Source organism: Gorilla gorilla, chromosome 14 (genome assembly GCF_029281585.2).
Source record: "Gorilla gorilla gorilla isolate KB3781 chromosome 14, NHGRI_mGorGor1-v2.1_pri, whole genome shotgun sequence".
NCBI classification, from domain to species: domain Eukaryota; kingdom Metazoa; phylum Chordata; class Mammalia; order Primates; family Hominidae; genus Gorilla; species Gorilla gorilla.
In genome coordinates, this window is record NC_073238.2 from 41,384,964 (window position 1) to 41,673,321 (window position 288,358).

Below are 288,358 nucleotides of genomic sequence, written 5' to 3' on the forward strand. Positions count from 1 at the left end.
GGGGTGTCCAATATTTTGGCGTCCCTGAGCCACACTGGAAGGACTGTCTTGGGCCACACATAAAATACACTAACAATAGCTGATGAGCTAAAAAATTTTTTAAAAGGTTCATGTATAAATCTCATAATGTTTCAGAAAGTTGATGAATTTGTGTTGGGCCACATGCGGCCTACAGTCCATGGGCCGCGGGTTGCACAAGCTTGTTCCAGCCAGTGTTAAGAACCCCACCTATGAACAGTCTAATGATGTACGTTTGACACTTTATTTCTTAGTATGTCAGCTCCTCTCCCTGCTGAACAACCAGAAAGCTCTTACTTGTACTCAGTATGTGGCTCTCTGTCCTTTTCAATGCAGTCCCAATTCAACCCTAGAAGCAAAACAACCCCTAGACAGCAGCCCTTCAAACGCTGTATGAGAAGACAGGTGCTACACCCCGTGTAAGTTTTCCCTGAGCAATCCTGAAATGATTTGGTTTTCTGACAACTCTCCCCATGTGAGATCAACTCTGGCTTGGCAGAGACCTTACAGAAACACGCTAGAGAACTCCAGACGAATTGCATCCCAGGGAATTCTAATCACCAAAACCCAGCTGATCAGAATCACCGGGGAACTTCTGAAAACTAGTTTTCTCATCTGCAGTGGATCAAAATCTTCAGGGATCAATCTCAGGAATCAAAACATTCTACTAATCATCCAGATTTGATCAAATCAATATAGCGGCACTACTTAAGACAGTTTGGCTAATGGAAAGCAAGCAGGAGGTATGAACTTTCCTCAGTTATGTTTTATATCACAGTTTAATTATATGGCAAATTGTTGAGAACAGGTTTTTTTCTTTTTTGAAATATGGTCTCACTCTGTCACCCAAGCTGGTGGTGTGATAATAGCTCACTACAGTCTCAACCTCCTGGGCTCAAGCCTCCAAGTAGCTGAGACTACTGGTGCACACCACTACACCTGGCTAATTTTTTGTATTTTTGTAGAGACAAGGTCTCCCTGTGTTGCCCAGGCTGATCTCGAACTCCTGGGCTTAAGCAATCCTCTTGCCTTGGCCTCCCAAAGTGCTGGGAATACAGGCATGGGCCACCACGCCTGGCCAAAACGGATGATTTTTAAAGGATCCAGTCATTTAGATGCATTATAAGAGATGTATATGATACAAAATAGAGTAAAATCTTTTTCTCAGGAGTTGGGGCTCTGCAGTGGCTGCCTGAGTGAGAATTCCTCAAGAGTAATTTAGGGCCTTTCCTTAGGGAAAGGAAAGGCGAAAAACCACTTTGATGCAGTCTTAGAAATTCTATTACCCAACAGTATCATAAGTTAATATTCTTAAATTCCTATCATACTTAGTATTTCCAGTCCCTTTGACTGCTGTTGATTTCCAGATTCCCATTTTGGGCTGGATAATCTGACTGCATCCCTGCGATTTCGCCAATACTTTCCTACTCTGCATTCCTCCACCTACCCTGTAGAGTTGTATAAATATGTCCATTTATACAGCTGATTTTTCTAGGTTTCCTTTGATTCATTCTCATATGACAAATTCCTCAAGAGCAAAAACTAGGCCTTCAACTTTCTTAATAATGACTTACAGTAAGGATGGAAGTACTGGTTATTGCTAAAAAATCTTTTGATAGTCTCAAACTCTTTCAAAAAGTTGAAGAGGGTGGAACATTTCCTAACTCACTCTATGACAGCAGCATTACCCACACCAAAGCCTGACAAAGACACTACAAGAAATAAAAATTACAGACCAGTCTCTGATCAATATTGATGGAAAAATTGTCAACAAAATACTAGCAAGCTGAATTCAGCAGCGTACTAAAAGTATTATGCACAATAACCGAGTGGATTTATCCCTGGAATACAAGGATAGTTTCACATATGAAAAACACTATAATATATCACACTGATACAATAAAAAAAACATGTGATCTACCGGGCGCAGTGGCTCATGCCTGTAATCCCAGCACTTTGGGAGGCCGAGGTGGGTGGATCGCGAGGTCAGGGTATCGAGACCATCCTGGCTAACATGGTGAAACTCCGTCTCTACTGAAAATACAAAAAATTAGCCGGGCATGGTGGCGGGTGCCTGTAGACCCAGCTACTCGGGAGGCTGAGGCAGGAGAATGGCGTGAACCCGGGAGGTGGAGCTTGCAGTGAGCCAGATCGTGCCACTGCACTCCAGCCTGGGTGACAGAGGGAGACTCCGTCTCAAAAAAAAAAAAAAAAAAGGGATCATCTCAATTGATACAGAAAATTTGACAAAATACCCTTGATTTAAAAAAAAGCCACACCCAAATTGAAATAGAAATATGATAAAGGCCATATATTAAATACCCACAGATAGTATCGTACTATGATAAAATACTAAAAGCTTCTCCTCTAAAACAAGAACAAGACAAGAATGCCTACTTCCACCACTTCTATTCAATGTAGTATTGAAAGTTCTAGCTAGAGCAATTAGGCAAAACAAGTAAATAAAGGTCATCCAAATTTGAAAACAGGCCGGGCGCGATAGCTCACGTCTGTAATCCCAGTACTTTGGGAGGCTGAGGCGGGTGGATCACCTGAGGTCAGGAGTTCAAGACCAGCCTGGGCAACATGGTCAAACCTCGTCTCTACTAAAAATACAAAAATCAGACGGGCATGGGGGCGGGCATCTGTAGTCCCAGCTACTAGGGAGGCTGAGGCAGGAGAATCGCTTGAACCTGGGAGGTGGAGGTTGCAGTGAGCTGAGATCATGCCACTGCACTCCAGCCTGGGCAACAGAGTGAGACTCCGTCTCAAAAAAAAAAAAAAAAAATTAAAAAAATTTTTTGAAAACAAAGAATTATGTTAGCAAATGGCATGATCTTATATGTAGAAAACCTTAAAGATTCCACACCAAAAAAAAACTAATAAAGCTAATAATTCAGCAAAGTTGCAGGACACAAAACCAACAAGCATCAGTTGCATTTCTATATACAATGAACAATCCTAAGAGGAAATTAAGAAAATAATCCCATTTATAATAGATCAATAATAAAATACTTAAAAAGACCTGTATGATAAAAACAACAAAACGTTGTTCAAAGAACTTAAAAACCTAAATAAATGGAAAGACATCAGTGTTCATAGATTAGACTTAAAATTGTTAAGTCAATTTAATCTTTGAAAATCCCACTGACAATTTTTGCATAAACAGAAAAACCTAAGATTCACATGAAACTTTGAGGGGCCTTAAGTAGCCAAAACGACCTTGAAAAAGAACAAAGTTGGAAGACTCATACTTCCTTACTTCAAAACTTACTACAAAGCTACATTAATCAAAACAGTGTGGTACTGGCTAAGCTCAGATATACAGACAAATGGGACAAAAGACAGTCCTAAAATAAACCCTAGCATACATGGCCAACTGATTTTGGCACCTCATTCAGTGGGAAAAGGACAGTCAGTCTTTTCAGTAAGTGGTGCTGGGAACACTGGGTATCTACATGCAAAAGAATGAAGTTGACCCTTACATCACATACTAAAATTAACTCAAAATGGATCAAAGACCTAAATGTAAGAGCTAAAATAATACTCTTAAAAGAAAACACAGGGCAAAAGTTTCATGACATTGGATTTGGTGATGCTTTCTTAGATATACCAAAAGCAAAGACAACAAAAGAAAAATTAGGCCAGGTGAGGAGGCTCACACCTGTAATCCCAGCACTTTGGGAGGCCGAAGTGGGAGGATTGCTTGAGCCCAGGAGTTGAGAGCAGCCTGGGTAACACAGTGACAGCCCCACCTCTACAAAATATTTAAAAATTAGCTAGGTGTGGTGGCCTATAATCCCAGGTACTTGAGAGGCTGAGGCAGAAGGAGACCTGAGTCCAGAAATTTGAGATTGTAGTGAGCCACTGTGATTGTGCTACTGCAGCCTGGGTGGGAGTGGGACCCTGGGAGGAAAGGAGGGAGGAAGGGAGGAAGGGAGGAGGGAAGGAGGGAAGGAGGAAGGAAGGAAGGGGGAGGGGAGGGAGGAAGGGAGGGGAAGGAGGAAGGGAGGAAAGGAGGGAGGGAGGAAAGAAGGGAGGGAGAGGAAGGAAGGGAGAGAGGGAAGGGAGGGGAGGGGAGGGGATGGAGGAAGGGAGTAAAGGAGAAAGGAAGGGAGGGTGAAACAGAGAGGGAGGGAGGGAGGAAGGAGGGAGGAGAGGGAGGCAGAAAGAGAGGGAGGGAGGGAGGAAGGAGGGAGGGGAGGGAAGGGAGGGAGGAAGGGAGGGAGAGGAGGAAGGGAAGGAAGAGGAAGGGAAGAAAGTGAAGGAAGGGAAGGAGAAAGAAAAAAGACAGACTGGACTGCACCAAAATTTAAAATTTAAAACTGTGTATCAAAGGATACTACCTATAAGACAGTGAAAAAACAAACCACAGAAAGGGAGAAAATATTTGCGAACTGTATATATAAGGGGATATCCAGAATTTATAAAGAACTCCTACTACTCAACAGAAAAAAAACCAAACAACTGGACAAAGAACTTGAACAGCCATTTCCTCAAAGATACACAAATGGCCAATAAGCACATGAAAATATACTTAACATGACAAGGCATTAGGGAAATGCAAATCAAATCACAAAGAGATACCACTTACATACTTATTAGCATAGCTATTATAAAAAAAACCCAGAAAATAATAAGCATTGACAAGAATGTAAAAAAACTGGAACACTGGTACATTGCTAGTGGGAATGCATAACGGTACAGCCGCTGTGGAGAACAATACAGCTGTTCCTCAAAAAGTTCAACATAGAATTCCACGATTCAGCAATTCCTAGATCTATACCCAGAAAACCTGAAATCTGGGGCTCAAACAGATACTTGCACACCAATGTTCACAGCAGCGTTAGTCACAACTGCCAAAAGGTGGAAAAAACCCGAATGTCCGTTAATGGATGAATGTATAAACAAAATGTTGTATATACATAAATGAAGTCTTATTCAGCCTTACAAAGAAAGGAAATTATGGCACATGCCACAACATGGATGCACCTTGAAAATAAGTGAAATGACACAAGAGGACAAATAGTGATTATTCCACCTCTGTGAGGCACCTAGAGCAAGTTTATCAAGATAAAAAGCAGAATGCAGGTTCACAGAGGCTGCAGGGAAGGGAAGTATGGGGAGTGACTATTTAATGGGTACAGAGTTCTTGTTTGGGACAATGAAAAGAATTCTGGAAATGGACGGCAGTGGTATCTGCACATTGAGAATGTACTCAGTGTCACTTAATTGGACACTTAAAAATGGCTAAAATAGTAATTTTTAGTTTTTTTTTTTTTTTTTTACCACAACAACAAAAATGTTTTGGTAAGGATAGCCACGGTTAGGAACCTGGACACTGGAGTTATACCTACTTGAAACCTGGACCTGCTACTTTCCAGCTGACTGGCTCTAAGAAAGTTACTTAACCTCTAAAGAACCTTAGATTCTTCTTTTGTAAAATGAGGATGTCACTGTCTCACAGATGTGGTTAAGATTAACATTAAAAGAAGTAAAATATCGAGTACAGGGGCGATCACATAGCAGGCTATCACCCAAAAGCGATGGGTTGTTACTTCAGTAGCTCTGCAGACAGAAAACAGATGCAGTTATTATAGAAAACACATGAATGAAGAGAGATGGGGAAAGCCTTCACATGTTAACAGGCACAGGTACCGCTAACAGGGAATCATGAAAAAAGGTGTGTGGCAAGGGACTCTCAGCTTTTCAATAGTTCACGAAAAACTTTTAGGTATAGAGGATTTCATTTACTACAAGTTCAATATGAAGCATGTGATACAGATGCTTAGAAAAGAGAACGTGATCGTAGGTCCCAACTGACAGTATAGTTCACCTGTTACTGTGCTTGTTCTAGGAACACTCTTTCAGAGACATGAATGAAAAAGAGTGCTTCCAGAATAGGACTCCCAGGAAGGATGAAGTCTCTGAAAGCCATCTAATACAAAGATCAGCCTTGAGATCAGAAGCACACTGGGAGAATGAAGGATGGGCTGAAAATAATGGCAACATAAATAACAATTCAAGTTACTCAATAATGGAACAGGCTTCCAGCACTCAAGTGCAGGTTGACTGACCACTTGTGAAAACAGATTTTACAGGAGCAATTACTACACAGGAAAGGAGGAGGAGCAGGAGAAACAGTGACCTTTAAGGTATTTTACCTATTTTACCCTCTAAGATTCTATGATTCTCAATTTTCAAATTTAAACTTTGAACTTTACAGACATGCTATCACAGAAAGGTGACACAAGCTACTATGTGCTAAATAAATGCAGGCACATGTGGAATGTTGTTTTACACACATGCAATTCTGTTCTAGGGAAAATCTCTTTGGATACAGAAGTAGGAGCTTGGGCAAAAGCAGTAACACAATTTCCAAAGTGTCTACTTCTAATCTGTAAATACATTTTAGGCAAAAAGGAAAAAACACACTTGAAACCCACAGGCACAAATAAACCAACTTTAATAGATATTATTTTGTATTTATATAGTGCCTTCTTCAAGAACCTTAAATGCTTTACAGACATTATCTCTAATTAATCCCCACAACAACCCTGTGAGGTAGGTATTACTCCCATTTTACAAGACAGGGAGACTGAAGCACAGAGAGGTTAAGTGACTTGCCCAAGGTCACACAGTTAAATTCACTGAAGAGCCAGGACATGAGCGCTTTAGCCTCCCAGCTCCCAGCCAAATACCTCATGATAGAATCTTTAATAAAAAGTGTTTTTAAAGAAAGTATCAAGAGTAGTTATGTTATGAAAATGAGGTCTTTCTCCTGCCATCAAGGAAAGAAAAAACCCTATACTGATGGTTAGAGGCCCCAAGACCCACATAATACAACATTTCCTTCTTTCCCTGTTCCCAAGCCTCCTGGTTCCTGTCTTAAATAATCTTTTAAAGGTAAAATTTCCAAGACAGAAGCCATGTGACTTAAGAAGTGGGACTTAATTTAGAATATTTACTTTTAGTTACAATAATTTATAGAAATTTTTATTCCAATATACAAAATATGGGACAGCCATCCCAACAATCATGTACATAGTTACACGGCAATCAGCCACCACTTACAACTTACACCAGCCCCGCATTTTAATCACAGTCAACCAACATACAACCTCACAATGCTTTCTTCATGGGTCACTTTTCTTACTTACTATACCTGTATTTTTCCCCCAACCCTGACCCTATACGTTTTAAAAGCATATTTAGTTTCTGATAAACTTCAAAACATTTTACTTAGATCCAGCTGCATTAAGAAGAAAAAGTAAATGTAAAACTGTCACCCCACAATCCCTCCCCTGACAAATCATACTATGAAGTACGGTGTAGATGTGAACAAGTATGTGATTACCAGGAACTCAACACATATACTAGAACTTGCTTTAATATGAAATTTAACTTGGCTTTTACGGCATGTTTTTTTTTTAATGCAAAAATGTAAAAACAAACACAACATAGTATTTCAATGCTGTACCTTTATGCAAATGACTTCATCTATCTTTCTTAAACATGTTGTGATATAGCTAATGTTAAAACTGACACCGCTTCACTTTCCTCTTTTTCTCTGTACCGAAAGCTGCAGAAATACAGCTTTAATTCCAAGACAATTTGGTTTAAGCCTTCAAAATAAAAAGAGTGCATCCACTTCCACTGCCCTGACTTTCCCCACACTGTTGATTGTGATTCTCTGTGGCATGTTGGTAGATCAGGCTGGCTTATACACAATTTGTACAAAACACCTCTAGCCAGGGTAAGGCTTTAGGAACTATCTTAAAAAGAAACTTGTCAAAATACTTTTGATATTTCGTACAAATACTGAATATTATAATTTTCTCCCAGAACATCTGTTTAAGCAGCCCAATTAAGTGACTCTGTTAAAGGTCTGCTTATGGAAAAAATAGGTGAAGTCATTTCCTGAGCCAAAAGATACAGATAATAAATGTTAATAATAGCAGCAGACTAAAAAATTCCTTTTTGTTGTTTTCCATAGTCAACAGTTTTAGCAAAAGAACTTTAGAAAATGACAATTTTTTTTAAATTTACTGCCTGAAAAGAGTTTAATAAAGAATATCCAAGGCCTGATTGCTATTATTCTGAATATAATTTTCAATAATTTTCTGCAAGTTACATTTGGCTACTGTCAGACAACTTACTGATGCATGGAAAAACGTCCAAAAAAAACTGCAATGGTTTACATACATTTTATGTTACATATATTACTTCTTAAAACCCCCAACAGAATGAAGTCTTAGCAAACACAAATTTTAATTTCTGAACACCCTTCCAGTAAGATTTGTAAAGGTGGGGGGAAGGGAAGGAAGGACTCGTCTTTTGTATTCCCGGTCTACTTGATTAAAATTTAATCTTCAAAGGGTTTGTTTAGCTCACTATCCAGGCTGCTAGGGTTATGATGAACATTATGACTTCTTTCCAGGGTAAAAAATGACATCTGAAAATAACATAAATGCTATGACATGATTTTCCCAAGCATGATCTCAACTTGAAACATTAGAATGCTTAAGAATTCTAAAGATTGGTATACCACCACTGCACCAGAATTTTTAATTATTCCAACAACTACAGGAATTTTTTAAATAGTTTTTTAATTTTATGAAATTAAAGCTGAAGAAAATAACTGATTTAGAAACCATAATAAAAGGACAAATATTTAGCCAGAGATATCAGTTCCTCCTGAAAAAGGATATTTACCTCCTCTCACTGCAGTTTTTCTCAAGGTATCTTAACTGATTTCAGATAGAATTTAAAATTCACCTTAAAAATAGAAACAAACAAAAGGACTACTTAAACTGACATTAACTAATAAAAATATGTTCAAATTTACTGACAGAATCATGGGCACTTCATATAATACTTAGACTCTACCAGTTTTAAGTAAAATAAATAAGGAAAAAATTATAATTACAAAGCCAGTCTTTCCCCTTGGGGAAACAAAAAGCCACTTTTGACCAATTGCTCCCTACATATACATATACTGTATATTATTATAAGCTTCTTCAGAGAAGCAAAACATCTTTGTCTTCCCGACACTGGATTATCTAGCATGTTAGTTTTTACATCAGGAAGGCAACTGCAAGTGTTGGGCCCAAAAGTATTTCTGGTTTACTCTTGAAAAGACCACTGAATATGCTTCTATACATACTGAACCAGGCAAATTTATGCAGTGTGTTCAACATCATCTCCTTATCAATACGGCACAGATTCCGATTCTTTCTACTGCACCCCCAAGGAATTCAAAGCATTATTGGTGCAATTAATAAAGAGAAAATGCGTGCCAATGACTGGAAGGCTGTTTTACAAGAGGAGCTGGTATCTCTGATTTCACCTCCTTGTTGTATGGAACTGTACAGACAGCATGATACCTGAGCAAATAAATCAACTACCATGATCGGAAGGGCTTGTCAATCCATCGTCTTTGCTTTATCGTGTGCAAAGTGTGCTACTGCCCCCTGAGCTTCCTGCATTTCTCTTTTCTTGAAAAATCAGTGCTTGATCCTTTCCAAAATAACCAGAGAAGAAATGAGGCAGAAAGTATCTCTTCATCACGGTTCCCCCTCAGTCCCGAGACTGATAGAAAAGGATGTAACCAGACTCAGAGTTCTTTGAGATATCTGATGTCAACCCGTAGAATTCTTCAATAGCTTGTGCATCTATTTTCTGTGAGGTAAAATGTAAACATTAGTACATAAATGAGCTCTGTATAGCCAGAATGGCTTAAATTTAAAAGACTGACAATACCAAGTATTTGGTGAAAATGTGGGGAAAATGGAACTCTCACACATAGCTGGCAGGGCACACCGAAAAAATGTTTATAAATACCCATCTTCTAAAGCTGAACATACAACTACCCTTTGATCCAGCAATTCTACTTCTAGGTACAGGATGAATTATATGAAACCACTAATAACTATTTTGGACCTACAAAATGGTAACTTCTAGGCTGGGCACACTGACTCACGCCTGTAATCCCAGTACTGTGGGAGGCCAAGGCAGGCAGATCACCTGGGGTCAGAAGTTCGAGACCAGCTTGACCAACGTGGAGAAACCCCATCTCTATTAAAAATACAAAATTAACTAGGCGTGTTGGCGCATGCCTGTAATCCCAGCTACTCGGGAGGCTGAGGCAGGAGAATCGCTTGAACCCAGGATGTGGAGGTGGTGGTGAGCCGAGATCGCACCCTTGCACTCCAGCCTAGGTAACAAGACTGTCTCCCAAAACAACAAAAAGGCAACTTCTAGTGGTCCAACCTAACATATATCCAAGAAAAATGAGTGTATACGTCCAGCAAAAGGCTTATAAAAGATGACCAATGCATTTTAATTCACAATAGTCATTAACTGACAAAAAGTCAAATTTCTAACTTGGTATATTCATACAGTAGAAAACGACAAAGCAGTGAAAAAGAACTACTATTACCGCAGGCAACAAGAATGCATCTCACAAATATATTAATGAGTGAATAAAGTCTGACATAAAAGAAATCATGCTATGTGAGTCCATTTATATTCAAGCCTAGGCAAAATTATTCATAATGATAGAAGTCCAAATAGCAGGCTCCAGGAGGGTAGAGGTGAGGAAAGCTGTAAGTTCTGACCAGAAGGAGGAACAAGGGGGCCTGCTGCGGTGTTGAAAATGAATTGTATCTTGACCTGGATGGTAGTTACAAATGTGAGTCTGTGAGTATGGCTATGTGTGTGTGACATGGGGGGACACATGTATAAAAATTCATCAAATTCAGATTTGTATACTTTACTATATGTATGTTACATGGCTTAATTTTTTTTTTAAAGCCAGGTCTGTTGTTGAAAGCTTTCCCTTGTTTTATTCTTTTTTTTTTTTTTTTTTGAGACGGAGTTCACTCTTATTGCCCAGGCTGGAGTGCAATGGCACGATCTCGGCTCACCGCAACCTCCGCCTCCCAGGTTTAAGCGCTTCTCCTGCCTCAGCCTCCCGAGTAGCTGGGATTACAGGCATGCGCCACCAGGCCCGGCTAATTTTGTATTTTTAGTAGGGACAGGGTTTCTCCATATTGGTCAGGCTGGTCTCAAACTCCCGACCTCAGATGATCCGCCCGCCTTGGCCTCCCAAAGTGCTGGGATTACAGGCGTGAGCCACCGCGCCTGGCCTCCCTTGTTTTCTTCTAGGTGTGTAAAGGTTAGGTGACCACTCAACTGCTGGGCTTGGACGTTGCAGAGTAAGAAGTAGGAATTAGACTACAATCTATAGACCCAGACATTTGTCTCATATCATCACCAGTCATATATACATGAAAAACCATGAGAAAAAAGTGAAAAGCAACATATGCATACAACTTTCAAAAATAAGAAATTAAGAAACTACTTACTTCTACAATGTCGTCATCAAACAACAACCAAAAATCATGACTCTTAACTATTGCAATATAATGGCCTCGATTGGGACCACTAAAACAAACGAAGAAGAAGTTAATTCAATATATTTATTAATATTACTCTTTCATGCTCTAAATTTTGTTTTATAAAGAAACAGAAACAGATAAATAGCAGTAAAAAAGAACTGCTTCTTTTTTATACCCCTTACCTATTCTTGCCAAAAGAGATAAAGCTACACTGAGTTGAACTGGTAATCAATTTTAAAATCAAATAATTAGTACTCTAAGAGATATATCAGTATTCTTTTCACATACAGCTATATTATTGAAATTTTTTACTGTCTTTGTAATAATTTTCAATTTTGCTTCTATAATAAAAGACATACTTTTCTATCATTTTATAAGGGAGGGGATCACAGCAGAACATGCTGAGTTGGACTATAAAACAATGCATATAGAATTATTTCTAAGTCTCACTCCCTTGGTAATGGTTTTTTTCTTGAGGAAAGATCCAACATGATGCTTGAAACAGGCAAGGATATCAAATCCTTGGTTCCAAAATCAAGCCTGAACTTCATAAAATGTCTTTAAAAGCAAATGACCTTTGCTCAACGGTAAGTCATTATTAAGTACCTAATTCTTAATACCATTATAACTATGACTATGATTGCCCCTGCATCTCATTTCAAACAAATCCAGAATATATAAATGTAGATATACATAAAAATAAAGGAGGCATAATTCCTTTTCTTTATAAAAGGATATGACAAAGGTTTTAACCTCTTCCAGTTTAAGTATGGTTCATTATAAAGGCTTATATAATTATATTTATTAAATTGTAATTCTATAATTAATATAGAAGTTAAAATCCTTTTCAACACAAATTATTCTTTATGGTGAACACTATTTTAAAAGTAGTGACCAGATATTAGAATAAGCCACCTACTATAATATCTTATGTTTCTCAGATCATTTGATCCTGTAGGTGAGATAAATATCTTTGACAGAATGACACCAACAAAAATACTTTTTTTTTTTAACTATGGAGGATGACACATCAAAACTTTTTCTTAAAAAAGCATTTAATGCTTTAAGTCTATTTCTGTATTTATTTAGGCTCATCTAAAGCGTCTTGTGTGTTATGGGGAGAGGGTCAGAAATGAAAACAAAATTATAACAGGTGAAATAAAGAAAAATCAAAGAAAGGTTGCAGAACACAGGGTGGAAGGAAAGGAGGTGGGTGGGGTAAGGACTAGTAAATTGAAAAAAGTTAGGCGGCTTTTTCCTTTGGCAAAGAACTAGTTTGAGGAACAGTAGACAAAAGTTAATTTCATAAACTAACAATGAAATGAGAGATGAAGGGCTGAACTTCCACCTAAGGAAGCTGTTTCTTAGGCATCTGATTTCTGGACATTAAACACACTCAGCTGAGTAGATACAAATGCGTAAGGTATGCAAATAACTATTGATTGCTGTGGAGATTAAAGAGATATCAACAACTGCTTGCCCAAATACCCCTTCAGTACAATAGATAACTACTCCAAAAACATAATCCAAGGCAGAATATGATATAAAAGTAGAGCCACAGGAGAGACCTCATCCAGCAAGACAGGAGGTAGAAGGGAGAGAGGGATGGGAAATCAAGAAATGGAGGCCAGTTTTGACATGGGCTTGAAGGGTAATACTTAGTCAACAAACATTTGCTAGAAGTCTCTTCTAGGCTGGGCACCAGGGATAGAGAAGGAGCAAGCTGAACTGGAACTGACATGCTGATAATGAGGCTGCGCACACCCTCCACACTTTCATATGAAGCAAATCTACAAATAAGTCTGATAAATAAAATACACAATGGAAAAGGATTCTAAAATATGATTAGTCTTTTATTAGTGAGCAAATTATTTTCTGTTTTAAAAAGCACCTGTTCTCATAAGGGAAGTAGACATACATCCTAAGAGAGTACATAAAGCACTAAGACAGGGCTAGCAATGCACGTCTAGTATTTATGTGAAGACAATGGAGAAGCACCACATGTAGACTGAGGCTGGGCAGAAGAGCGTCAAGGAAGACTTCCAGAGAGGAGGGGCAGGAAGGCATGAGGCAATGAGAGTGAGACAGGAGAAAGAGTAAGACCCTGGGGTGGGGGCGGGATACCAAAGACCTGCTGTGCAGAACTCCACCAGGAGTGAGTTCCCAGTGAAGGCAGACCACCAGGGCTGTGAGGAAAGTCAATAAACATCTCTCTGCAATTTTCTGCAACAATTCTGACAGTAGGGATTCAGACAGCTGGCAAGAGGATTTTACAGTGCTTGTGAGAACATGCTTTAAATAACTGACTGTGGAGTTCAAGTTGGGAGAAGCAAGTGAGGCCAAAGAAAAGGTTAAAAAGGGAAAGGGTCAAGAGACTCAAGGATTTAAGGGTGGGGAAAGGGTTGGGTTAATTTTAAAAGGGGAGAGTGGAGAGGGGACCCCTCCCCAGTGAGTCAGGCATCTCAGCTCAGTATATTGAGTAGAGCAATTCTAAAAATCTAGCATGATTTAAGTAGAGTAGGACTGTCACTAAATTTGAAGAGGCTAATCGGTGTGAGAAAGTAAATATTATAAAGCTAAGATGTGAGAAGGTAATATTATATTTTTGTTAATAGAACAGTAGCAGTAGCTAAGCGATTTACATCTCCCTTTGAATCCTAACAAAGCAATGTGGTAATTAGTATTATTTACATTTTCTAGAAGAGAAAACTGAAGGCTTTTCAGGAAGCTATGCATAACGTTACACTGCCCACAATTGGCAGAAATGGTACTAAGATCCAAGTTTCTCTCACTCTGAAAACCTGGTCTGAATCACAACACCAAGGTTCTTTAAGTAATCTTGACGCTGCTTCACTCCTTTAAGATGTGATCACTCTTAATTTAGAAGTAGAAGAAAGATTCTTGCTGAGGATAAAAGACGGGACCCAAGGCTGACCCAGGCAATGGAGGTAGAAGACGATTATTAAAGAGCATTTGCTCCCTCCAGATTGTCCTTAAAAATTCTCATCAGAGGCCGGGCGCGGTGGCTCACACCTGTAATCCCAGCACTCTGGGAGGCCGAGGCGGGCAGATCACGAGGTCAGGAGATTAAGACCATCCTGGCTAACATGGTGAAACCCCGTCTCTACAAAAAATACAAAAAATTAGCCGGGCGTGGTGGTGGGCGCCTGCAGTCTCAACTACTCGGGAGACTGAGGCAGGAGAATGGCTTGAACCCGGGAGGCGGAGCTTGCACTGAGCCGAGATGGTGCCACTGCACTCCAGCCTGGGCCACAGAGCAAGACTCCATCTCAAAAAGAAAAAAAAAAAATTCTAATCAGAGAGCTGGGAGGAGGGCTGAAGATGAGAAAGCTGTAACTTTTTTTATTTGGATAAAACATGCTGTTAGTACAAGTTTCCCAAAACCAAGGGGAAAATGATGAGTGCCTGCTTTCAAATTATTAAAGGAAATTCTAAGCAGTCAATGAAGACAGTTATGTTCCAAATACAAGTTTTGATTATGTGATGCTCTTGCAGTTTGAGAATTTTCTGAGGTATTTAATAAGGTCAATTATAGGTATGTATGCTCATACAGAGAAGATGTGTATACCATGTTGGAAAAGAAGATGAGAAGAAGACAGAAAGCAAAATTGGCTAATAAGAAATGATAAATACACACACAGGTAAAATCAAAAAATGAATCCTTGAAGATTATTTCCAATGCCATTTTAAAATGCTTTTTACAACCATTGATATGCTGAACATATGCAATTAAACTCAGAAGTGATTTATTTTAACCAACAACCCTCTATACACACAACCCAAAAAAGGAAAAGAAAAACTAACAGATCTCAAAGTTCTAGGAAATCAGATATAGTACTTGTAGAGTAATAAATAATAAAAATAAAAACAATATATTTTAACATATAAAATTTTTAAGAAATGATAAAACATAAAGCTAAAACTCCATTTTGAAATAAAATTATCTTGAGAGAATACAGAATTTCTAAAAGTTCTATATATGAATAATTCATGAACATCTTGAATGTACACTGCTCTTCTAACCTAGAAATTCCACTACTATGTCCCCGGAGTTGCAATTACCTTCCACAGTGAACCACAACAGCAACAAGGTCGTACATTCTGTCTGGATTGGTGGCATCACCTGAAGTGTTAAACAGACGAAGTTCTAAAGGAAAAACTACCCGGTAAGAGAGTTTTGTATATCGATGAAGTTGATCCATATATTTAAATCTCTTCAGGTGTAGAGCTAAAATCATGGGCAGTTTTTTAACTTTCATCCTATTAAAAATAAAAACGAAAACAAAATTTCATAAAAGATATCCACCATGTCCTTGAATTATCAAACTTTACGATATCCAATGAACAGATAGACAATGGTCAGTTTTAATAGCCCAGCAATGCCCAGTTTTGCACATTTCTATCAATTATTTTTATACTGACAAAACAATATTCTGAACATCTTAATATGACCCCACCCTACCCTTCATCGTCACACCACATAATTTGACACAGCACTCAATATGGCTCCAAAACAGATGGAATGGCATTAGTCCTTGGTTAAGGAATCTGTATTTTTCAAACACACGTCTCTTATAATAAGACTAAATGCACAGGGTGCTCAAGAGTGGTAGAGGGAAGGCCGAGCGCGGTGGCTCACGCCTGTAATCCCAGCACTTTGGGAGGCCGAGGCAGGTGGATCACCTGAGGTCATGAGTTCAAGACCAGCCTGGCTAACATGGTGAAACCCTGTCTCTACTAAAAATACAAAAAACAGCCGGGCATAGTGGCAAGGCGCCCATAGTCCCAGCTACTCGGGAGGCTGGGGCAGGAGAATCGCTTGAACCCAGGAGGCGGAGGTTGCAGTGAGCTGAGATCACGCCACTGCACTCCAGCCTGGGTGACAGAGCGAGGCTCCGTCTCAAAAAAAAAAAAAAAAAAAAATAGAGTGGTAGAGGGAAAACAAGTTTCTTGAAACTGACAATTCCTTTGGACTTGGGTAGACTGAAATCTATTTTTTCTATCAACATGATGCAGGTACAGACTGACAATAGGAGACTAAAACAATAAAAGCACTAAAGACCAATCAAGGTGCTTGTCAGAGACAAGAAATAACTCCATATTAAGAAAAATGACAATGTATATCCTAGAAAGGGAGTAAAATAACCTGGAAACTTAGGAGTTAAGTTTTTAATTGTGAAACACAGGCTGTTCTTCATGTTCTAAACAATCTTTATTATGCCTTTAAATGCCATTTCTCCCTGAGAGTGCCTTTGTACTCCTACTTCACCTAAAAATCTATTCTTCTTTTAATGGCTCAGCTCAAATGTCACACCCTCTGGCACAAATACACCTGCTCTCTTCAATCCTCCATCAGCACCTTACAGGTTCACTTTATATATGTCAAGCTTATTACATGGTAACAATTTTAGGTGATTATGGTTCTTTTCTTCTAGGCCCTGAACTCTTGGCAGCTAGAAAGCATTCCCTTCATTTTTATTTCCCCACTATCTAGCAACATGCCTGACATATGATAGACACCAAATGCTGCAGAACTGAATTTTAAATGGGTCTGGTGAAGCAAAATACTCCTCACAATTTAAAGAAGTAATATATGGTAAGCCACTGCCTCTAATAAGTGAAAAAAAAATCATTTTATAACATTATACTAAATCTGCATTCTACACATCTTAAATATGGTGGATAGCTTATTATTCCTAAATTACTTACTAGTGAATGAACTTGGCCTTTTGGAAACATTAGCCAAAGTAAAGGTAAACACCTAGTCACTCCTAGAAAGCAATCCACCAATATAAATTAGGAGCCATAAAATAAAAGGCCTTTGTCTCAGTAATCCTATTTCTGGAAATACAATTAAATATATAATCTCAAAAACATCCCTTATGAGAATAATCTCCTATTAGAGTTCTTTTACATTGTAAAAAATCCCAACTATTCAGCAACAGGAAATGTGGAAATAAATTAGAATTCAAACATAACAGAGTGTTGTACAACTTAAATAAAACAATGCTGATGAAAGTTTCTAGGTGACCTAAGAAAATACTTAAGAAGTCAGGATATAAAATTATACATAAAATATAATTCAACTATGAAACATCAGACCTTTGATTAAACCCACGTAGAGTTACTGAAACGAAATCTTTACAAAACAACAAGGTATCCTTTGAGAATTTCCAATGGATGGTAGATGCAAAAGAAGAATTTTCTCAGCATAAAATGAGTGTCAGTGCACTATTAATAAATGGCAGTCAGGTAAGATTAGGAGGAAGAAAGAGAATGAACATGGCCCGATGGTTAGGGAAAATGTGCTTTTAGAAATTACACAACGGGAGGAGTCCAAATGCAGAAAAGAGAAAGTATCTCAATAATAGCAGATACAATATGTTTAATAAGATAACACATGAAGAATATGAATCCTATTTGCCAAAGATCCTCCCAGAGGAGAAGTGCTGGGTACCACAAAGAAACCAACTACCCATGGAATTGTCAAGCAAAAATATGTGTGGAGCCATATTTTAAAGATGATGAGAGACTAGCTTACAAAATTTCCCTCATATTGAAATGGCTCCAGAAAAAAAGCAGAAAACTGCTTGAACATACATGTAAGGAGTATGAAACTCATTATGTAGATTTTGCAGCAGAAGGAAGAAAACAAAAGTTGATTTCCTGCTCAAAACACGAAGATCACCAAAACACCAAAGAATTTATAGGATTCTGGCTTTCCTTCCATTCAAACTTGTGGGGAGGGAGGTTACATTAGGGAGGTCTTGATCACTGTCATTGTTTTAAAAAAAAAGTGGTCTTAGAACATAATGTTTTCTACAAAAGACAAACATTTTGAAGGAAAAACAGGAGGACAGAGAACATTTTTTTCCTTTTAAGTTTGAATAAACACTGATTTTTAAAAATCTTCTGTAAACAGATATAAATTAATTTTCTATTTAAATTTATTTTTTTAATGACATTTACTGACCACATAACCAACTACTTAAAATTTGGATGAATTTCTATTATTCACTTGGCCCTCCATATTGGGAGTTCCACATCCACAGATTCAACCAGCCATGAATTGAAAATATTCAAAAAATAAATAAGTAAAAAAAAATTTTTTAAAAAGACAAAAATAATACCATTAAAAAAATACAGTGTAACAACTACCTATATACCATTTACATGTATTAGGTACCAAAGTACATAGGAGGATGTGCATAGGTCATATGCAAATGCTATGCCATTTTATATCAGGGACTTGAGCAACCATGCATTTTGCTATATGTGAGGGTCCTGGAACCAATTGATACGGAGGCACAACTCTATGCATTTTCTTGCTTTTACATCTTTAAAATGACAAACTGCATCCATGTTGTATTCTAACATAACAGGGGGTTGCCTTTCTTGATAATGTCTAGTTATAATTTAAAACTATTCAAAAAAGAAAGAAGGATGGGAAAAGACATACCATGTAAACACTAATCCTAAGTAAACTGGCTATACTAATGTCAGACAAAGCATACAAGATAAGGAATCTTACCAGAAATAAAGAATACTTCATAATAATGAAGGTCACTTAACTAAGAGAACATAACAATCTTAAAAGCACGTGCTCCAAAATTTGAAAGAATTACAGAAATAGACAAGTGCATAATCAGAATTGGAATCTTTAACAGACTTCTCTCACTAACAAAAAAAATCAGTAAGGATAGGAAAATATGAACACCCTAACTATGGACTTAATTGACGTTTATGGAATACTCAACCTCAAACTGCACTATACACATTCTTCTCAAGTTCAACCGAAACATTCACTAATGTACTGGACAATAAAGAAGTCTCGATAAATTTCAAAGATGAAATCAGAGTATGTCCTCTAATAAAAAAAAAAACTAGAAAATCCCCCCAGATATGGAAACTAAGCAACACATTTCTAAATAAGCCATAGGACAAACAACATCACAAGGGAAATTAGAATATATTTTTAAATGGATGATTATTATGAGACTACAACATCCTCTCATTTTAGGTCCTGTTCCCTAGAGCAGACCCTGAAACAGAAAGTCCCAGGCCTGTGATTTAATGTCGTGCTCCCTGTGTGTGGGGCGGGGGGGAGTGGGGGGAGAGGGAAGGAAACCAGGTAGGATTCAATCTCAAGCAAAATCCCAGAAAGAGTGGCTTCAGCTCAGTGTCAGAGAAACCCCAGAGTCTAGATTTCACCTCAGATTTCTCTTGACCACAAGGTAGCTGGGGTTTCATATGCTCTTTAGCACCTGTCAGTGACTGGTCAAAGACTTGGAATTTGAACCAAACTCCAGAAACTCCCTTCTCCAGTAGCCCAAGGGGGAGTCCTTCCCAGAGCCATCAGGTGCTAAGTATTCCAAAGGACTAGGGGAGGAGCTGGAGGAAGGACTGACATTGCCTGCAACCACCCTCAACCGGAATACCAACTACCCTGCCGCAGGCAAGCAACACCACTACGGGATGGAATGCAGACCCTGGAATCCAGTGGAATCTGAGCTGTTTTTCTCAATAGTCAGAAACGCTTTTTAAAGTAAATTTCCTATTTTTATAAACTGTGTGAGCCAAACAGAGTTCTTTAGATGGAATCTGATCCAGAGGACACTATTTGCAAGCTCTGCCACAGATGAATGCAATATCCCAGCCACAGGCACTTAAGAACTTACCAACATCCTGTCAGCAGAGAAGTCCTGACCACACAGAAAAGCTTAATAATTGTACAGACATTCAGTTCCAAGGACTGAATTCCATGCCCTTTTAAAATGTACCATCAACAAGGATTAATTGTGACACACTACAATGAGGGGGTCAGAGCAAATAGAATGCTTTATGTGAGAAAGACACTAAGGTGACTCAGTGAGATGTAAGCAATGAGAGGACATTTAGGCAGCAGAACCTGAACTCCAGCATGTGTTAAAATGGGGGATGGGTCACGGGCACAAATGAGGCTCATGACATACCCCAACATGTATATAAAACATAGTACTGAGTGATGGACATCTGGAGATCCAGGTGGGCATGCAGGCAGGCAGCCAGGAGGCACCAACTTCTCAACAGATGGAAGGACCCACCCAACTCAGATTCCAGAAGACTTGCATGGGGGTGTGTGTGCCAACAGGTGGGTGCAGATGTTGACTACAGCAAAGCAAATCCCTATTGCTGATATGATTTTGACATGATACTACACAAGTTACCATTAATGGAACTGGCTACAGGGGAATAAGATATGGATCTAGTTAGGAAAATGAAGCAAAAGGTAGGGCCTTCATCTCACAAACAGGAAGCCATTCAATCATTAAATCTAGGGCAGATACTCAGAGATAGACTGTGGCCATGACAATGTGATGCTGAGTCACCTGGCCATGCATGGATCTTCTTCAATACCTGATAAGAACAGGACTGGTCCCAGAAGTGGGGTCAGGCACACACGGAATAAAGGGAGAGTAAAGAGACTTGAGAGAGGAAAGATGAGAAGGCAAGGAGCTTAGCTCCCAGCGCACTGTCACTAATCACTGGATCCCACAGAGTAGCGACAGAAATACAGGCATACCTTGGAGACACAGCAAGTTCAGTTCCAGGCCACCGCAATAAAGTGAGGACCGCAATAAAGTGAAGACCGCAATAAAGCAAGTCATACACATTTTTGGTTTCCCAGTGCATATAAAGGTTACGCTTATACTATACTGTAGTGTATTATGTAACAGCATTATGTCTGAAAAAAGTCCATATCTTAATTTAAAAATAGTTTACTGCTTAAAAAATGATCATCTGAGCCTTCAGTGAATCATAATCTTTCTGTTGGTGGAGGGTCTTGCCTCAAGGATGATGACTGCTGACTGATCAGGATGGTGGTTGCTGAAGGTCGGGGTGGCTGAGGCAATTTTTTTTTTTTTTTTTTGAGACGGAGTCTTGCTCTGTTGCCCAGGCTGGAGTGCAGTGGCACGATCTTGGCTCACTGCAAGATCCAGGCTGAGGCAATTTCTCAAAATAAGACAAGAATGTCTGCCACATCAACTGGCTTTTCCTTTCACAGATTTCTCTGTAGCATGTGATGCTGTTTGACAGCATTTTATCCACAGAACTTCTTTCAAAATTGAGTCAATCCTCTCAAACCCTGACGCTGCTATCAACTAAGGTTATGTAATATTCTAAATCCTTTGTTGCCATTTCAACAATGTTCACAGCATGTTAACCAGGAGTAGATTCCATCTCAACAAACCACATTCTTTGATCAGCCATAAGAAGCAACTTCTCATTCATTCAAGTTTGATCATGAGATTGCAGCAATTCAGTCAGATCATCAGGATCCTCTTCTAATTCTTGTTCTCTTGCTGTTTCCACCACATCTACAGTGACTTCCTCCACTGAAGTTTGAATCCCTCAAAGTCATCAATGACGGTTGGAATGAACTTCTTCCAAACTGTTTTTAATGTTAATATTTTAACCTCCTCCCATGAATCACAAATATTCTAATGGCACCCAGAATGGTGAATCCTTTCCAGAGGGGTTTCAATTTACTTTGCTCAGATCCATCAGAGGAATCTCAATCTATGGCAGTTGTAGACTTAAAAAATATTAAATAATAACAATTGAAAGTCAAAATAACTCATTGATTCATGGGTTGCAGAATGGATCTTATGTTAGTTAGCAGGCATGAAAACAACATTAATCTCTTTGTGCGTCTCCATCAGAGCTCTTGGGTGATCACATGTATTGTCAATAAGCAATAATATTTTGAAAGAAATCTTTGTTTCTGAGTGATAGGTCTCAACAGTGAGCTTAAAATATTCAGTAAATTATGCTATAAACAGGTGTGCTGTCATCCAGGCTTTGTTTCTTTTCTACAGCACAGGCAGGGTAGATTCAGCGTAATTCTTAAGAACTCAAGGATTTTAGGGACGGTAAATGAATACTGGCTTCAACTTAAAAGTCACCAGCTGCATTAACCACTAACCAGAGAATCAGCCTGTCCTTTGAAGCTGGACGCTCACTTCTCTCTAGCTATGACAGTCCTAAACACCCTCTTTTTCCAATAGAAGACTGTTTCCTCTATATCGAAAATCTGTTGTTTAGTGTAGCCACCATCAGCAACTATTTTAGCTAGACAATCTAGATAACTTACTGCTGCTTCACCTTGTACTTTTATCTCATGGAGACAGCTTCTTTCCTTAAAACCTCATGAACCCACCCCTCCTAGCTTCAAAATTTTCTTCTGCAGCTTCCTTACCTCTCTCAGCCTTCATAGAATTGAAGACAGGCCCTGGTTTTAGATTAGGCTTTGGCTTAAGGGAATGTTGTGGCTAGTTTGATCTTCTAACCAGGCCACTCAAACTTCTCCATATTGGCAATAAGGCTGTTTTGCTTTCTTATCATTTGTGGGTTCACTAGAGTAGCTCTTTTAATTCTCTTCAAAAACTTTTTCTTTGCACTCCTATCTTGGCTGTTTGGTGCAAGAGGCCTAGCTTTCAGCCTATCTTGGCTTTCAACGTGCCCTATTCATTAAGCTTCATCATTTCTAGCTTTTCACTTAAAGTGAGAGACATGTAAATATTTCTTTTCACTTGAACCCTTAGAAGCCATTGTAAGCTTATTAATTGGCCTAATTTCAATATTGTTGTGTCTCAGGGAATAAAGAGGCCCGAGAGAGAGGTAGGAGGGGGAAAACGTCAGGTGGGTGGAGCAGTCAGAACGCACAACATTTAAGTTCATCATCTTTTTCTTTTTGAGACAGAGTTTCACTCTTGTTGCCCAGGCTGGAGTGCAATGGCGTGATCTCGGCTCACCACAACCTCCGCCTCCCAGGTTCAAGTGATGCTCCTGCCTCAGCCTCCCGAGTTGCTGGGATTATAGGCATGCGCCACCACGCCCAGCTAATTTTGTATTTTTAGTAGAGATGGGGTTTCACCATGTTGATCAGGCTGGTCTCGAACTCCTGACCTCAGGTGATCTGCCCACCTTGGCCTCCCAAAGTGCTGGGATTACAGGTGTGAGTCACCGCACCTGGCTAAGTTCATCATCTTAAATGGGTGCAGTTCATGGTGCTCCCAAGACAGTTACCATAGCAACATCAACGATAACTGACCATGTATCACTGTAACAATATAATAATGAAAAAGTTTGAAATAGTGCAAGAATTACCAAAAATGTGACAGAGACAGGAAATGTGCGCACATGCTGTTGGAAAAATGGCACTGATAGACTTGCTCAACACAGGGTTGCCACAAACCTTCAATCTGTAAAAACCGCAGGGTCTGCAAGGCGCTGTGAAGTGAAATGCAACGTGCTGTTCTCTAAGACCTTAGCCTCAGCCTCCCCCTTGCACCCATGCCAGCAGCCAGGGACAGGAAAACAACACCTGAAACAGCCATCAATCCTTTCTCATTACAGTTCCCCAGGGCGATCACTCTCCTCTCACCTATATGCTTTAACCTCCCATGGGATAAACGTATATGACCATTAGAGTGACATTTCCCACACTGCTATCTTTCCTGAACTGCACTATTTACAGAGTTCAATAGGCATGCTATATAAATGGAGTCTATGTGCAAGTCAATTCTGGAAAAAGCTGGATAAAGTTTCCTTTATTTTGTGAGTCTTCAGGAGCATGAATATTTAGATAAAATATTATACAGCAAATTCATTTGATCATAAAATACTAATTTTGTGGCACATCATTAACATTCCCAAAAATCATTCTTCAGTGTTCTCGGGATGAACCTTTTTGGGAGAATTTTTTTTTTTTTTTTTTTTTTTGAGATGAAGTCTCACTCTTGTCACCCAGGCTGGAGTGCAATGGCGCAATCTCGGCTCACTGCAACCTCTGCCTCCCAGGTTCAAGTGATTCTCCTGCCTCAGCCTCCCAAGTAGCTGGGATTACAGGCGCCTGCCACCATGCCTGGATAAATTTTGTATTTTTAGTAGAGACAGAGTTTCACCATGTTGGCCAGGCTGGTCTCAAACTAGGTTATACATTTTGTTATCTTTTTAACTACAAAAAAAATATGCACTTGAAGTCTGTCACTCATAAATCCATGTTTGCATACACACACACACACACACACACACACACACACACACACACATATAAATTCTTGTCTGGGTGTGGTCGCTCATGCCTGTAATCCCAGCACTTTGGGAGGCCAAGGCAGGCAGATCACAAGGTCAAAAGATTGAGACCATCCTGGCCAACATGGTGTAACCCCGTCTCTACTAAAAATACAAAAATTAGCTGGGCATGGTGGCGCACACCTGTAGTCCCAGCTACTTAGGAGGCTGAGGCAGGAGAATCGCTTGAACCCGGGAGCTGAAGGTTGCAGTGAGCCAAGATCATGCCACTGCACTCCAGCCTGGAGACACAGTGAGATGGGGGGAAAAAAAAAAAAAAAAAGAGTTCTATAGTTTTAGGTCTTAAATCCATTTTGAGCTAATTTTTTGTAGATGACATAAGGTAAGCGTTCAACTTTATTCTTTTCGTGTGGATATTCAGTTTTCCCAACACCATTTGCTGAAAACATTATCCTTTTCCCACTACGTATTCTTAGCACCCTTGATGAAGATCAGTTGCCTGTATATGTATGGTTTTATTTCTGGGTCATTTTGTTCCACTGGTCTATATATGTCTTTAGGCCAGTACCATACTGTTTTAATTACTTTAGCTTTGTAATATACTTTGAAATCAGAAGTTTAATGCCACCAGCTTTGTTCTTTTCTCTCAAGATTATTCAACTATTTAGGGTCTTCTGTGATTCCATGTGGATTTTTGGATGTTTTTTTCTATTTCTGCAGAAAATGCCATAGGAATTTTGATAGCAACTGCACTGAATCTCTAGGTTGCTTTGGCTAGTATGGACATTTTAAGAATATTAAGTCTTCCATCCATGAATACAGGATGTGTTTCTATTTATTTGTATCTTAATTTCTTTCAGTAACATCTTATAATTTTCAATATACAAGTCTTCTGCCATGTAAGTTTATTCCTAAGTATTTTATTGTTTCTAATACTATTATAAATGGAATGTTTTCTTTTTTCTTTCTTTCTTTTTTTTTGAGATGGAGTCTCGCTCTGTTGCCCAGGCTGGAGCGCAGTGGTGCCATCTCAGCTCACTGCAACCTCTGCCTCCCTGCCTCCCAGGTTCAAGCAATTCTCTTGCCTTAGCCTCCAGAGTAGCTGGGATTACAGATGTGTGCCACCACGCCTGGCTAATTTTTGTATTTTCAGTAGAGATGGGGTTTTAGCATATTGGCCAGGCTGGTCTTGAACTCCTGACCTCAGGTGATCTGCCCACCTTGGCCTCCCAAAGTGCTGGGATTACAGGCGTGAGCCACCACGTCTGGCCGTCAAATTGATTTTTGGTTTTTTACTAAGAACTATGGTCTGTATACTCAACACAAGCTTATCCTATTATTCCAAGACTGAGAACTATAAACTTTCAGAAGTGAATTCATCCAAGTAAAGGTCAAAAATATTAAATGAATTGCTCAATATCACACCATAAATTAACAGGTTGATACTAGATCCTAATGAGAAATATGTAACTTCTGTAAAGTTGTCTTTCCAGAAACTTATGCATAATTTATCCTACAAAGTGTCCAAAAATATGTGGCGAATATGTGTATATACACACAAAACTGTTCATCAAATCACTGTTTATAACAGTGTAAAAAATCTAAATTGTTGGATTTAGACAACTGGTAGATACATGGTACTATGGTATGTTCATACAAAAAAAATATACTATGCAGCAGGCGTGGTATCTAGCTCCTGTAATTCCAGCTACACCAGAGGCTGAGGCAGGAGGACTGCTTGAGGCCAGGAGATCAAGATGAGCCTAGGCGACATAGCAAGAGTCCGTCTATAAAAAATAAAATTAAATAAATTACTCAGGCAGGGTGGCACACATCTGTAGTCCCAGCTACACAGAAGGCTGAGGTAGGAGGATCATTTAAGCCCAGAAGTCTGAAGCTACAGTGAGCTAAGATCGCACCACTGGACTCCAGCCTGGGTGACAGAGAGAGATCTTTTGTCTCTTTAAAAAAATATATATATATATGCGCACATATACATATATTTTATATATATGCACATATACATACACATATATATATAATTACACACACACACAATGCAGCACCTCCTAAGAAGGATATAAAAATATTTTTTCATTAACATGGTTGCAATTTTTTAAGTGAAAAAGTTTCGAACTTGTACATAAAGTTTGATAGCATTTTAGGGACTATGTGTGTATATACATACACACTTTAAAAATCTAAGATATACACAAAAATGTTAACATTTTATAGCTTTTATAGTGATTCTCGATTTACATTTATCCGTATTTTCTAATTTAATTACAAAGAATATACATTCTTCATGTATTTTCTAATACATTAAAATTTCATGTCTTTAAAACAAAGAGCTCGATTTTACAGACAATTCTCAATTACTCACATGTGATTACTTGTATAACCATCATTCTAGGGAAAGGGTGGCTTTTGCTCACAGATGGGCCTTCCTCCATATAGTCAGTAAAGTCTGAAAGTTGTATTTCTCTTAGCTACATTTAGTCCCTGACTCTTACTTATCCAACAGTCTTAGGTACTTTCTAAGGCATTTTCAGGATGAACGTAATGCTTTAGCCCCTATCCCTCTGACTAAACTTCTTTGAGGTGCTCCCCATCATATGCACTAATGGACAGAAACAGTGAGTAATCTGTTTTGATTCCGTGGTCCATTACCAAAAACACTTTCCTTCCTAGGAGATGTCTGTGTCCAAAACAAAAATATAATCACTTAAAAATCTGAGCTCTTCCCCTCCCTTAATGAACAACTCAATTCAACTATTTGATGGGGCCAAATAACACAGACATCTGTACAGGCAGGAGAGGGGGAAGCCAAAGCAGAGGGGAAGGGGCTGTGTGTGTGTGTGTGTGTGTGTGTGTGTGTGTGACAGTGTGTGTGTGTTTATGCATGTGTGTGCATACAGGGAGCGGGGGCAGGAAGGTAGAGAGAATAAGCTGGGTTACCAAAAGGTGCACCGACCAAATAAGTAAATATAGTGGGGAAGGATGTGTGTTTGTGTGTGTGTGTGTGTGTGCACGCTCGTGTGCATGCAGGGAGCGGGGGCAGGAAGGCAGAGAGAATACGCTGGGTTACCTAAAGGTGCAATGACCAAATAAGTAAATCTAGTAAGGATAATAGCAGCCAACTGTACTGTCGGAGAAAGGAATTACAAATACTATGGTGGTGGCTACAAGATTATCACTGTGTATTCCTGGTTTTCAATACAGATAAAGAGATCAATAGACATAGAAGAGAAATAAATGCAGATGTGAAAAGTGTGTGCGTATTTATAAATACTCATCTATCCTCTCTAGCTCTGCTCATTAAGCGGGCTCAGGAACAATGACATCCCAATAGCAATGAGCACAACTGTACAAGGTCCTAGTTTATTGTTTTCCCCTAAGAGAAACCAGGGCTCCTTGGAGAAATGGCTTGTTCCAGAGTAGGGGCAAAGAAAGAGCAAAATGAGCCTGAACAGCTTGAGTCAGAAAGGAAAGAAATACTGGAGAATGATTGGGCACATCAAGAAGAGAGGAGCCAGCTTGGAGGAACTCCTCCTGGCCAGACTGGAGATAATGTGAGCATGGAAGTAAGAATGCTAATGGATAACAATCCACTGAATAAAACAGGAACCTTTGGGTCCACTGTAAGATTTTAAAAGTGAATAAAATGAAAGTTCAATGAAGAATGAAATATTTACAATCTCAAAATACTTCCACATAAAATACTTCTAAATTACAATGAGAAAAAGTAAAGTAAGTGAAGAACTCTGTAAAACATCTGGGGAACATTCACTCAAATGTTCAATAACAGCCAAGAACAGTAATGGGAGGTTCAGAAAAGGATTCACATGGCCTCAAACTATCCTTAGAAAGGCCTGCTTGCGGCCGGGCGCAGTGGCTCACGCCTGTAATCCCAGCACTTTGGGAGGCCGAGGCAGGCGGATCACGATGTCAGGAGATCAAGACCATCCTAACACAGTGAAACCCCGTCTCTACTAAAAATACAAAAAATTAGCCGGGCGTGGTGGCGGGCGCCTGTAGTCCCAGCTACTCGGGAGGCTGAGGGAGGAGAATGGCGTGAATCCGGCGGGGTGGAGCTTGCAGTGAGCCGAGATCGCACCACTGCACTCCAGCCTGGGCGACAGAGCAAGACTCCGTCTCAAAAAAAAAAAAAAAAAAAAAAATGGCGTGCTTCATTGGATGGTCCTTTTTAGCATCTGGAAACTTGGATTTTGGACATGTTCCCACCATTCGCCAAATAATAAGTGTCTCGCTGTGCCTAAATTGTTTGAACAAATAAGACAGTTTATGCTGAACTCCTGCTTTCTTTCTGGGAGTCTGGAATTTGGGGGCATGGTAGGCAGAGGGTACCTACATGACTAGCCCCAAATAAAAACACAGGGCACTCAGTCTGTAATGAGCTTCCTGTGTTGTCACAATTCAATGTGGGAAGAATTAATAGTCTTTTGTGACTCCACTGGGGCACTGACTTCTGGCTGCTTGCCTGGCTTTCTCTTTGCTGACTGTGTTTTGTATCCCGTCCCTGTAATAAATCTTAGCTGTGAGCACGCTTGGATGTTGAGCACTGTGAATCCTTCTAGGAAATCACCTGTCCTAGAAGTGATCTTGGGGATACTCCAACACATGGCACAAATCAAGTCACATATGCTACTTAACAGGACATGATGAGAAAAACACTGTAAGATTCCTGTCCAAGAGACATAACCTGAATCTAATCACAGGAAAACGAGACAAACTCCAATGAGGGACATTCTACAAAATAACTAACTTATGATTATCAAAAGTCAAGTATCATTAATGTCAAGAAAGGACTGAGAATCTTTTCCAAATTGAAAAAGACTAAAGAGACCGAATGCTAAATGTAATGTGGGATTCTGGACAGAATCCTTCTTCTATAAAGGACATTACCAGTACATCCTGTGATACCAAAATAAGGTTTGCAGTAACAGTAGCATGTCAATGTTACTTTCTGGATTTGGATGGATGTGCACACATAGGAAAACGTCCCTGTTGCTGGGAAATACCTATTAAAGTGCCAGGGGCCATGAGGTACATATCAGTAACTTATTTTCAAATGGTTTAGGGTAAAAAAGCTTTCTTGGTCTATTCATGCAACTTTTCTGAGTTTGAGACTGTTTCAAAATAAGAAGTAACGATGATGATGATGTTTATTATTCCATTTATTGATACCAAACCAGTCTTACAATAACATGCTAAGAGAATGTACAACATCCTATGTAGGAAAAGCAGAAACTGGGGGTGTGGGGGATGGGCAATGGGGAGTGCTATCTCCCTCAACCCTCTTCACCAAGAAAAAAGTTTACATCATCAGGAAAGCCTCAAAGCCAAATATTTTAACTGTACTGGTTTATGATGATTAAATAATCGCTTGACATAGGAAATCACTTCAGGGTACACAGTTTTTGTAAAAGAAACATTGAGTAGAATATCATTTACCTAGTAATACTTAATGAACATTAACTGTTAGTGATAGAATTAAGAATTTTTACTCAATGTAAATTTTCCCAGATTGTTTTTCTAAGCCCACCTAAAACATCAATTACAAAAAAAAAACACTTAAAAATCCATAAAGCACTAAATTACCGTTTGTGTGCTTCCTGTTTGCTGCGACACTCTTCACAGTAATACTTGTATTCACTGCACAGAGTTTCTGTGTTGCTGAAACCCCTGTGTGAAATTCAAAACAAATTTATTTTGTAGATACCAGGAAATCATGTATCCATTAAAAAATATTCCAGACTAAAAATAATTATTAAATTTCAAACTAAATAATTCTACATATACCTTAAGCAGTGAGTAATTGATGTATTTTGTTCCACGTCAACAGAAAGGTCTAAAAAATCTTCATCTTTGCTGCTTATCTGTAAAAACAGTGAATTGTCTTTGATTTTTTCAAATACTAGTAAACCACAGTTCCCAATTAACAGAATTAAATGCATTCTATTATTATCAGTAAGTAAACAATTCTTTTCCCTCAAGTTCAAAAGAAAACTACTTAATTTGGATTATCCAAAAGGACACTGAATAAATAACCCCTACCAGATGTATAAATAAAACACCAAAGTACACTTTTGACTGACTCTCACTGGCAAAGGCTAGTATGATGTGAGAGTTCATGACCTTCCAAAGTCTTTGTGTTATTTTAAAGCATGAAATAAACTGTACCATATACACTGATTCTTAAAAAAACATAGGTCAAGACTGAATAAAAATGCTTCACACAGGACAGGATATCTGTCATTAAATTTTTTAATTGTCATTAAAAAAAATTTAGCCCAAAATGTTAAATTACATTCTTCATTTGTGACTGACTTTATTTCTCCTAAAAATTTAATATAAAGTTTTGTTTGATTTACAGGTAAATAATCTTATAAAGTTATCACTTGCTCATGTGAACTGGAATAGGACAGAACTTTAGACATAAATCTTCCTAGCTATTTCTTTCAGCAAGTCCATCCTGAAGGTACGTGTGCAACAGGAGATACGTCTGACTCAGCAACCTGTGCCTCTCCACTCAGTTAAGCAAACGCTTTCCCATTTTAATACTACATCAAGATTATTATTAGCACATAGAGTTGTTCACAGAACAACTCAGTAAGTTGTCATACAACATGTGACTGTACAAAGTATATATTTATGCAAATATAAGTAAACCAAGGTACTGTGCATAGCGTATTTTATAGACAGTTGAAGGGAGTTCCAATGGTGATTTTGACTTTCCCTGACTTCAACATTAAGCTAACCATAGGACCGAAACCCCTTCTCTAAGATGCCATTCCACTGTACGATGGAAGATACAGCAACACTACAAGATAACTGACCTGAGTCTCAAAAAGTCCGGTGAAAAAGAAGGGGGAACACAGACAACTCAGAGAGAAAAAAAGAGGACATGATATGTTTAAGGAAAACACATCAATTTTGTAGAAAAGTGGGTAGGGTGACAAGAGATAGTATGGCAGAGGTAGGCTAAAGCCAGATCAGGCCGGAATTTACATGTAAGCTACAGAGAAGTAACAGTTACACAGTCTGGTGTTTCTCAAAATAAATTTTGTATTCCTCAAAATGAAGTCCTCAGACACTGCCTCAAGGGTCTTCATTTGAAATGTTCCTTTTATGATCATGCAAAAACCTAGACACAAGGATGCTCTAGATCACCTGGGTGCATGAGTTACTACATTTATATTTGCAATTGAGTTGGTGCCAAGTGGTCACCAAGTAGGGCAGTATTCCACTTTTCAAAGTGGTTGTAAAGACATCTGGCTGCTATTGGACTAATATGTCCTAATGTCATGTCATGCACAATACGGGGAGATCCCAGTCTAAAACTCAGGGAAGAAGTCTAGGGTGGAGATCTGGAATTCAGACTCATCAGCACATGTGATAATAAAATGGAACATGATCATGATCCTCCCAATTCAGAGTGAGAAGCAACTGACAATGAAACCCTGGGGAACACCCACATTTAAAGAATGGAAAAAGAGAAGCCAAGGAATGAGACTGAAAAGGAACCCTCATAGAGAACACCAGAAAAGGGTGTTATAGACACCAGCTTCCTACCACCTGAGACATTACCAATTGCATTTCTAAAATACAAGCATGAGCTCCTCCAGGAAGCTGGTCCTTTACCTATCCAAATCCTCCCCACTCCCACCTGGATTAGGTCTACTATTCTCTGGCTGGCATGGCATCCTGTGCATACACATACGATAACACACTGTACTGGAACTGCCTGAACACTGGTTTGCCAGTCTTCATTACCACAGGAGTATCTTGTGATCAGAAGCTTATGTCTTATTCATCTTCTACCATCTTCTACCTGGCATAGTTGGTGCTTAGCACCCCCCAAAATGAATACTTAAACATAAATCTAACAAAACACGCATGGTATTGATATGAGGAAGAACTACCAAACTCCAATGAAAGATAGCAAAAAAAGTGGTAAATAAGGGGAGACAGTGCATGTACTTGGATAAGAAGACTCAACTTTGTCAAGATATCATTTTTTTCCCCAACTTCATCTATAGGTTCAGCAAAATCCTTATCAAAATCCCAGCAAGTTATTTTGTGGATATCGACAAACTTGATTCTAAAGTTTACATGGAGAGGCAAAAGACCCAGAACAGCCAACAAAATATTGAAGAAGAACAAAGTCAGAGGACTGAGACTACCTGACTTTAAGACTTACTCTAAAGCTACGGTAATCGAGACAGTGTGGTAGTGAGGAAAGAACAGATATACGGACCAACAGGACAGAAGAGAGTGACCAGAAATACACTCACACAAATAAGAGTCAACTCATCTTTGACAAAGGAGCAAAGGCAATTCAATCGAGAAAGAATTTCTTTTCCACAAATGATGCTGGAGCAGATGGACATCCACATGCAAAAAAATTAACCCAGAATAAACTTTCTAATACCTTATACAGAAATTAACTCAAAAAGGATCATAGACTTAAATATAAAATGAAAAACTATATAACTCCTAGATAACATAGGATAAATTCTAAGGGACCTTTAGTTTATTGATGACTTTTTAGATACAACACCAAAAGTATAATGCATGAAAGAAAAAGTTGGACTTTATTAAAATTAAAAACTGATAATTAAAACATTAAAAACTTCTGCTCTGCCAGCCAGGCCCGGTGGCTCACGCCTGTAATTCCAGCACTTTGGGAGGCCAAGGTGGGTGGATCACTTGAGGTCGGGAGTTCAAGACCAGCCTGGCCAACATGGAGAAACCCCGTCTCTATTAAAATTACAAAATCAGCCGGGCGTGGTGACGCATGCCTGTAATCCCAGCTACTAGGGAGGCTGACACAAGAGAATCACTTGAACCCGGGAGGCAGAGGTTGCGGTGAGCCACTGCGCTCCAGCCTGGGCAACAAGAGCAAAACTCCATCTCAAAAAGAAAACTTCCACTCTGCCAAAAACAGTGTTAAAAGAATGAAAAACAAGTCACGGACTGGGAGAAAATATTTGCCAAAGACCCACCTGATTATGAACTAGTATCCAAAATTAGACCCGAAACAAAAACCCACTTAAAATTCGACAATATGCAAAGAAAAACAGCCTGATTAAAAAATGGACAAAAGATCTGGACACATCACTAAAGAGATATAGATGACAAATAAGCAGACAAAAAGATGATCAACATCATATGTCATTAGGGCCTTGCAAATTAACATGAGATAACACTACAACACTTATTAGAATGGCCAAAATCCAACTGACAACACCAAATGTCAGCAAGGATGTGGAGAAACAAGAACTCTCATTCACTGCTGGTAAGAAGGAAAAATGGTACAGCCACTGTGGAAGACAGAATGTTGGTTTCTTATCAAACTAAGTATACTCTTACCATACAATCCAGTGATCCTGCTCCTTGATATTTACACAAAGGAAGTAAAAACTCACATCCACACAAAAACCTGCACACAAATGTTTATAGCAGCTTTATTCATAATTGGCAAAACTTGGAAGCAACCAAGACGTCCTTCAGTAAGTGAATGAACTTTAAAAACTGCAGCACATCCATACAGTGGAAATGTTGCTCAGCCAAAAATAAACGAAATAAGATATCAAGCCTTAAAAAGACATGGAAGAACCTTAAATGCATATTGCTAAGTGGAAGAAGCTAATCCAAACAGGCTGCATACTATATGATTTCAACTACACAATATTCTGGAAAAGGCAAAACTATGGAGACTTTACAGGACTCTTAGCTTTCTTGCTTGTGGACCCTCTTTTCCAATGTTATTAAAAACTAGCAGCGCAACTGTCACAGTAAAGATGAGATCAGGCAAAATCATAAATGCATGCTAAATCTTGGGTGAGATTTTGATGAGGAGGGAGGTATTTGTGTCTCCCCACAGACTGCCTACTAATTGCAAGGGGATTTAAAAAAAAAAAAAAAAAAAGTCATCATAAAGTGGAGAAACTGACCCAGCACAGTGGATCATGTCTGTAATCCCAACACTCTGGGAGGCTGAGGCAGGTGGGTTACTTGAGGGCAGGAGTTCAAGACCAGCCTGGGTAACACAGCAAGACTCTGTCTCAAAAAAGTTTAAAAACTAGCTGGGGGTGATGGCATGCACTGTAGTCCTAGTTACTCAGAAGGCTGAGGCAGGAGGATCACTTGAGCCCAGGAGTCTTGGGGCTATAATGATCTATAACAGTGTCACTGCACTAAAGCCTGGGCAACAGAGCAAGAACCTGTCTCCAAATAAATAAATCAAATGGAGAAACACCACCACCTTGACTGGGTGATCAAAAATTAATTTCACCAATGAGAGGCAGATGGATATTGTGTGCCTACAGACGTGATGCCCCGAGAAAAACACAACATGAATGATATATTATTATTAGCCATGAATGCATAACCTGCATCTAGTTAGGAAGAAACATCAGAGAAACTAAATATGAGAACATCTGATTTTAAAAAGGTGAGGGAGGCATATTCTCAAAAAAAAAAAAAAAAGACCATGTAAATGTTTCAGGTTAAAGAAGGCTAAAGAAACAACTAAATGCAATGTCCCCCTCTAAATTGGATTCTGTACTGAATAGGGAAAATGCTATAAAGAACATGACTGGCTGGGCATAATGGCTCACACCTGTAATTCCAGAACTTTGAGAGGCCAAGGTGGAAAGACTGCTTGAGCCCAGGAGTTCAAGACCAGCCTGAGCAACACAGTAAGACCCCTGTCTCTACAAAAAATAAAAATTTAAAACTTAGCTGGGTGTGTTGGCACGTGCTCGTGGTCCTTGCTACTTATGAGGCTTAGATGGAAGGATTGCTTGAGCCCAGGAAGTCGAGGCTACAGTGAGCTGAGATTGGGCCACTGTGCTCCAGCCTGGGTGTAACAATTTTCAAGCTTCATCTTTACAAAGTGTCCAGCAAGTGGGATTTTTTTCCCCTCCTTGAGGGTACACTGTATGCTTTAGTTTTTATCCCAACAATGGATACTAAAGGTAATCGTAGAAAAAGGAAAAACAAATTAATATGCCTCCCTGATCTGTATGATCCTATGAGATTATGTCATAAGACATAATTTCCACAACATGGTTCTATGGCCTCCTAAACTGAAAGAAAATCAAACAGTTCAAGCTACAGTAAGTATCTTTCTATCACCTCAGGTATTCATTGTCAATAAGCAACATTACATTAAGAATACAGACAGATTCCTTTTAACTGAAAAATACATCTTTAACTCCTATACCTAAGAATTACAACTTTCAAGCTCATCTTCCATTCTGTCTTTCTCAAAGAACAACCTTTAACATAGTAATTCAATTTTTCTCTATACAAAATTGTATGATATACTTACAGTTTCACAAGTAAGACATCTGGTTTCATTAGTTAATGTTCCCTGAAAAATCTCATGAACCCACGTTGGGTCTGGTGTGCTGTTATTATTTTCATTATCAATATTACCATTAGGTAAGCGACCATTTTGTTTTTCCTGCTTTCTCTCTTCTTGTAAAATATCAGCAATTGTATTTAGTAGGTAATTTAAGAATTCATGGGCATCTTGTTGCATGTAGTTGTCAAAAAGCTCTGAAAATAAAAACATATTAGAGAATTATTTCAGAATTCATAACTTCATAAAAAACCAATTTATAAAAGAATATCTAGTATTGGATCAGAACTAAAATATAAATGCACAATGTTTTTGTAATGTATAACAAATAACTTTCACATCTAAAACTTTTATCTGTATTTGGGGAAAATGTAAAATTAATTAAAATCTTGTTTAAAAATACTACTAATTGATCCTGAGAAAAGGGCAAAACCTATCCTTATATATTAGCATAACAGATACTGAGAATTTAAGAAGAAATTGCTTATTAGCTTACCTGACTTATTATTCCACAAATATTTCAACTTGGCAAGCTTTAAAGCAGAAGTTGGACAACCATTTGCCAATGCCAAGCCAACTGCTTCAGACCCACAAAGTTCATCAAAAATAAATTACTGAACCATACATCCCAGGGATTCTGATTTAGTTGATAAGGGGTAAGGCCAGAACGTGGGGCTTTTCAAAGCTCCTCCAACTAACTCTGATGTAGAGTCAGGTTTAAGAATCATGTTATCAAGAATTATCTATATAATCCAGATAATCTCAAGTCCCTTCCAAATGTGAGACTTTATAATTCCACAAAATGTTTCCTGCAGTTACACAAATGAGTAAATATAATTGAAATATTGGTGGTGCTAACATCAAGCGTGCTTTGCCCTGTGCTTGGCAATATACAACTCTACCATAGAACAGTAAGGACTTTAGAGGAAGTATCTCATTTGATCCCCAACAACCATGTAATATTGTTATTAACTTTATTTGTAAACATGAAAATGGGACGAGAGAGAGTACAGTCACACTGCCAAGAAATGGCAGAGCCAGGATTCAAACTGGGCAGCCTGACTCCACCATGCCACACACAAAGTAACGCCCAGTATGAACCCACACACAAGAACATACATGAATTGGTCAATAAAATGCATTGAGAAAAATTATCTATTTAGGACATTTTATTTTTAGATCCTCAATGTACATTTAGTAAGTTCCAGAAAGATTTTACATTTTAAAAATGAATGCATACAAATTTAGAAAAAAATTTAGGGAAAGTCTAAGACAAAAGGAATTAACAATTGCATTTTAGAAGAGATACAGATATGACTACATAAAATTAAGTTCTATGTATTAGAAATCTTTAAAAAAGTTTTAAAAAAAGTGAAACCTGAAAATTATTAACATTTTCAACATATAAAAGCAAATCTCATATAAAAGAAAACCAAAGTGGGCAATCTTATAAATGGCAATCAATTTATAAGAAAAAAACAATCAAAAGGCTAAGAAACATGAGAAAATGTTCAATCCCATGGTAAGTTTAAAAAAAAAAAAAAAAAAGCAGGCCAAGCGCAGTGGCTCATGCCTATAATCCAGCACTCTGGGAGGCCAAGGCAGGTGGATCACCTGAGGTAAAGAGTTTGAGACCAGCCTGGCCAACATGGTGAAAGTCTGTCTCTACTAAATACAAAAAATTCACTGGGCATGGTGGCACACGCCTGTAATCCCAGCTACTTGGGAAGCTAAGGCAGAAGAATCGCTTGAACCCGGGAGGTAGAGGTTGCAGTGAGCCGAGATTGCGCCATTGCACTCCAGCCCGGGCAACAAGAGCAAAACTCCATCTCAAAAACAACAACAACAAAACAGAATACCATCTTTCTTTGCAAAGTTATTGTAAAAACAGAAAGGGAATGAGTGAAGCTTTTTATGGGGGTCGGGGGGCACAGCTGCTAGAGCAAGGCTGTCTGGGTTGGTGCTATGGTTCTACTTCTAACTGCACGTGTGGCATAGGCAACTTATTCAAGCTCCCTGTTCCATAATTCCTCATCTGAAAAAATAGGTATAGCAGTACCTATACCTCACAAGGCTGGTAGGAAGATTAAAAGTGCTTAGAATACAACAATAGGTTTTGTATTCTGTTCAACAACAACCACAGTAACAATATTGGCAATATCACTACATGTTGAATATCCTTTATCTAAAATGCTTGGGACCAGCAGTGGTTGGGACTTCAGACTGCTTCAGATTTGAGAATATTTTCATACACATAATGAGATATTTTGGGGATGTGACTCAAATCTAAACATGAAATTCATTTGTTTCATATACACCTTATAGCCTGGAGGTAACTTTATATAGTACTTTTTTTTTTTTTTTTGAGATGGAGTTTTGCTCTTGTTGCCCAGGATGGAGTGCAACTTCATATAGTATTTTTAAAAACTTTGTGCAGGGAACTAAATTTGTGTACACTGAACCATGAGAAAGTAAAGTTGTTACTACCTCAGCCACCCATGTGGCATCATGCAGCTCAAAAAGTTTCAGATTTCTGGATTACGGATGCTCAACCTATATAATTGTTGTTGCTACTGAACAGAATACAAAACACATCAAAGACTGACTATGTAAAAATTATGAACTTCTGTATGGCAAAGTCAACATAAATGAAGACAAGTGACAAACAAGGATAATTATTTGCATATTAATATCCACACTATGTAAAGGTTTAATATACAGAATATTAAAAAAAAAACAACCCTTTACGAAACAAGAAAAAGAAATTTTTTAAACTGGCAAAGGAAAATGGCCAATTCAGAGTAGAAATACAAATGCCTAAATAATACATGACAAGGGACTGGGAAATAACAATTAAAACAATGACAAAATATCATTTTGCCCATCACTTTGGCAAAATAAAAATTGACTTAGTTTCCATCCAGTGTTAGCTTGAGTATGGAGAAATGGACATTCTCAACTGTTGCTGCTGGGAGTATAAACTGGCATGGCACGTTGTAAAGGCAATTTTGGTAACAGATTTAAAATAATGCAACCTAGTTCTCCCAGGTATCGATGCCAGGTAAGTATCTGTGCATGTACCAAAACAAGCATAAATACGGCTGCTTATTTATAACAGCAGAAGTCTGAAAATATCCTAAATGTTTATCAACAGGAGAATGATTTATTTAAATTATGCTATAATTTTGTTAGGGAATGCTGGGCAATGGTTAAAATGGAATTGAATTAACATGGCAAAACTTCCAAAACAGAAAGTGAAACAAGGATGCTGAACACATGTGGATCCCACTCATGAAAAACAAACAACCGGCTGGGAGCAGTGGCTCATGTCTGTAATCCCAGCACTTTGTGAGTCTGAGGCGGGCAGATCACCTGAGGTCAGGAGTTCGAGACCAGCCTGACCAACATGGTGAAACCCCATCTCCACTAAAAATACAAAAATTAGCCAGGCATGATGGCGGGCGCCCATAATCCCAGCTACTCGGGAAGCTGAGGCACAAAAATCACTTGAGCCCAGGAAGCGGAGGTTGCAGTGAGCCAAGATCGCACCACTGCACTATAGCCTGGGTGACAGAGTGAGACTCTGTCTCGCAAAAAAAAAAAAAAAAAAAAGAAAAAGAAAAAAAGAAAAAGAAACCACCACTGTAAAGTTCCCATAAAATGTAACTGTGGCTTCCTATTTGGACATATATATTTAAATGCACAGAAAAGGGTTTTTGGTAGGATCAAGGTATTTCAAAGGAAGACGAGATTGAGGAGCTGGGGAGGAAGCAGAGAGCACTCAGGGAAACTTCTAGGTTTTTTTGGTACTGAAATGTTATTGTAAGAATGTATGCATGTATTATTTGCATGCTTAAAAATAACATAGAGCTTTCCATACAAAAAGTCCACTTCCTCGCTCCCTGTCACTGCCTGTTACACATTCCTTTTTTTTTTTTAAGAGATGGGGGTCTCACTATGTTGTCCAGGCTGATCTTGAACTCCTAGGCTCAAGCAATCTGCCTGTCTGTTGCATATTCTTCATATACAATTACTGCCCAAACCCTTTCAATTTTTAAAGTTCATTTCCTGCATGTCTAGTCTATTCCATTTCCATTTAAATCTACCTAGTTCAAGTCAGCTCCCTTCACTTAACCCACTAAGTCTCCTTTCCTTCAGTTTCACACTGCAAATAGACAAGTTTAATTTACAGACCCTGAATCTTTCTCCCTAGGAATTTTCCCTGATACCTCTTGCATTACATGGTAAAATTCACAATAATTTTTTTCACGTTCATTATTTAGTTATTTTCATATATCCAAATCCATTCCACAAATTTGGGTCTCAAATCAAATACAATAATATTAAGAATGCAACTGAAGCCACAGTTCACTTCTCTGCTGTAAGTTTAGCCTGAGGGACCCATTAGGCTTTAGCAAAATCCCCACGTTATGTTTAAAAACAATAAAAGTCATGAGTTCTAAGAGCTCCGTACTAGCCTACATGGACTTAACAACTAATCTTGAATTTGGTACACTGTGTGTGGGTTTTTGTCCACAAGAGATAGTAGATCTAAAGCACTAAACCCTAACACCATTCCCCTCTCCCCGCTCAGAGCAGAAGTCTATGCAACCTCTCTCAACACTGAGACAGCCTGCAACTCAAAAATCTTCTCAGCAGTCCACTCCATCCCTCCAAGGCCGGGCCAAGTCATGCATAGAACCTTGCGTGGTTCCACCAATTGGAAAAGTCTAGAACACAGCTGAGCTAACTGAAGCAAATTATCTAACCTTGCCCTTCAACGCAATAATCCTCCGTCCCTGAAAATAATAACCATTTCCCCTCTCAACCTCAATCTCCTATCCTCTACTACTCTCATTTGCTTATTGTATCTTATTTCCTTTCTCATCCTTGGGATTTTCTTTGTTCCCAACCCTTTCTAAGTTGCTCCTTCTAGGTCCTCCATTCTGTTCTAAACAAACTCCCTCGCCTTATCAACCTTTGGCATTTTCTAGTTTCCTACTGCTACTTGCTCTCAATCACAAAAGTGCCCAAGATACAGCCATACTATGACCCACAACCCTCCTCTCTCTGAGGTCATCTCCCTCCTCCTCATCCACTGATGGCCTGATTCACAGCTTCTCTCTCCCCTTTGCCTCCTGCACCAACCTTGACATGTCAGTGTCTAGGTAGCTTCCTGATGTGCATGCACCTCAATCCCTTACAATTCAAGAACCTTTATCTCTTACTCACCCACCCATTTCCGGGTCACAAATCTGGAACCACCCACCTCAAACACGTCCACTAAGACAAGGAGTGGAAGATAATTATGCTAAAGTTGAGTTGAGGGGCTGAAGAAAAGGTGGAAACCAACTGGAAAAGTCCTAGAGGAATCTAAAAAGAAGAATAATCAGGGAGAACTAGTAAAAAGATTTTATAAACACTGCTGAGGACCTAGTTAAGGTTAGAGATGAATAATTCCCTACAGTGGCTAACTACATATTGGTTTGATGCCACAATCTGAAGTAGCCTAATTTCTCCCTGTTGAAAAGAATTTTAGCATATACATGTTTTTCAAAATAATTACTTTTTAAGCAAAAATGTGCAAATGTTTTTGCTTTTTAAAAATGTACATCTTTTTCTGGATGCTCTTTTAACACAGAGCAATGATTTCATATTCACAAAAATACCTCCAATGACTTGAATGCCCTGGAAATGAGATGCAAAGTAAACCAAAAAATCTTTAAACTTTTGTTGAAATATTTCTAAGATTATTTATAGTCCATTTTCCTTAGAGTATACTGAATACGCCAGAATTTTGCTGTATGTGAAAGCAGCCATTATAGTTTTAAAAGCGTCAACCAGGACTGTATAAACATCAAAATAACACTGATAAATGACCTCAGGACAATCCCTGTGAACTGTATTATATTTAATTTTTAAAACCCTGGTTTTCTTATGGTTTGCTTTCTTCTTTGCTAAGTAGCATAATGGGAAAGGTGGACTTCAAACTTGCTTTGGAAGTTAAACAATTTCATTCATTCATTCACTCATTCAATAAATATTTAGTAAGCACCTACTATGTGCCAGGAACTGGATTATGTGCTGGGAATACAATGGTGAGCAAAAACAAATGGGTTCCCTCCGTCATGGAACTGACAGTCTAGTGGGAGAGACAGACAATTTCATTATTAAATAAATGTATGATTATAAACTACTATAGTCCTGATATAGCTGCAACAATAATGCAAAAAAAATGAAAAACACTGCTTAAAAATAGGTTATGTTCTCCTCATAATTCAGAAATAGCTATAAGCTCTCATTACACAAAATACCATTTATGCTCTTTTGGAGAAAAAGAATTGTTTGAAATAAACATATTATTTACTCAAATATATTTAACAGGTATTATTTGTGAACAACTAAAATTTCCTCACTTGAGGGAGACCAAGACTTAAATTTATCTGTTTTTGTATCTCTCCACGGCACATGAAACGCTGCTATGTCCATGCAGGTTCCTTAAGAACAAGGACCCTTTCTATCTCATCCCTAGGACTGACAACAGTGTCTGCCACATAATGAGATGTATTTCCCATTTTTTAATGAATGAATGAATGAATGAATGAATGGATGGATGGATGGACAATAGGGACTGAAACAACTAAGATGATGACAGAAAAGTAGATCTGCCCCCAAACAATAACTGAAATGACTGACACTGCTAAGGTTCAGTGAGTCAGAGCACACAGCTACAGATGCCAGCTTATGTGGCCCTCAGGCCCACCTAAAATGATCCCAAACAGTCCAGTTGAGGGTCAACTCTAGCTAACACAATCAGATCACCAACCTATGTTGTATTTCTTCCAAAATAACAGATCACCCACAGGCAGTACCTGTAAAGAGAGGACTCCATTTCCTACCTGGGTACTGCAACAGCCTCCAGGCTGGTCTCCCACCTCTACTCTCATGCTGCCCAGGCCCACCCAGCAGCCAAAGGGTCTTCTCAAACAAATCAGAACGTATCACCCACCTGCTCAGAACCCTCTCGTGGTTTCCCGTGGCTTTCCAAATAAAACCCAAGCTTTAGGCCCCTGTTCTTCTGACTTTATCTTCATCTTATTCCACTCTTGCCATGCTAATTTTCTTGCCATCCTTCAAGCACTCAGGCAACCTGCACTTTCTTCCTACTGATGGTAACATTTTTGCCTCAGATCTTCAAATGATGTCTTCAAATTTCTGATCTAACATTACCTAATCAGGGACATTTCCCAATGACTGACATATGAACTAGCAACTCCCTCATCCTCTGTCCCCTTTCCCAGTCTTCTTTTTTTCGTGACAGTGACACATTACATCACACAATTGATGGCTGTCCGCTTCCCCACGAGGGTGTCAGGTACCTGAAGGCATATTTCTCTATCATCAGTTCCTAAACAGTGTCTGGCACACAACAGGAAATATATCTATCATAATCAGTCTACTCAAACACTCAGCTAGCATCCATCCCATCAGCAGGTAACACGCATGGAGCCAGTGTTGCTGTACTCTATGCAGGAGCACTGTGCAACAGTCCTCTTATGCTATGATTAGGTAACATGAGTTAAAACTGTAAAAACAAAAATTCATTAATAAATAGAAATTAAAATCGGTTCTTTCCAGGAACATCAAAAAGATTAGTAACATAAAGCAATGGTGGTTAAAACAATATGGGGCTAATATCTATTGAGAATAAAATTTTTAACACAGTATGGCAGGAAATTAATTTAATAAGAACCATCTACCAGTGAAAGTCAGTGGAAATACTGAAATGAGTAACATACTTTCCAAAGATTTAAAACAAACAAAATCTCAGAAGGAAAGATATGCAATGAATAATATATTAAATCCTCTCTGATTTGTATATTCTTCTCTACACAATTCTCAAGGGAAAATTCAAAAGCCAAAAATATATTTCAAAACATATTTGCAAATGTCAGCAACATCAAATAATAAAAATGCTTTTCTATTAAAAAAATGGCTTTTCTATTAAGCATTATTTCTGAAGTTTAGAAAAATGAAGCAAAACTTATGAGAAGATGGGCTTAGAATATTTATTCTAGAATCAGTCTCTTTCAAAGAAGTATTTAAGAACTCTATTGTGTTACCAATTCAATCTGCCTAAATACAAAAAGAATTAGTAACTATTGAACTATCAAAAAATAAATAAATAATAATAATAATAATAAGGCCAGACACAGTGGCTCATGCCTGTAATCCAACACTTTGGGAGACTGAGGGGGGTCATTTGAGGCCAGGAGTTCAAGACCAGTCTGGGCAACATAATGAGACCCCATCTCTACCAAAAAAAAAAAAAAAGAGAGAGACAGAGAGAGACAGAGAGAGAAAGAGATGAAAAAAGAAAAAAAGCCCATTTGGAAAAAATAACGAACACTGTAAAAATACCCCAGGTTTGACAAACAAACATATAAAGCCATAAGTATGTAACTGTATTTTACCTCTGTTCAACATGAGGGTCAACCTAACTAAGATAACATCATTGTATAAAGAGCCCATGTGATAGGTTAATAAGGCCAAGAGAAATGTACTATTAAATGAAAAGGGAAATAATGTATGCTCTGTATGAGCTGCATACTTCTGAACTTTTTTTTTTTAGAGACAGGGTCTTGCTCTGTTACCCAAGCTGGAGAGTGGCGCAATCAGGACTCACTGCAGCTTCAACCTCCTGGGCTCAAGTGATCCTGCCACCTCAGCCTTCCAAGTAGCTGGGACTACAGATGTGCACCACCACATGCGATTAATTTTTAAAATTTTTTGTGAGACAAGGTCTTGCTTTGCTGCTGAGGCTAGTCTCAAACTCTTGGGCTCAAGCAGTCCTCCTACCTTGGCCTCCCAAAGTGCTGGGATTATAGGTGTGAGCCACTGTGTCCAGTCACTGAACATTTTTAAAATACTAATAAAGTCACTGAGAAAGGGTGCCATGTTCAATTACCAAATACATAAATTTTTCACAAGGACAAAACTTTTAAAGTTTTGTACAGACACACACAAAAAGACTGAGAAGACTTAACTGCTCAATCCACATTTGAGCATTAAGGTTATATTTGATTTTCTAAAAAAACAAGATAAACAGATCTATAATCTAATAAAGTACATATGTTTAGCTTTCATTAGGGGAAACAAGATGTATTTTTATGAGCAATTAATCAATTATTCTACATGTGTATGTGGGGAAAATGAACAAATCTTCAACAAATGTATCAAATTCAAGAATAATAGCCTATAGCCTATTTCTGGGTCATCTTATATTTCAGGGAACTAGATATGATCCAGGCTTACCTCAATTCACTGTGTACAGTGTCAACTGACTAATTTAAAGGCGGGATTACGCATTAGGGTATTTAATAATCCATCTTAAAGACTTCCCAAATCCTGCTTGTGAGCGTCTACTTAATAGGTAACAAATCAACTAAAAATGCCATTCAATTTTGTTTCTACAATGATTAAAATGCCTACATTAAACAAAAGCCAGAATTCTACATGTTATCTAAATTCCATTTGAATTTTTGAGGCAGTGTCCCACATTAGATAGAACACTGGGCTCTCATATCAGGGAGAAGTAAGTTTGTATACCAGCTCCACCACTTACTAACTCTGTGGGACCTTGGACGAATTAACCTCTCTGAGCCTCAGTTATTTCATAGGGTGATAATGCCCAACTTATTGGCATGTGAAAATTAAATGAACAATATTTCAAAAAAGAAAAGGGAGGTGGGGCTTACTCAGTAACTATTTTAAAAAGGGGTTGGGGGATTAAAACTTATCTACCCTAAGCCAAAAGGTCTTTTCTAGCTCCTTCCCCGGAGTGTGGCTCCTGGCAAGCCTTTTTTAGGTTTTGATTTTTCATGGCTAAAATGGGGGAAATGACATGCTCTCTATCTAAGGCTACTGCAAGGATCCAATGAGTTAACACACATGAAAGCATTATGAAAACAAATGCATAAGCATGCAAAAAAAAAGAAACAAAAACCCTTCATTCTTGACAGAAAAGCCAAGCAAGCAAAAAGAGAAACTGTGATTTCTCATTTGCTGCCACACAGAAATTTATCACTGTATAACGCAATGCAAACATTAACCGTATCTTGTATTAATTACTGTAAGACTATCTCCTTCACTAAACGAGTGCCTCTTTGAAGAAAGGCGTATCATCCTTGTTTCTTCAACAGCTAACATGTTATCAGGAATACAGATGATGCTCAGTAAGTGCTGGAATTATGGCACGCTATATTTAACCTTCCTAGTATGTCATTAATACAGTGGGAAGTAGAATTACCATTTTCTTTCCGTAATCTTGTGATGAACTTCTTAGGGGGTATTACTCCAACCTTTTTCTTCTGAGTGGCTATGCTATGGAAGAGATCTGCTAAGCATGTAAGAAGGCTCTCCTTTTTCCTAGGTTGACTCTTATACGCAAGGACTTTTTCCCGAAATGGACGACAAAAATAAAGTGCTTGAAGAACTGAATTGCAGTAGCAGGTATTCCCAAACTGCAACAGAAAAAAAAAAGTTTTGTTAAATTTAGGGCAACACATTTTCAAGAGAGAAATTCCCGGTATATGGTTGAGAACAGAAAGAGATGACAATCGGTTACTACTGTTACTGTAACACTGACTGCATTATATTACACATTTTAAAATACAACTCTCAAAAATTCTTTGGAAATCACAAAAGTAAAGTTTTCTATCAGGTTCTTAGGTACATCTAAATTAAAACACACAAAAACAAAAAATAAAAAAACAAGATCCCCTGAAACGTTACATGAAAAAGTCACCAGTATGACAGTCTAGCAACCACTGAAATGCCAAGTCACAGTATTCATGATGTATTGGAAAGACATCAAATCCTTAACTATGAATTTCTCTCTTACCAGCCATGTCATTGGGGTATGTCACTACATCTTACTGAACTCTACTTCTCTCCACTCTAGTAACTGGGGCGAGACGGGGGAGGGGGCGGGTGGGGAAATAACCCTACTTTATAAAGTAAATGACACACAGTTTCATAAATATGTATTGTCTTCCTTTTCCCTTCCATTAATAAACACTGGCTCTAAAAGCTATAAAACAGCTAAAAGTCAGTCATGAAGATTTGGGGAGCACTATGAAACTATAAAAAAGGAATGAGGATAATTCTCATATTTCTACTATGGGGTGAGATCAAGTATATACAGTATTAGGTTAAAAAGGCTAGGCAGAGAAAAATGTTTAAGATTGGGTGATATCAAATGTATGTCCATAGGCCATTTGTTTATATTTTTTTTAAAAAAATGAGGAAGGATAAACAAAAAGCTAACAAAAATGTTTATAGAAGAAGAGGAAAAATAATGGAGAGATGGATGAAAATGAGACTTCTGTGAAAGAATGTTGTTATAAAACATTTACTTTGTACCGCCTATCTTTTCTAAAATAAAAAAGAAATGTCTAAAATTAAAAACAAAAATAAACAAAACCTAAATGTATATGGATTTAATGGTAGAAATAAAGAGAAATTAATTATTTCAGGTGACTTAAAGAATGTTTACCATACATGCCTAATGAGATATAGTCTAATCATTTTAAAAAACAAAAACAGCAACAACAAAAAATCTACTGGCCAGACGCAGTGGCTCACACCTGTAATCCCAGCACCTTGGGAGGCCGAGGCGGGCGGATCACTTGAGGTTAGAAGTTCGAGACCAACTTGGTCAATATGGTGAAACCCCATCTCTACTAAAAATACAAAAATTAGCCAGGCATGATGACACATGCCTGTGATTCCAACTACTCAGGAGGCTGAGTTATGAGAATCGCTTGAACCTGGGAGGCGGAGGTTGCAGTGAGCCAAGATCACACCACTGCACTCCGGCTTGGATGACAAAGTGAGACTCTGTCTCAAAAACAAACAAACAAACAAAAACAAATTTATTGATATTGTTATTTTGAAACTATTGTAGCTATATCATAGGACAAAGCAAACAAGGAATTATGTTAATACCCTTAGGAACCAAAATTTTTATTGTAAAGGAAAAAAAGATGCTATAATAAAAATCAGAAAAATAAAAGCCTTGTAAACTTCAGTTAGAAATATCAACATAAACTTACGTCTTTTTATAACTCTGAAAGTGTATGTCTGTGTGCATGCATGCATGTTTGTGTGTACGTGTTTTCAAACTCTGTCCACTGAAAAGGTGTGGCAGCAACAAGTTTCTCCTATACCCAGATTGTGTTCTCTAAACACCCTTTTCCCATCCAAAGGAACTCGGACACCTTGAAGATATGGCTGATACAAGATCTGCGATAAGAAATGTACAATGTGCCTTCTCAAAAGAAGACATTTATGCAGCCAAAAGACACATGAAAAAATGCTCATCATCACTGGCCATCAGAGAAATGCAAATCAAAACCACTATGAGATACCATCTCACACCAGTTGGAATGGCAATCATTAAAAAGTCAGGAAACAACAGGTGCTGGAGAGGATGTGGAGAAATAGGAACGCTTTTACACTGTTGGTGGGACTGTAAACTAGCTCAACCATTGTGGAAATCAGTGTGGTGATTCCTCAGGGATCTAGAACTAGAAATACCATTTGACCCAGCCATCCCATTACTGGGTATATACCCAAAGGACTACAAATCATGCTGCTATAAAGACACATGCACACGTATGTTTATTGCGGCACTATTCACAATAGCAAAGACTTGGAACCAACCCAAATGTCCAACAATGATAGACTGGATTAAGAAAATGTGGCACATATACACCATGGAATACTATGCAGCCATAAAAAATGATGAGTTCATGTCCTTTGTAGGGACATGGATGAAATTGGAAATCATCATTCTCAGTAAACTATCGCAAGGACAAAAAACCAAACACCGCATGTTCTCACTCATAGATGGGAATTGAACAATGAGAACACATGGACACAGGAAGGGGAACATCACACTCTGAGGACTGTTGTGGGGTGGGGGGAGGGGGGAGGGATAGCATTAGGAGATATACCTAATGCTAAATGACGAGTTAATGGGTGCAGCACACCAGCATGGCACATGTATACATATGTAGCTAACCTGCACATTGTGCACATGTACCCTAAAACTTAAAGCATTAAAAAAAAAAGAAATGTACAATGTGCAAGATTAGCCTGCGATATCTTAAATATAAGTGTCAACTTTAATACAAAAGGATTACTGCAATGGATCAAAACACACCAACTATACAAAAATTCATAAATTTAAAATGACATTTTAGGCCGGGTACAATGGCTCATGCCTGTAATCCCAGCAATTTGGGAGGCCAAGGCAGGTGGATCAGTTGTGGTCAGGAGTTTGAGACTAGCCTGGCCAACATGGTGAACCCCGTCTCTAACTGAAATTACAAAAATTAGCCAGGTGTGGTGGCGCGCACCTATAATCCCAGCTACTCAGGAAGCTGGGGTGGTAGAATCACTTGAACCTGGAGGCAGAGGTTGCAGTGAGCCAAGATGGTACCACTGTACTCGGGCTTGGGCAACAGAATGAGACTTTCTCCACAAAAAAAGATACGTGTGTGTGTGTGTGTGTGTATACACATAATGACATTTTTTTAAAAAGCAGCCCTCTTTAGTCTCCATTGACAATTGCAAACTAATATATAAAAGAAAAAACATTAAAGATTCATCTTGCCTTTCTTATAAGAACCATATTTCAGGGGCACTAAACAGTTGATGAAGGAAGTTTCTGTTTATAAAATAAGTCCAGTGAATAAAATCAGAAGAAATGGTTGTAAATAATGGATTAAGCAATAATTATCAATGGATGCTCAAAGCATTAGGTTAAAAGTTGATGGGGTGTTTAAAACAGAGTGAACAGACCTAAACACCCCAGCGATTTCAGCATTGCTCAAGTGAACAACTGAATATTGTGTGTCTTTTAATATATCTTACCTCCTATGAAGTATTCTTGCCTTAAGCAAAACCACTAAACTTTAATCATGTCTCTACGTGTAACTACTAATTTACAAGACAGTCAACAGTCAGGCAATGAAAGAGACAATACCACAAAGAAGGAAAAGGCCAAGTTTGAAACGGGAATAGTCTCTAGGACAGATGACCTAGTTTCTCCACAAATTGATGACTTGAAAAAAGGTTGAAAAGGACTCAAGAGACACAACAATCAAACTGCAAATGTAAATGCTGGAGTTTACTTAGAAACTGATTTACAAACCAACTATAAAAAGTCATCTTTGGCTGGGCACAGTGGCTCAAGCCTGTAATCCCAGCACTTTGGGAAGCTGAGGTGGGTGGATTAAGGTCAGGAGTTTGAGACCAGCCTGGCCAACATGGTGAAACCCCGTCTCTACTAAAAATACAAAAACTAGCCGGGCGTTTTACTCCTGTAATCCCAGCTACTCGGGAGGCTGAGACAGGAGAATCGCTGGAACACGGGAGGCTGAGGTTGCAGTGAGCCGAGATGGTGCCGCCATTGCACTCCAGCCTGGGCGACAGAGTGAGACTCTGTCTCCAAAAAAAAAAAAAAAAAGTCATCTTTGAGACAAAAGAAGATACTTGAATCAATCCAATACCACTGCATTGGATGATATTAAGAAATTGCTGACTTTGTTAGGTGTGATCATTAGATGATCATATTTTTTAAAACGTTCCTGCCACTTTGAGACATGTAATTAAACGTGTCCCATTTATGGCCAAAATGCCATGATGACTAGGATTTCCTTTTCCAGGTTAAAAAAAAAAAAAAAAAGGATAAGTGGAAGAGAAGGAAAATATTGGTAATTGTTCAAGCTAGGTTGATGGGTTCATAGTGATTCATTATATTTACCTCTCCTACTCTAGCTTTTCAAAGGAGGCGTTTAATCTTTGAGGTAAATTGTATAATCATGTCATTATGTGTCACAATCATTGCAAATAAAGGACCTAACCAGATAAGGTCATAGGGAAGTCAGACACTAGGCAGAGCCAATAATTTGAGGGGATAAAACTTAAAAGCTCTGCTATGTTCAATCTCCTAATTGTCTGAATATGTTTCTTTTTTTCCACAGAGATTAAATAAGATCCCTCTGCCCCACTGAAACAGGAGTTACCAACTTTTTGAAGAGGCTTGTGAGATCCAACCCCTCTCCAGCTGAGGACCTGAGACCTAGTGAGGACAATGACTTCTCATATCTACACTGCTAGTAGGAGACAAGCACTGGTTTCAGAAAAAAGAGGCGCTTAAGCTTAAGAGGTATGTGATTAAAGCGTACTGATATCAATGATCATAAATGTAACTACAAATACACTTCAATGAACCCTACCCAGGGGTTAAGTACAACTGAATGTTACTAAGATTAATTTACCCAGTATCCAGTATAAATCTGTCTTTAAAATTGTATTTGTACTACAATCTAATCAAGCTAACAACCAACAAATCTGGTTATATCAATTGAAGAGAAGATACAATCTCCATATTTTGGAATAGGCAACAGGGGAACTGAACAACTTCCACCGAGCAGGGAGATGAAAGCAAAAGAGATCATCTCCAAGTATACCAGAAATATTATGATAATGAGGATTGACCTATCTATAAAAAATATGAGAAGCAAATAGGATAGGCTAAAAAACTAGAGGGAGTCTCTATTTTGTAGACTACTGAAGTCAGGCTCACACTTTTGTCCAACATGACTTGCTCATCTTCTGAATATAAAGCAACAGTAATATTACAATCAATTCTCTGAGGCCTGCTATTAGTCTTCTTTTATTTACTTTCATCAATCCCATTAAAGAAAAATTAAAAGGTTGAAAATACTACTCTTTCTCCAGAATAAGCTTTCAATCTTTTTAATAATTTTGAAACTTTTCCTTCAATTTTCTTGATTTTTAATATTAACTTTCATTCAAGGTCCTAAGACCTAAAAATTATCTTTCAAGAGCAGAGCCTTCATGCAAAAGGTTTTCTGGGATGATTTTCTCTATACTCTTGTTTGTGACTGCTCAATTTCTTAAAAAACAAAAAAACATTGCGTTAGTGCTGAAATCTATGCTGTGTTATCTCAGCTGGTTTTGAAGATCAAAGGTAGGTTTAAATCAGGGAGAAGAAATTTTAAAACCTGCCACCCTACTCGAGGTCTGATCATTGATTTTTTGATTGCTTAGTGAATACAATCTCATTCTTGCTTTCAAAGAGCTTTCTCTAATGCCTTCTTCTCCAAACCTTAACAAACATCCCACCACAAATATTTTTTATATACCTACTACTAAGACCATTTTGAGGGCGCATCCCTTACACATATTTATAAATTACACGTACTATATTATGTATATTAAAAATATAAAGGAATGCAATTAAGAAAATGCACATTTCAGATTTTTGTCTTATTACACACTATTATTTTCATGAAAAATTATTAGTCTTAAGTGAGAGCAATGAGATTGAGTATATATTTTTGTAAAGGCTTTAGATTTTAAAACAGCAATTTGATAGTCTGTGATGTTCAGTTATTTGGATATGTGGTTTTAATGGCTATCAAAACTGAAAAAGATACTTTCGTAAAGATACACAGGTGCAAGGGAATGAGAGTCTCACTATCTACCTTTACTTTTTAAATCATGGTATCCAATTTGCAGTCTTATCTACCAAATTAGTTTGAATCCATTTAGGAAATGCCTGCCTTGAGAGCCCCACAGCACAGTAATGAAGCACATAGGATCTGAAACCAAACTGTCTAGGTTCAAGTCTGGTTCCACTATCTGACCTTGGGAAATTACTAAACTGTTGTTTACCAGTTTCTTCATCTGCAAAAAGGGGGTAATACAGCACCTACCTCTTAGAATTTCTTAAATAATTAAATGAATCATCACATAAAACACTCAGAACAATTCCTGGCCCTTCATCATTTCATAGCTACTTTTTTTTTTTTTCCTGAGACAGGGTCTTACTGTCACCCAGGCTGGGATGCAGTGGTATGATCATGGCTCATTGCAGCCTCAACCTCCTGGGCTCAAGATCCTCCCACCTCAGTCTGTGGAGTAACTGGGACCTCAGGCACTCAGGTATGCAAAATGCTCCCAGCATTTTTTTTTTTTTAAGAGACAGGGTCTCACTCTGTTGCCCAGGTTGGTCTCAGATTTCTGGGCTCAAAGCAATCCTCTCGTCTTGGCCTCCCAAAGTGCTGGGATTAAAAGCATGAGCCACTGTGGCCAGCCAATAATAACTTTTAAAACAACCTTTTAAGTTAACCAAAATTCAATCATATAATTCTCTAAAACTATATTTAAATTATAATAGATCTGCCACAGCAGAAACAAATAAGAGAGATGATGCCATCAACCCTTTGACATCATGGCACTTGAAATAACATACAACCATATCATATACAGATAGAGTATAGGCACCAGTCTCTTCCATATGTTAAGGATAATGCTTAGTCTACCATTTTTAGATAAAAATAAACATCACAAATGCTAATATTTTCTTCCTGTTCCCAATGGATCATCTTACACACTTCATTTGGAGACTACTAGTTTTAACCACCATAATGTCAATAGCATTACTTTGTTTAAATACTGAGGCTAGGCACAACGGCTCATGCCTGTAATCCCAGCACTTTGGGAGGCTGAGGCAGGAGGATCGCTTGAGACCAGGGATTCAACACCAGCATGGGCGATATAGTGAGACCCCATCTCTACAAAAACCTTAAAAAATTAGCTGAGCATGGTGGTGTGCACCTCTGGTCCCAGCTACTCAGGAGGTAAAGGCAGGAGGACGGCTTGAGCCAGGGAGGTGAAGCTGCAGTGAGCCAGGGAGGTAAAACTGCAGTGAGCCATGATCACTCACTGCACTCCAGCCTGGGTGACAGAGCAAGACCCTTTCTCAAAACAAAAACAAAAACAAAAAAACAAACAAACAAAAAACCCAGACAAATAACAAATAAAAATGTTGAAAAGGAACCGTTTTTGAAGAAGCACAACTTCCTCCCCGTCCCCCATGCTGGGCTTGGGTGATGGTGCCTGTTCTGTGAACATGCTAAGATGTTCTAAGGGAATGCCCTCTTCCACCAACCAGTTCTTGTTTAGGTGACCATATTTTAGAACACTGTATTTCCACATCCCCCTACCCACCACTCTTCTTACTCCAGCAGAGTAGACCAGACATTCAGTACCTCACCCAGAAGTCATCTTTTCATACTCCAGTGGACGTCAGTTCCTCACCCTACGTTCTTACTCCACTGCCCCATGCTTCCTTGTAGGAACTGCTTTCTCTTCTCTATGCAAATTACTGTCGTGTTATCAATCAAAGCCCTTTTACAGCCCCTAAAACAGGGTTGGACGCTTGGTACAGTCTAGGCAGAGGACCTGGGCCACAGCTCTTTCCCCAGGTTTGATATGGATATTTTCTGGACTCTCCAACAACGTAAACCTCAAGTAACCTATGGGCATCAGATGAGGAGAAACTGAATGAGAATGAAATCAATGCAAAAGAAAAGAGAACCAAGAGACATTTGCCTAATGAACTTTATAACCCAAAAATGGAAAGTTTCATTTTTATTTATTTCTATAATGGACCCTGCTCCAACTAATGACTAGTAGCAATTCAGGTTAAATAGCTTTTTATATGACAGATTAGAAATGCAATCATAATTTTATAATAAAGATTCTGAAGGGCAAGCACATTTCTTTTTTTATTATTTTTAAAACAAACAACCTAAAACCTTAGAAGACAGGAAAAGCATATTTCACAGTACCCTCACAAATGGACTTACTGAGGCCAGGCTACTTGTGTGTTGAGGCCTACCTGTATTAGAAAATTAATAAAGAACCATACAATAAAACAATGGAAAAAAAAGCTATTCAAAAAAATGCACAGACTATATTACAAGTAAGAAAGATACACTAAATTGTGGTTTAAATCACTCTCTATCAGCTCTACTAAAATAAGTACTAACCAGCTACAATATAAAAGGAAAAAAGGCAATTTATCAGGTTAAAACAACTTGTTATCTAAGAATTTTGCTGACTATGTAAACAGCTGGCCTGTAAGTGGGATACTTTACAGCAAAAGAAAGCTTCCAAAGGCTCCTTTCCCCATCCAAAGGTCCTCAAGCCACACTAGTATTTCTCCTCTCTACTTCCAATAATATCAGGAATAGCATTGTATCTACAGGAGATAAGCTGAGAGGAAATCCTCATTCTATGTATTATACAAATTATAGTGACAGGGTAATTAAGAGTAAGCTGCCATAAGAGCCATTATCTGTGACAATATTCTTCTGAGACAAAAATATCTGCAACTGAAAGTAACAGAAAACAGGTTGTCATTAAAGCACTAAGAACAACTACTCTGTTTAATTTTCTGCTAGGTTAATCTGTGGGTATTTTCCTCCTCTCCATTAAAAAAAAAAAAAAAACTTGAGCAATATAGCAAGATCCCATCTCTACAAATAAATTTTTTAAAAATTAGACAGGCATGGTGGTGTGTGCCTGTGGTCCCAGCTACTCAGGAGGCTAAGGCAGGATTGCCTGAGCCCAGGAGGTGAAGGCTGCAGTGAGCTGTGATCGCACCACCACACTCCAGCCTGCTGCATGGAATTAACCACTCTAGTAGCTCTGCTGCATCTACTCTGACCACAGTTTTATTTCTGAGTATAATTCACAATGTTCACCAACCTTTAATAGTTGGAGCTGTGGCCCCTGTAGATATGTTAATTTTATATATAATAACAAGACACAGAGACCAGAAGCTTATATTTCTACTCATCAAATGAATCTCTCCAGGGGATAAAGACAAAGCGTCCTCTGATGGTCTCTTAGTACGTTTATTCTCTCCTGCTTGTCTTAATTTTATTGTTGAGAATTCTAACTGAAATGCTGTTTTTTAAATTAGAATATAAGGCTAAATTCCAGAAAAAAATAAGTGAGAGGAGTAATGAGTAGCCTGTTCTGGAGAGAGAGAAAGGTAGGGGAGTGCTGATTCTTTGCTATAGGTTTTATGTATAGTGCACAGAGACATTCCCAAAGCACAGGGAATCACACACATCACTTCAACCGCTTTCCTCAAATCCATGAGAAACCCATCTCATATGTCCTATGTAGGGACTAATATTTAGAGTCCACCAATCTGTTCAATATAACTTACTGTGTTACCTATTTTATCAATATATGCGTTTTAAAACACCTGCCATGGATTCACCTAATAGTACAGTACAACAGTATAAAATAAACTACCACAACAATTATATAGCACAAGTTTGTGATACTCCCCAGTGACTCAGAACACATAACATTCAGGTAAAACTTCTCAAATTTTCCCAAAGTTTTAAAAACGTGTAATTACTACAATTACCTCCATAAGAACTGGGATGTGCTTTTTCCCCACATTTCACACTTTTATATCTCTAGCACTGGTACAATGAGAGAAGTAAATTGTCAAATACCCCACAGATACATGGAGGCATTTGCACAGCTAAATGTATACTTGTACATTTGTACCATTTAATCAAGTAAATCATTCTCAAAGAATCAAGAGATCACTTAGACTAGGCTATATATTAATACTAAATTTTGGCTATGAGAAATTTCTGACAAAATAGGGATGATCAGATTGACAAGTTAGAAACTATCTATCTCCAAGATTTTAAGATGTCAGGCAACTGGCTGGGTGTGGTGGCTCACGCCTCTAATCCCAGCACTTTAGGAGGCCGAGGCGGGCGGATCATGATGTCAGGAGATCGAGACCATCCTGGCTAACACGGTGAAACGCTGTCTCTACTAAAAATACAAAAAATTAGTCAGGCATGGTGGCAGGCGCCTGTAGTCCCAGCTACTCGGGAGGCTGAGGCAGAAGAATGGCGTGAACCCGGGAGGCAGAGGTTGCAGTGAGCCGAGATCGCGCCACTGCACTCCAGCCTGGGCGACAGAGCAAGACGCTGTCTCAAAACAAACAAACAAACAAAAAAGATGTCAGGCAACTTTGTTTCCCTTCCCTTAAAGATCATTTCAAAATTCCCAATCAAGTCTCTTGGCATTTAATTCTATTAATAGAAAACAACAATTTTCCTTTAATAACTTATGGAATGCATTCATCGTTTTTAAAACTGCTTCCAAACATGATTCTAAAAGCATATCAATGGATACTTACATTGACTAATCCAAAATAGTGCTCATTGACCGGAAACTGTTCTGGACCAATCTCTTTCTCTAATGCCGAAGCATTGGCGCCCTATAAAATGAAAAACAAAAATCTTAGTATTTATAGTAGTCATGCACCACATAATGACACTTCAGTCAGACAGGCAGCAACATGATGGTCCTATCAGATTACGATGGAGCTGCCCTACACAGGTGCGTCTTTATCCTTTACACCGTATTTTTAGCTGTACCTTTCTTACGTTTAGATATGTTCAGATGCACACTTATTCCTGTGTTACGATTGCCTAGAAAATACAGGAACATGCTGTATAGGTTTGTGGCCTTCGAGCAACAGGCTCTACCATCTAGCCTAGGTGTGCAGTAGGCTCTACCACCTGGGTTTATGTAAGAACGCTCTGATGTTCGCATGCACAATGACGAAACGGCCTAACGATACATTTCTCACACCATATCCCCATTGTTACACATGATTGTATTTTCATAATATTGTCACAATTACACAGGTGTTACAGAGACACCCTGTAAAAAAAACTATCTGTGATCCCTATTGCTATCTAACACAAAGAAAAGAAAAAGGAGAAAAGAAAGAATGATATTGAAGAGTAAAGGCTTTTGATAATGACTAAAAATTGGTTTATAGGAACTTTCTTCTCACAGAACCAAAGCCTGGATCAAGGAATTACATTCATAACATGTTCTTTTTTTCTAAGTAATGAATGAAATTTCCTGCTGTATCATGTACTCTAACAGGAGTGTAATCTGATAGCACACATCTCTGAGAGCTGAAGTTCTGTGAAACTAAATATAAATATGCACATGCTCAGTGGCCTAGGAATTCTGAAGTATAAACCTGAAATTCTTACACAGAACTGAAGTTGACAAGAATGTTTACTGCAGTATCATTTACGATTGCAGCTGACAGCAGTCTAGATGGTCCATTGTTGGGGAAATAGATACGTAAAATGTGACAGCATACTACATAGTAGAGCCAGAATAAATAAACTAGGTTTACACACAGAAACATGAGTATCTCAAAAACACAATGTTAAATGAAAAAAAGAAAAATTAGATTAACATAAAACACCAACGTGTATGTGGTGTGTGTGTGTGTTTAATAGCACATGGAAAGCAGACTGAAGAACGTATATTAAATATACTATATACCTGAGTGAGTGCTGGAAGAGGGATGGACCATGGAATTGGGAATGGGGCAAAGGAGAAAAAACAAAATTCAAGAAACAAGGACCTCGCACAGACAATCATAGCGCGTCACAGTTTCAAGAATGTGATCAACTCAATTCTGTGCACCTGTGGTCCCCAAAGACCACGTGAAAGGGAGGGGGAGAAATGTGGCCCTGAGCACCATGGTGGGTGATGACACACAAGCAAATACAACTAAATAGATTCTAAAATGTAGTTTGAAAGGGAAATAAAAGCAATTCTGTTAATATAACTCTGAATATGCTTACCTTGAAAATTCCCAGGAAAACATACTAGATAAATATAACTGACAGGACATTGCTCAAAAAATACCAAAATGTCACAGTGAAGAGCTGCAGGGACAACATGCCTCTTCAGCTACACTGGGCATATGGTCAGCAACGCACCAGTACTCAGAATCCCACACCTGCTGCTTCCTTTCCGCATGAGACTCCTAAACCTGGGAAGCCCAGAACCTTTGTTAGACATGCGTCTTCAATTTCCTGACAGCTCTAGGCTGAAAAGGGGACTGATAAAGGCACATGGTGAGTTGGCAGTCAAGTTCCACCAAAACAAGACGTTTCTTCTATTATCTTCCAGCCAACCAGCACTTCTATGTACATGATTCTGTCTTTATTTTTTTGACTTGGGAATCAATTTTAAGTTTTATATAAAACCTTGATACCATCACTAGTTAATAGATATCATTTATTTCTAAATTTGGATAGCAATATGCATAACAATACCAAATTCAATCATTACAGCAACTTCACAATCCACTAAAAATTGATGGGAATATTGCAAGCCCTACTACCCCCTCACCCTGCCAACTCAAGTACTTTGTCACAAAAGTCCCTGACATATGTTGAAAATAACCAACAAACCCAGGTTTTTACCACCTGTTGTAAAAATTCAAACTGATACTGGCTTATTCAAATGAGTATAATCCTTTCCCCCCACCAAAACAGAAGAAAAGGTGCCATCAACCAAAATACAACCTCAAATACTTACCCATCTAGAACAATAAAATACCAGTGCATACACCTTAGGAAGGCATTTCTGGCCTTTAAGACACACTAAGAACAAGGTAACAGGTGAAGGTTATCTCTCTACTGTTAGCCAAATCACATGCCACTCGCCTTGTATTCTAACCACCCCACAACCTGTCACCATATGTACCACGTACTTTCATGCCTGCTTAGTAACCTCTTCTCCCACTCCCTTGTCCTCACAGTAGTTTCAACTATGGGTCAGGTATTGTCTCTCTCTGCCTCAGTTTCCCAACTGTTAAAGAAAAATGTTAGCAACTACTTTATAGGGTGACTATAACAGAATTTTAACTTTTCTAAGGCAGCTGGTGGCGCCTGGCACACAAGCAGGTGTCCAATAAATGTTGGTCCTCTTCTTACCCTTCCCTTCAAACAAAAAGAAAATAAACTAGTCACAGTAATACATCTTTTCTGCTCCGTGCAAAAGCTAAGAAATGACAAGAGAAAAATCAGAAGACAAAACAAGACAGCTATAATATAAAAAAATAGATACTCTCCTTAGTTTGGCAGACAAGAGCCAATTCCATGAAGCGGCCCCCAGAGGTATCATCACTGTACTCCCCCACACAGCCTAACAACAAAGCAGAACCATAATCCAATTCAGAAGTCTGAGGACAGCAGGCCAAGAGGAGTAAGGTGGAAAGAGCTGTAGATCATCATCGTTTAACCTTTCTGGATTTAAGAATCTTCACTTGCAAAATAAAAGGGTCAGAATCCTCAGTGATTTTCAACACTCCCGGTTCCAAATTTATCTGTTGGGTTTTCAAGTAAGCCTTTACATGAACTAAGATTTTCATGGCTAAAACTATTCAGAAAATTAAAAAATTATGTGATTTCTAAAATCCCTTCTCACTCAACATTCTATCGTTTCCAATCACTTTCATGAATGCTTCTGAAGACATTACTGTTTTAACACAAAACTCCAGGGAAGTCTAAGACAACCAATATATGCCAAGCCCACAATTCAACAGCTTGAAGAATGACAGTTAGGACAGACTGACGGTAGCAGATCGAAATGAGAAGTACAAAGAAAGAAGAGCACTCACCTTATTACAGTTCTAAAGTAAGGCATAGCACCATAAACTATGCCTTCCTGTGGTAATGACACTGCGCAGCAGATTCTGCAGATGCAGGAGAAGCATGCTTATTGCATGCATTCAAGGTTTTCCTCAACAGAAATGATCAGGGTACACTCCTCGCTCTAGCCTAACGCTAACTAAAAAGGCAAAAGATTATACTAAGCAATTGGTTTCTGCTAAGTTGTTTTTAAATTTAACAGTGTTTTCAACACCAAAGTTAGATATAACTGGTGAAAAACCAACTGGAAAGTCAAAATTTTGCTGTACGATTGTTACCATCTTTAAGACATTCCTGAAGGATTTTGTTGAAGGCTGACAAATTCCATTACATCACATAATGGTCACATAATCACCCAAAAATTTAAAGTGAGCCTAGAAAAAGTAAACATTCAATAATAATAGCTCCATTCCCACATTTGAGAAGTACGACCCTATCAAAACTAACAATAGCTTTTATGAAATCAGTGATTCTTTACTGGGATAAAGAGAAGGCATGATGGTGAGTTAAGTTCTGCTCCAGGCCAGGCACAGTGGCTCACGCCTGTAATCCCAACACTTTGAGACGATGAGGCAGGTGGATCTCCTGAGATCAGGAGTTCGAGACCAGCCTGGCCAACATGGTGAAACCCCATCTCTATTAAAAATACAAAAAATTAGTCAGGCGTGGTCGTGGGCGCCTGTAATTCCAGCTTTTCAGGAGGCTGAGGCTGCAGTGAGTCAAGATCGCGCCACTGCACTCCAGCCTAGGCAACAAGAGCAAATCTCCATCTAAAAAAAAAGAAGTTCTGCTCTGGGGCCTTCATAGGTATCAGAATTAATTTATTTTTGTCTGAGCACATGACATACACAAATGGAAGAAGACTTTTTTTCTGACTTCTGTCCCCATTTTTGTAACTTAGGCAAAAGATTAGACTTAGTACCCTTACTATAGAATTCATCATGAAGAAGTAATGAGATACTCAGGCCCTTCTGATGAAAACAACCAAAAGATGGGTGAAATTTAAAAAATAATAATTACCTGAGCTAGTGATAAAATAATCTGCAGAAATCAAAAAACAAAGTGATGGGGGAACTACGAGAGATAAGCAAACACCAAAGACTTCCCACTGCTGGTATTTCCTGACCCTAGTGACCTTTAAATTCTCTTCTAACAGCTGAATGGAATGGTATGCAGGAAACAGATGCTAAAACTTAGGGTCCACTCAAGACAGGGAGGACAACAGGAGAGATGGCATGAAGCCGAGATCTCTAAAGGGATTCTCTTCAATGTATAAGGGAACCAGTAATAATCCCATACCACAAGAAACAGCAAGATAACTTGCTTGACTTGTCCTTGGCACTTAGGAGTAGAGACAGGAAGAAAGAAGAAACATCTTCCCAAAATTCATAACCATAACTAGGCCCCCGTAAAAGTCTATGACCCAAATTTCCACTAACTATGTGATCTTAAAAAAAAAAAAAAAAACCTCAGTAGAGAATTCAAAGAAATCCTAAATTGAGAGTGCCCTCCTTCCACCTCTTCCACTCCACAAAAGGCAGAATTACAAATTCACTCTGGAATGAGATAAATTCAATCCACCCACGAAGAATTCCTACAAATACAAGCCAAGAGATTTGAGTTCATAAGTCAAAAATTACAAAAACACACAGGAAAAGAAAGCCCCATGAATAAGAGCCCCATGAAGAAATGCAGACAGCAGAATGAAACTCAAGAAGATATTAAGCCAGGCGTGGTGGCTCATGCCTGTAATCCCAGCACTTTGGGAGGCCGAGGCAGGTGGATCACGATGTCAGGAGATTGAGACCATCCTGGCTAACACGGTGAAACCCCGTCTCTACTAAAAATACAAAAAATGAGGTGGGCGTGGTGGTGGGCACCTGTAGTCCCAGCTACTCAGGAGGCTGAAGCAGGAGAATGGCACGAACCTGGGAGGCAGAGCTTGCAGTGAGCCGAGCTCATGCCACTGCACTCCAGCCTGGGAGACAGAGCGAGACTCCGTCTCAAAAAAAAAATTAAATACCAGAATTAACAGACACAGGATGTAAAACAAATGTCTCATATGTGTCAAGAAATGGCAATGAATTGATTATAAGAACAAAGATGAGACTCTAAGCAGACTTTTAAAAAGAACTAAATACAACTTCAAAATATAAAAGTTGCAAAAGCTGAAGTAAAAACTCAATGGTGTGGCCAGGCATGGTGGCTCGTGCCTGTAATCCCAGCACTTTGGGGAGGCTAAGGCAGGTAGACTCAGGAGTTCAAGACCAACCTGGGCAACATGGCGAAACCCCGTGATATGGTTTGGCTCTGTGTCCCCACACAAATCTCATCTTGAATTGTACTTCCATAGGAACCTGATAAGAAATAATTTGAATCTTCGGGGTGGTTCCCCCATACTGTTCTCGTGGTAGTGAATACATTTCATGAGATCTGGTTTTATCAGAGGTTTCTGTTTTTGCATCTTTCTCTTGCCATCGCCCTGTAAGAAGTGCCTTTCACCTCCTCCCATGATTCTGAGCGCTCCCCAGCCATGTGGAACTGTAAGTCCAACTAAAACTCTTTCTCTTCACGGTCTTGGGTACATCTTTATCGGCAGTGTGGAAACGGACTAATACACCCCATCTTTACCGAAAATACAAAAAACTAGCCAGGCATGGTGGCACGCACCTGTAGTCCCAACTACTCAGGAGACTGAGATGCAAGGTTCACATGAGCCTGGGAAGTGGAAGCTGCAGTGAGCCGGGAGTGTGCCACTACACCCCAGCTTGGATGACAGAGTGAGACCCCATCTCAAAATAAATAAATAAATAAATACATAAATATTTAAATAAAAAAATTTTAATGGGTGTGCTTAAGAACTAAACAAGGTTAATATCAGATAGTACTCTTTAGCCAATATTCTTGTCAATGTAAGGTTATTAACGAAAACTCAAGTTTCGTTAAAAACAGGAAACATGTGGCCAGGCGCTGTGGCTCATGTCTGTAATCCCAGCACTTTGGGAGGCCGAGGCGGGCAGATTAAGAGGTCAGGAGATTGAGACCATCCTGGCTAACACGGTGAAACCCCGTCTCTACTAAAAATACAAAAAAATTAGCCAGGCCTGGTGGTGGGCGCCTGTAATCCCAGCTACTTGGGAGGCTGAGGCAGGAGAATGGCGTGAAACTGGGAGGCGGAGCTTGCAGTGAGCCGAGATCGCACCACTGCACTCCAGCCTGGATGACAGAGTGAGACTCCATCTCAAAAAAAAAAAAAAGAAATATTTTACAGAGAAGATTTCATGGGAGAATGGATTCATTACAGAACTGCTGTAGAGAGACCATGGTATACTACAAGTATCATTGAACTAGCAAAGCTACAGACTTGAGTCTGGTCTTGGCCATGACATTAAATTATAAATGACCTGTGACAAATCATTCTCTCCAGACCTCAGTTTCCTCAGATGTAAAACTTCTGTCTATAGTACATTCCATCCCCACATTTTTAGCAACATATGAATTTATCAGCTCTTCCAATTTCATTAAAACATTAAATATACAATGTTGGATAGTCTATTAAAAGTCAAACATTAAAGTCCTGAATGAGTTAGGAAATAGCATCATATCCTCAACAATAGCCATCCAGTACTAAGAATTTGTAGGCTGATATAGTTTGGCTGTGTCCCCACCCAAATCTCATCTTGAATTATAGCTCTCATAATTCCCACGTGTCGTGGCAGAGACCCAGTAGGAGGTAACTGAATCACAGGCATGGGTCTTCCCATGCTCTTCTTGTGACAGTGAATAAGTCTCATGAGATCTGATGGTTTCACAAAGGGCAGTTCCCCTGCACACGCTCTCTTGCCTGCTGCCATGTAAGACATGCCTTTGCTGATCTTCTGCATTCCACTATGATTTTGAGGCCTCCCCAGCCATGTGGAAATGAGAGTCCATTAAACCTCTTTTTCTTTATAAATTACCCAGTCTCAGGTATTTCTTCACAACAGTATGAAAATGGACTAATACACAGGCAATGGGGCAAGTATCTCCTTTAACTTTCCTAGTATGAATTCTTGAAAAGATGAGGACTTGTCCTTTTCACACCCAGAAATCACCATCCAAGTGAAATAATAATAGGTTGAAATTACAAAGATACCTTTGACCTATTATTTTGATAATATAAAAGTAACTATATATTAAATGTTGTGAGCAACCCAAAAATATCTGCAAATAGGAAAAAAATAATCTGGGAGATGGCTATCCTGCAATTAAATAATTTTAACATAGTCAATCATGGAAAACATACAACTAACTACCTTTCACTCCTTTCACTCTGCCATTATGAAAAAGATAAAAATTACACAAAAGTAAACTGACAACCAGGAATGTTTTCAAGAAAACAATTCAATCTGGAATTAATGTAATTCCTTAACTTAAAAATCTCCTGGCCCACAACATCTACATCTAAAACTAGATTATGGCTAAAAAATGGTGTCTATGAGGACATGTCATTTTGAAAAGTTATATTCAGTATATACTGTTTTATAAAGTAGAGAACAATACACCTTACCAAGAAATTAAAAATGATGAAAACATAAAAGAATGTGCATCTATCATTTGGAAAATGTATTTAAATAGCCAAGCTATTAGTTTCCACACAACTTTAATATAAATAAAGAGAAAATTCAATACATTGTTCCAGTTTCATGTTTCAAGTCATATTTTAGAATGCAGCATGTATCATTTTAAGTTAGATCAGGTCAGTACACAAAGGAGAACTGCCAAATCAGGCAGGAAAAGCTTCCCGGAGGTGGGAAAAGCACGTGACCTGGTAAAATAAGACAAGTTCTGGAGGCACAGGAAGCAGCCCATGTGAGGGTGTGAAGGTATAAACACAACAAAGAAGTGAATGTGAGCTGTAAAAAGATGAATCCAAAGTATAAAGGTGAAACAAGTTTATCTCATAAATGAGAAAGGGCGAAGAGTCAAAGAGAAGGCTTAACCCTCATACCTGTTCTAGAAAACACCATGTGCCCAGAAATCGAATCAAAGGCAATGAAAATATTTATGACAAAACACATTATACAATGAGTTTGAGGAATCATAAAAAGAGTATCAAAGCAGTAGGCCTCGGGTTATGTGAAATTCAGTATCTGACTACCTGTGTTCTCTCTAGCCCTGTGCTAGTAACTGGAGAACATGACTTTTAAAGTGTGACACCCATCAGTGAGCGGTGAGGTCTTTGCAGTGGACCACTACCATCTTCTTTTTCAGTAGAACAGATCAGACACACATCTTTATTAGGAGTAAACAAAGTCTTCTGAAACTTTTGTTTCAATATGTAAGTATGTATGTATGTATTGAGTCTCATATTATTTATCACTCTAAGTTGAAATTTTTTAAATTTTATATACAAAAGCATAAGAAAAATTTCAAAATCATAATTCAACTGGGGAGTAGACAGTGAATAAAAATTAGCTTTTCATGATTACATATAAATAAAAATCCATTTAAAAATAAATTTAAAGATGTAGAGATAAGAGAATAAGTGTCAAAACTATGTCACAACACAGGATGTACTATAGCAAGTCTGGACAGGAACAACACTGAGTGCTGGAGAACTTGGAAAAGCTTCACAAACAGATGGAACTGAGAGTTGCTTCCAAGATGGCCGAATAGGAACAGCTCCCATCTATAGCTCCCTGCGAGATCGATGCAGAAGGCAGGTGATTTCTGCATTTCCAACTGAGGTACCTGGTTCATCTCACTGGGACTGGCTGGACAGTGGGTACAGTCCACAGAGGGTGAGCAGAAGCAGGGCGGGGCGTCCTCTCACCCGGGATGCGCAAGGGGTCAGGGGATTTCCCTTTCCTAGCCAAGTGAAGCTGTGAGTGACTGTACCTGGAGGAAGGGTACACTATTGCCCAAATACTGTGCTTTTCTGACGGTCTTTGCAACCGGCAGACCAGGAGACTCCCTCCTGTGCCTGGCTTGGTGGGTCCCATGCCCAGGGAGCCTTGCTCGCTGCTAGCACAGCAGTCTGAGATTGACCTGGGACGCTGGAGCTTGGCAGGGGGAGGGGCGTCCGCCATTGCTGAGGCTTGAGTAGGTGGTTCTATGCTTACAGCATAAAGCAGCAGGGAAGCTTGAACTGGGTGGAGCCCACCACAGCTCAGCAAGGCCTACTGCCTCTCTAGATTCCACCTCTGGGGGCAGGGCATATCTGAACAAAAGGCAGCAGACAGCTTCTGCAGACTTAAACGTCCCTGCCTGACAGGTCTAAGAGACCAGTGGTTCTCCCAGCACGGTGTTTCGAGCTCCGATAACAGACAGACTGCCTCCTCAAGTGGGTCCCTGACTGGGAGTGCAGCCTGACTGGGAGACACCTCCCAGCAGGGGCCGACAGACACCTCATACAGGCTGGTGCCCCTCTGGGATGAAGCTTCCAGAGGAAGGATCAGGCAGCGATATTTGCTGTTCTGCAGCCTCTGCTGGTGATACCCAGGCAAACAGGGTCTGGAGTGGACCTCCAGCAAACTCCAACAGACCTGCAGCTGAGGGGCCTGTGAGAAGGAAAACAAACAAACAGGAATAGCACAAACAGATGGAACTAAACAAGCCAGGCTTTGACTTTTTCTTTAGGGGTATTTTCATTATAGCTTTTCATGTTGGTACAATGAAAGCCCTGAACTACAAAGAGTAGGCATTTAAACGTTCCAACTGCAGGCTGGGCAGGGGACTGAGTGACAGCCTTCAAACCAAGAGGCCGCATTCCTGTCCCCATTCTAATATAAACTAAACTACTGAGCCACTGCAATAAAACACTGCCTCAGTTTTCTCATCAGCAAGACGGGAGACCAGATTTGTAGCACCTATTGCAAACCCGAAATGCTACAATTCTAAAATAGCAGCACTACTGTAGAGTTACCAAAGTTTAAATTTACAACAAATATTTGTTCTAAGCATTTGAGCTCCAAATTACTAATCTGCAAAAAAAGGGCAAACAAGACTTGCAACATAGCCTGTTTCTGTGAAAAATGTATAGAAGATGTTCAGAACAATGCCTGGCACAACAGGCACAAAGCAAACTTCCTTTGCCCAACTTCCTCCATCCCAACTACAATGCCATCTATTACTCTTTCCTTCAGATAAGTCTTTCAAAAAACACAGTCCTGACACAATTTCTGTGGCTGGGAGGGAAAGTAACTGGGGGTTCTGCACTGATCTGCAGTCATCCTAAGAATCTTGGTCTATACTTCCTCCTCTAGTGGCCTCCTCTATGTTAAAACAAAAAACAAGCTTTTGATCTGTAAATGTTCACAATGAGACAACGAGCTACTGAACGAAATCTCATAGTTTTTAACCATCCCATCAAAGTTAAAATGTGCACCATAAAAAGTAGAAGGGTCTAGACCTAAAACTGGCATTGCACCATTGTGGTACACATGGCAGAAGCTTGCAAAAGGCTTAAAATCAGAAATCGGCACAAAGCAAAGTGACCCTCAGTAAGATATATGGTACCAATGACATAAAAGAGAACAGAGAGGTTCAGCTGCCAACACTAATGGAGAAGTCAGAACATGTTGCTAAGTCTGAGAGAAATGAAATATTGTACAACCAATTATCAAGCTCTAATAATCACATGATCAAAGGGCCTTTGCCTCTATTCCTATCACAGGTCTTCTGAAAACCATTTGTTCCGTTGCAGGAAGAAAGAGAAACAATATAATTTTGCCATCCAGTAGTGTTTATGTTTGTGTATACATCCCATTATCCCACCTACCCTCCATATCACTCCTAAAAATCTTCAACCTGATAGGGAAGATTTCTGGCAAGTTTTCAAAAACTGAATTTCTTCCCAGAAGAAATTAAAAGTAGTTTACTTTCTCCTTCAACTGCCACCACAGAAGCACATAGGTAACATATTAAACATGTAAATTTCTCATCTCTTCAGAAAAAATCCAATTCTATGATTAATCACTGCGCAAATAACTGCAAATTTAAATTTACTCAGAGGACTCCACTTATGTAATAAAAAACAAGTTACATATCTGAATCAATATTATAATTCACTGCTAAATAACTAAGCCAAAACCAACAGGCATGTAATTTTAACTTTCAAAAGTTCAAACGTCCACTAGAAACTCAATGTTCCTATTAGACATGTCAAAAAGCACAGTATTCCGATTATTTTATTCAGTATTTTCAATGAAAAGTTTCACCACATAATTCATGGCTAAATGTGTTATAGAGAATATTTAGAGAGAACAAAAGAAAATTCGGATTTACCTTAAGTCTTTTAACTCAGTCAAGATATGGAAATATAAGATCACTGGATGCCAAAAAAACAAACAAACGAAAAACAAGCTTTTGATCTGTAAATGTTCACAATGAGACAATGAGCTACTGAAAGAAATCTCATTACTTCATCTCTGTTAGAAGTAACAGTAGTAATAATACTGGCTTTTCCAAGAACCACTCTGTCAAGCCTTCACATTTGGCTTAACAATAACATCAAAAGGAAAATTCTCAAATATGACCAAACTCAGCATAACAACATACTTGAGTGCACGATGAAACTTTACAGATCCTATTTTCCTAACAATACAAAAAACTTTCAAAAAATTAATAAAATACTCTCATGGATAGCTAACATTTAAAACATAACTATATCTGAACTCCGTAACTGGCACCTTACCTAAGGCAAAAAGGGTGGGCAAGATGTGTTTTTTCAGCATCTTCACATTGTCTTCAATGCAGGGATTCACCCACTTTGGTGAACAAATTACAAGAATGTTTCATCAAGCTCTTTCTGCCATATTCTTGATAATTTGTATATCTATTCCACCAAATAATGTTTCAGCTCTATAAAAAGCAAGGATCCCTGGATTGCCACCCTATGTACCCTTCAGACACCTGACTTGGATAACAGATTTCTGTGATCATGCTCAGTGAGAAAACCTGTGTTGATGCTTTTCCACTTATAAAAACATGAACGCTTCTATTTTTCCCAGCACCTACGTTATAGTATAATAAAGTATCTCTAAAGTACCTACCACTCCTGAGAAGAAAATCACTATATAAATACAAGGTATTATTAAGTTCAAGTGAAACCAAAATCAACAAATTACATTATGGACTGACTTAGTTTATATTAACGGAGTTCATACTCCAGATTCCATATGCGGACTCCGACTCACCCTAATAAAAAGCAAATTATCATCAAACTTACATAGTTTTATCAAATACTCGGAATATTCCATACATTTCAAATAAAAAAAAGTACTCATATTGTGAACTGTCTAGAAAGAGTTCTTCATTCTTACCACAATAAGAAAGTGACCTGTAGCTCTTTCTGTGTCACTGAGACCACAGTAATATTATATTAAACCACAGTTAAGTGGAAAGAACAAAGCAGCATCTCTGCCAGTCCTGTTTTCTAGACCTCGATTCCCTGACCTATAAAATGTGGTTCTCTCTTACCATTTTCCAGCTATAAAACTGTGGAAGAACTGAAAACAACTTTTAAGTTCTGCAAAAATAAAAACCATTCTTAGTAACCACACCATCAACAGCTCATAAAATGACAGTGTCACTCTAAAGCTATGCGTAGGCCAGGTGCAGTGGTTCATGCCCATAATACCAGCACTTTGGGAAGTCAGAGCAGGAGGACTGCTTAAGGCCTGGAGTTCTAGAGAAGGCTGGGCAACATAGCAAGACTCTGTCTCTACAGAGGATGTTGTGGAGCACACCTGTAGTCCCAGCTGCTCAGGAGGCTGAGGCAGGAGGATCATTAAGCCCAGGAGTTTGAGGCTGCAGTGAACTATGACCTGGGTGACAGAGTGAGACCCTATCTCTTAATAATAATAGCAAATAAATGTATGCATAATTTTTGTGAAGGATATTAGAGAAATGCTGCAAAGAACTTTATTCCATTAATGTAGTTTCAGTCTTTTCAACAACAAGAAAGCACCACTGTTTGATAAATGGTGGGGAAGTAGAAAAGATCTGGCTGCAACTGGCATGAAGTACAGTCACATCCAAAACATACGAGTGGAGTGACCAACAGGAAAAATGGCAGAGTAGAAAGCTCCCAGGGTTAGTCCTTCTACCAAAACCATTAAGCTGAAAAACACATCAGAATCAACTATTCTGAACCTTAGAACCTAATCAGACATTAAACACCCGGGGCAGTAGTTGATGAAGGGAGAAGAGAGCACAGCATGCAAACCAGCTACTATTCCCTACTCCTCAGCATCCCCAGAGGCGGGCACAGGACCACCTCCTAGAGCAGCTGCCTAGTAACAGGGCTGGCAGCGGGAACCTTGCCCTCAACAATTTAGGATTGTGCATTTTGCTCAGTCTGGCAGTAGCCTGGGGACACAGCACAGATGCTTGCTTTTGTTTCTATCCCCTTAGGCTGCAACCTTTCTTGTTTTTTTCCCTTTATTGAGGGGGATGGGGATCCAGACATTATACTAAATCTCTATCAAGTCATAGCTGTCCAGAGATAGTAAGACAGAAACTTCAGTGACCACACACAACAAGGAATACAGACTTTGCAAAACTGGTTTAGAAAAGTCATTATATAAATGGATGACTGCAAGCCTCAAAAAAGCAATCACTGAGGAGGTGGAGAATCTGATTTTCAGAGTCACCACACTACAACATTCAAACTGTTCAGTTCTCACACAAAAAAAAAAAATCACAAAACATGCCAAAAAAAAAAAAAAAAGGAAAATATGGTGTATTTGCAGGAAAAAAGAATTTGACAGAAACCATCCCTGAGGAATTCCAGACACTGGAATGACTAGTCAAAGGTATTATTAAATCAATCGTATCAATGGTATCACACTGGGGTCCCAAAACAAGAGCTGAGCACGCTTACTTCCCCACGACTAACGTGGTTTTTTCAGTGAGTCACTTGTTGAAATCTCAAATTTCCTGGATGAGAACCATTTCTGCAGGGATCAAATGAGGCCAAATCACAAGTCCAAAAAGATTACACAAGTATCACAAGTCCAAAAGATTAGCTAATTCTTGAAGGCAACAACATTTAAATTCCACCACTTTGCTTCAGCAAGCCATGACGCTTAAAAACAAGGGTGTCAGAAAAATTCTGGATGAAAAGATCAGTTCATGAAAGTAAGGAAGGAATAGTGTTGTGCAGCTACAGAAATAACAAGAGCTGAATGACACTCAAAGTTTATGTGTGGCATTTTCAAAATGCAGTAAAATTCATTTTTTAAAATAAGCACAGATTTACATATGTTAAACACAATTTGAATACAAATTCAGAATGCAGGAAGCAGTCAATATGGGAACTTGAGTGTGGGTACATTACAAAGAAGAAAGGTAAGAACTGGTAAGAGACACTTTAGCCATAGCAGGCCAGAAGGCTGCACAGGTGTGAAACCCTCCTGGTGAGAGGGTGAGCAGTGAGCTCCACCACCACTTCTCAAACCACGTGACTCTGGGTGAGTCACTTTCTCAGTCTTAGTTTCCTCACCATATCATACAGGAAAATACCTACTTTGCCTACCTCAGGGTTACGGAAATCAAATAGTGAATGTGAAAGTGCTGTAAAACGTAAAGCATTATGTAAACGTATGACCAGAAACATGAGTCATTTGAATTTTTCTAAGTAATCATTTTACCAAAGTGAGCAACGTGATGGAAACTTGCCCCAGTAGAGTGAAGTACCTTGTTCAAGTACACTTGGTTTTAAAAGCTACTATGTAAATGGAAAAGAGACCACTCTTTAACCTATGTAAAAGTCTGAGGTTAGCTTCCTATGGACAGTTAAAATATCAGAACAAGCACCAAATCCCTTTCATATGCTTTGTATAAAACCTTTTGTTTTATAAGTACTCTAAGTTCACAATCTAAAAATAATTCAAACTGTAAAGAGGGTGTAAAACTCAAAGTATTATTCACCACTCCCTCTCTTAAGGTTTATTTCCCTGGAGACAATACCCATTAACGGTTTTAGTTCTTAATAATGATTATCATAACTTTAAATAATATATTGCATGCCTCAGTCAACAGCTCTTAATTCTGTGCTTTTGCAAGAAGAGAAACTGACACACACACTACCTCCCAACTCTCCTTCCACAGGCCACCTCCTAATTTTTATTACGTGTCACTGGGTAGAGTATTGTTCTAGTGCTTCTACTGGTTCTACATCTAAATCTTTAGCTAGATTTACCAATTCTCATATAGCACGTAAGAAATCCGGGCTATGAAACAAAAGGAAATAAGCACATTCACCTTTCCTGCTATCCCTCATTTCCTCCACCTCCCAGCCACTTACTCATATATTCAGGGTTATAACATTTACATTTGCTTCTATAATTATATCTTCCATGCTTTATCTTTGGTGTATTCAAAAAGCAATTAACTAGAAAGAGTAGATACTTGAAGGGTAGCTAATGTGTGCAAAGGAGATTGGCTTGTGAAGTAGAGAGGGGCCGGTAGAAATGTTAGTAACTTCAAACAAGAAAATTTTAGTTACGCATGTTAAAAAATGTATACGTTACTAGCAAAACATAAACAAAATATCATTCTAATAAAAAGCAGTACAGGAAGGCAAAAAAAAAAAAAAAAAAAGAAAAGAAAAAGAAAAAGCAAAGGAACAGAAATATAGCCCTCACTCATTAAATTACTGCCACTCGAAGGAGACTCTTCCATGTTTCAGTCTCTTGGTTGCCCTCAAGTGTCTGGAAATCCCTGGTTGGCTGTATGGCTTTGTGAATGAAAGATGGTTAGTGTAAGTATCTCATGAGGGTTTCCTCTGCATTTGCGTAGGTCTGGCTGTCCTAAAAGATCGTTGGTTTCAAGTTCTATGTGTGTGAGGAGCTGGTGGGCACATTAACAAGAAGAGCAGTACTCAGAATAGGAATGTCCTTGTCCTGTGTCTGCTGTAAAAACCAAAGTGCTATGAACTCTTCTCTGCTCTCTCCACTCTCATGCACTCCTCAGACAAAAGATCACCCACTTCCTGGCAAGACCATGACTCTAGCCTTATCCTAAAGGTGAAAGCCTGGCATACCAGCTACTCTGAAGGGGACAGAAAGGAGGCTCCATTGAGCCAGCTATTCTGAATGAACTTCTTTAATTACCATGGTGATGGCAACACAGCCATGTTCCTACTATGAACTGTTGATTCCAAACTCAAGCTTCCACCAGGGCTCTCTCAAGAAGCCCAGGGTCAGCTGTTAACTAACACTTATTAATTATTCTCTCTCCTGCTGTAACTTTTTCTACTAGCTGTTGTCTCTCTAATCCTATTTACTATCTTGCAATCCTCTAGGAATCCTCAAAAATATCTGATCCATTAATAACACAGTCTATCCTCTAGCTCTATTCCAGTTCAATAAACTTAACGCAAACACCACACTCACCACACTCACATGACATCTTTCTGTTATTTCTATAAAAATTTTAGAAGAAATGGGTGTGCACATGCTTAGACTGATCTCAGGATCCTTTATAACATAGTTTAACAAGAATGGTATTACTTCAAAGTAGTCTACTTTTCCCAGAATATAAATTATCATCTAAATTACGTAAAAAGCTTTGCTAGTAAACATCTACAATACCATCCTGGCTAACATGGTGAAACCCCGTCTCCACTAAAAAATACAAAAAATTAGCCAGGTGTGGTGGCGGGCACCTGCAGTCCCAGCTACTGGTGGGGCTGAGGTAGGAGAATGGCATGAACCCGGGAGGGCGGAGCTTGCAGTGAGCCAATATCGTGCCACTGCACTCCAGCCTGGGCGACAGAGCAAGACTCCGTCTCAAAAAAAAAAAAAAAAAAAAAAAAATCTACAATAATGGGAGAAATACCTGGAGCTAAATCAATCTGATCGGAAACTCTCAGCCCATACCAAAGCAGGTTTCATTCAGACCACTATTTCACTAATAATCACCAACAGTTTTCTTAAATACTACATATAGAAATGTAAAAAAAAAATTATATTCAGAAAAATGTCCTAATTTTATTCTAATTTATAAAGCAATATTTGGGGCTGGGAGTGGTGGCTCGTGCCTGTAATCCCAACGCTTTGGGAGGTCAAGGCAATAGGATCACGTGAGCCCAGGAACTTGAGACCAGCCTGGGCAACATAGTGAAATCCCATCTCTAAATAAATAAAATAAAAACATCAGCTGGGCATGCCTATTAGGTGGTACATGCCTGCAGTCCTAGCTACTTGAGAGCCTGAGGCAGGAGGATGGCTTCAGCCCAGGAGTTCAAGGCTGCAGTGAGCTATGATCAGGCCACTGCACTCCAGCCTGGGTCACAGAGCCAGACCCTGTGAAAAATAAATGTTTAATTAGTCACACATTATGACTGAAATGTGTGACTGCCCTATAAATGAAAAAGACTAAAGAAGCTCTCTCTATAGGGTTACTAACAACTTATAGGACAGAATTTGGAGAAAGGTAGCATAAAAGAAAGCGTTTTGATCAAAAGCAGTTCAATTTCTAAAATTTCTCTATCACATTTGGCTTGCCATGTAAGCTCATTCTCTATTATATTCTGAAAAGAGACACAGAAAAAAAGGGGAGAATAAGTCAGCAACTGAGAGGGTGGAAAAATAAAATTTCAATGAGTTTCAAGGTGAGAAAACATACTTTGCCATGCCCACATAAAAGGTAAGCTGTCTCCCAAATCTGTCAGAAAAGAGAAGAGTTACTTTCTAATCAGGTCCCCTAAAGTCTTCCATATTACAAAATATACTCTCTCAATTACTTCATTTTGAACAACAAAGGGTTGTCCAAGGAAGTCTCATGAGCCTAAAAAAACCTCAAATAAACAATTATGAGTGCCATTAAAGAACTTGAACACTTTATTATGCCTAGAGATTTGATGTCATGATTGTACAAGATAGATGTCATAATACATAAGCCATCTTCAATCAGTTTTATAAAAAGACTAGGTCAGTAATTAATGATCTATTAAGTGGGGATATTAGCTAACAAAAAAAAATTGTCAATATTATAGAAATGGAAATGCTATCCCAAGCCATACTCACTGACACCATCAAAAATGAATTTTAAAGTGCTGTAAACAGACGTACACTTAAATGAAAGTAGACATGTTCTAACTAAATGTTTCACAGATGCTGAAGATATCTATGAACAGTTCAAATAAAAATATATCCTAAAACGAGGCCAGGTGCTGTGGCTCATGGCTGTAATCCCAGCACTTTGGGAGGACGAGGTGGGCAAATCCCTTGAGCCCAGAAGTTTGAGACCAGCCTGGGCAACATGGTGAAAGCCCATTTCTACTAAGAAAAATACAAAAATTAGCTGGCATGGTGGAGTGCGTCTGTAGTCCCAGCTACTCAGGAAGCTGAGGTGGAAAAATCAATACCTGAAGGCAGAGGTTGCAGTGAGCCGAGACCACAAAACCTGGGCAATAAAGCAAGCCTGTCTCAGATAAATAAATAACCATAAAATGAAAACATTTAGAATTTATTTTGTTTGATCTCAAATCTCTATCGTAACAACATTTATAAATTTTTTAAGTAAACTTTTAATTATATCTAAATCCCTAAACATTTATATACTCAAACGTTTAAGTATTGGGTCTATGGAGGCCGGGCACGCTGGCTCACGCCTATAATCCCAGCACTTTCGGAGGCCGAGGCAGATGGATTACTTGAGGCCAGAAGTTCGAGACCAGCCTGGCCAACATGGTGAAACTCCATCTCTGCTAAAAATCCAAAAAACTTAGCCAGGCATGGCAGCACACGCCTGTAATCCCAGCTACTAGGGAGGCTGAGACATGAAAATTGTTTGAACCAGGGTGGCAGAGGTTGCAGTATGCCGAGATTGCGCCACTGCACTCCAGCCTGGGTGACAGAGTGAGACTCTGTCTCAAAAAAAAAATTAAATAAATATTAGTCTAAAGAATATATAAATTACAAATCTGCTGCTATTATACATATGGGTATATAACCACATGTAAACACTTACTGCCAGCAGCTAGCTAGGGAGGGGAGAAGGCAGCAAAGAAGGAAAACATGCTTTTCTTTACTTTCCAAGTTGAAGTTTAAAATATCCCATCCCAAAACATATGAACTTTGTTTTAACAGGGCTCATTTTACATAAAACTCAGGCAGCACCATGGGTTCTGCTGTAGGATTCTCAAATGATTCCTGCCCTGAGATCAAAATATTATTTTAAACAGACCCCAATTTTCTGTCACACTGCTGAGAGTGGGAGAGTTAGGTGATTACAATAAAGTAAACCGCTTTCCATGTTCTGTTTAACCCACTGCCTTCCTTTCAAAACAAACTGTGACAGTTAGAGAAGCACCAAAACTTCAAGGCTCCTAAGTCCAAGTCTACAACAAGAAGAAAACAGACTTAATAAAGACCCTTGGCGGGGTGCGGTGCTCACGCCTGTAATTACCCAGCACTTTGGGAGGCAGGTGGATCACCTGAGGTCAGGAATTCGAGACCAGCCTGGCCAACATGGCGAAACCCCATCTCTACTAAAAATACAAAAATCAGCCGGGCATGGTGGCGCATGCCTGTAATCCCAGCTACTCAGGAGGCTGAAGCAGGAGAATCGCTTGAACCGGGGAGGCGGAGGTTGCAGGGAACCAAGATCACGCCACTGCACTCCAGTCTGGGCAACAAGAATGAAACTCCGCCTCAAATAAATAAATACATACATACATACATACCCTTTAGGTAATTCAAAAAAGTGAAATTCTTCTTCAATGGAGAGAATAGATAGGTAATTATCCTAGGTTAGTTTGTAGAGTCAACTCACGTTAAATTAGAGAAGACAGACTTTTCTGACTTCTAAGTGTATACCTATGTATAGCTTTCCAAATATGTACTGACTACCCACAAGGCACCACTAGGCTAAAACTTGAAATATGCATTATATGGTCCATATGCTCAGGGAGCATTCAGTATAAAAAAAGGAGAACCTAGATCAAACATATTAAAAAGGTAAAAATACAATATTTAAGTAATAAAATGATATTTGGGATTTGCCCCTAAAGAATCTGGGAAGGTTTAAGTTAGAGGGAGTAAAAAAGATACAACATTGGTCAAGAGATGTTTTTTGCGTTAACTAAAGCATGATAGGTGCTTGGGGGTACATAATACTATTTTGTCTACTTCAATATACATTTAAGTTTTCCCATAATAAAAAAACACTAGATATGGTTAAAGCAAAATACATGATTAACTGCCAAATAAGTGACAAAGATATTGAACAAAGATAGTGAACAAACTGCATTTGTTCAGAAAGAGACACCCCTTCACATTAGGTGATGTGTGCCAGTAGTCTTCCATATTACAAAATATATTCCCTCAATTCCTTCATTTTGAACAAAGGGTTGTCCAAGGAAGCCTCATGAGCCTAAAACAACCTCAAGTAAACAATAATTCTAGGTGTCATTAAAGAAGAACCTGAACACTTTAATTATGTTTAGAGATAGGTCATGATTATACATGATAGATGTCATAATAAATCAGCCATATTCAATCCGCTTTATAAAAAGACTCAGTTATCAATGATCTATTAAGTGGGGATATTAGCAAACAAAAAAAATCAATTGTCAATATTATAGAAATGGATATGCTATCCCAAGCCACAGTACTCACTGTGCTCACCATCAAAAATGAATTTTAAAGTGCTGTAAAATAGATAGATGTATACTTAAATGAAAGTAGACATGTTCTAACAAACTATACTAGATTTCACAAAAATAATCATAAGTAAGATACCACACTGATTAAACCTCAGTCAGAGACTTCTCACTGATAAGCTATTGTGAATGCAGTGCTGTGGTGGGCAGAAATTAAAGTGTTCCCCCGATCTCAGCCTGCTAGTATCCATGCCTTTGTATAATTGCCTCCCCTAGAATATGGGCAGGACCTGTGAATTGCTTCTAACCAGTAAAAATGACGGAAGAGATGGGATGTCACTTCTGTGACTATGTGACATAATATAATACTCCATACTGCTAGCAGACTTGCTCCCTGACTCCCTCATTGGCTTGGAAGGAGCAAGCTGCTGTGCTGAGAGGACTTATGGAGAGGGCCACATGGCAAGGAACCGTAGGCGGCCTCTCAGCACTGAGGGCAGCTGCCAACTAGCAACCGGAAAAAGCCTAGCGCCTTCACTTAGTCTTAACAGCTGCAAGAAAACATTCAGCCAGCACCCTAAGTGAGCTTGAAAGCAGATCCATTACCAATTGCAACTGCAGATGTGACCTGAACCCTGGCCAGCACACTGAGTACAGCCTTGCAGAGGGCACGGCTCACCTACAACAGAAACTGTTATATAACATGAGTTCACTTCAGCTGCTCAATTTGTGATAATTTGTTACACAGCACAGAAGAATACTGCTACCATCCATTTAACTATAAACTTTTGCTCTTATATGGCAAACATACTCCGAAAGGCTCAGGGAGCTGAGAGGCCGAAGAAAGAGGCTAACAAATCCAGTTTCTCAGAAAGAAAAATTTAACAGAGACGTATGAACAAGTCTATTAAAGGCCTGAAAATTCCAGGAAAGGCTCAGATGGTAAATTTATGAACAGAAGCAATGTCTTGGGCAGCTGAGAGATGGTGTATCCCCTGTATCGCCCTCCAGAAAACACCTTTTATAAAGCAAGCTTTTAGGGCAAACACATGTGCAGCTTGACATGCCTCAGACTTTCTTAGGAAACCTGTGACCACTGGAGAGGTTAGATAAGCACCTCCATGAGGCATTATCAATGCTACAGGCACTGTTTTTGACTTTGCTGCGGGAAAGCCTTGGTATGCAGGAGTCAAACGCTGGTCATTATGACTGGTTTCACTTCAAGATGGTGTCACTCTTGCCATGTGACAGGCTGTTTACCTACAATTTTTTTCGTATTTTCAGTTTGAAAGTGCCACATTTGCTATGTTTCGGGTAGTGTTTGCCTTTTCAGTTATTCTACTATTACTCCCTTTGAGTTTAAAGAAATGTTAATTCTAGAATTCCAGGATACAACAGAGAAACCCATATTCACCCTGTAACAGAGTGACCATATGTCCCACTTTGCCAGAAAGTTTGCACCAGTTGTCATGGCATAATTAATAGCATGTCTTTCCATTCCCAAGGTGTCACAGTTTCAACGGTAAGGTGTATGATCATTCAGCCTTACAATCGCATCCTATATATTAACCAGTATCTTTCCAAGGAAGATTCTTATTCTTTTTAGTTTGTTACTCTTGCATCCATTTCTAATATCAGTAACATTTTGCTGGACTTTTCCCAGATTTATGATTTCTTTGGGAAACCAGTTCAACATACAGATCAAGATACCATACCTAACATGCAGACACACTTAACAGAGCTTTCTATGTATCAATTCATACCTTACCCTTCATCTGAGTAATTAATTTCTATAATGCTGATATATCCTATATTCCTACAACTGTACTTTTCCTACAGCTTACGCTACATACTAGCATCAAATTGTTTTTTAAAATAGTCACTCTTGGCTGGGTGTGGTGGCTTACGCCTGTAATCCCAGCACTTTGGAAGGCAGAGGCGGGAGGATCACCTGAGGTCAGGAGTTTGAGACCAGCCTGGGCAACATGGTGAAACCCCATCTCTACTAAAAATACAAAAATCAGCTGGGCATGGGGCTGTGCGCCTGTGGTCCCGGCTACTCAGGAGGCTAAGGCAGGAGAATCACTCGAACCTGGGAGGCGGAGGCTGCAGTGAGCCGAGATCGCGCCACTGCACTCCAGCCTGGGAGAAAGAGCAAGACTCCATCCCCCAAAAATAAAAATATAGTCACTCTTGTATAAACTGATAATGAAAATAGAGTTCTCCTATAGCAATTTCATACATGCAAGTCCCACCCTAAATTCTTTCATGTACAAATAAATGCAGGTGAAGTCACATACAAGTGCTAACATGTACTTGCCTAGACTGATTCACATATTTATTTTAAAAACATTTTCTTATATGGCTTATGTGTGCCAGGAACTATGCTAAGGACAGGTGATACAAAATTATGACTTATCCTTACAGAAAAGGAAACAGAGGTTCTGCCTTTGTTGTTCACAGACAATAAACAACTGATAGTAAAAAAGATGTTCTAACATACTTGTTTCTCAAAAAGGTTCTACTAATTACCCTCTAACAGAGTAAAATAAAAGTTAAAACTGTACTCCCTACCTGCAAAATACATTTCTATTGTACTTACATTAAAAATTACACTATGCAATATAAAAAGCTATTGACAAAGCTCATTTCAAGTTTCTCATCTAATGCAATTCTAATCCCCAAAATAGTTTTTTTTCCCTACGTGTTTTGAGTAGGGCAGAATAAACAAAAAGACATAAAACTCATGCAATGTCCCCTGAAAGCAAAGATGTTGTGTAGTGACTGGAGGGAGCGGAACAGTGGTTTCAGAAGTACTGATGACGTTCTATTTCTTAATATTGGAGCTAGTTGCATAGTACACATGTAGTTTGTCTGAAAACTCATTGAAGTTTACATTTATGTGAAATTTTCATTTTCAATTCAGCACAGTTATGAAAATACACAGTCAAAACTTTTAGAATATGAAATCTTAAATCTACATCAATAAGGAATATTAAGCAAAGAAGTATTTTTTCATGCTTCTATGCCTACAGACACTATAGGGCACAATAACAATAGTGTAATAGTCTAGGTACCATTTATTAAGTGCCTAGGTTAGGCCAAGGACTCTACTAGGAACTTTATATACATCATGTACCCTCAAAATAACCTTAGAAGATACTATCCTAATTTTATAAGTAACAAAACTGAAGTCTTCTCTGTAAGTCAGCACTTCAAATCCTAAACAGAGCAGAAATTTGATTAATGCTATTCTTTCTTCATATATAAAGCAATTTTAGATATAATAAATTCAAAGATTTTAATTTAAAATTCCAGTTTTTCAAATTGCAAAATATTCATTTGCTCTAACAAGAGATTAGAGTTGACCATTATGTCCAAGTCAGCTGACAATGATTCTCCAGCCAAAATGACACACTAAAACTAGAGTATTACTGAACTTCAGAAACATCACACAAGAATCTCTCTAAAGCCTTTTGTAGCTATTCCAATTAAAAAGAAGATTCAAAGAAAAAAAAACACAGGTTAATGTGATTTGAAATTTTCAGTGTGAAGTCACTTTTTTTTTTTTTTTTTTTGAGATGGAGTCTTGCTCTGTCACCAGGCTGGAGTGCAGTGGCAACCTCAGCTCATTGCAACAACCTCCTCCCGGGTTCAAGCAATTCTTCTGCCCCAGCCTCCCAAGTAGCTGGGACTACAGGTGCGCACCATCATGCCTGGCTAATTTCTGTATTTTTAGTGGAGACAGGTTTCACCATATTGGTTGGCCAGGTTGGTCTCAAACTCCTGACCTCAGGTGATCCGCCCACCTCAGCCTCCCAAAGTGTTGGGATTACAGGCGTGAGCCACCACGTCTGGCCGTGAAGTCACATTTTAAAACATTTCCTTGCTATGTCCACTAAGAGGAACGTATGATTAAAAACCATGACACCTCTGTAGTAATGAGTACACATAGAATCGGCATCTTGGTTTCTAAATACCATTCTCCATTAAAAGAAATCAAGACACTTTAGAATGTAAGGCTGGAGAAAGGAAGATACAAGATGATTCTATCTTATACCAAGAAGTTAGAAAGTGCTCAAAGAATGATAAAAACATGACAAACAAACACAGGAGCCAGCTTGAAGCTATTGGTCCCATCAGGAACAATCTGGGTATCAAAATCGATAATAATAATGAGTCACATGAACAAAACAAAAGTCCATGCTACTCTAAAAAATACATGAATAGACAGGAAGTATTTTTCTTGCAGTAGAATGCCAACTAAAACACAGAGAAGGAATGCCAGTCCTACTACTAGTAGAGGTTGAGCATCCCTAATTTGAAAATCTGAACTCCAAAATGTTCCAAAATCTGACTTTTTGAGTGCTAACACCACAACTGGAAAATTCCACACCTGATCTCAACTGATGAGTTGAAATGAAAGAGGCTGGACGTGGTAGCTCACGCCTGTAATCATGCACTTTGGGAGGCCAAAAAAAAATACAAAAATTAGCTGGGCGTGGTACATGATGGCGTGTGCCTGTAGTCCCAGCCACTTGCGAGGCTGAAGCAGGAGAATTGCTTGAACTCAGGAGGCAGAGGGTGCACTGAGCTGAGATTGTGCCACTACACTCCAGCCTGGGTGACAGAGCGAGACTCTGTCTCAAAAACACACACACAGACACACACACACACGCAATGACAGTGAAGACAGTGAAAAGCCTGGAAGGCCAGTAAAAATGGTCTGCTAAAAAATGTATAACCTGAATCTAATCATGAAGGAACAGCAGCCAAACCCAAACTGAGGAACAGTATACCAAACAATTGACTTGTACTTCTCAAAAATGTCCAAGTCGATAAAGACGAAAAAAGGCGGAAGAATAATGATGAAAAGACACTAAAAATGTATGACAAATATAATGCATGATAATCTTTGATACTGGGCATTACTGAGATAACTGATTAAATTTTTAAAATATGCTGTGCATTAGATGACAGCATTGATTTTTTAAATTATACCATGTTTATGAAAGAGAATGTCCCTGTTACTGGGAAATGTGCACTTAAGTTTTTATGAATGTACACACAAATATACATTTGTCAAGCAAATTTAGCAAAATATAAGCAATCACTGGATTTGGGTAAAAGGTATTTGGGAACTTCTTGCATTATTCTTGCAATTTTTCTGTAAATTCAAGATTTATCAAAAAAATTACAGTAGTCAGTTTGGAGGGGCTTCCACTGGCAAAATCGAGACTAATTTGAACATCACCAAAAAGAATGACTGTAATTTATTATCAAAAAATTGTAACACTGAATAAATAAAAATCTATCGTGACACAAAAAAGAAGTGGAAGAGGCCGGGTGCGGTGGCTCTTGCCTGTAATCCAAGCACTTTGGGAGGCCGAGGCAGGCTGATCATGAGGTCAGGAGATCGAGACCATCCTGGCCGACATGGTGAAACCCCATCTCTACTAAAAACACCAAAATTCAACTGGGCGTGGTGCCACACACCTGTAATCCCAGCTACTTGGGAGGCTGAGGCAGGAGAATCGCTTGAACTGGGGAGGCGGAGGTTGCAGTGAGCCAAGATCACGCCACTGCACTCTAGCCTGGCAACAGTGAGACTCCGTCTCAAAAAAAGAAAAAAAAAAAAAAGAGTGGAAGAACAATAAAGTAGTAGTCAGCTTGGAGGGTTTCCAGTGGCAAAATCGAGAATAATTTTAACATCATCAAAAAGAATGATTGTAATTGATTATTATCAAACAACTAAAACACTGAATAAATAAAAATCTATCATGACACAAAAAATAAGTAGGAGAACAATAAAGGGGAAAAACTCATTCGCAGCATGGATGGGGAGTATCACATTGATTCCTTATTCTGAAAACTGGCAACTAAAGACTTCATTATCTACTTTGTCTTTTCTGAAGAAACAGTTCAACACCAGTTAATGAGAAAAAGTTCTTCTTTACAGAGGAATGCCTACTAATAAACATGAAAAAAACAACAGAATTAGAAAAATACCATTTTGCAAGGCCCAATAAAATAACTGTAAGTGCCCTAATCATCAATGGGTGTGCTGGAGAAAAAGCTATTGGTCAACTGCCAAATCCCTCAGATTACATGGTAATTGCAAAGTGAAATATTTCCCTTATGATGAAGACATTGGTGGTCTCCACTTGAATCAAATCATCAAATTCAGCATCACAGAGTGATACAACTGCCATCATGTTCCACATGATAATATGCAATATGAAGAACACAGTATCACTTACAAATTATTCTTCCCCAAAAATGTTTACTCGCAGTCTAATCAAGCCTTTAGACCTAATTCCCACTTTATAGAAAATATAACGGATAGAAGAGCAAATTAAAAGACACCATAAGGAAATGCTCAGACAAATCCAGATAGTGTCATTCTGTGAGACAATCAGTCTTATCTGTTCAAAAAGTCAGAGGCAGTCCAGGTGCGGTAGCTCATGCCTATAATCCCAGCACTTTGGGAGGCCAAGTTGGGCAGATCACTTGAGGTCAGGAGTTCGAGACCAGCCTGGGCAACATGGGGAAACCCTGTCTCTACTAAGACTATGAAACTTAGCCAGGTGTGGTGGCACATGCCTATAGTCCCAGCCTCTCGGGAGGCTGAGGTGGGAGGATCACTTCAGCCCGGGAGCTGAAGTTGGAGCCGAGACTGCACCACTGCACTCCAGCCTGGGTGACAGAGTAAGACTCTGTCTCCAAAAAAAAAAAAAGTGTCAGCCAAGTGTGTGGCTCACACCTGTAACCCCAGTGCTTTGGGAGACCAAGGTGGAAGCATCACTTCAGCCCAGTTTGAGACCACCTGGGCAACACAGTGAGACCCCTACCTCTACAGAAAAATAAAGTATTAGCCAGGCATGGTGGTGCATACCTGTAATATTAGCTACTCAAGAGGCTGAGGCAGGATGATCGCTTGAGCCCAGGAGGTCAAGACTGCAGTGAGCTATTAATATTATCATACCACTGCACTCTAACCTAGGCAACAGAGCAAGACTCTCTTTAAAAAAAAAAAAAAAAAAAAAAAAGGTGGTAGGTCAACTTGAGACTGCTATATATTAAAAGAGACTAAAGATTAAGTATGAGAAATGTGAATACATTTAGCAAAGTAGATAAATTAAAATTTAAAAAGTAATAAAAGAGACTAAAGAGACGTAACAATCAAAAGCATGAACCTAGATGGAATGACTGTGGTTCAAAAAAACAAAACAGAAAGACCACAGAAAACTTTTTTTGGAAGTTTTGTTTTTTGTTTTTTTTCCCAGAAATCGGGAGGAGCTGGGCACAGTGGTTCCTGCCTGTAATCCCAGCACTTTGGGAGGTTGAAACAGGCAGATCCCTTAAGCCCAGGAGTTCGAGACCAGCCCGGGTAATAGGGCCAAATCCTGTCTCTACCAAAAAAAGAAAAAAAAAAAAAAAAATCAGCCAGGCATGGCGGCATATGCCTGTAATCCAGCTACTCAGGAGGCAGAAGTGGGAGAATCACCTAAGCCCAGGATGTCGAGGCTGCAGTGAGCCAGGATCGCACCACTGCATTCCAGCCTGGGCGACAGAGTGAGACCCTGCAGCAGAGGGGACTTGAAAACAAGTCTTGGGCTCTGTATCAAACGTAGCCATCCCACTCTTCACTGAACCTCCTCCTTTCCTTCCAAATCGCAGGTCTCCTCAACTATAGAAGTGTAAGGTATTTCCCAGTGAGTTTCCTTCTTGAAGAATGACAGGTGGCCAAAAACATGAAATTCTGGACCACGTTTTTCTCCATATGGCAATGGTAGCTCCTAAGAATCAACTTTTCTCCATAATGTTGAACTATAGTAACAATAGTGCTAAAACACACCTTACCCATTTGGCCAAGAAATTAAACATTGTTTCCATGGAACATGAATAACAAGCTCCCAACAACTGACTTTAAAAAATCATCTTTAGAAATCAATCAGTTAGGCTTCCTGCATAACCATTTTCTTCCAATGCCTGTTTTTCCAGGTTAGTAGCTTTTCAGTTATAAAGACATTTAATAATAACCTAAACTCAAACTAGCTCCCACATTAACTTCAATCTAAATTACTATGCTGAAGGAGTTCATTTAGAATCTGCTCATCACTGTGAAACATCATGATCTCAGACTTAGTTCCCCTGCAATACTCATTTGTCACTTTTATAAAGTTGTTTATCTAGTTGTTTAATAAAGTTGTTTATCTAGTTGTCCTAAAGTCCCTTCTTTATCAACAAAAGTCTGTAACTCTATACCACAAAATTTTGTTATCAATAGAGAAAATGAGAAACAATGAAAAGAAATGTGTCTTGGTCCCCAAGAGGTTACAAAATGGAAGAAAAGCAAAAAAATCTTGAGAGTACTAGCCCTTATAAGTAATGAAATTGTCTACAGAATAATGTTAAGAAAATATTTAATGATCCAGATTTTGTTTTAAAAATCATGTTTGCCGTAAACAAACTGAGGGCACACTCACAACAATACCAGTTACAGGTAATTATTAATGGGTTATAGGTGACTTTCAGTTTCTTCTTTACACCTTTTTACACATCACATTACACACTGACTATACTTCTTTTATAATCAATAAAACAGTAAAATTTCTTTAAAAGTACCTATGTAACTAGGCCATGGCTCACCCCTGTAATCCCAGCACTTTGGGAGGATAAGGTGGGTGGATCACTTAAGGTCAGGAGTTCGAGACCAGCCCAGCCAACATGGTGAAACCCTGTCTCTACTAAAAATACAAAAATTAGCCAGGTGTGGTGGTGGGCACCTATAGTCCCAGCTACTCGGGAGGCTGAGGCAGGAGAATTACTTGAACCCGTGAGGCAGAGGTTGCAGTGAGCCAAGATCACGCCACTGCACTACAGTCTGGGCAATAAAGCCAGACTCTGTCTCAAAGAAAAGCACCTATGTAATAATGCACAGGGTTAAAGGCTAGGGGTGTAAGGTAGGGAGAGGAGTGAGCAGTTATGGAGAGGATAGAATCAAGCAATTAGTTAACTACACCCACTTCTAGGAAATGTCAGCCATTATAAGATTAATGCAAAATTAACTTGTAAGTTCCACCACTGCAGAGCTCCAATGTTGGCTTATAAGTAGGTTTAGAGTCAGTTAAAAAGATACCTAAAATGCACCAATTGCTACTCCCCTTGAAAAAGTATGATTCCCTAATTTCCTACCTTGTTTCAGAAGGCACTTAAGATGGCAATATTCCTTTAATTCATCCGTTATGCATTGAACTATGCACCCCCTCCTCTAAATAAAGATAAATTGAACTCCTAATCTTCAGTACTTCATAATGTAACCTTATTTAGAGATAGTCTTTACAAAGCTAATCAAGTTAAAATGAGGTCATGAAGGTGAGTCCTAATCCAGTATGACTGGCATCCTGCTATTATAAAAAGGGGAAATTTGGACACAGACACAGGGAAGATGTGAAGAGACACAGGGAAAAGAGGGCCATCTACAAGCCAAGGAATGCCTGAGGCTGCCGGAAGCAAGGAGAGAAGCCTGGGGCAGATCCTTCTCCAGCACCTTCAGAGAGGGCATGGTCCTGGCGAGATGCTGATTTTGGACTTCTGGAATCCAGAATTGTAAGATGACCAATTTCTGCTGTTTAAGCCATTCAATTTACGGTATATGTTAGGAAAGACCCTAGGAAACGAATACACCATGGTATAAACTCCACGCAGCCTACACCCTCAGAGCCACTGCCTTTTTAAAGAGCTAGCACTGCACAATTTTACATGTAGAATAATACCTCATCTAAGCAAAACACAACTCAGGAAAGGAATGCATATCACCATTTTATTTTAGTTTGTTTCCAATTTAGTTACGAATGTCTTCTATGAGAATGCTTGTAATATTTAACTATAGTAATATATTATCTGCTGAGACATAACAATTCTGGATAATCTAAAAATTCTAGCTAACAAAGTTGATACATTATAACTGAGGTGTCCAATTTAAAAAAAAATACTTAACTGAAAAATATAGGCATTTAGCATAAACTAGAATTTAAGAATATATGTCATGTAAAAAAGAAAAACAAAGTGTATGTCATAAACACAAAAACATCAACAAATAAGACACTTGATAATAAAAATGCTGAAAGTCAAAGACAAAAAGACACAGCAAGAAAAGAGGATGCATCACTTATAAGGGAAACTCCAGTTGAGACGAAAGGCTGACTTCTAAGCAGAAACCCTGGTAGCTATGAGTCAGTGGGGTAATATATTCAAAGCGCTCAAAGAAAGGAAAAAAAAATTTTTAAAAACCGTCAACCAAGAATGCTAAATCTGCCAATGCTTCCATCTAAATGTGAAATAAAGACTTTCCCATAAGGGCATGGTGGTTCACAACTGTAATCCCAGCACTTTGGGAGGCTGAGGACGGAGGGTCACTGGAGCCCAGTAGTTCAAGACCAACTTAGGCAACACAGGGGGACACCATCTCTACAAAAAATTTAAAAATTAGCCAGGCGTGGTGGTGTGCACCCGTAGTCCCAAGCTGCTCAGGAGACTGAGGTGGGAGAACCACTTGGGCCCAAGAGGTTGAGGCTGCAGTGAGCTGTGACTGCACTACTGCACTCCAGACTGGGCAACAGAGCGAGACCTATTTCAAAAAAAAAAAAAAAAAAAGACTTTTCTAAAACAAAAACCTAACAGAAGTTGTTCCTATGCTAACAGACATACCTTACAAGAAATACTAAAGAAAGTTGTTCAGGCTAGAAGCAAGTGTTCTCAAACAGCAAGTAAAGTCCACATGAAAAAACATACAAGAGTACCTGTAACAGCAATTGTTAATTATAAAGGACACTATAAATGTATATTTTTTCTTTCTTCTCTTAATTGATTTAAAAGGCAACTGTATAAAACTATATATATATTATAGGCCAGGCATGGTGACTCACACCTGTAATGCCAGCACTTTGGGAGGCCGAGGCGGGCAGATCACAAGGTCAGGAGTTCGAGACCAGCCTGACCAACATAGCGAAACCCCGTCTCTACTAAAGGTACAAAAACTAGCCAGGTGTGGTGGCAGGCGCCTGTAATCCCAGCTACTCAGGAGGCTGAGGCAGGAGAATTGCTTGAACCCGGGAGGCGGAGGTTGCAGTGAGCCCAGATCACACCACCGCACTCCAGCCAGGGTGACAGAGACTCAAAAAAAAAAATTTTATATATATATATATAAAATATAAATAATAATTAATAACAGCACAAAAGAGGTAGGTTGAAATGGGCTAACATAAAATAGCATATCATTTGAATTAAAAAACCAGAATCACAGAATCATCTTAATACACACACACACACACACACACACACACAAAAATCAGGTGACAAAAATCCAACACCTTGTCATGATAAAAACATAGAAAAGAATTCCTCTCTGAATACAATAAAAATTGTATTTACAGGCCAGATACAATGGCTCATGTCTGTAATCCCAATGCTTTGGGACACTGAGGGGCGGATCATTTGAGCTCAGGAGTTCAAGACCAGCCTGGGCAACATGGCGAGAACCCATCTCCACCAAAAATACAAAACATTAGCTGGGCGTGGTGGCACACGCCTGTAGTCCCACCTACTCAGGGGACTGAAATGGAAGAATCGCTTTCACCCAGAAGGCTGGGGTGTGGTAAGACAAGATCACAGCACTGCACTTCAGCCTGGGCAACAGAGCAATACCCTGTCTTAACAAAAGAAAAGATTGATTTACAGAATTAATAAAATAAAAGAGGAAAAGAACTCCTCAATCTGACAAAACGCATCTATAAAAAACTCACAGCTAATATCTTACTTAATAGCGAAAACACTGGATGCTTTTCCTCTAAGATTAGGAAAAAGACAAGAAAATTCCCTCTTGTTAACTTCTACTCAATACTGTACCATAGGTTCTAGCCAGCAGTTAGAAAAACAGGCATCCAAATTTGAAAGGAAGAAGTAAACCTATCTTTATTTGTATGTAACATGATTTTATATATAGAAAACCCTAAAGAATCCACTAAAAAATTACTACTAGAATAAACGAGTTCAGCAAGGTTGCGGGTTCTAAAATTAATACATAGCCATCAATTGTATTGATCTCATAAAACTATGGAGTAGAATAGTGGTTACTAGAGTAGAGGCTGCAGATCTGGGGGTTGGGAAGAGTAGCCAAGGGGTGGTTAATGAATACAAAATTACAGCTCGATAGGAGGAATAAGTTGTAGTGTTCTACAGCAACAGTCCCTAACCTTTTCAGCATCAGGAACCAGTTTTGCAGAAGACAATTTTTCCATGGACTAGTGGGGGATGGTTTCAGGATGAAACTGTTCTCAGATCACCAGGCATTAGATTCTCATAAGGAATGTGAACCTAGATCCCTCGCATGCGTGGTTCATAACAGGGTTCACACTCCTGAGAATCTAATGCCTTCTACTGATCTAACAAGAGGCGAAGCTCAGGCAGTAATGCTGCTCGCTGGACACTCACCTTCTGCTGTACAGCCCGGTTCCTAACAGGCCACAGATTAGGGGTTGGAGATCCCTGTTCTACAGCACTGCAGGGTGACTATAATTAACAACAATTTATTGTATACTTTCAAATAGATAGAGGAGCAGATTTTGAATATTCCCAACACAAAGAAATGATAAATGTTTGAAGTGATGGATATGCTAATTCCCCAATTTGATCATTACACATTGTATACCTGTATCAAAATATCACACTGTACCCCACAAATACGTACAATTATGTCAATTAAAAATAATAAAGCAAAAAATTGTATTTATATATGCTTGTCCTGAACAATCTGAAAATGAAAATAAGACAACTCCATTCACAGTAGCATTCAAAATGATTTAAATAAGTAGGAATCAATTTAACAAAAAAAGAGAATGACATATAAAAGAAAAAAACATTTCAGAGTTTCAAAACTCTGAAAACTACAAAATATTACTAAAAGAAATTAAAGGAAATCTAAACACAGAGAAAAACATACCATGTTCACAGACTGGAAGACTTTAACACTTAAAATGGCAATACTCCACAAACTGATCTACAGGCTCCATGAGATCTCCATCAGAATCCCAGCTAATTTTATGGAAACTGACAAGCTGATTCTAAATTCATATAGAGGTCGGACCCAGTGGCTCACCTGTGTAATGATCACTTGGGTCCAGGAGAACGAGACTGCAATGAGCTATAACTGCAATCATGACAGTGGTACTGGCAGACAGGCAAACATACAAATCAATGAATTAAAATTGAGGATCCAGAAACTCATACATCTCTGATCAACTGATTTTCAACAAGAGTGCCAACTCCAAACGACAGAGAAAGAATAGTCTTTTTAACAACTGGCCCTGGGACAAATGGATAGTCACGTGCAAAAGAATGAAGTTACCTTTACCTCAAACCATGTACAAAAAACTAACTCCAAACAGATCAAAGTACATAAAAGAGCAACACCCAGAAAACTCTTAAACACTGGATTTGGCAAAGGATTGACAGGGGATTTGGCAAAGGATTATAAAATATGACACCAAAAGCATGAACGACAAAAGAAAAAAATCAGGCCAGACGCTGTGGCTCACACCTGTAATCCCAGCACTTTGGGAGGCCGAGGTGGGCAGATCACTTGAGGCCAAGAGTTCAAGACCAGTCTGGACAACATGACAAAACCCCATCTCTACTAAAAATACAAAAAAATTAGCTGGGCATGGTAGCACGCAACTGTAATCCCAGCTACTCGGGAGTCTGAGGCACAAGAATCATTTGAACATGGGAGGTGGAGGTTGCCGTGAGCCAAGATCCAGCGACAAAGCAAGATTCTGTCTCCAAAAAAAAAATGAAAAGAGAAAAAAAATTAGATAAATTAGACTTCCCCAAAATCAAAATTAAATTTTGTGCTTCAAATGGCACCATCAAGAAAATGAATAGACAACCCATAGAATGGGAGGAAATATTAGCAAATAAGGTAACTAACAAGAAACTTGTATCCAGAATATACAAAGAACTCTTACACCAGGGCCAGGCAGGGTGGCTAATGCCTGTAATCCCAGTGCTTTGGGAGGACTAGGCAAGAGGATCCCAAGGGCCAGGAGTTCAAGACCAGCCTGGGCAAAACACAGCAAGAACCCATCTCTACAAAAAGTAAAAAATTAGCCAGGCATAGAGGCATGCACCTGTACTCCTAGCTACTCCAGAGGCTGAGGTGGGAGGATGACTTGAGACCAGGAGTTGCAAGGGATGATCATGTCACTACACTCCAACCTGAGTAACACAGCAAGATCCTGTCTTGAAAAAACAAAAACAAAACAACAACAACAAAAAACTCACAACAATTAAAAGACAACTCAAAGAACAGCCAAAGAATGTGAATAGATATTTTTCCACAGAAGATACACAAATGGCCAATAAGTACCTAAAGAGGTGCTCAACATCATTACTCATCAGAGAAATGCAAATCAAAACTACAATGAAATGAGATACCACCTCACACCCAAAATGGAATGGCTACAATCAGAAAGTCAGATAACAAGTACCAATGGGGATGCAGAGAAATGGGAACAGCCATACACTGTTGGCAGGAACATAAAATGGTCCATCTCTGGAAAACAGTCTGGTAGATCCTCAAAAGATTAAACCGCAATTCCACTCCAAAGTACAGACACATGAGAAAACAAAACATATGTTCATAAAAAGCTTGCACCCCCAATGTTTACAATAGTATTATTCATAATACCCATAAGGTAGAAACGGCCCAAATGTCCATCAACGAACAAATAAACAAAATGTAGTATATCCACACAATGGAACAATATTTGTCCATTAAAAGCAATGCAGTACTGATACATGTTACAACATAAATGAACCTTGAAAACATGCAAAGTAAAAGCAGCCAGTCCCAAAGACCATATACTCTATGATTCCACATACCAAAGTCCAAAGCAGATAATTATATAAACACATAGAGTAAATCAGTGGTTGCCTAGGGCTGGAAGGGGGAGGGAAAGGAAAGAAGGAGGACAAAAATAATAGCTAAAGGGTATAAAGTATCGTTCAAGATGATTAAAACTGACTGTGGTGATAAATGCAAAACTCGAAAAGCCACTAAATTGTACACTTTAAATGAGTGAATTGTATGGTATGTGAATTATATCTCAATAAAGCTGTTTTAAGAAAAAAGAATATGTGCCGGGCGTGGGGGCTCCCGCTTGTAATCCCAGCACTTTGGGAGGCCGAGGCGGGTGGATCACGAGGTCAGGAGATCGAGACCATCCTGGTTAACACGGTGAAACCCCGTCTCTACTAAAAATACAAAAAATTAGCCAGGCGTGGTGGCGGGCGCCTGTAGTCCCAGCTACTCAGGAGGCTGAGGCAAGACAATGGCGTGAACCCGGGAGGTGGAGCTTGCAGTGAGTGGATATCGCACCACTGCACTCCAGCCTGGGTGACAGAGCAAGACTCCGTCTCAAAAAAAAAAAAAGAAGAAAGAAAGAAAAGAAAATAGAATATGTATGTCAACTTGGAGTCTTTTTTGATTAACTGTTTACATTCAACATTTAAAGCTTAGTGTCCTGGCCGGGCATGGTGGCTCACACCTGTAATCCCAGTACTCTGAGAGGCTGAGGCAGGCTGATCACCTAAGGTCAGGAGTTCAAGACTAGCCTGGCCAACATGGCGAAACCCTGTCTCTACTAAAAAATACAAAAATCAGCCAGGCGTGGTGGCAGGCACCTGTAATCCCAGCTACTTGGGAGGCTGAGGCAGAGGTTGCAGTGAGCCAAGATCGTGTCACTGTACTCCAGCCTGGGCAACAGACTGAGACTCCGTCTCAGAAAAAAATAAGTAAATAAATAAAGCTTAGTGTCCAAAACTCAAATTCACTTTTAAAGTCTTCAATTTTGTTTTTTAGATAAAACATATATACATACGCATACAAAAACATATAAAGTAATGAAATAGAAATATTTTCTAGTTTCAAATAGGTTCTATGAAATCTAATAACAATAAATTCCAAAAATGGGAATGACATGAGTGGAAACGTCACTTCCATAACAATAAAAAGCTGTGCTATCATCCATTAATCGGTACATTAGAGTTACAGATCCTGTTAGTACTTGAGAATGAAATGTTCAACCTTTCCCCTTCCACAAGTCACCCTCATGGAGCTCACACACCCACTTTTCTGATACTGTTCTGTTAGATGTGAATTTAAGTCTCATTTCCCCAAAAAGACGTATCTTCCTTAAAAGTAAGAACCACTCATACCTAACAGTTCACCTAGCATAGCCCATACACCAATATTTACTGGGTATTCTTTCCTGTCTTCCTTATCATGTCTCTTTTCTTAGCCTCTCTTGCTCTGTTGGTTTTCTTCAGACTTACAAGCAAAATGAGAAAAACGAAGTCTCTAGAAGTCCAGGCTCTATGTTTCATCCTATTTCTCGTAAGTTTACTGAGGTATCAAATCTAATTATGGCAGTCGTTTAATAACTGCAAAACAAAAATATTTTGAGATCTGGCAATCCTCAAATTAGAGCTTCTTCTGATACTATCTTTAACCATTAAAAATCTATTTCACATCCCACAGAAATATCCACATCTTTCCACTTTGCCTAAGAAAATGTGAGAGTTGCCCTTTTCTGCCCTTTCTTCCTTAGGAAGCACACAGCCTGAGGCCTTCTCTCTAAACCTCCAAGATTATCTTTTAATGAAGCCGAACCATCATTTAAATTACTGTGCTGTAAATATAAAAGGTTCTGATGTAATCTTAACATCCTAAAATATATTTTACATATGCTCTGTTGAGCAAGGGCATATAGCATAGGTTTTATTCATTTCATCCATTTTTGTAACCTCTCTTGCTACCAAGCCTATATTTACTTACTTATCAAAAGTTGTAAAAGTATTGGTAGCTAATTTTCCTGAATGTTCCACTGCATCTTTACTTTTCTCCTGCTGAGACTGGTAGTGTGCTAACAGTACCTGAAGTAAAAATTCTCCTTCTGTTACTTCCAAAACTAGAACAGATAACCACGTCTTAATGTTCACTTAGTACAAAAGGTGTATGTTTACAAATCCACTCAACTTCTTTCCAGTATTTCACCACAACCCAAAATTCATTAAAGGCATATCAGGAATTGATTTTCACCTCTAATACATTTTTTAAAGTTAAAAAAAAATGTGGACGCATTGTGGTAGTAGAAAAATAACTGCCTCCCTCAAAATGTCCACATCCTAATCCCCAGAACCTGTGAATTCAAGTTGCAGAAGGAATTAAGGTTGCTAAAATCAAACGACCTTGAGAGATTATCCCAGATTACCCAGGTGAGCCCTATGTAATCACAAGGGTCTGGTAAGTGAAAGAGGGAAGCAGGACAGTCCCCGTCTGAGGGAGGTAATGAAAGAAAGACTGGCCAGTCATGGCTGGCTTTGAAGATGCTGCAGGGGCCAGGAGCCAAAAGGCAAGGGCAGCCTCCAGGTGGCAAAGGCAAAGAAACAGTCCCTCCTGCAGCTCCAGGAAAGAACACAGCCCAGCCAGACCCAGGTAAACCTCTGACCTCCACAACTTTTTTTTTTTTTTCCTGATGTCCACAACTTTTTTTTTTTTTTTTTTTTTTGAGACGGAGCCTCGCTCTGTCACCCAGACTGGAGTGCAGTGGCGCGATCTCGGCTCATTGCAACCTCCGCCTCCAAGGTTCAAGCAATTCTCCTGCCTCAGCCTCCCGAGTAGCTGGGACTACAGGCGCGTGCCACCATGCCCGGCTAATTTTTTGTATTTTTAGTAGAGACAGGGTTTCACCATGTTGGCCAAGATGGTCTTGATCTCCTGACCTCGTGATCCGCCCACCTTGGCCTCCCAAGGTGCTGGGATTACGGGTGTGAGCCACTGCACCCGGCGACCTCCACAACTTTAGAATAATAAATTTGTGTGATTTTAAGCCACTAAACTTGTGGTAATATGTTACAGCCCCATTGGAAACTAATGCACACACAAATTGGTCCATTTTAAACATTACAAATAGAAATACAAATAAACGCACTCTAATATCCCTAAAATCTGAAAATTAAAGTAACTGTACCTGGTTAGTTCATCTAATTTTCAGAATACTGTGCCTAAGAATTTGAAGTTGCTTTTTTTAAAGCACAGGAGTAGTAAATATATAACCCTGAGGCGGAACATATTAAAAAATGGAAAATAAAAGAAAAACTACTTTGTCAAGTTTTAGTGTATAATCAGTTAAATCTTATTAATTATAGTTCAGATGCAAAAATCTGTTAGAACTTCATGTGCTCATTCACTTGTAATATCACAAAATTAAGTCTAGGTGCGGAAAAGGTTCAACTTAATTTGTAAACTTTAGCCTGCCTAAATGTATGACTTTTGGAATACAACTATGAAAACATTCTGAAAATGTAAAAAGTTTATTTCTATGTAGCTTCAAATATAACATAGATGTACATTTTCTTTCAATGTTTTTAAAAATATTTCTTAAAAAAAACCTATAGAAGCAGTTAAAACTGTATTCTGAAGCCCTAATGAAACACTGGATCTAGGCAATGATTATCAACAGTTGCTAAAAACCATGAGGTAAAAAGCTGCCAGCAGCTCCGTAACAGAAGAGTCATTCTGACAATGCCAGCCTCATCATTATAAAGAGACACGACATTCCACTGCAAACCAGAAGTACACATCACCTAAGTTTTTCCACCACCACTTGTACCTCAACTCCTGCAAGGAAAAAAAAAAAAAAAAATCAAGGAATCTGGTTCAGGCCTCTTAATCTACCAGATTACAGAAAACACAAAGGATGGAAGAACATGTTAAACATCACAAAGGGGATGCAATCAGCAAAGTGCAGAAAATGAAAAAAGCTATGTGACAATCTGATTTCCTCAAAAGATAAACTATAATAAAAAAGAAACAGGGATCCACATTTAAGAGATATAGTGACGAAACACAACAATGATCATTATGGATCCAACTATAATCATTTGAGACAATCAGGTAATTTCAACAATGATTGGATATTTATGAGTATTAAGAAAGAAAGAGGCTGCGGGGCAGTGGCTCACGCCTGTAATCCCAGCACTTTGGGAAGCCAAGACAGGCGGATCACCTGAGGTCAGAAGTTTGAGACCAGCCTGGCCAACATGGTGAAACCCCATCTCTACTAAAAAAAATACAAAAATTAGCTGGGCATGGTGGCAGGCACCTGTAATCCCAGGTACTCAGGAGGCTAAGGCAGGAAGAATTGCTTGAACCTGGGAGGTGGAGGTTGCAGTGAGCTGAAATCACACCACTGCACTCCAGCCTGGGCGACAGAGCAAGATTCCGTCTCAAAAAAACAAAAGAGAGAGAGAAAAAATGATTTTGTGGTTGTCTTTAGGGAGAAGAAGCATCTACACCTACATTAGTAACAGCATGATCCAGCGGCAAAAGCACTAGACTAAATATGGAGAGGTCTCAGGCAGAATCCTAAAATCAAATCACTGGAGTCTGAAATAATCTATTTGTTAATATCCTTACCTGTAAAACAGACTACTCCTCCCTATGGGTCCATCTCATAGATTTCACAATTTTTGTTTGGAAAAAATGAACTAATAATAACAAAGTAATCTGAAATGTAAATACTGACATTGGTGAAGTTTCTTCACAGCAGGTATGTTACAAAAATATATTCTGCGTAATAGTTATTTTCACTAATGTGGTAATCATGTTTTGTTGGTTTTTTATTTTCAATAAATTTTCTAGAAAACCACTTCTGATCCCTTTTTGCTTGATAAGTTTTATATACATTAAGCTAAAAAACAGAATGCTGTAGTTGAAATGGACCTAAGGTCACAGAGAGGTGTATATAATCCCGTCATTATATAGAGGTGTACATAATTCCCCGTCATTACTTTGGGAAAAAGTGGATGTTCTAGGTATGATCTCTCCCACTTTCCTTTACCTGCTGTATCAGAAGTACTTTTCATTAGCTCATTTTTAGCAAAAATGAGTTCTGTAAGCTACAAATGTGATTTTTAACAACATATACATGCCTTTTTTTAAAAAAACTACAAGTTTATAGAAGATTTTTCCCTAAACCAATATGAACCCAATCAATTTAACAAGTTTGAGGACAAAATTACTGAAACATTAAATCATGTAAGTAATTTTAATCACTTAACCTTATTTCTCTCTTTCTTGTTATTTTAATTCACTTCTCACTTCCTCGCCAGGACCTTTGTCCTCTTCATTTTTCTCCAAGTTACCTTTCAAATTCCACCAAGCTTCCCTCCCCACCACTCCCAAAAGCCTTCCTTCTCCAACTGATGCAGGCCTCACTCCAAATACCAGGCTGTCTTCCCTGTACACATCAAAATACAGCTTATCAAGTTTGTATCAGTTTACATTATTATACACAAAGCTGGTCTCCCCAACTAGACTGCAAGCCCTTTGGAACTTAAACAGCTTTGAATCTCTAGTGTCTAGCACATAACCCAACTTAATGAATACTCCTTGACATTAATTGCAATGGACCTGATTGCGCCATTAGTTTTACTGGGTGAACTGTGTTCCCTAATAAAGGTACGTTTAAGTCTTAAGCCCCAATATCTCAGAATATGACCTTATTTTGAAATAGGGTCTTTACAGAAGTAATCAAGTTACAGTGAAGTCATTAGGGTGGACCCTAATCCAGTGTGACTGGTGTCTGTGTAGAAAGGGAAAATTCGGACACAGACAGGCATAGAAGGAAGACAAAGTGGAGACAGAGATGCAGGGAGAATGCCACGTGAAAAGATTGGAATGATGCATCCACTGCCAGCAAACCACCAGTAGCTACGATAGAAAATGGAAGAGACTCTCCTCATAGCCCTCAGAAGGAACCTACCCTGTCGACATCCTGATTCTGGACTTCTAGCCTACAGAATTGTTAAGACGATAAATTTCTGTTACAGGCATGCATCACTTAATGACAGGGATACATTCTGAGAAATTGACTGTTAGGCAATTTCATCATGGTGCGTATGTCATAGAGTGTACTCATACAAACCTAGATGGTACAGCCCACTACACACTTAGGCTATGTGGTCTAGCCTCTTGCTCCTAGGCCACAAACCTGTACAGCATATGACTGTACTGGATCCTGTAGGTAACTGTAACACAATGGTAAGTATTCGTGTCTCTAAACACATCTAAACATAGAAAAGGTACAGTAACAATACAGTATTATAATCCACACACAGTTTCTGGCACTTTGTTATGGCAGCCCTAGGAAACTAATAAAATTATTGTTTAATAAAATGAAAATGTGCAAACAGTATTATATAACCAAACCTTTCAATATGATAGACATTGAAGATCATGGGAAATTAAAATGCACACACGAGTTTTGGAATGAAACATGATGACAACCAAAAATATACACTATCTGTTAGGTGAAAAAGCAAATAAACCTGCAGTTTTAAATTTTGGGGGGAGTGGGGGTGACACACACACAATACCTCATGTTTGTATATGCACAGGTAATGTCTGGCAATAAACACACACACACATATCCCAACTCTTTCTAGCAATTACTTCTTGGGAAAGGGCGGCCCCTCTTCCTTGTAAGAAATGAATTTTTTAAAGTCACACAATTTTGCACTTTTAAAAACAGTAAGTGGTTTGGTTTTTCTTAAACTTCTAAAATTGCAAAATTAAAAGAAACTACCATTTCTAAGGTAATCAGATATCACATTTTTCTTTAAGAGTACATACAGTTAAACCTGAATAATTTAATTCTTTTAAAATCCTCACTCTGGTAGTTCAAAAAACAATGTATCAATTACTAAATTACAAGGGCATATCTACCACCCCATTTCTAAAAGTTACCATGACATTATACTTCAAAGTCCATATTAAACACAGGCTGTTCCCAAAAATGTCAGGAAGAAAATAAGATTTTTCAAACACCATTCCATTTGCATCAGGCATATAATTCTGGTGTTTTACAAGTGTTCTATCATTAAATTTCATTTCTCAACTAGGCCACACCTATTCAATCCAGCCTTCTCTATCAATATCCAGTAACATTTGCAGAGGGCCTTGTTAACTTGGATGTCAACCAAAAATGTACCCAAATATCCTAACTCTCTTTAACAGTCTGTTCTAGATTTATCATCTATACATTTATCTAAACTCAAACTTTCGTACACCTTTATTTTTTATCATTGTGAGATCTGAATCTGTGAAATGCCTAGCAATAGCATCACCAAGTAGCCACTCAATAAATGTCAGACTCCTATATAAGTTCCTTGGGAAAGCTAAAATTACAGAAGTCACATTCAACTTTACAAGTCAGGGAAGATGACCTAAGTCATCATTAACATAAAATGGCAAGAACATCACAGTAGGCTATTAGCACTGAAATGGTATAATAACTACAACCCAGTTTCAGAGATGAAAAGGAAAGACAGTAGACTATTAAAGCAACTAACATCTGGGATGAAAATGTGTAACAGAAGAGAAGCTTTAAGGACACAAGGAAGTAAAAACCTGAAAGAGCGGAATTGGGAACACTTGGCAGGAGGAGCAACCTGAGCAAAGGCAACTGTGCAGTCTTTAAAGAACGAAAATACCACCTTAAATACATACCATGTGTCAATTATACCTCAGTAAAACTGGAAAAAATAAAGAAACTAAACAGAGAACAAAAAAAGGTGACAGATTTCACTTGTATCTTTTTAGTTAAAAAGGGCAACATAATGTCTCCAACTAAGACAATGATACAAATATCCAAGCATTTTTATCTGGCTAAGGCTTGATGTGTATAGTGAGAAAACAACCAGAAGTAAAAGTTGCTTCCTTTTAGTTTTTCATTTGCCAAGTTAAGTGAAGGCCTCTGCTTTAACCAGTCACATGACAATGGCAGGTCCGTGTTCAGCAGGGTCCCCCGTGGAGGAGATATAAGCCTCCTCAAATTGAAAAAAAAAAAAAAATGCAATAAAAACAAATGAAACTAACCAGTAAACTTAAAAAAAGTGAACTGTCTTTAAAAAACAAAAATGCAACACCAGACAATGAAAAGATTCTAATTTGCCTAGCAGAACCAAAAGCACAATATTTTTGGTTTTGTTTTTGGTCCGTTATATCTAGTTTTTGAGTCTTTGATGTTTCAAATTTGTTCCAAATTTTGTCCACCTTTACATGAAAACCCTGAGCACATCAGTCTGAAGAAATTATCAGCTTTAAACCTCTAGGTCCATCAAACAACAAACAGTGAAACCACTTGATTCCTATTCCTCACCTGTTCTTAAAAGAACCAAAGCATCATGTTTCTTTTTTTTCCCCCCTTCAACCTTAAGTTACAGGGTACATGTGCAGGATGTGCAGGTTTGTGACACAGGTAAACGTGTGTCATGGTGGTTTGCTGCACAGCTCAACCCATCTCCCCGGTTTAAGCCCAGCATCCATCAGCTCTTCTTCCTGATGCTCTCCCTCCCGCCATCCTCCCCACAGGCCCCAGTGTGTGGCGTTCCCCTCCACAAAGCATCATTTTTCAAGGCCGTTTAGTCTGAAACCTTCTAAACATTATATCCCGTTTTGTGGAAAAGAGAATCCCCCTGCTCTATTAAGATATACCTCCTAACGCAAACTTCAAAGTCCCAGCTACTACCCCCAAGGTACCACCTTAATCATCCTGCATATGAGTCTCTTCATTAAGCAAATTAAACAAACAGGGAACCTTTGCAACATCAGCAAAGAAAAACTGTGAAACAATATGCCAGAGAAACAGCAGAAATAATTTCTTCAAAGTTATAACGGCTAGATTTTTGGACTAAGATAATCACATACAAAGCAGAATAAATGTTCATCTACAGAATCTCAAATTATAAATGTATTTTCCATTCCAAAGAACAAAAGCCTTGTATTTTATTGTCTCCTTACCGCTACAACTTAAGTACTTTATGACTTATTTTACTTGTGCCCAGATGGGCTCTAATTTTGAAAGTCTCTTTTCAGGGATCCCTGAAAAACCCAGGTAGACCAATACTGTAGAAATAAAGGCAATTTACTCACTATAATTTTATACCTTTAAAAAAAAATATTACTAGTAGGGAATTACAGTGTTTACTGCCATCAGAAGTTAACTACAGGCCAGGTGCAGTGGTTCACGCCTGTAATTGCAGCATTTTGGGAGGCCAGCTACATCACTTGAGTTTGAGACCAGCCTGGGCAACATGGTGAAACCCTGTCTCTACAAAAAAATTAATTAAAAAGAAAAAATAGCTGGGCATGGTAGTGTGTGCCTGTAGTCCCAGATACTTGGGAGGCTCAGGCAGGGGGATAGCTTGAGGCCGGGGGGGCAGAGGTTTCAATAAGGCGAGACTGCACCACTGCACTCCAGCCTGGGCAACAGAGCAAGGCTCTGTCTCAAAAAAAAAAAAAAAAAAAAAAAAAAAAAGCCACTCATTAACTGTACATTCTTAACATAGTAAAGATTTTAAGGGTAATCTAAAACTTTGCTTCATGGATCATTAAAATACTCATTTTCAAACTTTGAAATGACTACGCTTTGTCAAAGGTAACTTGTGAGCTCCGTTACAACTCCTACAGTCCACAGTATCTTAATGTGCTTTCCATCCTTTCCTTAAGAGGGCATGGAGTCTTACCAACAATGACCATGTAAGGGTGATGTTGATACGTATTTATAGTACAAAGGACGTTCACATGTGTCATCTCATCTGATCTAATGGGGAAATTATTATTCCATTTCATAACTGAAACCAGTTAAACGGCCTACCCAAGTGAAAATAATTAGTGAGGACTCAGTCACACACACAGAGATACGCAGCCGAAAAGTCAGGAATAAAAATTCCCCAATCTCTGTTTGAAAAGGAGTAATTTTGTCTCAACCATCAAACCTGCAACACATTGCCCTGTAGATGTCATAACGAGTTTGCATGTCTAGAAATTTGGACCCCATCCCTAGCTGCTGCAGGGTTGACTTTAAACTTCCTTTTCCATTTTGTGAAAATGGGGCTAATACTACCTAACCTTTCCTAATTCTGAATGGATCTTCAAGATGACAGATAAAGACTAACAACAACAACAAAATAAAATTAATGCTTTTGAAATATCTCAAAAAAAATCTATAGTTAATTTTCTTAGGTGTGACAATACTATCGTGTTACTGTTAAAGAGATTACCCTTTCATTTTAGGTAGGTTTCTTATTGAGCAATATTTTGTTTTTTATCCATTCTGATAGTTCCTTTAATACAATGAAGGTAAGTTTGAACCATTTGGATTATTATGATTAATGAACTAGAAGAGCTTATTTCTTCCACCTGTGTTTTCTATCATTCTTTTTCATTTTGTTTTTCCTATTTTCCTTCCCTCAGAGTTTGAATGGTAACGTTTAAATGTCTGCTGCTATGGAAGCAAGAAAATTCACTCCCTGTGTGGGTGTGTATTTATCCTTAATTTTTTAACATGTATATACAATCCAAAATTTTCCAATAGTGGTTGTTTAGTTGGCTCTTAAACAAGGAGGCCCTTAACAAGTTTTAACAACCCACTGAATTGTCCTTGTACCCCACCCATCTTGTTTTGTTGTCATTTTATCTTCTTAAAAAAAATACAAGCAAATTTTGAAAAATCAATGTAATTCAATTTACCAGCATATTTTTACCAACTCCATTGTTTCTTATATCCTCATGACTGTCCTCTGGACTTACATTTCCTCAGGCTAAACACACACTTCAATAATCATTTTAATGTGAATCAATACTTGCTAAACTCTTGGTACTTCTTTAAATATGCCCCCCTCCTACTCTCCAGCCTTACTGTTCATAAGACCCGCCTTCACGCCAAACCACCTACAGAGCCTAAGAGTAACACATATCTATTTACATCTGGTATCCCATCCCTCCATGTCCACATAATAAAGGCCATTCATGTCGCAAAGTTCAACTCTCTTCTAAGAAGCTTTTTCCTGAAGCCCTCTTCTCTCTCCCAAAACAACCTTCTCTTTCACATATAATTACCATTACTTATACCAATAAGAAAAACATCTCACTGCATGCATTTGTTTTATATGTCCATCCTCTTCTACAATACTGTAAGTAGAGCTGGTTTTCAATCTTGTTCTCATCAGGACACACAGAGAAAATAGTATATGTAGAGCCCACAAGAATATAGACATAGCCAGGTGCAGTGGCTCACACCTGTCATCCCAGCACCTTGGGAGGCCAAGGCAGGAGGATGGTTTAAATGTAGGAGACAGCCTGAGCAATAGAGCAAGACCTGTCTTTAAAAAAAAAAAAAAGAAAAAAAAAAAGAAAAGAAGCTACAGGTAAAACAGGTATGTCTGCTCTCACCAGAAAGGGACTGGCTAAGGGTCTCCTATCAACCCAGATACCTCCAGGCTTCCCAGGGGTCAAGAGGACTACTTCCTCAGCACAACTACAACCCACTCAAGACACACTGAATGGGAAGTTCCATAAGACCAGAGTTTATCACAGTCATCTTCATGTTCTCAGAACCCACATGCAGCACGATATAATGTAGGTCTCCATGAATCCTTCCTCAAAATACTTTAGAAAAAGCACTCTTTACCCCCACGAAAAGGAAAAAAAAAAAAATCACTAGCATCAGGTAGAGGCTTAGTAGGTCACTAAAATAAAAAGCACTAAAATAAAATCAAAGGCAACAGTACTCTAACTCTACTGAAAGATATTATGATTTAAACCACCCTTTACAAGTAGAGAATGTGTGGATGCTTCCTCTACCCATGAAGCATTTCAGTTAAGAACATCTGTCCATTATCACTGAAATAAACATCTACTTCTTGTTTTCAGTTGGAAATAAATTTTTATTGGTATGTAGCTTTGGACATGTGGCTCACTACAGATAAATAAAGCAAGCTTACACATCTCTTCTTTAGACATAACATACTGTTTAGAAGAAGCTAATGGTCCTTCTGAAAGAGAAGCAGCAGCAAAGCATAAGCCAAGGAACAGAGAAGGCTACAGCACCTCACACAGTGGCGCTCTACATTAAATTTCTTATGGCTTACACTATCACAAAAGTCTTCGAGTTTTGCTGTGAGAAAGCAAAGACTTACTAGTTTTTCTTCCTAAATAAATGTATATAAACTGCCACTCTAACCTCCTAAAGCAAATTCTGCACATAAGATAGCAAATGGTCAAATGTTATATGTAAGTTTTTCAACAATACTGGGACTCCAATTGAGAGTTTTCAGTTCAGCAAGCATAACTCTTCATAATACAACTCTTCACTTACTACTTTCTCCCAACACCTTTAAAGTATGGTGTAGATATGTAAATATCCCTCTTCTAGACTAGGAGATTGGGACTGTAGGTTTTAGACAAGATATCTAAGAGCAAGGTGGGTAAGTTCAATGTAAGCCAACAAGAGATGTTATTCCCTTGTTATGCTCCCTAAAGGATAGAGCATAAGGAAATTAAATATAATAATATGGCCTCAGTAAACAGAAAAATCTGAAAGGAAATAAGTCCTGAAGCTAACTTGAATGCACACACCTTGTTCTAGTAATGACAAAAAGCTGGTGTGCCTTTTTTTTTTTTTTTAGTATAAAATAAGGTAAGATAGATTTTTCTTCTGAAAGTATTAGATTGGTGCAAAAGTAATTGTGGTTTTTGCCATTCTCAACTTATCTAAACTTGTAAAATATGTTTGAGAATGTCACAAATTAGACCAGTTATTTTTGTTCCCAGATGAAAGAAATAAATTATTCTATGAACTATTCAAAATAGAGAAAGAAGACAATCTACATTCTCAGCTTTCATATTATGAATTAATCCACTCAATTTCAAAATAAATTAGTGCTTTCTCAGGGGTATATACTACTAATAAACTAACGTTTCTTATAATGAAAAGGAACTGACAATTGTATTTCACAAAACAAATTTCCATTTTGGTTAGTATACGTTGAGCTAACAGATTAATTAGTAGTGCCAATGAATACTTTTTACCACAGGGAGGGGAGCAAATCATGTTAAAGGGTAGTAACAGCCAACATGACACAGTGATTACCATGGGCCAGGTACTAGTCAACAACCCTATGAACTAGATGTTATTTTACTCTCACTTTACAGGTACAGAGAAGTAACTTGTCCAAGGTCATACTCATAACTAAAGAAATAAACATGGAACCTCAAAAAAATTCAAATCCCTTAATGGTACTGGCAAAGAAAAAAGTGTCAAAAATTAGCAAATAGCTTTGTGAATTATTAGGCTGTTGGTGACGAAAATGGTGGTATCAGTAACCTCCAGTTTTAAAGAAAGAAAAATGTATTTAGACTGTAAAAACTAGGAAACTAAGTGAAATTCATGCTTAACTATGTCTGATTCTATGCTTTTTATGTTATCTAAAACATAATTAGAACTCCCAAGATGTTCTAGAAATGGGCTACAGAGCAAAAAAAAAAAAAAAAAAAAAAAATAGTTTTTTAAAAAAGAGCTCCTAAAATGATGAAAATGATACCAATAATCATTTATAAACTACTAAAGGATCAGAATTTTAGACCTAGAAGGAGACAAGCATATAAGGAATATCTATTAGAGTGTCTAGTCCAATCCCTTTATTTCACAGATGAGAAAAATTAACTCGAAGTTTTAAGAAACTTTCCCATATATACACATCTAAATGTCAAAATCTGGACTAGAATTTACCTTCTGGTCCAACTGCTCTTTTCATTATACCATGCTGTCAAATACATAACAAAATACCATATTAAGTTTCTGGAATAGGGCTGCTAAAAGAGAAACCAAAACAAAATTAGATTATTTAAATCTAAAAAGGTTTCTGGAAAGGAATTATACAAAGTATACAAATGCTTAAAAGATACTTCCTGAGACAATAAAAGTTTCAGAAGAGCTAGAATAAATATGAGTTTAAAGGCAGGAAGAAAGGAATTTGGTAAATGACAAAAAGGAGGCAGACTCAATTTGGGGGAACTTGGTCAAAAGTCTAGAATCAAATAAGGCAACAAGAAATGTGACATCATCTCGCTGCAACTGGCCAACATAGATCATGGTAGGGCAGATAATTAACCTACTTTGAGACCTATTAGCCACTTATTAGCAAAAGGTGGAAAGAGAAAGTCACCAGAAGGTAAGCAAAGCCATATGATATAAAATAAGACCATAATATTTATACACATGCCACATAATTGAATATGGTATTTAAAACTAGAGTTTTCAAGCATATTAAAAATTTCAGATCATAACAAGTCTTATCTTTGTGATAACTAAGTGCCTAAGATTAGAATAAACCACCTCTTATAAAATTCCATTTCTGCTAACTATATCACTTTACCCTCTAATAATCATTAAACATATAACCTGTCAACGCCCTAGTACCCTACCACTATGCTTTATTGGGCTCATCTCACCACCTCATCATTTTATAACATTAAACTCACGTTCATCCTAAAATTGGGCAAATTTTAGGATGGGCATGAATGATGATAATGATAACATGATAATCATTCATGGGAAAACAGTGTAAAATTATATCTAGGGAATACAACTCAAGTTTTTTAAAAAGTTAAAGAAAATATGCTCTGGCCAGCCTGACCAACATGGAGAAACCCCATCTCTACTAAAAATACAAAAATTAGCTGGGCATGGTGGCACATGCCTGTAATCCCAGCTACTCGGGAGGCTGAGGCAGGAGAATCACTTGAACCTGGGAGGTGGAGGTTGCGGTGAGCCGAGATTGCACCATTGCACTCCAGCCTGGGCAACCAGAGTGAAACTCCGTCTCAAAAAAAAAAAATAAAATAAATAAATAAATAAATAAATAACATATCCTCTGGGAGATAAAAATTGACCTTCCTTTTGCTTTCTTGGAGTTTTTATATTTTCCAGATTTTCTATGAGAATGTATCATTTTTAATGCCCAAAATGTATTTTAGACAAATTCAAAAGATGAGCGGGCTTAAATAAAACTTCTATTAATACTTCTTCTAAATGTTCTCTCTCCACCAAGCTCAAACATTCCTTTGACCAAACATTTATGTAATAGAAGATTCCTTATTTTTGAGGTTTTCTTATTTTTTTTAAAGGCTTAAGAAGCTTAAGTTTTGTTCCCTTCTTAAATTCACACAGCAAAATTAGATAAGTAAAACAATGGCAACTCACATTTGAATGCTCCTATCATAGAAGCACTATTTTACTAATAAAATATTAATTTACAAATAAATTATTAATAAAAGAACTACATCCACCCTATTTCTTGAGAAGGAAAAAGAAATTTCATTATTTAACATAATATTCTTGTTATATGAAGAGGAGACTTTCACACACACACATTCCCAACAACGCATGGGCTCTGAGGCTTGCCCCAGCTTTCCTTTTTTTCAGTAGTAAGGATAAATTGCACTGACCACACATACCCTTACCTGGATCCCAGTGAGACTGAGCAGTAAATGGCAAACATTTTCCCTGTATGTCCTTTCTAATTTATGTTTTTAAAAATCGTGTTATTAAAACAGCTCAAACAAAAAAGAAAAGACAGCCAGTTTCACCTGTGCCTTTCTTCAGCAAGTAAAGGTGCTTCAGCATGCTCAGGGTGCTGTGCTAGGCACAGGCTTTCTCAGAAGAAAAGCCCGTCGGACTCTCCTAGCACCTACCTTTACCAGCTTTGGCCTCATTACCACCATGTTCTAATGGATCTAATCTCATGCCCTTGTAACCGAGGGTGGGCAAGCAGCCAGGCCAGTGCCACCCCATGATCTAACTCTACCCACCTCCTGCACCAACAACTTCTCCGTTGTCCGGTCCCCCTCCCAACAACGCCTTCCTAACCATGACTCCTACAACCCAAATAGGAAGAGACAATAATGATCAGAGGCAGAGCTAACATTTATGGAGCTAACAGTAAGTAGTGCCAGCTCCAAAGCAGGAGCTGTCCTGACCACTACTGCATGCCCATGACGGACCACCCGGATTAGCCACCTCAACTGCAAAACAGAGCCCCTCTACTTGTATTCTGTCACTTTTCCCGTTATTTCACACTTATTAAGTATAATATTAAATATCAGGTAGGCAGGTACTCCGTGCCAGGCCCTGAAGTCTGAAACTACTTCAAAGGCAAAATAAACACTATGTGATACTGAAAATGTATTATTTCACAGACAAATTAAAAACAGGTATTTCAAGAGGTACCCTTGAAAATGTACTCACTGCAATCTAAACATAATCACTCATTTGGTTCAGGCTATAATACTAACTTATGAAAAACAAGTTTTACTAATTTTCACATTTAAGCAGAACACTAGTGATCTAAAATAAGACACAGCTGAAGAGAACTGTTTTTAACAGTTACTTAACCCAATTAAGGTATTGCAGATTTGCCGAGGTACGTTATTTTGACAAATGAAAAAATTATGTACACTTCCAGTACTTATAAAATAAAATTTCAACTCATCCTAAATGTTTTCACAGCTGCTGATTCTGAGAAGTGTTCTGTTTAAGTCCAGCCCATCTTCTCTCCACCGTTCCACACACACACAGCCACATCATCCCTGCTTCACCCAGCATACCAGGAGGAGACAGGAAGGACTTCGGAAAACTTTTATACTGAATGCAGAACTTGGTACTCCAGATCAAACTGCAGAAGTAAATGATAATCCTTCCCCTTCAAGGCCCTCACAATTGAGTAAGAGTTCAAAGAAAAATTTACCACACAGTAAGTATGATAAGTGCTACTGAGATTACAAAAATGCCATGAAACTGTATGAAGGGGATGGAGGGTCGGGTTGGACAGGGGTAGGATTATTCAAGTAAGGCTCCCTGCTTAAGAGACAGGTACACACACTCGCCAGACAAGAAGGATACGGGGTGTGGCAGGGAGGAGCGTTCCAAGCCTAGCAAAACAGCACCTACAAAGCCAAAGAGGTATCTTTGCTTTTCAATTTTGTGATTCTCAGAGGACAGATGGCAATTTTCTTTAAAGAATAAGACTGCAAATTACTTTGAGATATTCAGCACTATTTGGGGGTACATTCGAATGTATTCAAATATGAATACAGACACACCCAATTTTAATAGTACCTTTGGAACAATCTCATTTGGCCAGGCATTTTCTGTATTTGCCAACAATACACACGGCCCACATGTAATTAATGTATCTGGATGGAAGCCCTAGAAAGAGCTTCTGATTTGACATCCTTGGGATCAGAATCCCACTTACTAAGTGTGTGACCCTGGCAAATCCCTGTGTCTCACTGTCCTAATCTGATTACAGCATACATTTATCGTTTACCTGAATACTGTTTGTGTCCATGAGCAAGAATGTAAACACCAAGAAAACAGGGGCTGCCCTGACCAATACTGCATCCCCAGTACTCAGCGTCGCCTCTAGCACTTAGTGGCTGCTAAGTGTATACTTGATATACAGTACTTGAGTGAATGAATAGTCGGTAAAGAGTATCACACCACTCCTGAAATCTAGTCTTTGACAATGAACTATGACCCATACAATGTGTGTAGCTCAGCCATGTGGCAAAATTGTCACTGTAAAAGACCTAATTATCGCATTCCTTTTGAAATTGACTAAGGTAATAATTGGCATATCTAAAAATAATTAGCCCAAACAATTCTCCAAAATCATTTTAATATAGTCCATTTAATACCAATGCTTTCCTAAAATGTAAACTGTGAGAAAGAACAATCATCCAGTTGGGAAATGGAGTCTTCAATGATTCATCCTTCAATATGATTTCTTTAACACTGTCGATTTTATGTCCACCTGATTTCGGTCATTTTTTGTACTGTTCCTCAGCGTGTAGTAGAGAATCTGCTTTTTAAGGCATCTTTCAGATCTGATTCACCACTCCTTAAAGAAAAATATATACAATGTACCACCCTTAGATGGAAAATTTCTTGGGGATCTCCTATATGAAATCAGTTGCATAAATAGGGCCAGTGAGACATGAAACACAAGATTTCAGAAGTCTCTAATAACAACCACTAGGCCCACGTTGCAAAGAACAACTTTTTTCGGTGATGACTCATAAATTATGATCCCTACATATAAGCTCATGAGGAGCTAATGAAACGAATTTGTCTCATCATGTGGAAAACTGTGGTCCTTCTGGCCACGCACAAAACACCAAGTTTTAAATGCGCCCACGTTTTGCTTAATTCGGGACTTCCAGCGGGCATTAGCACTTTTCCCTTACAGTCTATTTAAACGCCCTAGGAAAACAAATACCATCGCCTTGGCAGGCGGTTCCCGCACAGACAGACCTAGCTCCAGCCACATACAGATGTGTCTGGTGGGCTGAAGTAAACAAATGACAGGAAAGCTAATGCTGCTTTTCAAGATTAACGTGCATTCCCAAAGACAAGACTGCCACCTGGACACACGGCTGGAAACGGGAGAGCTCGTGCCTCTCAGAGGAGAAAATGGAGAGAATTTCAACAGTACTTATTTAAAGTTTCCACCTTCACACACGCCCCTTTCCCCCAGCGCGGGGTCGGGGACTCAGCCCAGCCAGCGGCGCGAGGAAATTTGCACTTGACTTCCGTCCTCTCCCAGGCGGGAATGAGCGCTGCCCGCCCCGGCCGAGACCCTTCCTTCCTGCCCGCCGACCCCCACCCCTCCCGGGGACCCCTCCCGCTCGGCGCGAGACCAGAACGAAATGGAGCCCGCGCGGCTCCGCGCCCCCTCCCCGACGACCCCGGCCCGGGGCCGCGCTCCGGCTCGCGCGCGCCCACCCCTCACCCCGGCACGGGCCGGGCGCGCCTCGGCCCTCGTCCCCGCGTCCCGAGCGGCCCCCAGCAGTTCAGCCGGGGACTCCCGGAGGCCGGTGCCCGCCCGACGCCGCGTCTGGCACGGTCGCCCCCTCACCGCTACCCTCGCGCCGCCCTGGCCCACCAGGCGGCGCCCCCTCCCCAGCCGCCTGGGCCGCTCACCCCCGCGCTCCCCGCCTGCGCGCCGTCCAACCGCCCCCGCCCGGGCCGCCCAGCCCGCCCGCCCGCCCCGGCGCTAGGCCCCGCGAGCGGCCACTGGGAGAGGCGGGTCCAGCGCCGCCCGCCCTCCCGAGAGGTCCCGGCAGCCCCGGCCGCCCGCTCGCCGCCACCTACCATGGTACAGATGGAGGCGAATTTGGAGACTGTCATTAGGATTTCCATCCGGCCAGCGCCATCTTCCACCCAATCACAGCGGCGGCGGCGGGCGGGGGAGGAGGGGAGCCGGGCCGCCCGCTCGCACCGCAGCCCGCGGGCGGACCCCGAGCCGCCGCGGACCCAACCACCGAGCCCGCTGGGCCGCCGCTGCCGTCGTCGCCGCCGGCGCTCAGGCACTCCCGGCCTCGGGCCCCAGCCCCCGCCTGCCGGCCGCCGGCCCGCCCCCGGCTCCGCCCCGGCGCAGGGCGCAGCCGCTGCCTCCGGGCCCGCGCCTGCACGCGAAGCCGCCCGCCGCCCACCCCGCCCAGCGCACAGGAGAGCGGGCTCCGCCGAGGCCCTAATGCCCGGCCTGCCAGGCAGCGGCGCGGCCAGGCGGCGCAGCCCCGCCCACCCCTCGGCAACCCCTCCGCGGCCCCTGTGCGCGAGCCGGGGAACTCCGGTCCGGCCCCACCCCGCGCGCGGCAGAGGGCAGGACCGAAGGCGGGCGCCGCGTCCTGCCCGCGTCCCTGCGGTCCTAGAGCCGGGCACCCAGAGACCCCCGCGTAGGAAGGGGCGCGGGGGGGTGGCGGCGGCGATCTGGGAGAATCCTGGAGGGGACCAGCTGCGACACCCACCGCGGGCGAGGGGACGGCGAGCCCCCGCTGCCTAAACAGAAAACGGAGGCGATGATCTGGGTAACTACGGGCGGAGTGGGAGGAAACCTGCTCTGCATAGTTAAGATAACCCGGGTGTGCGTCCCAAGCACTTGGTTTGTTTTTTTTTTTACGTATATTGGATGAATCACCGGAGTCAAACACAACTTAGAAAAAGACAAAATAATTAAACAAAAATGAAGAGGCAAAGAACAAATTACACACGTTTAACTCTTTGAATTAAGAAGAAAGATAAGTAATGGGGGAAGGAGAGGAGCGAATCCTGTTGGCCTGTTGGCGATAAATTTATAATAGGCTTCTAAATATCTGCACATTGAGCTGCAAAATAGGGAGGATCTCAAGCCAGCAGTGATGATGATATTACGAGAGACAGGAAGCCCGCAAGCAAGATAAATGCCCTGTGAGAAATCCTTAGGCAGTGCTGGCTACTGGCATGGGTAGTTCCTCTTTTCTCCTTTTATAAAATTCATATTTGCACCCTGTTCTTCATGCCTGGCAGCTCAGCTTTATTTTTTCCTATTTGAGAAAGTAGTTCAAGTGAGTAGAATAACTTCATAAATTATTATGTTAGAAAGCTTGTGATATTTTCTGATTGAACTCGTGATGGGGTACTTTTCTGGGTTCCCCTAATTCAGTGGGGTTGAGGATCTGAATTCAGGCAGAGCTGTAAAATCAGAAATGTCTCACCTCAAGGGTTCAAAGCACTCAAAAACAAAAAGCATTCAAACAAAATTTATGTGAAAAATAGACTTCTGGTACATGAATACTGTTTCCATAGTGATTCCATTATAAGCTTGCTTGGGGGGGAATGCAGATTGAATATAGCCAAGCCCCGTGGTAGCCGGACTGGATCTCCAAGCGCCTGCCTCCATGGAAGCCAAGAGCCCTGATACCCCAGCCAGGGGCTTTCCTCTCTAGACTTGCGAGCATCACCCACCTGAATTCTTTCTTGCTCTTTTCTACCCCCTGTTTGGACAAGGGTTTCTACATCTTAGACCTCTAGGGCCTACCTGGGCCTTGTCCGAGTGTCACCACGCCCATCTGTGTGCCCGTCCTGATAAATAGCTGTGGTCATCCTGTCCTTCCCACTTGCTGTTCTATTCTAGCAAACAGGTCTGATGTGCCAGAATTTTAGACCTGCCTCCATCCCGCTAACCACCCATATGCATCCTTGTCCATTAATCCGAACATGTCACAGGAACAAAAGCCACTGGCATTACATATAAGTTTCTATAAGAACAAGGCCTTTCTAAAATGAATTTCTAGGCTGAGTATGGTGGCTTACACCTGTAATTCCAGCACTTTGGGAGGCCGAGGCAGGTGGATCACTTGAGGTCAGGAGTTGGAGACCAGCCTGGCCAACATGGTGAAATCCCGTCTCTACTAAAATACAAAAATTAGCCGGGCGTAGCAGTGCACGCCTGTAATCCCAGCTACTCAGGAGGCTGAGGCATAAGAATAGATTGGATTCTGGAGGTGGAGATTGCAGTGAACTGGGATTGTGCCACTGCACCCCAGCCTGGGTGACAGAGTGAGACTCTCAAAAATAAATAAATAAATAAATTTCTAGGCTGGGCACAGTGGATCAGGCCTGTAATCCCAGCACTTTGGGAGGCTGAGGCAGGAGGATGGCTTCCAACTTCCTTGAGACCAGGGAGTTCAAGACCAGCCTGGGCAACATAGTGAGACCTTGTCTCTACTAAAAATAAAAATAAATAAGTGGTGCATGGTGGCGCATACCTGTAGTCCCAGCTACTTGTGAGGCAAAGTAAGAGGATCACTTAAGCCCGAGATATCCAGGTTGCAGTGAGCCATGATTGAACCACTGCACTGTAGCCTGAGCGACAGACCGAAACCGTGTCTCAAAAATACAGCACAGTGGCTCTCACCTGTTGTAATCCCAGCACTTTGGGAGGCCAAGGCGGGCGGATCACTTGAGGTCAGGAGTTTGAGACCAGCCTGGCCAACATGGAGAAAGCCCGTCTCTACTAAAACTACAAAAATTAGTTGGGCATGGTGGCGAGCACCTGTAATCCAAGCTACTAGGGAGGCTGAGGCAGGAGAATAGCATGAACCTGGGAAAAACCAGTGAGCCGAGATCGTGCTACTGCACTCCAGCTTGGGCAACAGAGCAAGATTCTGTCTCAAAAATTAAATTAAATTGAATTTTAAAAAGTAAAATGGATTTCTGATAGAATTATCTGGAGTCATGTCTAGTTGATGTTGGAGCCATCTAAATTCACAGGTAAAGTCATGAAACCTAATCACAGAGCCTCACAGTGCCTTGTCTCCACAGCCTATGGTCGATTGGAGAAACACAAACATAAAAGAGACATTCTTGAATCTATGTGCTAGGTGTTGTACTGAGTGTTCTTTACCATATGTAATGCAGTTGGAGAATAAGTTTGGCTGAAACTCCACACTTTTGCACCCTGAGCTTGGAAAGGGTAATCTGGCTTTAGAACACAGCTTTACACAGCTGTGTAATCAGCTTTACAAAGAGCTTCCCTGTGCCTAGCAAAAGATGAGTTTGTGTACAACTGACTCCTTTTCGGCCTTCTTGAATATGCAAACTACAAAATATGCCCAGATGCCTCAGGGACCAGGCAAGTAAATGAACTATGTCCAACCTTAATCCATTTAGTCAGCACAGCATTTTATAATGTTTTCATTTGCATACTGTTACACAATCCTACACTCTCCAGTTCCTTACAGTCTGCCTCAAATTTTCCTTTACTCATTCTGTTCAACAGTTTAACACAAGTCACTTTATTATATAGTTCTGCTACCTCTTTTCTCCCTGAAGGCATGTGGGTTTATACCAGCTCACATAAATGAGTGAAGCTTTGCTTGTGATGGGTTGGGAAAGAAAGTGGTGGGGAGTGGTCCAAGAAGGGGTGTAAACATTTTATCTAATCCTTACAACAACCTAATGAAGCAGGTGTTACGATTATCCCCACGTTTAGATAAGGAAACCAAGGCACAGAGATAACTTTTCCAGGGTTGCACAACTAACTAGTAAGCAATGGAACCAAGGTTTGAACCTAGCTCCAGGAGCCACACCTGTGTCCACTCTACTACACTAGCTTTGTAAAAGTATTTTATTTTGATTCTGACAGGATGAGGTTGAGAGGCACGACTCCTTTCGGACTTGCATGAAGGTTTAAGCTACAAAAAAAAAAAAATACTCAAATCGATATTTCTTTGTTTCACTTTCCTCATCTGGAAAATAAGGGTAATAATTATGTTACAACGATAAAACATGTTTCAAATAGTGCCTGGTGCTCAACACAAAATGGAAAGCTTAGAATGGACATTCAAAGTCAACATTTTAAAAGTTGGGGGGCCGTGCGCAGTGGCTCACGCCTGTAATCCCAGCACTTTGGGAGGCCGAGGCAGGCAGATCACGAGGTCAGGAGATCAAGACCATCCTGGCTAACCCGGTGAAACCCCTTCTCTACTAAAAAATACAAAAAATTAGCCGGGCATGGTGGCGGGCGCCTGTAGTCCCAGCTACTCGGGAGGCTGAGGCAGGAGAATGGCGTGAACCCGGATGGCGGAGCTTGCAGTGAGCCAAGATCGCGCCACTGCACTCCAGCCAAGGCGACAGAGCGAGACTCTGTCTCAAAAAAAAAAAAAAATTAAAAAAAAAAAGTTGGGGTGGGCAAATACAGCCCTCGGGCTGCCAGCTTGCTCCTCCAGATTTAATGAGCCTCTGCTATGTGCCAGCCACCTGCTTAGTACTTCAGATACATATTCCAATGTAACCCTTACGATGACCTTACTGATCCATCATTTCATACTTATTTTACACACAGGGGAATATGACATTCATCATTGCACTAACCAGCACATACAGGGCCAGGATCCACACAAAGGCTCTGACTCTAAAACCTGTGGTCTCTCCGCTTCTTTACCCAACCTCCTAATAGTTGAAGGAATCAGTCGTCTTGGTGGCATTCATTAATATCACCCAGTCATCAAGCAGTAGATGTCAATCAAAACAGTAAATTTTTTATTGGCTTGAATCAACAAATCAGCGACTTTTCAGGCCTTTCTTTTCTTTTTCTTTTTTCTTTTCTTTTTTTTTTTTTTTTTTTTTTGAGACGGATTAATTTTGGGATTACAGGCATGAGCCACCACACCCGGCTAATTTTGTATTTTTAGTAGAGACAGGGTTTCACCATATTGGCCAGGCTGGTCTCGAACTGCTGACCTCCAAGCAACACGTTACATTTCAAGGCTCCTCAAGCACTAACAGATATTCTGCCTGCCTCTCTGAATCTCTTCTTTGGGTTGGAGTTTCCCATTTTCTTTTCAGCATTTGCTCAGCTCTAATGAGAAAGTTTATCAGGGGAAAAATAATAGCACAAGAAAAGGAAACATCCTCTGGACTCTGAGAAGCCTCCGGCATCTAGGTCTAACTTCCCCATTCCCAACTCTGATTTTCTTGATTTGTGCCCTTAGAGTTTTTCCTATGGATACATCTTCCTTCATCTTGTCTTCTCTCTAGTACCTACTTCTCAAATTTTTCAGAGTAGTTTTTATATATGTTTTAGCAGGGTTTAACCATTTGTTGGAGTTTGTATGGGAAACCTTTGGCTCTACCTTGTCATTTTGCTGTCACTTTCACATTCAGATTTGCATTTTAGCACCCACGGGGCCTCCTTGCCACTTGACCTTCATCAGCCTACCTAGGGTACCTAGGGAGAGGTAATGTGCCACGTTGGGGTTTCCTGAAATGTTCAAGCTGAATCCTCAGCTGATGAAATACACACAGTTTCTACTTCTTCTTTAAAAAAAAAAAAAAAAACTCTATTAAAATAGCTAAGCACAGCAATGTTAAACCAAATAAAAAATTCCAAAATATATTTAGCATGAAGAAACTCCTGTCATATACACAAGAAACTGTTAACGGTGATTTCCTGGAATGAGGAAGTAGGAACTAGAGGAGAAGGTGGAGGAGGGAATTTTTACTGTATACTTTTTTAGTTACACATGCGAATGTACAACTATTTCAAAATTTCAGTAAATGGAATTTAAGACTTAAAAGACATATTTATGTGACATTATTTTTAAATTACTAGGGCACAGTTAACATTTTTTTTTTTCTTTTTAAAAGTAATGTATTGGCCAGGCCCAGTGGTTCACACCTGTAATCCCAGCACTTTGGGAGGCCGAGGCTGGCAGATCACGAGGTCGGGAGTTCGAGACCAGCATTAACCAATATAGTGAAACCCCATCTCTACTAAAAAATACAAAAATTAGCCGGGCGTGGTGGCATGCCCCTGTAATCCCAGCTACTCAGAAGGCTGAGGCAGGAGAATCACTTGAACCCGGAAGGCAGAGGTTGCAGTGAGCCAAGATCACACCATTGCACTCCAGCCTGAGCAACACAGCAAGACTGTCTCAAAATAAAAATGTATTTTGAGCCTAGTTTAACTCTGATTCCTCTCTGACTAAGTAGACCATACACTTGAACCCCCACGCTCCCTCCTTAGGGCTCTCTCGGGGTACTTATCTTCCACTTTCATTGGCTCTGTCTTAGTAAAGAAAGAAAACAATCTCTTTATACATGAAGTAAAGAACAAGCATCTATTTGCCTGCTTCAAGAGGGCTGGCCTTGGGTTGTTTTTCCAGCACTATCAAAAGGAAGAGGTTATGGGGGAAGTGAGAGGTGGAAGAAGGGAAGTGAACCTCAAAATTTCTCACTGTTCTCATGTTCCTGCCTCTCCATCCTCAAGACCCAAAGAGAAAAGAGATGCAGTGGGCCCCAGTCCATCACATGATCAGTGCCCTCACCTGCCCACTAGGCGGTTCTGTCGCTGCCTTTTTCCCAGCATGGGAAGAGCACTTGCTCCTCTAAGCTCTTCTCCATCTTAACCTTTTCTGGTTTGCTTGCTTATTTTTTAGAATAATTTACTTTGGCCTTTCCCAATTCCCTCTGGTCAAGTCTGCTAGGTATGTTGTGCACTTTTATTTCCTTTTTGTGTTTTTTAACAACAATTACACACAGGAGCAAATATATCTGCTTTCTGGCACAAACCTTGAGGATACACAAATGACAGATTTACGAGAATTTTTTTTAATAGGTCTTCCAGGTAACAAGTAAATGCACATGTGTCTCTCCAAAGCTCCAACCAGGGCTGCTTCTCCAGCCAACCTGCCGCAGACTGGCACGCAATTCCCCCAGAGCCACTTCTTCCTCTCTTCTGTTGCTGGTAAACAGCAAGGAGTTTTGCATCTTAAGGATTCTATTGTTAATTGTTCCTGGGAAACAGGAAATAGACAATAAAATAATGAATATGGGAAAGTCAAAGTTTATAAAGCTCTGTAGTAGGAATAGTTGACCCTGAAATACTACAGGGTTTCAAGTTAAGACTTAGGGTGTCCGAAGGCTTGATTGACTCCCCCTGTACACACACACAAACACACATGCAAGATGTTCAGTTTGTGATTCTTTTTTCTTTTCTTTCTTTTTTTTTTTTTTTTGAGACTTAGTCTCACTCTGTCACCCAGGCTGGAGTGCACTGGTGCGATCTTGGCTAACTGCAACCTTCACCTCCCAGGTTCAAGCAATTCTCCTGCCTTAGCCTCCCAAGTAGCTGGGATTACAGGAGTGTACCACCACAGCCAGCTAATTTTTGTGTTTTTAGTAGAGATGGGGTTTCACCATGTTGGCCAGGCTGGTCTTGAACTCCAGACCTCAGGTGATCTGCCCACCTCGGCCTCCCAAAGTGCTGGGATTACAGGCGTGAGCCACCATGCCCAGCCAGTTTGTGATTCTGAACAAGCTCTTAACTTTCTCAACTCCAGTTTCCTTATTATACAATGGTGAAGACCCCTACCTCATCATGTTGTTGAAAGGATTAAATATGATATTGTACATAAGTTCTCAGCACCAGACCAAGCCCACAAGGAGATAAAAGGAATGCACGGTTGTTCACCTGGAATCTTCACCTGTTCTTAACAGGACACTTCAGTCAAAATAGCTTGTGATTCCTTGACTCAAGAGGTAATGAATTTCCAACAGCCAAAAGGTGGAAACAACCCGCATGTCCATTGACAGAAGAATAGATAAACAAAATGTAATATAAACGTACAATGGATTATTATTCAGCCTTAACAATAAATGGTATTTCAACACATGCTACAACACGAATAAACCTTGAGGATGTTATGCTAAGTGAAATAAACCAGTCACAAAATGACAAATATTATATGATTCCATACAGTATTCCATGTGTATGAGGTACCTAGAGTAGTCAAATTCATAGAGCCAGAAAGGACAATGGCAGTTGCCAGGGACTTGGGAAAAAGGGCAGGGAGAGTTATGGTTTAATGGGCACAGTTTCAGTTTTCCAAGATGAAAAGAATTCTGGAGATGGATGGATGGTTGCACAACAGTGTAACTGTCCTTAATGCGGCCGGGCATGATGGCTCACGCCTGTAATCCCAGCACTTTGGGAGGACAAGGCAGGCGGATCACCTGAGGTCGGGAGTTCAAGACCAGCCTGACCAACAGGAAGAAACCCCATCTCTACTAAAAACACAAAATTAGCTGGCTGTGGTGGCAGATGCCTGTAATCCTAGCTACTCGGGAGGCTGAGGCAGGAGACTCACTTGAACCCAAGAGGTGGAGGTTGCAGTGATCCGAGATCACGCCACTGCACTCCAGCCTGGGCAACAAGAGCGAAACTCCGTCTCAAAAAAAAAAAAAAAATTCCTTAATGCTACTTAACTGTGCACTTAAAATGGTTACATAATAATAAAGCCTATTATATGAGTCTTCAGAGGAAGATAAGAGGCAGTTTGGTACAGGGGTTAGGAAGTTAAACTTAGGAAAGACCCTGACCCTTTCAGTTTGTCAGTTACTTCTTAAATCAGAGGTCAGTGTCTTGTAACAGTGTTGCATAAACACCAAAGCACAGTCAAAATTCAGGCTGACTATCCCTTATCCGAAATGCTTGGGACCAGGAGTGTCCTGGGTTTATGATTTTTTTCAGATTTGGGAATATTTGCATTATACTCACCGGTTGAGCATCCTAAACCTGAAAATCCCAAACCTGACATGCTCTGTGATCATTTCCTTTGAATGTCATGTCAACACTCAAAAAGTTTTGGATTTTGGAGCATTTTAATTTTCAGATTTTCTGATTAGGGACACTCAACCTGCAGTAGGCATCTTTAATAGATTTTTTGCAGCGTGTTTCCTAAATCACATTGCTAAGTGTTGTTATTCTTTTAAAATCTAAGCCCATCACACAAGAGCATGAAGTTAATATGTCCAAGCATGCTCCCTGGAAGCACTGATTGTCATAGTGAATGGTTAAATAAATGTCAATGCATCCACACAACTGAATATTATTCAAGCCTTCAAAAGATTAAGACAGGGCCAGGCTCGGTGGCTCACACCTATAATCCTAACACTTTGGGAGGCCTAGGCAGGAGGATCACTTGAGCCCAGGAGTTCCAGACCAGCTGGGTAACATAGTGAGAAACCCATCTCTAAGAAAAATAAAAATTACCCAGTCGTGGTGGCACACGCCTGTAGTCCCAGCTACTTGGGAAGCTGAGGAAGGAGGTTCACTTGAGCCCAGAAGGTCAAGTGAACAGTGATCACACCACTGCACTCTAGGTGGGGTGACTGGCACGTCTCTATCTCAAAAAAAAAAAAAAAATTAAGACAAGGGTGTATGTGTCCTTGCCCAAAAACATATCCACAATCTATTATTAAGTTAAAAAGAAAGAACAAATTTCAAGATAAGATGTAAGAGAATAGGTATAATTTTATACCTAATATTTAGAAGATTATAAATTTAACTTGTGATTAATTCTGGGAAGTAGAGTTATAGAGGCTTTCCCTTTCTTCTTTGTGTACTTCATTTTTATTTAACATTTCATATTGAAAATGTATTACTTTCATAATAAAAATAAAATAAAAAGAGTGTTTCAAGGTTATAAGCCCGGTAGCTTCTTGCTCTCTTTTCACATTGATAGAGTTGCCATTGATCTGATGGGAACTGGATGACATGGAAGCATTGTGAGGTTCTGTCTTTGCTCTTTAAGCCATCCACTGTGTTACAGGCATAACCAGGCCTTTGGAAATCATGTTGGCACCGCCCTGAGGTCCATTCATAACACTGCCATGAGCCCCCTCGCAAAATGATGAAGTATGGTCTAAATGAAGTGTCTCTTTGGAGGAATCTAGTCTTGGTTCTCCCACTTACCATCACTAGTGCCCTACTTAAAAATTTTCCAAGATGTAGTGTGTAAAGAGTGTTGTAAGACTGTTACATAAATTAGTGAAAACTCCCACATAAATTTCTTTGCTGGTGTATATACCCAAAGCCTTAGAGAAAGGACAGCTGAGATAGGACAGCACAGAGTGGGTCCAGAGACAAGTCCTCAGTCATCAGACCTGAAGCTCAATTTTTCTATCAAGGAACACATTTGGTGCAAGGGAGACAGACTTACTCAAACAAAAACAAACAAAACAACAACAACAAAAACCTCACAAGGACCTATTAGGATGGCTCTCTCTATATATATGAAACTAACAAGCATTAGCAAAGATGTAGATAAATGTAGAGAAATTGCAACCATTTTCTCTACAATGTGGGGAAATTGCTGGTAGGAATATACAATGGTGCAGCCAATGGTAAAAATAAAAACAGTATGGCAGTTCTTAAGAAAGCATAAAATTACCATATGATTCTGCAATTCCACGTCTGGGTATATATCCAAAAGCAGTGAATCCAGGCAATCCAACAGATGTTTGCACACTCGTGTTCATAGTAGCATTATTCACAATAGTCGAAAGGTGGAAGCACCCAAGTGTCCAATGATGCATGAATGAATAAACCTAAAATGTGGTACACACATATATATGGAATATTACTCAGCCATAAAAAGGAATGAAGGCTGGGTGCAGTGGCCTATGCCTGTAGTCCTAGCTACTCAGGAGGCTGCTTGAGGTCAGGAAGTTGAGGCCAGCCTGGGCAACATAACAAGACCTATCTTTGAAAAAAAACAAAAGAAGAAAAAAAAAGAAGTAAAATTGTGATACATGCTATGACGTGGATGAACATGGAGAACATTTTGTTAAGTGAAATAAACCAGACACAAAAGGACTAATGTATGATTTCACTTATATTAATATGAGATAGCTGGAATAGTCAAATTCATAAAAATAAAAAGTGATACAGAGATTATCAGAGAGGGAATAAGGGGGGGATAAGGGGAAGTTACTGTTTAATGGGTACAGCGTTTCTGTTGGGGATGATGAAAAAGTTGGGGTATAAATAATGGTGATAGATGCACCGCCTTGTGGATGTATTTAAAGCCGCTGAATTATATGTTGACAGATGGCTAAAATGATAAATATGTGATTTTATCACAATCAAAAACTGAGAATCTAAAAAAAAAAAAAAAACCCTCACAAGGGACTTGAGGACAAAACAGAATGCCAATTTGTTAATTTACACTGATTTCCTTCCTCCTCCAGGTCCCCAGAGCACCATCACTTCCAAGACTGTGACCTGCTTACAGATCCACTCCTCTGCCCCCACAGTCCACATGTCCACCCTGGGGGCCATGGCTTATTGATTCTTCCATGTATCAGCCCAGGAATCCCCTGCTGCCTTCTGAATAAAGGGTGCAAATACACGAAGCCTGCTCGCGAATCAACATAAAACCTGGCTTCCGATACCGCTTCCCTGCCCGTCTGCTTCCACACTTTTCACTCACGGACTTTCCTGCTCCCCCAGGCACCTTGTCTCCTTTTCCATCTGTGCTGACCCTTTGGCTTAGTGACTCAGCTTTTGGACTGGCCACTTCGCTGGGCCCTTGGTCCCTGCAAAACTGAGTTTCCTGTATCTGTGCTCTGTCAACTCTGAGTCAGCCAAACAGCTGAGGTCATTCTCTACTTGTCACCACCGATGGGGACGGAGAGCCAACACCACCAGTCAGTCACCCAAGCTGGAAATTTAAGCATCATCATTTCTTCTTTTCCTTCCCAGCCCTCCCATCGCCGCTTGCAGGCCAGTGAGTTCCACCCCAGGAATGTTCCACCCCAGTGTATATATTTTCTTCTGAAGTCCCATCCCCATACTGCTTGAGATCGGGGCTCATAATTCCCCCAATAAACCACTGTCCAGCCTCCTGCCTCACCTCTAGCCTCTAGTCTGTGCCTCCAGTTCTTTACACCCTGCCACAGTGACTGCCAGTCTGGTCCCAGTGCTGCCCTGCGGAGAAACCTCCACAGGTTCCCACTGCCAGGGGACCAAGTTGAAGCTCTTTGCGAGAACTGCGCCCTCTCACTATGGCCAGCCCACCACTCCAGCTCAGCCCTCCTCCCACAGGCCACACTTGTTCAACACGCTGAACCTTTGCCTTTCCCAAGGGCTTCCACCATCCTTTAAATCTGCCCACATTGCTTCTTCTGCCAAGAGTGACCATGTGGTCTGGTTTGCCCAGAACAATCTGTTTACGCCTATTTTCTGGTGTAATTATTAATTAACCACCCTCCCTCTCCACCCGCCCAAGTGTCCTGGTTTGAACAAGTTACATGGTCAGATTACATTTGCCTTAATTCTTCACCTGGCAAATTTCTGCTCATCCTCCAAGATCTGCTTCAATGTCAGAAGCTCTGGGAAGCTTGGCCCAAGTGCTGACCTCTCCTTCAGGACTACCTCAGCCTGTTATGTATGACTTCATGATGGTGTTTACCAGCATGCACTGTTATGCAATCGTTTACATGTCTAGTCATCCCTACTAGACTTTTGGAGTCTTACATATGCTCAATTAATGTTTGCTGAGGAGGAATGAAAAATGAATCCATTAAATAGTTACTAAGTAAGGGCCAGGTGCAGTGGCTTACGCCTATAATCCCAGAATTTTGGGAGGCCGAGGCAGGCAGGTCACTTGAGCTCAGGAGTTCGAGACCAGCCTGGCCAACATGGCAAAACTTCACCTCTACTAAAAATACAAACATTAGCTGGGTGTGGTGGCTTGTGCCTGTAGTCCCAGCTACTAGGGAGGCTGAGTCAGGAGAATCACTTGAGCCCAGGAAGCAGAGGTTGCAGTGAGCCAAGCTCGTGCCACTGCACTCCAGCCTGCGTGACAGAGCAAAACTGTCTCCAAAAAAAAAAAAAAATTACTAAGTAAAAACTATGGCTAGGCATGGTAGCTCACACCTGCAATCCCAGCACTTTGGGAGGCCGAGGTGGGCAGATCGCCTGAGATCAGGAATTCAAGACCAGCCTGACCAGTATGGTGAAACCCTATCTCTACTAAAAATACAAAAATTAGCCAGGTGTGGTGGCTTGTGCCTGTAGTCCCTGTTACTTGGGAGGCTGAGACAAGAGAATCGCTTGAACCCGGGAGATGGAGGTTGCAGTGAGCCGAGATTGTGCCACTACACTCCAGCCTGAGCAACAGAACAAGACTCCATCTCAAAAAAAAAAAGGACTATGTGCCAGGCACTGTTCTAGGTTCTTGGCAAAACAGATAGACATCCACTCCCTCTTGGAGTTTCCATTTAAGTAGGGGAAAGAGACAGAAGTTAATTTCTGAATGATTCACTGTTGAGGGTACAGGTCGAGGATTTCCTTTGATTAAGCAGTCTTGCTCCTGGAGCTGGGGCTAGGACTCAGCTCCCCATAAGCCACAAGGCTATGTGAGGGAAGAGGGCCCCATCCTGGCCAAACAAGCATTCTGAGAGTAGGGAAGAAGCATGGGGCCAGGCAATGTGGCTTGTGCCTGTAATCACACAGCTTTGGGAGGCAAAGCTGGAGGATCCCTGGAGTCCAGGAGTTCGAGACCGGCCTGGGCAATGTAGCAAGACTCCATCCCTAGAAGGAATTTTAAAAATTAGCCAGGTGTGGTGGCGTGCCTGGAGTCCCAGCTACTCCAGAGGCTGAGGCAATAGGATCACTTGTTTACAGTTGTATATGCTCAACACCAGTGAACCTTGTCATGAAAACCCCTCCACCATTGCTGCTACCTAACTTTTGCTTTAAGCAACACAGATTTTTAGCTATCATGAAATCAAATCAGTAGAAAGTATACCCAGAGAGATTGCTATCCTTTAAATATTAAAAATTAAAACAAAAATCAGGCCAGGCATTGTGACTCACGCCTGTAATCCCAGCAGTTTGGGATGCCAAGGCGGGCAGATCACCTGAGGTCAGGAGTTTGAGACTAGACTGGCCAACATGGCAAAACCCCATTTCTACTAAAAATACAAAAAAAAAAAAAATTAGCTGGGGCTGGGCACAGTGGTTCATGCCTGGCCTGTAATCCCAGCACTTTGGGAGGTCAAGGTGGATGGATATAGTGAAACCCCATCTCTACTAAAAATACAAAAATTAGCTGGGCGTGGTGGTGCACGCCTGTAATCCCAGCTCCTTGGGAGGCTGAGGCAGAGAATCGCTTGAACCTGGGAGGCAGAGGTTGCAGTGAGCTGAGATCACGTCACTGGACTCCAGCCTGGGCAACAGAGCGAGACTCCATCTCGAAAAAAATTAGCTGGGCGTGGTGGTGCACGCCTGTAATCCCTGCTGCTCGGGGGGCTGAGGCAGGAGAATTGCTTGAACCTGGGAGGCAGAGGTTGCAGTGAGCCAAGATTGTGCCACTGCACTCCAGCCTGGGCAACAGAATGAGACTATGCCTCAAAAGAATTAAAAAAATAAAAAATAAAAACAGCAATCTAGAGAAAGGAGAATGGCAGTAGGGTCTGTTCTTTGGAGATAGTTTTGACAGAAACAAGACATCCAGGAACACTAATCTCATTGCTAGATTGCTTTAGGATTAAACCCTGCCCTGAAAAGCCCTAAATACCTTCCTCCTGGGTATATTATTAAGTCATCTGAGAAAGTCTCAAGCCTATAACCAAAAGCACTCAAAGAAAATTTCTTCTTCTCACCCTTCATTTTTACCTTGAGAGATGATAGAGTAGCAAGTTTATGGACGAGAATATCAACTGGGCATTTTAATGGAAACTGGGCCAGAAAAAGATGGAATAATTCTTTTGTGCTCTTTCCTTTTAATGCTTGAGTCAAAGTAACCCATCTGGTTTTCTTCAATACTGGGTTCTGCGTTAGTGCTCCAGGGAGGCAGAACCCGCTCCATGGAAGTGATTCATTACCTGTGTTAACTTGAAGGGTGTCGCTCTTCATCTGCCTTCTCTTGTTCCATGGCACCACTGTAATTTAAATAATCTGCCTGCTTCCAGTACTGCAGCAGAGTTCTTCCTTCTGCTTCTTTCCTTTTTTCTTTCTCTTCTTTTCCTTTTTTTAACCTTTTATTATGGAAATTATCGAACATAAAAAAATTCGAATTGTAAAATGAACCTAATCTATACATCATCCAGCTTTTCTACATAAAATTTATATATAGTAAAATGCATGCAAATAAATAAATAAATAGGCTGGGTGCAGTGACTCACACCTGTAATCCCAGCACTTTGGAAGGCCAAAGCAAGTAGATCACTTGAGGTCAGGAGTTTGAGACCAGCCTGGCCAATGTGGTGAAACCCTGTCTTTACTAAAAACATAAAAATTAGCCAGTGTGGTGGTGTGCACCTGTAGTCCCTGCTACTTGTGAGGCTGAGACAGGAGAATCGCGTGAACCAGGGAGGCGGAGGTTGCAGTGAGCCGAAATTGCACCACTGCACTCCAGCCTGGGCGACAGAGCGAGATTATGTCTCAAAAGAATTAAATAATAAAATAAATAAAAAGGTCGGGCATGGTGGCTCACGCCTGTAATCCCAGCACTTTGGGAGGCCAAGGTGGGCAGATCACTTGAGGCCAGGAGTTCGAGACCAGCCTGGCCAACATAGAAACCCCATCTCTACTAAAAGTACAAAAATTAGCCAGGTGTGCTAGCAAGCGCCTGTAGTCCTAGCTACTCAGGAAGCTGAGGCAGAAGAATTGCTTGAACCCTGGAGGCAGAGGCTGCAGTGAGCCAAGATTGCGCCACTGTACTCCAGCCTGAGTAACAAAGCAAGACTTTGCCTCAAAAAAAAAAAAAAGCAAAAAGCATGGATTTTTTGATAAATCTATATACCTGTTTAACTGTCATCCCCAATCAACACACAGAACATTTCCATCACCCCAGAAAGTTCCTTTGCCATCCCCCAGGTTTATCAGTTTTCAATACCTAGTCATGCTTGTTTCATCTAGACCAATACCCCACAATCCCCAGAATGATTTAGAAGCAAATTTATACATCAGATCATTTTCTCTGTAAATATTTTATTATGTTTCTCTGAAAGATAACCAAAATATTTTTATCACACTGAAATGAACAATATTTTTCCCACATTATTAAATATCCAGTCCCTGTGCACATTTCCCCAATTCTCTTTTAATAGATTTGTAATTGATTTATTCACCTTTGATCTATCTATTGATTTTGAAATCATTCCAGATTAACATTTCCATCCACCAACATGATCATGATTATCTTTTTTCTTTCTTTCGTTTTTTTAGATGGTGTCTTTTTTTTTTTTTTTTTTTTTTTTTTTTTTTTGAGATGGAGTCTCACTTTGTCACCCAGGCTGGAGTGCGGTGGTGTGATTTCAGCTCACTACAATCTCTGCCTCCTGGGTTCAAGCAATTCACATGCCTCAGCCTCCTCAGTAGGTGGGATTATAGGTGTGTGCCACCATGCCTAGCTAATTTTTTTTGTATTTTTAGTAGAGATGGGGTTTCACCACGTTGGCCAGGATGGTCTCAAACTCCTGAGCTCAGGTGATCCACCCGCCTCAGCCTCCCAAAGTGCTAGGATTACAGGCATGAGCCACCGTGCCCAGCCACCACCATCATGATTATCTATTAATTGAGTACTTTTTAGTCTAGCCCAACTATAACTCAATATAGCTGTCCAATTTAAATTTCCAATATTGCTATTCATATGGCTTATCCTTCCACAAGAGTACTAGCTTTCGTATGAATAAACCTTGTTTCTCTGCCCCTGAGAATTTGATTATGCTGTCTCTTATCTCTACCCTGCCCTCAAACATTCATTAAATAAATATTTGTGCAACACCTACTAGGTGTCAGGGCCAACGCTAGTTTCTGGGCAATCAGTAGTGAACAAGACACACATGGTTCTTGCCCCGGGAAGGTTATGATACCCTCCCCTCTCTACCTGGTGGAATCCATTTACTTTAAGATAAAGTTCAAATGTCACCTCCTCTGCCAAGTCAGCCTGATCTCTTCAGGCAGAAATCAGGCTTCTATAGTATTCTCTCATTCTTTTAAGATTCCTGCTTCACTTCATTTGCACTACTCCTAGAAAACATACCACATGGCCAGGCACGGTGGCTCATACCTATAATCCCAGCACTTTTGGAGGCCAAGGCGTGTGGATTGCTTGAGCCCAGGAGTTAAAAACCAGCCCTGGCAGCATAGTGAGACCCTTCTCTACAAACAAACAGAAAAAAAAAAAAGAAAGAAAGAAAACATACCACAGAAGGAATTTGAACATAAGATCTGTAAAGAGACTTACTTCAAATTTGTGGTACCCTCAACAGCTAATGGAAACAGTGAATGAATGAATGAATATATAAGAGCAGTTATTAAAGAAAAAAACTACCCATCAGCTGCCAAACTTGACACAACAGTTTGAAAAAACATGTATTTGAAAATTCTCAAGTTGGTATAGGTGATTGCAATGCCCTGAGGAGATCTGGGGAGAAAAGCCCATTTATAAAGCAATTGGGAATTGGGCTGTAGATTAAAAAGGACATACCTTGAGGTAGTTTTCTCCTTTTAGTTATCTTGTTCCATTATGGCATATTTCTGAACTTGGCACAGGGAATTAAAAAACCAATTTTTTGTAGTCAGAAATTCTTAAAAGTATTTCTGTGCTCTTATAAAAATTTGAAAATATAAAAAGAACAAAGAATCAGCCATAATTCACCACTCAGACAAAATCACTGTGACTATTTTGGCATATTTCCTTCCTGTCTTTTTTCTCTGCATATAGAAAACTGGAGAGCTGGATTTTTCAGTGGCGCTGAGCATGAGTGGACCTACACAAGAATGTTTTGTTTTCCATATTAAGGTCATGTGGTGTTTGCCTGCTCTCTGGCCTACCTTTCCCCACTAATGACCTCTCTCTTTTCTTTTTTTCCTATTTTGTTCTAGCCCTTCCCTCACTAAACCTAGAGTTCTGGTCTTGTTACCATAATGTGAGTCTTCACTCAGATCTCTGGTTCCAACGTCATGTCCCTGACTGGGATACTGACCCTGTCACCTTAAATCCCTTCACCTCACCTACTTGGCTCTGAAACCAAGTTCACAGACCAGGCCAGACCTGATCTGTAATCTTTATTATATTTTTTCTTTGTTCCCCATAGCATTAAAAAGCTTTTGTAAATAGAATTATTATTATTATTATTATTTTGAGATGGAACCTTGCTCTGTCACCCAGGCTGGAGTGCAGTGGCGTGATCTCAGCTCACTGCAAGCTTCATCTCCTGGGTTGACGCCATTCTCCTGCCTCAGCCTCCGGAGTAGCTGGAACTACATGTGCCCACCACCACGCCCGGCTAATTTTTTTGTATTTTTAGTAGAGATGGGGTTTCACCGTGTTAGCTAGGACAGTCTTGATCTCCTGACCTCGTGATCCACCCGCCTCGGCCTCCCAAAGTGCTGGGATTACAGGCATGAGCCACCACGCCCGGTCTTTTTTTTTTTTTTTTTTTAAATGGAGTCTCCCTCTGTCGCCAAGGCTGGAGTGCAGTGGTATGATCAAGATCACTGAAACCTCTGCCTCCCAGGTTCAAGTGATTCTCCTACCTGAGCTTCCCAAGTAGTTAGGATTAAAGGCATGCGCCACCAAGCCCAGCTAATTTTTGTATTTTTAGTAGAGATGGAGTTTCACCATGTTGGCCAGGCTGGTCTCAAACTCGACCTCAGGTGATCTACCCGCCTCAGCCTCCCAAAGTGCTGGGATGATAGGTGTGAGCCACCGCACCCAGCCTGTAAATAGAAATTGAATGGCTGCATATTATTCTTTTATGTTTGACCATAATTATCTTATCCATTCTAATATTGACCTTATGTTACTTTTAATTTGTCATTATTATAAATAGCATTGTGATGAATATGTTTGCAATTAAATCTTTAACTGTATATCAGATTATTTTCTTCAGTCAGATAACTACAAATAAAAGCATTGACATAAAATATGGCATTAAAATATTTAATACATATTGTTAAATTGACTTCTGGAGAGAGCATACAAACTTACACTCCCGCTGGAGAGTAGAGTGTGTCCGTTTTGTTGCATTGTTGCCAATATTGTGTATTACTGTAAAAAAAGGGAACAAAAGGGAATTTAGGAATAGAAAGGAGCTTTCTCGATGTGATCAACAGTATCTATGAAAAATGTACAACTAGCAACATACTTCATGGTGACAGACCAATGCTCTTCCCCAAGATCAAGAGCAAAGAAGGATGTCCACTAATATCACTTCTATCAGACGGTGTATTATTTTTAAATATTTGCTCATATGAGCTATTTAAAACCACTCTGCATTTCAAATTGTATTTCTTTGCTTGGTTGCAACAGGAACCTTTCTTATGTTTATTAGCAATTGCCTTTCCTTTTTTGTGAATTATGTATCTGTCATCTTTGCCCAGGCTTCTGTTTTGCTTTTTTGTTTTTTTTTTTTCCGAAATGGAGTCTTGCTCTGTCGCCAGGCTGGAGTGCAGTGGTGCTATCTCGTCTCACTGCAAACTCCACCTCCTGGGTTCAAGCGATTCTCCTGCCTCAGCCTCCCGAGTAACTGGGACTACAGGCACCTGCCACCACACCCAGCTAATTTTTGTATTTTTCATAGAGATGGGGTTTCACCATGTTGGCCAGGATGGTCTTGATCTCTTGACCTCATGATCTGCCTGCCTCGGCCTCCCAAAGTGCTGGGATTGCAGGCGTAGCCACTGCACCTGGCCCAGGCTTCTGTTTTTGTCCTAGGGCTTTTTAAGTTCTGTTGAGTTCTCTATATTTTCATCTTAAATATTTCCATGAATTTGTAGTATGCTTTTTCTTTTTTGTATGCCATATTTTTGTCATAGAGTTTTTTGTGTGTATGTGATCAAAATCAGTTTGTTTCTAAGTTGTTTTTATGCTTAACTATGTCTTCTTATAGTACTTCAAAGTACTGCAGAAACTATACTGCTTCCATATTCAAGAACTAGTTGAGTAGTTCATAGCCTATTATTTGGATAACCAATTTTCCTAGGAAAAGCAGTTCTTATATCCTGCAACTGGTGTTGTTTGTATTATTATAATGCATCAACAAGAAAAAAAAGTGTCAGAGAATCTAATTTAGAATACTGGTTCAAAATCATAACATGTAGGATTCATTCTAGGTTCTGAGTCATGTTTTCATCTGCAAGACTCAGAAGAAAGGTGAGGTTGATATTCAAGAATTATACAGAGGCAACCTACAGAATGGCCTTTGTCCGATTTATGACAGAATTTTACAGGAAACGGTAGCCTAATTTGCATCAGATGTTCACCATGCTTTCATAATTGTTTGATATGGAAATGGAAACTTGTCTTCTCGCATTCCAGAATAGCTAAAAAGTAGGGAGGACAAATAAGAACTGCTGTTTTCATGTGTCATTAATCAACTGTTTATTAAATATATGTTGTTTTTTGTATTTTTAGTAGAGACGGGGTTTCTCCATGTTAGCCAGGCTGGTCTCCAACTCCTGAGCTCAGGCAATCTGCCCACCTTGGCCTCCCAAAGTGCTAGGATTACAGTCATGAGCCACTGTGCCCAGTCCTGTTTATTAATTATATTGAGTATCGAATTTTCTAAAGGCTTTAGTCTAGAAAGGAATATATATATATATATATATATATATATATATATATATATATATAATTTTTTTTTTTTGAGACAGGGTCTCTCTCTGTCACCCACGCTAGAATGCAGTGGCGCAGCCTCGACTCACTGCAGCTTCAACCTCTGGGGCTGGAACAGTCCTCCTATCTCAGCCTCTCAAGTAGCTGGGACCACTAGCATGTGCCACCATGCTCAGCTAATTTTTGTTTATTTTTGTAGAGAGGGAGTCTGATATGGTTTGGCTGTGTCCCCACCCAACTCTCATCTTGAATTCCCTCATGTTGTGGGAGGGACCCTGTGGGAGGTAATTGAATCATGGAAGCAGGTCTTTCCCATGCTGTTCTTGTGACAGTGAATAAGTCCCATGAGATCTGATGGTTTTATAAAGGTGAGTTTCCCTGCACAAGCCGTCTCTTTGCCTGCCACATAAGATGTGACTTCCTCCTCCTTGCCTTCAGCCATGATTGTGAGGCTTCCCCAGCCACATGGAACTGTGAGTTCTCCATTAAACCACTTTCCTTGGTAAATTTCCAGTCTCCAGTATGTCTTTATCAGCAGCATGGAAACAGACTAATACAGGGTCTCACTATGCTGCCCAAGCTGGTCTCAAACTCCTGGGCTCAAGAGATGTGCCTGCCTCGGCCTCCCAAAGTGCTTGGATTACAGGTTTGAGCCACTTCTCCTGGCCTGTGATACATTTTAAAAAAATTTTAGTCAGTTTATAAAAGTAACAGTTAAAAAAATATTTTAATTATTTGACTTTACTTGTAGCTTAGCTCATCTCTAATTATTTCCAGGTACTAGCCTGGAGCTGAGAGATGACCTTATTTTTATACCTCATATTCTTTTGTCTCATAATGAGTTTGAATATGAGTCAATAAGACAAGATGTACCTCAGTGTCACCACTTTCCAGAAGTAGTATCATTTATACACAATGAGTAAGATTTTTATGATACCAAAAAATTCTCAACATAAAACAACAGGAAAGTCCATATGAAACAATTTAGGAAAAATATTAGACAAAAGTACAAAAAAGAGTCCTGGATTACTGAATTTCAAAAGGAAGTCATCTGGCCTGGCATGGTGGCTCATGCCTGTAACACCAGCACTTCGGGAGGCCAAGGTGGGTGGATCACTTGAGGTCAGGAGTTTGAGACCAGCCTGACCAACATGATGAAACCCCATCTCTACTAAAAATACAAAAATTAGCCAGGTGTGGTGGCATGTGCCTGTAATCCCAGGTACTTGGGAGGCTGAGGCAGGAGAGTTGTTTGAACCTGGGAGGCGGAGGTTGAGCCTGGGAGCTGGAGGCAGGAGGGAACCCAGGAGGCGGTGAGCCGAGATCACACACTGCACTCCAGCCTGGGCAAAAGAGTGAGACTGTCAAAAAAAAAAAAAAATAGAAGTCCCCTACCAATCACCATTTCAAAATCAATGAAGAGAAAAGGGAACTGCAGAAGCCAGCAGCACTGAAAGGTGCCCGGGACAAGGCAAGGCTGCAGCACGATTCAAGCCCTTCGCCACTTCACCGACGTCACTCTCCCTACACTCAGGACTGGGCAGCCTTTCTAGAATCTGCTTTCTGTACAATGCAGTACCTGCACATAGCAGGGACTCAAGAGAGGTTCTATTATTAACACCTTTTCGGTAGGTTCTTGGGGAATAGAGTCAGTTTTCAAAGAGTTCCACAGTGTGGCACTCAAGACAGGGGGCTCTGGAGCCAGGCCGCCCAGATGCAAATCCTGGGTCTGCTATTTACCATCTCTGTGACCTCGAACATGTTACTTAACCTCTGAGTGTTGGTATACGCTCATTTAAAACGGAAATAATAATAGTTTCATAGGTTTATGTCAAGATTGAATGAGACAAGACATAAAAAGTACCTGGTATACAATAAGCATGTGGTATACCTGAGCTAGTCACACACAGAGGAAAGTAAATTACCACCAGCTAGACATTTTCAATCTATAATAGCCTGTGCAAGTAAAACAAAGCAAAAAATAGAAACACTCTCTAAGGGCCATTGAATCAGTTAGGATTAGGTTTAGCTACATGAAATAAACAAATAACCATCCCACCTCATGCCCACACACTCAGACACACACACACAAAAACCCCAGCAGTTTAGAAATACAGAAATTAGTTTCTCTCACACATAAAATAAGCCGGAAAGTAGGCAGCCCAGGAATGCACAATCACCTGGATTCAGGCTCCTTTCTCCCTCCTGCTCTGTCGGCTTCCTAGTCCTGGAAGGCTTGGCTCCTACCATCTCATCTCCTTTTCCAAGCAGTGAGGAGGAGGAAGGTGCAAAAATGAACCTACACCTTACCATTTAAAAACACTTCACAGACTGGCCTTTGTGGCTCACCCCTATAATTCCAGCACTTTGGGAGGCTGAGGCAGGAGAATTGATTGAGCCCGGGAGTTACTGAGACCAGGATGGGCAATGTAGGGAGACTCTGTGTCTATGAAAATTTTAAAAATTAGTTGGGCATGATGGCTGACAACTGTGGTCCCAGCTACTCAGGAGGCTGAGGCGGGAGGATCACTTGATCCCAGGAGGTTGAGGCTGCAGTGAGCTTTGATGGCACCACTGCACTCCAGCTTGAGCAGTAAAAGCAAGATTCTGTCTCCAAAATAAAGAAATAAATAAAAATATTTATCAGCTATTACATCCAACATTTCCATTAACATCCCATTGGCCAAAATTTGGTCTCACAGTCTTGTCTAGCAATCAGGAGGCTAGGAAATAGTCTTTATTCTGGGTGGGCGTGTGCCTAGCTAATAACTGGGGGTTCTAGCACAAACAAAGGAGAGAATGGATATTAGAGAGGAAAGGAGCATTCCATTCCCCAGCCGGGTGGATAACAAACTGGCTCTGAGCAAGAAACATAATGAAAATATTCAAACACAGGGAAGGCTGCCCCAAGATTGACTTATTTGTTTATTTATTTGTTAGGGCATAATTGCCAATGGTTTACTTATTGTGTCTTATAGAATCATAAGCTAGATTATGTCCTCAGCCCTCCTGGAAATGCTTGGCAGAGTGTGCGTCCCATTCAACCTCCACAGCGTAAAGGAAAGGGAAAGCACTTGGGGAGATTTCAAAGAAAAGCCACCAGGATGACTAATAGCTCAAAACAATAAGACCTAGGACGCACTGTTAAGGAATGAGTCAGCCAGGGAAAGAGATGGCTAGAGGGTGACTAAATAATGATCCCTTGCTATACAAAGGTCTCTGCACGGAGGAGGAGGGAGTGAGAAAAGGAGAAGAAGGAGGAAGATGACCAGGAGTATGGTCATCTCCACTAGGGGTTGAACGGAAGGAAACGGGAGCAGGAGTGACTTAAAGATACCTGAAAGGACAAATGTGCTGAAGGGGATGCTTGTCAAAATACAGGAGATGGTATAAACATATAGCACGTGGGGATTATACATTGGCATCTCTGACCACCGTGGTATTTGAATGTGCTCTTCCCTGAAGCAGAGCTTGAGAGTTTGGGGGCGGGGGGGCATTCACAGGTGGAGGGAGGGTGAACAACCAGAACTCCTATGATTTCCTTCTCTGTGCCTCAGTTTCCCTCATGGAATAACCATGTGTTGGAGTTCAGAAAAGAGATCCTATATTGATTTGAAAGATACACTCTGGTTTTGCAGATGTACAGAAAATAATAACTAAACAATATCAGTATGTGGCAGAAGAGATCCTACCAGTAGAAAGGAATGCCCTTTCTGTATTTTAAGATCTCTGTATTTTAAGGAATATAATGGCTTTCCAGTCAAGATGGCCCCATAAGATGCATGCCATCTGCTGCACACATTCAACAATGTCAAACTAATACACAAAGAGAAAACCAAAAAAGATATAGCATGGCTCAGAAACAAGACAATTATTTACATGGACCAGAAACAAGAGAGAGCTGAATGAGGCAGAAACTAGGACCAGGGGCCGTGGGTCTCAAACAGGCAGTGGTAGTTGAGAATCTGGCTTCTCTAGAGACCAAAGCCAGGAGCCTGTAGAAGCCAGGGGCTGCAGTAGAGCTCTCCTTCCTCCTCTCCCCCAGTGCCTGCTCCTCTCCCACTCCCCAGGGGTAACCACTCTCCCTTTTCAGCCCTCCTGAGAGCCACTCTGTAAGATGAGGACATGTGGCATCTACAGGGCTTCCCACCTCGCTTCTCCTTCCCTGATTTCTATTCAATTCTGCCACTGTCCTTACCTCTTCATTCTGTTAACTATGATTCTTTCGTGTTTTGTATATAGGTGCACTGCAGAAACGAGTAATATGACTAAACCCATAGAAAAGGGAACATATTCTATGTTATTAAATCTGCCATGATTTAATGGAATATTTTTCCAAATTCAATACATAGCTCAAAATCATGTCATATTTTAGTTAGCTTCGGTTTTTTCATTTGTTTTTTGGTTTTTGGGTTTTTTTTAAAAGACAGAGTCTCACTCTATCACCCAAGCTGGAGTGCACTGGTGTGATCATGGCTTACTGCAGCCTCATCCTCCCGTGCTCAGGTGATCCTCTCACCTCAGCCTCTCGAGTAGCTGGGACTATAGGCATGCACCGCCATGCCCAGCTAGTTTTTGTATTTTCAGTAGAGACGGGGTTTCGCCATGTTGCTCAGGCTGGTGTCAAATTCCTGAGCTCAAGCTATCTGCCCACCTCTGTAATCCCAGAACTTTTGGAGGCTGAGGTGAGCAGATGCCTTGAGACCAGGAATTTGAGACCAGCCTGGGCAACACAGTGAGACCCCATCTCTACAAAAATTAAAATTAAAAAATTAGCTGAGCATGGTGGCACATGCCTGTAGTCCTAGCTACTCAGGAGGGTGAGGTAAGAGGATCACTTGAGCCCAGGACATCAAGGCTACCTTGAGCTATGATGGCACCAGAGCACTCCAGCCAGGGTGACAGAGCAAGACCCTGTCTCAAAAAAAAAAAAAAAAAAGATATTATTATTGCAGGCCCTTGACTTCCTGCTATAATATGAACTGATGACTTTCTTTCTTTCTTTTTTTTCTTTTTTTGAGATGAAGTCTTGTGCTGTTGCCCAGGCTAGAGTGCAGTGGTGTCTCAACCTCCGCCTCCAGGGTTCAAGTGATCCTCCTGCCTCAGCCTTGCGAGTAGCTAGGAATACAGATACCTGCCACCACCACATGCAGCTAATTTTTTTGTACTTTTAATAGAGACAGGGTTTTGCCACGTTGGCCAGGCTGGTCTTGAACTCCTGACCTCAGGTGATCCACCCACCTCAGCCTCCCAAAGTGCTGGGATGACAGGTGTGAGCCACCGTGTCTGGCCTTGAACTGATGACTTTCTAAGCCTGTTACACAAATTACATCTAAGCTTCCTTCTCAATGATTTCCTAGGTGACTGCCCTTGTTCTTGGGCTTCATGTCTCCCTCTTGGATTCCTGTTCCGATTGGAAGGAGCACATCCTTAGTTAATTTTTTCAGAAAAGGTATATGTAGAGATAAACTTTGTGAGTGCTTTTTATTTTATTCTCACAGCTGCCTGTTTGACTGGATGTCAGTTTCTAGGTTGAAATCAGTTTTCCTAATGAATTTGGGGTCACTGTTTCGTTGTCTTTTAGCCATGTTGCTTTACATATATCTGATGCCAATTTGTTCTTCATTTCCACCTAAGAAACTTTTATTTGTTCTCTGCAAAACTTTAGGGTTTTCTTTTTTAAACTTGACATTCTGAAATCTCACCATAATATGTCTAAGTGTGATCCTCTTTTTTTCATTCATTGTCTTTGGTACTATTGTCTTTTTCAATATGAACACTTGAATTTTTCTTCAGTTCAGGGAAATTATCTTTCATTTCTCTAAATGCTTTCTCTTCATTCACCATTCTCTCCTCCTGGAACTTCTATTAGATTGATAGTGAGTTCTCTCTGTTTTTTCACTTTCCCTCATTATGGCTCTGTATTTTGGGATATCTCTTTGTCCATATCTTTTAGATCACTACACAATCTTCTACTTCATTCAGTCCTTCTATTTTAAGTTTTCGTTTTGGCAATCATGATTCTAATTTTTGAGAATTTTTTTCATATTTTTTTAGTGTTCTTTTTCGTGGCCATCTGTTTCTGTTCTTTTTTTCAGTAGATAAATCGCATGTCTTCTGGGGCTTAGCTTAGGAAGGTCTTTTTTTTTTTTAGTTCTATTTCTTGCATTATATGTCTCCCATTCTCTGAAGTAATGTATTCTATTGGCTCAAATTGGTCTTTCGCAACATCAGCTTTTTAAAAAATGTCTTAAAGGCTGGGCATGATGGCTCACACCTGGTAATCCCAGCACTATGGAAGGCCAGGATGGGTAGATCGCTTTGAGCCCAGGAGTTCAAGACTAGACTGGGCAACATGGTAAAACCCTGTCTCTATAAAAAATACAAAAGAATTAGCAGGGTGTGGTGTTACATGCCTGTAGTCCCAGCAACTTGGGAGGCTGGGGTGGGAGAATCTCTCGGGCCTGCTGCATTGCAGCCAGGGTGACAGAGAGAGACCCTGTCTCAAAAAAAAAAAAAAAGAATCTTTTTAAAGGTATCGACTTGACTGGATTAAAGAATATCTAGAGGACAGGTGCAGTGGCTCACACCTGTAATCCCAGCACTTTGGGAGGCCGAGGTGGGCGGATCACTGAGGTCGGGGGTTTGAGACCAGCCTGGCCAACATGGCAAAACACCATCTCTACTAAAAATACAAAAAAATTAGCTGGCGTGGTGGTGCACACCTGTAATCCCACCTACTCGGGAGGCTGAGGCAGGAGAATCACTTGAACACAGGAGGCAGAGGTTGTAGTGAGCCAAGATCGCGCCACTGTACCCCAGCCTGGGTGACAGAGGGAGACTCAGTCTCGAAAAGAAAAAAATAATAATAAAGGAATTGTGAAGGTGTTTCCAGAGGAGATTAGCATGTGAGTCTGAGTGGACTCAGTGGGCAAGACCAGCCTCAATAATGCAGGTGGGCACCATCCAATCAGCTGAGGTCCCAGATAGAACACAAACAGAAAAGCTGTATCGGTCTCTTTCTTTGGGACCTGGGATATACTCTTCTTTTCCTGCCTTGAGCATCAGAACCCCAGGCCCTCTGGCCTTTGGACTCCAGGATGTACACCGATGGCCATCCAGGTTCTCAGGTTTACAGCCTCAGACTGGGAGTTACACTATCTGCTTCCCTGATTCTGAGGCTTTTGGACTTGGACTGAGATATGCTACTGGAATCCCAGGGTGTCCAGCTTGCACATGGCCTGTTTTGGGACCTCTCAGCCTCCATAAATCAAGTGGGCCGATTCCTCTAGTAAATCTCCTCTCATGTATCTATTTAATACATATATATTATATGTACATATAGATATATTAGATACATATATATCTATTGGTTCTGTCTCTCTGGAGAACCCTAATACAGGAGCCAAGCGAGGTTGACATATTTATCACCCTGCCTTCTCTCGGCAGGGTTGCTGTGGGTTGGCTGCTCCAAAGGCAACACTTTCCAGCACCTCATTTACAGCTAATGACCTAGAAAATTCTTTCACTACCCCCCTTCTATATCAGGAAAAATAACTAAAAGCAGTTTGCCTTCGTGTGTCAAGGACAGCAATATATCTTAACTGTCCTGCCTCAGGGCTAAGTCAATCCCTGCTGTCATAATATAATATAGAGGAACCTTGTTTGTCTTGCTGTTCTACAGAAAGTCACATGGGTTCATTACATGGATGATATTATGCTAATTGGATCTAGTGAGCAGAAAGGAGCTTAGATCCACTGGTAAAACACATGCTTGCCAACAAGCTGGGAAATAATTCCCTGGGAAGTCCAGGGTCCTGATATACTGATGAAGTTCCTGAGAGTCCAGTGGTTTCTTGGAATATCTCCTTCTAAAGGGGAAGATCGGCCAGGCACAGTGGCTCATGCCTGTAATCCCAGCACTTTGGGAGGCCGAGGCAGGAGGATCGCTTGAGCCCAGGAGTTTTGAGACCAGCCTGGGCAAGATAGTGAGACTCTATCTCTATGAAAAAAAAAAAAATCCAGGCACAGTGGCATGCACCTGTAGTCCCAGCTACTCCTCAGGAGTCTGAGGTAAGAGGATTGCTTGAGCCTGGGGGTCAAGGCTGCAGTGAGCTGTGATTGTGCCACTGCACTCCAACCTGGGTGACAGAGAGAGAGATCCCTGACTCAAAAAGAAAAAAAACCAAACAAACATTAAAAGAAAAAGGGAGAGATCATGCTTACCCCTTGCCCCACCTGTCATGTAGGAGGCACAATGCTTAGTGGGTTTCTTTGGATTTTAAAGACAACATGAATCATACTTTGGTGTGTTCCTCTAATCTCATTACTGGATTATTCACCTGATAAGACTGACAGTTTTGAGTGGGCACAGAGTAGAAAGAGGTTCTGACAAGTCCAGGCTGCATCACAAGCAGACCCAATGGAGTGGAAGAATCTGTGGCAGACAGAGCTGCTATATGGGGACCCTAGCAAGACCCAGTGCAACCCGAGTAAAGCTGTGACCTCTTCTACTGACAACTGTTTTTCACCTGAAAAGCAGTTCCTGGACTTACAGGGCCCAGATACAGACTGGGCATCTGACTCTGGGTCACAAATGACTGTGTGATGTGAACTGCACCTGATGACCTGGGCCCACTCAGCAGTGTTCATTGTAAAATGTAAATGTACTCTAGTATCTTTTCCTCACCCAGGACAAAGCTCATGACTGAGATCCTATAACAGAAGACAGATTAACAAGAGAAAAGCATACACATTTGTTTAACATATATTTTACATGACATGGGAATCTTCAGAAATGAAGATCAAAAAAAAGCAAACAAAAGAAAAAACGGGAAAATGTGTATTTTCAGGAACACAGAAGTATAATTGGAGGACAAAAGGTCTAATCTAATGTCAATAAACTGGGGGGAACTTAGCAAGGCCTGTTTGTTCAGATTCTTCAAGGCATCTCTGTGTCTTCATTCTTTTCCTCCAGGCACAGGGCAGGACCCGTCTGGAATAAGGATCTTATAACTTATTTTCAGAAGAAACTCGGCCCAGGTTTTATGGCTCCTTTGGGGGACAAACAGCAAGGAGGAATTCTTTCTAGTTTCTATGACCTCCTTCTACTGTTTCCTCAAATGCCAAGGTACCATATTTTCAGATGGCATTTCCTGTACCACATCAGTGTGTATGAGATCAGGCTCTGGCAGATCTGGAAATGACACAGAAACTTCAGGAACACATGGTGGTCTAGGCTCCCGTGGTACCTTTCCCGCTGTCTTATTGTTCCTCTCTCAACACATACCCATGGCCTTATGGGGAGTTCCCTGCCCCCACTAAATAGAGGAGGGAAAGGTGTGGGTCAGCTTTATTAACGGATTTTCATGGTAAGATGGAACCAGCCAGAAATGATGAGGTGTTGAACTATACCCCACCCAGGAATGGCCTGAAAGAGAGGGGTGAAAGACAATCTTTCCAGTGGGCTTCGGGCATTAGGTCTGGTTTATTTGCATGGAAGGGAAGATAGTCTGAGCAATGACCCTCTAATCCATGGGTAGTCATTGACAGATTCATCAGATTAGTCAGCAACTTGGGAAAGAGTAAATTGCATATTTGGTGACATGGAGGGCTGGGGGAGAGGTGTGTGGACTATGCACAGAATGTGAGGATGTTTTTATACCATGTAAATGTCCCCCACAGCATCCACTGTGAAGGAGCCTCTCATTAATCCTTTTGGTCATTGGGCTGCCCTAACAAAGTGCCACAGCCTGGATGGCATAAACAATAGACATGTTTTTTCTTACAGATCCAGAGGCTGGAAGTCCAAGATCAGGTGCCATCAGTGCTGGTTTCTTCTGAAGTCTCTCTTCCAGATTTGTAGACAGTTGCCCTCTCTTGTACCCATGTAGCCTTTCCTCTGTGTGTGTGTGGAGAGGGAGAGCTCTCTGATGTTTCTTCCACTTCTTATAAGGACAGCGATCCTATAAGATTAGGCCTCAACCCTTATGATCTCAATTATCTCCTGTCTCCAAATACAGTCACATGGGGGAATTAGGGCTTCACTATATGAATTTGGGGGCCACAATTCTGTTTCTAACAATAATCATGTGGTCAAGATGATCCAATCTGTGGATATCTATCAGTCTCTTTCCCTCACTTCCCACGTACTTGCTTAATTGGCCCATGAACAAAGCACACATATGGCAGGGATGAACGCTATGCATGGGCTCAGTAGCACACTCTCACCAAGACTGATCTGGCCTCTGCCAGAACTCAATGTCCAATCGGCCACAGCAGATCATCACTAAGACCCTAAAATGGCACCGTTCCTTAAAGAGACCCAGCAAAGACATCTGATTGCAGGTAGATAACTTTGGATCCCTTTCATCAGGTAGGAGGCAGAATTAGCCTCACAGAGACAAATATTTGCTCCAAGTATGGATTTGCCTTTCCTGTCCCCAGTATGTCTGCCAGCACCAAAGTTCATGGACTTAAAGAATGTCTTGTCTATCCCAAATGGTGTCAAAACTCAAACATCTCCCTGCAGGGATACACTTTTCAGAGGTGGCAATGTGACAGCGGGCTCATAACCATGGAATTCACTGGTTTTATCACGATTTATTCCCTAGAAAAATATGGATTAATTGGGCCAGGCGCGGTGGCTCACGCCTGTAATCCCAGCACTTTGGGAGGCCGAGGTGGGCAGATCACAAGGTCAGGAGTTTGAGACCAGCCTGGCCAATATGGTGAAACCCCATCTCTACTAAAAATACAAAAATTAGCTAGGCATGGTGGCATGCACCTGTAGTCCCAGCTACCTGAGAGGCTGAGGCAGAAGAATCGCTTGAACCTGGGAGACGGAGGTTGCAGTGAAACAAGATCGAGCCACTGCACTCCAGCCTGGGTGACAGAGTGAGACACCATCTAAATAAATAAATAAATAAATGGATTAATTGGATGGCGGAATGGCCTGCTGAAGACACAGACACAGTGACAGCTGAGGGGCAATGCCTGGCAGGGTGGGGTGCTTTCCTATAAGATGCAGTAACTGCCTCAAACCAGCAGCAGCCCAGGATGCCACCTCCCCCATAATCAGATTGCATCAGCCTGGGAACCGAGGGGTGGAGGCAGGAGCGGTTCTTTGCACTATTACACTAATTCACCATGGAAAGAATTCTTGCTTTTTGTTTGACCTTGGGCTCAGTGGCTGATCTAGAAGAAATACTTCCATCAAGGAACACAAAGTAACATCCCATTGGAAGTTGAAACTGAGTGTGACCCTAAGCCATCTGAGCCTCCTCATGCTGCTAAACCAAAAGGCAGAGAAAGCAGTCACTGTATTGGCTGGCTCCATTGACTAGAAGGAAATTCCTTTGCAGCTACCCGACAGGAGAGACTCATCCAAGAGATTCACTGAGGCATCTCTTATTCTAGCAGTCGGTGGAAAGTGGTGCAACCCAGAGAGGCAGGTTCACCGAGGACTCAGATCACAGATGAAGGTATGGATCACCCTGCCAAGTAACAAACCCCACTCAGCCTGAAGGAGGTAATGGGTGGTGGAAGAAGGAAGCTATGATTATCAGCGTGGCCTTCATGACTTGTTCCAGAAATGTGCTCAGTCAGAGTTACATTTCATTGCAATTATTTTAATTGCCCCCTCACTCCAGTCTCCTTGAATCTCCCCCTCCTTCATACCTTCAATGATGGGCACTGGCAATGGCTACCATTTTAGACTCGAGGTTAGACTATGACTGAATTGAAGTCATCATGCAATGGTACAGCAGTTCATAGGAATTTTGTGGGTGCCCTCTGCTGGGAACATAAGTATTTCACCTGGCAAAAGGATAAGGGTGAATGCTTGAGGGGATCCCATACTGGATAACTTCCATTTGCCCCATCTAGCTGTCTTCAGACCAGGGAGGCAGACCTGTATGGACCGCAGCAATGGGCTCTCTTGCCCTCTGCATTCTGGTTAGATTCAGCCAATAGAAAACATGGGCAGGAGATCAAAGGGTGGAGAAAAATGAAGTTGAGGTCACTATTTCCAATTCCTCCCTTGCTGGGTCACTACGGATTGACTGTGCCCTCTACTAAAAGCTTTTCCCCGGGTTTTGGTGACGATTCTCTCCATTTGCCCCTCCACCATTCTGTTATTAACTTGGGTATACCACACCATTCCTTGTTACTTTCACAGAACCCTGCCTACACTTTTGTAATAGTACCTTTGGGGTTTTCTGTTTTTCTTTTTTTTGAGACAGGGTCTCACTCTGTCACCCAGGCTGGAGTGCAGTGGCATGATCACAGCTCACTGCAGCCTGGAACTCCTGGGCTCAAGTGATCCTCCTGCCTCAGCCTCCGAAAGTGCCGGGATTACAGGCATAAGCCACTGCACATGGCCTATAATATCGTTAAACTGCCCTTGATTACCCAGTTTGAAGGCATCATCTGCTTCCTGCCAGGAACGTGCCAGATACAACCAGGGCCTGTGCATGGCCCTGGGGTTAAAAAAATAAAGAAGACCTGGTTCTCAACCTCAAGGAATTTGTGCATCTTATAGTTGAAACAATTAGGTAGAGAGATACATAATTCAAATGACATGTAACAAAATGCATAACAGGGGTATATGTGAGGCATGCTGTTCTACCAAGGAGAAAGTGATCAGCTGTGCTTCCAGATGGGGGTGGGCACGGGGGAACAGGATCACTGTCCCCCGCTCCAAGATGAAAGATTTCAACTGGGTCTTAACGGATAAGTGGAAAGTTAGGAATGCCTCCTCTTCACATCCTCACAAATTAGTTGGTTCTTTGATTCACCCAGGTGGCAGAAATGCCTCCAGCAATGTCTTCAGTGTGACAGGACTAAAGGAGAGGGAGTTCAGAGAAGAGACATGTTCCACACCACTCTAAGAGAGAGGCAGATGTCAAGAACAGAGGCTGTGAGGAGGTGAGGCAAAGAGCAGCTTCTCTGCCATTTTCTACACTATCCTGCCCCACAATGATGATCTCAACTCCCATTGTGTATCCTAGTTGCACTCAGACCTGGGCAACCTCAACATGCAGACCCCTTCCTGAAGGCAGCATAATTCTTAACCCCTACTAAGGAGGAATGACACAATGGGCTAACATTTAATAAGTTTATTATATCCTTACCAGACGAACAATCTATGGGGAATAGAGGGGACAAAGGAACATGTTAAATAACACCATAAAGTTATAATCAGCAAAATCTAAACTGTGGGAAGCCCTACAGTATCAACTGGTTTATCCCAACAATAAATTGCAAGGGAAGCAAATGGTTTTGAAGAAACCCAAAGATTAAAAGAGGTCTAAAAGGGCCATGTGCAGTGGCTCATGCCTGTAATCTCTGCCCTTTGGGAGGCAGAGGCAGGCGGATCACTTGAGCTCAGGAGTTCGAGACCAGCCTGTGCAACAACACGGTGAAACCTCATCTCTACAACAAATACAAAAATTAGCCAGGTACGGTGGCATGCGCCTGTAACCCCAGCTACTTGGGAGGCTGAGGCAGAAGAATCACTTAAACCTGGGAGGTGGAGGTTGCAGTGAACTGAGATCGCACCATTGCACTTAAGCCTGGGCAACAAGAGTGAAACTCCATCTCAGAAAAAAAATAAAAATAATAATAATAATGGCTAAGTCCTTCCTCCAGAGATTCTGATTCAATTAAACTGGGCTTTGGGTATCACTTTTTAAAGTTTTCCAGATAATGCTAATGATTTCTTAGAGGAATATTTTTAGGACCAAGTGACACAGTCAATTATTTCCAATTAATTAATGATGCATTTGAATCAACCATTCAATCATGTATTCATTTATTCAGTTTTCAACTCTATTGACTGAATGTTCTATTTCAGAAAAATTATGTCTATGAACTTTCCATTTTTTAAATAGTTTTTACCATCTCCTAAAAATATTTACCTTTTTTTTCGGCTGGATTTTCATTGGTTAACTACATAATGAAATTAAACTCTGAACAGCATCTTTCCTACAAATTTCACACTAAGCTGCTTTTTCTAGAACTAGACAGTAGCAAAGAACAAAATTAAATAGTCTAGACAAGGAAGAAAAAAATCTATTTTCAGTTTATATTTTATTAGCAGTAGCTTGTCAGTCAGATGATATGTTAAAATTATCCAGAATAAAAAAGGAATGAGGCCAGGTGTGGTGGCTCTCGCCTTTGGGAGGCCAAGGTGGGAGGATCACTTGAGGTCAGGAGTTCAAGACTAGCCTGGCCAACATGGTGAAACCCCGTCTCTACTAAAGATACAAAAATTAGCCAAGTGTGGTGGCAGACACCTGTAATCCCAGCTACTCAGGAGGCTGAGGCAGGAAAATCACTTGAACCCGGAAGGTGGAGGTTGCAGTGAGCCAAGATCGTGCCACTGCACTCTAGCCTGGGTGACAGAGCAAGATTTCTCTTAAAAAAAAAAAATCAGTAGTTTTTTGAAACCCTTTTTTATTTCTCCTTAAGCACTCTGCCAAATAATTATCCATATAATTAAAATTCTAGGTGACTTCAGCAGTGGGCCAGAGACGTAGATCTTTGTATCCAATGCTTTCAGAAAAGAAGGTAGAATACAAAGTTTCAATCTTGCTATGAATGCCTTTATGAATTTCTTTTATGCACATGTGCAAAAGTTGTTGTAGGATATATATTAGTGAAATTTCTGGGTTACAGAGTATGTGAATGTTTAATTATCCTAGACTCCCAGCCAAATCTAATGGGATCTGGACTAGAGGCTGCACTTTTATGGAGTGATATAATATCCATCTCTCCCACTCTCTCCTTTGGACAGATATCAGTGAAAATCGCAGAGTAGAGAGCTCCAAAACATTATGTCCCCACAAAAGCAATGAAAAGCTTGCAAAAATTATCACAATGAACTTTTTCAGAACTTTAGAATCCAATAAAAAAGTTACAACAACCAGGGGAAAGCTTAATGATAAAAAAAAAAAAAAGCTGAGTTTCAGTAACAGAGCTTTGTGAATTTTAACTTACCTGGTTACTGTCCGCAACTTCCCAACTCAGCTGCAGACTTGAAAACTGAAGCCCATTTTCCTGCTGCAGGTTGCTGGTAACAGAGGGAACAATACAGACCTTATTCTCAAAGAATTAAAGAATTGTGGTTCTGTGTTTTGACCCATATGGTAGCTTCCTGAAGGATCTGCTCAAGGGCTTACCTGTATTTTACCTGTCTTGGAGCTTCCCCAGAGTTGAGGCTACTTCCAGGGTGGTGTTTGTCAAACAAATTTAAAGGCAAATGTATTAGCTATTGCCACCTGTAGCAAAGGATAACAGTTGCACAAGCAATAGGAAAAACAAAAAGCCTGGGAAAAAAGAGGCTGGGGAAGGACATACTTCAACAAAGAAGGGCTTTGAAAAGCTCTCATGTTACTATGGATTGAATGTTTGTCCCTTTCAACACTCATGTTGAAACTGAGTCCCCAGTATGGCAATATTGACAGGTCAGGCCTTTAAGAGGTGATTGGGTCCTGAGGGCAGAGTCCTCATCGGTTAATCTATTCATGGATTAATGGGTTGATGGATTAAAGAGTTACTAGCACAGGAGTGGGACTGGTGGCTTTATAAGAAGAGGAAGAGACACCTGAGCTAGCACGCTCATTTCCTTTGCCATGTGATGCCGTGCACCACCTTGGAACTCTGAAGAAAATCTTACCAGCATGAAGGCTGTCATCGGAATGAAGGCTCTCACCAGATGTGGTGCCTTGAAGTTGGACTTCTCAACCTCCATCACTGTAAGAAATAAATTTCTTTTCCTTATAAATTACCCAGTTTCAGGTATTCTGTTACTAGCAACAGAAAATGAATTAAAACACATGTATCCCAGGGAACTGGGCCGGGTGCAGTGGCTCACGCCTATAATCCCAACACTTTGGAAGGTCAAGGAGGGCTGGTCAGGAGTTTGAGACCAGCCTGGCCAACATGGCAAAACCCTGTGTCTACAAAAAATACAAAAATTAGCCTGGCATGGTGGCATATGCCTGTAATCCCAGCTACTTGGGAGGCTGAGAGAATTGCTTGAACCTGGGAGGCGGAGGTTGCAGTGAGCCAAGATTGTGCCACTGTACTCCAGCCTAGGCAACAGAATGAGACTTCATCTCAAAATAAATAAATAAATATATAAACAAAATTTTAAAAAATACAAAATACAAAAATTAGGTGGGTATGGTGGCACACGCCTGTAATCCCAGCTACTCAGAAGGCTGAGGCATGAGAATCACTTGAACCTGGGAGGCAGAGGTTGCAGTGAGCTGAGATCACACCACTGCACTCCAGCCTGGGTGACAGAGTGACACTTTGTCTCAAAAACAAAAAAACAAAACAAAACAAAAAACAAAGAGAGAGAGTTTTAAAAGAGGAGGAGAAAGAGAAAGGGGCAGAGACAATATTTGAAGAATTAATGGCCAAAACTTCTCAAATGTAATGAAAGACATGACTCTTCACACCCAAGAAGCTCAACAAATTTCAAGTATAGAGAACCAGACAGAGACGCATTATAACCAAGCTGTCAAAAGCCAAAGAGAGCATCTTGAAAGCAGCAAGAGAGAGGCAACTCATTATTTACAAGAAATTCTAAATAAAATTAACAATTGATTCCTCAATAGAAACTATGAAAGCCACAGGTAGTGGATGACACATTTAAAGTACTGAAAGAGAAAAAATGTCAACCAAAAAAAAAAATTCTTTCTTTTGAGACAGGGGAGTATAGACTGGAGTGCAGTGGCATGATTTCAACTCACTGCAACCTCCGCTTCCAAGGCTCAAGTGACTCTCCAGCCTCAGCCTCCCGAGTAGCAGGGACTACAGGCACAAGCCACCAATGCCGGGCTAAGTTTTGTATTTTTTGTAGAGTTGGGGTTTTGTCATGTTGCCCAGGTTGGTCTTGAACTCCTGAGCTCAAAACAATCCTCCCCCCTCAGCCTTCCAAAGTGCTGGGATTACAAGCATGAGCCAGCAAGCCTGACCAAAAAATTTTATCTGGCAAAACTATATTCAGTAATGAAGTAGAAATTAAGACACTTTCTGATTAATAAAAACTGCAGAAATTTGTCACTAGTAGACCAGCCCTACAGGAAATGCTAAAAGGAGTCCTTCAGGCTGACAATGAAAGGCAATATACAGTAACTTGCGGCCATGTGAAGAAAGAACTTCAGTAAAGGTATTACAACTACATAGGTAAAGGTATTATAACTACAAAAAAACAGTATTACTATATTTTTGCTTTATAACTCCTTGTTTTTTATATGATTTAAAAGACAAGTGCATAAACAATAGTTATAAATATATGTTAATCAGCACACGATGCATGAAGACGTAGTTTGCAGCAATAGCAACATAAAGGAGGGATGGAGCTATGTAAGAGCAAAGTTCTGTATGCTATTTAAACTAACCTGGTATAAATTCAAACTTGATTGTTATAAATTATAATGTTAACTGTAATCCTCAGGGTAATCACTAAGAAAATAACTAAAAAATATAAAGTAGAGCCAGGCAGCAGTGCCTGTAGTCCCAGTTACTTGGGAGGCTAAGGCGGGAGGATCCCTTGAGGCCAGGATTTGAGCAGTTAGCTTTGATCACACCTGTGAATAGCCACTTCACTCTGGCTGGGCAAGAAAGTGAACCCCCACCTCTAAAACATAGAGATAAAGCTACATGACCTTGGATCTGGCAACAGTTTTTTAGTTTGACATAAAAACCGCAAGCAACAAAAGAAAAAATAGATAAAATTGTCTGGGAATGGTGGCTCATGCCTGTAATCCCAGCAATTTAGGAGGCCAACTTAGGGCGATCACTTGAGGTCAGGTGTTCTAGACCAGCCTGGCCAACACGGTGAAACCCCATCTCTACTAAAAATACAAAAATTAGCCAGGTGTGGTGGTGCACGCTTGTATCCCAGCTACTCAGGAGGCTGAGGCAGGAGAATTGCTTGAACTCGGGAAGCGGAGGTTGCAGTGAGCCAAGCTTGTGCCGCTGCACTCCAGCCTGGGTGATAGAGCAAAACTTCGTCTCAAAATAAAAAAAAAAAAAGAAAGAAAGGAAGGAAGAAAAAGTAGATAAATTGAGCTTCATCAAAATAAAAACTTTTGTGCATCTAAAGACCCTATCAAGAAAGTGAAAAGACAACCTATGGAATAGGAGAAATTATTGGCAAATCATGTATCTGATAAGTCTAGTATCTATAATACATGAAGAACCCTTATAATTCAACAAGAAAAAAGACAAGCAAGCCAAATAAAAAATAGGCAAGGGATATGAATAGTTCTTCAAATAAGATATTCTAATGGCCAATAAACACATAAGAATATGCTCATCATTCATCACAAGGGAGATGCAAATCAAAATCACAAGATATCACTTTATACCTATTAGGATGGTTATAATTTTCTGCTGTTGTTTTTTGTGTTTTTGTTTTTGACGATGGTTTTAATTTTTTTTTTTTTTTTTTGAGACAGAGTCTTGCTCTATCGCCCAGGCTGGAGTGCAGTGGTGTGATCTTGGTTCACTGCAACCTCTGCCTCCCAGGTTCTAGAGATTCTCCTGCCTCAGTCTCCCGAGTAGTTGGGACTACAGGCATGTGCCACCATGCCCAGCTAATTTTTTGAATTTTTAGTAGAGACAGGGTGTTAGCCAAGATGGTTTCGGTCTCCTGACCTCATGATCCACCTGCCTCTGCCTCCCAAAGTGCTGGGATTATAGGCATGAACTACCATGCCTGGTCAAAAACATTTTTTTTTTGAGACAGGGTCTTGCTCTGTTGCCCAGGCTGGAGTGCAGTGCCATGATCACAGCTCACTGCAGCCTTGACCTCCTGGGCTCAGGAGGGTGATCCTGCCATCTCAGACACCCAGGTATCTGGAACTACAGGTATGCACTACGATGCCTAGATATTTTGGATTTTTGGTACAGATGGGGTTTCTCCATATTGCCCAGGCTGGTCTTGAACTCCTAGGTTCAAGTGATCCACCTGCCTCAGCCTCCCAAAGCTCTGGGATTACAGGCATGAGCCATGAGCCATTGTGCCCAGACTAAAACATTTTTTAAACCAGAAAATAAGTGTTGGCAAGGATGGAGAAAACTGCAACTCTTGTACATTGCTGATGAGAATGTAAAATGGTGCAGCTGCTGTGGAAAGCAGTTTGGTGGTTCCTCAAAAAGTTAAACAAAGAATTACACACAAGAGTTAGCAATTCCGCTCCTAGGTGTTTACCTAAAAGAATTGAAAATAGGAACTCAAACTCAAAAATACTGCTAAGAATATTGTCATATTCTGTCATAATACTAAGAATATTGTCATATTCTTAGCAGTATTATTCACAATAGCCAAAATGTAGAAATAACCCAAATGCCCATTAACTGATAAGTGGATAAACAAAAGTAGTATGTCCATATAATGGAATATTATTCAGCCATAACAAGAGTTAAAATTCAGCTGGGTGCAGTGTCTCATGTCTGTAATCCTGGAAGGCTGAGGCAGGTAGATCACTTGAGCCCAGGAGTTCGAGACCAGCCTGGGCAACATGGCGAAACCCTGTCTCTACAAAAATATACGAAAATTAGCCAGGCCTGGTGGTGCATGTCTGTAGTCCCAGCTACTCGGGAAGCTGATGTGGAAGGATTGCTTGAACCTGGGAGGCAGAGGCCGCAGTGAGTCAGAAGCTGCAGTGAGTCAGAAACTGCAGTGAGCTGAGATTGCACTGAGAGGTGACAACGTGCTAGCGTCCCTTGCTCACTCTTGGCACCTCCTTGGCCTTGGCGTCCGCTCTGGCCACGCTCAAGGAGCCCTTCAGCCCACCGCTGCACTGTGAGGTCCCCCCTTGGAGTCTGGCCAAAGCCAGAGCTGGCTCCCTCTGCTCCTGGGGAGATTTCAGGGAGAGGCGTGGGTGGGAGCCAGGGCTGCAGGCGCAGGTTCCGGGTGGGCATGGGCTCGGCAGGCCCTGCACTCCTAGTGGCTGGCACCTACTGGGCTTGATCTGGGATGAGCTCCCTCTGGGCTGCCGGAATGCCCGGGCTAGGTGCCACAAAGTCCCATGGGAAGTGCCACTGAGAGGTGAACCCGGCTGGGCTTCTGGGTTGGGTGGGGACCTGAAGAACTTTTCTGTCTAGCTAAAGGTTTGTAAAAACACACCAATCAGCACTGTGTCTAGCTAAAGGTTTGTAAATGCAGCAATCAGCCTTCTGTCAAAATGGACCAATCAGCTCTCTGTAAAACAGACCAATCAGCTCTCTGTAAAATGGACCAATCAGCTCTCTGTAAAATGAACCAATCAGTAGGATGTGGGTGGGACCAGATAAGGGAATAAAAAGAAGGCTACCCGAACCAGCAGCGGCAAGCCGCTTGGGTCCCCTTCCATGTTGTGGAAGCTTTGTTCTTTCACTCTTTACAATAAATCTTGCTGCTGCTCACTCTTTGGCTCTGCACCACCTTTATGAGCTGTAACACTCACCACGAAGGTCTGCAGCTTCACTCCTGAGGCCAGCAAGACCACAAACTCACTGGAAGGAACAAACAACTCCAGACGCACTGCCTTTAAGAGCTGTAACACTCACTGCAAAGGTCTGCAGCTTAATTCCTGAAGTCAGCGAGACGACGAACCCACCAGAAGGAAGAAACTCTGGCCACATCTGAACATCTGAAGGAACAAACTCCGGACACACCATCTTCAAGAACTGTAACACTCAGTGCGAGGGTCCACGGCTTCATTCTTGAAGTCAGCGAGACCAAGAACCCAGTAATTCCAGACACATTTTGGTGACCACGAAGGGACTATCGCCTATCACCAAGCAGTAAGACTATCGCCAAGCAGTGAGACCACTGCCTATCGCCAAGCAGTGAGTACTATTGAACCCCTTTCACTTGCTATTCTGTCCTATTATTCCTTAGAATTCGGGGGCTAAATAACGGGCACCTGTTGGCTAGTTAATAGTGACTAGCGCGGCCGCCGGACTAAAGACACGGGTGTCAGGCTTTCTGGGAAAGGGCTCTCTAACAACCCCTGACTCTTCGGAGTTGGGAGCATTGGTTTGCCTGGAACCAGCTTCCACTTTTCCTGTACTTCTGGGCTGAGCTGAGAGTTGACAGAGAGGAAAGCCATTCAGCTCCGGGGTCCCAACAGCAAGCTGGTTGACCCTGTAGCCATAAGCGGAACTCTCAAAGTCATGTCACCCAAGCGAGACTCGCCCATCTATTCTATCTACCCTGACCCTGCCTCCTGGGTCCTAATGCCTGCCAGACAAACTTCCTCTCGCCTCTCTTCTCCGAGGCTAGTCCCGCTTCTAAAAGTCACTCCCTGTCTCTGGTGCTTTTCTAGTTTCTCTTATAAGAATGATTTCTAGTATAAACTCCAGGACTCTGTTACCTTCTTTCGGCACCTGGGGTCACCAATCAGAAAGACATAATTTTTGCCCAAAGCCCCATCATGGGGGGACTACCTGGAATTTTAGGATCCCTCCTCAGACTAGCAGGCCTAACAAAAGCTATTCCTGAAGCTAGGATATGGGGAGCCTCAGAAATTGTATCCTTCCTATTCATATAAATGAGGACAAAAGATGTCACTCTTCCAACTCTGGAGATCCCTACCCTCCCTCAGGGTATGGGCCTCCACTTCATTTTTTGGGCATGACATCTTTATAGGACATGGGTAAGGTCCCAATACTAACATGAGAATGCTTAGGACTCTAACAGGTTTTCAAGAATGCATCGGTAAGGGCCATTAAATCCGATTTTTCTCGGTCCTCCTTGTGGTCTAGGAGGACAGGCAAGGGTGCAGGTTTTTGAGAATGCATCAGTAAGGGCCACTAAATCCGACCTTTCTCAGTCCTCCTTGTGGTCTGGGAGGAAAACTAGTGTTTCTGCTGCTGCGTTGGTGAGCACAACTATTCTGATCAGCAGGGTCCAGGGACTGTTGTGGGTTCTTGGGCAGGGGTTGTTTTTGCTGCTGCATCGGTGAGCACAACTATTCCAGTCAGCAGGGTCCAAAGACCATCGCGGGTTCTTGGGCAGGGGGAGAAACAGAACAGAACAAAACAAAACAAAACAAAACAAAACCATGGGCAGTTTTGTCTTTCAGATGAGAAACACTCAGGTATCAACAGGCTCACCCTTGAAATGCATCCTAAATCATTGGGACCAATTTGACCCACAAACCCTGAAAAAGGGGTGGCTAATTTTTTCTGCACTATGGCGTGGCCCCAATATTCTCTCTCTGATGGGGAAAAATGGCCACCTGAGGGAAGTACAAATTACAATACTATCCTGCAGCTTGACCTTTTCTCTAAAAGGGAAGGCAAATGGAGTGAAATGCCTATGTCCAAGCTTTCTTTTCACTGAAGGAGAATACACAACTATGCAAAGCCTGCAATTTACATCCCACAGGAGGACCTCTCAGCTTACCCCCATATCCTAGCCTCCCTATAGCTCCCCTTCCTATTAATGATAATCCTCCTCTAATCTCCCCTACCAAGAAGGAAATAAGCAAAGAAATCTCCAAAGGACCACAAAAACCCCTAGGCTATTGGTTATGTCCCCTTCAAGCTGTAGGGGGAGGGGAATTTGGCCCAACCTAGGTACATGTCCCCTTCTCCCTCTCTGATTTAAAGCAGATCAAGGCAGACCTTGGGAAGTTTTCAGATGATCCTGATAGGTACATAGATGTCCTACAGGGTCTAGGGCAAACCTTCAACCTTGCTTGGAGAGATGTCATGCTACTATTAGATCAAATCCTGGCCTTTAATGAAAAGAATGCAGCTTTAGCTGCAGCCCGAGAGTTTGGAGATACCTGGTATCTTAGTCAAGTAAATGATAGAATGATAGCCAAAGAGAGGGATAAATTCCCTACCGGTCAGCAAGCCATCGCCCGTATGGATTCCCACTGGGGCCTTGACTCAGATCATGGGGACTGGAGTCGTAAACATCTGTTGACCTGTGTTCTAGAAGGACTAAGGAGAATTAGGAAAAAGGCCCATGAATTATTCAATGATGTCCACCATAACTCAGGGAAAGGAAGAAAATCCTTCCGCCTTCCTCAAGCAGCTATGGGAGGCCTTAAGGAAATATACTCCCTGTCACTTGAATCACTCGAGGGTCAATTGATTCTAAAAGATAAGTTTATTACCCAATCAGCCACAGATATGAGGAGAAAGCTCCAAAAGCAAGCCCTGGGCCCTGAGCAAAATTTGGAGGCATTATTAAACCTGGCAACCTCAGTGTTCTATAATAGGGACCAAGAGGAACTGGCCCAAAAGGAAAAGCAAGATCAGGGAAAGGCCACAGGCTTAGTCATGGCCCTCAGACAGACAAACCTTGGTAGTTCAGAGAGGACAGAAAATGGAGCAGGCCAATCACCCTGTAGGGCCTGTTACCAGTGTGGTTTGCAAGGACACTTTAAAAAAGATTGTCCAATGAGAAACAAGCTGCCCCCTCGTCCATGTCCACTATACCCAGGCAATCACTGGAAGGTGCACTGCCCCAGAGGACAAAGATTCTCTGGGTCAGAAGCCCCCAACCAAATGATCCAACAACAGGACTGAGGGTGCCTGGGGCAAGCACCAGCTCATGTCATCACCCTCATTGAGCCCTGGGTATGTTTAACCATTGAGGGTCAGGAAATTGACTTCCTCCCGGATACTGGTGCGACCTTCTCAGTGTTAATCTCCTGTCCTGGACGACTGTCCTCAAGGTCTATTACCATCCAAGGAATCCTGGGACAGCCTGTAACCAGGTACTTCTCCCACCTCCTCAGTTGTAATTGGGAGACTTTGCTCTTTTCACATGCCTTTCTTGTTATGCCTGAAAGTCCCACACCCTTATTAGGGAGGGATATATTAGCCAAGGCTGGAGCTATTATCTACATGAATATGGGGAAGAAGTTACCCATTTGTTGTCCCCTACTTGAGGAGGGAATCAACCCTGAAGTCTGGGCATTGGAAGGACAATTTGGAAAGGCAAAAAATGCCCACCCAGTCCAAATCAGGCTAAAAGACCCCACCACTTTCCTTATCAAAGGCAATATCCCTTAAGGCCTGAAGTTCATAAAGGATTACAGGATATTGTTAAACATTTAAAAGCTCAAGGCTTAGTAAGGAAATGCAGCAGTCCCTGCAACACCCCAATTCTAGGAGTACAAAAACCGAACAGTCAGTGGAGACTAGTGCAAGATCTTAGACTCATCAATGAGGCAGTAATTCCTCTATATGCAGTTGTACCCAACCCCTATACATTGCTCTCTCAAATACCAGAGGAAGCAGAATGGTTCACTGTTTTGGACCTCAAGGATGCCTTCTTCTGTATTCCCCTGCACTCTGACTCCCAGTTTCTCTTTGCCTTTGAGGATCCCACAGACCACACGTCCAACTTACGTGGATGGTCTTGCCCCAACGGTTTAGGGATAGCCCTCACCTGTTTGGTCAGGCCCTGGCCCAAGATCTAGGCCACTTCTCAAGTCCAGGCACTCTGGTCCTTCAGTATGTGGATGACTTACTTTTGGCTACCAGTTCAGAAGCCTCGTGCCAGCAGGCTACTGTAGATCTCTTGAACTTTTTAGCTGATCAAGGGTACAAGGTGTCTAAGTCAAAGGCCAAGCTTTGCCTACATCAGATCAAATATCTAGGCCTAATCTTTGCCAAAGGGACCAGGGCCCTCAGCAAGGAACGAATACAGCCTATACTGGCTTACCCTCACCCTAAGACATTAAAACAGTTGCGGGGGTTCCTTGGAATCACTGGCTTTTGCTGACTATGGATCCCCAGATACAGTGAGATAGCCAGGCCCCTCTATACTCTAATCAAGGAGACCCAAAGAGCAAATACTCATCTAGTAGAATGGGAACCTGAGGCAGAAACAGCCTTCAAAACCTTAAAGCAGGCCCTAATACAAGCTCCAGGTTTAAGCTTTCCCACAGGACAAAACTTCTCTTTATACATCACAGAGAGAGCAGGGATAGCTCTTGGAGTCCTTACTCAGACTCGTGGGACAACCTCACAACCAGTGGCATACCTAAGTAAGAAAACTGATGTAGTAGCAAAAGGCTGGCCTCGCTGTTTACAGACAGTTGCGGCAGTGGCTGTCTTAGTGTCGAGGCTATCAAAATAATACAAGGAAAGGATCTCACTGTCTGGACTACTCATGATGTAAATGGCACACTAGCTGCCAAAGGAAGTTTATGGCTATCAGACAACCACTTACTTAGATATCAGGCACTACTCCTTGAGGGACTGGTGCTTCAAATATGTACATGCATGGCCCTCAACCCTGACACTTTTCTCCCAGAGGATGGGGAACCAATCGAGCATGACTGCCAACAAATTATAGTCGAGACTTATGCCACCCGAGATGATCTCTTAGACGTCCCCTTAGCTAATCCTGACCTTAACCTATATACCGATAGAAGTGTTCATTTGTGGAGAACGGGATATGAAGGGAAGTTTATGCCATAGTTAGTGATGTAACTGTACTTGAAAGTAAGCCTCTTCCCTCAGGGACCAGCACCGAGTTAGCAGAACTAGTGGCACTTACCCGAGCCTTAGAACTGGGAAAGGGAAAAAGAAAAAATGTGTATACAGATAGCAAGTATGCTTATCTAATCCTACATGCCCATGCTGCAGTATGGAAAGAAAGGGAGTTCCTAACCTCTGGGGGAACCCCTGTTAAATACCACAGGGAAATTATGGAGTTATTGTACACAGTGCAAAAACCCAAGGAGGTGGCGGTCTTACACTGCTGAAGCCATCAAAAAGGGGAAGGAGAGGGGAGAACAGTAGCATAAGCAGCTAGCAGAGGCAGGGAAAGACCAGCAGAAAGGAAAGAGAGAAAGAGATAGGAAGTCAGAGAAAAAGAAAGAGAGGAAGAAACAGACAAAAAGAAGGAGACAGAGAGGAAGAGACAGAGAGACAGAAACAGAGAGACAAAAGTCAAAGAAAGAAGGAGAAAGAGAGGAAGAGACAGACAAAGAGGGAGTCAGAAAGAGAGAGACAAAGGAGTCAAAGAGAAAGAGAGATGGAAGTAGTAAAGAAAAAACAGTGTACCCTATTCCTTTAAAAGCCAGGATAAATTTAAAACCTATAATTGACAATTGAAGGTCTTCTCCATGACCCTACAACACTCCAATACCACCTTGTTGTCAGTGCAAACAAGGGCATAGCCGAAAAGCACTGAGGCCACTGACAACCCGTAGCCTTCCTATCAAATATCCTTAACCCAGCAGGTTTCCTAACAGGGGATCTAAATTTGAAGGTCTGACCAGACATAGTAGGAACTCCCTTCAGGACAGGATGATAGATGGTTCCTCCTGAGCGATTAAGGAAAAAGACACAATGGGTATTCAGTAAGTGATAAGGAAATTCTTATAGAAGCAGAGTTAGGAAAATTGCCTAATAATTGGTCTGCTCAAATGTGTGAGTTGTTTGCACTCAGCCAAATCTTAAAGTACTTACAGAATCAGGAGGGAGACATCTATACCAATTCTAAGTTAATATGGACTGAACAAGGTTTTATTAATAGCAAAGAAAAATTAAAATCCCAAACTTACAAGGCTTTCAACTAAAGTAAAGTTTGCTAAAAGTTAACAGTGTAACATGCATTATCTTACTGCCACACACTCTCAAAGGATTTCTCAGACAGTTTGCAGGAAGTGACGAAATCTATCCTTACTCTACAATCCCAAATAGACTCTTTAGCAGCAGTGACTCTCCAAAACTGCTGAGGCCTAGACCTCCTCACTGCTGAGAAAGGAGAACTCTGCAGCTTCTTAGGGGAAGAGTGTTGTTTTTACACTAGCCAGTCAGGGATAGTACGAGATGCCGTCCAGTGTTTACAGGAAAAGGCTTCTGAAATCAGACAATGCCTTTCAAACTCTTATACCAACCTCTGGAGTTGAGCAACATGGTTTCTCCCCTTTCTAGGTCCCGTGGCAGCCATCTTGCTGTTACTCACCTTTGGACTCTGTATTTTTAACCTACTTGTCAAATTTGTTTCCTCTAGAATTGAGGCCATCAAGCTAAAGATGGTCTTACAAATGGAACCCCAAATGAGCTCAATTAACAACTTCTACCAACGACCCCTGGACTGACCTGCTGGGCCCTTCCACTAGCCTAAAGAGTTCCCTTCTGGAGGAGACTAAAACTGCAGGGCCCCTTCTTCGCCCCTATCCAGCAGGAAGTAGCTACAGTGGTCATCAGCCAAATTCCCAACAGCAGTTGGGGTGTCCTGTTTAGAGGGGGGATTGAGAGGTGACAACGTGCTAGCAGCCCTCGCTCGCTCTCGGTGCCTCCTTGGCCTCAGCATCTGCTCTGGCCACGCTTGAGGAACCCTTCAGCCTGCCACTGCGCTGTGGGGGCCCCTCTCTGGGGCTGGCTGAGGCCGGAGCCAGCTCCCTCTGCTTGTGGGGAGGTGTGGAGGGAGAGGTGCGGGCAAGAGCCGGGGCTGCGTGCAGCACTCGCAGGTGGCATGGGTTCCAGGTGGGCGCAGGCTCGGAGGGCCCCGCACTCTGCATGGCCGGCCAGCACTTGCTGGGCTTGACTGGGGGACAAGCTCCCTCTGGGCTGCCGGAGTGCCCGGGCTAGGTGCTGCAAAGTCCCATGGGAAGTGCCATTGAGAGGTGAAGCTGGCTGGGCTTCTGGGTCGGGTGGGGATCTGGAGAACTTTTCTGTCAAGCTAAAGGTTTGTAAACGCACCAATCAGCACTCTTTGTCTAGCTAAAGGTTTGTAAATGCACCAATCAGCATTCTGTGTCTAGCTAAAGGATTGTAAATGCGCCACTCAGCGCACTGTGTCTAGCTAATCGGGTAGGGGACTCGGAGAACTTTTGTGTCTAGCTAAAGGATTGTAAATGCACCAATCAGTGTTCTGTGTCTAGCTAAAGGTTTGTAAATGCACCAATCAGCCGTCTGTCATAACGGGCCAATCAGCTCTCTGTAAAACGGGCCAATCACCTCTCTGTAAAATGAACCAATCAGTAGGATGTGGGTGGGGCCAGATAAGTGAATAAAAGCAGGCCACCCGAGCCAGCAGCGGCAACCCGCTTCGGTGCCCTTCCATGCTGTGGAAGCTTTGTTCTTTCGCTCTTTGCAATAAATCTTGCTGCTGCTCACTCTTTGGGTCCATGCCACCTTTATGAGCTGTAACACTCACTGTGAAGGTCTGCAGCTTCACTCCTGAAGCCAGTGAGACCATAAACCCACCAGGAGGGACGAACAACTCTGGACGGGAGGAACGAACAACTCTGGACCGCCACCTTTATGAACTGTAACACTCACCGCGAAGGTCTGCAGCTTCACTCCTGAAGTCAGCAAGACCACAAACCCACCAGAAGGAAGAAACTCCGGACACATCTGAACATCTGAAGGAACAAACTCCAGACACACCATCTTTAAGAACAGTAACACTCACGGCAAGGGTCCACGGCTTCATTCTTGAAGTCAGCGAGACCAAGAACCCACCAATTCCGGACACAGCACCACTGCACTCCAGCCTGGGTGACAGAGCCAGATCCTGTCTCAAAAAAAAAAAAAAAAAAAAAAAAGGGATTAAAATTCAAAAATACCTAGATACCTAGGAATACAGCTAACCAGGGAGGTGAAAGATCTCTACAATGAGAATTACAAAACACTGCTCAACAAAATCAGAGATGACATGAACAAATGGAAAAATATTCCATGCTCATGGATAGGATAGCATGAAAATGGCTATACTATCCAAAGCAACTTACAGATTCAATGCTATTCCTATCAAACTACTAATGACATTCTTCACAGAATTAGAAAAAAACTATTTTAAAACTCATATGGAACCAAAAAAGAGCCCACGTAGCCAAGACAATCTTAAGCAAAAAGAACAAAGCCAGAGGCATCACACTACCCAACTTCAGACTATACTACAAGGCTACAGTAACCAAAACAGCATGGTACTAGTACAAAAACAGACACATAAACCAATGGAACAGAAGAGAGCCCAGAAATAATGCCATACACCCACAACAATTGACCTTTGACAAAGCTGACAAAACAAACAATAGTGAACAGACTTTCATTCAATAAATGGTGCTGGGATAGCTGCCTAGTCATACGCAGAGGATTGAAACTGGACCCCTACCTTACACCACATAAAAAAATCAACTCAAGAGGAATTAAAGTCTTAAATGTAAAACCTAAAACTATAAAAACCCTGGAAGATAATTTAGGAAGTACCATTCTGGACATAGGACTTGGCAAAGATTTCACAACAAAAATGCCAAAAGCAATTGCAACAAAAACAAAAATTGACAAATGGGACCTATTAATAATTAAACTAGGCCAGGTGTGGTGGCTCATGCCTGTAATCCCAGCAATTTGGGAGGCCGAGGCAGGTGGATCACCTGATGTCAGGAATTCTAGATCAGCCTGGCCAACATGGTGAAACCCCATCTCTACTAAAAATTAAAAAAAAAAAAACAAATTAGCTGGGCACGGTGGGCGCTTGTAATCCCAGCTACTTGGGAGGCTGAGGCAGAAGAATCGCTTGAACTCAGGAGGCGGAGGTTTTGATGAGCTGAGATCACGCCATTGCACTCCAGCCTGGGCAACAAGAGCGAAACTCTGTCTCAAAAATAAACTAACTAACTAAATAACTAACTAACGGACTAACTAACTAACTAAAGAGCTTCCGCACAACAAAAGAAACTATCAACAGAGTAGACAGACAACCTATAGAATGGAAAAAAAACATTTGCAAACTATGCATCCAACAAAGGTCTAATACACAGAATCTATAAGGGACTTAAACAAATGTACAAGCAAAAAAAAAACAAACCCCACTAAAAAGTCAGCAAAGGACATGAACAGACACTTTTTAAAGGAAGACGTACATGTGGCCAACAAGTATATAAAGAAATGTTCCATGTCACTAATCATTAGAGAAATGCAAATCAAAACCACAATGAGAGACCATCTCACACCAGTCAGAATGGCTATTATTAAAAAGCAAAAAAAAGCCAGATGCAGTGCTCATGCCTGTAATCCCAGCACTGTGGGAGGTCAAGGTGGGTGGATTGCTTGAGGTCAGGAGTTTGAGAACAGCCTCACCAACATGGTGAAACCCTGTCTCTGCTAAAAATACAAAAATTAGCCAGGCAAAGTGACACACGCCTGTAATATCAGCTACTCAGCAGGCTGAGGCATGAGAATCGCTTGAACCCAGGAGGCAGAGGTTGCAGTGAGCTGCGATCACACCATTGCACTCCAGCCTGGGCAACAGAGGCAGACTCTGTCTCAAAAAAAAAAAAAAAGAAAAAGAAAAAGAAAAGAAAAGAAAAAGAAAGTCTAAAAATAACAGATGCTGGCAAGGTTGCAGAGAAAAGGGAACACTTATACACTGCTGGTGGGAGTGTAAATTAGTTCAGACATTTTGGAAAGCGGTGTAGATTGCTTGAAAAATATAAAACAGAATTACCATTTGATGCAGCAATCCCATTATTGGGTATATACACAAAGGAATTTGCATTGCTCTCCCATAAAGATACATGCATGTGCATTTCACTGCAGCACTATTCACAACAGCAAAGACATGGAATCAACCTACATGCCCATCAATGATAGACTGGATTTTTAAAATGTAGTACATATACACCATAGAATACTATGCAGCAATAAAAAAGAATGAGATCATGTCCTTTGCAGTAACATGGATAGAGCTGGAGGTCATTATCCTAAGCTAAGTAACACAGGAACAGAAAGCCAAATACTGCAAGTTCTCATTTCTAACTGGGAGCTAAACAACGAGCACACAGATACTAGAAGGGGAACAACAGACATTGGGGCCTTTTTGAGGGTGGAGGGTAAAAGGAGGGAAAGGATCAGAAGATATACCTATCGGGTAGCTATGTTTATTACCTGGGTGATTAAATTATCTGTACACCAAGCCCCTGTGAAACACAGTGTACCTATATAGCAAAAATGCACATATACCCCTGAACCTAAAGTTAAAACAAAGAACTGAAATTCTGAGAGACACAGGTAGCCCTGAAAACATTATGCTAAGTCAAATAAGCCTGAAACAAAAGGACAAAAATTGTATTGCTCCACTTACATAAAGTACCTAGAGTAGTTAAATGCATAGAGACGAGAAATAGAATGGTGGTTGCCAGGGGCTGGCAGGAGGGGAGTAATGGGGAAGTTAATTGCTTAAAAGTTATAATTTCAGTTTGGGAAAATGAAAAAGTTCTCGAGATGCATGGTGGTGATGGTTGCATAACAATATGAATGTACTTAATGCCATTGAGCTGTACACTAAAAAATGGTTAATATGGTAAATTTTATGTTATACAAATTTTGCCATAATTAAAAAAAATCTTTTAAATGTTTTCCAAAAACATTAGGAAAATTCTTTTGGAAAAAACCTCAAAAACATTTCAAGAAATGGCAATGTTATTAGAATAAGTGTATAACTTTAGAAAACAACAACTTGTAAGAATAAAATGCTTATTTAGATATTTGACTTTTTGTAAGCGTATTAAAAATGAATGTGTCTGGAAATAAGGTAAATTTACAAAGGTAAATATGCTCTTTAACTAAAAACAACACCAAAACCCTGAAGTACTGATACATGCTATAACATGGATGAAGTTTTAAAATTTATGCTGCATGAAAGACAGACACAACAGGCTATATAAATTTCATTTATATGAAACATCTGGAATAAGCAAATCCCCTATTAGTGGTTTCCAGGGTCTGGGTCATGGGAACAATACAGAATGACTGCTTATTGGGTAAAAGATTTCCCTTTGTGGTGATGCAAATGTTCTGGAACTAGATAGTGATGGTTGCACAACATTGCAAATGGACTAAAACCCACTGAATTGTACACTTAAAATGGGTTTTGTTGTGGTTGTTTTAGAGACAGGGTCTTGCTCTGTTGCCCAGACTGGAGTGCACTGCTGGGTCTGGCCCAGCGATGGATGAAAGGAGTACTCAGGTGTAGGTATCCAGTGAAAGAGCGGGCTAGGGGACCGGGCCGCTCACAGACCCCGAGGAGGGTGTCCTAAAGAGTTGTAGCAGCCGCAGCCCTGACAAGCCTGTGCTGCAGGCATTTATTCAGTACGGATTTAATAACAAAGGCCTTGAGTCAACACACTTTGTGGGTAATTAATATGGGCACCACCCCATCCCACCCCCACCCCGCCCCAAAAAGCAATCCTGCGGATTAAAGGCCAGGTCCCGAAGCAAACTAATTTACCTAGATTAACTTCTTTACAGCCCCTTGTTATCTAACCTTTGCTCTCAGGCTCTGGATAAGATAATTTGCCTGCCTTCAGCCAAACCCTCTTTCGAAGCTTTTGCAAAACCTCCTGGCCTTCCAAGAAGGTTTGCATCTTTTCCTATAATTTCTCCCACCACCCTGACGAATCTCCTACAGTGCACCATAACTTTTACCTCTGGGCTCTGAAGTAGCTGAGACTACAGGCAAGGGCCGCCATACCTGGCTAGATTTCTATACTAAATTTTAAGTTATGTTAATTTTACCTCAATTAAAAATGAAAAAACAAGGCAGGGAATTCACCAACTTATGTAGGACCCCAAGATTAGTACTTTTGTAAGATATACACTTATTCAACCATCACACAAAATTCTAGTTGGTACCTACTTTGTGTAGAAAGTGCCTAAGGAAGTATAGTGTGCTCTATGTTGAACAGGAAAATACATTTCCTTTAATTTGCAGTCCTGTATTTCACTCTAAACATAAACATACACACACACAATAAGAATAGGCCCACACTTAAAATTTTGTTAAACACACCAAAAATAAGGATAAAAAATGATTAACAAATTAGAAAATATTTTTATTACTAAAACTGAAAAGTCAACTTTTATTGTTTATACAGAAAATTCTGACCAGCCTGGGCAACAGGGTGAAACCCCGTCTCTACTAAAAATACAAAAATTAGCCAGGCATGGTGGTGGTCGCCTGTAATGCCACCCTCTCAGGAGGCTGAGGCAGGAGAATCGCTTGATCCCGGGAAGTGGAGGTTGCAGTGAGCCGAGATCGCACCACTGCCCTTCAGCCTGGGTGACAGAGCGAGGCTCCCTCTCAAGGAAAAAAAAATTCTTTTTAAAAATCTGCCAGTGCATTATAGAAATTTGTACATCTTTTTCCTACACCATGTATCATTGGTCTGTATAAATAACTTGTTCACAATTTTGTATCTTCTGATAAAACGACTACTTTCCAAGGGTATGTAGTCATAATTCAGGTAATGATTCAAAATGTGTTGAATCTTATGCCCCTGTGCTGTTCTCTCACTCACTCCTTTGGTTTTATGCCTCCTACCCTGGATAATTTGTCCTGATCTTTCAGATTAAAGATCATGTTGTTGATGTTCTGGTAGCCTCAGCTGGTCCTTCATACCACATATGAAATTCTTTTAAAATAATCTTCTTAGTTTAGCGTCTGTCTCCCTAGAGATTATATAATTTCCCCAAAGGCATGGACTTGTTCCCATCTTAAGAGCAGGTCCCAGTATCATAGAGGCACACAATGAATCACTTAATAAGAAATGGATGAATGAATATGTTACACACAGAACTTTTTTTTTTTTTATAAGAAAAGGACCTTACAATTTTTTTTTTTTTTTTTGAGACGGAGTTTCACTCTTGTGGCCCAGGCTGGAGTGCAGTGGCACGATCTCAGCTCACTGCAACCTCTGCCTCCCAGGTTCAAGCAATTCTCCTGCCTCAGCCTCCTGAGTAGCTGGGATTACAGGCATGCATTACCACGCCCAGCTAATGTTTGTATTTTTAGTAGAGACAGGGTTTCACCATGTTGGCCAGGCTGGTCTCAAACTCCTGACCTCAGGCAATCCACCCACCTTGGCCTCCCAAACTGCTGGGATCATAGGCATAAGACAATGTGCTCGGCCCTTTTTTCTTTTTTTTGAGACAGAGACTTCCTCTGTTGCCCAAGCTGGAGTGCAGTGGTGTGATCTCAGCTCACTGCAACCTCCACCTCCCAGGTTCAAGCAATTCTCCTGCCTCAGCTTCCCAAGTAGCTGGAATTACAGGTGCCTGCCACCATGTGTGGCTACTTTTTGTATTTTTAGTAGAGACATGGTTTCACCATGTTGGTCAGGCTGGTTTCGAACTCCTGACCTTAGGTGATCCGCCCGCCTGAAAGTGTTGGGATTACAGGCATGAGCCACCACACTTCACCAGGACCTCACAATTTTTTAAAAAATTGTCTTATTTCTTGTTTGAATGGTGAATGATGACGGAGAAGAGGGTGCATACTACTGAGGAAGGCATGAAGGAACCTGAGGTTCTTGAACTTGAGAGCTGAATTTTCTCCCAGAAACTTGTCAACCCGAATAGCTCCTTTCTCATTCAATTAGAACAGGGTTTACCTCTCCTTTTGTAGTTAGTAGTTTCTCATTTTTGTGTCCTGGGTTCCAAGAGCATTAGTTAAAGCTTTCCTACTTTCATAAGGGTAATGCTGATAAAATAGCCCCAAAGTGTAAACAATCAAAATGTCTTTCAATGTGTAAATGGTTAAACTGGCACATCCAAACCATGGACTACTACCAAGCAATGAAAGGAAACCAAACTGTTGATAAACACAACTTAGGTGGATCTCAAGGGCATCATATGAGTAAAAAAAAAAAAAAAAGGAAAAAAAAGCTGATGTACTCTACAGTTCCACTTATTTAACATTCTCACTATCACACATTACAGAGATGAAAGATTAGTAGTTGCCAGGTACGGTGAAAGAAAGGGGTGGTGTAACTGAAAAGGGTAACACAAGGGAGCTGTCAGGTGATGGAATAGTTCTGTCATGAAGTAGTGGTGTGCACTCGTGCAGGAACCTCCGCATGTGACACAATGGCATAGAACTATCCACATATGTTGTACCAAAGTCAGTTTTCTGATTTTGATATTGTGCTATAGGTAGGTAAAAAGTAACCACAGGGGGGAAACTGGTTGAAGGGCACAAAATACCTCTTTGTTCTATTTTTGCAGCTTCCTGTGAATCTATAATTATCTCAAAATAAAAAGTCAACAGAAATTTTTAAAAATTTTAAAAGGAAGATTGCTAAGTTTCACAGAGGAAAGCCCCAAACCTTGAAAGGTTGGAGCATTTTTCCAGATGCACCCTAGGAGGGTGGATGCACCCAGGAAGGAAGAGCACCCGGAGGAAAGTTGCATGTAGGACCCCGCTCCCACCAGAAATTTACACTGGCTCTAACTTCCTTCTAGAATTAATAGCTACTTCAGCTGTTGAGAACAGAAACAATGCTACCTATTGCATATAATTGTAGATGATAAAGGAACCTTGGTGAGCCAAATCCACAAAGTTCCCCTAAAAAGGCTGGAGCATAGTGGAGAAATGCAGATTTGCCCACAGCCAGCCACTTGGCTGATGACAGTCTCCAGACCTGTAAGCCAAAGTCCTTTCCCCAACACCTTGTGACCCCTTGTAACAAAATCCTGAAATTCTGCCAACAGAGGTTAAAGACAAATTCTTTGGTCATTAACATAAAATGCCACCCATTCAAAATTCTACAATAGGACTTTTTTTTGAAATGTGGATGAGAGGTACTGCTAAAAAATTTGTAATACCTCTTCCATGCTTTTCACAAAAATGAATTAAAACATTTGAGGGAAAATAAAAAACGGCAATGCTGAAATCCACTACCCTACTATCATAACACTCTGCTTCCAAGGTCCCAGTGGGCATATTGTTACCTCACTGTTATATCCTGCTGTCATTCAGAGCACAGCCCTCCCAGGACAAGAGCCAGTGTTTATCTGTTTTAAATAGATTTATTGAGACATAATTTACATGCCATAAAATTAACCCATTTCAATGGTTTTTGCTATGTTCACAAAGTTGTGTATCCATCACGACAATCTAATTTTAGACCATTTCCATCATCCCCACAATAAACTTTGTGCCCAGTAGCTGTCAGTCCTTACTCCCCCCTCACCTCACATTTAGGCAACCATACTTCTTGTCCTTATATGGTTACCTATTCTAGATATGTCATATAAATAGAATTATACAGTACATTTTGTTTTGTGTCTGGCTTCTTTCACTAAGCATAACGTTTTTGAGGTTCATTCATGTAGTACGTCTCAGTATTTCATTTCTTTTTACTGTCAAATAGTATTCTATTGTATAGATATATCACATTTTGTTTATCCATTCACCAACTGATGGACATGTGAGTTGTTTCCACTTTTTTACTTTTGTGAATATTGCTGCTCTGCACATTCACATAAAAATCTTTGTGTGAAAATGTTTTCATTTATATTTGATGGATACCTATGAGTAGAACAGCTGGGTCACATGGTAACTCTATGTTTAACCTTCTGAGAAACTCTCAAACTATTTTCCAAACTGGCTGCACCATTTTACATTCTTACCAGCAACATGAGGGTTCTAGTTTCTCCACATCCTTGCTGACACTTGTTATTATGTCTTTGTTATTACAGCCACTACAGTGAGTATAAAGTGGTATCTCATTGTGGTTTTGATTTGTATATCCTTGGCAACTAAGAACATTAGGCATCTTTTCATGTGCTTATTGGCGATTTACATATCTTCTTTTTAGAAATATCTATTCAAGTCCTCTGCCCATTAAAACAATTAAGTTGTTAAGAGTTCTTTATATATTCTGGATATAAGCCTCTTAGTGGATATATGATTTACAAATATTTCTCTCATTCTGTGGGTTATCTTTCACTTTCTTGTGGTTTTTGAAATTCAAAAGTCCAATTTATTTTTTTTTTTTACCAATGTGTTTTTGGTATCATTTATAAGAAATCATTGCCTAACTTAAGACCACAGATTTACACGCCATGTCTTATTCTAATGTTTACAGTTGTATCTCTTAAATTTAGGTGTGTGATGCATTTTGAGTTGATTTTTGTGTATGGTATGAGGCTGAAGGCCAATTTCACGTTTTTTTTTGCATATGGATGCCTAACTGTCCCAGCACCATTTTTGCAAAGACTCTCTCTGATTGAATTTTTACATCTTTGTCAAAAATCAATCGACTGTAATGAAAGGGTTTATTTCTGGGTTCTCAATTTTATTTCACTGGCCTATAGTTTATCCTTATGCCAATACTACACTGTATTGATTACCATAGGTTTGCATTACATTTTGAAGTGAGGGTGTGTCTAAGTTCTCAAACTATAGTCAATTTTTCCAGATTATTTTGGGCTATTCTGGGATCTTTTCATTTCCTAAGAATTTTAGTTTATCAATTTATGCTCAGCCAGGTGTGGTGGCTCTGTAGTCCCAGCACTTTGGGAGGCTGAGGCAGGTGGATCGCTTGAGCTTGGGAGTTTGACACCACCCTGTCCAACATGGCAAAACCCCATCTCTACAAAAAATACAAAAATGAGCCAGGTGTGGTGGCGCATGCCTATAGCCCCAGCTACTTGTGGGGACTGAGGCAGGAGGATCACTTAAGCCTTGGAGGCAGAGATTGCAGTGAGCCAAGATTGGGGCACTGCACTCCAGCCTGGGTAACAAAGCCAGGTGCTGTCTCAAAAAAAAAATATGTCCCCCAAAAAAGTCAGCAGAGATTTTGATAGGATTTGCATTAAATATGCAAACCAATTTGGGGGATTTTTGCCATCTTACCAATATTAAGTCTTTCACTCTACAAATATACTATACTTCTTTCATTTATTTAGGTCTTCTTTAATTTCTTTCAGCAATGTTTCTTAATTTTAAGAGTAGAAGCATTGCGCTTTTGCTAAATTTGTTCCTAAGTATTGCATACTTTTTTGATGCTACTGTGAATGGAATGTTTTTCTTATTGTTAGGGTTTTTTTTTTTTTTAGATGGAAACTTGCTCTGCCGCCCAGGCTGGAGTGCAGTAGTGTGATCTCGGTTCACTGCAACCTCCACCTCCCGGATTCAAGCAATTCTCCTGCCTCAGCCTTCTGAGCGGCTGGGATTACAGGCGCATGCCACCACGCCTGGCTAATTTTTTTTTGGTATTTTTAGTAGAGATTGGGTTTCACCAAGTTGGCCAGGCTGGACCTGACTTCCCGACCTCATGATCTGCCTGCTTTAGCCTCCCAAAGTGCTGAGATTACAGGTGTGAGCAATTGTGCCCAACCAAGTTTCAAAGTATTAAATGCTGGTATACAGAAATACATTTGACTTTCGTATATTGATTTTGTATCCTGTGACTTGGACGAACTTATTAGTTCTTGTAGTTTTATAGTAAACTATGAATAATTTTTTTTTCTTTTTCTTTTTTGCTGAGATGGAGTCTCACTCTGTTGCCCAGGCTGGAGTGCAGTGGCACAATCTCCGCTCACTGCAAGCTCTGCCTCCTGGATTCATGCCATTCTCCTGCCTCAGCCTCCGGAGTAGCTGGGACTACAGGCGCCCATCACCACGACTGGCTAATTTTTTTTTTTTTTTTTTTTTGTATTTTTAGTAGAGACAGGGTTTCACCGTGTTAGCCAGGATTGTCTTGATCTCCTGACCTCGTGATCCACCCGCCTCAGCCTCCCAAAGTGCTGGGATTACAGGCGTGAGCCACTGCACCCAGCCGAACTGTGCATAATTTTCTACATACAAAGTCATGTCATCTGGAAATGAAGAGTTTTGTAACTGTATCCACCCAATGGGTTATTCCTGCCTGCTGCACAATAAAGACCACAGCAGTGCAGTAAAGAAAGAGTTTAACTGACACAAGGCCAGCCATACCTTGTGGGAGAAAGAGTTATTACTCAAATCAATCTCCCCCAAAATTTGGAGATTGGGGTTTTTAAGGATAATTTGGTGGGTAGGGGGTCAGAAAGTAGGAAGTGCTGATTGGGTCGAAGATGAAATCACAGGGAGTCAAAGCTGTCTCCTTGTGCTGAATCAGTTCCTGGGTGGGGACAAGACCAGGCAAACTAATTTACCCATCTGGGTGATGCACTGGAATGCAGGGTCTGCAAAATACCTCAAGCACTGATCTCAGGTTTTACAACAGTGACTCCTAAATCATAATTTCTAATCTTGTGGCTAATTTGTTAGTCCTGCAAAGGCAGTCTACCCCCCAGGCAAGAAGGGGGTTTGTTTTGGGAAGGGGCTGTTATTGTCTTTATTTCAAAGTTAAACTATAAACTAAGTTCCTTCTAAAGTTAGTTCAGCCTACATCCAGGAATGAGCAAGGACAGCTCTTGCAGGTTAGAAGCAAGATGGAGTCGGTTAAGTCAGATCTCTTTCACTGTAATAATTTTCTCAGTTACAATTTTTGCAAAGGTGGATTTCGGTTTTACTTCCTACTTTTCTAGATGCCTTTATGTTTTCTTGCCTCAACAACCTGGATAGAACCTCCAGGATAATGTCGAATAGATGTGGTAAGAGTAAGCATCTTATTTCTGATTTTAAGAGACAATCATTTAGTCTTTCACTATTAAGTAGGATGTTAGCTATAAAATTTTTCTAGATGCTCTTTATCATGTTGAAGAATTCTTTTCTATTCCTAGTTTGTTGAGGTTTTTAAAAAATCAATAGGTATTGAATTTTTTCAAATGCTTTTTTGAAAATGAGCATGTCTAATGAGGATGTGTTTGTCTTTCATTAATAAAATGTATTATAGTAACTGATTTTCAGATATTAAACCAGCCTTGCATTCTCAAGATAAGTCTTATTTAGTCAAACTGTATAATCGCATTTATACGTTGCTGGATTTGGTTTGCTAGTATTTTCTTAAGGGTTTCTTGGCATCTTAATGTATGGGGAATATTGGTATGTAGTTTTTTTGTAATGTCTTTGTCTAGTTTTGGCATCAGGTAATACTGCCTCATAGAATCAAGTGGGAAGCTTTCCTTCCTCTATATTCTGGAAGAGTTTGTGAAAGATTTGTAAGCAATTTTTGTTAAATGTTGGGTAGAATCCTCCAGTGAAATTTTCTGGGCCTAGGTTTTGCTTTTGGGGAAGACTTTAAATTGTTGATTCAATCTCTTGCTTTAGATTTACTTAGATTTCTATTTCTTCTTTTTCAGACAGGGTCTCACTCTATTTCTCACACTGGAGTGCAGTGGTGTGATCACTGCAGCCTTGACCTCCTGGGCTCAAGCAGTCCTCCCACCTCAGCCTTCCAAGTAGCTGGGACAACTAGCTAGCCACCACACCTGGCTAATTTTTGTACTTTTTTCTGTAGAGACAGGTTTTCACCATGTTGCCCAGGCTGGTCTTGAACTCCTGAGCTCAAGTGATCTGCTTGCCTCAGCCTCCCAAAATGCTGAGATTACAGATGTAAGCCACTGTGTTCACCCTCTATTTCTTCTTATGTCAGTTTCATTTTATCTTTCTTGGAATTTGCTCATTTCACATGACTAATTTGTTGGCATGCAGTTATTCATAGTATTCTTTTACAATATTTGTAACTTCTGTAAAATTGGTAGTGATGTTCATGCTTTCATTCCTCATTTTAATAATTTAAGTCTTCACTTTTTCCTTGGTCAGTGTCATTAATGTCTGTCAATTTCTTGATCTTTTCAAAAAACTAACTTTTGGTTTTATTGATTTCTATTTTATTTATTTCCTTTCTATTCATTATTTCCTTCTTTATGATTGCTTTGGGTTTGTTCTTCTTTTTCTACTTTCCAAAAGTACAAATTATTGATTTGAGATCTTCTTTTCTAATATAGGAGCTTACAGCTATTCCCTGTACATTGCTTCCACTGTATCCCAGAAATTTCGATACTTTTTTTCCCTTTTCTTTCTTGAGACAGTTCTCACTCTGTTGCCCAGGCTGGAGTGCAGTGGCATGACCATGGCTCACTGCAATCTTGCCCTTTCAGGCTCAAGTGAACTGCCCACCTCAGCCTCCCAAGTAGCTAGGACAATGGGCATGTGCTATCATGCTAGACTAATTTTTTTTTTAGATGGGGTCTATGTGTCTAGGTTGGCCTTGAACTCTTGGGCTCAAGTGGTCCTACTGTCTCAGCTTCCCAAAGTGCTGGGATTACAGGTATGAGCCACCACACCAGGCTCTTGTATTTAATTTTCATTCATCTCAAATAATTTTCTAATTTCTATTATTTCTTCTCTTTTAATCCATTGGTAACACAGTGCATCATTTAATTCTCATATATTTGTATTTTCCAAAATATTTGTTTGTCACCTGATAAAATACTTTGTATGGCTTTAATTCTTTTAAATTTTTTGAGACTTGTTTTATGGCCAAGTATATGGTCTATCCTGGAGAATGTACCATATGCACTTAAGAAGATGTCTAGTCTGCTATTGTTGTTAAAATGTTCTATAGGCGTTAGTTGGGCCAGTTATTTGATAATATAGTTCAAGTGTTCTACATTCTTAATTTTTTGTCTGGGTTTTATCTATTATAGAGAGTGGAGTGGCCTGCACAGTGGCTCACGCCTATAATCCTAGCACTTTGGGAGGCCGGGGCAAGTGGATCACCTGAGGTCAGGAGTTCAAGATCAGCCTAGCCAACATGGTGAAGCACCATCTCTATTCAAAATACAAAAATTATCCGAGCATGGTGGTGCCCACCTGTAATCCCAGCTACTCTGGAGGTTGAGGCAGTAGACTCTCTTGAACCTGGGAGGCAGAAGTTGCAGGGAGCCGAGATCATGCCACTGAACTCCAGCCTGGGTGACAGAATGAGACTCTGACTCAAAAAAAAAAAAAAAAAAAAGAGAGAGAAAGCGGAGTATTGAAGTCTTCATTTATTATTGTTGAATTTTCTGTTTCTCCCTTCAACTACCTTCTCTTCATTCTTAACAGCTACTCCAGTCATCTTTTACAAAAATAAGGATTGCGTCACTCCTCTTCAAAACCCTCTACTGCCTTCATATCTCACTCAGAATAAAAACCAAAGTACCTGCAATACCTAAACGTCTCACAAAATGTGCTTACCTCTCCCCGCATTCCGCACTACCCTCCCTCTCCTGTTACCCAGCCATTAACCCCCCCAGGCCCCTTGCTTAAATGTATCGAACACTTTGTCCACAGGATCTTTGTGTTTGTTCTGTTGTAATGCTCTTCTCTCGGATACCTGCATGGCTCCCTTCCTCACTTTCTTCAGATCTTTGTTCAAATGTCCTGAGAGGTCTTCTCTGCTCACTCTATGTTAAATTGTAATGTCTGTCTTCATTTTTTTCTCCGTAACACTTTTCTCCAACTGTCATAATGTATATATTGTAATCACGTAAATAATTTTTTATTAACTGTCTTTTTTCACTAGAATGTAAACTTCAAGTGCATAGGGATGCCTGTTTTATTCTCATGTATCTTCAGCACAGTGCCTGTCACAGAGGTGACCAATAAATGTATGCTTCATGAACAAATGAATGCCCTGAGCACTGCTTGAGGAAACCAGTCAGCTGGGAAGTAAACTAAGTCAGATTCATTGGTTAATCTCAAATGAACCCTAAACACTAATTCCTTCTGTAAGACTCTGCAACTGTGAACGATCATTTTCTTAGAATTCTGTCACTGATATTAACATTATCTGTAGCAATGCTGATTTGGTTGAGCTAGCTCATTGCTCCCTTCCATTTTCATCTTTTCCCAAATATTTATTGAGGATTTGCTATATGCCAAGCACTGGATACGAAGTGGTAAACCTATAGTGACAAAGCCCATACCCTTATGAACTCTGCAGTATAATTATCTGAAACTCACCATGCCAAAGTTAACCAGACCACTGCCCCTAGACGTTCCTTATGCAGTTTACTTTCCAGTTTCAATAATCTTCTCCCAGATAGACCAAAATTAAATAGAATTCTAGCAAACAATTTACATTGAACCTTGCCAAATTCATGCACATAAGTCAGCTTTCAAACACAGTCAGCCCTCCATATCCATGGGTTCCACATCTGTGGATTCAAACAACCTCTTATGGAAAATATTTGGAAAAAAAAACTTAGGCCTGGCATGGTGGCTCACACCTGTAATCCCTGCACTTTGGGAGGCCGAGGTGGGTGGATCACCTGAGGTCAGCAGTTTGAGACCAGTCTGGGCAACATGGTGAAACCCCGTCTCTACTAAAAATACAAAAATTAGCTGGGCGCACTGGCGCGTGCCTGTAATCCCAGCTACTTGGAAGGCTGAGGTAAGAGAATCACTTGAGCCCCGGAGGCAGAGGTTGCAGTAAGCTGAGACTGCATTGCACCATTGCACTCCAGCCTGGGTGACAGAGCAAGACTCCATCTCAAAAAAAAAAAAAAAAAGAGAAAAATTTTAAAAGGCAATATAATTTAAAAAACAGAAATAATACGGTACAATTATTGATATAACATTACATTGTATTAGGTATCATATTAATAAATAACGTAGAGATTATTTAAACTGTTAGGAGGATGTGTGTAGGTTATATGCAAATACTATGCCATTTTGTATCAGGGACTTGAGCATTCATGAATTTTGGTATCTGAGTAGTTCTGGAAGCAATTCCCCCAGATATAGAGAGAGGACTGTACTACAGAAGTGAAAATTTAAGCATCATAGGTATTTTAAAAATAGTTTGAAGAAAATAATTGGTAGTAAAATTTCATCTATAGATTTTGAAATCTAAGTACAAATTAATAGCATTAAACTAATGTCTGAGAAATGTTCTTCACATTGCATTTTATGCTTCCGCTACAAATCCCAGTACTAAAACTTTTAAAGGCATTTCATATCAACTATTATGCAGAAATATTTTTATGGCATTGTGGTTCATTATAGTGGTTATATTGTCAGTTTTCAAAAAAATAAGGTCTATTTCAAATATTCCTGGCATATATGAAACTTTAGCCAGAGTAATTTTTCTAATTGTTAAAAGGGTTTTTGCCTTTTGTCAGCAAGTACTATAGTCAAAATATTTCAACCACAGATTCTTCTTATTCCATCAGAGGACAGCCAAGTATCTGAATGATACCTCAGAGGTACAGAAAGGACACAATAGCAGTCAGCAGAAATATTTTAATCTACTCACCAGACATAAGTCTAATTGCTCCCCTATTTCATTTGACAACCAGAAAGACTGTTTTGAGAAAAAATTTTGTGGGTTTCTTTTTATACAAGCATAACCAAGTGCTAGTTCCCTAACTTTCCCATAAAATTTTACCTGGTTGATTTGTAAGCAGTTTCATTAGAAATCTAAGGACATGACAGAATATCAGTGAAGTAAAATCAGCATAATCACAGGATAAATTAAAGTAAAAATCCAATACTTCAGTTCAAGGCAATTCAGCAAAGTTGTACCATGACCTGCCCAGAAACAAAGCAAAATGAAAATAATCCCATGAGTCCGTGTTCCTGGAAAACTTAGCAGAAGCAAGATCACCATGAGAACGTGCATATTTTGGTCTGGGACTCACCCAAATAGTGTAATAATGAAAAGTTTGCTAAAAAAGGAGATTACTTCAGGAACTTCCAGTGACAACCCTGGTTTTCCTCTGGGAGAGTCAAAGCAAAACCAGCAGCAGAACAGTGGAATGGGGCAGTGCTCCTAAGCTTTTTGGTCTTGGGAAATCTTTACCTGTCAAAAAATTACTGAGGATCAGTGACAACTTTTGCTTGTGTGATTTTTATCTATCAATATTTACCATATATCAGAAGTTAAAATGAAGAATTTGTATACTCATTAACTTACATAAAAATAATTTTTAAAACCCTACATGTTAACATAAATAACATTTTATAACAATACTTTCCAGAAAAAATACGTTAAGAAGTGTGGCATTGTTTTTAATGTTTAGTGTTTTCCAATGTCTTTACTTAATATCTAGCTTAATCAAAGATAATGAGATATTCGCGTCTGCTTTTGCACCAAATCTATTGCCATATGCCGTTTGGCTGAAGTACAGGAATATGAAGAAAATGCAGCCTCACACAGATGTTATAAAAAGGAGAATAACCTTTTTACAACCTTTTTTTTTAATAACCAAAGGTATTTGAATAACCTTTCCAGAAAACTGCATCTATCCTTATTTGATCCTATTCCAGTGCTCAAGTGTCAGGTTTTTTTTTTTTTTGGAGATGGAGTTTCACTCTTGTTGCCCAGGCTGGAGTGCAGCGGCATCATCTCAGCTCACTGCAACCTCCACCTCCCAGCTTCAAGCAATTCTCCTGCCTCAGCCTCCCGAGTAGCTGGGATTACAGGCATGTGCCACCACACCCAGCTAATTTTGTATTTTTAGTAGAGCCGGGGTTTCTCCATGTTGGTCAGGCTGGTCTCAAACTCCCGACCTCAGGTGATCCGCCCGCCTCGGCTTCCCAAAGTGCTGGGATTACAGGCGTGAGCCACCGCACCAGGCCTTAAGTGTCACATTTTTTAAAAAGATTAGTGTGAAATCTGAAACCCTAGCAATGAAGTTTTCCTACTGTGTTACATTAAAACCTACTGATCTATCTTACACTTCAAATGGATGTTTTCTCATTTATTATTTTGTAACATTACGTATTGGTCATTTGGAAAATAGGGTTCACTCCGTTATGCAGATCAACCAAATACTGACACAATTTTTATACAAAGTAAAACAAAACATATTTGTTAATATCATCACTGATCTCATCAGAAAAGTATCTAAGTTTTGGGGAGCCCTAAAGCTCACAGTTGTGGATACAAGTTTTCCAAAATACGAATTTTCACTTAAAAGCTCAAATTTTCATTGGCAACAAACATCATCAGTTGTTTTCATCGAAGTGGCAATCTGGTTTAGTTCATTTTTCAAAAATGTCTGCCAAATATCCAAGTCTGAAGCACCATAGTTTGTCAATCTATCACGTAAAAACTGTTCAATGGAATAAAGTGGTGGTTAAGTTCAGCTGTCAAGTCAAACAATAGCCAAGTATTTTTCCTCCAGCCAACCATCATACTGATCGGAAAGCACAATGTTACAGCGCTATATGCATACTTCCTGCTTTGTTACATAAAATACATTAACAAGATATGGATGCTGGGCTCTATGACTCTTGCCTGTAGTTCCAGCTACTAGAGAGGCTGAGACGGGAGGGTCACATGAGCCCAAGAGTTTGAGGTCAGCCTGGTCGGCATAGCGAGACCCTGGCTCTAAAAAGGAAAAAGAAAAAAAAAATTTTGACTCAAGGGTAAAAAAGTAAAAGTATATCATGCCTTAGCATTATTATGAAAACAGTTTTGACTCACAGATCCCTTGCAAGTCTGCGACACTAAGGACTGCACAGACCAGACTTCTGAGTTTGGCTGGGCTAGGAGAGAGATGGCCAAGGACAGCAGGATACACTTTGTATCCACCAGCTGCCAGGTACCGGACAAAATAGAAACGATGTTCTACATTCATTGTCTCATGTGGTAGTATAAATCCAAACCCCTTCTGAACAATTATTTGTGCCTCCATTTTAAAGGCAAAGAAATAGGCTTACAGAAAGCTGTAGAACAGAGCTGGAAACTAGTCTGTTGGCTCCAAAACTCTTGCTTTTTTCCCACCATGGAAAAAGATATCTTTTTTCTTACTAGCTTTGGTATAGGGACCCCTCTCTTCCAGAGTACCCCCTTACAAGCCATGTCCCCCATCCAATCTCCTGGACTGTTCCCATTCCTGTGCAGGCCCTTGCCTCTTTGGGTAAAATTATTTCTACTACTAGTTATCTAAATCAGAGGTGACAAAAATACAGAATATACAGGTGCTTTTCTTCCCAGGGAGCACATCAGGTATTCATAATCTTTAATTTTCAATGAGCCTGAAATTAACCTTAGAAGCTTCTCAACTGAGGTCCAGGTAGCCATAATCAACCAATCAATCAAGGCTAACAACAGAAGTGAAATTTGTTTGTCTGCCTTCACCTAAAATCATTAAGAAGCAATTGTGTGGGATCAGAGGGTGAACCTCTTCCTTCCTTCTTTACAAATACAAAAAGTAACTTTGCCAGGAAAATATGTGCATAGCTCCAGGTGGCGTTACCTAGAAAAACTAATATAATTATTAGGAGTGAACACTGTTGACTTCAACTGACCAGCTGGTCTCTCTGAATTCATTACAAGTCCTAACAGTCTACTAAGTACTTCCCATCTACGTCAAAAGTCTAATATTGACAGTGAAGCAGTTTCCACATTCCAAATTGTGCTTTATTCTTGAAATATAACTGGGCCTCTACAAACCACTGCAATGACTTCCCCAACTGCTTCACCACTTCAACACATTTCCCATCTGAATAATTCTAGTATTTGATTCGGTTCTGCCTCATGTTGTACTGGCCTTAGAGTCTAGAGCAGCTGAAGACATTTTTGAAGTCTGGAACAAAAATCAGGATTGAGACAGAAAAATCTGGCTGCCGACAATGAGGACGTGTACTAGGGGGTTAGGATTCAATTTGAATGTCCAATTACATGGTTACAAGCCTGTTTATGCCTTACGCTTTTCAGATAAGAATCAGATTTCGGAAGGAAGAACACAATCTTTGCCTTGCTCAATTAAAAAAACAGATTTTTAGAACTTCAGGATAAGTGGCAAAAAATAAAAATAAAATAAAAAATAGATTTTTGTCTTGTTCATTCTGCTGTTTTTCAGGATCTCAAATAAAAAGTTTGATGGGGCCGGGCATGGTGGCACATGCCTGTAATCCCAGCCCTTTGGGAGGCCGAGGCAGGTGGATCACTTGAGGTTAGGGGTTTGAGACCAGCCTGGCCAACATGGCAAAACCCTGTCTCTACTAAAAATACAAAAACTAACTGGGCATGGTGGTGGGTGCCACCAGCTACTCAGGAGGGCAAGGCAGGAGAATCGCTTGAACCCAACAGGCAGAGGTTGCAGTGAGCCGAGATGGCGCCATTGCACCCTAGCCTGGGTGACAGAGCAAGACTCTGTCTCAAAAAAAAAAAAAAAAGTTTGATGGAAAAGATTATTTTACACAATTATTCTTCATGATATGTTTTTCAATTATTCACAGTATTTCTAACCCTCATTACTTTAGCTGTCATTGCAGTGACATTTTTCTTGAGACAAGAATTCTCATTATATACTTTCTACATTAGAAACTCCTAATCAGTTCTTACTTGAAATTGTTCTCCTGTCAATCTACCAGGACAAAGGACAAATAATAAGTGAGTGGTGAGATACTCAAAAGAGGTGACCAACTGGGCCTCTCACATAAAGGACAGAATTTTTTTTTCTCCTAGCTTGGAAAATTTGTCCTCCTGGAATTAATCAGCCAATGTCTTCTGAAAACCAAAATAAAACAAAATATCTACTTTGTTAAAATCCCTTCACAACGGAAAACACAAAAATAGAAATACATAGATGTAAATTCAGCTAATTGACCAAAAGTTGTGTTTTGTGTAGTGTTTTACTCAAGCCTAGCAGAAAATTATAAGTTTCCCTTATTTTAATAAGCCACATCCCTGTTCATTTGTTGCTCTTATTTTCTAAGACTATTGGACAACTTTCACTACTCCAACATCCTAAAGTTGTTATCCATCTCTATGCCTTTACATAAGCTGTTCCCTCTACTTTAAATGCCCTTAATATTCATTCTCTGATTAAAGTGCTACTCTTATCAAGTCAAACCTCTGTGAAGCTCCCTTTTTTGTTCAGGGGTTCTACTCTCTTCCCATCCCCTTCCTCCAATCTAGGTGCAGTAACTTCCTCCACAGAACTCCCATGTCACTCATTTTCAGTGTCCTCTATTAAATCACTTAGAATATTGTAATGAACTTGCTTTTTTCTTCTACCAGACTCTTTGTGGGTTCCTTGAGGGCAAGGATCATGTTTTATTCATTTTCATGGTCTCATCACTTAGTACAGTATCTGATTTAATCTAGAAGCTCATAAATATTGAATTTTGATATTTCCTATTTTCTACATGTAATTTACTTCATATTTCTTTTAAAGCTTCAATTATTTTCTTATTCTCTTTATATTAACGGTCTCAAACTAGAGACACATTGACCATTAGTGAATCAGGAAGCCACTTTGTTTTTCAGATCTGTACATTGGAGCTAATGACACAAACCTATTTTAAAAGGCTATAGTAAAATAAATTCCTTATCCTCTTGAGAGAAAAATGCTAATAAAATTGGGATTTACTTTGGGAGCCATTTTGCAATATTTTATGAAGTTAGACATACACCTACTGATATGGTTTGGCTCCGCGTTCCCCACCCAAATCTCATCTTGAACTGTACTCCCATAATTCCGACATGTTGTGGGAGGGACCCGGTGGGAGATAATTTGAATCATGGAGGTGGTTTACTCCATACTGTTCTCATGGTAGTGAATAAGTCGCATGAGATCTGATGTTTTTATCAGGAGTTTCTGCTTTTGCATCTTTCTCATTCTCTCTCTTGCCTGCTGTGATGTAAGACGTGCCTTTACCTCCCACCATGATTGTGGGGCCTCCCCAGCCACATGGAACTATAAGTCAAAGTAAACCTCTTTCTTTTGTAAATTACCCAGTCTCAGGTATGTCTTTATCAGCAGCGTGAAAACAGACTAATACACCTACCTTACGATCAAGGAATGTAACTCCTAAGCTGGGCTCAGTAGTGCACATCCATTGTCCCAGCTACTCTGGAGGCTGAGATAGGGGGATTGTTTGTGCTCAGGAGTTTGAGGCTGTAGTGAGCTATGATCACACCACTGAACTCCAGCATGAGCAACACAGCGAGACCCACAAAAATTATGTACAACTCAAACTGCCATCAAGAGGAGAACAGAAAAATAAATTGTGATATATTCATACAGTGGAATACTACTATCGCAATAAAAAGAATTGAACTACTAGTACATGCAGTATGATTGATTCTCAACGACATTCAGCTAAACAAAAAGAGCCACAGGAAAAAAAAGTACAAACTGTATGGTACCATTCATAGGAAATCCAAGATTAGGCAAAACTAACTTATGGTTATAGAAATCAGAATATTGGCCAGGCAGGCTGGCTCATGCCTGTAACCCCAGCACTTTGGGAGGTCAAGGTGGGAGGATCATTAGAGGCCAGGAGTTCAAGACCTGCCTATATAACATAGCAAGATCCCATCTCAATCAATGAATCAAACAGAAATCAGAATATTGTTTTTAGTCAGGGAGGGGGTTGACTGGAAGGGATGTCTACCCTATGTTTATTGGAGCAGGGAGAGTGCAATTCTGGTCCCCTTAGTTTTGATGTGGGTAGGGAGTACCTTCCTAAGAATATGCACATGGGACAGGAGTTAAGGCCCCCAAGTAAATAGAGGTCTAGTAGGAAGAAGGAATGAGTTTGAGTAGCTAAAAAACAATGTCCCAATGTCCACTCCGTAACCCAACTCCTCATTTAGTATTGGAATGCCTTCAACATCCAATTCAGCTAAAACAATATGAGTTAAACTAATTATTAGGTATCCTGCATCTAAATAATTCATCCCTAGGGGCTCCAGATTAAAATGATGGATTAAATACCCTCATCTAATTTTGTTCCCTCCTAGAATCCCATTGGGTGTGTGTGCGTGTGTGTGTGTGTGTATGCGTGTCTAAAGACCTAAACCATATGCATGGGGAAGATAAAAAATAACAGCAACATTTTGAAAGCTGAAAAACAGATGGACAAATGCCAGCTGACGTAGGTGACTTGAGAAAGCTCAATCCCAAAACAGCAATGGAAAAACCTGAAGAGCGACTTTTTGTACACTGTAGAATCTTCTAAATGCATAGGAATAGGTACCACCCATTACCTCCTAGGAGTTTCGTAAGAATTAAGTAAGATAATATTTGTAAGTGCTTACTGGCACATAGAATGAGCCCTCAGGAAATATCAGCTATCACTACCACTGTCATGCCTTTGGTTAAAACGAGTCAGATTCTCAACTGTCTATAGAAAAAGATTAAGCATTCTTTTTTTCTTTTTTTGTAAGGCGCACAGAGGATATTTATTTAAGATGGTGGTTTTCAAACTCTAAAAAAAGTAGCAGACCGCTTGTTTTGTAAATGAACCTTACTATAGGAAGCAGATAAATGTGGCACTCCTTGGGGAGCAGCAAGGGTGAGGGGCCTGGGCTCTACCCTCTCACTTTCCACCTTGTCCTTTAAAGGAGACTCTGACATCCCTGAGGAACACAATTGGTTTAGAGGGAAAGGGAAAAGAGGTTAACATTTAGACATATAAATGAAAGAATAAAATAAATGAATAGGGAAAAATGGAAAGCCTTTCCTTAATGTGGAAGTAGAAGTGGAGCTGGAAAATCACCGCTTTGTAACCATCACAGTAAAAATTGCAAGAATCATGATGAATACTTAATCCAGGAGGGAAAGTTTGTTAGAAGCAAGATATTTGCGTGATCTTCATGCAAACAGATGGAACATAAGGGAGAAAACACTGCTTATACCAGGGCAAATATTACTGACCTGCAGACTTGAAAAACATGAATGTCACCTAAGGCAAGAAAAGGCTGAAGTGCTTCAGATTAAAAGCTAAGAGAGACACAGCGGCTATTAATAAATACAACATATGATTTCTGACTGGATCATGTAAAAAAAATGCCATAAAGGACATTATTGGGACAACTGACATTTGAAATGTGGATTGTAAATGTGATACCAGCCAGGAGCCTGTAATCCCAACACTTTAGCAGGCTGTGGCAGACAGATCACTTGAGCTCAGAAGTTCAAGACCAGCCTGGGCCACATGGTGAAACCCCCTCGCTATAAGAAATTAAAAAATTAGCTGGGTGTGGTGGCACCTGCGGTCCTAGTTACTTGGGAGGCTGAGGTGGGAGGATGGCTTGAGCCTAGGAGGTGGAGACTGTAGTAAGCTAGGATCACGCCATTGCACTCCAGCCTGGGCCATAAAGCAAGACTCTGTCCAAAAAAAAAAAAAAAAAAAAAAATTGATATAAGCATTGTATCAGTGTTGTTTCCTGAATTTGATAAATGTACTGTGGTTATATGAGAATGTCCTCATTCTTAGGAGACACAAATCAGTACAGTATATGGCCTAAAGAGGAAAAGATATGTGTGACCCACTCTCAAACAATTTAGAAAAAAACATATACAGTGTGTTTACATAGATGGAGAAAACAGTGGTTCTCAAAGTGGGATCCCTGGAGGAGCAGCAGTGTCACCTGGGAACTTGTTAGCAATACGAATTCTTGGGCTCAACTCAAACCTACTAAATCACCTGTCTGCGATGGGGGCCAGGAGTCTGTGTTTTAACCTTAGCCTTCCTGGTCGTTCAGATACATGCTAAACTTTGAAAACCACTGATACAGAGAGAATGAGAAAACAAATGTGGTGAAATGTTACAATCAGTGAATGCGGAGAAAGGGCATACGGGGTCTTCTGTAATATTCTTGAAACTTTTCTGTAAGTTTGAAATTGTTTCAAGATAAATATTAAAAACAAAATTACCCTGGTACAATAAGTGTAGACATGTGGAAAGGAGACCTGGGAGGTAGGAAAGCAAATCACAGAGTTAACACAGGAACCATGCATGAGGTGATGTAATTTACAACTAAGACTGCTGCCACTCCAGTGCTGAGTGAGGACAGGCTATCTGCAGAGTCTTCAAATAACAAATCTCCTCCTTGCAGAACATTTGGGCACCAATCATACTAATCTGAATAGGACAGTCCGGCAATCTCTGTAGAGAGGTTTCCTTCAGAAAAGCTTTCAGGGAGCATGAGAAAAACAGTGGTCACAGCACTCCAGAAGTCTATCGAGGGCTGATCTGTGAGAGTGACATTCTCATTCATTGCTGTAATTTTCACCAGTTTTTGGAGTCCTCCAGTAATGTGTAAGTTATTCCAATTGGGGAGATCTTCAATCAGAATACTAGTGCTAAGAACTCCATATTTGATAAACTTGTGAAAACACACATCTTCACCAAAACCTTTGAGAGGTTTAGTGTCCAAGACTGATTTTACCCCTAAGGTACGTGACATGAGGTTGAAACCACCTTTACAAAGATTATGAAAGTGACAGAAGTCAGGCCAGGGGTGATGGCTCATGCTTGTAGTCCCAGCACTTTGGGAGGCCGAGGCGGGTGGATCATGAGGTCAGGATATCAAGACTATCCTGGCCAACATGGTGAAACCCTGTCTCTACTAAAAATACAAAAAGATTAGAAGGACGTGACGGTGCACACCTGTAGTCCCAGCTACTCGGGAGAATGAGGCAGGAGAACTGCTTGAACCCAGGAGGCAGAGGCTGCAGTGAGCCAAGATTGCGCCACTGCACTCCAGCCTAGGTGACAAAGTGAGACTCCATCTCAAAAAAAAAAAAAAAAAAAAGAAAGTGAGAGAAGTCTAGCATAGCTGACTCCATCTTGCTTCCAGCCTCACAGGCTCGATTCAGCATTCTTTGGCACCTTGGTAAGAACCTTCACTATCTGCCTTTTGGCTTTATTTCCCATCACTCTTGTCTTGCATGGGCAACACCACACTGCTTGTACTCACCGTCACATGCTACATTGTCTTCTACGATGGAATGCTCTTTTGTCTTCATCTAACGCCCATTCATGTTTTAATTTCTTGGGCATCACTTCTCTTAGGAAGCCTCTTTCGGGAATCAAGAAGATGAGAAAGATCAAGCTACTGAAGAACAAAGGGAACAGCATGCATAACGATCCCAAGGCTAGAAAAAACTTGAAGTATTTACGGAATTGAAGAAGGCAGAGAGAGACACAAGAAAGTGAGGGAGACAGGAATCTGAAAAGATAAGCACGATCTAGTTTATGCAGGACTTTGTAAGACAAGGTAAGGAATTTAGATTTTATTCTAAGAGCAACAGAAAGCCTGTGGAGGGCTGTAAGCAAGGGTGTGATATAATCAGGTTTATATTTTTAAAAGATCACCCTGGCCACTATATAGGAAATGGATAGAACAGGGGCAAGAGAGGAAAAAAAAGTGACCATAAAGATGCCATTGCTGTAGTTCAGAATAAGAGGTATTAGTGGCGTGGCCATAGAGATGGGAAGAGGTAGGTCAGCTGGAGATACATAATATATTAATATTTTACAATCAGAACTGGAACAAAACTTTCCAATGGATTCCATACGGAAGGGATAAAGGGAAACTTAAAGACAAAACCAAGGTTTCTTGATTATGCTATGTACTGAATGGAAAATATTGGAGCAGAAACAGGCTTCAGGGTAAAAATCAAGTTTTTTTGTTGTTGTTGTTTTCTTGTTTGAGACAAAGTTTCACTTTGTCGCTCCAGCTGGAGTGCAGTGGCATGAACACAGCTCACTGTAGCCTCAACCTCTGGGCCCAAGTGATTCTCCTGCTTCAGCCCCCCAAGTAGCTGGGACTATGGGCGCATACCATCACACCCTGCTAATTTTTGTATTTTTGTAGAGACAGGGTTTCACCATCTTGCCCAGACTGGTCTCGAACTCCTGTGCTCAAGCACTCTGCCTGCCCCGGCCTCCCAAACTGCTGGGATTACAGGTGTGAGCCACTGCATCTGGCAAAAAATAAAAAGTTTTATGATCTAGGCATGGGGTTCACGCCTGCAATCCCAGCTCTTTGGGATGCCAATGTGGGAGGATTGCCTGAGCTCAGGAGTTCAAGGCCAGCCTGGGCAACAAAAGGAGACTCCATATCTACAAAAGAATTTTTACAAATTAGCCAGGTGTGGTGGTGCATGCCTGTGATGCCAGCTACATCAGTGGCTGAGGCAGGAGGATGGCTTGAGCCCAGGAGGTTGAGGCTGCAGTGAGCCATGATCATGTTCCTGCACTCCAGCCTGGGCAAGAGAGCAAGACCCTGTCTCCAAAAGAAAAAAAAAAAGTATATCTAAAACTTAAAAACATCCCATAAAAACTTACAACCCATCCCATAAGGTTATACCAAGGGTATAAACGTTGGTCTATAGTCCTCAGTGAGACTTCTAAATAAAACTAATTATGTAAAAGCTTGAATTTTTTTTTTAAGTTGACAGAAGGTAAGCAAATTAACTGGGGAACTGTAGTGGGGATGCTAAACAGTAGAGTACCCACATACAATTAATTTTGGCTACTCTAGGCACGCTGCCTATGGGATAGCCCTGCTCCACAAGGAGCAGTTAAAAAAAAAGAAAAGAAAAATAAAAGATTTGGACATGTTGAGATGCTAAAGAGTATCCAAGAATAGATACCAAGTTGAATAGCAATCTTGAGGAAAGGCTGGAATCACATAAATCAATCTGGTAGTAAGCAACACAGAGATGAAATTTAAAATTATAGAAGTAAATGGAATTAACCAGGAAGGCAGTACAGAAAGAGAAGAGCAGGGGCCTAGCTCCGAGACCCAGGGAAATGTAGTCTTTATAGGACAGGGAGAGGAGGCAAAATCAGCAAATCAGACTGTGGAGTGGTGAGGAAGGGTAGTGTTTCATGGAGGAAGAGCTGGCCAACAGAGTCCACTGCTTTGCGGAGATCAAGAAAGGAAAGAACAGGGAATGTCTTTTGGCTTTGGCAACATATAAGCAGTTGATGCCTTGACAAGAGCAGCTTTAGTGACATGACTAGAACAGAAGTCAAATGAAACTGAAGCTGAATGAAAGACGAGGAAGAGATAATAGTGTTTATGTATTAAACCGTATGACACTGCTGAACTTTCACAATTTTTGATGTACAAAACCAAAAATTTCATGACTCCTTTTTTTTTACATTTGACAGAAGAAAAATGAACATATGGGGCAGTAGTTACAAAGGAATATGAGATCAAGCAGAATCAGAAAGAAGAGAGTTGCGGGTTTTAGTGGGGAACACCAGAGTGTGTTTGTACATGGATAAAAATGATGGAGTTGGCTGGGAGCATGTTTGTACACTGATAAAAATGAGGCAGTTGGCTGGGTGTGGTGGCTCACACCTGTAATCCCAGCACTTTGAGAGGCTGAGACAGGTGGATCACTTGAGGTCAGGAGTCCAAGACCAGCCTGTCCAACATGGCGAAACCCTGTCTCTACCAAAAATAAAAAAATTAGCCGGGTGTGGTGGCACACGCCTATAATCCCAGCTACTTGGGAGGCTGAGGCATGAGAATTGCTTGAACCCGGGAGGTGGAGGTTGCAGTGAGCCGAGATCATGCCACTGCACTCCGGCCTGGGGACTAAGAGAGTCTCTGTCTCAAAAAAAGAGGCAGTCATCAGCTGAAAGGAAGGTGGGAGAAAGGAAGGTTTGATAATCAAAGAAATGACATGAAATAATCTTTAAATAGAATAATGTGAGACAAAATAGAAAATGTTAAGAAGCCAGGTTTGCTTATTTCTGCTTGAACCCCTGACTGTGATGAAATGCAGCTCCTCAGGAAGAATCTTAAAACAGGATAGAGCACACGGCCCCCCGTGTCACTCGCCTGAGTTACAACGTTCCTGAAACAGTAAATGAACTTGACCTTGCCTTTTCCTACATGAAGATGTCTGACAGGGTTAGTGATTATGCTTCTACAATCTATAACCAAATTACTTTAGTAATCTATAAACTGATGTACTCTTACACCCAAACTTTAATGAGATTTCACACATACAGAACCCCCACAACCTACATAGAAGCAATGGGCTGAAGGACCACTTTGGAGCCCTGTGAAAGAACTGCCCTCAGGGTATAAACCTTGGTCTACAGTCCTCAGTGAGACTTCTGAATAAAACTAACTTTAATTATGTAAAAGCTTAATTTTTTTTTTGACAGCAGGTAAGCAAATTAACTGGGGAACTGTAGTGGGGATGCTAAACAGTACAGTACCCATTTGTTAAGGGTTGGTCGTGAATTCATGGGAGAGGCTAAAAACACAAATGCCAACAGGAGCCAGGCAGGTAAATGACTGAAGCAGGCTGAGTGACGAAGGAACTCAAGAATGAATGCCCCATCTAAAGGGGAAGCCAGTGGAGTGGCCATCAAGACTATCAGCTCTATGCTGCCAGATCTCCTGATTTCTCAAGGGAAGCCAGAAATCTTTATTTTTTTTTGATATGTTAATTTTTAAAACACTCTATGGGCTCGAAAAAATATTTCCAAGTGCAAAAAAATATAGTGCGTGGATGACTAGTTTCTGATTTGTCATCACACCAGATTACAAGATTTTCTTCAACGTTGCTCAGCTGTGGAGGTACTGTCATGGTTGCATTTATCCAAGGTTCGATATGTGCTAAGAAACTGATGGGGGCCAGGCGCGGTGGCTCACGCCTATAATCCCAGCACTTTGGGAGGTGGAGGCAGGTGGATCACCTGAGGTCAGGAGTTGGAGACCAGCCTGGCCAACATGGTGAAACCTCGTCGCTACTAAAAACAAAAAAATCAGCCAGGTGTGGTGGCGGGCGCCTGTAATCCCAGCTACTCCTCGTGAGGCTGAGGCAAGAGAATCGCTTGAACCCGGGAGGCAGAGGTTGTGGTGAGTCGAGGTCGCGCCACTGCACTCCAGCCTGGGCAACAAGAACAAAATTCCCTCTCAAAGAAAGAAAGAAAGAAAGAAAGTAATGGGAAAGGAAAAGTGACCTGAGGAAGTGAGTGCTAACAGAGTGATTGTAATAATGAACTACAGAAAATTAAGTTAAAGACAATCTAGAAGCCAAGGGCTAATGGTTACAGTGAAGGTCTGGAGGAGTCAACGTATTGAAGGAATCAATACCAAATCCTATTCCTCCTCAAGTTCCTCAGCAAATGATGTAAGTGCTGATGACGATGGTCACAGAATGTACACATTTAAAAAATGGTGCTGACGCAGTTCTTAGAAATTACAACTTTCAGGTGCATCAGGAGAGTGAGTCGAAGACATGCCAATTTCAAAAGCGACTGGACGATATTATTTATATTCAGTCTGATAAGGGATTTTGTTAACTTAGCTGACTTTTTAAAAATGCATCCTAAAAATACATACAATCATGAGAAAAACATGAGACAAATTCCATGATTAGGACATCCTACAAAATACATGACCAGTACTCCTCAAAACTCTCAAGGTCACCAAAAGTAAGGAAAGTTTGAGAAACTGCCACAGCCACAAGAGGCATATAAGGAGACATCATAACTAAATGTAATGTGGTATTCTGGATGGAATCCTGGAACAGAAAAAGGGTATTAGGTAAAACCGAAGGAAATCTGAATAAAATGTGAACCTTAGTTAATAACAGTGTAAAATATTGGTTCATTAATTGCAACAAATGTACCATATTAGCATGAGATGTTAATAACAGGGGAAACTGGATGCTGGGTATATGGGATTATCTCAACTTAAATAAACTACATTAAGAAAATAATATCTATTTTTAAAGGTGTAGTGAATAAAACAATGGCCACCCATATATTTAACACCCGGTTTAATAATGGTCAATACAGTTAAAGCCTCCCTTTATTGTCCCCTCCTTACCAAATATGACCGCTTTTCTCAACTTGATTTTCATTCTCTTGTATTTCTTGACTTCTTTAACTACATATGTATGCATAACTAAGCAATATATAGCACTGTTTTACAAGTTTTAGAGTTGAATGTATATGAATTGTCATACTATTTATTTTTCTACATCTTTCTCTTTTTGCCTCATCACATTTCTGAGTTCAGTCTTCTTTTATTGGCGTATACTACTACATCCTAACTAACATCCCATAAGGTATTTATTCTGTTATTGATGGACGTTTCTAATTTTTTGCTTCTACCCACAGCGCTGTTATGTACATCCTTGTTCACTTACCAAAGTTTCTACAACACATATAGGTAGGAGCACAGTGCTGGGGTTTAGCAATTGAAAACCTTTTTTTACTAGATTTTGCCACATTGCTTTCCCAAAGAGGTTTTAACATTTGCGCACCTACTAGCAGGTGCGTATGTTTAGACGTGTGGAGGAGAAACTATTTAAAGACATACAAACTAGATAATATACTTGCTTCATTCTCGTTTGACCTTCGTACCCACGCAATTATTTCTGCAAACAAACAAATAAGCAACTACTACTAGCACTTCCCACACCGCCAACCGCAGTTTTCCTTGGGGAGACGCGGATGCAAGCCAGCTTCCGGCGAAGGCGGTGACGCAAAGGATGGCGTAAGCACGCTCGGGACGACGGCGTCCTCTTGATCGCCCTTGAAGGCCCCTTTCCGGGCTGTCTGACACGATGCAAGTGTCAGCTTGTGTTGACCGGTTGCCTTTCTTTCGCAAGAGGGGAAAATATCCTCACAGACTTTCTGTGTTCTCAGAGACGATCTTCTTCCCTAGAAAGAAGTCGCTTACGGTTGGCGTTTCCCTCAGGCAGCGCCGTGGGCAGCCCACAGGCCCTTGTAAGGCGCGCGCCGCGGCCCCGCCTCTTTCCTTTCGGCCGGAACCGCCATCTTCCAGGTAGGGCCTACGCGTGGCTCTCGGGCGCTAGGTGTTCGACAGACTTGAACCGCGACCTTGTGGCCTCAGAGGTCGTTCATTGGGACCGTGGGGAGACCCTCTAACCTGTTTGAGGTCCATTGGCATGGGCGGGTTAAACCATGTTCTGCCAGACGGGGAGCAGCGTGCGCCGGGTCGGGCCTGGTCCGTGGGCTGAGAACCGGACTGCGATGTTGCGGCCCTGCGGGGGGACATTTGCGAGAAAGACGAGACTGAGTCGCTTGGGGTGAGGCGACTCGAGTTAATCTTTAAAAGACTTCGTTTTATGTTCCCGTGGCTGCATCTCCGGTACTGTGGGTGGCCCTCTCACATAGGCTGTGTGGGGGCCGCGTGGCCTGATGCCTTTCTAACTCCTTTCAGTGTGGCTTTTTTATTCCTAATATTGTGATGTTGGGTGAGGACTTAAGAGGTAGTAGGAATGGGTTCAAAGTCAGGCGTCGGCTTTAATCTCCTGTGAAGCCTACAGGTGTGAAAACCCGGGCTCTTGGTCGGAGAGTGGGTCCCGGAGTCGTCCTGGGTGATGAACCCTCACTGCTCTTAGTTAATGCATAAGACGATTTCCGACTGTTTTTAAAATTTTGACCCCACATGGTGATCGGACGAAGGGAAAGTGTTTTGAGGTTGCAATACCAATATTTGCACCAAGAGGAGATACTGTTTTGCGAATTCTAGGGCAGCATGCTTTGAGTGAAGGGAAACATTTAGCCATAGTTCATCATTTTGTCTAGTTTGTGGACATTAACAGAGTCGAGCAAACTGCAGGTTGCTCTTTATGGTGGATCCTAGTTGCCATGATTTTAATACTCTTACAGACTGTAAAGCATCGTTTTGAAAAGTGCCTTCAGTTTTAAGTGTATGGGGTCCATGCTTAAAATGGATTCCAAACTCAGAAAGATGGATCTAGTGGAGGATTATGGGCTCTGGAATCAGGAATGAGTTAACTGATTATACCACTTGGTGATTCCACAAAGTGACTTGAATCTACACAGTATCACCCTTTGTGTACTAACTTAGCACAACTTTTTGGAACTTTATACGCATCTAAAGGCTTTGGGGATTGGAACAGGGTACCTGGCATTTAAAGGGTTCATCCATTGTAACAATGGTTTGACTTTGGTGAGTTAGGTGAAACATGTCTTCTTGCTATACAGTTTTTATAAAAATGGTACTTTGGGAGCCATTCTTAAAGGATTGTTGGTAAACTTAGAAACCAAATTGTGTTAGAATATTGTCAACACGTTAAGCCTGACTGCTGTATTTTACTTTATGGTAGGAGTAATGGCCAGGAATGGCATTTCTGCCCTATAATGACTAAAGAGCTATCAAAACTATTGTTTTGGCCTTTTTGGGAAACAAAGGAAAGGTTAATTTCTAAATGCCTGTAGGTGAATTCTTAGATAATGATAAATTAGCTGCCGGTTACTACTGAGCACTTTACACGGGCCAAGCATTGCTGAGTTCTTTGTAGACATTACCTCAGCTACGAAAGTGTTCACCCCTATTTCACAAATGAAGATGAGAGATGAAATGTGGGTTTCCCAGCTAGTAAGTGGCAGAGCCTATGTCAAATTTAGGTCAATGATTATAAAGCCTGGGTTCCCCTCTCTTCTACCCTGTATACGTTCGTAGTAAATAATCAGAAATGTGAAGTGGCTTGAGATTTCTGATAGTTAAATAGATGGTGTTTGAGATACACCATCACGGAAAATTTGGTTGACAAGAAAGGTTTAATTCACATAAAAATGTAAGGCTGTTTTATTGTGTTCTCCACTAAATTATCTTCTAATTAGTAATTAACATGCCCTTGGCATTCTAAATTGGGTTCTACAGATAGAGTGTGGTAGAAATCCTGTTGTGTTTTTATATTCTCATAGAGAAAGGGTACTGGTTTGGATTCTCGTATCAAGTTCTGCTCCTTAAGAGTTTTGATGTTATAGAACTTGGGCAGTTTTGCCAAAAGACCTTACTTGCTAAAATAATGATTTTTTAACCTTTCAACTAACTGCTTGGTGATCCAGCTTTCAGTTTGCAGTTCTCACTTTGCTACTGAAATGTGAACATTTGAAATTACAGGGGTTTGGGGCAAATGCCAGTTTTCAGTCGTATTTGACTGTTCTGCTTTCTGGTTTCAGTAATTCGCCAAAATGACGAACACAAAGGGAAAGAGGAGAGGCACCCGATATATGTTCTCTAGGCCTTTTAGAAAACATGGTAAGTAGGTTTACCTTCCTTGAGAGAAGCATGGCACACATTTTGTTCTGTTGTGTTCAACATGTGTTGTAGTTCATAGAATGTGTATCAATAGAATTAAATAACTAGCGTCTACCCAGCTTATTTCGTGATAAGGTAAATACATTACCAAAATTATATGGTAATTTTGTGACTAAGTATTGATGCAAGATTAAACTTTGGAGAGAGGTTGTGATTTAGTAGGCTGATTGTGCTGTCAGGAGAAATTGTCCATTGGCAAGATAATAAGCATGTAACCATCAAAAATGATATATGTGTTAAAAGCTAGTAAAATTGCATTTCTTTTACTCTAGACTTTTAGCCTTAATACTCACTATACCAAATTTATTTTTGTAGGAGTTGTTCCTTTGGCCACATATATGCGAATCTATAAGAAAGGTGATATTGTAGACATCAAGGTAAACATAAAATTGGGGAAATAACACTACAGAAGATAGAAAAGTTGGATTTAATCTAGTGTAGGAATTCAAATACTAGTGTATATTGCATCTGTAAGAGTATAGAATGGATTTTTTTTTTTTTTTTTTGAGACAGAGTTTTGCTCTTGTTGCTCAGGCTGGAGTGCAATGGCACGATCTCACCTCAACCTTCGCCTCCCTCCCGGGTTCAAGCAGTTCTCCTGCCTCAGCCTTCCAAATAGCTGGGATTACAGGCGTGCACCATGATACCTGTCTAATTTTGTATTTTTAGTAGAGAAGTGGTTTCTCCATGTTGGTCAGGCTGGTCTTGAACACCTCGGGTGATCCGCTGGACTCAGCCTCCCAATGTGCTGGGATTACAGGCATGCACCATGATGCCTGGCTAATTTTGTATTTTTAGTAGAGAAGGGGTTTCTCCATGTTGGTCAGGCTGGTCTTGAACACCTCGGGTGATCCGCCGGACTCAGCCTCCCCATGTGCTGGGATTATTACAGGTGTGAACCACCGTGCCTGGCCTAGAATGGATTTTTTAAAGTGCTATTCTTAGCAGAATTTAAATTTTCCTCATTACCCGCTTGGAGTTAACAGCTAGTGGAAATTGGGTGGTAGGGTGGGAAACTATGAGTTTGTCAAGTTGGAAAGGAACGCCTTAGTGCAAAGTTTAATTATTGATGAAGATTACTATTACTATGATTAAAAACCCTCCTAGTGAAAGCTGTGTTCTTCTGTGACCTGGATTTAAATGTATCTTGGCACTCGAGCTTAATGATGACTGTTTTTTTTGATTGCTTGAAGCAATGTGAAAAACACATTTCACCGGCTCTGAAAGCTCTTGAGTTGCCATTTGAAAGAAATCTTAGAATACCTTACAGTTACTTAAAGTCAGAATTTTAAAGGAAGGGGAAATGCTGGTATATAACATTGGTTTCTTTAATAGGGAATGGGTACTGTTCAAAAAGGAATGCCCCACAAGTGTTACCATGGCAAAACTGGAAGAGTCTACAATGTTACCCAGCATGCTGTTGGCATTGTTGTAAACAAACAAGTTAAGTAAGTAGTGTTGTAGTTCTTTGTGGCTAACCAGTATTCCCTCATATGCCCCCTTTTCACTTTGCCAGTTGGACTTATGTCTTTATTGGTCATTCAAGTGGGGCAAAGGAAATATCCTTTTAAAACTCAGGCAAACTGGGTGTTTGTCTGTATCCTGTCAGAGGAAACAAATTGAAATAGATTTACTGGAAAGTCTTACACAGTTTGTTACTAAGCGGTCTGTTTGTTTGTTTTGTTTTGAGACGGAGTCTTGCTCTGTCGCCCTGGCTGGAGTGCAGTGGCATGATCTCTGCTCTCTGCAAGCTCCGCCTCCTGGGTTCACGCCATTCTCCTGCCTCAGCCTCTGGAGTAGCTAGGACTACAGGCGCCCACCACCATGCCCAGCTAAATTTTTTGTATTTTTAGTAGAGACAGGCTTTCACTGTGTCAGCCAGGATGGTCTCAATCTCCTGACCTCGAGATCTGCCTGCCTCGGCCTCCCAAAGTGCTGGGATTACAGGCATGAGCCACCGCGCCTGGCCCAGCAGTTTTTATAGAATAAAAAGAGAAGTTTAGTAAACTTTAAATTTTATTAGCAGTCTGGTTTTAGATTAGTAGAGTTTAAGAGGCCATCATCTCATCAAAGAGAGTTAAAAGTAGGGATGTTCTCTGCAAGGCCTCTTCTGATATGATTAATTGATTGTAAATTAAGTAATCAAGGCATACTTTGTTGATTTGTCATATCTGGGTAAAAGGTTTATGGTTTATTTAATAAATGAAACTGCAAAATCAGTTTTCTACATTTCTGTTATATTTTTGTTAAAGCACTTAAAAGAATTTCTGCTCTGTCCAGGGGCAAGATTCTTGCCAAGAGAATTAATGTGCGTATTGAGCACATTAAGCACTCTAAGAGCCGAGATAGCTTCCTGAAACGTGTGAAGGAAAATGATCAGAAAAAGAAAGAAGCCAAAGAGAAAGGTACCTGGGTTCAACTAAAGCGCCAGGTGAGAATTTGGTGTATATTTCATTGGTTCTGAGAGCACTTTAAGGTTGAGATTTAACACATCACATAATTATTTTATTCCCTTTTTTTTTTCCTTTAATAGCCTGCTCCACCCAGAGAAGCACACTTTGTGAGAACCAATGGGAAGGAGCCTGAGCTGCTAGAACCTATTCCCTATGAATTCATGGCATAACAGGTGTTAAAAAAAAAAAAAATAAAGGACCTCTGGGCTACAAAAATGTTTCTCTTCATTGAGTAGAAGTGTGGTGTCCTCTCCCCCAAAAAAATATTTAAAGCAAATTTTGGTTGTGTCCTAATTCATTATGTAATGTCCTTGCTATTCAAATTTAATGTATTTCTTGCTGAAGGACATGAGGTAGATTATTGTGCAACAAATTACTCAGAAAATGGTGAGGTATTATATATGAAATACTTGTACTGGTTTGAAGATAGTCCTTCTAAATCATCAAGGAAGAAATAAAATATATATTTTTTGAGACAGTCTTGCTCTGTCAACCTGGCTGGAGTGCAATGGTGTGATCTCGGCTCACTGCAACACCTGCCTCCTGGGTTCAAGCAGTTCTGCCTCAGCCTGCTGAGTAGCTGGGATTATAGGCGCGTGCCATCACGCCCGGCTAATTTTTGTATCTTTAGTAGAGACAGGGTTTCACCATGTTGATAAGTCTGGTCTCAAACTCCTGACCTCGTGATCCACCTGCCTTGGCCTCCCAAAGTGCTGGGATTACAGGCGTGAGCTACTGTGCCAGGACAAATAAAATATACAAAAATAAGTGGGATGTCATCTATTGCATAACAGTTAAGCTCAGGATCCAGAGTTTGCTTTTGAATCCTAAAAAAAAAAAAAAAGATTGTTTAAAGCATCCATTCTTTGTGTATTATATACTAGCTTGGAATTGCTTTGACCATGCATGGAACAGGACTCAGAAAATAATAGTGGTAATAGCATTTGTCTTAGGCCATTGTCTTGCTGTAACAATATACCACAGACCTGGGTAAGCAGTAGAAGCTTATGTGGTGGTTCTGGAGGCTCTGATGTCCCAAGGTAAAGGTGCTGGCAGGTTGGGTGTCTTATGAAGGTTTGGCCTTAACTTACCTCTTGATAACTGCCACAATGGGAGTTCCTTTTTTTTTTAAATTGAATGTTTTATTTTGAGATAATTGCAGATTTACATGGAGTTACAAATAATAGAGATCCCTTGTACACTGTATCCTGTTTGTCGGTGATAACATCTTACAAAGCTGTAGTGCAGTTTCACAATCAAGATATTGATAATAGGCGGGCATGGTGGCTCATGCCTGTAATCCCAGCAGTTTGCGAGGCCGAGGTGGGCGGATCACTTGAGGTCAGGAGTTTGAGACCAGCCTGGCCAACATGGTGAAACCCGTCTGTATTAAAAATACAAAAATGAGCCAGCCATCGTGAGCGCCTGTAATCCCAGCTGCTCTGGAGGCTGAGGCAAGAGAATCATTTGAACCTGAGAGGCAGATGTTGCAGTGAGCCGAGATTATGCCACTGCACTCCAGCCTGGGGAACAGAGTGACTCCATCTTAAGAAAAAAGTGATAAGCATAAAGTCAATATGTAGAACAGTTCTAACACCACAAGATACCTCATGTTGCCTTACGTAGTCAGACCACCTCTATCTCCCCTCATCCCCACTGATCCCTAGCAAGCACCAAGCTAGCCTTCATTTCTTTGTCATTTCAAGAATGGAAATGACCAGGAATCATGTAAGTTAGATGTGACCCTTTGCCTTTTTTGACTTAGCATAATTCCCTGAAGATGCATCCAAGTTGTTTTGTGTATTGTGTGTATTTCTATTGCTCAGTACAATTTACGGTATGAACGTATCACAGTTTGTTTAGTCATTGACCTGCTAAAAGACATTTGGGTTATTACCAGTTGTTAGCTGTTGTTTTTAAGGCTGTTAGGAGAATTCATGTACAGGTTTTTGTGTGAATGTAAGTTTTCGTTTCTCTGGGATAAATGTCCAAGAGTGCAGTTGCTGGGTCTTAATGGTAGTTGCATGTTTAGGTTTCTGAGAAACTGCTAAACTGTTTTCCAGAGAGTTTTCTACCATTTTATGTTCCTACCAGCAGTGCATGACTGATGGCAATTTCTTTGCAACAATGGGGATTAAGTTTCATCATGAATTTTGGAGAGGACATATTAAAACAATACCATTCAATTGGAAACCTTTACTTAGCAAACATGGGTCCTTGAAATGTATCCTCACTAATCTTACTGACTATAAGTCCATTTCATCCCCTAACTGATTTTATCTAACCTTTGAGATTCTACACAGTCAGTCTTGTTGCTACCTTCTTGGGGTGTATTTGCTGTGTAAGGCAAAGACCTAGTAATATTTACCAAATGCTATGAAAGATCAGGCACAGTGGCTCACACCTGTAATCCCAACACTTTGGGAGGCTGAGGTGGGAGGATCACGAGTCCAGGAGGTCAAGGCTACAGTCTGCTGGTATTGTGTCACCGCACTACAGCCTGGGTGACAGAGCAAGACCCTGTCTCAAAAAAAACCATTTTTTAGTGTGAATGGAGAAAAGTCTAGTTGGTGGTCTTGAGTTTTTTCTAATGAAGCAAGATGGGTGATATGTACAGCTTTGGGATCCCTCACACCTGGATATGAATCTCTGAATAACTGCCCATAAGGATTCACATTCTAGTATTGGAGAGTTGCATGTAAACATAATTACCACATTAGTCCTGTGTATTTTCCGATCATAGTTCATGGCTCAACAATGCATCTAGTTGAAGTCCTCACAGCCTGTCCCTTTAGTCACACTTGCCTTGTTCCCTTCATTAAATCAGCTTCCAGAGTCCACACTTACTCATTCTGTTAATACATTGCAAATTGACCGATATGACTAAGTTTTCTTATGTGGAAGGGGATAATAAAAGTGCCCCTAAAAGTGATTTTTGAGGATTAGATGGGAATACTTACAAAGCACATCATGATGTTACAGTGAATATGCAGTTACGACGAACTTTTATTTCATATTCTGTTGCTAATTGAGAATTTTGCGTTATTTCTCTACAAATGCCTGCCAGGAGTATTTTGGATGTCCAAAATTAAGTCATTGCCTTCCGGTGAATCTAGAATTTACTAATATTTAGGTTTTAAGAGTATATGTGGCCTCCTTTTGTTGGGGGAGGGGTGTGGTATGTTTCCCTATTTACCATTTATCTGCTTGAGAGAGCATCCATAAAGTTGAGCTCTATTAATGAATTGGTATTATATGCCTAACAACATTTGTTGACCACTTGATCTGTTTCATCTTCCTGGCTGCTTTGAGATGTGGGGACTACCATGTTTTATGGGTAAGATAAAAGACTCAAGAAGGGAGAATAACTCACCAGTGGTTACACTGCCAGAAAGTGGCAGAGCTGGGACTTGAACCCATGATCCTCTTATGCCAAAGAGTTACTCTGTTTGCTGTGCTGTTTGACTACCAAGTGGATCCCTGAAGACTCCAATAAGTTAGTGTGTGGGTGGGTGGGTGGTGGGTACCAGATAGTGTCTGGAAGACCACATTATTTTTTGTAACACCTTTGTTGAGGTATGATTGATAACAAAGAACTGCACCTTCAGTGTGTACAGTTTGATGAGTTTAGACAATTGGATGAGTGTACAAACACGTGATACCGTCATGTATGTGACCCTTTGTAATCTGGTTTCTGCTTGTTTTCCCTTTCACTTCCTGTTACTGCCTTCCTACTTTATGCTTTAGATATTAGGAAAATAGGTTTTTTCAAGTTCTTTGCACATGCACTTGCCTTTGCCTGAAACATTTAGGCTTTCCTTTGGTCACTTGATGAGTTCCTGTTTGTCCTTTAGCACTCATCCTGTATTATCTCATAGATGATACCTTCCCTGATGCAAGTATTTTAAGGAGAGGAATGAAGAAAGCTCTTGGAATCGGAGAAGAGAGATACTTCTGGTTGTAATAAAATCCCCCACATCTTTGTTCCCATGACAGATGTGTTTGCTTCTGTTACAGTGTTTTTAACTTGTAAGGTTCTGTCTTCCCCACTACACCTGAGTTTAGGGACTGTCTCTTACTAAATTTTGCACTCTTCATGCCTGGAAAATAGTAAGCATGCAATAAATGCCCTTCGAATTAACGAGAGGATAATGAGAAAAAGACTGCTCTTTAAAAAAAAAAAAGGATAGATATGTCTGTGTTCAATCTTTACAAAACTATAGTGTTTCTCTGAATTTTGAGGACTTGTAACCATTTTGCATATGAGTATGTAGGATTGTTAAACCTCCCATGTAACGTGCAAAGATCAGGAGACCTTAAACATTCTTTTGTTCATTCTCCAACAAGTCATGTTACCTTCACTTTTTGTTGCCTCATCAGTAAAGTGGTATCACCTACCTGAGTATAAGGGGTTGGATAAAATGATTCCTATAGGCCCTTTTTGCATTTAGGTCTATGATTTCATGTTTTAACACAACCAGATGAAATAAGTAAATTGTGACTTGTCAACAAGGAAATGAGGATATGAGGTGTCAATTCAGAGGGGCTGATGAAGTTGGGCATGAGAGAAAACGATGACATGCCGAATTGACTTAGGGGAACTACTATCCTTAGCACAGGTATTCAGAAAATGAACTCTTCCTATTTGATGTACAGCATAGCAATTTTTAAAACAATCAGTGGCAATACTATGAATATACATAAAATTTTAGTATTTTGGATTAATCTTCAAAAATAGATTTTCTCACAAGCACAATACTGGATTGAAGAATATGTGTTTTTCAAATTCTTGATTCACTCTGATGAATTGATTTACCAAAGGGTTATACCGGTTTGCATTCCACCTTCCAGGGAACATGCTTGTCTCACAGCATTCTCATCAGCATTGATTATTTTAATTTAATCTTTGCTACTTTGGTGAGAGAAAATATTATTGAGTTTGGCTTCAGTTAGCTTCTGGAACCCTTTCCTGGTTTCCTTTTACCTGATCTGCAGTCTTTGCTGGTTCTGTCTTTCTGACCTCCAAATATTGAAGTACCTTTATACTTCAGGTGAGATTTAGCCTCATGGCTTTGAATACCATTTATATTCTGATGATTATCGTGGCCTACAAAACCCTACATTATCTGTACTATAGCTACCTTTGCGACCTAGTCTTGTACCACTTCCTGCCCCAAAGTCAGATCCAATTTCATGAGCCTTCTCGCTGTGCCTTTAATATGCCAAGTGCATTCGTGCCTGAGGGCTTTTGTAAGTAAGTTGAAGTACAAAATATGAAGGAATGCTTTTGAAGGAGCGTGTTACGCTATGAAGGAATGCATTTCCTTCATCCTTCCCCATGATTTGTCCCCTTTAGTCAGCCTCTGCTCGAATTTTATCAAGATTATCTCAATATCCTATACAGACTTTATTCATTTTCTATATTATACCTTATAGTACTTATCATTACCCAATATATGTTTTATTTAGTGGTCTGAGTTTTTATCAACTTGTATCTATAGATCTTTATCAAGGAATTTTTTTTCTTTCACAGTGTCTCCCTCGTCACGCAGGCTGGAGTGCAGTGACACAATCAAGGCTCACTGCAGCCTCGAATACCTGGGCTCGAGTGATCCTCTTGCCTCAGCCTCCTGAGTAGCTGGGACTATAGGAGCAGGCCACCACGCCTGGCTAATTTTTGTGTTTTAGTGGAGATGGGGTTTCACCATATTGCCCAGACTTAATCTTGAACACCTGGGCTCAAGTGATCTGCCCACCTCGGCCTTCCAAAGTGTTGGGATTTATAGGCGTGAGCCAGCGCACCTGGCCAGTAAGGGGATGTTTACTGGTACCTACTCTACTGTGGAATGAAGGGAAAAGAGAGACACCATAAAGCCTTATTAAGGAGGTGACAGTATAGGAGGAACAGTAAGACCTAAATCCCTTCATAAAACAAGGTATCAAGGAGGATAAAAGAGGAAAGAGTTGGTATTGACAGGGCTCTTGCCTCTGCCCTCTTGTTTCACTGATTATCCTGGTCTATGCAGTGGCGTGATCTTGGCTCACTGCAACCTCCGCCTCCCGGGTTCAAGCAATTCTGCCTCAGCCTCCCGAGTAGCTGGGATTACAGGCGCCCTCCATCACACCCAGCTAATTTTTTTGTATTTTTAGTAGAGATGGGGTTTTGCCATGTTGGCCAGGCTGGTCTCGAACTCCTGACCTCAGGTGATCTGCTCGCCTCAGCCTCCCAGAGTGCTGGAATTACAGGCGTGAGCCACCACACCCAGCCCAACTTGCTGCTTTTTTGACTTCAGCCTGCAGGCTTGCAAAAACCAGCAAATAAACCAAGCAGCCCTTCCTGTTGTGCCTTCCTCCTCCCTTTCATAGCTAAATTTCCTGGTCGCCCACTGCAAATCTGGCTTCCGCCTCCACCACTGATGAAACTGTACTCTTAAAGGTTACGAAAAGCTTGCTAATTAACAAATGTAGGTACTTTTTTCCAATTTAATTTTATCCACATAATAATTGACAGAGCCAACAAATTCTTTCTCTTGCAGAGGGTTCTGCCATCATACTTTGCTGTTTCTTCTCCCTATCTGACCCCCTTCTAGCCTCATTCTGGCCCCTCCTAGATGTTCCACATTTGTGTCTCTCTCCTTTATAAATTATTCCTGGGTTATCGAAGCCAGAGGTCCTTAAAGTATGATCTCCCAGCTGGCAGCATCAGCATCATCTGAGATCTTGTTAAAAATGCAGACCTGGCCAGGGCGCAGTGGCTCACGCCTGTAATCCCAGCACTTTGGGAGGCTGAGGTGGGCGGATCACGAGGTCGGGAGATCGAAACCATCCTGGCTAACACAGTGAAACCCCGTCTCTACTAAAAAATACAAAAAACTGGCCGGGTGTGGTGGCAGGCGCCTGTAGTCCCAGCTACTCGGGAGGCTGAGGGAGGAGAATGGCGTGAACCCGGGAGGCAGAGCTTGCAGCGAGCCAAGATCGTGCCACTGCACTCCAGCCTGGGCGACAGAGCGAGACTCCGTCTCAAAAAAAAAAAAAAAACAAACAGACTTGCCCAAGACCCTCCAAATCTGAAATACTGGGGATAGGGCCCAGCACTCTATTTAACAAGCTCTCTGAGTGAATAAGATGCATGCTCAAGTTTGAGAACCACTGGTCTATATCTTTAGCCTTCTCTGATACTTGAGGCTCAGTTGCAGAGCTCACATTCTCTGAAGCCCCATATCTGTAGTTCCATCTTCCTCTTGGGCAGCTCCATCTGGATGTCCTGCAGATTAGGTTTTATAAGTGGGGAGATAATTAAATTGGAACCTCCGAACTTCGAGTAATGTGTGTGTGTGCTGATAAGATTACATGTCTGCCTTGAAATGCAGGTCCTGAGCAACCACCACAGATTGTGAATTTATAAATTAACCTCTTACTGTCCAATTTCCCTTCTTACACTTGTCAGTGAAAATGAAGAAAAATATCCTAACTATAAATTTTTTCACCCTATTTTTAAGTAATAGCCATGATTGTAAGTGAGGCTGTGTGGTTCCTTGAACTTTGAACTGAAGTCTGTTCTGATCTTGCCAGGTATTTTCTAAGGCCTTCTATTTTTGTTCAGTTGAAACCAGTCTCAAAGGGTTAGATAAAATATATCACACTGTTTTTTGAAGTTTTCTTCTGAATGTTGTGGCAGAAACACACACTCAGGTTCTTGTCTCTTCCATATTCCCACTCCTGTAGTAGCATGTTCTCTGTACTAGGATGGAAAATTTGCTAAAATATAAAGAATTGCTAAAACATGAACAAGGTAGGTTTATCTTACTCTTTTTGTGCACAAGACAAAGGATTTAAAACTGGGTTGGATTTATTTGGAATGAGTGTTTATAGCATGTTTCTTCACCCCAGCTCCACTTAGAAAAAAATTGATAGCAAAAATCCTTCTCCACAGAATCTGTTCGACCAGTTGCTAGGTTATGAATAATAACAGTGAGGCAGCAGCTGCAGCTGCTGTTGCTGAGGTGGAAAATGTGCACAGAGGAGTGAATAAGCAGCCAAGGCTCTGACCTGTGATCTTTTCAAACAGCCGTGTGTAGCGAGGAGCTGCTGACAGGCCACCACACAAAGCCACTAATGGAAGAGGCACACAAATGCTGTCGTACACACTTCTCCAGCAAGACTTGGATTTATGGAAATCATTTGGGTTGGAAAATAAATGGGGTACTCTTTACTGTCTCTGTAAAATGAGATGATGGCTTAGCTCAAGTGAAGATGATTGGATTTTTTTGGTTCCACCTAAGAAGGAAGAGAGGTTCAGATTAAATTAATTGCTCATGGGAGATGAGTAAGTAAACAATTTTAAGATCTTTGAGGTCAGAGACCATATCATTTTGTTTTGCTTTGTTTTTGTTTTTTGAGACAGGGTCACCCAGGCTGGAGTGCAGTGGCACAATCACAGTTCACTGCAGCCTTGAACTCCTGGGCTCAAGGGTTCCTCTCACCTCGGTCTCCCAAAATGCTGGGATTACAGGCATGAGTCACCGCACCAGGCCCATATCCTATTATTTGTAAGCTCCTAGTACTCATACTGTTGTATGTACAGTCTGCTCTTTGTGTCTGTATCTGTGAGTTCTGCATCCATGAACTCAACCAAGCTGGGATGGAAAATATTGGGACAAAAAATTGCATCTGTTCTGAACATGTACAAACTTTTTGCTTGTCATTCCCTAAGCAATACAGTATAACTATTTACATAGCATTTACATTGTATTAGGTATTGTAAGTAATCTAGAGATGATTTAAAGTAGGAAGGACGGGCCGGGCGCAGTGGCTCACGCCCATAGTCCCAGCACTTTGGGAGGCCAAGGTGGGTGGATCATTTGAGGTTAGGAGTTCGAGAGCAGCCTGGCCAACATGGTGAGACCCAGTCTCTACTAAAAATACAAAAATTAGCCGGGTATGGTGGCACACGCCTATAATCCCAGCTACCCAGGAGGCTGAGGCGGGAGAATTGCTCGAACCCGGGAGGTGGAGGTTGCAGTGAGCCGAGATCACACCACTGCAGTCCAGTCTGAGCAACAGAGTGAGACTCCATCTCAAAAAATAAATAAAGTAGGAAGGATGTGCATAGGTTATATGAAAATACAACACTCTTTTTATATCAGGGACTTAAGCATCCCTGGATTTTGGTATTCTCAGTGTGTCCTGGAACTAAAGCCTTACAGATAACCCGAGAAACAACTGTAGAAGGAGCTCTTCTCCTCAAGAAATGATTAATGGCTTTCCATAGCCTCTGGATAAACTTTTTAGCATGCCATTCACAGTCTGGCCCCCAGCCTTTTGGGTCACTTACCACATCCTTCTCACTGTTGAGACTACTCAGAATTTGTCACACTTGCCATGTACCTCCATGATTTTGCGCATGCTGTTCCCTCAATTTGACAGGCCTTCGCCCTCCCCTGGTTTCCACCGATCACACCTGACTCACTTGCAGCCCAGCTCATGCTGAAGCTTTCCCTGATACTTGGGTCAGACCTAACTCTCCCTGTGGCAGCTCTGTTGGAGTTTGCATCCTGACCTGCTCTGGCCTTCCATTACCAACACAGTGTTCTACAACCTGCTTTCTTTATTTTGTATTTTTTTTTGAATTTTGAATTTTTTGAGGCAGGGTCTTGTTCTGGCCCAGGCTGGAGTGCAGTGGTATGATCACAGCTCACTGCATCCTTGATTTGGGCTCAAGCAATTTTCCCACCACATCTTCTTGAGTACCTGGGACAACAGGCATGCACCACCATGCCTGGCTAATTTTTCTTTCCCCTCTGCTCCCCTCCCCTCCCCTCCCTTCCCCTTTCCTCCCTCCCTCCCTCCCTTCCTTCCTCCCCTCCCCTCCCTCCCTCCTTCTTTTCTTTTATTTCCTTCTTTTTTCTTTTTTTGTAGAGACAGGGTTGAAAACTGGCTTCAAGCAATCCTCCTGCCTTGGCCTCCCAAAGTGCTGGATTACAGGTGGGAGCCACAGTGCCCGGCTCTGCACCCTGCCCTCCATACCCGTGGAATGTGCCAAGATTAAAACTCAGAGGGCTTGAGGCCTGCACCACTATATGGCTCTATGACTGGATAAGTTACTCAATTTGTCTAAACCACAATTTAGAGGATATTCTTTACCTGTTTCACAGGATTAATTAAAAATTAAGATAATATTTGAGAATTTTCTTGGTAAACTCAACAGTAATTTATAAATGATAGTGAATTTGATAAATTTCACTACAGGGATGTCTGTGAAGGCAGGCAGGAGTGTGTTATACTTTGCTGTCTTAGTAAATGTTCGCTGCTCTTTGTGTTCTGCGCAAGCACTTATCACAGAGCCTCACAGAGTCAATTTTCAGTAATTGTGCCTGCTGAGTTGAAGTAAAGTAGGGAGCTGGTAGAGGGCAGAGCCATGATTCCTGTTTAGGGAGAGCACCTCAAAGGCAGGGGCTCTGAGGCTCCAGTAAACTCAATAGTCAAGGACTTAGGATATACAGGAAAGGGAGTTGATGTTGGGTTATGGCTGGGGTGGGGGAGTTGTTTGTGAACAAGAGGAGGACCCTTGGCAAAATTTTGCCTGATGACTAGAATTCAAGCTTTTATTTGACTGGGAAAGAGTTAATAACTTCCCAAGTGTGCTATTATTTGCATATTACCAAACTCTGGCCTTTATACTCATTCTAAACACCCACAGATTTGTATATCTGTATCCATGCCTACGTATTTCTATTATCTTTTTAAAACCACTTCAGCACGCCTGTTATATTGGTTGCACCATAGTTTTACATAACTCTGGACACAAATTTAAAAGGAAATGGCAGAACACAAGCAGCAACAATTTAGGCAAGGCTATTTATAATTCTACAGTTCAGTCACTGTCTTCACTAGAAGGTCATGGATTATTTTGTATATTTATAAATGCAAAGAGCTTTTCCAAGGAGAATGAAATAATATCTTGAGCTCTTCTGAGCAAAGGTGCAATGTAAATGCAAAGTGGAACATAATTATCACTGGGCAGAGAACAGTCTTAGGAATCTTCCTTATTGGCTGACCTTAAGCTACAATGGTCTTATTCCAGACTGGGAATGTAAAACAGAGAAGGAGGTGAGGAGAGACACAGATACTCAGCATTCAACCAAGAAAAGACTCTTTTCCCTTGAAAGTGCTGGATTTTCACTCCAGGAAGGTGAATAGGGTTTATGGCAGATCTCCTTGGCAGTCATTCTCTCTGTGAGTTCTTGATTTTGGATGGGGGTGGTGGTGTGTCCAGCTAGAGGGAGGAATCATGATTGTCTAAACTAGTCATGGCCATCCCAGTCTTCTTTGCTAGATACTTGAGTAATCTCTTTCCCAGTTTCTCTGTTCTGGCCAGTGAGATGTAAGAGAGAGTCTGCTGAGTTCTTGTGAGAACTGCTTTATTTCATAATTAAAGAGAACAACTAAGAGAGTACTTCCTTCCCTTCCTGTTTGGGTAAGGACTTGATACTGCAGGAGCCACCTTGCATCCATAAAGGAGAAGTCAAAGGAATCTGAGAGACAACAGCCCAGACCCCCATCACGGAGCTGCATGTGACCCTGGAACTTAACAGCTTCCAGTTGTTCCCTAGACAGTCATTGTCTTTATGGTGCCTTTTTCCCCATCAGGGAGGAAGGTGCCTTGCTTCAAGTCTTTTCAATTAAACTGCAGTTTAACAGAGAAAATTGCCTTATGAACAGTCAAAAGTCAGTACAACTTAAATATGGCAGTTTATCTCAGGACATCTCCCAGCACACGTCCTCCTGCGAGCAAGCTGCTCTCAAAACCAAGGCAATGGGAAAATGGTCAGAAACATGACTTCTGTATTTTCCAGTTCATACACTGAAGACAGCATTCATTCATTCATTTGGAAAGTCAGCCAGTGAACAAACATTTATTAAGGACCTTGCCAGTCCCAGGTGCCACTATGTGCTGGGTACTAGAGTCACAAGCTAGAGTCCCTGTCCTCCTGGAGACAGACGTGAAACAAATATTCCACCAGAAGTAATGATAGTTGAGATCAGTGCCCTGAGAGTGAGTAACTGCAAGATAGGGGTGGGGACAGTGGCAGTGATCAGAGACGGCTTCTCCAAGGGAGGAACATGTAAACTGAAGTCACCATCTAGTCTAGATTAGTTTACTTCAGGATTATTCAGAATTCTGCAGATGAGAAATGAGGAGAGCAGTAGGGATACAGAGGGAGACTGTATATACCAAGAAATATAGGAGGAGAAATGATGGAACTTGGCGATTAATCAATGTGGAAGTGAGAGAGTGGGTAGAATCAAGGATGTCTCCCAGGCTTGGGCCACTGGGTGGATGGAGACACATTCATTAGCATGGTCAATTACAAAAATGGACCCCATTCTCCATCACTCTCTGCTTCCTTGCCCTTTCACACGTGACTTTTCTGCTGTTTCCACAAAGGGGCGGAGTGTATTTCCCTACTCTTTGAATATGGGCTGGCCCCATGACTTGCTTTGGCCAACAGAATGCAGCAGAAGGGATGGGTTCCTCCTCAAGGCCTAGGTCTCAAGAGGCCTTATCCATTTCCACCCACTATCTTGGAACTCTGCTCAGCTACCATGAAGGCAGGCCCTGGCCAACGTGCTGAATGAGAAGAGACATGTAACTCAGTCACTACCCTCCCTCATCACAGCCAACAGCTGCCAGACATGAGTAAGGCTATCCAAGGGCAGCCAGCCCCCACCTCCAGAACCTGGAAGCTCCCTGCAGATGCATCAAAGGGCTCAACAACTGTAAGTGATTGTTGTTCTAAGCCATCTAGTTTGGTGTGGCTTGTCATGCAGCAAAAACTGGTACAACCAGGGTAGAGAAAGGTATGAATTAGGGTGGGGCTGTCTAATAGGCGATTAGGCAGGTGAGGCTGGAACACAGGAGGTCAGAGGCATGAAGGTCTTCTAACTGTTCAAGGTTAAAGTCCTGAGGCTTCTGCTGTACTATTTCTGGTGGGCTCCAGAAATCCAAGAACCAGTCTATAGCTCTGTGTCCTGTTCCTCACACTGCCCCCCACCCCACCCTAGACCCCACCATGCACCTGGAAGTAAATATTTGGATACTGAAGCAAATGCATGACTCAAGCACATAGGATAGTATTAATGATGGACACTTAGTGCGGGGCCAGGGCCCCCAGCCAGTGGAGTGCTCATGAGTGTTCAGGAATGAGCCAGTGCAACCCTTGCCTGCAGAGGAGGGGCTGGGCATGGATACTGAGCTGCTAACCATCACTGCCCCTAAGGGGACTTCATCTATCCCTAGCAAGGTCACAGTGACTGCAGTTGCCTCCACTGATACTAATTCAGAGCTCTTGCCCGCCCCCCCCTTTTCCCATATTAATGTTACCCCTTAGCATCTTTTCTTTTCTTTTCTTTTTTTTTTTTTTTTGAGACGGAGTTTCGCTCTTGTGGTCCAGGCTGGAGTGCAGTGGTGCCATCTCGGCTCACTGCAACCTCCGCCTCCCTAGTTCAAGCGATTCTGCTGCCTCAGCCTCCCGAGTAGTTGGGATTACAGGCGCCCACCACCACGCCCCGCTAATTTTTGTATTTTTAGTAGAGACAGCGTTTCGCCATGTTGGCCAGGCTGGTCTTGAACTCCTGACCGCAGATGATCTTGCCCACCTGGGCCTCCCAAAGTGCTGGGATTACAGGCATGAGCCACCGCGCCCAGCCCCTTAGCACCTTTTAAAAATAAAAAGGGCAGCGTTTTACAGGAATCTGTCCCATTGTTGCAGAAACATCCAACTGATTGCACTTTTTCTTCCTCTCTCGTCAACTCGTAACTCCTATCTCAAGTTCACCCACAGGTCTAGTGACTCCGGCTGGCTGCTGCGGGGCGAGGAGACTCGCAGAGTGCCTGACTAGAGGCCACTCGCGCGCTCTGGACGGTGGCCGTATCTCCAGGGTCTGAGCCCCGGAGCCGCAGTCCTGCCGCAGAGCGCCTGGAGCCGCGAGCAGCGAGCAGCCGGGCGAAGCGCACAGCCTCGGCGATAGTCAGCTCCGCGGCCTCTGCTCCCGCCCCTCCCGGCCGCTCCGGGAAGGGGCGGAGACGAGGAGGAGCTGGGACGGCCGCCGCGCTCCCGGGCGCACCAAGCCCTTTAAAAGCCGCGGGCCTTGACAGTTCTGCAGGCAGCCACCGCGGTCCCGGACCTCTAGTCCCGCACTCCCCAGCTGGCGAGCCCGCTCCGGGTGCGGCGAGGCCCAGCCCTCTCGGATTGCGCGCCGGACCCCGGGACGCGCTCCATGCGGCCGCTCAGCATGTCCGGGCACTTTCTGCTCGCACCCATCCCCGAGTCCTCCTCGGACTACCTACTGCCCAAGGACATCAAACTGGCGGTGCTGGGCGCCGGCCGCGTGGGCAAGAGCGGTGAGTGCGGCGGGGACCCCCGGGCGGCTTCGCTCCCCGGCTCCGGCCGCGACCACTGGGGGCGCTGCGGAGAGAGGGAGCCTCGGCCGAAGCAGAGGGCGGGGGTGCAGGTAGAATCGGGCTGCTTTCGCGCTCGGTGGGTCCCGGTCCGTCCCGGCCTGCTTCCCTGGCGTTTCCTGGTGCATCTACTCCTGGGCTCTCGGCGGGATTGGCGCCTGTTCGGGGATGGGGTGCGGGAGAGGTGTCCCGCCAGTCGTACTCGCGGCCGAGCCCGCGGTACCACGGCTTTGCGGAGCCTCTGGAAGCGAGCAGTGCCCACGGTTCTGCACCCTTCACTCCCCCCAGTTTGTCCGAGGTGCTTGGGTTTGACCGGCTTGTTCTACTCCTTCGGTTGATTTTCCTATTTCCTTTTCAGCAATGATCGTGCGCTTCCTGACCAAGAGATTCATTGGAGACTATGAACCGAATACAGGTGAGAATACTTTCACGCTCCCTGCTTTTATGCTTGCATGTTTCTTTTTACGGATGGGAGTTTGAGAATTAAAAAGCAAACTCTGCTTCATTCTCCAGGCAAGCTGTATTCACGGCTGGTCTATGTCGAGGGGGACCAGCTCTCCCTGCAGATCCAGGATACTCCCGGGGGCGTCCAGGTAAGAACCGCCAGGGGCAAACAGCTCACCCCCACCCGTGAGAGCACCCCGGTGGGCACAGCACATAGGGCGCCCATGCTGGGCGCAGGGGTCTGAGCAAGGCATCTAAACCGACCTGTACGTTTAGAGGTAGGAATGGGCTGTCCACAGGTGGGGCCAGTGGTTGGGGTGTTAGAAACTCTCTAAGGGGGAGGCATGGTTAGAAGCAGCCTCCTCTTGTTAAGCACCTGACTTAACTTCATTTTGCAACCCTGGTGGGCCATCACTACTTAAGCAGGTCTCATCATTTCTTCCGGAGGTAGCCATGGAACCATTAACAAGAAAAAAACGTTTAAAACAAAACAAAACAAAAAAAGAGGTAGGATTCTGATGGGAGAGAGTCTTCTCCCCTGGCAAGCTCTGCTTTTTTTGAGACGGAGTTTCACTCTTGCCCAGGCTGGAGTGCAGTGGCTGGATCTCAGCTCACTGCAACTTCCGCCTCCTAGGTTCCAGCGATTCTCCTCGATTCTCCTGCTTCAGCCTCTCGAGTAGCTGGGACTACAGGCACCCGCCACAACTCCCAGCTATTTATTTATTTATTTATTAGTAGAGATGGGGTTTCACTATGTTGGCCAGGCTGGTCTCGAACTCCTGACCTCAAGTGATCCGCCCACCTCGGCCTCCCAAAGTGGTGGGATTATAGGCATGAGCCACAGCGCCTGGCCCAAGCACTGCTGAACTGCTGCTGTTAATGGCTGTTCCCTCAAGTCAGTAATTGCAATCAGATAACCCCTTGGCAGAGGGTCTAGAATGTAACTTGTTTATTAACCAGTTACTAATTGCTACTCCGTTCTCCAGAGGAAAGGTCTTGTGGAAGAACCCTAAGAAAGGAATTTCTTTCTGTAACATTCTTAAGAAGTGCATGTTAAAAATGTTTTTATGAGTTTGGGAATAGATATTTATCTTGGCTTATTTTCAAAGTTTTGTTTATTATGAGTTAGTGTTTCCTAAAACTTGAGCCATTCTGGTTTGAGGTCATTCTTCAGTCAGCCATGGTTCACCAGAGACTGCCTGACAAGTAAGGGGTTTAAAAATAATGCAGGGATAACAACTAATAAAGTAACTCAGGCAGGGAGTTTGCCTGGGAATCTGTTCTTTCCATATCAAAAGCCTGCTTCTGCAGAAGCTGGGTGGAAACTGAAAACTGTATTTAGAGATTTCTTTTTCAAGTGTTTCTTCAAGGGTTGCTTTGATGTTGTTTTGAGTTTATCTCCCACTGAGGGTTTCCTTGACTGGATCTCATTTTGATGTTTTCTCAGATCCAAGACAGCCTCCCCCAGGTCGTCGATTCCCTGTCCAAATGCGTGCAGTGGGCCGAGGGTTTTCTGCTGGTCTATTCCATCACAGACTATGACAGCTACTTGTCCATCCGACCCCTTTATCAGCACATCCGGAAGGTCCACCCTGACTCTAAAGCCCCTGTCATCATCGTGGGCAACAAGGGGGACCTTTTGCATGCACGGCAGGTGCAGACACAGGACGGTATTCAGCTAGCCAATGAGCTGGGCAGCCTGTTCCTTGAAATTTCCACTAGCGAAAACTACGAAGATGTCTGTGATGTGTTTCAGCATCTCTGCAAAGAAGTGAGCAAGATGCATGGCCTCAGTGGGGAAAGAAGAAGAGCCTCCCTCATCCCTCGGCCCCGCTCTCCCAACATGCAGGACCTGAAGAGACGCTTCAAGCAAGCTCTGTCTCCCAAAGTCAAAGCCCCCTCTGCACTGGGGTGAACTATCTCAGACAGATGCCTCTCCTTTTTAATACACATTTGTGCAGCTAAAAGACTGGGCTTCTCCCTTTTTAATCACACATTCAGAGTTTATTTTTATAAAAAAATTGATTTTCAAGTACATGTGTATTTCTGAAAATTCAAACAGTGATTGCCTAGAAGCTGGATAAAATTTTGTTTTGTTTTATGAAAAGAACTTTTTTTTTTTTTTTTTTTTTACTGTAACTGCTGGCCACTTTTCCATTAAAGGCAAAATGGCAACATTGCTCATTGTTTTCTCAATGTCTTTTTATAGAAATTGTACTTGCACCAGCGCCCAGAGCTGCTCCATGCTTGCCCTCAGTCTGAACTCTGATTGGTGTCTCGCAGTGGGGAGGAGTTCATGTAGAGGGAGTCTGTTGTGGGAGAAAGGAAAGTATGTGGAGGAGGAGAGGGATTTTAATAACGGCAGGAGGTCTTTAAATGGGACACTGCCACCAGTCATGAAATTGACACTGTGTGATTTTCAAGGGAAGGGGTACAGTGTGAGCTGATGCTAAAACGTTACAAGTCATGAGTAACATTTATTGGTGCAAATGCAAGTTTATACTCTACCCATATTAAAAAACAACCCCTTTTCTAGTATTCCTTATGTCAGTAAGTGGACCCTACCACCCAAAAGTTGCCTCAAAATTCTCCTTCCCTTCCAATAGGGCACCAGATATGTCCATCCTCACTCCTGTTTTTCTCTAAAGCCTCACTGTCCCTTAATCTAGACCTCCCTTTGACTGGCAGGCAAGAATCTAGGCAAGACTCATGTTTCTTGCCTTCTAGAATGACATCTCCTAATTGTCTCTTCACATCAGAACAATGCTACTAAAACTAACCCTAATCATTTTATTTCTATAAAAAACTCAGCTGGTTTCCCCTTAGCTACTGGTTAAGATAGACACGAGACATGGCATCAAGATTCTTTACCACCTCTCCAGGCTTATCAACCCCTCCTTCCAACACACACACCCCAGCAGTCAGTCCATTCCAACAGATTGTCTTTCTCAGCTGCTCCAGGCTCTTTCATGTCTTCCTGCCTTGGCACAAACTATCCCTTTGCCTCAAATATTTTTTCTGATTCTACACATAATGGCTTGCTAACTCATCTTTAAAAACCCAAGTCACATGCTACATTCAGCTCTGAAATGCCTTCTCTGGTCTTCCTCTATTCCTGGAGCATTTGTGTTATAACCCAACCCTGTCATGTAGCTATTTGTTACTCCATTAGAAGGAGTCCCCCTCGAGGGCAGTAGCTGCATTTTATGATCCTGTCTTCCAATCTTCTAGTTCAGTGCTTGCCCATAGAGTGGTAAGTTTTAAGTAAACATACAATGAATAAATGAATGAATGCACCATTTATGGTGCCAAGGGTCAATGATGGGAGATTACCATGAAAAAAATTGTTACTTCTGCAGGGCAAGGACAGGTGTTCTGAGTAATTAAAGATTATTAGCTGTGGTGGAAAGGGACTGACATATGCAGCTTCTGGCAATCACAGACCATTACCCTTCCAAAAGGACAGCTCTGTCCAGACCTGTGATGTCAGCACCACTTTTCCCTGTAGTTGAAGGGAGTCTACCTATACAAAATGGCATGAAGGGTTAAGAAAATTAGATAATGCATGTCTAAAAGAGTGTCCAAATAAAATATTAATTTGGATTCCATCTTTTAAAAAATGCCTCACATTCTCCTTGTTTGCGTGCTCTAGAAACAAAAGCTCTGTCATCTGTTCTGCTTCCTGCCGTGCATCTTAACATTGTAGGTGTAGACCCAAGAACAACTGATTCTCCTAGTCCCTGCCATGCCTACAACATGTCCAGACTGCCACCTGTCACCAGGGGCTTCTCTGCCTTTAAGGAACTGAGATCAAACATCCCATGGGAAAAAGTTAAATCATAATCTAAAAGCTAAAGAATAAGACAAGAGATGTCCCCAGGCCACCTATGATCAAGTTTCAAATGAGTGAATGGTAAGAACAGAAAGTCATCTTGAGCTCTTCAGGGGAGCAGGCTGTGGATCAGAAGGGTCAAAAGATGAGTCCTAAGGCCATTTCAAAGGGACTCACAGCCTTGTGGGCTCAGGCAGGCTGATGGGCCAAGCAGAAAGCACCCTACCCTGTCTTCTTTCTCTCCCAGCATCATAAATAATTGGCCTCCAGGGCTTCACGGCCAGCTTTATTCTCTGGTCCCTGAAACTGGCCCAGCATAGGAGCTGGCTTGCTGGTCATGGAGAAATTTCGTTGCCTGTGACCGCTCTTTCCCAGGCCTCCTGCTGATCAGCAGTGGGGTCTCTTGGAGATCATGGCATGGTGCTTAGGGAGCATCTGGAAGGCTCATGGGATGGTAGCCCCGGAGATGGAAGAGGTGAGCATGGAGTTTTTGGAAGGTGGTTAGATGGGGAATTTGTGTAGCGAAGAGAGCTGAGGATATGGGCTTGGCTGAGTGCTAAGGAAGCCCTAACAGGGGAAGCTGAGCTCTAAGCCAACATCCCCTTCCCTCACCAATGGGGAGGGCATAGTTGAGAGAGCCATGGGTGTCATTATTTTGCAGGCGGGGTCAGAAGTCCTGAAACACTGGACAGAACATTGGGTAGAACATTAAAAAAACTTGGGTGGATGTGGAGAGAACAGTATCTGTGCATTTTATCCAATAGTTTTGCCTTACCTCTGAGGTGTCACGGCCGGTGCAAGAATTTACCTCTATCCTCATGAGAGAGGTGGGACTGCGGCTTCCCCCACCCAGTTCACCTCCCTCCGCCATCCCTGCCTCCGTGGGAAGCATCCCTGCCTCAGTGGGAAAATCTGTCTCTGAAACCCCCAGGCCTCCACTGCTGGCACTCGTTCTCCTTCTGGTCAAGGCTCAGTCACTGATTCTGCTTTAAAACTCTGCAGAATGATTTAATTAATGTTGCAATCAGTGTCATTCTGGAGAAATGGATGCAATCCAAAATGGCTAAATTGTACATCCTGCAAACATTCCGTACTTCACATGCAACTCATGAGAAGCAAACTCGAATAATGGAAAAATAAGTCAATTATAATAGAAGAAAATAAATTTGTTTTGCTTGTGTTTAGGCGAAGGGCACAACGGAAGTTCTAAAGTTTATTAATATCTGTTTAGAGAAATGGATTAAAATAAATACTGAGGAAGGCAGTGGTAAACAATAGAGCAAATAAAAAAGACAAGATGACTGTTTAGTCATAAATTGGGGCTCGAATTGCTTTTTTGCTCCTTGTATATGTTGCGATGTCAACTTCTCATTATGCAAAGTTACCAATTCAAATTTACAATGCAAATATATTTTCTGTGATTAATAAACTATTATTACCATTTACTCTCTCTCCAAAAGGTGGAATATTTTGAAAGACTTTGTTAAAATTAGTTTCAAGCTACTGTGGCACTTAGGAAGAAAGATGTGATATGGAAAAAAAAAGATTATTTTCCAAACACCATTAATTGAGCTAGGGCCCTACAAAAAAATTAATCTATGGAAGTGATGATTTGGTTGCAATGGCAAAGCAGTTTTCAGCATAACAGAGTAGAAATGTGCCTATCTTAGATGAAATGTCTAGAAGCCTCTCATGTCTGGATCTTCTTGTATACTTCTCCTCTAGTAGAAAATCAGCTCTGTTAGGATTTGAGTGAGTCCTCATTTATCTTCAGCTCCACAGCACCTGTTCAAGTGTCCAGTACACAGCAGGATCCTCAAAAATATTGGCTAAGCTGAACTGTTAAAAATATTGGGGTCCCTAAAGTTATTTTTTTATTGTTCACGAGAACAGAGGTGTATTAGTCAGGGTTCTCTAGAGGGACAGAACTAAAGAACAGATACATGTATGTAATGGGGAGTTTATTAAGTATTAATTCTCACAGTCACAAGGTCCCACAATAGGCCATCTGCAGGCTTAGGAGCAAGGAGAGCCAGTCTGAATTCCGAAACTGAAGAACTTGGAGTCTGATGTTCTAGGGCAGGAAGCATCCAGCATGGGAGAAAGATGTAGGCTGGGAGGCTAGGCCAGTTTCTCTTTTCACATTTTTCTGCCTGCTTATATTCTAACTGCAATAGCAGCTGATTAGACGGTGCCCACCCAGATTAAGGGTGGGTCTGCCTTTCCCAGCCCACTAACTCAAATGTTAATCTCCTTTGGCAACACCCTCTCAGGCACACCCAGGATCAATATTTTGTATCCTTCAATCCAATCAAGTTGACACTCAGTATTAACCATAACAAGGGGTATATATCTATATCCTGACTTTTCTTCATCAAACTGTCAGAGACAGCTCCTTTCCCAACCATCTCCCTGGCCTCTTTTTTTTTTTTTTTGAGACAAGGTCTCACTCTGTCACCCAGGCTGGAGTGCAGTAGTGCCATCTCGGCTCACTGCAACCCCTGCTACCCAGGCTCAGGCAATCCTTCCAATCAGTCTCCCAAGTAGCTGAGATTACAGGCACGCACCACCACACCCAGCTAATTTTTATATTTTTGGTAGAGACAGGGTTTCAACAACGATGTTGCCCAGGATGGTCCCGAACTCCTGAGTTCAAGGGATCCACCCGCCTCAGTCTCCCAAAGTGCTGCGATTACAGGCGTGAGCCACTGTGCCTGGCCTCCTTTCCCCTTCTTTAACTCAGAGAACATTCTCCAGAGAAAGGCTACTTGAACAAAATAGATGCCTTCAGTTTTCCTCATATCTTTAGAAAAACCATGACGACAGTGATTTGCATTATTTTAAATCACATCCATTGAGAATCCACTTTGTGCAAAAAGCCTGTGCTATATGTTGTTGTGACCAAGACAGCCTTCCTTTCCCAGGAACTGAGTTCAGTGGGAGTTCTGGGTCACACCTCGGAAGGTGTGACTTTTTTCCGAGAGATGTAAATTTAAACTCTGACCCTACCTGAGGGTGTTGACAAAATCAATGGAGGATGCAGATCACAGAGCTGAGGGCGGATGGAAGCAAAAACCCCAAAGAGTGTGAAAGTATCCTTACTAAGAAAGGATGTTTCTTACTTTACAAATTGTAAAGCATCATTTCCTTAGAGGCATGTGTTCAGTTCAAGATTAATGAGTTAAAATTGTAAAATATTTACTGCCATTTCTTATCGGCATTCTTTGCTTATATTGGAAAAACACTATTAACTGCAGGGCTTACTTGTATAACCCAATTTTGCCGAGCAATACTAATGTGGATTTATAACTGGGAAAACAAGGATGCTTCAGAAGCTCCTGCCAATGAATAGGCTGCTACTAACCAGCTTTGTGGAGACAGAATAGCACACGTTCCAGAATGAGGTCTCTGTTCAAATCCCAACTTTGCCATTGGTGATATAAGCTTCCTTATCTTAAAATGGAAATAATACTACCCATCAGACAGAATTGTTTGTGGAATCTGACACAAATAAATTGGTCAGTAAGTTGTAGTTGTTTATTCATTTATTTTTAAATATTTTAGGCCTGTAGTCCTGGCTACTTGGGAGAATAAGGTGGGAGGATCACATGTGCACAGGAGTTCAAGGTCAGCCTGGGCGACATAGTGAGACCCTAGCTTTAAAAATAAATAAATAAAAGTAAAATACCTTGGTACATTATGAAGCTGCTTTTGCAAATGAGTGTTTCTTGGGCTTGCTTGTATACTCTAAAAGATACAGTAGTTGCTTTGAAGTACATGATTTTTCCCATTTCACTTCTGGGAAAAAGAAGGTTTGCAAGGGAATAGTTGTTTCTTCAATAATAACACCTAACAATTATTGATCTTTTATGTATGCTGGGTTAATTTTCTAAATAGTCCATTGAGATAGAACTATTATTGCTCCCATTGATACGAGAGTGCTGGGAAGGGAAGAGTGTGGTCCCTTTAAATGATACAGCAGAGGGGAAGGGAAATGCTGCGTAGAGGAGGGTGTGGTCCCTGGCTAGGGCTCCACCCCCACAGACCTGGGTGAGGACAGGCATTTTTGCTTTTATGTCAAAAGTTGCATTTCCCAAGACCACCCTGGCCTGCTACACCCCCATCCTGTGCCTGTAAAAACCCTGACACCCCAGCAAGCAGACACACACATAGCTGGATATAGAGAGGAGCGCATCAGTTGAGGAACACGCAGGTGGCTGGATGTCCAGAGCAACACACCCATAGGCACCTGCTCTCCGGCAGGCCAGCAGAATAACACTGAGTTTGGCTGGGGTAGTTGGAGGAGAGCCCGGGCCAGCTTGACTGCAGGGGAAAGCCATCTCCCTTCTGGCTCCCCCATTTGCTGGGAGCTACTTCCACTCAATAAAACCTTGCACTCATTCTCCAAGCCCACCTGTGATCTGATTCTTCCAGTACACCAAGGCAGGAAACCCCAGCATACAGAAAGCCCTCTGTCCTTGCCATAAGGCAGGGGTCTAATTGAGCTAACAGAAGCCGCCTATAGACGGCAAACTAAAAAAGCACCCTGTAACACACTCCCATTGGGCCTTTAGCTGTAAACATTCGCATCTAGACACTGCCATGGGGTCAGAGCCCCACAGCCTGTCTGTCTGTATGCTCCCCTAGAGGTTTGAGCAGTGGGGCACTGAAGAAGTGAGCCACTCCCCCATCACATGCCCTGTGAGGGGGACAAGGGAAGTTTCCCTGTTTCAGCATATTTCGTTTTTTCACATGTGCCCCAAAAAAGTGTCTCCCATATTTCAGATTAGGAAACTGAGGCCCAGAGAAGTCAAGCAATGAATGGCCTAAAGTCATATGAGCCAAGAAACCAGGATATCTGTCTCCAGGAAGGGAAGATAATCCCCTGCAGCTCAGGCTGTTTCCTCTGCCCAGGTCTTTGTGCCTGCTGACACATTTGTGGGGAACTTGTAAAAAATGCAGCTTCAGGGTCTAGCCCCAGGGGTTCTGTTGCTATGTTTTTGAGCTGTGGTTGGTGGGGAACTTGCAATTCAGCAAACTTCCTGGTTGGCATTGATACCTGATGTCCAGCTTTGAAGCCTGTGAGCAAGACCCTGGTCTGGACTTGTTCCAGGCTTCTTGTTTATCCAAGGGGCAGTCAGACTTGGACAGCAAAAGCCTTGATGGGAAGAAGACAGGAATTGCTGGGTGTCCTGCCATGAGGCTGGGTGCTGGGTGAGTTGATCCAGCCAAGCTGCGTCCAGGCTGCCTCAGTACCACTTGGCAGAGCTGAGTCCTTCTCCATGGCCAGGTGACCTTGAGTCACCCCTTTGAAAGCCATTCTAGGATGGGCATAGTGGGCGGGAGATGGGGGTAGTGGGTATTATCTACATCAGTGGGCCCCAGGGACACCCTCCCACTGGCCACATTCTCTCTTCTCTTACCAGAGCCCTGAGAGGCAGCCTCTACGGCAGCCCTTGGTGGTTCATGTGCTTTCTTTTGTCTAGGAGGCAGCAGGTTAGCATCTTGTGAAGAGGAGGAGGTGACTGAATGTCATCCCCGTGTCCCAGGGCTGTGGGAGTGAATGGTTACTATGCCAGAGCAGAAATTTGCAATGCACCTTTGAGAGCTCAAAGCATTCCCCCTCCCACTCCCGCCCCCGCCATTGATCTTATCCAGCACTGTCTCCAGGAATCGCATGCCGTGTGTGTGCACATGCACCTGTCTATGTGCTGGGAGAGGCAAGAGAGAGGTAACAGGTTCAGAGTTTAAAAAGAAAGGCCAGTGATTTTCCCCACACTTGGGGAAAATATGAGGATGCTGCCACAATGTTTGAGGGGCTGTGGCTGGGGCCCTGTATGCTGGCCACATTGTAGCATCATAATAAAATTAACAACAACAATTAGCTGCCATAGTTACTAAGTATACACTATTGTTCCATGTGTCACAGTGTGTTAGCCTTCTCCAGAGAAACAAACAACAGGAGATATCTATATCTGTATCTATATCTAATCTATATCCATATCTATCTGTCTATGTCTATATCTATAGCTATGCCTATATGGACGTCAATATTGGTAATAGGTATAGGTAAAGACATAGATATAGAAAGAAATTTATCATAATAAATTGACTCATGCAATTATGGAGGCTGACAAGTTCCAAGATCTGCATTCAGCAAGCTGGAGAACCAGAGCTGATGGTATAGTTCAAGTCCAAAGGCCATCTGCTGGCAGAATTCCCTCTTGCTTAGGGGAGGTTAACCTTTTTGTTCTATTCAGGCCTTCAAATGATTGGAAGAAGCCTACACACATGAGAGAGGGCCATCTGCTTTACTCAGCCTGCTGAATTGAGGTGTTAATGTCACCCAAAAACACCCTCACAGACACACCCAGAATAATGTTTGACGAAATATCTGGGCACTCCGTGGCTCAGTCAAGTTGACACATAAAATGAATAATCATATACAGTATGGGTTTTAGCTGCATTATCTCGTTGAATTCCCCCAACAATTCTATTAAGTAGTTTACTATAATCACCATTTCACAGAGGAGGAAAATGAGGCTCAAAGAGGCTAGTTCACTTTCTCATGGTTTCTCAGCTAGTAAGTGGCACAGCTGAGATTTGAATCTGAGTCTTCCTGACTTGAAAGCCACTACACTGTGTGGCTTCCAAGCCAATTGTCTTACTGTATGCATCCTCATGGGTCATCTGGAAGCTGCTACCACTCTCCTAATCAACTATTTGGACGTTGAATATTGTATGGTATCTGTCGAGGCTGTCACTTGCAAGCAATAGAACAGACTGGCTGATTTAGTGAAAAGGGGTTATATTAAAAAGCTGTTGAGTAACTCACAGAGTCACTGACTGAGATAGCTGGAGGACCACAGTGGAGGCTGTGCAGCTCTAAGGGAGGCTGAGATCCTAAATATCTGGCATTTGTATCATCTTTGTGGTAGAGGGGCCCTGCCGGTCACCCAGGCTCATAAGGCAAAGGGGGTCTGGAGACCGAGAGTAGCCAGAAAAAAACAGCAAAGGCCACCACACACATTTAGTGATGATTGGCTGATGGGAGGTGGCACCTACTTTCAAGTGTAAACATGACAACTGCAGAGACCAGCTCCAAGGTGTGTGCTGGGGGCTTCTACTGGGGAAACTGAGATTTTTAACTGGGGTGTTAACAACCAAAGTCTGTTAGTGCAGAGAGTTATTATGGTGGATTGAGTTGTGTTATCCCAAAATAGATATGCACAGCCCCCAAGACCTTGGAGTACAGCCGTATTTGGAGTTAGGGTCTTTATAGAGATAGGTAAATTACAACAAGGTCATTAGGGTGGGTCCTAATCCAATGGGGCTGGTGTCCTTATAAAAAAGGAAGATTTGGACACAGAGACAGAGGGAAGCCTACGTGAGGAGACCGGGGGAGAATGCCACGTGAAGATTAAGGCAGAGATGAAGGGGTGATGTGTACACAAGCCAAGGAAACCACAGAAGGCAGGAGTGAGGCCGGGATCAGATCCTTTCCTAGCTCCCCCAGAAGGCGCACAGCCCTACCAATCCTTGATCCCGGACTTCGGCCTCTGGAACCAGGAGACAATGTCTGTTGTTTAAGCCCCCCAGTTTGTGGTACTTGATTACTGCAACACTAGCAAACTGGTACAGGTAGTAAATGTCAGAGCCCACATTCAAGCCTGAATCTCTCTGAATCTAAAGCCAGTGCTCTTTCAGAATCCAAATCCATGCCTCACTGCCAGGCTCGGGCAGCCCAGAGCAGAAGAAAATAGGACTCTGTACTGGATTCCTGAATTCTAGACTAGAGTGTGGTTTAGCTGATATGAAATCCAAATGGCTCCCATAAGAGACAAGTGTCTTTCTCCCACACGTGCAGGTAAGCTGGGCACTGATGCTCCACTCTGGGGATTCTCGGGGGCCCTGGCACCCCCTCTCTGTCTCTCTGCCTTTCCCAGGTGCCACCGTCACGATGGCTCTCAGCCACGTCCACATTCCCGGTAGCAGAAAGGGGGCTGGAAAGGGCAGGGCAAGAGCAGGCTCCCTTCCTGTTTTTTGGAGACAGAGTCTTGCTCTGTTGCCCAGGCTGGAGTGCAGTGGTGCAATCTTGGCTCACTGCAACTTCTGCCTCCTGGGTTCAAGAGATTCTCCTGCCTCAGCCTCCCGAGTAGCTGGGATTACAGGTGCTGCCACCACGCCCGGCTAATTTTTTGTATTTTTAGTAGAGACGGGGTTTCACCATGTTTGCCAGGCTGCTCTCGAACTCCTGACCTCAGGTGATCCACCAGCCTCAGCCTCCCAAAGTGCTGGGATTATAGGCGTGAGCCACCGTGCCTGAACCAGACTCTCTTCCTTTAAGGCAAGGGCGCTGAACTTAACCATATCCCTTCATTCACTTCCACCATGTGACAGAGAAATGCACTCCTTAGCATGGCGGCTCTTGTCTGACCGAAAACTACAATTTATTTAAGGAGCTGAGAACATTGTAAGGTAGAGTTTCTTGGGTTTTTGCAGGTTTGTATGGGACGAAAAAGAGAAGGGGTGATTTTCTTTCAAGTCTGGCTGGAAAAGGAAGTGGATGTTTGCTCCCCAATGGCACTGTCCTATGTCTTCTCAGTGGCTTCTCTGTTTCTGGGCCTGAGAAGCCTGGAGACTCCAGGGCGCCTGTCTCAGCATCTCCTGAGTCACCCACACAAATCACAGCAAGGTCCCCAGCCTCCTCTGGGTGTGGTCAGACTGGAGAACACATCTGATGGTCAATGTCATCCTCGTTTATGAATGTGGGGAGCTTGGGATGGAGGAAATGAGAGAAGTGGTAATTCATGGGCTCTGGTTCTCTATCTGGAGATGTAAAAGGAGTTGGGTGTAGTGGCCAAAGCTGGGCTTCCTTTCTGTGCCAGTTCCGTGGGCTCTGGTGCCCTCTAGGCTGGCCCTGAGATCAAAGCACCCCTGGGTGGGGTGGGAAAGGCATCTGAAAATCAAACTTGATTGGTGCTGCTGGAGCTGTTCAAACCTGTGAAAGGTAGACTAGATAGTGGATTATGCAAGTCCTTTTGGAACTTGGGTAAGTTATTTCGCCTACCTGGCCCTTAAATTCTTCATTTATAAAATGAAAGGTTGAGGTTACATTAATGCTCCACAGAATCTAGCATGTAGTGGAATCACACTTGTTTAAAATGCACTCTCAGAGATCCTGACACAGGCTGGGTGCAGTGGCTCACGCCTGTAATCCCAGCACTTTGGGAGGCCGAGGCAGGCAGATAACCTGAGGTCAGGAGTTCGAGACCAGCCTGGCCAACATGGGGAAACCCATCTCTACTAAAAATACAAAAATTAGCAGAGTGTGGTGGCGCATGCCTGTAATCCCAGCTACGCGGGAGGCTGAGGGTGCAGAATCGCTTGAACCCAGGAGGCAGAGGTTGCAGTGAGCCTAGATCGCACCATTGCACTCTAGCCTGGGTGATGAGAGCGAAACTCCATTTCCAAAAAAAAAAAAAAAATAAGAGAGCGATCCTGACACAGCAATTCCAGCTGGGGCCCAAGAATAATAATACCCAAAACCTACTGAGCACTTGACATGTGCCAGACACTGTTCTGAAGAGTTTTATTTCTGGATTAACTCATTTTATCCTACAATAGACCTGTGAGGTATGTATTTATCATCCTGATGTTACAGATATGCAAATTGAGGCACACGGCAGCTGACAGAGTTTCCCCAGGTCACACAATTAGGGAACCACAGAGCTGAGACCCAAGGCCTGTGACGTTGCCTGCCAATCTTGCATTCTTTGGTACTGCTTTTTTTTTTTTTTTTTTTTTTTGTTACAGACTCTTGCTCTGTTGCCCAGGCTCACTGCAACCTTTGTCTCCCGGATTCAAGTGATTCTCCTGCCTCAGCCTCCTGAATAGCTGGGATTACAGGCACCTGCCACCACACCTGGCTAATTTTTGTATTTTTAGTAGAGACGGGGTTTCACCATGTTGGCCAGGCTGGTCTCGAACTCCTGACCTCAGGTGATCCACTCGCCTCGGCTTCCCAAAGTGCTGGGATTACGGACGTGAGCCACCGCGCCTGGCCTTCTTTGCTACTGCTGTAACAAGACGCTGTCATAAACCACAAGCCAGCCTTTCTGCTGAATCTGTAAATAAACATTGCCCCAAGGGAGCTTGAACTTTAGTAAAGAAGCTAAGATTGATGCTCAAATCACAGAATACAAGGCTGACCCACATAGAAGCCCAAGAAAGGAAGAGCAATGTGCCCTGGGAGCAGAGTGGGTGGTCCACATGGGGGCTCCAGTCTTTCTGACAGGAGGGGTTAAAGTGAGCATCTGAGAGGAGACACTGAATGTGGCCCCCAAATTGAGGAACATGTCAGGGGTCGGGTAGGCGGGGAGCTTCCAGCCAGAGACAGTGGCCTGTGCTCAGAGTACCAGGTACTGATGTGACTGGGCATTCTCCAAGGTGCAGGTCCTTTGGTTTGGTGCGGACACATATAAGAGAGACTCAGTGGGAGGGAAGGCAAGTCTGCGCCCAGATTGTGAAGAGCACTGATGTCCTTCCAAGACAGGAAAGAGGCAGTGGAAGCCCCAGGGGCAGCCAATACAGCAGGATGTGTTAGAGAGAAGAGGAAACTGTGGCCATCTCAAAAGTACCCTGAAGGCTAGGCACAGTGGCTCACACCTGTAATCCCAGCACTTTGGGAGGCTGAGGTGGGTGGATCACCTGAGGTCAGGAATTTGAGACAAGCCTGGCCAACATGGCAAAAAACCTGTCTCTACTAAAAATACAAAAATTAGCCAGGCGTGGTGGCAGATGCCTGTAATCCCAGCTACTGGGGAGGCTGAGGCAGGAGTATCACTTGAACCCAGGAGGTGGAGGTTGCAGTGAGCTGAGATCCCGCCACTGCACTCCAGCCTGGGCGACATTGTGAGACTCCATCTCAAAAATAAATAAATAAATAGCTGGGCGTGGTGGCTCACGCCTGTAATCCCAGCACTTTGGGAGGCCAAGGCAGGCGGATCATGAGGTCAGGAGATCGAGGCCATTCTGGCTAACATGGTGAAACCCCATCTCTACTAAAAATACAAAAAATTAGCCGGGCATGGTAGCGGGCTCCTGTAGTCCCAGCTACTCGGGAGGCTGAGGCAGGAGAATGGCATGAACCCGGGAGGCAGAGGTTTCAGTGAGCTGAGATCATGCCACTGCACTCCAGCCTGGGTGACAGAGCAAGACTCCGTCTCAAAAAATAAAATAAATAAATAAATAAATAAATAAATAAATAAATAAATAAATAAATAAAATAAAAAGTCCCCTGGACCACGGCCGTGGCAGAGAGAACAGACGGGATGAGGCAGATGCAGGAGTGACAGTTTAAAAGGAGAGTCCGCAGGAGAGAGGTGTCTATAACCTAGAGGTTGGAGCAAAGGAGACAGAGGTCTTGAAGGTGACCCAAACTTCTGAGTGCAGAACTGGATGGAAAGAAACATTCTGTTCCAGTGGAAGGTACCCCAGCAGAGGGGCTGGGTGGAAGAGGAAGTTGAATTGAAGAGATTCGAAGATGCCCTCAGCTCAGAAGATAAGTCAGGGTGAGAGGAATAGATTTGGGAGGTGGGAGGGGCGCGATGCCGACTGAGTCCTTTTGAAAGCCCTGGGGTGGAAGTAATCATGGAGTGTGTGATATTCCTCATGCTGAAGGGCAGGCTGGGTGATGCAAATAGCTTAGAATTTAATGGTAATGCTTTTTTATCTTGGTAATGTTGCTTGGTAACATTGGTACCAAGCAAGATTAGTAAGATTTACCAAGATTAATAAATCTTGGTAAAATTGCTTAATTTCTTAATAATCATAATATGACTTTTTGTTGTTGTTGTTGTTTTGAGACAGGATCTCACTCCGTTGTCCAGGCTGGAGTGCAGTGGCACAGTCATGGCTTACCGCAGCCTCAACCTCCTGGACTCAAGTGATCCTCCCACCTCAGCCTCCCAAGTAGCTGGGACTACAGGAACCCACCACCATGCCCAGCTAATTTTAGTATTTTTTGTAGAGACAAGTTTTGTCATGTTGCTCAGGCTGGTATCAGACTCCTGGACTCAAGCCTTCTGCTCACCTTGGCCTCCCAAAGTGCTGGGATTACAGGCGCGAGTCACTGTCCCCGGCAATAATATAACTTTTAAAATGGAAAATCTTGTTTGTTAAGACTCTACTTTTCTCAATCCAAGGAAGAGTTACACATACACACACACACACACGCACACACACACACTATATATATGTGTATATATGTATATATATCATATATATGATATGTATATATACATATATATATCATATATATGATATGTATATATACGTATATATCATATATACGTATATATACGTATATATATCATATATATGATGTATATATACGTATATATATCATATATATGATGTATATATACGTATATATCATATATGTGTGTATATATATCATATATGTGTATATATATGATATATATACATACATATATATGTCTAGAAACCATTGCTATGCTTACTAAATGACACTACATAGGGCTGGCAGAGCATCATCATTGTCCATAACCTGTATCTGTTGATCTTGTGCCAGATGTTTAGCACATTTTCTACTTCGTTACTGCTCAAACTCTAATCTTTGAATAATGACTCAATTTCTCTCTTGCAAGGGGCATGCAGTCCCTGCTGCAAAGGAGTTGCCTCTTCTTTAAAACTGGCACATCATCAGTTGGTTAGGTTCCCTTTGGGCAGTCCCTTCAGGAAATTCTTGGTTTTCTTTCTGGTTTCTGTGTCAGGGCTCCTTGTCAGAAGGAGGTGGGATAGAATGGGAGGGGAAAGTCTCCATTGCCTGCTGCTTGGGACCCAGGCCATGAGTCTTGTAACTGCATCCGACCAATCTGACTCCACATTTACGTAACAAAGTTGTGAGTTGTTTTTCCAGGTTGAAGGTCATGTAACCTGAGCGTGCCCAGATAAACCAAGTGCGCAACCACAGTCGGGACCTAATTGCTCAGACCAAGGAACAGGGAATGAATTAAGAAGCAGAAACCTGGCCAGGTATGGTGGCTCATGCCTGTAATCCCAGCATTTTCGAAGGCTGAGGCAGGCGGATCACCTGACGTCAGGAGTTCAAGACCAGCCTGGCCTGAACATAACGAAACCCTGTCTCTACTAAAAATACAAAAATTAGCTGGGCTTGGTGGCACGTGCCTGTAATCCCAGCTACTTGGGAGGCTGAGGCATGAGAATCGCTTGAACTCAGGAGGCAGAGACTGCAATGAGCTGAGATTGTGCCACTGCACTCCAGCGTGGGTGACACAGTGAGACTCTGTCTCACTCTAAAAAAAAAAAAAAAGGAAGCAGAAACCAGACAGCAGGATCCAGGATCCAGTCAGATCATGCCTCATTACCCTCTGACTATCAGACCTGCCCCAACTCCCAGACTGGGGAGACAGATTTGAGGCTGACTCCTGTCTCCCTGTTTGGCAGCCTTGCAATAAACTACTCTTTCTACAGAAACTCGGTTCAGTGTTTGGCTTTCCAAAGTGTGTGGGCAAATGGGGCCAGTTCAGTTCAGTAACAGCCTTACCTGCTTATTTTTGGCAAATCCTAGCCTCTTTAAAAAAACACTTTAATTTTAAAATAAGTTTAGATTACAGAAGCATTCCCAAGATAGCACAGAGGCTTCTTGTGTGGTCTTCACTGAGCTTCTATTGTTATTATCTTATATAACCATGGTGCATTTAGTGAAACAATGCTATTGTGTTTGTTTTCTATGGCTGCTATAACAAATTACCACAGACATGGTGGCTTTGAATAACACAGATGTATTATCTCACACATCTGGAGGTCACAAGTCCAAAATGGGTCTCACTGGGCTTAAAGCAAGACGTCGGCCAGGTGCAGTGGCTCACACCTGTAATCCCAGCAATTTGGGAGGCTGAGGCAGGTGGATCACTTGAGCTCAGGAGTTCAAGACCAGCCTGGTCAACATGGCAAAACCCTGTCTCTACAAAAAATACAAAAATCAGCTGGATGTGGTAGTGTGTGCCTGTGGTCCCAGCTACTTGGGAGTCTGAGGCAGGAAGATTGCTTGAGCCCAGGAGGTTGAGGCTACAGTGAGCCGTGATGGCGCTACTGCACTCCAGCCTGGGTGACAGAGTGAGACTCTGTCTCAAGAAAAAAATAAAAAATAAAATATAAATAAAGATATCCCTATGGCTGTGTTCCCTCTGGTGCTCTAGGGGAGAATGTTTCCTTGTCATCTCCAGCTTCTAGAGGCTGCTTGTGTTCCTTGGCCTGGGGCCTCCTTCCACTTTTGTTTTCTTTTTCTTTTTTTTTTTTTTAGCTGCATTTATTTTACTTATGTAGTGAGGAAGAGCTTGCTGTGTTGCACAGGCTGCCCTCAAATTCCCGGGCTCAAATGATCCTCTCGCCTCAGCTTCCCAAGTAGGTGGGACTACAGGCACATGCCACCTCACCTGGCTTACTAAACTCTATTTTTAAGAACAGTTTCAGGTTCACAGTAAAATTGAGTAGCAAGTACAGAGAGTTCCCATATATCCTCTGCCCCCACACATACATACACTCCCCCACTAGCAACATCCAGCAAGATTTGTGCAGGATGGTACATTTGTTACAATTGAGGAACCTACGCTGAGACATCATTATTAACCAAAGTTGACAGTTGACCTTAGGGTTCAGTCTTTTGTTTTGACAAATGTGTAAGGACCTGAATCCACAATTACAGTATCATACAGAGTGATTTCACTGCCCTAAAAATCCTCTGTGCTCTACCTACCCCTTGAACCCTTGAAAACCACTGATCTTCTTACTGTCTCTATAGTCTTGTTACCCACAGTGGGTGAGTTTGGCAGCTTAGTACTTGGCAGATTATCAACCCAATGACCACAACCAAGGAGGATGTAGCCAGGGAATTTTATTTCTTGTAACAAGTAAGGAGAATACCAGGAATAGTTCCCAAATCATTGTCTCCCCGGGGGGCTGGGTCAGATTTTGTAATCATAGGATAATGAGGTGTGATCTGATTGGATCTTGCAATAAGGTGATGCCAGGAGGCATAATATAATTGGGTCCTGCCATGGGGTAATGCCAGAGCTTGATCTGATTGGATCCTGGATCCTGCCAGGTGCTGTCCGCTTCTTAATTTGGTCCCCTCCCCTTGGTCCAAGCACTTAGGTTCCCCCTGTGGTTACACACTTGGTTCATCTGGGCATGCTCAGGTTACATGAGGGTCGATGGCAACTGAAAAGCAACTCACAACTTATTACTTAAAAGTTGACCCAGGTGGGGCCAGTCCCAGTGGCTTGCGCCTGTAATCCCAGCAGTTTGGGAGGCCGAGGCAGGTGGATCATCTGAGGTCAGGAGTTCAAGACCAGCCTGGCCAATATAGTGAAACCCTGTCTCTACTAAAAATACAAAAAGTTAACTGGGCATGGTGGTGTGTGCCTGTAATCCCAGCTACTTGGGAGGCTGAGGCAGGAGAATCGCTTGAACCCGGGAGGCAGAGGTTGTAGTGAGCTGAGATTGTGCCATTGCACTCCAGCCTGGGCAACAAATAGTGAAACTCCATTAAAAAAAAAAAAAAGTTGACCCAGGTGGATCTGAAGCAGTTACGATTTCGCCTTTTCTGGAGTGTCATATAGTTGGAATCATAGGGTATGTAGCCTTTTCAGATTGGCTTCTTTCATTTGGCAATATGCATTTAAGGTTCCTCTGTGTCTTTTCATGGCTTAGTAGCTCATTTCTTTTTATTGCTGAGTAATATTCCATTGTCTGGATGTACCAGAGTTTATCCATTTGTCAGTTCATGTACATTTGGGTTGTTTCTACTTGCTGGCTATTATGAATAATGCAAACAAATATGTACAAGTTTCTGTCTGGACATATGTGTTCTTACCTAGCAGTGTAATTGCTGGGTTATATAATAACTCTATTTTATAATAAACTGTAATGCTGGACTGCTTTCCAAAGCCGCTGCACTATTTTATTTTTTTATTTTATTATTGTTATTATTTTTTGAGATGCAGTCTAGCTCTGTTGCCCAGGCTGGAGTGCAGTGGCACAGTCTTGGCTCACTGCAAGCTCCGCCTCCTGGGTTCATGCCATTCTCCTGCCTCAGCCTCCCGAGTAGCTGGGACTACAGGCACCTGCCACCACACCCAGCTAATTTTTTGTATTTTTAGTAGAGACGGGGTTTCATCATGTTAGCCAGGATGGTCTCAATCTCCTGACCTCGTGATCCACCCACCTTGGCCTCCCAAAGTGCTGGGATTACAGGCGTGAGTCACCATGCCCGGCCGCCGCTGCACTATTTTATATTCCCACCAGCAATGTGTGAAGTCTCCAGTTTCTCCACATCCTTGTCAACACTTGTTATTATCTGTCTTTGGTTGTAGCGATCCTAGTGAGTGTGAAGTGATGTCTCATTGTGGTTTTGATAAGGGTCTAGTATCCAGAATGCTCTTTATAGCACTTTTTTTCTCTCTAGTGAAAGATCCAGTCACATACTATATTAAATTGTCATGTCTTTTTAGTCACTTTTAATCTAGCTCTAATATTTTTAGATTCCTTTCCTCAAAGCCCAACATTTATTGGCAAAGGCATTTTTGGAAAATAATATACTTCAAGTAGCATTTTGAATTCTCAAAACAACCTACACGAACAGTATCCTTGGTCTTTCTGAGGTAGCACCTCACTCATTTTCTTGGCACAAACCACTCCTTTTGTTTTTCTTCATACTACAGAAGGGACACAGCATTTTACAAGTTTCCCTTTACAGTTCTTGAGTGCCTTGAAAGCGCCGAATCCTGCAAACAAACAAGAAGGAGGTGCCTGACCGACAGGATTAAACAAGAAGCCCCCTCTTTCTTCAAAAATCCAGCTGCCCCTGGCCGGGCACAATGGCTCACACCTGCAATCGCAGCACTTTGGAAGGCCAAGGCAGGAAGATTGCCTGAGCCCAGGGGTTGAAGACATCCTAGGCAATGTAGTGAGACTCCATCTCTACAAAAAAAAAAAAAAAAAGAAAAAAATTAGCCAGGAGTGGTGGTGTACACTTGTGGTCCCAGTTACTTAGGAGGCTGAGGTGGGAGGATTGCTTGAGCTGGGGAGGTTGAAGCTGCAGTGAGCAGTGATGGTGCCACTGCACTCCAGCCTGGGTGACAAAGCAAAAAAAAAAAAAAAAAAAAAAAAAAAATCCAGCTGCCCTGGAAACCTGTTCAGTCCTCTCAGGGTATAGTTGGGCAGCCACAGTCCCCTCTTCATTGCCCCTCACCCTAGCATACTTTAGGCAGTCAATGATATTCCCTTGTGATTCTATTTTAGGGAGTCTTTCCATAGGCACTAATTCCCATGTTAGAGGCCATAGTGGAGTACAGCATACATTTCCCTTGGTTTCCACCCATTGATGCTGGCAAGGCAGTATCAGCATGAGCAATCCTCTTCATCCTGTGAGTGGCATGAAACAAAATCATTCAACCAGTGACAGATTTAAATGTTCAAAAATAGGCAGTCATGTCACTTTCCCCCACACAAATGCAGACGCCCACTAGAATGGCCAGAACAAGAGCTACCGAGATTCCAACTAGAAGACTACTTGTGCTGTTTATAGTCAAACAGCTTGTAATCGTCACTGCTTCCTTCCTCCCTCCATCCTTTCATCGGAAGGAAGAACCATCTGCCTCCCTCCTCATTCTTCCCTGCCTCTCCTTGATCTCTGCAGGTTGACTTTAAGCCTGTCGGAAGTGAAGAACAGAAGGCGAGGTGGAGAGTCTTCTCTCTTAGGCACATCAGCTTCTTGCCTACACATCTGGATGGTTGGCTCACTCTTTCCTGACGCAATGGTCTTTCTCTACATATCAGAACTTACCTACTCATTGATTGTAACTAGGTTTTGTCTTTCCTATTTCCTGGCTTTTATTCATCCTTCCACTTGGAATTTCATCTGCTCACCAAAGTCTTAGCCTGCGTGCAAAAGCAAACTCAAATGCCACTTCCTACAAGCAGCCTCCTCTGAAATCTTTGCTCCTCCCCCAGGACACCTAGCACGTAGAAGATGCTTGAGTATTACTTGTTGAATGAGTGAATGAAGGAAGGAAGAATGAAACTTTCATTGCCTCTGTTGCTTTATGTAACTCTTGTTAAAGTCACAGAGTATTAGAGTACAAGTGGTCCTGGGACATCCAGTCCATGGGAGGTGAGTTATTTTGTAAGTCAGGGTATGACAGCTGAAGGCTGTCACAGGTTGGTGGACCAAATTAATTTGAATTTTACATCTTCCTATTCTGTCTGTGCTGGGAAACTGGAGACAGAGATATGTATGCTTCGCAGGGCCCCTTGGCCCCGACTCTTCTGTTTTATGCAGACAAGGATGTGGTCTTGCTGATGCTGAGTTTGTTCAGGAAACAGAAGTCTGATGTTTGCAAATATTTCTTTAAATGGAAGCATTAAGTGTAGAGGTTGTTTGTGTAAGTTCTTCCTGAGAAGTGTTGAGAGTTCAGGTATAACATGCCCATGGCAGATGACAAGATCAAGCTGCTCAGACTCAGCTAGACTCTACCTTGCACACTCAGGGGCACAGGAAGCTGTACCCTCCTCCTGCCTCTCACCCTCAGTCCCCGTCCCCAGTCACCACACTGCTCTGCAGTGCTCAAGAAGCTATGCCGGGTCATGCCCATGATTGTGCTAAGCTTCTGTAGCTGTGGATAATTATATTGGGCTTATAGCATGATGTGGAATAGATGCCAGAAATAAAGCCCTTGCCTTCTGTTGTAGACTGAATTGTGTCCCCCTCCAAATTCACATTTTGGACTCCTAACCCCCAGTACCTCAGAATGTGACTGTGTTTGGAGACTGGGTCTTTAAAGAGGTACATGAATTAAAATGAGGTCGTTAAGGTAGACCCTTATCCAATACCACTAGTGTCCTTATAAGAAGAGGAGGTTTAGACACAGAGATATGCAGAGGGAAGATGGTGTGAAGGCACAGGGAAAAGGGGGATATCTACAAGCCAAAGAGAGAGGCCTTGGGAGAAGAAACTCTGCCGGCATCTTCATCTTGGACTTCCAGCCCCCAGAGCTGTGAGAAAATAAATCTGTTGTTTAAGCCTCCCAGGCTATGGTACTTTGTAATGGCAGCCCCAGCCAGTTGATACTCCTTTGATGAGGTTTGTTGTGGAGAAATACATACATGGCTCATCCCCTCTCTAATGCTGGAAGGCATCGTGCACAAACCCATGCCTCCAGATCATAATCTGCACTCCAAGGAGGACCTGGGGCTGTTCTCTTTCCTTATGGAAGGGATGCAAATGTCCATCTCGAAGTGACTCTTTCCACTTTGAAACAAAGAGGAGCTGGAAGAATTTTGCCATTAAACTTTTAATAATAGTCATGTGTCTTCCTTAGGTATTTTTATATTTGCTTGTACCTTTGTTCAATAGAAAATGACAAATGCATGACTCTCCAGCCCCACCCACTCAACTCCCACGTTCCCAGCTGATTCAGTGTTCTCTGATCCACTGTCTCCGCTGGCTTGTCTCATCACTCCAACGTAGGTGCTCACGTGCACACGCTTTGCCACTTCCAAGGGCATGGGAAGAGGTGAGGAATGAATTGCCAGTGTTGGGGTCTGGGCTCATCCACCCGCTGCTGGCACGGCCATCCCTAGAGGCAAAAGGAGTCTCAGGCTGGTCATCACACTTGGCATTCTGGAGTGTTCAAACATTTTCCATGAATGCTAACTCATTTAGTCATCAAAGAACCCTGCGAATTAGGCAGAGTGAAGCTATTATTTTAATTCTCAGGAGGAAACTGGGCCTCAGAAAGATGACGTGCCACGTGCAGGGTCTCATAGTAAGGATGAGGGAGGACAGAGATGAGAGCCTTGTTTTAGTCACCACTCCTATGCTCTCCCACGCCTTGGGCAAACATTAAGAACTCTGTGCCCTTGGTTGTCCCGTCACCAGCATTAAACTGGCTTATCTGGTGACATAGTAAGATTTTGACAGCAACCACTTATGCAGTGCTGATGACGATCCAGGCACCTTTCTATGTAAATGCTGTACATGGATTCACATCTAACACCCTTATGACGTTAAGTCCTGTTATTGTCACCTGCACTTTACAGATGCGGAGACTGAGGTGTGGAGAAGTTATATCGCTGGCCCAAGATTACACAGCTGTCAAGAGGCAGACTCAACCTTCACACCCAGGCAGTCTGGCTGCAGGCTCTGCTCTCTTAGCTACTATGCCATAACTGCCCCTCACTGAGAGGCCTCTGTCTGTGGTCAGGATGGTCAAGACCACATGGAGGCCAGGAAGGTTGTTACCTGCCACAGGGACAGAACCATTGTGTCCTCCCAAAATTCATAATTCAAAACCTTCCCCACTAATGTGATGGTATTGGGAGGTGGGGCCTTTAGAGGTGATTAGAATTAGATGGGGTCCTGAGGGCGGGGCCCTCATAGCGGGATTGGTGTCCTTATAGGAAGGGACACCAGAGAGCTGGCTTCCTCTCTCTGCCCTGTGAGGACACGGTGAGGAGGTATAATCCAGGAAACAGGAGGAAGACCCTCCCTAGACATTGAATCTGCCAGAGCCTTGAGCTTGGATGTCCCAGTAACCAGAATGGCAAGAAACTACTGTTATGTAAGCCGCCTGGTCTGTTTTGTTTTGTTATAGCAGCCGGGCTGACTAAGACGACTGCCACCCCCCCGCCCCCCACCAAGTGAGCACTCTGTGCCCCAAATCAAGCCCTGGAATGCCCCGAAGTCTGAGCTCCCTGGAGCCCGAGCTCCTATCCCTCCAGCTAGCATCAGCTGTTCCTGGTGTCCCTCCATCTGGTTTGGCTTCACATTCCCAGCAAAGCAGTCCAAACTAGGTCAGTAACAGCAGGAGCAGGTGGCCTGTGCTTCCTGCATCCTCCTGCTCCCTGAGCAATCTGGTCCAGTGGCTGAGAACAGTATCTCCCCAGGCTGCTGCAAAGCCCTGCTGAGGAGGACAGTGATTCAGGCTGAGTGTGTCTTAATGGTTCTGTCTGCTCCTTCTTTGCATGTATTAGAGCCTGCTGCTCTGAAGAGGTTTTCAAGCTCACAGAAACAATGGGGCTGGCAGTTTTCAGCACAGAACTTCTGCTCACCAGAGGGGAAAGGGCTCTTAGGGCAGTGAGAACCCAGGGTATGCCAGGAGAGCTTCCAACAGCAGACAGAAAGAACTTGGATATTTGTAGCCTCGGCTCCTCACCGGCTGTATGACCCTGGAGAGTATAGTCATCACAGTAGCACTTATGGGCCACTCGTTATGAGTCAGGCCCTTTGCTAAGCATTTTACATATATGCTCTCATTCAATCCTCACAACGACCCGGGGAGAGCGCCTCATTTTATGGATAAGGATATTGAGGTCCAGGGACAAGGAGGCTGAGTTATTTGCTCAAGGTCATACATTTAGTAAACGGCTAGGATTTGATCAAGATTGTTCCTTGTTCTCTCTCTCCTTTCCTCCCTCCCATCCTCCCTCTCTCTCTCTCCTTTCTTTCCTCTTTCTCTTTCTTCCACTCAACAAATATTTGTAGCAACTGTCTGATGCTATGCCAATGGGGAGGTACAGTAGTGAACAAGACATTTTGGTCCCCACCTGATGCTAACTACGCTCTGTTGTCTCCCAAGCCATTTAAGCCTTTTCCTGCCAAGCCCCACATGGAGAAAGCGACCCCTGTGAGGCCCCCACTGGGGTTCAGAAAGCAATACCCCAAAGTCTGGCACTTTGATATGCGGAGAGGACTTAGAAGCTGCCCAAGAATCAAGGTCCCTGTAACCTAACCTTGTCCTCTTCCCCCTACCTACATCAAGTGCAGAGAAGGGCTCTCTGAAATTTCCTTATCTGGCCAATAAAGCTTCTTTCCAAAGGATATGAAATTGTTTTAAGACCTCCTGCCTAGGGATCCCATCAAGTAACCAGGCAAAATAAACTGAAAGAGAAGAGGCTGGGTGTTATCAACACACCCAGACAGATTTTTCATCTATTCCTTTGAAGCCAGCTCCAAGAGATGACTTGGGAGATTTTGTCTGCGTAATAAGACACCTTTTGTTCCTGTGCAGCCCCACCCCTCACCTTCCCTAATGCCTGCCTCCCACCTCCCAGGTCCTTAAGTCTCTTCCCTATGAAGAGAGTACTTAGGCCTCAACCATCTGGCCCTCTTTGAGTTCATATTGTGTATGACTCCTGTGGACAGACATGCATGTAAATACATTTTATATGCCTGTTTCCTGTTAATCACCTTTTGTCAGTTGATTTTTCAGCAAACCTTCAGAGAACAAAGGAAAATTTTCCCTTTGCTCCCACAACCCAATGGTCTTCCCTTGGCTTTTAGGTGCATTCAGAAGTGGGAATATTGAGACTGAGAAGCATTAAGTATCTGGGCACTTGGGTACACCTGTTTGAAGCTTGGGGCAAAGTTGGGGAATCAACCTTTGGGAGTGAATGAGTTTGTCCAAAATGAAGTGTGTAGTGGGAGGACAAGAAGGGGGATGAACCAAGGGTAGAACCAGGATGGGTGGCAAGGCTGTGGGAATTAATGGATGGGTGAAGAAGAGAAAGCCTATGACAGGGCTATGAAGGAACATCAGAGAGGTGAGGGAAGAACCAGAAGAGAGCATTGTCCTAGAAGTCAGGGAAGGCGTGAGTGCCAAGTTATGGGATGTGGTCAACAGGATTACGTGGCAGCCCAATAGTTTAGCCTTCTTCAGCAACATTTGTTTTTTTCTAATACACAGAATTCCTCCTCCTATTTCTTTTGACTTCCTTTTCCTTTTTAATAAAGTGGAAGGGAAAGCTCTGACTCCAGTCACCTGGACTCACTCCCTCAATGCCAACTCATTTTTGCCGGGTCCTTGTATATCCTTCCTGCGGTATTCTCTCCAGTTAATGTTTGTGAAAGTAAAATTGTCAACTTATTTACCAGTTCAACTGCTAGATGGAATTGTGTTCAAGTTCCATTTATACAAAAATACCCCAAATTCTGTTTTTTGTAAGTTTTGCATCATTCTTAATGTAATGTTGCAAATACAATAAGTTTTACATTATTTTCCACTTAGAGTAGGGTTGGTGGTTTGAAACAGAATGTTCCCTTCCCTCCTGAGAATTGCCACAAATTTCCTATTCGCGGCCTGAGGGATAGCCCATTTGCAGAATGAGAAGTTTGACACACGTGAAAACCAGTGAGCAATCTAGTTAATAGCTCTGCCAGCTTCCTGGTGTTCAGAAAGATCACTCACTTGGATTCGTTCCCCAGTTAAGTGTCCTTTGCACCATGGCAGCTTTCAACATTTGAGCAAAGCTTTATCAGGCGGGATTGCCATCCAGGAGAGCAGGGCATGGTTTTGTCATCAAGGTAGATACCGGGCTCTGCCATTTCCACCTCAAGGACATCCTTCTAGGTCCTCACCACGAGCTTTGGGCTCTCATTCTTCCTTCCTCACCTGGGCCCTTCACAGAACTTTCTCCGTGGAGGGCGACAGCCAATATGTCTGGTGTAGCTCAACCTTCAAGTTTTGTTTTTTGAAATGTGTATGTTTTCATATGGTTAGAAATTTTTAAAAATGTAAAAAGGTATAAAGTGAAAATCTTCACTTCTCTTCCTGTATTCATCCACCCAATTTGCGCTCCTCCCCATGTACCCAAAGGTAACCGCTTGCATTAGTTTCCAGCTCAAACAGTGTGCTCTCCATAGACCAGCGTCTAATCCTCCCACTGGGTCCCATTGCTCCTTTCTCTGACTTCCTAAGTTTGCTGGCACCTGTGAGAGAGAGTACCCCATGTTATAATGAGCTGTTTGCCTGTATATCAGGGGTCAGCAAGCTTTTCCTGTATGTTATAATGAGCTGTTTGCCTGTATGTTAGGGGTCAGCAAACTTTTCCTGTAAAGGGTCAGATAGTAAATATTTAGGCTTAGGGGACAAGAGGCAAAATTGAGGCAATTATATATGTCTTTACGACGAAAGAGAATAGATTTCCACAACATCGTTACTGATGAAATTCTAAATACAAGAATAACTGAGTATAATGTTTCAGGTCTACTAATGAAAAGAATGTTATTAGTTTACGGACATTGTATCTGGGCATGGTGGCTCACATCTGTAATCCTAGCACTTTGGGAGACCAAGGCGGGAGGATTGCTTGAGACCAGGAATTTGAGACCAGCCTGAACAATAAAGCAAGACCCCATTTCTACAAAATAAATGAACAAATAAACAAAATTTTTTAAAAAATTAGCTGGGCATGATGGCATGTGCCTGTGGTCCCAGCTACTTGGGAGGCTGAGGCAGGAGGATCCCTTGAACCCAGGAGTCTGAGGCTGTAGTGAGCTATAATGGCTCCACTGTACTGCAGCCTGGGTGACAGAGCATGACCTTGTTTCCAAAAAACAAATAAAAATAAATAAAATTTATGGACATTGAAATTAGAATTCCATACAATTGTACATCACAAAATATTCTTCTTTTGATCTTTAAAAAAATATATTTTAAAATGTAAAAATCTTTCTCAGCTTGTGGCCTATACAAAAACAAGGAGCAGCCAGATTTGGCCTGCAAACCGTACTGACTCCTGCCCCCTAGGATGTTATCATCTTCTTGAAAGCAAGGCCTCTGGCTTATCTTAGTGTTCCCTGTGACACCTTGCAAAATCTCAATACATATTCATTCACCACAAGGGTCTTGTCCAGCAAGTAATGACAGCTTTCCCACAGATATTAAACTGAGAACTCCACATTTGCTATCTTACTTAAGGTTCACAGCAGCCTGACGAGGCACTATCATTATCCTCTATTACTGATGAAGCAATGCAGGAATAAGGAGCGAGTTTGACCTCCTCTGCCATGAAGCTATTATGCAGTAGAGTTATGAAGCTGTTAAGTCTGCCAGCCCAGCCACACGCAGTGGTTCACTCCTGTAATCCCAGTATTTTGGGAGGCTGAGGCAGGCGGATCACTTGAGGTCAGGAGTTGGAGACCAGCCTGGCCAACATGCTGAAACCCCCATCTCTACTAAAAATACTAAAATTAGCTGGGCATGGTGGCATGTGCCTGTAATCCCAGTTACACGGGACGCTGAGGCAGGAGAATCACTTGAACCCAGGAGGCAGAGGTTGCATTGAGCAGAAATCGCACCACTGCACTCCAGCCTGGGTGATAGAGCGAGACTCCATTTCAAACAAACAAACAAACAAGAACAAAAAAAGTCTGCTGGCCCCTACAACCTGCAGACCAAATAGCACCCAGACCTCTTTCAGTGGGAGCAAGAGCAGAGACCCAGACCTGAGAGCACTTTCTCAGCGCTCCAGACTCACGGCCTGGAGACAGCTGGTCTCTAGAAAGAAGGAGTTGTCTGAGTACAAGCAGAAAAGGCAAGCCTCAACAGTCACTAGCAGCTTCCGGAAGCTCAGGACTAGGCATTGATCCTAGAACCAGTTTCTTACACCCCACATTTCAACAGGGGCAAGAGGAATCCAATAGCTTTATTTTAATTAAAAACATTGTTTTTTTTAAGAGACAGGGTTTCACTCTGTCACCTAGGCTGGAGTGTACTGGCAAGATCACAGATCACTGTAACCTGGAACTTCTGGGCTCAAGTGATCCTCTTGCCTCAGCCTCCCAAGTAGCTGGGACTACAGACATGAGTCATGGCATCTAGCTAATTAAAAAAAAATTTATTTTGTAGATGGCCAGGTGCAGTGGCTCACTCCTGTAATCCCAACATTTTGGGAGGCTGAGGCGGGTGGATCACCTGAGGTCAGGAGTTCGAGACCAGCCTGGCCAATATGGTGAAACCTTGTTTCTACTAAAAATATAAAAATTAGCTGGGTGTGGTGGCACACACCTGTAATCCCAGCTACTCGGGAGGCTGAGGCAGGAGAACTGCTTGAACCCAGGAGGCAGAGGTTGCAGTGAGCCAAGATCGTGCCACTGCATTCCAGCCTGGGTGAGAGAGTGAGACTCTGTCTCAAAAAAAAAAAATTTTTTTTTTTTAGAGACGGGATCTCACTATGTTGCCCAGGTTGGTCTCAAACATCTGGCCTCAAGCGGTCCTCCCACTTCCACCTCCCAAAATACTGGGATTACAAGCATGAGTCACCACGCCTGGTCAATCCAGTAGTTTTGACTGATTTAACACTGAATCAGGTTGGTGTTTTTCCTTTATGTAACAACATTTTATTTCCTAATAGAGCTAGGCATGCTGTTACACATATACAAAAAAATGTAGTAATGAAGATTTTAAGATGTTGGTATACAAGACTATTTTGTAATGTAGGAAAATGTTTCCGATCTGTGGTTAACTAGAAAACCAGGTTAGAAACAGTATGGAGGCCATGTACCTGTTTAAATAATCAATGTGCAGAACAGGAGAGAAAGAGGACGCACCTGAACACACCCACAGTGTGCATCCCTGGGTGGGAAGATTATGGCGTTACTTTCTTCCTTGCGCTTATGTGCATTTCTATGGCTTTTCTTCCAAAAACTGATTACTTTTGTAAAATGTTAATTAAAAAAAAAGCTACTGCCAAGGGTTAGAAAGGCTGCAATGACCACGCTATGGTGTAAACAACTGGAAACTGGATGTGCTCACTCCTGTGTGTGTGCCTGCTGGTTATGTCAAATGTATTACATTCAGTGCTTGATTTGAGTCCCTTTTTTTTTTTCGGGAATGTGTGTTCATTTGACAATGTCAAATAGTTTGGTGAGAAAAATATACCTGTTGAGGCTAAAATTTGACTTTGAATTGTGCTTTGAATTCAAATCGAAGGCATTATTATAAACTCTGTAAGTAGTATTTTTTGTGGGGGGGATATAGGATTGGGTTCCTCTTTTTACTCTGTTAGGAAACTAGTTCCAAACCGTTAAAATGTTCATAATGTTCAAACAGCATCGTGAACAAACTGAATTTGTGGAAGGAAAAGTCATACCTCTTGAATCAGCATCTTGAAGACATTCATTCAATAGATCATCTTCCCATTGGAGTAGTACCATTTGCCTTTTGCCAAAGGGCTTTCAGTGTGTGGTCTGGATTTAATAAAGGGCAGAATGAAATTGTGTGTATGCAGTTTCCCACTGGTTTGAGTCAGTGTGTCACTGCTCTGGTGCAAAACGAAAATCACAAGACACAATGTATTAACGGCTGGTGGGCAAAACAGCTTCCTCGGCCCCAGATTAATGCCTGTGCGGGAGCTCCTTAAATAGTTTAATTTCGGCAATATAGTCTGACATGAAGATCTTCTTAAGTTACTGGTTTTCTTGTCTTATGCAAACACTTCAAGACTTCTATATCTGAGTGAGTTTTGTTCTTCAAAGTACTTCCTGTGAAGTAATCCACTTTTCTCAAAGCTGATAGTACTCTTCAAAGTGTTTTTGAAACTCTTCTTTCATAATTGTTCTCTGAACCAGCTTACAAACTGTGTAATAAAATCAGTCTTTTTACTTTATAGTTATGCCAGATGTACAAATCAAAATGGCATTTCCCTATCTGGGAGAAAATAAAGTTATATTCTTAATCACATGTTTGCCAAAATAAAAAACAAATGGATAAAACATTAAACAATAAAAAAAGAAAACATGAAAATGTGAAAGGAAATTGTGAGAGAAAATTGTTTTACTAATCTCAGAATGGTGAAGATCTTTTTATTTTTTTACTTTTATTTTTATTTTTTTTTTTGAGACGGAGTCTCACTCCGTCTCCAGGCTGGAGTGCAGTGGCACAATCTTGGTTCACTGCAATCTCCGCCTCCGGGGTTCAAGTGATTCTCCTGCCTCAGCCTCCCGAGTAGCTAGGACTACAGGCACCTGCCACCATGCCCAGCTAATATTTTTTTGTATTTTTAGTAGAGACGGGCTTTCACCACGTTGGCCAGGATGGTCTCGATCTCTTGACCTCATGATCCACCTGCCTTGGACTCCCAAAGTGCTGGGATTACAGGTGTGAGCCACTGCGCCCAGCCGTGAAGATTTTTTTAAATATGACGCAAACATATGTATCAGTCAGGGTTCTCCAAGGAAACAGAACTAATAAGAGATCTATCAATCTATTTTCAATCCATAGATATATTGAGAGTGAGATAAAAAGATGGAGATTCAGGTAAGAGTTGACGATGCTGCAATCTTGAGACAGAAAGCTGAAAATTTAGACGTTTCCATGTTGCAGTCTTTTTTTCTTTTTTTTTTCTTGAGATGGAGTCTCACTCTGTCACCCAAGCTGGAGTGCAGTGGCATGATCTCTGCTCACTGCTACCTCCACCTCCCAGGTTTAAGAGATTCTCCTGCCTCAGCCTCCTGAGTAGCTAGGATTACAGGTATGTACCACCACACCCAACTAATTTTTGTATTTTTATTAGAGATGAGGTTTCACCACATTGGCCAGGCTGGTCTTGAACTACTGACCTCAAGTGATCCTCCCTCCTCGGCCTCCCAAAGTGCTGGGATTACAGATGTGAGACACCCCACCCAGCCTTCCATGTTGCAGTCTTGAAGAGAATTCCTTCTCCTTTCGGGAACCTCAGTTTTGCTCTTAAGGCCTTCAACTGATTGGATGAGGCCCACCCATGTTACTGAAGTCATCTGCTTTACTCAAAGTCCGCTGACTTAAATGTTGTTGCTGTTGTTTTTGAGACAGAGTCTTGCTCTGTCACCCAGGTTGGAGTTCAGTGGCTGAATTTCAGCTCACTGCAACCTCCGCCTCCCAGCTCAAGTGATTATTACAGGTGCGCCCCACCACACCCAGCTAATTTTTGTATTTTTTGTAGAGATGGGGTTTTGCCATGTTGTTTAAGCTGGTCTCGAACTCCTGACCTCAAGTGATCCTCCTGCCTTGGTCTCCCAAAGTGCTGGGATTACAGGCATGAGCCACTGTGCCAGGCTGTCTGCTGACTTAAAATGTTAATCACACCTAAAAAAATACCTCCACAGCCACCTCTAGATTAGCATTTGACCAAATGCCAAGTTGACACAAAAAATTAATCATCACAACACAGAAACAGTAAAACAGGAGGCTGACAATCTGACTACAGACAGACACAAAAAGTGGACCACAGGCCTGCGCCCACAGGGCGTGCATTCCAGCAGCCTTGCTGTCGGTGCATGGCTAACTCAACCTGTCTTTATCCTTCTAATCAGCAGTTTGAAATGAAACATGGACTTGAGACACAGCCCCTTTTTTCCCCTAAAGGCTTTTTAAAAGATGTATTTAAAATAAGAAGTATTAGACTGAGAATAAAACCTGAGCAATTCTTCAGAAGCAACATGATTGATGTGTCTGGCATGTGGAGATACTTGCTATATCTTTCTCTTGGGTTGTTTCTTGTTTGGGGAACATTTTCTGAATGAGAAACTTCCATGTGTTAGTCCAGATGTTACTCTGTATTCAATATTAATTTTTCACACCACTTAACACTGATTTTTTAAATTATAAACTGTTTTTTTCTTTCATGAATTGTCTCTATGTAATTGAATTTTTAAAAGTTTTAAACTGAGAAAAAAGTTCTGCTGTGTGTGGCTTTCTTTTGTAATATAGAAGTATTTGGGAGTTTCCACTGGATTTATTGCTATGTATGTTAAAAGAACGTAGGGTGGTAAATCATAGTGAATATGGGAATAATCATCACAGTGGTTTTGACTCACTAAACTTCTGCAGGGGTGATCGATAAGGTTTAGCTTTAGGAGGTTGGTTTGCATAAGCTTTCTCCCAAAGTCTAGACACTTATACTTATTATGGACCTAAGACTATGCTTATCTTTTTTTTTTTTTTTTTTTTTTTTTGAGATGGAGTCTCGCTGTGTCACTCAGGCTGGAGTGTGCAGTGGTGTAACCTCTACTCATTGCAACCTCCACCTCCCTGGTTCAAGGGATTCTCCTGCCTCAGCCTCCTGAGTAGCTGGGATTACAGGCGCCTGCCACCACGCCCGGCTAATTTTTTCTTTTGTTTTGTGTTTTTAGAAGAGACAGGGTTTCACCAGGTTGGCCAGGTTCGTCTTGAACTCCTGACCTCAAGTGATCCACCCGCCTAGGCCTCCCAGATTGCTGGGATTACAGGCGTGAGCCACCGTGCCCAGCTGAATGATGCATTCTTTAAAAGAACCTCCAATATAAAGTTTTTACAAATATTAATCTCTGAGGGAAAAAATAGCAGCAGGTTTTTTTTTTTTAAGAAGAAAACTAGGTGGAAATTTCTTATATAGCTGTCTTTCTTCCTGAGAGGAACATCACATGCGTTAGTTCTATTTGTGAAGTATAACTTCCTCTTTTGGCCATTTAGTCTCACAAAAGAAGAATTTCAATGGTGTTAGTAATAACTGGGAAAAAAATAGCAAAAAACAGGTAAGAAAAAGCACACAAAATGTACCATAAACATAGCGGAAAATAAAAATGGATTGTAATTAGTGCTGAGGGCTCCTCCTTGCTAAGTCACGTCTGCCTGCAGTGAAGCCTGTGAATTTTAGAAGAGAAAAGATTTTTGCTTGTAGAGTTGAAAGTCATGTTGAAGGGCAATACAGACAGCTCTCCAATACTAAGGCCATCAGCATGCCACGGAAGTGGGAGCCCTGTAGGCGCTATTGAGTGAGTGTACGTGTGTGTGTGTGTATGCATGTGGGCTCTCCTACCTTCCACATCTCCTGGCACCTCCCACCCATATTGGGAGAAGGCTATGAATATATCAATATATGCGATATACTGCATTGATATTGACAGATTTCCCGTTCCACCCTTCCTCATCCTGTCAGTTATTGAGCTGAACCCTATATAGGGTGGCCTGTGAGCAGATCGGGGGAAAGAATATTTTGTCTGTGTCATTTTGGTTTGTATGAAATCCTCCCCCTCTCTCTGTTTCTATATCTCTCTCTCTGTCATCACAGTGATTAAAAAGGATTTGACTGAGTCTTTCATCGGCCTCCAGTCTATAATTATGTACAAACAAGCCCTTTGAAATGCCCTCCTCTTGGTTTACTCCAGGCATCAGTATTAGCAGGGATTGGGGTGTCCTTCACAAAGCGAGAACAAACTTATTAGATAAGCGACTCTCAGAAGGTAGGGCAGATATGACTTATATTCAGAAAAGTCAGTGAGAAGGAAGTTGCCCTGGATGAAAAGATGAGGAACGGAAACTGCAAGGGACAGGAAATAGTTGTTCTTTTTTAGCCATATGAGCCAGGTGTGGCCAAACGTGTTCAGCTGATAGAGGGACCACTGAAGTTGGGGGGGTAGGGAGCCATCGATGCTCAAAGCATTATTTGGATGGTTTGACTCTCAAGTCATGAAGCTGGTTGCCTCTACATTTTTCATTAATGTCTGGAAGAAAAAATTATTTGGAGTTTTCAGCACTGGCAGCTTCTAGAAATTCTCAATCTGTATCCATGGGCTCCAACCCCAACATTCTAAAGCACTAGTTGAGCTTTAAAGCAGCCACTCCAGGAGGTTTTGATGCAGACCGTCTCCAGAACAGGCTTCGAGGAACACTGCCGCAGGCGCACGCAGTCAATCAGAGTGAGAGAACCAGCAGCGTTTCCACCTCTCTGGGGGCCTCTTTGCTGGTTCCAGTCTGCTGGGGACTCACTCACATTGAGACTGGGAATGCAGGCTTCCGGCAAACATGACTTAGCAAGGAGGCGTCCTCAGCATTAAAGCACTCAGTACTTTTTGCTCCCTTATTTCGTAAACATAAAACTGCTAAAAAAAAAAAAAAAAAAAAAAAAACAGTAAGTCTATTGATTAAAAAAAAAAATCCAGGTAAGCTACTAGGGCTGGAATAGCGGCTGTTGCCTGAGACCCAGGAACGTGTTCTTTTCCTGCCCTGCTAGCTATACTGTGTGGCCCCAACCATCGTGGTCCAGGATGGCCGCTGGAGTACCAGGAAGTTCCAGAAAGCAGGCAGGAGTAGCCCCAATGACCTATCTTTCATTAACCTTTACAGAAGTCCTACCCAACATTTGCACTTATACCTCATTAGGCACAAGGCCAAATGTACCTGCAAGAGAAGCTGAGGAATGCAGTTTTCTCTCTGGACATATTGCCGCCCTTGAAATATTGGGGTCTGTCACTAACAAAACATAGGAGAACGGGCATTGGGCAACAACTAGCTTTCTCTGACCAGAAAGGCGCTACCATTCTTGAAAGCTTAGGATTTGCCTCTGAAGACGCCCTGCAATTTCTCAGTGAACATGCTTGGTCTTCCACAGCCCAGAGACCTTCCAGAAGGAATTCCTGACTGCTAGGGAGGTGTGTGTTGACTGCTTGGCTGGGCAGAGCGCTGAAGACGACCACGAGGACCACTGCCCACACTTTTCACCCTCAAGTGAAGGCTTGCTAGGCTGCCTGCTGCCATCACTCTCCTACCGTGGGATAGACAAGCTGTGACTAGATCTACCATGTGAATGGTCTGAAATCAGGCACAGGGAGAGCAACTTGCCTAGGTGCCAGGTGGTGTTTGGAGCCGGGGCAGCAGGATATAACCCACGTGTTTTCTGCCCCGTGGGAAGCAGAGATCTCTTAAGAAGAAAGAACACTAATGATTCCTCCAGGACAAACATCTACAACAGAAATGGGAAAAGTTCCCTTGTCCCCCTCGCAAGCCGGGTGACACGGGAGTGGCTCCCTTCTCCAGTGCCCCGCTACTCAGACCTCTAGGGGAAGCATACAGAGGGGCAGGCTGGGGGGTGGGGGGCGCTCCAACCTCACAGCGGTGTCTGGGGTGAATGTTTACAGCTCCTGAAGCCCCAGCGGGCGTGTGTTACACAGTGCTCTTTTAGTTTTGCTGTCTAGAGACAGTTTGTGCTAACCAGTTCAATTAGGTCCTCCTCTACGTTGTTACAAAGACAGAGCGCTTTCTGTATCCCATGTCCTATCCTTCGTGTACTGAAGAATGGGATCACTCCCGGGCTTGGAGAACGAGTGCAAGGTTTGGAGTGGAAGTAACTCGGGGTAAGTCAGAAGGGAGTAGAGTGGCGAGATCTCCCCATGGAGTCAGGCCGCTCAAAGGCCTGGGCTTTCCTCCGACTGCCCCAGCCAAACTTCTCATCTTTCTGCTTCTGCCGGTCCTGTCCGCTTCTGCCGGTCCTGTCTGCTAGTACCTGTCGGTCCACTCCCCTTACCATCCAGCCGCCTGCGTGTTCCAGCCGCCTGGGTTCCTCCGGTGATGCGCCCGTCTCCACTTCCCGCGCATGCAATGTTGGCCTGTTACAGTCTTGAGGGTTTTTATAGGCCCAGGATGCGGGCGTGGCAGGCCAAGGTGGTCTTGGGAAATGCAACGTTTGGGCAGGAAATGCCTGTCCTCACCTAGGTCCGTGGGGGTGGAGCCCTAGCCAGAGACCACACCCTCCTTTTCCCGCTTCCATGCCACACTCTTCTCTTCCCAGCACTCCTGTATCAGTACCAAGCCCCAGTTCCTTAAGCCAGACTGGGACGTTTGTGTAAGGGAATGAATCCCAAGCCCTCCAAGCGCAGACAGGGAACAAACACATGGGCAGAGCTGATGGGGTTTCTTTCTGACAACACCAGCAGCAATCTGGGTGTGGCAGGTGCCCTACTAATGGCTTTAGATGACTACACAGCCCTGAAGGACAGAGAAGCAGGCAAGGCTGTGACAAGGAAAGAAGAGTGGATGGAAGTCACTGGGACACTGGGTCAGAGCCAATTCATGACGTGCCTCTTTCTCCCTTCAACTTGTTAATGGTACTATAACTTTCCATAACCACCTACTAACAGCTCCTCAGCCCTGGAGCTGGCAGGACCTCTGAGGCATCAGCCGCAGGGCCCTGAGAGCAGGCTTGGGCTGTTTGCGGGTAGCTCAAGCTGAACTTTCCTATAAATGAGGGGCCTGCTTCTCGGCCCCACTCTCCTTTCCTGGCTAGATAACTAGAAGCTCATTTGACTTTATGAACCAGAGCTCAGAGAAGTAAGATCGAATACATTTTTCTCTTTGAGTGGGAAGAAAATACTTTTTTCACTTTGTTTTAAAACCGTATCTGTCTGCTTATATATAACATCAGTTATCAGGGGGACGGGTCAGAGTCTCTTAGAAGACCGCTTCTGCGAAAGTCCAAGATTTGAAAACGAGTAAGTGGACCACTTTGTATTTATTAGGATTTATTTATTTATTTAGACAAGGTTTCACTCTGTCATGCAGGCTGGAATGCAGTATCATGATCTTGGCTCACCACAACCTCCATCTCCGGGGCTCAAGCCATCCTCCCAACTCAGCCTCCTAAGTAGCTGGGACTACAGGTGCGTGCCACTATGCCTGGCTAATTTTTGTATTTTTTTTTTTTGTGGAGACGGGGTTTCGCCATGTTGCCCAGGCTGGTCTCGAATTCATGAGCTCAAGCGACCCACTTGCCTTGGCCTCCCAAAGTGCAGAGATTATAGGCGTGAGTCAGCTGGGATTACAGGTGTGAGTCACTGTGCCCTGCCCTATTAGGAGATATTTTGTGTTTATGTACCAAATGAGAGAAAGAAGCTTAAGGTTCTCTAGTAGAAAAGTGTCCATTATAAAAAGTCACACAATGTTACACCATGTTTCTTTTCTTCATTCACTCAAAAACTTTTTCAATGAATGTCTACCACGTGCCAGGCACCGTGTTGTTTTGCCAAGTGAGGGGAGATAAAAGCTGAGGGGTGGGGTCCTCTGGTCACCAATGACGGGCCCACAGTGATCACTGTTGAGACGGCCGTCATTGTGGGCAGGCTGGTCCGACAGGCCTCTGAGCTTCTGGCCAGACTGGGGAATGCCATCTTCCTGAAGGACTGCCTGAGCCATCTCCCACCTCTCCTCCAGTCCAGTCCAGTACGGCCCAGCCATCTCCCCTCAGGCATGGCCTGTGGCACCCCTCCCCACTTCTACCCAGCCTGGGATCTCCTGCCCTTGCCTAGGGAGGAAGGATAACCCATTCTTACCACGTACCAACTTCTCTGAAAGGCCTTTTGTATTCCCCAAATCTCCTCTCCATTGTAAATATGCAACATGGTGATTCTGTCACAATTTATCTGTAAACAGAATCTGCTAGAAGCTTTTAAGGGCCCAGGCTTCAGCAGCACTAAGCTGAGACACTCTGGGCTGCCTCTGTTTTCTGTGGGTTCCTCTTTGGAGCTCGTTGAGCCTAGGCTTTGTCCTTGAACCATGCTTGTCTTTCCTGAGGCAGTGAAGACAGATGGAAATGACAATGGGATGAAGTCTCAAAGTGGCTCAAGTGGCATTCCATTTCAAATAGGTAAAGAACTCTTTGTCACCATTGGAACACTTTTAAATATCCTGCAGAGAAGAAAAAAAAAACACAAAATGGAAGGAAATGTTGAAATGAATGAGAACTGAATTGCAAGATCACGTAGCAATAGTTCTAGTTGTCAAATCAGCCATTGCACCCAAGATTTTCCTTGACAAAATTATCTCCCTCTTTTTCACTCCCAGTTGTTGTTTTTATCATTTATTGTTAATTGTTAACACAAGCTGGACAACAGGTTCTGTCTTTTCCCATTTATCACCCACAGAAAGCTGCATTTTATAGTGTCGTTTTGGAGGTTTACATGAGAATAACACTAAGTTAGGGTGACTCTCCAAGTTAATCTTGCCATAAAGATACTGTCTATCCTTGGTGATAAAACAAATAAATCTTTACAGTCTCATCTACTCACACCTTTTTAAAATTTTTTATTTTAAATAATTATTTTTTTATTTTATAAAAATTTTTTATTTTATTTTTTTATTTGTTATTATTATTATTATTTTTTAGAGACAGGGTCTGCTCTGTCACCCAGGCTGAAATGCAGTGGCACAATCATAGCTCACTGTAACCTCAAACTCCTGGCCTCAAATTATCCTTCTGCCTCAGCCTCCCAAAGTGTTAGGATTACAGACATCTGGCCAAAATTTTTTTTTAATAGACATTTTTTTCAGAGCAGTTTTAGGTTTACAGCAAAATTGAGCAGAAAATACAGAGTTCCCACGTGCTCCCTGCCCTCACGCTAGCACAGCCTCCCCCACTAGCAGCATCCTGCACAGGGTGGCGTATGTGTTGCAATTGACAAGCCTACATTTGCATGTGATTATCACTCGAAGTCCATAGTTGACATTATAATTCAGTCTTGGCATTGTACATTCTATGGGTTTTGACAAACGTGGTAACGTGTATCTTCTATTATAGAATCATACAGAATTGCTTCATTGCCTTAAAAATCTTTTGTGTTCTGCCTATTCATCCCTTCCTCTTCCCGTAACTCCTGGCAACTACTAATCTTTTTACTGTTTCCATAGTTTTCCCTTTTCCAGAACATCATATAGTTGGAATCATACAGTATGTAGCCTTTTCAGACTGGCTTCTACTAATATACATTTAAGGTTCCTTGATGTCTTTTTGTAGCTTGATAGTTCATTTATTTCGATTGCTGAATATTTTATTGTCTGAATATACCACAGTTTGTTTATTCATCCACTGACTGAAGGACATTTTGGTTGCTTCCAGGTTTTGGAAATTACAAATAAAGCTGCTGCTGTAAATATCTGTGCATAGTTTTTTGGTTTTGTTTGTTTGTTTTGAGACAGAGTCTCGCTGTATCACCCAGGCTGGAGTGCAGTGGTGCCATCTCGGCTCACTGAAACCTCTGCCTCCCAGGTTCAAGTGATTTTCATGCCTCAGCCTCCCTTCCAAGTAGCTGGGATCACAGGCATGCATCATCAGGCCCAGTTAATTTTTTTTTTTTTTTTTTTTTGTAGAGACAGAGTCTCACTCTGTCGCCCAGGCTGGAGTACAGTGGCGCGATCTCAGCTCACTGCAGCCTCTGCCTTCCTGGTTCAAGCAATTCTCCTGCTTCAGCCTCCCGAGTAGCTGGGACTACAGGTGCACACCGCCATGCCTGGCTAATTTCTTTTGTATTTTAGTAGAGACGGGGTTTCACCATGTTGCCCTGGCTAGTCTTGAACTCCTGAGCTCAGGCAATCTGCCCCCCTCAGCCTCCCAAATTGCTAGGATTACAGGAATGAACCACTGCGCCCGACCTTAAATTTTGTATTTTTAGTAGAGTCAGGGTTTCGCCATGTTGGCCAGGCTGGTCTCAAACTCCTGGACTCAAGTGATCCACCTGCCTCAGTTTTCCCAAAGTGCTGAGATTACAGGCATGAGCCACTGCGCCTGTCCCCGTTTGTCTTCTTGTTGAGTTTTAAAGTATATTTTGGATGCCAATCCTTAATCAGAAATGTGTTTTGTAGTTATTTTCTCTCAGTCTGTGGCTTGTCTTCTCATTCTTTTGATGTTGTCTTTCACAGAGCAGAAGTTTTTAATTTTAATGAAGTTGGGCTTATCAATTATTTCCTTTATAGGTTTTGCCTTTGGTGTTACATCTAAAAAGTCATCGCCAAACCCAAGGTCATCTAGATTTTCTTCTATATTATCTTCTAGGATATTTATATCCTAGAAGTTTTATAGCTTTGCGCTTTACATTTTAGGTCTATGATCTATTTTGAGTTAATTTTTGTGAGTGGCATAAGGTCTGTGTCTAGATTCATTTTTCTGCATGTGGATGTCCAGTTGTTCCAGCACTGTTTGTTGAAAAGACTATCTTTGCTGTGTTGTCTTTCCTTTATTTCTTTGTCAAAGATCAGTTCGCTGTATTTATGTGAGCGTATTTCTAGGCTCTCTATTCTGTTCCATTGATCTATGCCTGTTCTTCCCCCAATACCACACTATCCTGATTACTGTAGCTTTATTAAATCTTGAAGTCAAGTAGTGTCAGACCTCTGGCTTCGTTTTTCTCCTTCAATATCATGTTGGCTATTCTGGGGCTTTTGCCTCTCCATATAAACTTTGGAATCAGTTTGTTGATATTTATAAAATAACTCTCTGGAATTTTGACTGTTATTGCACTGAATGTAATAAGTATGCATTTTTGTTGAGTCTTTACCTAGTGATGGAATTTCTGGACTGCAGAGTATGCATATGTTCAGCTTCAATTCAGTGTATATTCAGTTTTTCAAAATGGTTTTGCAAATGTACACCCTGCCAGAAGCATTGTGAGTGTTCTTGTAGCTCTGCGTCCTCACAATATTTGGTGTTTTTCCTTTTGGCTGCTTTGGCATGATATGATCATTATAGTTTGCATTTCCTTGGTGACTAATAAAGTTGAGCAATTAATCATATATGTGTATATGTGTATATATATATGTGTACATCTATGTATATGTGTATATATATATCTGTATGTGTATATGTATATACATATATGCATATATTTTAAAGTTGGGTCTCACTCTGTCACCCAAGTTAAAGTGTAGTGGTGGTATCATAGCATACTGCAGCCTTGACCTCCTGGGCTCAAGGGATCCTCCCACCTCAGCCTCCCAGGTAGCTAGGACCACAGGTGCATGCCACCACGCCTGGCTAATTTAAAAAAATTTTTTTCTGTAGAAACTGAATCATTCTCCCTATGTTGCCCAGGCTGGTCTCCAACTCCTGGTCTCAAGCAATCCTCCCACCTTGGCCTCCCAAAATGTTGGGATTACAGGTGTGAGTCACCACATCTGGTCAAAGTTGAGCAATTGTTATGTTTATGTTTATGTTTTTGAGACATGGTCTCACCCTGTCATCCAGGCTACAGTGCAGTGGTGTGATCATGGCTCACTGCAGCCTTGACCTCCTGGGCTGAAGCAATCCTCCCACCTCAGCCTTCCAAATAGCTGGGAATACAGGCACATGCCACCATGCTGGGCTACTTTTGTTCATATTTTTTGTACAGATAGGGTCTTGATATCATGCCCATGCTAATTTTTATATGTTTATTGGCCATTTGGATGTCCTCTTTTGTGAAGTTTCTGTTCAAGTCTTTTGTTATTTTTTTGAATATTCTTTTTCTTGTCAATTTGGAGTTCCTTTTATATTCAGAACATAAATATTTGTTGATCATATGTTGCAAAATCTTCTTCCAATATATAGGTTCTCTTTTTACTCTGTTAATAGTGCCTTTTGGTGAACAGAATTATTTATTTCAATGTAGTCTAATTCATTATTTTTCTTTATTATTAGTGTTTTTTTGTTCTCTGTTTAAGAAATCTTTGCCTCTTTCAAGATCATGAAGAGGCTTCCCTCTAAGAGGTTTATTGTATTGCCTTTCACAGTTAGATCTGTTATCCAGTTGGATTTTTTAAATCTAGTGTGAAAGAGGAGACAAGACACCTTTTCCATATGACTTAGCATCTTTCTTTTTTTTCTTTTTTTTTTTTTTTGACAGAGTCTTACTCTGTCACCCAGGCTGGAGTGCAGTGGCATGATCTCAGCTCACTGCAACCTTCACCTCCAGGGTTCAAGTGATTCTCCTGCCTTAACCTCCCAGGTAGCTGGGATTATAGGCTCACACCACCATGGATGCCCAGCTAATTTTTTGTATTTTTAATAGAGACGGGGTTTCACTGTGTTGGTCAGGCTGGTCTTGAACTCCTGACCTCAGGTGATCCACCCACCTCGGCCTCCCAAAGTGCTAGGATTACAGGCGTGAGCCACCATGCCCAGTTGATTTAGCATCATTTGGCTAAAAAGGGCTTCCTTATTATAACTTTTTAATAGATCTTTATATTTGAAAATGTTCCTTTTCTTCAAGATTGTCTGAATATGTTTATAACAAGAATATAAATTAATTGAGCTGCTGTTTAATGTCAGGTGGTTCTTCAGTTGATCATTTGACCTTGTCAAGGGTCCCAAATGTTTAATTAATTTTCAGTGTACCTAGTTAGATCTGAGAACACTGCTCCTAGTCTAAAATATTTCCTTTCGCTTTAATGATATCTATGTCCGAATGACACACGTGGCTAGCTCTGGAGATGAAGTGTGCTTTTAGAGCTACTATATTTTATTATGATCAAACTAATGCAGTAGGGATTTAAATAACCGTTAGCTGCTGTTATTAGCAACTAGTGGTAAATGGGGTGACAGATTTCATAGTCAGATTGCCCTCACATTGAAACACTAAAATATTTTTTATCAATGTTAATAGACACTTTTCTCACTCACAGGGTATACGGGGCTGTACTAAGGAGAAAAACATTGAATGTTTGGTTAATTACAGCCCCAATCTATTATGAGCCTGCAATTCTGGTGGGGAAATGAGATGGACACATTGATAAACAGAAATCAATAAATGAATCAATTATTTTATGCAAATTTACCTAGAACAAGAAACCTGAACTTCATCATAGCTACTCAGCATAGAACCCTTGTGATTTTTAAAATGTTTGTTCCTTCCTCATATATGTATATATATTCCCAGGATAGGATGCTTAAAGTGTGGTTGTAGAGTGGTTACTTGATGTCTAATGTTTCTTGCATGTGTTCACATGTAACACATTCGACCACACCAAGAAGCACCAAGACAACAATACAGAATATTCATGCTGAAAGTAGTGAGACACCATTGGGGCAGGAAATCATTGTCTGAGATTATGTCATACATCATGTTGACAAACAGAAGGGACATCAGAGGATAGTGGCTAGTCTACAAAAAGAACCTGGACATCATATTAAACAAGAGATGATACAAGGAATTGAGAATGGTCAACTTTGAAAAAAGAAGAACCTGTGGTGAGGGTGTTGAGGGTGGGTGATAAGTGGGGCAAAGGGAACCTGCAAATGCTTTGCAGGCACTGGTGGGGATGCTGGGGAAAGGGAGCTAGGTTTCTTGTTTGTCTCTCCAGAATGCAGAACAACAATCCATGGGTGAGAGTTACAGGGAATGAGTTTCAGCTCAAGAGAAAGAAGAACTTTGAAAGTTACAATGGCCAATGGAATGGGTGTTGTCATGAAGCAGTGGGTTCCTCCACACTAGATGTGCTTGCACACCTGGCTGTCCACTTGCCAGAGGGCATCATAGTAGATGGGCATCCAGTTACACGCCCTTTAAAGTCTCTTCTGCCTCCAAAAGTAATTGACTGGTTGATTGATTAACTGCAGAAGATGTCCCAAAGAAGGGTAACTTAGATTTAGAATGAAATAAACCCCAGAATTTAGTACAGTGGAGAGGGGCAGGGCCAGTCCTCAGCTGAAGAACAGTGTTGGGATGTGATGGAGAAGATGTGTTAGGGGCAATGACTGGAAGAGAGAACAAATGTTTATGTCCAGAGCAAAATTCTGTTGTCAGAAATGGGGCTTTGTATGATGATGGATGTGTTCACTTATCCATTCACTCCACAAATATTAATTTTCTGGTATATTTATATAATGGAGTACTACACAGTGGTAAAAAATAAATTAAGTACAGGCTGGGCACAGTGGCTGATGCCTGTAATCCCAGCACTTTAGGAGGCCAAGGCAGGAGGATTGTTTGAGCTTAGAAGTTTGAAACCAGCCTGGGCAACATAGCAGGACCACATCGCTACTAAAAATTAAAAAAAAAAAAATAGCTAGGCATGGTGGTGTGTGCCGATAGTGCCAGCTACTTAGCCTGGGGTGGGAGGATTGCTTGAGTCCAGGAGTTTGAGGCTGCAGTAAGCTATGACTGCATCCCTGCATGCCAGCCTGTGCAACAGAGTGAGACACTGTCTCAAAAAAATGTAAATATATAAAAATAAATAAACTACAGTTGCTTGTATCAACATGGATGTATCTCAAAGGCATAATGTTGAATGAAAAAAGTAAGTCACAAAAATATAGAGCAATGTATGATTCTAGGAGTATACAGTAGAAAAAAATAAGCAAAATTAAACAACATGTTATGTAGAAATGCATACAATTGTGAAATACTCTTCAAAAAACGCAAAATGATTGATATAAAGTTCAGTATGCAGGTTCCTCTTGGAGGAGGACAGGGCTGTGCTCAGGGGAGAACACACATGGGCTTCTAAGATGCTGGTAAAGGTCTGTTTCTTAAGCCGGTTGGTGAATACACATGTATTTATTTATTATGTATTTATACACATGTACACATTTATTACCCTTAAATCTACATATATACACTTCATGCAGTCTTTTGAATGTAGGACATGGTCATGGTAATAAAAAGAGAAACAAAGAATAGATGAGCATTTAAATTGAGAGAGCACACCAAGTCTTAAGCCAAAGAGATATAAGTAAATCCACACAGACGCAGCGGAGTACAATAGCAGAACATCAAAAGCATAGAGAAAATCTTCCACACCGCTAGAAAGATAGTAATCTAAAAACCAATAATACTGGGCCAGGCGCGGTGGCTCATGCCTATAATCCCAGCACTTTGGGAGTCCAAGGCAGGTGGATCACCTGAGGTCAGGAGTTAGAGACCAGCTTGACCAACATGGTGAAACCCCGATTCTGCTAAAAATACAAAATCAGCTGGGTGTGGTGGTGCATGCCTGTAATCCCAGCTACTCCGGAAGCTGAGGCAGGAGAATCGCTTGAACCCAGGAGGTGGCGGTTGCAGTGAGCCGAGATCACAGCATTGCACTCCAGCTTGGGCAACAAGAGCAAAACTCCATCTCAAAACAAAACAAACGAACAAACAAAAACCAATAATACTTCAACTTACAGCAGACTTACCTGCAATAATAGATGCCTTCAGTGACCTAAATGGTATCTTCAAACTGCTGAGAGAAAATAACCACAAACCAGAATTCCTTACCTGTGAATTCTACCCAAGGTATAAGGTGTAATAAAAACATCTTTAGACAAAGACACCAAGAGAGGTCACCCCTCACAAAACCTCACTGGAAGAACTACTGAAGGAAGTTTTTTTTTTTTTTTTTTTGAGACAGAGTCTCGCTCTGTCACCCAGGCTGGAGTGCAGTGGCACGATCTCAGCTCACTACAATCTCTGCCTCCCAAGCTCAAGCCATCCTCCCACCTTAGCCTCCTGAGTAGCTGGGACTACAGGTGTGTGCTACCACACTCAACTAATTCCTGTATTTTTTTTTTTAGAGATGGGGTTTCACCATGTTGCCCAGGCTGGTCTCAAACTCCTGGGCTCAAGTGATCTGCCTGCCTTGGCCTTCTAAAGTGCTGGGATCACAGGCAGTTAGTGAACTGTTGAAATAGTGGTACAAGAAATTGATTATGAAGAGTCTTGAAAGCCGTAGAAGGATACTGCGTTTTATTTTCAGTGCAATGAGAGTTCTTAGCAAGCAAGTCAAAGACATGATCTGTCTTTCTTTATTTTTATTTTTATTTTTGAGATAAGGTTTGGCTCTGCCACCCAGGCTGGAGTGCAGTGGTGCTATCACAGCTTGTTGCAGCTTTGTTCTCCCAGGCTCAAGCAACCTTCCCACCTCAGTCTCCCAAGTAGCTGGGACTATAGGTGTGTGCCACCACACCCAGCTAGGTTTTTAAAAATTTTTTTGTAGAGATGAGGTCTTGCTATGTTGCCCAGGCTGGTCTTGAACTCCTGAGCTCAAGCGACCCTCCTGCGTCAGCCTCTCAAAGGGCTAGGATTGCAGGCATGAGCCACCAGATCTGTCTTTAAAAAGACCATTCTGGATTCTGTGTGCAGAATGCATTATAGAGAGTTATTGGGAAGCAAGAAGGAAGTAGAAAAGCTACTTGGTGGTCAGTACAGTTACTCTAGTGAGAGAAGAGTATGGCTTGTCCTAGGGAAGTTGTAGTAGACATACAGAGACATGACCCAGTTGGAAATATGACCTGGTAGTTGAGTCAATAAGATTTGTTGATTTACTGGATACAGAGTCCACAAAAGGGAGGAATCAAGACTGAGTCTTACCTTAGGGGCTTAAGCAACCAGGTAGATATTAGTGTGCTTCACTGAGGTGGGAGTGACTGAGGAGCTGCAGATTAGGTGGGCAGTGGGGAGGAGGTTTGCAAATCAACAACTCTGTTTAGGTTTGAGATGACTGTGAACTATAAAAGAATTATCAAGTAGGTAGTTAGATGTTCCGTGTGGCGGTTAGTGCAGATTTCCAGGTTGGAGATACAAATTTGAGGGTTATCAAGATATAGATTGGATAATCTCACCCAAGATATAGACTGGATAAGCTCACCCAAGGATTGAGTGTAGATAAAAAAGTCTAGGGTGGAAGTTAGAGTTGCTTGCGTCACCAAATAAAAATAGAAGACACTCGGTTGAATTTGAACTTCAGATAAACAATAAATTTTTTTAGAATGAGTATGTTCCACGCAATATTTGGGACATGCTTATACTAAAAAATTTTTGTTGTTTATGTGAAAGTCAGGTTTAGTTGGGCATCCTGTAATTTATTTGGTAACCCTAACTGAGACACTCCTATATTTAGATGACAAGTAGGGAAGGATGAGAAGCAAAGGAAATGCTGAGTGTGGCTGTGTACCAAATTTCCCCAGAATGTGGTGCCATAAAACAGTCTTTAATTATGCCCGCAGATTCTGTAGTTCAGGAATTTAGATGGGGATTCGTGGTCCTGACTTGCTCTGCTCCATGATGTCTGAGGCCTCAGCTAGAAGACTCAAGGGCTGGGAGTTGAAATCATCTAAAGATTCATTGACTCATTGAACTCACTGACCCATTGACATGTCTGGCGGTTGATGCTGGCTGTTCGCTGACTCTTTAGCCAGGGTCATCTGCTGGAGCCTCTCCATGTGGCCTCTCTATGTGGCCTGGGCTTCCTCCCACCATGGTGGCTGGATTCTAAGAGCTGGTAAGCAGAGGGAAAAGGGGAAGAGAAAGGAGGAGGAAGAGAAGGAGGAAGAGAAAGAAAAGGGAGAGAAGAGTGAACCAGGTGGAAACTATATCTTTTTTATGACTAGCCTCCAAAACCCACAGCATTATTTCTGCCAGGCTCTATTGGTCAGAGCAGCCACAAGCCCAACCAAGTTCAAGGGGAGAGGAAATCATTACATCCTTGATAGGAAGCAGTAAACTTCCGTAAGAGCATATGAGACCATACATATGACCATACATATGGCTGTGGTCATTTTTGGACAATACAAGCTGCCTCAGGAGAGGTTAGTGAAGTAGGAGAAAAATCAGGAGAAAGAAAGCTAGGAGAAGACCTTGTTTCAAGGAGGAGGGAATGATGCGCCAAGTGGAAGGATGCTGGTGCGGAAATGCACCCAGGGTGCTCAGTGCGGAGTGCAGGGCTGAGAGCAGGAGGCCGGGAGAGGGCGGCTGTGGATGGGGTGCATATGTGTGCTAGACTTGACAAGAGAAAGAGAAGTCTCGTAATGGAGGAATTCAGTGGTAAGAGTGAAGAGCATGTAAGGCAGTGGGTCAGGAGAGCCAAGCCTGGCATGGTAAATGGGTAAACTGTGCATGGGCAGGTGACCGGGAAGGAGAAGGAGTGAGGAAGAAGAGAAAATGCGAGTGCAGATCTCATTGAGGAGCTAGTTTAATCTCTTTTAAATACATTTTGTAGAGACTTAAGATAATTTTTCTAATTTGCAAGAATGAATAAAATTAACATTTTATGGCACTGAGAAAAAGGTGCTCTGCATGTTCCATAAATTTTCCATTAAAAAAAAAAAGTTCCCAAGCCTATCAAGTAATGCTATGCAGCATGTTTTTCTTTCCACAGTCCTTGAGAAGTAATTTTCAGTGCTTCTGTGTTGATCATTTTTTGCTGAGTGAGTAACTGACCCACACATGCAGCTGCAGCCTTTGTATTCAAGGTTTCTTCTGAGGAATACAGTCTAAAGAAGGCAGCCAAGATCTGTGAACCCTGCCTGATGTGCGGAGTGGGGACCAGGTGCCAGCGCCCCATGGCTGGGCTGTGGGATGGGGATGTGGTCCCTCAGGTCACCATGGCAACCAGCCTGCACACCCAATACACTCGTGGTGATCAGCATGCTTCAGGGAAGCTGAACTGTGCCAGCCTACAGTCTAACAGACTGTTTCCCTTCTAGGATACCCTCTATGCCTGATAAAATGCAGCACCTACTATTTCTAACCCACATGTGGGTTTTCAGGGTAAGTAGAAACGCTACCAGGAAATGTCTTGATGGGCTCTCTCTCCTCCCTGAGCGCCAGCCTATTGGAAAATATTTCTAATCTATCAAACATGGTTTTGAAGTAAAAAAAAAAAAAAAAAAGAATCTGCTAGTTAATTTTTTTTTTCAGTGACTTCACCCGATGAGAAAGTGGAAAACAGGTTGCACTGTGTACATGCAGACCAGGTCACAGAAGATAAAGGGCCTTATCTGACATGACAGACAATTCAGGAGACTTTATAGCTCCAGTCTCCTGATGCCACCTCACTTGATCCATTGCAACAAGGACATTTTAATGGAGAACCTCCCCTGGGTCTTGATTTATGCTCTGAACCACAGGAGGGCTAGGAAGAAAGCAATTATTCACTTGTCAAACCTTTATAGGCTAGGCCCTGTGCAGGGGACTGGGGATACAGAGGTGCTTAGCCATGGCCTCTGTCCTTGAGCACTTACTGTGTGGAGGACGCAGGCAGAAGCAGGCAGGGGTGCCAGGAGTCAGGGCTGGGTGGGGTATACCATCCAAACTCTGTCCTGGCTTTGGAGGAAAAAGAGGAAAAATGGAAGCAATTTAAATAATCTAGTAGGTGATTGTATTAGTCCATTTTTGTACTGCTATGAAGAAATACCCGATATGGGGTAATTTATAAAGAAAAAGAGGTTTAATGGACTCACAGTTCCACATGGCTGGGGAGGCCTCACAATCATCGCAGAAGGCAAAGGAGGAGCAAAGTCATGTCTTACGTAGCAGCAGGCAAGAGAGCGTGTGCAGGGGAGCTTCCCTTTATAAAACCGTCAGGTCTCATAAGACTTATTCACTGTCATGAGAACAGCATGGGGAAAACCTGCCTCCAAGATTCAGTTACTTTCCACCGGGTCCTCCCATGACACGTGGGGATTATGAGCTACAATTCAAGATGAGATTTGGGTGGGGACAAAGCCAAACCATATCAGTGATTAAGACCCAGACAGGGTGAGACAGATGACAAGGACAAGTGGAGTCTGGGAATGGAAGGATCCCCATGGGTTGAATTAATTTGGGATGACTTTGTGCCAGAGAAGCAATTTGAGCTGGACCTTCTGACAGAGAAGAATTTGAATGGGGATCACCTCCCTTAGCAAAAGTAACATCACAGCCATCACCATGTTAAACAGAACCCTCACCTTCCTTCCATATTTAGAATCCTAGTAATAACAGCAGTTTCTTTGATGTTTCAAGAACTTATACCTTCACATACATATTATGTATGTTTTCATTCAGCTTTGTCAAATAAGTGCTAAAACCTTCTTAGTATATGTTTTTCTGTCTTCCCCATTCTAATGAAGAAATTCCAGGAGTGAATTTGTCTTTTCTTTTAGTCTTACTGAGATATTTACTCAAGGAGCAACATAACCATTTACTCATATTTTTCTCAACACCATCATGGCCCAGTAGGAGTGAAGGATCTTGGGAGGAGCCCCAAGTCCTCCAGGTCACAGAGTACTATGGAAAAGGATCCCTTGGGCTCTGCTAGAGTGCCTTCTCCTGCAGAAGTGATGCTAGAGTTCCTGAAGACTAACTCCAAACCATAGGGGCCATCATCACAAGAATGGCATTCCCAAGTTTTCACATTTTCTTTTTTTTGGGACAGAGTCTCTCTCTGCCACCTGGGCTGGAGTGCAATGGCACGATCTCGGCTCACTGCAACCTCTGCCTCCCGGGTTCAAGTGATTCTCCTGCCTCAGCCTTCCGATTAGCTTGGATTACAGGCATGCACCACCATGCCCAGCTAATTTTTATATTTTTAGTAGAGACGGAGTTTCACCATGTTGACCAGGCTGGTCTCAAACCTCTGACCTCAAGTGATCCGCCCACCTTGGCTTCCCAAAGTGCTGGGATTACAGGCATGAGCCACTGCACCTGGCCCCACATTTTCATTATTAAACATTTCAAAAGTGCAAGAGAATAAAAAGACAAACCACAAACTTGGAATAAACATACAAAACAAAACATACATCTGATAAAAGGACTGGTATTCAAAACATACAAAACAAAACATACATCTGATAAAAGGACTGGTATTCAAAACATACAGAGACTCTTAAAACTCAACAGTAAGAAAACAAAAAACTTGATTAAAAACGAGCCAAAGACCTCACCAGAAACCTCACCAAAGGTTATATATGGCTGGCAAATAAGCATATGAAAAGATGCTCCACATCATATGTCATCAGGGAAATGTACGTTAGAACAACAATGACCTCCCACTATGCACCTATTGGAATGGCCAAAATCGAAACACTGACAACACCAAATGATGGTGAGGATGTGGAGCAACAGGAACTCTCACTTGCTGGTGGGAATGCAAAACGGTACAGCCACTTTGGAAGGCAGTTTGGCAGTTTCTCACAAAATGAAACATACTCTTACTGTATGATCCAGCAATTATGTTCCTTGGTATTTACCCAAGAGAGTTGAAAACTTAGGTCCACATAAAAACCCATCCATGTGTGCTTATAGCAGCTTTATAATTGCCAAAACTTTGAAGCAATCAAGATACTATAATGTGAAGACATGTCAGTATACATTTGTCCGAACCCACAGAATGTACAATACCAAGAGTGAACCCTGATGTCAACTATGGACTTTGGGGGATAATGATGTGCCATTGTAGGTTTGTCAGTTGTAACACATATACCACTCTGGTTCAGGATGTTGATAGTCAGGGAGGCTGTGATGCCTCGGGGCTGGGGGTATAAGGGATATCTTTGTACCTTCATTTTGCTGTGAACTTAAAAACTGTTCTAAAAATAGTCTTAAAAGAAAACTTCAAAAGAACAGAATTGTTGAAAGACTAATAGTACAATGAATACCTGCCCTCCCTCTTCCTTCAATAATTGTTAACTTTATGCTCTATCACCATGCATCGCTTAAAGATGAGGATATGTTCTGAGAAATGCATGAGGCGATTTTGTTACTGTGTGGATGTAATAGACTGTACTTAAACAAACCTAGATGGTGAAGCTGACTACACTCCTAAAAAAACCCCCACACAATCTATACATTTGGAAAAGGAGACTTTATTCCTTATAAGGAATATAGCCTATAAGATGGCCATCCTGCAGGCTGGGAAAAATGGAAAAAGCCAGGGACAGGCACTTTGAAGGAGGAGGGGTTGGGGCAGGAGCTTTACACTGAATGGCTCGGCTAAACACACATATTCTACAGGTTATAGAAGGAGCTAGGAATAATCATGGAGGTGGTCCTGACGCATGCGCATTGAATAAACACTGATGCAACATGTGACCCATGTTCACCCTGGGGTTGGGCCTTAACATTTCAATGTACTAAAATTAGACCCTATATGTCAACAAGTGTTTTCAGGGCACAAAAGCACTCAAGTGTGCAGCCTCTGTAAACTGGCCAGAACCAGACCATGGTCAGGGGTCTTATCAGGAGAAAGTTACTGAAATTAGTCTTTCGTCCAGTCAAAGCTGTAGTTATGGCTGGTGGAAGGGGGGTCAGTTAGTCAGACTCTGGGGGGTGAGCAGATTGTTTTAATACTACTTTTCTCGAGGCCAGTGCTTGTTTATTTCTAGAGAAAAAGAAAAACCTTGGGGCAGCTGGAGCATAGTTTATTCCTTAGGTGTAGGGGTGCATGACTTTACCCTTGCCTGGCATGGCCTTATGTCCTGTTTAGAATTCATCTTACTGCCACAAATTCTGTTCTGTCAGTCTTGTGATCTCTATTTTAACACTAATCCTGGTCAGTTGTTGTGTCTAAACCATAAAAGAGAGGGTGGTATAGAGAGGTGTGTCTGACTTCCCATCCCATCATGACCAGGAACTCAGTTTTAAGATTTTTCTGGGGTCCCCTTGGCCACAGGGAGTCTGTTATGTCGGTGGGGGCACTTAGGATTTTATTTTTATTTTAACTATTTTTATTTACACAATAGTCACACCCAGGGCAAGGATTTTATTTTTAGTTAAACACTCAAGTGTGCAGGAGCGATAGGCTCCTAGACTACACACCTACACAGCTTGTTACTGTACTGGATACTGTAGGCAGTTGTAACACAATGGCATTTATGAGTGAATGTGAAGGCCTAGGACATGACTGTACACTACTGTAGACTTTATAAACACTGTAGACTTAAGCTACGCTGAATTTTTTTTTAAAAGTTTTTTCTTTCTTTGATAATAAATTAACCTTAAGTTACCATAACATTTTTACTTTATACACTTTTTGGGTTTTTTTTAAAAAACTCTTTGACTCTTTTGTAATAACACTCAGCTTAAAACACAAATGTAGTGTACAGTTGTTGCAAAAGATTTTCTTTCTTTATATTCTTATCCTGTAATATTTTTTCTATTTTTTAATTTTTTATTTTTTCCTTACCTTTTAAAGTTCTTTGTTAAAAACTAAGACTCAAACATACACATTAGCCTAGGTCTCCACAGGGTCAGGACCACCAATATCACCATCTTTCTCCTCTGCGTCTTGTCCCACTGGAAGACCTTCAGGGCAATAACACGCGTGGGGCTGTCATCTCCTGTGATAACAGTGCCTTCTGGAACACTCCCAAAGGATCTGCCTGAGGCTGTTTTTACAGTTAAAAAAAAATAAGTAGGAGTACACTCTAATAATAAAAAATAATAATGAATGCATAAATAATAATAATTTAAAAATAAAAATACTAGGCAGTAGGACTTTTTCTGCTTCATTATAATCTTCTGAGATCACTGTCATATATGCAGCTAATTGTTGAATGAAATGTCATTATGCATCCCATAACTGTATTTGCTTTATCTTTCTGCATATTTATATGTCTTTTGGTATAAAAATTAAGTCGCATGTGGAAGACAACGTGGTGATTCCTCAAAGATCTAGAAGCAGAAATGCCATTTGACCCAGCAATCTCATTACTGTGTATACACCCAAAGGAATAGAAATCATTTTGTTATAAATACACATGCACGTGTATGTTCATTGCAGCACTGTTCACAATAGCAAAGACAGGGAATCAACACAAACGCCCATCAATGATAGACTGGAAAAGAAAATGTGGTATATATACACCATGGAATACTATGGAGCCATAGAAAGGAGTGAGATCCTGTCCTCTGCAGGGACATGGATGGAGCTGGAAGCCATTATCCTCAGCAAACCTACGCAGGAACAGAAAACCAAACACTGCATGTTCTTACTTATAAGTGGGAGCTGAACAGTGAGAACACATGGACACAGGGAGGGGAACAACACACACTGGGGCCTGTTGGGCGGTCGGGGGAGGGACAGCATCAGAATAAATAGCTAATGCCTGTGGGGCTTAATACCTAGATGATGGGTTGATAGGTGCAGCAAACCTCCGTGGCACATGTTTACCAATGTAACAAACCTGCATGTCCTGCACATGTATCCCAGAACTTAAGGGAAAATTAAAAACAAATTAAGTTGCAGACGTCTTGGCACTTTTCTCCTAAACATTTCAATAATTGTCTTCTAACAATAAGAACATTGTCCTACATAACATACATTTAAGAAATTCCTCATTGTGACCTGGTATCCAGTTCATGTTTAAATTCCCCCAGTTACCCCCCAAATGTTTTTCTTAGTTGTTCATTTTTTTTTTTTTTTTTGAGCCCAGATCTAAGCAAGTTTCTCCCATTATAACTGGTTACTATGGCTCTTTAGTCTTTTAAAATGTGCAACGAGGCTGGGCACGGTGGCTCATGCCTGTGATCCCAGCAGTTTGGGAGGCTGAGGCAGGAGGATCACTTGAGCCAAGGAATTCAAGACTAGCCTGGGCAACATGGTGAGACCCCATCTCGACAAAATATAAAAAATTTAGGCAGGCATGGTGGCGCATGCCTCCAGCTACTCGAGAGGCTGTGGCAGGAGGATTATTTGAGCCCAGGAGGTTGAGGCTGCAGTGAGCTGTGATTGTGCCACTGCACTGCAGCCTGAGCAACAGAGTAAGACCCTATCTCAAAAATAAATAAATAAATAAATAAAACAGTTGCCTTACTTTTTTTGTCGGTGACATTAACATTTTGTTTTTATTTTTAAAATCCACCGTGTTAAGGTATCATTTAAACAGAATAAAATGGTCATTTTAAGTGTACTCTTCATAAGTTTTGACAAACGTATACACTAATGTAACTGTCCCCCCAATCAAGATATAGATTTCTGTCACCCTGAAAATCTCATTTATGCCCCTCTGCAATCATCCCCCCTCTGCTCTTTGTCCCAGGCAACCATTGATCTTCTTTCCATTATCATATTGATTTTCTGAAGCAACTGGCCAGTTTGTCTTGTAGAATATCCCAGATGTCTAATTATTTCCTTGTAGTGTCATTAACTTGATACTCTAGCTATTGTGTTTCCCGTGCACTGAAAGTTAGGTCTAAAGGCTTGGCTAAATGCAGGTTAAACGTATATGGACAAAACACTTCATGGGTGATACCAGACACTTCCTGTTTCCTCACACCAGCAGGCACACAGTAACAGGCTGTGCATTGATGGAGATGTTCAGTTTGCTCCCTTGTGTGAGATATTGACCACTAGGACCTTTTTTTTTTTTTTTTTTTTTTTTTAGAAATACATTGTTACCTTGAAAGGATTAAGTCATTACTTTGGTAATGAGCAAAGATTCTGCCTCCTCACAACCATGCACCCAATGATCGTAACTTTCATTGATTTAAACATGAACTGGATACTAGGTCACAATGAGAAATTTCTTAAATGTATGTTATGTAGGACAATATTCTTATTGTTAGAAGACAATTATTGAAATGTTTAGAAGTGCCATGATGTCTGCAACTTAATTGTTTTTAATGCCTAAATCAGTTATTTCACAGGAGGCTGCAAAATAGTGGTTTGCTAATTCTATCATTCCTTCTTTCTTTACTGGCTGACATTCTTCAGTAAAAAGTAGCTTTCTTTCATGTACTGGGGTGGATCCATAGCTCCTAAGAAGATGGTAAATGCTGATTTCTTTCCCCTTACTTAAAATTAGGAACAATTTGAGCATTAAAAAACCAAACTGTAGGCCGGGTGCGGTGGTTCATGCCTGTAATCCCAGGACTTTGGGAAGCCGAGGTGGGAGGATCACAGGGTCAGGAGTTCAAGACCAGCCTGGCCAACCTGGTGAAACCCTGTCTCTACTAAAAATACAAAAATTAGCCGGGCGTGGTGGCAGGTGCCTGTAATCCCAGCTACTTGGGAGGCTGAGGCAGGAGAATTGCTTCAACCTGGGAGGCAGAGGTTGCAGTGAGCCGAGATCGCACCACTGCATTCCAGCCTGGGCGACAGAGCAAGACTCCGTCTGGGAAAAACAAGACAAAACAAGAACAAAAACAAACTAACTGAATGTAATATATTGAACAAATAAAAAACTCTCTGATTTAATTTAATTTCATTTTTGGGTATGTAAGAAAAGCATTAAAAGGGGTTAAATGCAAAGTTTTATAAACTGCACTGGTAACTATTTTCTCAGGCTGCTGACTGTGTAAAACCTTCATTTAATGTTTGCGCTAAAGTCTGCCACACACTGGATAAATTCCTGCCTTTAGTGACCTTGGACTTTGGAATCAGATGGATCTGGGTTGAATCCTACCTAGCTCTGCCACTTACTTGCTGGATAATTTTCGGAAAAGTATTTAACTTCTCGGAGCCTTAGTTCTTCCCTCTGAAGATAGTCGTGATGAGAAAGAATCCAGGTGCCCTATGTGCAATGTTCAGCCCAGGATGAGTTAGCGCTCAGCATCCTAGATCTTTCTGCTTCCCTTGAAGAAGGTGAAAGTCCCAGGAAGAGGAGCTGCCTGAGCTGAATTTCAAAACCAATAAAGAATTGGGGCTCTTCAGACACCTATGATCATGTCCAAGAAGACCAAGACACGATTCATACTGGCTTATTGCTCCTTCATTTATCTATCTGGTGGTTACTCAGTGGTGTCTCTATGGAAGGTAGCATGCCGTGGACTGCAGAGTGAAGGGGGCTAGCCCTCATTTGTGTTGCTGTTGGTGGTCCTAACCCATCATTCTGCACAGGGCTTTCTCCTATCCTGGGACACTGATGCTGGTTCCCATTCAGCCTCTCCCCAGATTTCTGAAGCCAGGAAGGATGAGTAGTGAATGGACAGAAGGGAGGAGTGGGATGGACTCAAACGGACAGAGGCTACTGGAAAAGCAGAGCCTCTGGGAGAACTAGAGAGGGGAGAGATAATTTTGTTTTAGCACAGACTTCGATAAACAGTTACTATGAAAGAAACCACACTAACCATGAATGAAATATCAAAGGAATGAACAAAGCAAGAAATCTGTGCAAGAGTTGACATGAACAAAGCCACGTGTGTTGCAGGTGAGCAGACGCCAGTCCAGTAATAATGGGCTCTGAAAATGCCATCCAAAGAGAACACATGCCAAAGGGACCAAATTTCTTTTCCTTCCTTCCCTCCTTCCTTCCTTCCCTTTCTTTCTTTCTTTCTTTCTTTCTTTCTTTCTTTCTTTCTTTCTTTCTTTCTTTCTTTCCTTCCTTCTTTCCTTCTTTTTTCTTTCCTTCTTTCTTTCTTTCCTTCTGTCTTTCTTTCTTTCCTTCTTTCTTTCTTTCTTTCCTTCTTTCTTTCTTTCGAGACGGAGTCTTGCTCTGTTGCCCAGGCTGGAGTGCAGTGGCAAGATCTCGGCTCACTGCAACCTCCGCCTCCCTGGTTCAAGAGATTCTCCTGCCTCAGCCTCCCGAGTAGCTGGGATTACAGGCACCCGCCAGGACTCCTGGCTAATTTTTGTATTTTTAGTAGAGATGGGGTTTCACCATGTTGGTCAGGCTGGTCTTGAACTCCTGACCTCAGATGATCTGCCCCCACTTGGCCTTGCAAAGTGCTGGGATTACAGGTGTGAGCCACCGCGGCAGGCCAGTTTTTTCTTAATTTCAGTTTCTGCCTCTATGAAAAGCTTGCAATTTTTATACTGTTACAAAGGAAAGAATCGACTTACATACGTAAATCACATCTATAAAATATAACTGATTTAATGTATTTTTTCTCCAAAATACTAGAATTTAATACCATTATTTCTCTGTGTTTGGAATTGTAAGCTCATAAATACATGTACTCCTAAATGATATAAAAGGCAGATACTATTCCAAATAATTAGGGAGTATCTTGATTTTAAAAATACATGGGCTTACTCATTTTAGAGGTTTAGTAAGTGATACAGTTTTATAAAATCTTTTTTTGGTGCTATGGCCTGCAGGATTGAAAAACAACAGCAACAGCATCCTATGAATATTTGAAAATGGAACAATATTCTAAGCATCTTATAACAATTAAAGAAGGAACAAGGTAAATTCACTGTTGCATGGATTATTTTAGAAATTACAACATCAGCCCTCTCCCTCTCCCTCTCCCTCTCCCCACGGTCTCCCTCTCCCTCGCTTTCCACGGTCTCCCTCTGATGCCGAGCCGAAGCTGGACGGTACTGCTGCCATCTCAGCTCACTGCAACCTCCCTGCCTGATTCTCCTGCCTCAGCCTGCCCAGTGCCTGCGATTGCAGGCGCGCGCCGCCACGCCTGACTGGTTTTCGTATTTTTTTGGTGGAGACGGGGTTTTGCTGTGTCGGCCGGGCTGGTCTCCAGCTCCTAACCGCGAGTGATCTGCCAGCCTCGGCCTCCCGAGGTGCCGGGATTGCAGACGGAGTCTCGTTAACTCAGTGCTCAATGGTGCCCAGGCTGGAGTGCAGTGGCGTGATCTCGGCTCGCTACAACCACCTCCCAGCCACCTGCCTTGGCCTCCCAAAGAGCCGAGATTGCAGCCTCTGCCCGGCCGCCCCCCCATCTGGGAAGCGAGGAGCGTCTCCGCCTGGCCGCCCATCGTCTGGGATGTGAGGAGCCCCTCTGCCTGGCTGCCCAGTCTGGAAAGTGAGGAGCGTCTCTGCCCGGCCGCCATCCCATCTAGGAAGTGAGGAGCGCCTCTTCCCGGCCACCATCACATCTGGGAAGTGAGGAGCGTCTCTCCCCGGCAGCCCATCGTCTGAGATGTGGGGAGCACCTCTGCCCTGCCGCCCTGTCCGGGATGTGAGGAGCGTCTCTGCCCGGCCGCCCCGTCTGAGAAGTGAGGAGACCCTCTGCCTGGCAACCGCCCCGTCTGAGAAGTGAGCAGCCCCTCCACCCGGCAGCCCCCGGCAGCCGCCCCTTCTGAGAAGTGAGGAGCCCCTCCGCCCAGCAGCCACCCCGTCTGGGAAGTGAGGAGCGTCTCCGCCCGGCAGCCACCTCGTCCGGGAGGGAGGTGGGGGGATCAGCCCCCCGCCCGGCCAGCCGCCCTGTCCGGGAGGTGAGGGGCGCCTCTGCCCGGCCGCCCCTACTGGGAAGTGAGGAGCCCCTCTGCCCGGCCAGCCGCTCCGTCCAGGAGGGAGGTGGGGGCGTTACACCCCCGCCTGGCCAGCCGCCCCCGTCCGGGAGGTGAGGGGCGCCTCTGCCCGGCGGCCCCTACTGGGAAGTGAGGAGCCCCTCTGCCCGGTCAGCCGCTCCGTCCGGGAGGGAGGTGGGGGGGGTCAGCCCCCCGCCTGGCCAGCCGCCCCCGTCCGGGAGGTGAGGGGCGCCTCTGCCCGGCCGCCCCTACTGGGAAGTGAGGAGCCCCTCTGCCCGGCCAGCCGCCCCGTCCGGGAGGGAGGTGGGGGGGTCAGCCCCCCGCCCGGCCAGCCGCCCCGTCTGGGAGGGAGGTGGGGGGGTCAGCCCCCTGCCCGGCCAGCTGCCCCGTCCGGGAGGGAGGTGGGGGTGGTCAGCCCCCCGCCCGGCCAGCCACCCCGTCCAGGAGGTGAGGGGCGCCTCTGCCCGACCACCCCTACTGGGAAGTGAGGAGCCCCTCTGCCCGGCCACCACCCCGTCTGGGAGGTGTACCCAACAGCTCATTGAGAATGGGCCATGAAGACAATGGCGGTTTTGTGGAATAGAAAGGGGAGAAAGGTGGGGAAAAGATTGGGAAATCGGATGGTTGCCGTGTCTGTGTGGAAAGAGGTAGACATGGGAGACTTCATTTTGTTCTGTACTAAGAAAAATTCTTCTGCCTTGGGATCCTGTTGATCTGTGACCTTACCCCCAACCCTGTGCTCTCTGAAACATGTGCTGTATCCACTCAGGGTTGAATGGATTAAGGGCGGTGCAAGATGTGCTTTGTTAACCAGATGCTTGAAGGCAGCATGCTCCTTAAGAGTCATCACCACTCCCTAATCTCAAGTACCCAGGGACACAAACACTGCGGAAGGCCGCAAGGTCCTCTACCTAAGAAAACCAGAGAACTTTGTTCACTTGTTTATCTGCTGACCTTCCCTCCACTATTGTCCTGTGACCCTGCCAAATCCCCCTCTGCAAGAAACACCCAAGAATGATCAATAAAAAATAAAAAAAATTAAAAAAAATTAAAAAAAAGAAATTACAGCATCAATCTATTACAGATTTTGAATGGAACTATAATCCACTCATATGCCAGACATTCTGCCCTTGAAATCTTGTCATCCAGAGATTGACAGCTAGACAATTAATATAGCCACTTGGGTTGGTCAGAGGGCCATGTCAAGCATGGATAATTCCAAGTGTCTGTCCAATAAAAAGAGACCCTGTGCCCTCAGCATTGACCCTTTTAAAACAGGCTTGGTAGGGCCAGGGATCAATAATATTTAAAGCTATCAAGTTTTAGATAAGACCATTGAAGCCAGAAACATTAGCTGTGCAGGGGGAAAGAAGTAGCCTCTGGCATCATCCTTACAAAAAAACTCAGAATACACTTGGCCATGGGTATCCATGGGTTCCATATCTGTGCATTCAACCAGCTCTGGATCAAAAATATTTGAAAAAAATTGCACCTGTGCTGAACATGTACAGACTTCTTTTTCCTGTCATTTGTTCCCTAAAAAATATGGTACAGCAACAGTTTACATAGTATTTACATTGTATTAGATATAAGTAATCTAGAGGTGATTTAAAGTATTTGGGGAGATGTGTGTAAGTCATATTCAAATATGATGCTGTTTTCTATCAGGGACTTGAGCATCCTTGGATTTTGGTGGCCCAGGGAAGTCCTAGAACCCATCCTCCATGGATACTGAGGGATGACTATATATCTGAAGAACTTCAATTTTTCAGCATTCTCTTTTCATGAGGTCTTTTTAATGAGTCCCAAGGAAAGGCCAGTCACAGTTTGAAACTATCTCCAAAATCATGTCATCAACTGTGGGACACAGGAATGAGGAGGAAGAGGGATTCCTGCCAGGTGGCCTTCTGCTCAGTGGTGATTCAGAGATTAATTTTATGATCTTCTCGTTGACATCAATTAATGGAACAGCTGACTGAGGGCTTCTGTTTTTCTTTACTGGGTTATCGCCTGACCCAATAAAGCCAACACCAAATTCTTAGGGACAGAGGAAGAACTCAGCGTGTGTGTGTGTGTGTGTGTGTGTGTTTGCAAAAAATATGCATGTCCAAGAGGTCCACTGGCCCACTGGAGACACCAGCAGGAGTGTAGGAGTGTGACTGCTGTCTGTTGGGTGCTGTGTTCCTGATAGTTCTAATATGTTACTCAATTCCTGGTTGTCTCTTTGGGAATATAGGAAAGTCTAGATCTCTTCATTATATTATATATTAATATGCATCACTAACTTAGGAGCTTTGAAGCCAAAAAGACCAACCAGACATAGATCCTGCTCTTGAGTTTACAGAGTAAAGCAGTGTTTCTCAACATTGATTACCCATTGAAATCACACAGGGAGTTTCAAACAATGCTGCTGCCAGTCTCACCCACCGAGATCGTGAATGAAATTGGTCCAGGATATGGCCTGGGGCATTGAGATTTGAAACTTCTTGGGTGATTCTAATGTGCATCCAAAGTTGAGAACAATTGCAGTAAAGGAAAGACAAAGTCCCCAGAAGTCTGTAAGCTAAAGAGTAGTAATGGCTGGGCATGGTGGCTCATGCCTGTAATCCCAGCACTTTGGGAGGCTGAGACAGGAGGATCTCTTGATGCCAGAAGTTTGAGATCAGCCTGGGTGACATAGTGAGACCCCATCTGTGTTTAAAAAAAGAAGAAGAAGATGAAGACGAAGACGAAGATGAAGAAGAAGAGGAAGAGGAGGAGGAAGAGGAAGAAGAAGAAGAAGAAGGCTGGATGCAGTGGCTCATGCCTGTAATCCCAGCACTTTGGGAGGCTGAGGCAGGAGGATCACCTTAAGTCAGGAGTTCGAGACGAGGCTGACCAACATGGTAAAACCCCATCTCTACTAAAAATACAAAAATGACTGGGGCATGGTGGCATGTGCCTAAAATCCCAGCTACACGGGAGGCTGAGGCATGAGAATCGCTCAAACCCAGGAGGTGGAGGTCGCGCCACTGCACTCCAGCCTGGGCGTCAGAGTGAGATTCTGTCTCAAAAAAAAAAAAAGAAAAAAAAAGGGTAATAACAATTATCAGTCTCTAGGAGTGATAATACGACTATATAAATAGTGGAAGTATAACATATAAGCATTGTGGAACTGTAATACAATTATACAATTTGAAGTTGCTGTTCTCTCTTGCGTGCATATGCATGTATGTATGTATACATATATACACACATATATTACATAAGTAACACATTCTTCTAGTAATAGATCCAATGATATACAAATGTTTCTGTTCCCACAGACTGCTCAATGTGCAATTCTCCAGTCCCCTTTCTACATATTTTAAGCACATTTATATATATATATACATATATATATATCTAGTCACATATCAACAAAACTGAGATCAGGTTATCTAATCTGACTTTTAAAAATGTTGGCTGGGCGCGGTGGCTCACACCTGTAATCCCAGCACTTTGGGAGGCGGAGGCAGGCAGATCACAAGGTCAGGAGATGGAGATCATCCTGGCTAACATGGTGAAACCCTGTCTCTACTAAAAACACAAAAACAAAATTAGCTGGGCGTGGTGGTGGGTGCCTGTAGTCCGAGCTACTTGGGAGGCTGAGTCAGGAGAATGGCATAAACCCGGAGGCGGAGCTTGCAGTGAGCCAAGATTGCACCACTGCACTCCAGCCTGGGCGACAGAGCAAGACTCTGTCTCAAAAAAAAAAAAAAACTGTTTAACAACTTTCACATCCACACTTTTTAATGGCTATTTAGTGTCATTGGCTCTTTGGTATAGTTATACTCTGCTTTACTAAGCCACTCTCCAATGGCTTAGTAAACTTAGCTGTTTCTAGTTACTTGTGTTTCAACTGCTATAAAAACTCTTTATAGCAGCAACAAAACAACACAAATAGTTAAACAAGTAACTCTAAAACAAGAACTCAGAATTTTCTTAAGATTTAGGGGCCGAGTGAAATGGCTGACACCTGTAATCTCAGCACTTTGGGAGGCCAAGGTGGGAGGATTGCTTGAGGCCAGGAGTTCGAGACTAGCCTGGCCAACAAGGCAAGACACTGTCTGTACAAAAAACTAAAAAAAATATTAACCAGGCATAGTGGTATGCACCTTTGGTCCCAGCTACTGGGGAGGCTGAGGCAAGAGGATCGCCCGAGCCCACAAGGCAGAGGTTGCAGTGAGCCATGACCGTGACACTGCACGTGCCTGGGTGACAGAGAGACCCTGTCTCAAAAAAAAAAAAAAAAAGTGAACAACTTAGTCTCTGATTGAAACCCAGAAACCTTTCATTTTTAATCCTGGAACCACTTCTGGCTTAATCAAATGCTCAGGCATTTGGGCAAAAAAAAAAAAAAAAAAAAAGGGAGAAATGTTGCTCTGGAAAACAAGTATGGTTTCTAGTGGAAACTCTGAAAGGAACACAAGCGTGGACATTTTTGAGTAGGAGGAAAAGAATAAGAAGCAATGCATTCAACTAAAAAGAAAAGAAACCAGAAAGGGTGAGGTAGTAAGGAGACACTGCAACAATAGAATCCGTTTCCTATTTTATTTCATTTTGAGAAGAGGGTGATTACGCATATACAAGTAAATCACTTGAGATGACTAAGCTGAAGGTGGGGTAGGAGGCAACAATTGTCTCTCCACCGTCACTGGCATGAGCAAGTGAAGTTTAAGTGGGAATAAAATCAGGAGATGCAATTTCATGAAATCACCAGTGCTATTGTGGAAAGCGGCAGCTGCCTCTGAGGACGCCTTGCCTGGCAGTGAAATCAGCAGGTAGATTTTCCAGGCCGGAATGCAATTGTTTAAGCAGTATATTAGATGTCTATTTCATCTGAAATAATAATCATCCGGTGCCCTGTTACGCACCATAGCAGCTGCTTCTCTCCTGGCATGGATGGGATTGGTGTAGAACCTGATGTGATGCTGACTTACCCCAGAGTTAACAGCAGATGTTATGATTCAACAGGTCATGAGACAAGCTCTCTGATGCTTGAGCCTGGATTATCGCCCTGAGACTTGCTGGTCAGAGTTTAATTCGATCATTTGTTAGTGTTATGACACTGGATGTACTTGTTCCCACGAAACCTTAGCTGTTTGGGGTTTAGCAGTGGATTCATTTTAAAATTGTCTGAGAATTTTTTTTTTTTTTAAGAAATAGTTAAGAGTAAAAAAAAATAATCAGCATGGCTGTTTAGGCAGTTTGACTTCCCAAGTATCATTTCTTATCTTGTAAATAATTACCTCACTTCAAATATGACAGATTTGGGGGATATGTCTGGGCATGCGCCCAGCACTCATCAGATGATGTTGCCTGAGCTGGGGGTTCCTGAGGCTTCTGCCAGGCAGTGGTCTGTTCATCGTGGGCTGCATGCTCACAAACGGCTGTAGCCAAAGGCTGCAGGTCCATTCCGCTGGAAATGCTTTTGGTAATCAGCAGGAAGAGAACTTTCCAAGCCCTCATTTTAGGCAACTTTTGAGTTTCATCTTTTTCTGAGCACTTCATAGGACATAGAAAATAAATGTTTTCCCTCCTCCCTTTTAGAAAATGCACTAGACAGTGGTGGTGAGGTCTAAAGGTGGATAAGAAGGAGAGGAATGGAGAAGTGAAGCACCTGGGTGGGTAAGCTGTCCATGATCTGCCTCTGAGACATTGCCTTGTTTTATCCCATGTGGTCTGTTGAACTCCCATCCCTCCTCTGCCGGGTGACAATCAGCCCAGGGGTTGGAGTGACAGCATGAAGGTGATGGCCCACCCATGTCAATGGCCTGAGACTGCCTGGTGAAGAGTTGGTGGTGCATTATGACTAAAGCCTCTTATCTTCCCACCCACTGTTCATGGAACCAAGGGTTTCATCAGGATTTGTTATTTCACTCAAGTCTGGGAATTAACTGTGACTCAGTGTTGAGGGCTAAGGCATAAGAGGGCATCTAGCTAGTTTAACTACAGCCTAGTGGACAATGAATGATCAATTCTGACTGTTCTGAGTCAGGCCAAGCGATCTCTTATTAATTCTGACTGTTCTGAGTCAGGCCAATCCCCAGCCCAGCAGCCGCCCAGCATCCACAGTTGCTGACCATGCTGGGGTCCCTGGGCCATGTACCTTCCCGACATTGCCTGGCAGGTCCAGCACAGGACTGTTTCGCTTGGAGCTCCCCAGTGTTCGGACTCACAGTGAGAGAGCATGCATATATTTAGAAAGTTCTGGTGGTGGGCAGCAGGGTGCAGTCCAGGCAGGGCATTTCATCCTGCTCAGCCGGCTGCTGTCCCCGCAGGAGGGCAAAACACTTGGTGGGGAGAGCACAGGGCCCAGTCTCCGGGGCTGCAAGTCACATCTCTGCATGTGAATGCCATGAGGACAGGCCCGTGTGTGTCCTGCTGACAGGTCCTCAGCACTGAGCGCATGGCAGGTGCTCAGTTAATAGTGGCTAAATGGACAAAGAGATCAGAGAGGGACAAGGAAACATTTGAGTCAACAAGATAAACAGGGAGAGTGGAAGATACTCTCACAAATGAAATGCTATGATACAGTGCTGCTCAAAGTTCCCATAGAAATAGCTCTCATAAGAGAAGGGCGGAAGGCACGCTCAGACTAGGGGGCCTGGAGTGGAGCCCTCAGGACAATAAGGCACATTTAGTGATGTGCGACTCATGGCCCGGTTTCCGACAGCCAGCTTCGGGTTTGTGTTGAGGTCCCTGCCACGGACCCCTCCTGGCCGAGCTCCTGGGCTGCCTCTTGGTAACTTCTACACCCTAAGAGTCCCTGAAGCGTGTTTAGACCCTCAAAGTCTAGCCCCGAGGATTACAGCCCTGAGCCAGAGTTGCCTCCGCTGTGTGACTACAACGTCCTTCAAGTCCTCCTTTCCTGTCGGAGGTCATGGGATTGCCTCTTTTTTTTTCTGGAGGAGAGGCTGCCCTCCTGCCCTGGAGGTGTGGCCTCTACCTGGGCAGTGACAGCGCCCAGCATAACTCAGCACAGAGTCCAGCGACAGCACCAGGGACACCACTTGCGGAAATTGAGACAACGTGGGAAGAATTTCCTGACAAGCTGTTAGATATTAACGGAGCCTAACAGAAGCTGAAATCCGCTGGCAGACCCCGCACGGTGAGAAGCCCCTTTGCCTGCGCAGACTGCATGCAGATGAGCTCACCTGGAGTTCGGTGACCTCTTTAGGTGTCTGAGATCCCACCATTCCACAAGCCCCTTTCAAAATATTATTGTGACCCAGTTTTAAGCAAGTGATTAGACAGTCTTATTTTACAGTCCAGGAATCTAGGCCATGGTATGGTGGGCCATTTGCCCAAAGTGAACGGAAAGCTAGGCTTTGTCAGCTTTTTGCTGTCCTCTGAGGAGCTTCCAAAATTGGCAATGCTCTGGTTTCAGACTTATAATTAGCCTTCAGAAAATGATGACAGATCATCCTGCTATATCGAGGCCAGTCTCTTTTTCCCAGGAACCTGACGCAAGGTCCCACTTTAAGCATTCCATGGCCCAATTTGTCTTTCTTGGTGACCGGAGTGTCAGCCACAGGAGAAACAGCCTGTGGCTGGCAGCGGCGGAACTCCTGTCCCTGCCCCTCTCCTAGAGAACGAAGCTCCCCGTAGGGGGCTCCTTTTGGCTGAGGCCCATGGGCTCAGCTTCTTGGGCCCACGGAGCCTCAGCTTGCACCCCGAATGCTGATGGTGCTCAGAATTGATATTGTGGGTAGTTACAGGCCCTGGGTATCTCAAATAAACTGTGAGTAGGGGGATTGCTTTAGGGGCTTCTGATTTCTCCCTACGGCTCAGATGCCCTCCCTCAGTTCAAAGTCTTTAAGCCCACATGATTGGTCCTGGAGTTCTTGAGGTGAGCCTTGGGTTGGGAGATATCTCAGGCTCAAGAGCAGTCAAGGCCATGCCCTACTCACTCTGGTCCCACTAATCTACTCCCCACAGAACACTGCACTCTGTACCCCCACTACAATACACACCACACATATGCACACACACCATGCACTCACACACACCACACACTCAGCCCCCACATCTCACACCACATGCACACACACTTACGTACATGCATCACACACCACACACACACAGTCACACATATACTCACACGTCCACATCCCATACCACATACACACATACCACATATCACACACGCAACACATGCACACTCACACCCACACCACACACACAGCACACTCCTCATGCCCTCCACATCCCCACACCCCACACACTCATATACCACACATCATACACACATACACTATGCACAACTCACATCACCCATCCCTATACTCTCACACCACACCTCACATACACATAGCACACTAACACCTCACACACACACCACACCACCTTTACATTCGCAGAGTTTTGTAAGGTCTTTCCAAAACCCGTGCAATGCCAGCCTGGCCAACACGGAGAAACCCTGTCTCTACTAAAAATACAAAAAATAGCTGGGCATGGTGGCGGGCGCCTGTAATCCCAGCTACTTGGGAGGCTGAGGCCCAAGAATCGCTTGAACTTGGGAGGCGGAGGTTGCAGTGAGCCGAGATTGCGCCGCTGCACTCCAGCCTGGGTGATAAAGCGAGACTTAGTCACTAAAAATAAAAAAAAAAAAAAGAAAAAACCAAAACCCGTGCAATCCTCACTTCTAGCAACCGCCAGGGGTCTCTCCCCACTGTCTGTGCCATTCAGTGGCCATAAGCAACACAACACCTTCACTGTGGGTGTCCTGGCTATAGAAAGGGGTCCAGCTTGGAGACATAGTTTGCTAGTACATCAATCATTAAGAAAGTCATATGTGTTTAAAACACACTGAATTTTATTTTCTTTGGAATTTTTTAAATTTTTTACTTAATATTACATTAGGATACAGTATAACACAACGTGGATTTTTATGCTGGCTCTGCCATTTACAAGTCAGTTAACCTTTGACAAGCAGCTTGATTTCCTCATCTGTGAAGTAGGAATGACTATTATTTTTTTAAATGCTTTTTTTTTTTTTTTTTTTTTTTTTTTTTTGAGAAAGAGTCTCACTCTGTTGCCCAGGCTGGAGTGCAGTGGTGCAATCTCAGCTCATGGTAACCTCTACCTCTCGGGCTCATGCGATTGAAATAGGAAGAATTCCATATGTCTCAAAGGGTTGTTGTGAAGGTAAGGGCCAACCGCATAGCGCCCCTACTGTTCTGTTTGGTGCATGGTGGGTGCTTAGTGCATGGTAATGAGGAGACAAGCAATAGAGTTGTCCTCATCTGGCTCTGCCTCTCCCAGTGGCAGGGGCTGCACCCATTCTCAACATTCCCTTGGGCCAGGGCCCCCAACTTCTCCAGGTCCTGGGGAGATGGTGTGTCCCACTGGCTAAAGGATGAACGTATAGCTTTTGGCCGATCACCTCTCCATGAGTGTTCTACCAGTGGGGAGGTATCTTCAGCTAGAAAAAAAAAAGTCGCTGGGCACGGTAGCTCATGCCAGTAATCCCAGCACTTTGGGAGGCCGAGGCAGGCAGATCATTTGAGGCCAGGAGTTCGAAACCAGACTGGGCAACATGGTGAAACCCTGTCTCTAGTAAAAATACAAAAATTAGCCAGGCATGGTGGCATGCACCTGTAATCCCAGCTACTCAGAGGCTGAGGTACGAGAATTGCTTGAACCTGGGAGGCAGAGGTTGCAGTGAGCCAAGATCTCACCACTGCACTTCAGCCTGGGTGACAGAGTGAGACTCTGTCCCAAAGGAAAAAAAAAGTATCCTTCTTGGGGCAGTCTGGTTTCTCTGGAGGTTCATTCACTCCCTGCAGGTGTCTCTCATTGGCTTTCTGCCTGCCAGTCTCACCTGCCTTCCTGCATGAACTGCTCTAAGGAAAGAGCAATGTTCTATTTGTTATCCTGGGTGGTGGTGACTCTGGTGTTGACTTTCTAATACAGAGATGATAGACTTCATAATATTTTTAATAAGTGAAAAACCAAAGTAGCAATATGAGGGTTGCCTGGAAAAGAGCTGGGCTGAAAAGGAGATGAGTTAGGAGGCTCCTGTCAGATCCAGGTGAGAAGTGGTGAGGGTCTGGACTTGGGCACTGGCAGAGAGAATGGAGAAGCGGGGAGAGCATCCTCACACCCTAGGGTGGTGGAAACGAAGGGCTTTGGCACCTGCCGTTGCACTGAATACGTACGAAGGAATTGTCCAGAACTCCAATGACTCCTGGGTTTCCTTTAGCAGACTGCATAGGCTGTGGTGGGTGGGGCAGCAGGGGAATGGGTTGAAAGGGATGATACCTTTTGTTTAGGGTGAGTTGAATTTGGAGTGCTTCTGGGAACATCCAAGTGGAGTGTCCGGTACTCAGTCAATACGGGGACTGTAGCTCAGCAGAGTCAGGAGCAGCTGTCTTCAAAAAATGCTCAACAGCGGCAGGGCACGGTGGCTCATGCCTGTAATCCCAGGACTTTGGGAGGCCGAGGGAGGCGGATCACGAGGTCAGGAGATTGAGACCATCCTGGCTAACGCGGTGAAACCCCGTCTCTACTAAAAATACAAAAAATTAGCCAGGCGTAGTGGCAGGCGCCTGTATTCCCAGCTACTCGGGAGGCTGAGGCAGGACAAAGGTGTGATCCCGGGAGGCGGAGCTTGCAGTGAGCTGAGATCGCGCCACTGCACTCCGGCCCGGGCGACAGAGTGAGACTCCATCTCAAAAAAAAAAAAGAAAAAAAAAAAAAGCTCACCAGCTAAAGATTGCTCCAAGTATACAAGTATACGCATCCACTGCTTAACGATGGCAATATGTTCTGAGAAGGGCATTGTTAGGCGATTGAGTCATTATGCTCAAATCACAGAGTGCTTGTACACAAACCTAGATGGCATAGCCTGCTGCACACCTGGGCGATGTGGTCTGGCCTATTGCTCCTAGGCTACAATCCTGTATGGCAGGTTACTGTACTGAATCCTGTAGGGAACTGTAACACGAATCACTAGGCAACAGGAATTTTTCAGCTCCATGATAATCTTATGGGACCAGCATCCTATATGTGGCCCACTGTTGACTAAAACACCATCATGACTGTAGTTACTTCCTCTTCTACTTGACTGGAGGGGCCAGAATCTCCCCCACACCCTGGTAATTTTGCAGACTGAGTCAGTGGATGGCCTTTCTCCCATGGTCCATCTTTCTTTACCGAAGCACAAAGTTTAATGATTTTTTTTCAGGCTCCTTTTCCCCTGGTTATAATGTGGAACTGCTCAGCCTGATACTTAAGAAGCTCATTTCCCATTTAAACCTTATTAGAAATCTAATTCCTCCACTATAAAATGACAATGCAACAACTTCAGCTTCCCCTGCTGAGTTGGGGAAAGAGGCATCAAAAGCCACAAGTAAACAGGAAAGGCAGAGAGAGTGAAAACAAACCTAATATTTATTCCAGGCCCTGGGGCATAGTTCACAGCTTCAGGGAGGCTCCTCTGCTCTTTGGGCACACCTCCGGGACTCTTCCCTAGTGTCTGCTAGTGGAAAAGACATGCGGGGGAGAGAGGTGTCCTCCCATCACCTCCCTGGCCCAGTGCCCAGCATATGAAGAAACAGAGACCAGGGAGGTGATAGTGCCTGGCTGGGGTGATTGATGGAGCTGTACAGAGAGCCAGGGCAGAGGCGCCCGGGTGCGTGATGTGAGGAGCTGCTCAGTCTGCCCTTGCACAACCCTGAGAGTCACTTCAAATCTTGAACTCTAAACACTTTTCTTGCTTCACCCTACCCCAGACCCCGGTCACAGACTGAGGATAAAATCTCAGGTATCTTGATGCTGGAGTCTGTGTTCTTCTTTGCTGTACCACACTTTGTGGACTATTTCAAACTCATCTTTCATAGCTGGGCTCAAATTTCCCTTCCATGAAGCTGCCCTTGATTTACAGGTTCCAGAGGCCTCTTGTCCCCACCTACCTTTCCCTGGCACTTGGTTCATACTTACCTTAAAGTATTGATCCCGTTAAGTCTTATGTGCCTGTTTCTTCTCCCAACTCTATCCCAGGATAGTCTTTATAACACAGAACTCAGTATATGTCAAGCACTTAATAAATACTAGTTAAACAGTGAATGAATGAATGAATGGCCCTGTGATTTGCCGTTCAGAATGCAGAGGTGTGGCCTGGGAACAGTGTGCTGTGGACACCGCTGGTCACAGGGGTCGGGTCCCCAGATGCTTCCTCTCTTTGTGCGCTTTCCTCCCCACCCACATGCAGACCTCCCTCCAGTCTTCAGAGCTGGACCCTTCTCAGGGCTCAACTTTAGTGGGGAGGAGGCCTTCCTGAGTGCAGCCCCGGCCACTGAGTCCCATGCTCGGCTGCTCTCCCCTTTTCCTTACTCCACTTCAGTGTTCTCTTTCCAATCCTGGTACCTGGCCCACCATCTGCCTCTCAGGCCGTTTCCATCACAGAGAGGGGATGTTCCCTGACAGCTCTCTTCCAGGAGGGCCCAGGTGGTTCTGAGCACTGCAGGTGCCCAGCAAGGAAGCAGGTGAAGCTGACTTACATCATCTACTGCTGTGCCCCATAAAACTCATACTTTACTGCTTTTTCTAAGATTTTTAGATTCAAGGGGCACATGTGCAAGTTTGTTACATGGATATGTTGCATAATGCTGGGGTTCAAGCTTCTGTTGAGCCCGCCACCCAAATAGTGAGAATAGTACCTGAAAGGTAGATTTTCAACCCTCGCCCCCTCCCTCCCTCCTCTCTTTTGGAGTCCCTGGTGTCTACTGTTTCCATCTTTATGTTCTTGTACACTCTTTGTTTAGCTCCTATTTATAAGTGAGAACATGTAGTATTTGATTTTCTGTTTCTGTATTATTTAGGAAAATGGCCTCCAGCTGCATCCATGCTGTTGTAAAGGACATGATTTCAAGGCCGGGCATGGTGGCTCATGCCTGTAATCCCAGCACTTTGGGAGGCTGAGGCAGGCAGATCACCTGAGCTCAGGAGTTTGAGACCAGCCTGGCCAATGTGGTGAAACCCCATTTCTACTAAAAATACAACAACAATGAAAAAGATTAGCTGAGTGTGGTGGCACGTGCCTATAATCCCAGCTACTCAGGAGGCTGAGGCAGGAGAATTGCTCGAACCCAGGAGGTGGAGGTTGCAATGAGCCAAGATCATGCCACTATACTCCCGCCTAGGTGACTTCGTCTCAACAAACAAACAAAAGGACACGATTTCATTCTTTTTAATAGCTGTGTAGAATTTCATAGTGTATATGCACCACATTACCTTTATCCAATGCACCATTGGTGTGCACCTAGGTTGGTTCCATGTCTTTGCTATTGTGAGTAGTTCCACCAGACATCGGCACTGGCGTGTTTATCACAGCTTTACTGCTTTTGTTTCTATATATTTATTTAAGGGGTCACGCTAATCTTCTCTGTATCGTTCCAATTTTAGTATATGTGCTGCCGAAGCAAGTGCAGCTTTACTGCCTTGGAGCCTACTTTCAGCATCTGTATTTGGATGTTTCCCCAAACGTTCGTTTCCTGAGTCTCTCCTGTGGTCCTGATGATGAAGTGAATCTTGGGGACAAAGCCTCACCAAGTCCTGAGAAATATTACTACCTGTTTGTTTGGGTCTTAAGTTTCTTTAAAAATTAAGATGAAGCATGTCCCTCAGTCTCCTGGAAAAGGTAATCAGAGATGATGATGAGTCCCAAAGGCCCACAGTTAAAAAAACATGGGTGGAAACATGCCAAACCCATTGTGCTAAAAGGGAGAGGCAGCTTTGCTGTGTCCTCTTCAGACACAGAGGGAGCAATACCTGCTTTGGGGTCCAGGAGACTTTGGGCACCTGAAGAATCCCATCTTCAGACAGAGGGCAAGAGCAATGCAAAAAATTCCTGGACATTGCTCAGCAAAGCACAGATGGGAAATAAAAGGAGAGTAAGCCTGGGCAACCCTGGGCTCTGCCTCTTGGTGTCCCCAGTTTTCATCCCATCGCAGTGGGAATGGAGTTGGCTTAGGGGGCAGACATTATGATTATGGCAGAACCCAAAACACAGCGATAAAGAAATGGCTTTTGTTTTAGCTTTTCATTCGGATATAGTTTCAGATTTACAAAAAAATGTACAAGGAACATTTATAAACTCTTTACCTAGATTCACTGATTATTAACATTTTAACCCGTCAGCTGTACTGGTTGATCATGTGCTCCCCACTCCTCTCTCATAATTTTTTAAAAAATTATTTGAAAGTCAGTTACATGTGTCATGGCTGTTTACTCCTAAATACTTCAATGGGTATTTTCTAAGAACTGGCGTATTAGTCTGTTCTCACATTCCTATAAAGAACTACCAGAGTTGGGCATGGTGGCTCACGCTTATAATCCCAACACTTCGGGAGGCAGAGGCAGGAGGATCACTTAAGGTCAGGAGTTTGAGGCCAGCCTGGCCAACGTGGTGAAACCCCGTCTCTACTAAAAATACAAAAATTAGCCAGGCGTGGTGGCGCACACCTGTAATCCCAGCTACTCTGGAGGCTGAGGCAGGAGAATCACTTGAACTCAGGAGGCAGAGGTTGCTGAGACTGGGTAAGTTATGAAGAAAAGAGGTTTGACTCACAGTTCTGCAGGTTTAACAGGAAGCATGCCTGGAGGCCTCAGGAAACTTACAATCGTGGAGCAAGATGAAGTGGAAGCAAGCAGGAGAGAGAGAGAGAGAGAGAGAGCAAGTGGGGACCTGCCAAACACTTTGAAACCATCAGATCTCAAGAGAACTCACTCACTATCACAAGAACAGCATGGGGGAAATCGTCCCTCATGATCCAGTCACCTCCCACCAGCACCCTCCCCAACAATGGGTATTACAATTCAACATGATATTTGGGTGGGAACACAGAGCCAAACCATATCAACAGGGATATTCTCTTCCATAACCGAGGTTATTAACTTCATGAATGTACATTGCTATGATGCTTTCTTTTTGAGATGAGGTCTTGCTGTGTTGCCCAGGCTGGATCTGAACTCCTGGGCTCAAGTGATCCTCTGGCCTCAGCCTCTGGAGTAGATGGGACTATAGGCGTGTACCACCATGCCTGGTCACGATGCTTTTAACTGAATGTTAAATTCATGTTAATGTTCCAATTTTGCCAGTTGGCCCAATAATGTCCTTTATAGCATTTCTCCCACTGCAGAATAGGATCCAGTCTAGGATCAGATACTGCATTTAGTTAGCATGTCTCCTGAGCTTCCTTTAATCTGTAACATTTGTGTCACCTTTTGCCTTTCAGGACATCAACGTTTTTGAAGAGTTCCATCCCCCAGTTCCTGTTTAATGGAATGTTGCTTATTTTGTGTTTGTTCGATGTTTTCTCGTGATTAGATTGAGGCTGTGCATTCCCCATGGGAGACTGCATAGGTGACGCTGGTGTCCTCAAGCCACCACGTCCGGAGGCACATGATATCCATGCGACCCTCGATGGTGGTCATTTTCATCATCTAGACACTGTGTTGCCTGACTTATCCACTGTATAATGACTATTTTAAAACAAAATGTCTTTTTTTTTTCTTTGAGACAGCCTCGCTCTATTTTCCAGGCTGGAGTGCAGTGGAACAATCATAGCTCTCTGCAGCCTTGATCTCCCAGGTTCAAGTGATCTTCCTGCCTCAGCCTCCCAAGTAGCTGAGACTACAGGTATGCATCACCATGCCCAGACAATTTTTTTACTTTTTGTAGAGACAAGGTCTTGTTTTGTTGGCCAGGCTGCTCTGGAACTCCTGGATTCAAGCAATCCTCCTGCCTCAGTCTCCCAAAGTGTTGGAATTACAAGTGTGAGCCACGGCACCTGGCGAAAATGTCTTTTTGAATGTTCATATATTTGTGGTGTAACAAGTAATTTCCCAAACACACACACACAACCATACACACACACACACACTCAAAATTTCATCTTCCAATAAAGTTTCTTCTTTGCAGTGCCACACATGCATGAACTCTGAGGTCTTCAAATTCTACATGGGCAGTGCTGGCTTTCCGAGGACAGAATCCTCTCAAATAGGTTTCATTAAGAGGGGATTTAGGATATTAATGTACTTATAAAAACACTATGCCATTTGAAGAAATGGATTATAAGCTAAGTCATGCCTTAGAGTTGGTCTTCCAGTCTTCTAAGAGCAGGCAGCCTCCAACTTCAGAATCATAAATTTAGGTCATAATCAAGAAGCTGCCAGGCGGGGCATGGTGGCTCACACCTATAATCCCAGTTCTTTGGGAGGCCGAGGTGGGAGGATTGCTAGAGGCCAGGAGTTTGAGATCAGCCTCGGCAACATAGCGAGACCCTGTCTCTATGAGAAATTTTGAAAGCTACCCAGGTGTAATGGCACATGCCTGTACTTTTAGCTACTCAGGAGGCTGAGGTGGGAGGGTTGCTTTAGTCTGGGAGGTTGAGGCTGCAGAGAGCTATGATTGCCCCACTGCACTCCAGCCTAGGCAGCAGAGCAAGACCCTATCTTTAAATAAATAAATAAATAAATAAATAAATAAATAAATAAATAAACAAATAAATAAATAGAAGCTGCCACGAACCTCAACTGGTTGCTGGATCACACTGTACCTGCTACAGTCCACATGGACACTCATGAGGCTAGTGACCAGATGCTGGGCATGAGGCAGCCTCTGCTCATCTGCCACAGAAAAAGCTCAAGACCCCCAGGGGCAAACTGGCCTGCAGGCAGAGCA

The 288,358-nt window shown here is 41.9% G+C and overlaps 3 protein-coding genes, 2 long non-coding RNA genes, 2 other non-coding genes and 1 pseudogene across 12 annotated transcripts; 5 read left to right on the forward strand and 3 right to left on the reverse strand.

Moving 5' to 3' along the window:
• Nucleotides 1–6,467: 6,467 nt before the first annotated feature.
• USP12 (ubiquitin specific peptidase 12) lies at nucleotides 6,468–112,404 on the reverse strand. Of its 2 annotated transcripts, XM_031001371.3 has the most exons (9): nucleotides 112,095–112,404; nucleotides 57,041–57,121; nucleotides 46,223–46,436; nucleotides 35,881–36,110; nucleotides 30,342–30,418; nucleotides 30,141–30,224; nucleotides 15,504–15,701; nucleotides 11,388–11,466; nucleotides 6,468–9,699 (listed from the first exon to the last, which is right to left on the reverse strand). In XM_031001371.3, the coding sequence occupies exons 1-9, from the start codon at nucleotides 112,140–112,142 to the stop codon at nucleotides 9,598–9,600; spliced, it is 1,113 nt and encodes a 370-aa protein (XP_030857231.1). In that variant the 5' UTR covers nucleotides 112,143–112,404; the 3' UTR covers nucleotides 6,468–9,597. The 2 variants fall into 2 exon arrangements, with proteins under 2 accessions (XP_030857231.1, XP_030857232.1); XM_031001372.3 differs by lacking the exons at nucleotides 57,041–57,121; nucleotides 112,095–112,404 and adding an exon at nucleotides 41,973–42,055 and having other exon boundaries at nucleotides 46,223–46,237.
• Nucleotides 20,316–123,960, forward strand: LOC134756964 (uncharacterized). The gene is made up of 4 exons (XR_010130511.1): nucleotides 20,316–21,119; nucleotides 50,967–51,151; nucleotides 109,449–109,692; nucleotides 123,297–123,960. It is a non-coding gene; the product is annotated as an uncharacterized lncRNA (long non-coding RNA).
• Nucleotides 123,961–126,943: 2,983 nt separating this feature from the next.
• LOC134756965 (uncharacterized) lies at nucleotides 126,944–191,619 on the reverse strand. Its single transcript, XR_010130512.1, has 7 exons — nucleotides 190,930–191,619; nucleotides 161,085–161,186; nucleotides 148,359–148,435; nucleotides 147,862–147,960; nucleotides 147,680–147,752; nucleotides 131,054–131,113; nucleotides 126,944–127,091 (listed from the first exon to the last, which is right to left on the reverse strand). It is a non-coding gene; the product is annotated as an uncharacterized lncRNA (long non-coding RNA).
• Nucleotides 191,620–196,875, forward strand: RPL21 (ribosomal protein L21). Of its 4 annotated transcripts, none has more exons than XM_019039861.3 (6): nucleotides 191,620–191,892; nucleotides 194,064–194,142; nucleotides 194,518–194,579; nucleotides 195,538–195,650; nucleotides 196,483–196,633; nucleotides 196,736–196,875. In XM_019039861.3, exons 2-6 carry the CDS (start codon nucleotides 194,076–194,078, stop codon nucleotides 196,823–196,825), a joined length of 483 nt encoding a protein of 160 aa, XP_018895406.1. In that variant the 5' UTR covers nucleotides 191,620–191,892; nucleotides 194,064–194,075; the 3' UTR covers nucleotides 196,826–196,875. The 4 variants fall into 4 exon arrangements, with proteins under 4 accessions (XP_018895406.1, XP_063553289.1, XP_063553288.1 ...); XM_063697219.1 differs by having other exon boundaries at nucleotides 191,884–192,157; XM_063697218.1 differs by having other exon boundaries at nucleotides 191,884–191,963.
• On the forward strand, nucleotides 195,360–195,431 carry LOC115930468 (small nucleolar RNA SNORD102). Its single transcript, XR_004067104.1, has one exon. It is a non-coding gene; the product is annotated as a small nucleolar RNA SNORD102 (small nucleolar RNA).
• Nucleotides 195,697–195,822, forward strand: LOC115930479 (small nucleolar RNA SNORA27). The gene has a single exon (XR_004067115.1). It is a non-coding gene; the product is annotated as a small nucleolar RNA SNORA27 (small nucleolar RNA).
• A 5,962-nt stretch (nucleotides 196,876–202,837) lies between the features above and the next one.
• On the forward strand, nucleotides 202,838–213,670 carry RASL11A (RAS like family 11 member A). Of its 2 annotated transcripts, none has more exons than XM_004054289.5 (4): nucleotides 202,838–211,059; nucleotides 211,475–211,531; nucleotides 211,630–211,709; nucleotides 213,008–213,670. In XM_004054289.5, exons 1-4 carry the CDS (start codon nucleotides 210,936–210,938, stop codon nucleotides 213,473–213,475), a joined length of 729 nt encoding a protein of 242 aa, XP_004054337.1. In that variant the 5' UTR covers nucleotides 202,838–210,935; the 3' UTR covers nucleotides 213,476–213,670. The 2 variants fall into 2 exon arrangements, with proteins under 2 accessions (XP_004054337.1, XP_018895033.1); XM_019039488.3 differs by lacking the exon at nucleotides 202,838–211,059 and adding an exon at nucleotides 211,091–211,195.
• Nucleotides 213,671–285,002: 71,332 nt separating this feature from the next.
• On the reverse strand, nucleotides 285,003–285,098 carry LOC115930457 (uncharacterized; annotated as a pseudogene).
• Between the last annotated feature and the right edge of the window lie 3,260 nt (nucleotides 285,099–288,358).

Excerpts from the sequence above, each read along its gene's own strand:
- USP12 (XM_031001371.3), bottom strand. The coding sequence starts at position 112,142 with ATGGAAATCCTAATGACAGTCTCCAAATTCGCCTCCATCTGTACCATG. Across the intron at positions 30,225-30,341 it reads TCAATTACTCACTGCTTAAG|GGGTTTCAGCAACACAGAAA; the intron begins GTATATGTAGAA and ends AATTTCACACAG. Across the intron at positions 9,700-11,387 it reads TTGATGACGACATTGTAGAA|AAAATAGATGCACAAGCTAT; the intron begins GTAAGTAGTTTC and ends TTTACCTCACAG.
- RPL21 (XM_019039861.3), top strand. The coding sequence starts at position 194,076 with ATGACGAACACAAAGGGAAAGAGGAGAGGCACCCGATATATGTTCTCT. Across the intron at positions 194,143-194,517 it reads TAGGCCTTTTAGAAAACATG|GAGTTGTTCCTTTGGCCACA; the intron begins GTAAGTAGGTTT and ends TTATTTTTGTAG. Across the intron at positions 195,651-196,482 it reads GTTGTAAACAAACAAGTTAA|GGGCAAGATTCTTGCCAAGA; the intron begins GTAAGTAGTGTT and ends TGCTCTGTCCAG.
- RASL11A (XM_004054289.5), top strand. The coding sequence starts at position 210,936 with ATGCGGCCGCTCAGCATGTCCGGGCACTTTCTGCTCGCACCCATCCCC. Across the intron at positions 211,060-211,474 it reads CGGCCGCGTGGGCAAGAGCG|CAATGATCGTGCGCTTCCTG; the intron begins GTGAGTGCGGCG and ends TTTCCTTTTCAG. Across the intron at positions 211,710-213,007 it reads ATACTCCCGGGGGCGTCCAG|ATCCAAGACAGCCTCCCCCA; the intron begins GTAAGAACCGCC and ends ATGTTTTCTCAG.